We start from the raw sequence: 235,481 nt of genomic DNA, 5'->3' as shown, positions 1-235,481 counted from the left end.
ACCTTCTTGAAGACCAGTTTTAACATAGTATGCTGATGGCTGAAAAAACAGAATAGTGCATCAATTCAATGCTAGTCTTAGAGTGTGTAAATTGAGCTTTTTTTGGTAATCCTGTTCCATCTGCTACTTATCCATACCTCATTACACCCCTCTTCTGTGTGACCAGCACAAGCAGGCAAATGGTTGACAGGGAGGGGCTTAAACAGCAGGCTTTATTTTATAGCTGGGGAGGGGCACTACATTGCCCATCCCAGCTTTCATGAACCAGCCATTTATCTGGTTACAAGGTTCCTATCATAAGCCCCACCCAGTCAGGCTAGACCCTCCTTGGTTTATCCCACAGACTCATTTCACTTTTGAAACCTTTCTCCACCCCACCCCCGCCAATCTAATGAGGGGTAGTCTGACAGAGGCCACAAGGTGGGGCAGGGGAATCTTCGGTCCAAAAAGATTTCAAGTGCCTCTCTTATAAGCACAAGATCCAACTGGGCAATTTTGGTTCTTTTTAGCCTTTACCTGTACTGGCTATAGCAAGTGCCAGTGATTTTAGTATGGATGCACACCACACCCACCATGCCTGGTACCCCCATCGCCTGCCTGACCCTATCCTTAATGCCATGGAGCCAACTATCAGCCCCAGCATCTACCAAACTCCATTCTTCCTAAAGAGCTCAGTGCCATTGTATCAGATATCACTGTCTTCTCCCTCTTCCCACTCCTCCCCAAAAAATTCTCAATTATCCTGGCTACCTCATAGCTCACATTTTCTTGCCCTGTTGACATGGGGTGGCTCAGTGGCTTTCCCCAAACTCATCTTATGCACATCCCTGACTAAACTAATGGAGGATAAGACCAAACTATCTAATAACTCCACATCTCTCTGTAGCCTAGTCCTTAAATTTAATTCAATGCACTACCCAAAATCATTTTCACCCCAGTGAATAATCTCAGGACACCAGGTGACTGTAGCTTTGCCATCTATGAGTGCTGGACTTGCTCATGCCCTGCCTACCATACCATCACAGGCAAATGGCTCTAGCCTTGAAGCTCAGTTGTGATCCACCAGTTGATGTCCAGCCCATAATTGCTTAAGCCAACATTACAAGCAGCATCAACAAGCACTGGGACCAGCTCCAACCTGCCCTGAGTGCCATAACATTGAAGATAAGTGGCTTCAGCCTTGCAGTGTAGTGATGATCCACCTCATGCCTGGCTCAAATCTGGCCACAATTAATTGCTTAATCAACCCAACATCAGTGAACGCTCGGACCAGCTCATACCCTATCTGCCATAAAAAGAGCTGCTCCCCTAGCATGTCTCTCCTGTTGAACTAATGAATCTGTAAAGCTTTGGCCTTGAAGCCCACCAGTGATCCACATGCAGATGGGGTAAACTCTCAGAATCTGTTGCCTGCCAGCTAGCAGGTGAAGGGTCCCAGCTGAGGTCCTGGGTCCTATACACCAAGATCTCCTCAGTCCAGGATGATGTCTGTTCTCCAGTTCACCTCCTCAGAATAGTTGGCTTGTCATGGTTCCCATCTGCTCCAAAGTCTTGTGGAAACTGGGTCCCTTTCTCCTTAGGGAATGGCGATCCTAAGGCCACAAATCCCCAGCAAAGCTGTATAAGGAATCCTTGCTGATTTCTGAGGCTGCCACTCTCCGTGTGTTCATGTGGGCCAGACTAGAGATCCTCAAGGGTATGAAAGAGGATACTCCTGCTTAAGCTTCTGGTTGCTCCTACATCCTTCCTTTTAGTTGTAAGAACTCAAATCTCTGCACTAAGGAGCAATCTTTTCCCTTCCTTTAGTCCTAGTCTCCCCATCCACACGCTTCAGGTTATTTTTAAATTCGCCTAGGTGAAGTATGGTCGGCCACAAACTAGATGTAAATGGCCTCATTCTTTCGCTCCTTTGTACCTTATATACTCACATCTGTACAAAATTCTGACTTGGTAGTATTTTATACTCACTTTTCACAGGTGTAAGGAATAACACAATGTATAAGGGAGAAGAGGATCAGGCCGTATGTATATAACAGTGCCACAGTCCTAATACTATGGATTTCTTCAAATGAATCAGAGGTAGCTGTTTGGAATAGTTTCTATGTTTTATATTATGGGTGTAAGAACTAGATATAGTGGGGAGCAAAGCATAGGTATCATTGCATCTAAAGTCAAATATGGCAGGTTATCAAAAATCCAGACTCCAATACTATTTTCTTTTTCAAAGTATTATCAGATACCTCCTGTAAGCATTTACTATCACTTGCATAGTGCTATGCTGTGTTTTTAATGAGATGTCAGCATATCCTATCATAGGATAATCTTTAACACAGAAACTAGCTTCCCTTTTATAGTAATTACTGTACTACTGCTGCAGGTCAATGACTGGGCATAGGAGAATATGGTAATCGGTTAAGTTTAATGTCCATTCTGTGGGAATGGAGACAAACTATTTCAGAAAACACTAGATATTCTTCATACTTAAATCAGTGTTTTTAATTTATCGGTACAGTAGAAGTTCCTTGTCTATCGTTGATGAGCCAGGGGGCAGGGATGGCAGGGGGATTCTTAATTTAAGTATATTTTATATAAGTTATTAAGGGAGGTCTAGGTTGGACATTAGGAAAAAGTTCCTAACTGTCAGGGTGGTTAAACACTGGAATAAACTGCCTAGGGAGGTTGTGGAATCTCCATCTCTGGAGATATTTAAGAGTAGGTTAGATAAATGTCTATCAGGGATGGTCTAGACAGTATTTGGTCCTGCCATGTGGGCAGGGGACTGGACTTGGTGACCTCTCGAGGTCCCTTCCAGTCCTAGAATCTATGAATTACAGTAATTTGGGAAAAGTAGATTTTATTTATTTTATTTATTTATTTGTAGCTGAAGATTATAATACCTGACTGTTTTGGGTTGTCTTTGGACATTACTTTGGTCTCAGTCTTGTGGAATTGTCATGAAGCTTAACAGTCCAAGATCAAATGTTACTTATCTGTGCTTCGTAATTGCTGTTGGAGGTAAGATTCATGAGGGGCAGGGGGGTGGAGGATAGGGGGAGGACATGGTGCTATTTTACTCTGCTGTCAAAGCTTTCTTTCCTCCGGGTTGTATTTTGCAAGGTTTCCAGATATCCTGCACTGACCAAATATTGTTTTATACAGCTGCACTAGATTATTGGCTTTTTGAAGGATTAAACATCAGAGTGCTTGCTTTGAGCAGGGTTTCAGCTCCTGTACTTTGTGATGTTGTCTTCTTTCTAAAAATTTCTCTTTTCAATAGATCACATTGTTTAAAAGCACTGATAGAGCTCCCTTCTAACTCTTCAACATGTTCCACTAGTCCATAATTGTAGCCTGTAATTTTTGAAGGTAGAGTCCTTTAGCCCTAGACAATTTAGGAGAAATGACTCCAGTATTAAAGAGTTAATGTCAAAGGAGTGGAGTCCTGAAATAGAAAGCTAGTTGGCTCATTAGATTACAAATTGGCTTTAGGGCAGGAAACAAAGAGTAAATGCAGTGGAATGTTTTTAGAGAAGCAGAGCTGTTTCCCATAACACTTTTTAAATTAATGCTGCAACTGTTATTTAACCTTTTAGGTTACGTAGGCTGTAGGAAGACTCATGCTATTTACCATCAGGGTGGGGTTAATGCATAGGCATTACAGACTGGCACCTAGCTTCATGGAATTGTGTGATTACATCAGAATCTTAGCTTTCATTATAACAGCACGCCAGCACTGTCATAGTTAAAGCTGTATCAAGACATCTGTTAAAAGGTTGACTATTCTAAGTCCTCTAAAAATGGACATGCTTAGTTGGATTTGTTTGAAATTTAGTGGAAAAATCTGAGAGTGGGGTTCTGGAGATATGAGCTGTGGAAAAAATAGCCATTTTTTTTTTTTTTTTTAAAAGCTTCTACGTGGGGTTGGTTGGTTGTTTTTACCCAGTGTTAGAGTTCAAACTATTCATTATTAGTGGATCAAAATGGTATTCCCAAGGTAGTGCATGAATCCCACTAAATTTTTAGGAGACCCAAAGTGAGAACAATATTTAAGAAAAAGTACATTTTTATACTGTACATGTGCCAATACAGAAAAACAGCTAGAATGTTTCCATTCCTGCCATTTAGTATGCTTTGAAGCTCAACTCTTGGAAATGCTCTAAAATCCAAACCGTTAATCAGATTGTTTTGAAGTTTGAGGTGCCTCATAGGGTGACAGGGTAGCATTAGTGACCCAGATTTTGGGTTATTTGACCAAGGGGCTCCTTAGTTACAGACCCACCACCACAACTTGTATCCTTCTATTGTTCTGTATTGTTAAACTAATAGGTATTAATGACTGAATGAATTACAGATCTTGAGATGGCTGTGAACTTACCCTGCCATAACATAGCTAAGGATAAATTAATCACCAGTCCTACCTATGACAAAGAGAGATTTGGACTGAATGGAATTAAAGTATTGTGTGTGTGTGTGAGGGGGGAATTAGAAGTGAATTTGTCCTGCACAGGGAGAGGCATTAGGGGGCAGAGGAGTGGGGGAGGGGGTAGGGAAAAGAGCAGTTTGGGGCTGCAATGAAGGGAGAGGGCTTCTGGGGAAGGGGATGAATGGTGAGAGAGGTTGAGGGCTCAGGTGAAGGAGGCATAATGCCCCCAAGCTCTGCCAGTGCACTCCAACCCCCCTGCAGCCCCAGCTTTGCCCGTGCACCCTAAATATCCTGAATCCCCAGCTCTGCCAGTACACCTCACCCCCTAAAGACCCAGCCCTGCCAGTGAATCTGACACCCTGTACTCCAATCCCCTTGCACTCCACAGCTGTGGCAGTGCACTGCAACCTCCATGCACGCCAACCCCTCCCCCGTGCCCTCCGACTGTCCTGGGTGAATTGTGGGGTTGGCAGAGTACAGGTATGTGGGTTAATGGGGCATATTAGGGCATTGTTGAATGAGGGCAGAGTTAAGGTTGCATGAGCAATCTTACCTCTTCATTTATGGGTTTTCAGAAGTTTGGGTTTTACTCAGCGCAATGTTCTGGAAGGGGACAACTTACCACTAAGCAACTTTACCTCTCCATTAAGATAATTTCCAGCCATTTAATTGATTTCAAAACAAACAAAACCTAATCTGAATGTAACTGATACAGTGATATCTAAGTCTGCAGAGAACCTGAAGTGATGCCTCTGAGAAGTATGAATTGCCCCATGCATCTCAATGTGGTATTAATTCCAAGGCCTACTGCACTTGGAGCCCTCTGCCAGTACTGGTCTAGCAAGGGAAAAGGTGTGCAGTGGGCTAGACTGGCTCATCCAAGAAGAGTTGGGAGTGTAAAATACTGGGAGGCGCATCCCTGTTGCCTGGCCTCTCTGGGGGACCGAAGGTACCCAGCTATTCTCAAGGTGTGTGTGGGGGAACACCTGCTGCTCCCAAGGGACGTGCATCCTAGACCACAGCCCCTCACTCTCTGGGATGCGATGGGGGAACCTATTGCTACTGCCACTCCCAAGTCAGGGGTGGGATCACAGCCCAGAGACAGGGCTACATGGACAGAGCCATGAAGGGCGTTATGCCATGGTGTGCCTTGGGTCCTGGATTACCTTAATCCAGCCCTGAAGACATTAATGAATACTGTAAAACATCTGGCCCTGTATTATTAATATTATTTATTGGAATTACCCATAGTGCCTACTTCATGGCTGTTGTTCATGTTATACACCATGGCCACTGAAAACAAGTGACCAAAAGGCTATAAGTCTGCTCCAAAAGTGTAGGTCCTTTCTACTTCAGCTAAGGCAGAATCTCCTGTAGCTGTTAGTGTGACATCTGTTTGTGAGTAGCTCTGTGACCTTGGTTACCTCACAATCCTTCGCTGTTGTAACTTCCAACTTTGGGTCACTCATAATCAGCCTGCCAGCATGCAGGTTACACCCTGAGTGTCTGTGTAAAGCCACAGTCTTGGTCCAGCAGTTCTGACCCCAGCAGAGTGTCAGCAAATACCAACCACACTGGCTTCCAGCAGCCTTTGTTACTATTTGCAGGGTGACCCCAAGACATTCTCATTCCTGAATTTCCCCCCAAAAAACATGTTTTGCACTGTCCAGCCTTCTCCTGAACAGTCCAGATATACTAGGTCTGTTGCCCCTCTAAGGGGATCAATACTCAACAGCTTGCCACCTTAAATGAAGTTACCAAAACAATTCACAACACTGGATTACTTCTGATTAAAGAACAAAACAAGTTTATTTAATAACAAAGAGATTTTAAGTGAGTACATGTAATGAGGTATTAAAGTCAGAAATAGTTACAAGAAAAATAAAGATAAAATGCTTTCTAAACTTAACAAACTGAACTTTGCTCAAATCTGTTCCACCTTGTATTTAGCTGTGACAGTCTGATTAAGTTTCCTAGACTTAAAAGACTCAAAAGCTTCTCTCTCACCAACAGAAATTGGTCCAATAAAAGATATTACCTCGCCCACCTGGTAGCTCAAATTCTGTCTAGTAGAAGGCAGCAGTCTATGTACACAAGGGCCAGCTCTGTGTCCCTAGTCACCTATCTAAAATGTCACAGTAATTACAGGCTTCAAACCCGTATTCCAAATATTCTAATTACTAGAGGGTTTGGCTATTGTATTTTAAAATAATTGTCATGAAAATGAAAGCAAGAAGCTCTTCTAGATTTTTTTAATTTTTTTACATTGACTAATGTTAAATTCACCTATGATACTTCTATATAAAACTAAACTGGACAGGCAAAAAGGTTATGTGGGTAGATTATTACTAAAGGCCCACTCATTCAAGCAAAGCTCCCATTGAAGTTATGCCCTTTAATGCTAATTTCCACATAAGATGGTAAAGTAATAACATCCTTTCCTCTAAGTGAAGTAATGCTGGAATGTCTTCATCTACATACATAATCAATAGTTTATTAAGAATATGTGTGCTCTACTTTAATTCTGGGATTGCTTTTCTGTACCTAGCCAGGTGGCTGACCTAAAAAATATTAACCTACTGCCACTGCCAGCACAAAGGGGATCATCTTTCTACTTATTTGGAGAGAGGGACAGAGATTCTGATCTCAGTTACCGTTGTGTGAATGGGAATAGCCCCACTGATTTAAAATGAAACTAGTAGGGTTACTCTGGGTTTACACTGCTGTAACTAAGGCCAGAACCTGATCTGAAATGTACTCATAATTATCAGGAGTGGGTTTTGGTACCTGAAAATATCTCCCTAGTTAAAGCTGACATTTGTAAGAAAGTCAGCACTACAACATACCAGCAAAAATATGTGAATGGAAACCACCTAGATTCTTCAACAAAATAAATTCATAGATTCCAAGGCCAGAAGGTTCCATTGTGATCATCTAGTCTGACTTCCTGTATAAGACAGGCCATAGAATTTCCCCAAAATAATTCCTAGAGTATACCTTTTAGAAACACATGATCTCTAGAAAATCCAGTTTGAACAAGTCATACATCCATATTTTTCCAGGGGGAATGATTTCAAAGGCTGATAATGGAGGAAGTTCATTACCATCCCCCTCCCTACTAGAGAAGGTACATATAATGCCACAACACCACCTGCACAATTGCATTTTTAATACAAAGTACCCCAAAAGTATTAACCCTAATTCAGTACAGTTTATTTTAATTCCATAAGGTTTGTTCAGGATATTGTCAGTCTGTCGCAATGTCTCATTACTTCTCACTGTTTAAGCATGCTAAAATGGGAGAATGGACCACTTGCAATCTAGCTGTTGCTGACACAGGAACAAAGTTCTGAATGTTACTGAGAAAAAATGCTTGTTTGGCATAGTCAAAGTAAAAAGAACTTCTGTAGATCAAAATAGTAATTATTTACAGAATTACATTTCAAGATGATTCAAGTTTCTAGGGCCAAAATGTGATTTACTGTAAACTTGCAACAATAGGGTGGGGAATTGCTCTGGATGCTACATTTTTATTTCTATTTCGTTTTTAAATCCACCATATGCAATGAGGGGGAAATCACATGCACACAAGCTCTCTTCCCTCTCCCCCTTCCCCCATAAAACAAAAATAACCATTGTTTGTTCATGAATACATTAGTTTTATAAATTTGTTGAATTTGTTCCCCAGTTACTTCACCTTCTTGAAACCAATATACAAGCTGATCGTATCAATGATTTTCCCTGGTTTTTTTTCAGTGTTGTTGCTATAAAAGAAATCTCTACCTTCATCGGTCATCATTCCCATTACCATATGATGAATCAAATTTGAAAAGGGTTTAATGAAGAGTCATATATGCTCATCAGAAAAGATTACAGGGATCTTGGGCCTGATGCTGAGAGGTGCTAAGTGTCCTTGACTCACACTTTGGCAGGTGCTGAGCATCTTGCATGATTGGGCTTTTTGTTTTCAGTTTTGGTTAGCTCCATACAACTATAGTGATGTATAAAGAATAAATAAGAGTTTCAGAGCAGTTCTATTAAAAATGAGTAACAGACAGGCTATTAGTTTATTATCCAGAAATTGTCAGGTGCCACAAAGGAAAGGCAGCACACGCTGAGATATACATCAGGGACTTGATGGCTTGGAATATTGGTAACAGAGCTTGTCATTTTTAGGTCACTATTTCATATGCAATTGGAGTTGGAAACTAGTGTCCAAAGTTGTGTTCCTTTGGAACCATTGCAACCTTGATCCAAAGCTCTATGTAAAGACTTGGTGGGCTCACTCCAGTGGCTAGTATGAAAACAATTTTCATCAAAGAGCCAATGGACTGATTGATTTCATACCAAGTGCTCTACCCTCCCAACTCTAGCCATTTTCCCACCCTCCCACTGTGCTGAGTGTAATTTAATCCCCTTTTACATTTTTGTCTGTTGTTTCACTTTTCTGCCTTCCCTCTTTCCATAGGTGCTGGAACTAGGTGTACTGCTGCACCCCTTGCTTGAAGTGGTTTCCATTATATATGGGGTTTAGTTGAGTTCAATGGCTCTCAGCATGCCCACTATACAAATTGTTCCAGCACCCCTGCCTCTTTCACAGCCCTTGTGAGTTTTGGTGGGATTCTACAGCAACACTTGCTTACCAAAGCCTTTGAAAAGAGTTTCTCTTTCCCTTTCTGCTCTGTCCTTGGCAGGAAAAGGAGTAAACACAGAGATCAGTCTCCCATGAAGAAACCAGTGGAATATGCCATTATCCTTGGAGGGATATAGAGTTACAAACTTATTCTTTAAAAATTAAAGCTGAGAATGTCATGTTCTTACTTGAGTGCTGGGACTTTAAAAAAAGCATCAAACAGGAGGAGACAGAGCTATGGTGTGGAGTGGGAGGCACATCAGCTGTTTCCCTAATTACAGGAGGAGAGTATAGAGACAGCAGTAAAGGAAGGAGCCTCCAGAAGGGGGCAAAGTGTGGAAGGTAGTACAGAAAGCCTAGCCTGAGTGTATATGTGTTTGAGGGGGCAGTGAAGGCCACCTGCAAGCTCAGCAACAAGCAGGGGTCCTATGTTTGGCAACAGAAACTGAAGCCATCACACAAACCCTTTGCATGCTCCACAGGCTCCTTGTTTAATGTTGCAGCAGCAACACTCCAGAGGGATGCTGCAGTTGTCAGAAGGGGGAAACACTCAATTGGGGGAGGGCCCCATTTTGGGGCCCAGCTAGGGGCCACCTTGGCAGTAGCAAGCGGGGGGGGGGTGGCCTTGTCCAGGGCCTTAGAAATGCAATGCAGCAGCCAAACTCTTTGCTGGAGGGCAATAGGGACAACAGTTCTGCCCTGCTTCACCAAGGACCGGCCCCGTCATCCCCACCCTCGTCGCCTAAAAGCTTTGTCCTGAGTTGGGGTGGAGGGGGCACAGCAGGGCTAGGACCGTGCGGGGTCCCGCTCCCCTGCTGGGCAAGGCATGCTCAGGCCAGCCCGACGCTACGGGGATGGGCGGGCAGAGTGGGACGAGGGCTGGCTGCCGGACAGAACCTGCCCAGGAGCAGGAAGAGGAGGCTGCCCAGTGCTCCCGGAAGCGGGGGAAGGGCGGTCACATGTCCGCCCTGGCAGCCCCCTCCTACCCAGCCGGCTGAAGAGGAAGTGCCGCGCGCTCGGGGGAGCTTAGCTGGCGGCGCTGTGCAGGCGGTGGCGGGTCCGGGAAGGCCGCTGGCGGAGGGTGAGCCGGTGCCGGCGGCTGCCCCGGCGGGCAGAGGAGGATGAGCGGGATGAGGCGCGCCTGGCTGTTGTGGGCCGCTCTCTGGGCCCTGCTGCTCCCGCGGGTAAGGGGCTGCGGTGCGGGCGCTGCTGGGTACTAGGGGGTGAGCCGGAGCGGAGGGGGGGGCTGTGGGGGAGAACTGGAACGGGGGGGCGGGGCCGCCAGGGTGTTGTGGGGAGGAGAGAGGGGAGCAAGGGCTGTGGGAGAGAAGGGTGGGGGGGCTGGAGCTGTGCGGGGGGGACGAGAGGCGGCGGGGGGGGGGAAAAGTTTGACCTGGGGGGGGGGTGAGGGCCGGCAGGGGGCTGTGGGGAAGGGGGGCGAGAGCAGGCAGGGGGCTTTAGGGGGGGAGGAGCTGGGGGTGGTGGTGAGGGCACCGGCAGGGGGCTGTGGGAAGAGGGGGGGTGAGGGCTGTGGGAGAGAGCTGGAGCTGTATGGGGAGGCGAGGGCTGGTGTAGTGGCAGGGAAGGGGGGGGCAACGGCTGGCAGGGGATGTGGGAAAGGGGGGGCGAGAGTCGACAGGAGACTGTGGGGGCGAGGACTGTGGGAGAGAGGTGGAGCTGTGGGGGGCGAGGACTGGCGGGGGGTTGTGGAGTGAAGCTGGGGGGGTGAGGGCCGGCAGGGGGCTGTGGGAAGAGCGGAGGGGGGTGCGAGAGCTGGGGAAGGGAGAACGGGGGCAAAGGCTAGCAGGGGTCTGTGAGGGGAGATGCAGTGTGGGGCTGGGGTGGTAGACCTGGGGGAGGGGTGTAGCATGATGGCATGTTGAGGCGAGGTTGGTTGGCATCATATGGAGCATGGTTGAGTTCACAGTCCTGGACTGTGCAGTGTGAGCTGCAGGTCACAATTGCAAGACTGTGGAGTAGGGTGATGAGGTAGTAGTGGACATGGGTCCTAGTCATGTGGGCTGTTGTGAATGGGTTTGGGTGTAGGGCTGCTTGTGTGAGCTAATATGACTCTGTGTCAATTCTGCTGTGTGCAAAAGGTGTCTTTCTATCCCAGCTGGCAAACTGGTTGTGATGAGAACCAGTCATTTTCTCCCCTGTTGGGAACTCTGCTCACTTTCAAAACAAAACTCAATCACAGCTTGTTTTGTTGAAGATCTGAAATGTCTGTCTGAAAAAGATGGATTGGCTCTTTTGGGTTTTCCAGTTCCTGTCCGGGATCAGAAGTAAAACTGCTTTAAACATTATGACAGAGGCCATCCTGGTAGTATTTCTAGCTGGGCCTGAATTGTCAGGGTATTTCCAGTCCAACTCTGCAGACTAAAGGTCAGAAAAATGTTAGATAAATATGCAAACTTTCAGATGCTTTCTAACCTCACATCCGATCTTTTGAGGTCCATTCTATCCATAGGTCAGTGCTGATTGGCCTCCTCCAACAGGAGGAAACTTTTTATAAACATACCTATTGTTGCTACTTACCAGCTCCACAGCGGGCACCTTAGTATAGCTGGTGTTTTAAGTATAGTGTTGTATTGACATGCTCTTAGTAGGATTATGCAACATACTTAAAACACTGGCGGTCACCTAGAGCCTGAATACATTAACAATGAAACTATGGCTACTGCTAATGGAAGTTAAATGGTGATAGCAGTGTTGGGAACGTTTAGCAAAACAATGTAGTGTAGTGTTGAAGAACAAGTGATCACTTGTTTAGAAAAAAGATTACTACTTATGAAAAATTAGCACTGCAACTTTCATAACACCATATTTATTTATACCTCTCTCATTCATACACAAGAAAGTTCCAATAATGGAAGGGGCTAATGTGAAAGCCTCTAGTTCTTGCTGCTCAGACTCGCCCCTGTCTCCATTCGAAGTAAGATGATTAATATCATGACTTTTAATTGCCAGGAGTTTATATTTTTAGATGAATGGGCTTAGTTTAAGAGGTAAAGATTGGCATTTCTTATTATAAATCATTAAATAACTCTTCAAAATCTGTCTTAACTTTATCTAGTAACTGAAGGACTGTACGTTTAAAATACTAACAAACTGTGGCTATTTTCACACTTTGCTTTGTGAGCACATGTTCACTCTCAGAGCCTGATAAAATGGGTTGCTTTTAATAAGAATTTTTGCCATTCAAACAAGACAGACCTAGAACTCTGAAACAACTACACAGGAGCACCTCTTGCTTTTTTTTCTCCTTTTATCCCAAGGTCTTGTTTGCTATAGGAGATGATTAATGCCTTTCAAAGAAGATCACAGAGAAATACAAGCTATTAGTGAACTTCCTATATACAGGGCAGGCATCAAATTCCAAGCGTCTCTTTTTCTACCTCTCTCTTGGTTATTAATATTGCTTAAGTCTATACCTGGCAGATAACAAAAAAATCTAAAACCTACAACAGGGCTCGCCGACTCCTTTTGCTCTATTAATTCATTCCTGATGTTAAGGTAAGTGCCTCTTTCAAGAAAAGTCAAGATGACCAGCTTTAAATTATGGCATAATTTCCCTTAGTTCCCAGTCAATTACTTTCTTCTGGCAACACCTAACTGAAACAAGCAATGACACCTTTTCTTTCATTAGTCACCTTCTAGATATATTTTTTTTAAATTATAGATCTTTTTCTGGAACATGGAAAAGAAATGTTACATATTTCCTTTATTGTGGACAAATTCCTATAGTACCTGACTATTTTATGAGTCTGCATTTGTTTTATATTTAATCAAGTATGTATCAAACTGGGGAATTAAGAATTTAACTTAAAAAAAAGGCTTTTAAGTATTTATAATAAATATAGTTTCAGAATCCATCCTCTAATGTGCCCCTCCAACAATCTTGCCAAAACATAATTATAGGAATTGCCATACAATAACATGTCCACAGCTGGAGTTCTTCTTTGTCTCTGTCAGTTAGTGGCCAGCTTTGAGAAATACAGGTGAAAAGTGCTATCTCAGAATATTATTATGAAATTTGGTTACTGACCACTTTCAGAAATCAGTTTTCAGACGTTAGCATCTTAATTTTTCTTTAATTCTGTGCCTGCACACACACTCACAAGGATTACATTATGGTATAAACTATAAAATCCTGTCTTAAAAATCCTATAAAATCAGGATGGATAAAAATCAACGATTTAAAAAAAAAATTAAAAAATGGATTTTTTTCTTTAAATCAGATTTTTTTGATATAGCTCAAAGATATCTCATTATGGAATAGGGATTATAAATTCTAATTTTGTAGTATGAGACAATATATTCATGTAATGTTTAAGAAAAGTTTTGTAAATGAGTTCCAATAGTACATGGATTAGGGACCCAATCTTATGGGGCTCCAAGAGCTTCTGTATAGATTATTTAGGTTAATGTTTCTGTCTTCCCAATGGGACTCAGTGCTCAGTCTAGAACAGGGGTGGGCAAACTTTTTGGCCCCTGGGCCACATCTGGGAATAGAAATTGTATGGGGGGCCATGAATGCTCAGAAAATTGGGGTTGGCGTGCAGGAGGGGGTGAGGGCTCCGGCTGGGGGTGCAGGCTCTGGGGTGGGGCCAGAAATGCAGGAGGGGGCTTCAGGCTGGGGCAGGGGAGTGGGGTGTGGGAAGGGATGCAGGCTTCAGCTGGGGGTGCAGGCTCTGGGTTGGGGCTGGGGATCAGGGGTGAGGGGTTCAGAGGGTGGGAGAGGGATCAGGGCTAGGGCAGGGGGTGGGGCATGGGAAGAGGCTCAGGGGTGCAGGCTCCAGGCGGTGCTTACCTCAAGAGGCTCCCGGAAGCAGTGGCATGTCCCTTCTCTGGCTCCTACATGGCTGCACAGCCAGGTGACTCTGCACCTTGCCCCGTCCGCAGGCACCGCCCCTGCAGCTCCCATTGGTGCGTCAGAGGGGGGGCCATGCACAGCTTCCGGGAGCTGCATGGAGCGGCCCCCGACCCTGCTCCCCGGCTGGAGTGTCGAACGGGGGGTTATGCCACAGCTTCCGGGAGCCGTGTGGAGCGGCCGCCAAACCTGCTTCCCGGCTGGAGTGCCGGAGTGGGGCAAGCCCCAGACTCCGTTCCCCAGCGGGAGCTCAAGGGCCGGCTTAGAATGGCTGACGGCCCAGATCCGTCCTGTGGGCCATAGTTTGCCCACCCCGGTCTAGAAGATACCATCAAAGATGCTTAGTTTTGCAGTTCTCAAACTGTGGATTTGTGTTTCCAGAGATAACATACTTGTTAACAGCAAAAATGTTTTTAAATAAATAAATATATAGAGGTGAGAAATAACAGACCTCAACCCTACTGTTCCTCTGCAAATTTGTGTACACAGTCAATCCCTTATCTCTCTCTAAAAGTGAAAAGTTTCAAAAAGTTTCAAAAGCTTGAATGTTTAACTAAATTCAAAAATTCATATGCTGGTTTTGTTAAAATATTATATGTTTGCTGTTGAAGAAAAAAATCCAGAATACATAACGTTGTTGTTGTAGTTAAATAAAACAATTTAAATGTCTGTCTAGTGATCTCCTCCTAATACAGCATGGCCAGAAAATCCTCCAAATATTATTGATTAACCTGTTGAATTGAAGATAATTCACCTCCCAATGACTTCATAAATATCTGCTTCAGTTACCTTTGGTAAATGAAATAACCAAACAATCATTAATTTTCTGATATAGCTGTAAAACTCATCTGAAAAGTTTTCAAAATAAATCACCTTAAAAATGTATAGTGTACACTTTCTAAAAATGAAACCTACCTCTATCTCTGAGTTGTGAAGAATATGTATTAAGGTTATATCAACCAACAAGCATGCACTTTTATGTAGAAATCCATGATTAAATCGAGTCTTCCTGACTAAATCAAATCCACCCTGTATAAAATATAGCTTCTTTGATTTACAGGTGCCCAAATAATTTGCAACCAAGTATTCCCACAATTTAGAATTAAGTTTAAAATTTAAATCAAATATGGGGTGCTGTGTTTATCCTCCCTTCTCTCCCATCCCACAAAAAAAAAAAAGAAAAGAAAAGAAAAACTCCCCCAAACCAACCAGCAAATCAAAACTTCCAGGCCAAGACTGAATCTTTAGAATTGCTGTAACTCCAGAAAAAACATAAGGCTTAATCATACATCTACTGCTCACAAAAGTAAATTTATATGAGCATTCCCAGTGAGGACTATGCACATGAGAGAAGGTATTTAAGATGGAGCCCATGACTTGTAATATAAATTTGTACACCACATCCCCTATGCTGGCTATATCAGTTGTGTTTTTAATAACCTTTTTTCCAGTTTAAAGGGAATGTAAAATCTTGTGTTTAGAATGTAAGAATGCTTTCCTGGAGGTTTCTATCTCTTTAGGTTGCGTGTGTGTGTGTGTGTGTGTGTGTTTAAAATGAATATGCTGCATCTGAAATGTACTTGAGCATCATTGTTTCCTTGCTATGATTAGCCATGCAAACTCTGATCAGTTTTCCACTTTTCTACCTGCATTACAGAATCAAAACCAAGTTGTCAAGGTTAATCTTGTTACCTGTTCCATTTCTTTTTTTGGATATTGAAACTTTTAAGTTGTCCTGTTCTTATTTAGAAGAATATTATTTGTCCACTGATAGTGTAAACTGTGTTATCTAATGCAGAAACTTCATATTGTAGGTAAATGCACAGGAGGGAATCCTGCACGCTTCTGGAAATGGGATACCCCCATTAACAAAGGATTACTGCATAAGTTACAATCCTTCATGGGTATCTCTTCCAAATACCCTGGATAACATTGTAAGTAGTTACGTAGCTATACTGTCTAAGAATTATAAAACCAAGAACAGTTTTGGATCAAGTGGAATTTCTAGGAGAAATTACTGAGTAAAATCAATGCTATGTTAAATGTATACCCCAAATTAAAAAACATAGAGGACCAAAAAAGTGCCACTGTGGCTAAACAACTAAGAAACGGTTAGAGGCAAAAAGGCATCCTTTAAAAATTGGAAGCTAAATCCTATTGAGGAAAATAGAAAGGAGCATAAACTCTGGCAAGTCAAGTTTAAAGGTATAATTAGGAAGGCCAAAAAAAGATTTGAAGAGCAACTAGCCAAAGACTCAAAAACTAACATCAAAAAATTTAAGTACATCAGAAGCAGGAAGTTCGCTAAACAATCAGTGGGGCTACTGGACGATCAAGTTCTTAAAGGAGCACTCAAGGAAGATAAAATCATTGCAGAGAAACTAAATATGTTTGCATCAGTCTTCACTGCAGAGATGTGAGGGAGATTCCCACACCTGAGCCATTGTTTTTAGGTGACAAATCTGAGGAACTCTCCCAGACTGAGATGTCATTAGAGGAGGTTTTGGAACAAATTGATAAATGTAACAGTAGTAAATCACCAGGACCAGATGATATTCACCCAGAGTTCTGAAGGAACTCAAATATGAAATTGCAGAACTACTAACTGTGGTATGTAACCTATCATGTAAATCAGTTTCTGTCCCAGATGCCTAGAGGATAGCTAATGTGACCACCAATTTTTAAAAAAGGTTCCAGAGGCGATCCCAGCAATTACAGGCTGGTAAGCCTAATTTCAGTACCAGCCAAACTGGTTGAAACTGTAATAAAGAACAGAATTATCAAACACATAGATGAACACAATTTATTGGGCAAAAGTCAATATGGCTTTTGTAAAGGGAAATCACGCCTCACCTATCTATTAGAATTCTTTGAGGGAGTCAACAAACATGGACAAGAGTGATCCAGTGGATATAGTGTACTTAGACTTTCAGAAAGCCTTTGACAATGTCCCTCACCAAAGGCTCTTAAGCAAATTAAGCAGTCATGGGATAAGAGGGAAGGTCTTCTCATGGATCAGTAACTGATAAAAAGATAGGAACCAAGGATAGGAATAAATGGTCAGTTTTCATAACGGAGAGAGGTAAATAGTGGTATCCCCCAGGGGTCTGTACTGGGACAAATACTGATCAACATATTCATAAATTATCTGAAAAGGGGGTAAACAATGAGATGGCAAAATTTGCAGATGATACAAAATTACTTAAGATAGTTAAGTCCAAAGCAGACTGCAAAGAGTTACAAAGGGATCTCACAAAACTGGGTAACTGGGCAACAAAATGGCAGATGAAATTCAGTATTGATAAATGCAAAGTAATGCACATTGGAAAACATAATCTGTACTAGACATACAAAATGATGGGGTCTAAATTAGATGTTACCGCTCAAGAAACAGATCTTGGAGTCATTGTGGATAGTTCTCTGAAAACATCTGCTCAATGTGCAGTGGCAGTCAAAAACGCTAACGGAATATTAAGAACCATTAGGAAAGAGACAGATAAGACAGAAAATATCATAATGCCTCTATATAAATTCATGGTATACCCACATCTTGAATACTGCATGCAAATCTGGTTGCCTCATCTCAAGAAAGATATATTGGAATTGGAAAAGGAACAGAGAAGGGCAACTAAAATGATTAGGGGTATGGAACAGCTTCTGTATGAGGAGAGATTAAAAAGACTGGGACTTCAGGTTGGCGAAGAAAAAAGAACTAGATAAGTTCCTGGAGGATAGATCCATCAATAGCTATTAGCCAGGAGGGCGGGGCTGCAACACCATGCTCTGAGTGTCCCTACCTTCTGTTCGCCAGGAGCTGGGAGTGGGCAACAGGGGATGGACCATTTGATGATTACCTGTTTTGTTCATTCCCTCTGGGGCACCTGTCACTGGCAACTGTCAGAAGATAGGATACTGGGCTAGGTGAACCATTGGTCTGACCCACTATGGCCGTTCTTATGTTCTATGTTCTCATTAGGATAACTTCTAAATGGGTGCCACTGCTTATTTGCTGTCAAAAATAATCATAAAGAATTTTTTAAATTTAGCACTGTGAATATATATTTAAGAGTGAGCCCAACTTCCACAATATCCCAAATGATATTGTCATGCTGTTTAGACACCAAATTTTAATGTTTTTAAAAAACCTTTCAAAGCCTAATATTGAAATGCATTAATGAAAGTTGAGAGAAATAAAAATCAGCAAAGTTTCATGTTTAGATTTAAACACTCATCTACTCCCCAAGTGTTCATAACTCTGATATTTTAGTATCAAGTCAGTTCTTGGCAAAAAAAAGTTAAAATGGTTATAAAAGAAAGTGTAATTGACTTTTGTTGTCCAGACTGAATGAATCTCAAAAAAATAAATATCAAAATGGAGAAAAATGAACTAGATTTTAAAAATATTTTAGTTAAGTGTTCTTGGAGACACTTTGAGTGAAGTGATTTTGTATGGAATACACCTTATTTTAGAACTTGATCTGTTTAAAACAAGAATTGCCAATATTGATCAGCATGTGCATTTGGGTAAAATGTTAAAATATATTTAATTGCAAATGGGTTTTCAGGTGGCAGTATTTTAATCATTATTTGGAATTTATATCGCCATGCCTTACTCTTGGTCAAAACTTCTCCTTGAGCCAAGATTAGAAAAATCCCACATATATATGTTAAAGCGTTTTTTTTCCCTTTCCTTTTGCTACCCTTGATGTGATTGGTAAATGCTATAGGTTTGGAAATAATCAAGAGAAATATTCTTTCCCTTGATTGGCTTGCTAAACCTAGGGTTGTGAGTTCAATCCTTGAGAGGGCCATTTAGGGATCTGGGGCAAAAATCTGTCTGGGGATTGGTCCTGGTTTGGACTAGATGACTTCCTGAGGTCCCTTCCAACCCTGATATTCTATGATTCATAAACAAGGCTGACTCTGTACAAAACCAGGGGAAGTGTAACAGCCATTTTTCTGTCAAGGACCTACTGTGCCAAACATAACTTGACTAGCCAAAGAAAACAGCTTTTTTTTTAAAATAGGACTTAATAAATGTTTTTAAAACTAAAATTAAATATACAGAAAAATTATTTAAACTACTAGTACTTTGTTTTAGGGCTAACCTACTGTCTTGGTGTGAGTGTTGCAAGAGAACCAGAATTTGGATATGTATCTGAGTCACTGCTTCTTTGGCTGGTGAAACTCGTGTATGACATAGTTGGATTCTTTAGAGTGTTGCTGTCTGCTGCTTATCATAAACCTATTCTGAAGACTAGTTTACAGAGTAGCATTGGCCTTGGAATAGGCTGTAAAACGGTTAGGACTGGTTCAGAAATCTCAAATATACTTAGTTGCTTATTTCTATACTTTTTAAATTGTTTTTGTGATCTTCGTATTGCAACGAACCCACATGAACATGTCCCAGAAAGTTTATTCCTCTCCCCCTACTGATTTCCTATTTTGAGTCCACATTGCTGAGTCAACTATCCCATTATATTTCTTAGTAGGTCTATTTACTCCCTGTAAATAAATGTTTTTGTGTTTATAAATAAATGGGAGAAACCATATTGGAAACTAATCTTTGATTTTTAGTTTTAACTTTTATATAACTTTTGATTTTTATAGGCTTCCAGTACTTTGGAGAACTTGACCTCCAAAGTGTTCTGCAGTAATTCTGAAGTTCCTTCTACTCTTGTAATAAAGGACAAGGCAGTTGTAGTGATGAGGGGAAACTGCACATTTGTGGATAAAGCGAGAACTGCTCAAAGTCATGGTGCTAAAATACTGCTGATTGCCAGTAAAACTGGTCTAGTAAGTTCTAACATTCTATGGCTTAATCTTTGTTAAAGTGACATTGTCTTAGTTGCATTTATTGTATTTTGACCTCTGTGGTCATCTATTTTATATACTCAAACTACTAGATGAAAAGGGTTATCTTTGTTATTTTCTACTAATTTTAGTTGCATAATCTTTTAAGTGAAAATTTTACATTTTATTAAGCATTAATATAATCCAGTACCTGTACACAATCATTGCTACAGAAAACAAAATCACTAAAAATATCAACTAATACAGAAGAACAAAAAGAGAAAAATTGACAGTAACAACTGCAAGATAAGAACAGTTCTTTTAGATCATGTCTTATCACTTTGCCAGACATGCATGTCCTATTTTTCTTGCTCTTTTAAAATATTGGATAGCTTTATGTATATTATTCTTGCATTTGCAGTTTGCGCAAATACATTTCTATACAGCAAAATACAATATTAATAGTGTATCATTATTAATAATTGTTAGTTTAAAAAAACTGAGTTAAACTTGTTCTAAAAGGTGGGTTATCAGAGTCAAACTATTGAGTTTTGATTATCTACATAAAATCATAAGACATTTACCAGAACATCTCTGGGTCTATAATGTCAGCCTTTCAGTGTCTGTAGCATAGTTTTCCGTAAAATGTCTGAGAGTTTTTCTCTATAGCTTTGAATCGTGTCTGCTGATTTTTGTTTGTGAACATAAATACTGGCATTCAGAGGATAATTTGCATATAGAGTTGAGTTCTGCAAATACGCTATCAAGTCCTCTCATATTGGTTTTTTGTTTTAGTCTTCTCTTTCAGGTAACAAGACTGATGTACAAAATGTAACCATTCCAGTTGCTCTTGTAAGATATAATGATATAATGGATATGCAGCAGGTAAGTGACACAAATCATAAATGATTACAGTATTTTATAATTTTTTTTCATAATTACATTTAGGATCTATCATTTATCAGGTAGTGCCCAGTTAGGCATGCATGTTTATATTTTTTCATTGAGTCAAGTGTTTAGACAATATCTGTCTTCTATCTTCATTTTCAGAGAAAGGAGATTGAGATTTCAGTCACGAAAGCAGTAACTTGCTCTTTGACTCTTTCAGGCTAATCTGTAAGAGTGTTCCTTCAGCTTATAGTATAGAGCAGACTTTATTTCAGTTGTCCATTTGTTCATGCACTGGGATCTGTTTTTACACTTTATTGAAATGTACAGATTAGAAAAAGACTGACACTGAATTAGAAGAGAATATAGAACTGAAAATGTCATGACCAATAGCCAGCAACTCTTCCTTTTGACATATGGGATACTGTATAGGACAAAACAAACATTACATGTGAATTACTTTTATTATAGTGTGACAATGCAATATATAATACTAATGTTCCAATAACAGGTAGCAGTTGACTTTTCTTTCATGTTATATACAACCTTGATTATCTGAAGCTCAGTAATTCAAAACAAGGTAATTTTCCTGAGTTCTATTAACTGCATCAAAAGTTACTTCAGATTTCCAAATGTATTCAATGCCCCTTCATGTTCAGATAATTGAGATTATATTTTTCTGAAATTTGTGATATTTCTTGAATAGAAAGTAAAATAATCATCAATATGTTGCTAGCACACTCCATTCATTCACTATTGAATCCTCCCTTCCTCATCTCCACTGGCAACTCGACTGTACAGTAACTCCTCACTTAAAGTCGTCTTGGTTAATGTAAGTTCATTGTTACATTGCTGATCAATTAGAGAACATGCTTGTTTAAAGTTTCACAATGCTCCAATGTCTGGCAGCCGCCTGCTTTGTCCACTGTTTGCAGGAAGAGCAGCCTGTTGGAGCTTGCTGGTGGGGGCTTGGAACCAGGGTGGACTGGCAGCCCCCCTAAGTTCCCTGTGCAGCAGCCACCCAGCAGGCTATCAATTGCTGGCAGTTCAGCTGTCCCTCCCTCAACTGCCATGTGCTGCTCCTGCCCTCTGCCTTGGAGCTGCTCTCTGGAGCCTCCTGCTTGCTGTGCGGGGGAGGAAAGGAGGGCTAATGTCAGGGTGTCCCCCTCCTTCCTCCTCCTGCACCCCGCTTACCCCATTTCCAAAGAGCAGGGGGGACACATGGCAGGGCTCAGGACGGAGGGAGCTTGCTGGCAGGAGCTGCTGTCTCAACTTGCTGATCTATTTAAAAAGGCAGTGTACTTAAAGGGGCAATGCGCATCTCTCTCTCTGACACACTGTGTGTGTGTGTGTGTGTGTGTCTGTCTCAGTCTGTCATGCTGTCTCCCCTCCTCCATTCATAATGCCTTGTAGAGTGTGAGGCTACATTAAAAATAATGTGTTAAGCCTTGAGGGCTCAGCCGACTGCTAGTTCATCATTTAGCAGTAAGGCATTCCCCGAGGAATATCCCACCCTCTGACTTCACCACCTCAGCCAAGCTTCACAATCATCATCGCTGTGTACCAGTATTAAATTGTTTGTTTAAAACTTATACTCTGTGTGTGTGTGTGTATGTATGTATGTATGTATGTATGTGTATATATTTATTTCCCTGGAACCTAACCCCTCCTATTTACATTCATTCTTATGGGGAAATTGGATTTGCTTAACATCGTTTCACTTCAAGTCGCATTTTTCAGGAACATAACTACAACGTTAAGCGAGGAGTTACTGTATTCCCTGTGGCCAAGCTTGCTTGTCATGTTCGGTTTCTTGTTCTTCTCCCAGATCCAGGCTATTCACAAATCTGTTTGCTCTTCCTCTGCATCATCTCTGATATGTCTGTCCTTCTGTGTTCCCTTGCAGAATTTCTTTTCCATGCCATGGTTATGTTTTACTACTGCAGCTTCCTCCTTTTGTGTCTGCTTGTTTTTGTACAGTTCAGATTACTTTGACAGCACTAAATATATTATAGTGGACTAACAGGTACATGGGCCAGGTGTACAACTTCTCAAGTTGTTTAAGGGGTCAAGAAGTAGTATCATCCCTCCTTGGCGTGCCTAGTGTACTCCCACAGCATGAATTATAGGTTGCTTCCAGGTCTATGTCTCCTGCATTGCAGTGGAAAATGCTGTTATCCTACTATATCAATTCATTATAAGTATATAACGTTACAGTTTCAGGGTAACAGCACCTCAGATCCACGCTGTGGTCTGCTCTATGGCTGCCCCCTTCGGTCTCAGGCTTCTGTCACCTCTCTCTGGGCAGGGACCTGTGCCCTATCCCCTCAGATCTGGAATTTAGGCTGCAGTCCCCCTGCAATTCACTGTGATTATCCCAGCAGGTCTGACCTAGCTCAGCACCTTCAGTTCACTCTCTTTCTCTAGGAGCAATGACAGTGGCCAAACCAGTTTTCACAGAGCACAGTACACTTATTTTAGGACAAAACCGTTACACAGAAAACCTATAACACAACAATAAACAGTCTAAACACATACTGAGTTTACCAGAGGTCGCCCAACTTCCATGTGGGGATGTAGTAGGTCAAATTCCTTCAAACCTTTGAGTAGGTTTGCCCCCTTTGTTAAAGGTTTATGTCCATTGTTGGATCAAAATCAAGGCTGCTTAGTCAGTTCAGGCTAATGCTTTACATGGTTTTGGGGCCTTTGTTTCCCAGGCCTCCTGAAACAGGTAAAACTAGTCAGTGCCCCTTTCCTTTAGCAGCGAAGCTTCAGCAGCTGGGTATCTGCATAACAGCATTGGGATTTTGCATTAATCCACCCCCTAGTAGTTCCAGATTCCACAATGTGACACTTTCTGGGTTACCCAAGGTTGGGAGGCACCTTGCTACCACCTGCTCTTAGTGTGAGGAAACCGTGTACGTGTCTGCCAGGGATCAGTTGCTTGACCGTCACAGCCACAGCAACACAAGTGTTCTCAACCCATGTGGGCTCCGCTCTCTGTCATGCACACCAACATGCTATAGGTACACTCCAACCCCCGAGTCCTTCAAGCATCTCCCTATGGTGTTCAGCCCCTTGCCCTGGACACTCACAGAATTACCAGGCCTGCTGTTCCCAAGGGAACAGTACTCCACAGCCAGGGCTGGCTCCAGCTTTTTTGCCACCCCAAGCAGCGAAGGGAGAGGGGGGAGGGAAGATAATGCCGCGATGGGCGGCACTTCGGTGGCAGCTCTACCGCGCTGTTTCATTCTTTGTCGGCAATTCGGTGGGTGGTCCTTCCCTCTGAGAGGCACTGAGGGACTTGCTGCCAAAGACCCAGATGTGCCGCCCCTTTCCATTGGCCGCCCCAAGCACCTGCTTCCTCCGCTGGTGTCTGGAGCTGGCCCTGTCCACAGCTTACTAGTTGCACCTTAGAACAAAGCTCTGCTCAATATACAGCACTTAACTTGTAATTTTCTTTGTTAAAAAAGACTTGTTTATAAATAAAGAACAGAGATTGATATGGTAGCAAACAGAAATATTCCGAATATTCTTGTATGGAAAGGGTTCCATATAAGAGAAAATCATAACAAGCATTCTAAAGCCTAAACTCAACTAACAAGATGCCTTCTTGTCTAATAAGATACTGCTTAACCTAAAGTCCTTGTTACAGTGTGACCAGGATGGCCAAGACCCTTATTTCATGAGGCAAAGCACACTGGCAGCCTGCCTCCCCCTGGTGAAGGATAACTTGGGCTTGATCTGCTTCCCAGATGTAGTTCCAAAAAATCATTGTCTTTAATCCCAAATGGGGTAACCCCTGCTGTTTTTGTTTTTTACTGCAGTGCCTGCAATCTGTTGACTAGCATTTTGCTCAGACTATAAATGGGCATCCATTGTGAACCATACAAAACTCAGTTTGCACATGACCAGCCAGAGAAAGAGAAGCATTCCTCTCTTTCCAGCTCCCTGATGGCAGTGCGTGGATCACCTTTTGGTGACCTGCATTAACTCACAAACTTAGAGCATAATTGTTAGTATATATACATAACTCCTCACATATTTGCTGAACATACATCTCATAATCATTATGATGACCAGTATGACACAGGTCTTTTGCTGGAGACCTTACATGATGTTATATAGTGAACTAGTATGTAGATTTCAGACGCTGTAACCTTTATGCCCTCCCATGCCCGCTGCCAATTGCCTCAAAACGGTCTCTGAGTCTCCTATGGGAAACTGAACCAGGAACATATCACACTTATTGATACAAAAGTTTTTAAAATATTCATAGACCTATGTCATTTGGAACATCTCAGTATAATAGTTTTTGAAATTTTAATGCTTCCAAGTCTGGCTCTCAAAAATGTAGATAACATTTTTAAAGTTGAAAAAATAGTCTCAAAGTTATGCCTATGTTGGGGGAGATGGGACAGATATGACCATAGAGAGAGGGTTGCTAGGGTGCCCGACCAGAATCTTAGCAGGACACACAGGTGTATTTCCTGGATGGTATGTCTGCCATGACCTCTTACAATTTCATGTTTCACCTACTTATATAATAAACATTCTCACAACAAGCAGGCATGCATGATTCACAGATCTGTATGGCACCATTTGATGACCATCCCATGTATTTTCTCTCTTTAGAACCTATGGGATGGATCTGCAGGGGGAGCTTTCATGCACTCCTGCTTGCCCTGGTCACCCCAAAACCTTTGGGTGAGAACTTGAGACTTGGTCCTCGCACTTCCAGCTCCCATGAAGCTTTCAGGGAGTGAAGATGCTAACCCTTTGTTCCTCAAAGTGTCAGCTGCTCCCATGATGGGTTGGGGATTTTCCCCACCCATACTTTCTTGGCATAGCCTAGGAAGCAATTCTTTGGAGGGAAGGGGGAACTACATTAGATCTGGCTCCGTGTGAAGTGGCTCTTAACCACATGCTGCTTTTAACAGCCAAGGGATCCCAGGTCGTGGGCAAGGGTATCTTCAATCCTCCCCCATAGCCAAATTCATTTATCTGCCTCAAAAATCAGGCCAGGGGAGTCCTGTAGTATAACCTCATTCTCTGGCGGGGGAGGAGGAAGAGTATTGATTTGATTCCTCACTCCACTGGGCTGGCCTTTTGTTCCTACACCAAGATGAGGCGAGCAGTGTTTTCTCCTCCACCTTGCTCAGAGCACTTACATTTTCACAGATCATTGGGCAGTCTCAGACTCTGGAAAGAAAATTCCCCCTCCCAGGTCCTGGCTGTAGTAACCTCTGCAATATCCCAGGCAGCTGTTTTACACTTTACTTGAGTGGGTGACATAGTTTTGGCAGTGCTCTAGCTGCCTCAGTGTCCCCACTTTCAGCTGAAGACGTAGCCACCACTGTTCTGTCTGAGGGTCCCTTGTATGGATGGGCAGAGAATGATCCCCCTCGCATGGGCTCCAGGTCTCAGAGAATTTACCTTGACTGTCACTCTCCCCACCTCCTAGTATCAGGTATTTGTTTGGCTGTGCTGAGAAGGTGATTTGAGCTTAATGGGGCTTCCTGTATGTTACAGTTAGGAGTTAATTGACACCCCCCTCTCAGACCCTCCACTTGCATAGTCACTGACACCCTTATCTGCATGATTACAGATATCTGTCAGCACCTGATACAGGCCTGGAGCTTTTACAAGGAGAAGGGGAGTGGGCTTTGTTTGCAAATTAGTGTCATTTCCAAGAAGCAGACCAAAAATAGTATCCTTTCATACACCTATAGCCAGCGCTCCTGACCCTTCCAGAAATCTGTGCTGCAGGGAGAGTGGAGGCTTTTACACCAGGAATTCTAAACCAGATTTCACAACCTTTCAGTGTTTCAGGGGCTTTCACTACTTGGGTTTTAATTATGGTCCTGGTGGGCTCAGAATGTCTTTCCATTAATTTTCACCTTCCTTTCCCACTGGGAACCAGATGGATCTGCACCAAGGAGGGTCAGCAGGACATGGGTGCAGTGATTTGAGGTGTATGCACGTCAGCATGCACGTCATATGGAACAGGTGAACCGTTCCACTGAACTCGCTCCCTCTGGAGATTGAGTTACCCAATTAACTGTAAGGTTGGAGTGCAGGATGGCTTTGCAGGACTGCACTGGGTCTCAGTAGTCGGATTAGGAAATCCCGTGCAGTTTGTCACAGATGACATTGCTTTTCTGCATCTGCCCCAGGATTTCCTCTGAGGTGGCCTCTCTGCCTTGGAGCAGGTCCTCCCCTTTGAGTATGGGTCTCTGCTTGGGCCCAATCCAGGCTCTATGATTCAGTACCATCCCTATTAAGTTTTCTATCAATCCCAGGCTGAGCATTGGCTAATGGTCTGCCATTTTCCCCGCTAAACACAATTTTCTAGGGCTTTTGTCTACTAACCATGATTTTAGGCCAGGGGAGGTCAGTTAAACTTTCACAATTAGGCTTTTTTACGTAGTTTATAATATTTATAGTCCTCTCTGTCTATTTGGGTGAAAGCATCTAAGGCAGTGGTGGGCAACCTGTGGCCCATCAGGATAATCCGCTTACCCACTTTCTGGATTCTTCTAGGGATGCTCCTTCAGATCTTAAGCCTCTAGCCATTACTTCTCTCGGGTCAGGGCCATCGTCTGTCTCCCATCAGAACAGAGATGTAGGCTCTAGTCTTCCTGAAATACACTGTGATTATCCCAGAAAGTCGGATGTAGCTCAGCACCTGCTGTTAACTCTCTCCAGGAACAATGACAGAGTTACCAGTTATCAGACAGGTTTCACAGAGAACTGTACACTTATTTTCAGACATAAACATTGCACAGAAAATATGTAGGGTGTGAAGCTTCAGCAGCTGGGTATCTATTTCAGCACTGCATTAACCACCTCAAGTGATTTTTGCATTTACCACTCTCTAGTGATTCCAGATTTCACAGGAAACCCAAGCATAGAGCCAGGAACACACATATACACGTAACTTACTGATACAAAGGTCTATAAATATTCTATAGACCTCATATTGTTTAGTGTGTCTTAATAAAAAGTCTTTGATGTTTTCATGCTTCTGAGGTCTAACTCACAAAAATGCAGATAACATTTATAAAGTTGCTACAATAGACCCCAAGTTATATCTCTGTTTGTCATATCTGTCACGTAGAGTACATCTTCATACATAGTAGGTAGGTAAAATTGACACACTGACCCAGTTTGCAGCAGAAGGTGAAGATAACATCTGATTTTTTAAAACGGGATAAGCACTGGATACTCTGCCTGTCATAAAGAGCCTATGCTGTTATATGTAACTGATACATTTATCATTTTTCAGGCCCTTGGAGCTAGGATTAATGTGGCACTCTATTCACCATCTTTGCCAGAGTTTGACTACAGTATGGTTGTCATCTTTCTAATTGCTGTGCTCACTGTGGCGCTGGGAGGCTACTGGAGTGGAGTATCAGAGCTGTAAGTTCCATTAAACCATATAATCTATTAAGCAATGTAAAATGCAGATCTAAATATCTGGTGGTAGTGGTAATGGATATGAGAGGAAGGATGGATGGTCCAGTTGTTGGGGCATCAGCCTGAGGTTTGGGAGACTGAGGTTCAATCCCTGTTCTGCCACAGATTTCCTGTGAGACCTTGGGCAATCATGGTCTCCCTGTGGCTAGGTTCTCCATTTGTAGAATGGGGATAGTAGTACTTCTCTACTTCAGAGGTTTTGTGAGAATAAATACATTAAAGATTGGGAGGTGCTCAGATACACATGGCAATGGGGACTATATACATGCATAGGACATTAAGTAATCTGCCACTTTTAGATATTGGCTTTAGCTTTTTATCTCTTTCACTTCAAAAATATAATTCACCTAATGTAGCGCTCTCCCAGGAACACTGGCAGGATAAAGTCCTATCCAGTTCTTTAAAAAAAAAATGATGATTCCCACACTAAAGAATTGGGCTAAGTTAAAAAAGAGAGAAGTCCTGAACTACTAAAAGGCATAAATCTAGCAAATAAATTAATGACATTGAAAGTGAAAGCCAGTAGAGAGAATAAGCCAATGTAAGAATATCCCCATACTGTTATGACACCTGATCACCACAATTTCATCTACATTCATTGCTCGCCATCAAGAAAGGCTGGCATGTCAGTTTATATTTTTTTAAAAACTGCATTAGGCATTAATAAATAACATTCTGCATAATCTTGAGAGTCCATTAAATGGTGCTAACCTCGTATATCTAGAAATGAGGCATAAAGCATGTGTAAGTTGACAATAAATACTTCAAAGGAAACTAGGATAGCAATTCATGCTTCAAAGGGGAAAATTTGCTGTGTAACTGAAGGTGGAGGAAAATAAAATTTGAATAGTCTTTTAAATCCTGTTCATGTACAGGATAGGGTGTGAATAAGTGTTTTGATTTGTCACAGCTGGCCAAATCCCCATGCAGGGGAAGGAGGTAATTAATTATGTGTTTCTGTGAAGAAAATGTAAGAATACTAGGAAATTTGAAAAGACAAACAGAAACTTCATATTAACCTTTGTGAGTAACTACAAAAACTTCATCTATCTAACTGCAGTAAAAATTATTCTGTTTTTACAGAGGGGAAACCCAGTAGGTATTCAGAGTGTAGTAGGAAGCCTTTTCTTAAACAAAGCCCCTACATTGATGGTGACACTGGCCAAACGAGCTAATGTGATCCTTGTCTGTATAAAACAGAAATCTCAAGCAGGAGTAAGGAGGTTACATTACCTGCCTTTAGCACTGGTGTAATTGTTGCTGGAATACTGTGTTCAGTTCTGGCCTCTATAATTCAAGAGGGGTGTGGATAAACTGGGAAGGATTCAGAGAAGAGCCAAGAGAATGATTAAAGGATTGGAAAATGTGCCTTATAGCGATAAGCAGACTGAGCTCTTAGAGTCTATCTTAACAAAGAGAAGGTTAAGCTTGATTACCATCTAATAAGTACCTGCATGGGGATCAAAGATTGATAATAGAGGGCTCTTTGGTCTCACAGACCAAGGTATAACAAGATCTAATAGCTGGATGCTGAGGCTGCACACATTCAGGCTCTAAATAAGGCACAATTTTTTTAACAGTGATGGTAATTAACCACTAACAACTTAACCAATAATTGTGGAAGGTTACCCATCATGGGCATCTTTAAAAACAAGATTGGATGTTTTCTTAAAAGAATATGTTCTACTTCAAATAGGAATTAGTTTGGGGGAGTTCTATGGCCTGTGTTATGCAGGAGGTGAGAGCAGATGATCATGGTGGTCCCTTCTGGTTTTTAATCTATGAATGTGTGTTTACTTCATGCTGAAAATAAACATATAGTGCCTGTCTATAAAAAGGGAAATAAAAACAACCCAGGAAACTACAGACCAGTTAGTTTAACTTCTGTGCCAGGGAAGATAATGGAACAAGTAATTAAAGAAATCATCTGCAAACACTTGGAAGGTGGTAAGGTGATAGGGAATAGCCAGCATGGATTTGTAAAGAACAAATCATGTCAAATCAATCTGATCGCTTTCTTTGATAGGATAACGAGTCTTGTGGATAAGGGAGAAGCGGATGATGTGGTATACCTAGATTTTAGTAAGGCATTTGATACGGTCTTCCATGATATTCTTATTGATAAACTAGGAAAATACAATTTAGAAGGGGCTACTATAAGGTGGGTGCATAACTGGCTGGATTACCATACTCAGAGAGTAATTATTAATGGTTCCCAATCCTGCTGGAAAGGTATAACAAGTGGGGTTCCGCATGGGTCTGTTTTGGGACTGGCTCTGTTCAATATCTTCATCAACGACTTTGATATTGGCATAGAAAGTACACTTATTAAGTTTGCAGATGATACCAAACTGGGAGGGATTGCAACTGCTTTGGAGGATAGGGTCATAATTCAAAATGATCTGGACAAATTGGAGAAATGGTCTGAAGTAAACAGGATGAAGTTTAATAAAGACAAATGCAAAGTGCTCCACTTAGGAAGGAACAATCAGTTTCACACTAGGAAGGAGTACAGCAGAAAGGGATCTAGAGGTTATAGTGGACCGCAAGCTAAATATGAATCAACAGTGTGATGCTGTTGCAAAAAAATCAAACAAGATTCTGGGATGCATTAACGGGTGCGTTGTGAGCAAGACACGAGAAGTCATTCTTCCGCTCTACTCTGCACTGGTTAGGCCTGAACTGGAGTATTGTGTCCAGTTCTGGGCACCGCATTTCAAGAAAGATGTGGAGAAATTGGAGACGGTACAGAGAAGAGCAACAAGAATGATTAAAGGTCTAGAGAACATGACCTATGAAGGAAGGCTGAAAGAATGGGGTTTGTTTAGTTTCGAAAAGAGAAGACTGAGAGGGGACATGATAGCAGTTTTCAGGTATCTAAAACCTGAAAGGAGGAGGGAGAAAACTTGTTCATCTTAGCCTCTAAGGATAGAACAAGAAGCAATGGGCTTAAACTGCAGCAAGGGAGGTTTAGGTTGGACATTAGGAAAAAGTTCCTAACTGTCAGGGTGGTTAAACACTGGAATAAACTGCCTAGGGAGGGTGTGGAATCTCCATCTCTGGAGATATTTAAGAGTAGGTTAGATAAATGTCTATCAGGGATGGTATAGACAGTATTTGGTCCTGCCATGAGGGCAGGGGACTGGACTCTATGACCTTGCGAGGTCCCTTCCAGCCCTAGAATCTATGAATTAATTCAGTATGGCTTAGTGGGGTTTTTCCTTCAGTTTTTTCCCCCCTCTTCAATCACTTCTTCACTTGGGCTCAGTTTAAATCCAATCTTATCAGTTGATGAGTCCATATCCTATACAGCTGGAAGCATAAACCAGATCTCAGGTCTTCCATACTCTATCTCAGAGTTTAGGCGGAGAGCATTAGGCTAAGATGGGCATATACCCCTGGGTCTGTGGTGGAAGAGAATTGGCTGAAGTTTTTCTCTTTTGTTAGAATCGGACTGAGAGAAATCATTCCCCCCTGCTGTTCCTTTTTAGAGTGGGACGAAATAGTATCCCATTGAAGGGAGTATGCATATAGCAGATGTTGGTGGCTTTGTGTAAAGACTTGTCTGAAAAATGGAAGCCCGCAGGTGGGAGAGCAGAAACATTGAGAGAGTGTGGACAGTGCTTGTCTTTCATGGAGAGAGCAGTCATTTATCTAGGAGTTGGGGATGAATGCTTCTGGGAAACAGGTATGCAAGGCAGTGTTTCCTGGGAGAGAGTGGGTCTCTCTCTGGAAGTAAAATGTGTAGTTAGTGTCTCTACATGGGGAGAAAGTCACTAGATACTGCTGTCATTGGAGACAAAAGAGAAACTGGCCATCAGCAGCCTTTTTTTACTTCTCTCTTCAGAAATCTTCCTAAGCAGAGGCTTGTGGCATACACCAGCCCATGTGCCTCTTGTTCCTCTTTGGCATATACTTCCATATCAGTAACATTGGGGGTTTCCCTTATCTGCCTATCTGGGTGGGGTTTTTAGCCACATTTAAGAATAACTGTGATGTGACACAGTTCTTGGAGAAAGGATAGCTCTGTAAATGGAATTGAGTTACCAGTTAGACGATTATGTTGCCAAATAAACTATAACTGGATTTTTGTTTACATATTTTAATATCTCTGCTATCCTCCCCTGCTTCTGCCCCAACTCCTACTTACTCTACAGTTTGTGCTCTCCCACACCCTCCTCTTTCAGCCCCCTCCACTCCTCTGCCCTGGCTTCTTCCTGTCCACTCTGAGCACCTCACTAGGTACTTGCTGACCTGAGCCTTTTCCAGATCCTGCAGTCACTTACTCCCCTAACCCTCCAAACTTCTGTCCCCTCAATCCCACACTACACCCATCCTTTAAACTGCTTCTGTCCCCCTGGGAGTCTTCTTGAGAGGAGGGGCCTTGACAACCCTTTCCCCACTACAGGCTGCTGGGGGTGACTGGCTGGCCTGTGCCCCATCTTCTTTCTTCAGGGTAGCTGCCAAGGAGAGCCACTGCCCCTCAATTTGATGAGATACCACTATCCGGGGAGGCATTCTTCCCTGTCTGCTGGTCCAGTGCATCTGGCTCCCACACTTAGCCAGCTGAGCTCTACAAGCCAGCCTTTTTAAAGGCAGAGGCGGAAAGCCACATCCACAGCAGGCTGGGGATTCCCTTTGGAGGTGGCCCATATATGAGCAGAGGGAATTCTCTGACACTGAGGCCTGGTCTACACTTGGGGGGGATTCGATCTAAGTTACGCAACTTAGGCTACACGAATAATGTAGCTGAAGTCGATGTACTTAGATCGACTTACCGTGGTGACTTCACTATGGTGAGTCGACTGCTGCTGCTCCCCCGCCGACTCTGCCTGCGGCTCTCGCTGAGCTGGAGTACAGGAGTCGACAGGAGAGCGCTCAGGGATAGATCGCTGTCCACCGATCTGGCCGGTAGTGAAGACACACCCTAAGAAAAGGATTTGAAAGGGGCTTGAATGAGGGCTTCCTGCAGGATTAGGGCAAGGCCCACAAAAAGGTAAGGGGGGGACTAATTTCCTTTTGGGGGAAAAGGGTGGCAGTTAGGGGTGCCTGTCAACCTAGTACTGTATGTCGGGGGTTAGGTTGGCATAGCTATGTCTCTCAGGAGTGTGGATTTTCCCCTGAGAGAGGCTGGGGAAATAGAAAGTGGAAACAGCTTTTTTTGGGGGGGCGGTGGAGCCACATGTTGTATGCAGGACTCAGACTATATTCAAAGTGTCAAAAATCCAATAAAATACAACTCTACCCTGATATAACACAAATTCAAATATAACGCAGTAAATCAGTGCTGGGGGGTGGGGGAGGGGCTGCACACTCCGGTGGATCAAAGTGAGTTTGATATAGCGCAGTTTCACCTAGAACGCAGTAAGAATTTTTGGCTCCCGACGACCGCATTATATCGGGGTACAGGTGTATGAGGTGTCACTTCATTTATTGGGAAACCTATGAAGCTAATGTGTCTTTAAGAAACATGTTAAAATCGGCACATCTTGAAAATATGCTTCTCCAGATTTGTAAACCACTAACTTAAAACCAGTCCTCACAGGAAGTATGTAATACACCTAGGAAATTCTTTTTCCTGTTGATTTTGTAAGATAACTATTGCCTTTTCAGCATGTCAGCATTTGTAGATACATTGGCCTTGGGATTGGGGGGAGTGTGATGTCTGACAGGGAAAATTTCACAAGTGCCCATACCATGAGAGAGGTAGTTTGCCTGTATGGTTAAAGGGTTTTAGTTGTTTTGTTTGGTGCAACACTTCAACAGTTTCAGTGTAATTATTTCTTCTGGTAAGGGGTAAATATGGAGCACCTTTGTATTATAACCTTGAAGAAATGTTACTTTTAATGACACTGCTTTCTTTCTCTTTCCCTCCCTGTTTAATTATGGACTGTAGAGGCAGAAAAACTGGTGGTTGACTGACTGGATTTTGCTGACAATAATGTTGTTGCAGACACTTAATGAGATGGAACAAGTTCCAAAACACTTACCAGATCTTGTGCCTGTCAGTGACAGATATATTTTCAGTGGTTTTGAGTTCTTGGGCTAAATTCACTGCTGACTTAATCAGGAAAACGCCACTAAAATCAGTGAGGCTGCTTTACACTAGAAAATTAGATTGACCCAGATGTGTTGCTAGGGTGTGAACTGTCGCTCAGGGGTGTGGATTTTTAAGCCAGTCCAAGTCCCTGTCTAGACAGTAGTATATTGACGGGTGAACCCTTCCTGTTGGCAAAGGTAGTGTCTACACTGAGCGCTACAGCGGCACAGCTGCAGCTGGGCTGTTGTAGTATTTCAAGTGTAAACTAGCTGTTACTCTGGTTTTATACTAATGCAGATGGTAGCAGAGTTTGGACCAGTGGCTTCTAAAACAGAAGGCATGAGAGGTTCCTTCCATTTAAGACTGTTCTTTTAGAGCTAACTTGGACTTTTTTGTTGGAATATTTTCTTTAAAGTTTGACCCTCCCTTTTCTCAAAAACAGAGATTAATAGAAGGAATTAAATATTTCATCCTGACCTATTGTGAAACAACAGCATGGCCCTATAGAAAAGTAAAGTCTTGGGGGAGAATTTCAAAGGATATGATGGGAATTTGGTATACCATTTTCTTTCAACTTCGTATTTTTCTGCAGTAATAGCATTATGAAAGATCAGAATAAATACTCAAGTTTTTTTCTTTTCAGCTATCAAATTTTAATGTTCTGCCTGATCTACCCTTACAGCTATGTGGGTTATTTTCCAAATCAAAACCAGCTTCAGCAAGTTAGTTCAGCATATGCCAAGCTTTTGAAGTCTGTGGCTCTATTCACATGCTTAAAGTTAGGCATGTGATTAATTACCTTGCTGAATTGGGCCACTAGTGACTACTTAAATCTTAATACAACAAAAATTGGGCGTAAGGTAAGCACTTTGTTTTGAAGTCCACGTTCAGCGTCTATAACTGAAATTTTTTTTGTCTATACAGTGAGGATTTAAAGGCAGTGGTAAGCCCTGAAGACAGAGAAACAAGAAGAAAGAAAGAGGAAAACGTTACTTTCACCCCTCTAACGGTTATCATATTTGTGGTAATCTGTTGTGCCATGCTACTCTTACTTTATTTCTTCTACAAATGGCTAGGTAAGAAATAATATATAATCTCATTTGATTTCTTATTTAAATATATTTTCTCCTTGAATGCCATTGTTAAGTTTTTTATGGAATTTAGTTTTATTTCAGAGTCGGAGTCAAAGTTCAGCTAACTTTTTTCTTTTTAAATAACTCCCCCCTCAATTTACTGAGGGAGCAGAGTAAGGTGAGTTATTTATTTAAAAAAAAAAAAAAAAACGGGGGGGGGAGAGAATGGAGAGGGGGCAATGTCTCTCTCTCTCTCTCCATGTCTCCCCCCACCTGCCAATTTGTTTCTCCATTAAGGTTGCCAAGGCAATAGTTATTTTGGATAAAGTATATGTGAGAGACGGTCCCTTGCCTTGATGGTTTAAAAAAAAAAAAAACAGTAGAGCATACGATACCCCTTGCTCATCCTTGTAGAGGGAACATGGTAGCTGAATACTTGGAGCAACTGCTTACCTACATTAATGAGTTGTATCTAAACTCGCTTTGGATTTGTAGTTTCATCAGACTCCTTGTAGTAGGGCCAAATGGCCTAAGTAAACCAGGTCTAATTGGACAGAGTTGGACATGCTACCAATGACATAGTTATCTTCCAGATGATGCAATCCCAAGGAAACTTTTGCGTGATCCCCTACTATTTTTTCCCTGCCTCATTCGGTGGGTTGTGTAGTGAATGAAGCTGGTGTCTGCAGGATCCCTGCCTCATTTGTTACAGAAGCTGGAAGGGGTATAGTGATTAAGCAAGGGATAGCAGGAAGAGAAAGAATGGTCTGGTGATTAAGGCAGTTGAATGCTGCCCTGGAGAACTGGATTTTATTCCTGCCTCTGCCACAGAGTTCTGTGTGATATTGAGTGTAACTGGGTGGTCTATCCCTTTTACAGCCAGGAACCTGAGGCCAGCCAGCTCTGTTCTTAGGGAGAGCCCCTTGAACAGCATCAGGACCTGGTAGAAATAATTTCAGACCCAGCTGGGAAGGGATTAGGTGATTGCCTGATGGATACCTGATTCCTATAAAGGCTGGAGGAGCTACAGGAAGGAGATTGGCTCCTATGTCAGGCCCTAGAGCAGTGGGACTACCGAGGCCTATAGGAAGAGTTGCCAGGGGCAGAGATGATCTGGCAAAAAGTCCCTTTGTCAGGGGAAAGTTAGCTGATGGATTTATGTTGAATTGGTTTATTTTGTGGTTTTCTGAAGATCATCAGTGCACCCAATAAATGGTGTCCTGAAGAAAGGGCCTGAACAGACTCTGGGCATGGCGTTAATCCTTCCTGGGCTGGGGAAATGTCTTGCCCAAAATTTCTATAGGTGGCCACTGTGTGTTCCTGGTTTTCTGGGTTGCCAACTTGAGACTCCTGGGATCTGATTTGCAGAAGTACTGAGTATTCACAACTGCAACAGAAGTCCATGGGAGTTCTTTTCTGAACACACTAAGTACTATAAATGCAAAGTACTTGGAAAAATTAGGTTCTAGGTGTGATGGGATCTCTGGGGTGCAGCCTGGGACTGTGGGACCGCTGTGCTCCCTTAACTCTCCAGCATGGGCTGTCTCTCACAATGCTTTGCTAGTAACGAGCAGCAAACCCCTCCAGGTGCTGTTATCACTCAGCACAACCACATGTGGACCCCAAACCCAGCTAGATTGCTTGAATGCTCCTAGAGCCACTCATGAATCACACAGAGAAAGGCACCAGCCAAATTCCCCCAGCTTTGTACCTCAGGAATGTACCATCTTGCATTGCTCAAGATGAGCAGTGCAGATTTATTAATTGGTTCACCACTTCATCGATTGAAAGTGGATATACACCAGCCTTTGTAAACCTGAGCAAACACCCTTACCAAACACTTCAGGCAAACTCACTGGTAAAGATAAACATTGACTACAGAAGATACTTTTTCCCTATCACTTATAATCGCTTAAAAACTAAGAGTTAGATACCAAAAGAAAAGAAAATCTAAGCAGGCAGTCTAAAATCTCAACCCTATTAGACTGGGTAACATCTAGATCAGGGGTCGGCAACCTTTCAGAAGTGGTGTGCCGAGTCTTCATTTATTCACTCTAATTTAAAGTTTCGCGGGCCAGTAATACATTTTAACATTTTTAGAAGGTCTCTTTCTATAAGTCTATAATATATAACTAAACTATTGTTGTATGTAAAGTAAATAACGTTTTAAAAATGTATAAGAAGCTTCATTTAAAATGAAATTAAAATGCAGAGCCCCCTGGACTGGTGGCCAGGACCCGGGCAGAGTGAGCGCCACTGAAAATCAGCTCGCATGCCGCCTTCGGCACACGTGCCATAGGTTGCCTACCCCTGACCTAGATTAATCAGTTTCTCACCCCACTGGATATTGCAGTTCACAGTACACAGATCTCACTCTTGAAACCTGGGCCAGTCCCCTCTGTTGGAGTCTTCAGTTTCTGAGTGTCCTTGTTGCTTGCAGCATAGGTGGGGGAAGGAGAAAGGCCGAGACGTTGGCCTTTGTGTTCTGTTTATATCCTTAGTCCACGTGCTTGGAGAACACAAGTCCAGGTATTTCTGGTGGGCATTGCTGAGTCTCCAAGCAAAGTTGAGCAATTCCCCTTATGCAGTGTGGCCTTATGCAGGTGAATCATTGAATTGTAATTCCCTTGCTGGACAATGGCTGTTGATAGTTGTGCCTCAGTTCGCCATGTGCAAAATGGGGATGGTAGTACCACCTTAGCTCACAGGGAGGTTAAAATTAATTAGTGTGTAAAGAGCTAAGATGATATGATGAAAGCACCATAGAGAGACCCGTGAAGGAACTAATAACCCTATATACAGTGCAGGGTTTGAAAGGTGTGCAGTAAATAATATATAGGATCATATATTAAATGGCAAGGATAAAAATAAATATTGAATAGCTATCCATTCAGAGAGCACTATCCATCCTGTGTGCTGAATGAGGCAGGGGTTCTGTAGGAAAAAAATGGTATAATTGTGTAATTGAAGACTGCATCATAATGCATATCTACAAAGAGGCTGAATTAAGGTTGCTCATGCAACCATAATAATTCTGGCACTTCCAGCTTTTGAGTGCATGTCTTTGCTACCTTAGTGTATTTGTTATATAAAAATACCTAATATAGGTTGCTTCTGGGTCTGTCTTTATTCTAGGCTTCTGGGTTGTTTGGTAAATTCCTTCCACATATCTGAATTTAGATGGCATTCTTGAGGGTTTTATTTGACATCCTTCCAATAGTTGGAGTGAACTCCTTCAGCAGGTTCATGTTGTGGCCTAAATGGTTTAAAAACCAGGACATTCAAATCAGATGCAAATGCTCTAATTATCTGATGGGCGTGGAGGAAAAACAAACAAATAAGATAGTATATTGAGGGAGTGTCCACCTTAACCTTATATTTCTTGAATTTTAATGGTTTCTATTACAACCATGGAACCTATTCACAAGCAATTATTCACCTGGGTAACTTCACCCATGTGTAAAGTTGCACAGGTGCATTGATTCTTGTAGGTTAAGGCCCAGAGATGTCTAAATGGAAGAAGGGTTTTTTGGTATTTGATCATTTTTATGGTACTATAAGAGGAAATTATTTTGAGGTACATAGTAGAACACACATTTAGGCTTGAATAAATAATATTCATGCAACACTGTCTAAAAATATATTAAATGTTAATTACATGATTAATACATGTGTATTTTGGTATAAATATTCTTTTGAGGAAAATCATATGCATATTAAGCCTGGTTATATGTAACTGACTCATGAGAAACCTATTGTGTAAATCCTTATTCTACACACTGATGTCTTTGTGATGCTCTGCTCAGGACCGGGCTGCCCAGAGGATTCAGGGGGCCTGGGGCAAAGCAATTTCAGGGGCCCCTTCCATAAAAAATAAGTTGCAATACCATAGAATACTGTATTCTTGTGGGGGGCCCTTGTGGGGTGAATTGCCCCACTTTCCCCCTCCCCCCCCCCCCGGGTGGCCCTGGCTCAGGACACCCAGAAGTGAAAGCCACTGTGTTAACTCTCTGCCTCAGCAAGTGAGAGTTGTGCTAAACTCTTGTCAGCTCCCTGACACTCCAGGCTGTCTGCCTTGCCAGCAAATTCCTTGAGATTCTGCCAGGCTAAACATTGCCTTGCAGGTAACAAGCAGTGAACCCCAAGTTCCTAAGTTGCCCAGAGACATCTCCCTCTCAGAAATTATTAAATTTGCTGCCTCCAAAGAGACAGGGCACAAATCCGCCTGTTAGCTTACCTGAAAATTCACACTTTCTTCAGTACAACAGCATTGAGGTTTATAGTTTATGTAAAACTAAGAATAAGTTGAGTGATTTAAGTGATACTAAGCAAGAGTAAAAGAGACAGGTATGGTTACAAACAAAACAAACCATGCTTTCTAGTGACTAAAATTACATTTTTTGCAAGTTACAATCTTTGCCTATTTAGTTTTCTCACTTGCATCAGGTTACCAGCATCTCTAGCTCCCCAGGCTGGAGGAGCCAATTTTTACAGAATCCTAGGATGCTGTCCCCTTTGTTCCCTAAGTGATGGAAAACTAAAATGTCTTTTTGCTCTCCTCGTATTTCCTCAAAGTCCATTGTCTTTGTCCCACAGTGTGCTCACTTAGCTGTTTTCTGCTTAACTTGATTGCTTTGTTTGCGTTATATATACATGTACTTTCATTGTCCTCTGCTGATCAGACAGGTAAATCCCCATTCCTTTGTCCAGGGCAGGCTTGTTTTATGCACTGTCTCTCAAATATGTTTTAAGAACATATTTTCAGTACGCATACATAATTCTTCATACACAACCCATACATACATCATGCAATGAAATTCCTGACCAGTGCATCGCCAGTTTACATACAATATCTTACAAGATGCCTTTTGGAAACACTAGGATGGCAGTATGTTGGGGATAGTGAGTGTGTCAGGCCTGTTATTGAGATATCCCATCTCCTAGAACTGGAAGGGACCCTGAAAGGTCATCAAGTCCAGCCCCCTGCCTTCACTAGCAGGACCAAGTACTGATTTTGCCCCAGATCCCTAAGTGGCCCCCTCAAGGATTGAACTCACAATCCTGGGTTTAGCAGGCCAATGCTCAAACCACTGAGCTATCCCTGCCCCCAAATGAGTTATGAGTTACAGTATAGTGGGCCCTCTGCCAGTGGGCATTGAGGGGCTCGGAGGGGCACAGGCTTGGTAGAGCATAATAGGTCCTTTAGTGTTTAATCCAACTATTGGGCATGTCTGTGAAGTACCCATTTCTATCAAAGTCTAACTTTCTTAGCTGCTCTTATTGAAGTAAGTGGGAGTTTCACCACTAACTTCCATGGCAACAGGCATGAACCCTTCATTTGGTAGGATAAGACTGACTGGGAAACAGTGTAACTACAAATAATTATTATGTCTTATTTGCTTGTTCACTTTTTCAATTTTTCTGTTGCCTCTCCAAAACTCTAGGGACTTCTCAAAATTTGAAACGCAGAATTAATAACACACAATTTTTAGTACAATATTCTAGTTCATCAGTTTTTTCCAAATGAGAGATACCTAGTTAAATAGAGTATCTTTAATTTCCTATCTCATAAGAACCCACCTGAATAACTTTCAGTCCTCAGCTCCAGAGGCGCCGACTTTCTGATTTCCTGTGGGGTGCTCTAGCCCTGCTCTGTCCCTGGCTACACCCACACTCTACCCCTTCCCCCAAGGCCCCACCCTGCCCTGCCTCTTCCCACCCTGCTTCTCCCCATTCCGCCCCCTCCCCTGAGTGTGCCCCGCCCTCCCCTTCCACTGCCTCCTGCCTGCCGCTGAACACCTGATCAGCAGCAGGTGGGAGGTGCTGTGCGTGAGGGGGAGGAGCTGATTGGCAGGGCCCACCGGTGGTTGCTGAGCACCCACTGTGTTTTTTCTGTGGGTGCTCCAGTCCTGGAGCACCCACAGAGTAGGTGCCTATGCTCAGCCCCTCCACCTGTGAAATCCCAGCTTTCCTAAATGGCTGCAAGAAAAGTTGAGTCCTGGAGTGTGCACACAAGGTTTACAAATCTAGGCTCTGATGTTCCAAGGATGGGGTTGTTCTATTTCTTAGTGGCATTGGTGCAAAGAAAACCATGTGTGAGCATGAACTTTATCTTTCCTTTAAAAATGATGTTTAAAACGTTAAAATTCAAGTCTCTAGTTGATAGGAATTTTTACAGCATGGTACAGACCTTTGAAGTTTCAGTATTTGTTTTATTGAAAACCTGTTGATACAATCTTGACTTAAAGAGGCATGAGTAATGTCACTATTCTGTTACTGTTGTCGCAGGTATTTCCTAGCTCTTGGCTCCTTCCTGCCAGAGCATCTTTGTGTTGTATACATTTTGTCACTTATTTATTTTTCATTTTTCTTCCTTCTAGTGTATGTAATAATATCAGTTTTCTGCTTGGCATCTGCAATGAGCCTGTACAACTGTCTTTCTGCACTAATTAGAAAAATATCATTTGGGCAATGCAGGTATTGTACATCTCTTTACCTTCTTATGGTTTATTTGTTTTGGATATTTTTCTGTAGCTACTAAAACTGCTGGGAGGAAATGTGCTAATGGTTTGAGAAACTACTGTAAGCTTTAAGCTTGCAGCTGCTTATGTACTGTATTCAATATTTTAGATTTATAACACAAAGTAAGGGTGCCTAGGGGGTGAGATGCGGCTCTTTTTAATAAAACTTTAAAAATGCAAAACTTTAAAGTAATGGTTCCTGAGTAGTCCTTACTTACTTCATTAGGACTACTGTATCAGCAAGGAATACTAGCATAAAGAAATCTGGGATCCTGCAAAACCCATGGCTGAACAAACACACCTATGCTTTCTTGGCAGCAGTGGTGGGTTTAAATTATAATGTCTGAGATGTACTTTTCAAGCCGTGTGTTATGGTCATATGGTCTCATCTGTTTTCAGACATGCTGTGGAATTAGTGGTGAGCATGGAACTGCATGTATGGCATGTAAATGAGTCTGCCTGATTGCACATTCTTCCTATTCCACCAGTCTCATTTGCACTACATTTAATTATAATTTTCTCTCTTTAACCTGTTAAAAATGTTCCATGAACATTTCAAGCCATAACAGTCCTTCATTTGCACTGTTCTGTTAAATATTTTTTATTTCTCCAAGTTTCTATAATATACCGAAAGTCATCCAAGCTGTGTTTTGGATGCCTATCCCATAAATCTAAAATGCAAAACAAGCAAAGGATTGCCCATAGGTACCCATGCCTTTGGTTTTCTCCTGGGCTGTTGAGAGCTTTGCAGTGTGATTACAAAGTTAATAAATCTGGACTCTGGCGGAGCAAGTGGGCAGAGTGACTTTCAAAATGAAGGACTCCTCATAGAGAGAGTGCAGGGCCGGCTCCAGGCACCAGCTTAACAAGCAGGTGCTTGGGGTAGCCAAGGGAGAGGGGCGGCACATGCAGCAATTCGGGGGCTGCAGGTTCCTCACTCCCTCGAGGAGTGAAGGACCTGCCGCCGCCGATCGTGGCTTTTTTTTTTTTTCTTTTTCTCCCCAATTGCTGTCGCGATTGCAATCGCGGCTTTTTTTTGCTGGAGCCGGCCCTGAGAGAGTGCCTTGTGAGCACCTCTGTTGAATTTAACTGTATATTTTATTTGTTGTGTTATATTGTAGGCCTTTTTTTGTATTTAAGACAAATTAATTTAGTCATTTCATTTTTTAGGATTTCATGTTGCAACAAAAGTATTGAAGTGAGACTTATTTTTCTTGCTGGATTCTGCATAGCAACAGCTGTTGTTTGGGCAGTGTTTCGAAATGAAGATAGGTATGTGATGATTTTGGAAAAACTTTGTAAGATGTCATGACAATAACTCAAATATATAAATCACCTATCCATATAGAAAATCCTGCAGCACAGTGTCCTTTTTAAGTTTTTGTTGTTGTTAATTTTTAAAAAGTATATAAAACTTTACTAAACTTAAACAGATGAATGAAAAGAACTGGTAAAATTAAAACAAACCTATACAAGTCATGTTTATATAGTTATTTGTAGTTACTAAATAAAGAAATTCATAGTGGTGTAAGGGGGAATCATAATTCCTTCTTACTTAACGGAAGAATAAATACTGAAAGAAGGAGAAGAAAGAAGGATGCAGAAACAGGAACATGTTACTTTTTTTGGAAAAGACTGACTAAGCGAACAGGTCTTCCACTACCATCCTCGACTAAAAACAAGTCTCTTGATCCTGATGACTTGAAACCTTGTGCAGAACAACCTATAAGGCTAATTTTAGCCTCAAAGAAGGAAAGCTAAAGGAGCTGGCATACCACAGGTTGGCACAAAGTATAGCTCTACTAGTGTATGTAACTGAGGTTTTTGGGGGAAAGGAGAGTGTGCGTGGGTGAGGGGCGGTGGCAGCTGTTTCATCAGTATCTTCCCATCCAGTTCATCTTTGCAGTTGATGTACTCTACAGCATGCTGGTCAGGGGAGTCTGACAATTCTATCAGAGGAGGTTGCTCATGTGTAAATGGGCCATCTTGAAATAAGTCTCTTTATTTTGTAATTAACATTGCTTCCTAACAGCTAACTTACTGAAAATAATCTTCATATTGCAGAGTGGATTGTTTACACGTAAGCTCAGTGCTGCAGTTTATAAAGACAAATTCTACCTATTAGTGCTTTCCCAGTGACTTAATTGAGGAAGGAAATGAGGAATTCCTGAGTTAATTTTAGTATGAGTAAGGAAATAGATCTCAGTACTTCACCTTCCTGGCATTGCAATGATTTAAGGCCCTTAAATGGACACGGTGAACTTGAAATCTCTTAAAATAAGTTCAAAGTAGTTTTGGGTACTGCCCTAGCACCTGAGTTCCCCTGGCCATTTTTGTGGGGCTTACAATCATATTTTCCTATTTTTTAAAAGCTTTCTTCTCCCTCACACAGTTGGGGAAACTTAGTAAAAAAGATTCCAATCCTGAAACTTCTTTTGAGTGAGTTGACTGCTGCAGCCCTGCAGATTTCCACTGAAGCTCAGCATAGGCATAGCAGCCTACCCATTTCCAAGGAGTTGCAGGAATGAACCCTAATTGCTTATACATGGCGAATAAGAAACTGACTATATACAAAACTGAATATTTTTGCTCCTTTTCCCATTAAAGTCGTCTTAAGTATTACCTGTTATAATAGCAGATAAAAGACTTACAGTTAGAAGTGTGACTTTTATAAGTTAAGATAATGTTCCATTAATGAACATCAATAAGTAGGTATAAAAACTAGACTCCAGTCATCGTTATAATATCTCGCTGTAAGATTGTAGAATTTGGTTTTTCTTCCAACAAGACCAAACAAACCTGCAGTACTCTGAAAATATAGAAAAATAAAATGTAAAGAAGGTTCATTTTTTATTTGTAGGTGGGCTTGGATTTTACAAGATATCTTGGGAGTTGCTTTCTGCCTAAACTTTATTAAAACACTGAAAATGCCCAACTTTAAGGTACAGTAAACAGTTTACCTAAATAAAGCATGTTGATATGCACATAGAAATACTAGTAACTGGAGGTAAATTAAAGAATGAAAAAGAATGTTTCCTTTTTTCCCAAACCATTAAAGTTAGCAAAAGGACTCAATAGAATGTTGTTCTTATAAATCATAAACTAAAACTACCAATAGAAAATGTTTTCATAAATTTTATGAGAGAATGTTAAAGATAACCCATAGGCATTTAGTAAATATTGATGTATTAATGATATTTATCATGCAGTCTTTGAAAACTTGTGTTTAATGTTTCCTTCTCTGTTTGCCAGTCATGTGTGATACTTCTAGGTCTTCTTCTTTTGTACGATGTATTTTTCGTCTTCATAACTCCATTTATCACCAAGGTAGGTCCATAGTTTTGATAAAGATTTGTGGTATGAATGCCTGCTGATGCATTTTATATTTCATGCATTGAATTTTATGCATTTAAATATTGTCCAGACATGGCTACCATTCTAGACGCTCAAAGTCTGTTACTCCCAAGAGTTTGTCTATTAAGTGATTTCTCCTAAGTTTCTCAGTCTACCAACATCTTAATGAAAGGTTGCACAAGAATGTTTGTCTCATTAATTTAAACTTAGAAACAAAGGGGAAAGGATGGAAACAATGTAGCGAAAATAAGGTGGATCCAAGCTAAATGCAGCCTAGGAAGTGGGGATGAATAGCGCTAGATACATCCAAAGGGATTATAGTAGAAATAGGGAGGTAAGGAGCAATGATATAATGGGGGGAACTAGTCTCAAGATGGTCATTAATCCTTCAAAAATGGGATCACAAAGTAAATTATTGTATATCTGTTTTGTGCTACAGCCCCCAAAAGCCTGCTCTGTTTTTACTTGCTATAGTTGACATTCTAATAAATGCTGTCAGTCATACAGCAGCCTGCTGTTTTTCAAATTCTCAATTTTATTACTGCACCCTGTCTAAATTCTGACTTTCATTACTGTACCCCATCTTTTGCTTTCAGACCCTTCTGTATCAGTTGAGGTTTTGGTGCTTTGTAGAATGCTGATTCTTTAACGTGCTGTGGCACAAATTACTTGCAAGTACCCACATTTCAAAGTAGAAAGACCAAGTCTACAATAGCAGAGGAGTAAATTGCTGACACATTCTTCAGCTAAATAACAACTTTAGCTGCTTTCATTAGAAAACAAACTCTAGTAGCCAGTTTAGATCTGACTGTTTTTAATACAAAACAAAAGCATAAATCTTTACTTCATTAATCTGTACACTTCACTGGAATTTGAACAACTTCTGTTTTGGATCAGTGCATTCCATTTTGAATGGGTTTGCTGGATAATGTCCTGGATAAAATAATCCTGCATACAATAATACATTAAGAGGATTATAGGACGTTGAGGTGCAAGCAGCAATTCTATGTTTAATATTGAAGTGTTACACTATATACTTAAGTAAGTATTAAATCACTAATTGAAAAATAACCTTAAATTTCAGAATGGAGAAAGTATAATGGTTGAAGTTGCAGCTGGTCCTTTTGGTAATAGTGAAAAGGTATGAATAGTCTTTTTCTGTATTATGAATATAATATGAATACACATGTGCAGGATATAACACTAACTGAATTAGCTATGGAAAGTGAGTAAATTCAAGTAGCTTTTAGGTATAACTTTCTCACAAAATATAGCCAGCTTTTGCTACTTTTGTTAAAGTATTAAATACCTGTTGACTTGGGTTTGATCCTAGAATGATGGAAACTTGGTGGAAGGCCCTGCTGAACGCTCAGCTCCCCATGAGAAAGTAAGGATTGTATTTCAGATATGTTCACTGGACTTTAAATTGCATCCTCTGAAAAGGCTATTCTTTTGGGGAAAACTTGACTGTCAAAATTGTCCTCTTCAGGGCCTGGTTATCATTGTTGGTCAATAGCTTCTAGTCAGGATAACAATGCATATCTAATATTCCCATTGCTTGTGGTTACATTGTTTTTAATTCTTTCATGTATATGATCTGTAAAATTGCAAATCCTTTTTTTTCTACTCTAAATCTTAAAATCACATTTTAAACACTCAGTTTGTTGGTTCCTGTTTGCTTAATTCAGGTTCTTCCTAATTTGATGTTTTTCAGAAACTAGATGAATAAGTAGTTCTTATATAATTTTAATGTTTCTTTAAAAAAATTATATGATTTAGATTGAATTTATGTGGGATTTAAAAATATTGTTTTACAGTTACCAGTCGTTATTAGGGTACCTAGACTTGAATACTCTGCACTGACGTTATGTGGAACGCCGTTTTCACTACTGGGTTTCGGAGACATCATTGTACCAGGTAAAGAAATGTTTTTGTCAACTATAAACAAAATTATCTGTGAACCTTTTTCATAATAACCTGAGTTTCAAAGTGGATTTTCTATATTTCAGGCCTACTCCAGAGTTTAATACTGATTTCTAGCTTTTGATCTATATAAATGCATTGTAAAACAATCTGTATTTTTATAATACTCTGTAGTCTAAGTACAATTAGTATTTTAAGATTTGTAAAACAATCTGCTTTTATTTTTGTGTGTGTGTGTGTGTGTGTATATATATATGTATATACACACACACACACACACACACACAAGACAAGCCTTCTAATCTTCTGTAAAGTGCTGTGAGATCTACTGATGAAGATATATATATAAAATTATTTTCATGGCACTTGTATTTGTAGAATATAGTTCCATTAATAATATAATAATCAGGATCAGTGATCTTAAATCAAGCTGGTTTTTACAGGAAATGTAACATGGCAAAGGATTATCATCACTTAATTTCTAATTATATGATGTATGGTACAATACAAAATCCTCATTTTAAAAGAGCAATGTATACTACATAAACCAAATTATTTCTACAGTGTTTATAGAAGGAGAAAATATATTTGCCTTTTAATCAACATCATAATAATAATTCTCTCTCTTCATCAGTAGATCTCACAGCACTTTACAAAAGATTAGAATGCTTGTCTTGTGAAAACCTGAGTTCTGCATCTGGCTCCGCCATAGACTTTCTTTGAAACCTTGGGCAAATCACTTAACCTCTGACTTTCTCATCTGTAAAATATGAGTGTTAATTTTCTCTGCTGTACTGAGGCAAAATTTAATTAAAGTGTGTTGAGAGTCTTTGATGGAAGGCACTCCATACGTGCAAAGTTTGGGTGTTTGTTACCACTGTGTAGTGCAGATCTGTCACTTATATTTAATTAAGTGCAAAGCACATTAGCTCATTTAAATGGGGTTATTGACTTTGGAGACAGGCTTATTCTAGAGTCATGTCTACATTGCGGGTGCTATAGCAGCATAGCTATATCATAGCCATGGCACTGTGACTCTGTACAGTAGATGCAGAGTACAGTGAAGGAAGGAGGTTTTCTGAGCAACAGGAGCGAGGTCAATAGAGGCATTCTTCTGTGGAACTAACTGTGTCTGCTCTGGGGTTAGGCCGACATAGCTACGGGAGTCAAGTGTGGATTTTTTACACCCCTGAGCACAGTAGCTATGTTGATGTAAGTTTTTAAGGGTAGGTCTACACTTATCTCCGGGTCCGGCGGTAAGCAATCGATCTTCTGGGATCGATTTATTGCGTCTTGTCTAGACGTGATAAATCGATCCCGGAAGTGCTCGCTGTCGACGCCAGTACTCCAGCTCGGCGAGAGGCGTACGCGGCATCGACGTGGGAGCCTGCCTGCCACGTCTGTACCCGCGGTAAGTTCGAACTAAGGTACTTTGAATTCAGCTACGTTATTAACGTAGCTGAATTTGCGTACCTTAGTTCGAAGTGGGGGTTTAGTGTGGACCAGGCCTTAGTATAGACCTGGCCTAAGGTTTCTTAAATAAAACTAATTGTCTTCTAGCTGTCCACAGTATTTAACTTACAATTTTATAGTTAACTGTTTTCTTCCATATTGTTGTTGTTATGGGAAGTATGAATGTAAATTCATATTATGGCAACTTAAACTTCTTCCAGTAAATACTTTCTCCATATTTTCTCTTTAGGTCTCCTGGTTGCCTATTGTCGAAGATTTGATGTTCAGACAAGATCGTCTTCTGTATATTATGTTTCCTGCACCATAGGTAAATAATTTTAATACAGTGTTTTGGCAAAGTGTATTTTTCTGAAAGCTGCTTTTGTGAGATTACTAGATCATTTTCTTCAATTTTACAAAAATGAATACTGCCAATATTTTAATCTCTAATTTTGTTTTACTTGCCTGTATCCGAGTTGCATCGTTATAGAAATCAGTACTCTTGAAAACGTCAATGAATATTTAAAGCGCACTGAAATTACTATTATTGCACATTTACATAATCAAATGGAAAATACTGTAATATCTATAGTATTAAGTCCTGTATGCAAGGGATATCTGTAATACATTGAGTGATGTAGTGCTGTATACTATTCAGTAGCTGTCCTGAATTTTTTTTTAATAGCTTATGCTGTTGGCATGGTGTTGACTTTTGTTGTTCTGGCACTGATGAAGATGGGACAGCCAGCCCTTCTCTATTTGGTACCGTGTACACTCATTACCAGTTCACTTGTTGCCTGGAGACGCAAGGAGATGAAGAAGTTTTGGCAAGGTAGCAGCTATCAGGTAAGTAGAATACATTCAGATAGTCAAAACAGTTTTGTAACTTCGTGTGTATTCTTCCTTAAGTAAGTATGTGGTAATATATTAGTAGTCAGTCACTTTACATCTGTATTAGTAGTGCTTATTGCGTTTCTAAAAACAAAATAATAAAGAAGCCTTTTGTAGAAGTTAAGTATATTTTAGTCTATAAGTCAACTTAATAGAACAAGATTTAAAGGAAAATACAGATATTTGGCTTAGTCCAGTAATATGAAAAATCAAAACAGATGACATTTTTCACATGAATACAATAGAAATTGTGCCAGAATGTGTATTATCTTCAGTGTCTCTGAACCATCATCTTGATGCAAAGTGTTATCATTTGGAACACTGAATATGGCACTTAAATGTTAAATTGGAAACCAGTTTCCAGGCTGCAATAGTTTTGTACTAGAATACACTTGAAAAAAAATTGGAAACATATTAGAGTTGGTTTGACCAGTAGTTTAGAAACTAATTTCTAATGTTTTCTGCATTGGTCTTATGCTGTCATGATCACAAATGCCATTCTGCAACAAAGTGACCATTTGTGAGTGGGGGCTTAGAAATATCAATTACAATCAAAAACTTCTGTCTTACTGTGACAGCACAAAGAAGTTGTAAACTGGCACTTTGAGGATTTCCCCTGCCTAAATTGATCCTTTCTTGGGTGGTGAGAATGTCTCTGACCCTGCAATCTCTTGGGAGCTGTTGGCAGCTAGCATATATAAAAGGAGCCTTAATGTTACTCTGATTTATTCTGGGAACTGGCTCAGCAGTAGGACAATCCAAGAATACTGGGAGAAATTAAAGGGTCTTAAAGCCGTCTTTGTATCTCCTTCCACTGAGTTGTGTGATAGCTCGGCCAGATTATGGACCACTGTTTTCAAGAACAATTGATTTATGGCAAGAGAAGTTGCTCTTAACTTTCAGATAGCTGTGTTAAGGAAAGCAGGAAGAATTTTTTGTTGTTGTTGCTAATATTGGATGACACTCATCCAGATGTAGAGAGGTTACTTCCATGCCAGGTCAGCTCTACATTGCCTGTCTGCAATGTAGAGAGCAATAATTCTACACCAGCTTCATTTAACGTGGTGTGTATATTCTGGGTGCTGGGGGGAGGGAAGAAGTAACATCTCCTCACATAAATCCACTGGGTAGAAGTGCCTCATGACGGTGTGGCGGGATTTTGCTCAGTACTCTAATGTATAGGCTGAAATAGGCTATGGAGAAACTGCATGGCCAGCCTGAATACATACTTATGTATGTACTTGCTCTCCCCACTCCTGTGGAGTTCCTTGTACAAAGCCCAATTGCGTAGGTTGCCTCTGGGAGTAGAGAGTTATAGTTAACTTCATTCCGAGAGAACAATATAATGTTCCCCGCTTAAATTGTTAGTATGTTTGGTCTAAAAACTTCTAGTTTTTTAGTTACCAAAATTTTCTCTCACACTTCCTCTAACAAAATTCATATTTATGTTGCCATAGTAATTATTTTATGTGCTTTTTCAACTGTGGGGTTTGTTTTTTTTTTTTTTTTTTTAAGGATTAAAACTGCTCTGAACTTGGCTCTATTATTGGGTCAAAGTTTGGCACACAAAAAAAACTTGATTTATGTATTGGAGATTTGGCTGAGATTTAAACATTCTGTGTGATCTTAATGAGACATTTACTCAATTTCTTCTGTACAGTTTTAGGATTTCTTTGCCTTTATTTCACCCAATTTATTTTTTTCAGAGGATCTTATTCAATGCATCTTCAGATTCAGAGAATCCTGTATATCTCAGATCTTTATTGCATAGTTTAACTTCCTGCAGTATATGCATATTCTGTATTTTGAACTAGCAATGGTTTCTTTACATACCTTTTATTTTAAAAAATATATTGGGGCCAAATCTTCAGTTGCTAATGCTCAGTGCATTACAGGTGTGTTTACAGCCATCTTTCGGCTAACCTTCTCTTGAGGCCACGGGGGCTGAAATAGCACTGGAATACATTAGCTGGAGTAGTCCTTACTGGGATGGAGGGGGACCCCGATGTACTTGCTGCACAGGCTTTATGCCCGTGAGGATTTTCCCACACTGAGAAAATCCTCAACATCCCTTTTATAGCTAGTTTAATGTTCCTTTGTACTGTTTCAACAGGGCAAAGGGACCTTAGAAGATGCCTAGTATCTTGTCATTAATGTATAATGTAAGCTATACTTAGTCATTTGACACAATAGCTCTGGTTTTCTAGATGCTGTTATCACTAAATAATTCTTTTGTTGTTAATTTGTCTTGAAACGTTCCTGTTGTATATGACTGTAATAATGGAGTGAATTTCATTTAGGTGTTGGACTCCTCCAGGAAGCCTTTGCTACAAGGTGTGATATAGTCTTCTTTTAGTGCAATTTGTATTAATCTGCTCATTCGTTCTTTTCTTTTGCTTTCTTTTTTCAATTCTTTTTTGCATCTGCTTTCCTTCCATTTTTGGATATAATTCATTTAAAATATAAGGCAGATGAGAACTTCTGATTATATACTTTTAAGAAATATGAGAGTCATGAAGATTTCAGCCTTAATGTGGAATTTGAATAATCAGGCAAACTAATAACTGCGTTAAAAATGAGTATTACTAAAGACTTTTTTGTTTTTGTTTTTCCCCAAAACAAATTGTACACATTTTCTTCCGGAACTTAGCTACCTTTTACTCAGGTAGGGTAATGGCAGCAGCAGCAGCCACTTTGCACTGCATTGCCACAGCAATAAAAACATGTCATGGAACTAACTGGAGGATGCCCTTCTGTTGTCTTTCCCCTAACAACCCCCATCCTTTGTCAAAATTAAAGTGTTCCGTTTTTTGACAGAGGGTGAGAATGTTTTAAGAATTCCAATATATAAAATGTTCTCATTGAAGACATATTACAAGAGTTATTCTGCTCTTTAGGCATCACCTTTTTCCTGAGAATATTGTTAGAACTTAGTCCAAATTCAGGGCACATGCAGGCTGAGAGCAAGTGGAAGCATGTTTCATAAGAGTGGAGCGGCCGTGTGTACCTCACTACTACTCAGTACTCCAGATCTCCATGGATGCCATGAGAGTCCCTGGATTGGTGTTTGATTACACTGCTTGCTAATCCTCACTGTGTGGTACCCCGCTGCTATTTCCATCTGGCTCAGGGTCTCATATAATTCTTGTATACAACTGTCTGTGTGTGAATATTATCTCATAGTCATTACTAGGTAACAGCTTCCATGTCCAGCCATATATTGTGCTGCCTTTCTTGACTTGGTCTTAGATCTCCCTGTGACTACCACAGTACCCTGCCCCTTATTTGTACGCTTCTTTTCAAAGCTTACAGGGAGATGATGGAGCAGTTGTATTCCACAGCCTGAGATGAGTAACTCTGTGCGCAATATCTGGAATAGCAGGCTACTTCACACACATACAGCTCTTGGCTATTAACATTAATGGTAATCACTTTGACACTATCTCCAAATGTCAGGCTAAAAATGTATGCCTGACTACATAATGTAAATTAATTGCTTTTGCTCTGTTTACTTTTTTTGTTGTATCTTTTTTTAAAAGGATTACAGTATGAGCAATATACCTTTTCCAATCAAATTTCATTGGGATTTTTAGAATGCAGATGTAGTGGTCTTGTACTGGAATACTATCCACAGTCTCCACTCATTATTATGCTTTGTAAAAACATCCTAATTCTTATTTGCTAGTAGTCTGAACTAACTCTGAAGGGGGACTGCACACTATTGGGCAAATACAGTGTTTTGAACCCTGATCTTTCTTCCTCCCCTCTGAAAAGAGAGACATGAAATTAAATACAGAACTTGCTTAAGCAACATTAATAATCCGATCAAATTTCACAGAAGTAAAGAATCAGCTGAAAGCTACAAATCCAAGATTACTTATATTGTTAAACTGTGTGTGTGTGTGTGTGTGTGTTTAGTAAATAGGTGTGAGTCTTAAAATGCAAATTAAAATAGGACGGGCAGTCTGGATTTGAACCTTAAACTCACTTTCTTCACCCTCTTTTCTCCTCCTACCACTCCACCACAAGAGTACATATTCTTATTTTTTGGACAGTGTTATCAGCACGAATTTTCAACCGCTCCTGTGGAATTCCTCCTTTATGTTACATTGAGATAGTTTTTGAGCCTCAAATCTTAGAAATGAGCATGACAGTATACATCTCACAACCCTACTTTCAGATTCTGACCTTTTAAGGTGTACTCTGCTGGAAATTGTAATGAATCATTGCACAGAGGAAAAGCTTTCATGACTCAATATAATATATGATTTACTTGGAAAAGTAAATTTACTCTTTTTTTAAGTGTACAGCAATTCTGTGTAAAGTTGCATAGCTTTTTAAAAAATGAATTGGGCTTTTGGATTGCTTATGTTTCACAGGTGTAGCTAAATGGAAAATGTTCTTTTTTTGGTCTATTTATCAGCAATTATTGATTTAATCCAAATATTTTTCCATAACTTGTTTTACTGCGCTTGTATTAGCGGAGCCTATAGAATTGTTCTTGGTGTTTTTAAAGTTACTTTTTTAAAAAGAATTTAAAGTAAAAGTTCTCCCACTGGAGGAAAAAAATGCAATATTAAAACTATATAATGTCTGAGAAACTTAGGAGATCATTGTTTTTCTATCTTCAGATTTTTCCCAACCTGTAAAAATAAGTCATTGGCTTGTGTAGAGAGCCCTTCCTCACCCATCTGTCTGTTATACTGGATATTGACAAACAAGTATATGAATAACATGACATGTTGCACAATGTATGTGTTTTATTAGTTCTGTAACTTAAATCACACAAGGTCATAATTGCAAGCTAAGGATTTGATTAACTAGCGGTAGTTTATTGTAATATCATCAGGCTTTAGCATTATGGTGCATATGTCTACATATAAAATGTACATGTGCGATGCAGTGTAAGGTTGGATTTTTTTTTTAAATTGATATGAGTTTGGGATGATTGACTTGTTCACAGACAAGTTAGCTGGTCATCTGAAACAGGTGTCGGAAAAACCTTTATACCACACCGTACTATTAAGTATTCTGTATATGCTACATCAGGCAGAATTATTTTAGAGATTTTATCATACTTTTAGTTGGCACTTTAACTTTCCACCTATTAAAGCCAGGTTGCCTGAGTTACTACACAAACCCCCAAAACAGAAGAAAATTATAACACATTTAAAAAACTACCTAATTGAGTTTTTCCATGTACAAAAATGTCATTATCTTAAGGTTTGATATCTTAGGACTTCTCAGAGCTAGAAACAAGTATTGTGACCAGGGTGGATTTGATTTAAATCACTAGTCAGGAAGACTCGATTTAATCATGGATTTCCACATAAAAGTGCATTCTTATTCGTTGTTATAACCTTAATACATTTCTTCACAACTCTGAGATAGATGTAGGTTTGATTTTTAGAAGGTACACACTATACATTTTTAAAGTGATGTATTTTGAAAACTTTTCAGTTTAGTTTTACGGCTATATCAGAAAATGAATGATTGTTTGGTTATTTCCTTTACCAAAGGTAATTGAAGCAGATATTTATGAAGTCATTAGGCGGTGAACGATCTTCAGTTCAACGGTTGATCATTAATATTTTGAGGATTTTATTGCCACATTGTATTAGGAGGAGAACATCACCAGAGAGACATTTAAATTGTTTTATTTAACTAAAACAACCTTATGTATTCTGTTTTTTTTTCTTCAACAGCAAACATACGCTTGTTTTGTTAAAATATTATATGAAATTTTTATTTTAATTAAACATTCATTTTTTTTAAAATCAGGTTTGTTTTTGTTAACATTTTGTTAACTAAAATAGTTAAATGAAATATTAAAAAAAAAAATTAAATCGACTGTCAGCCAGGTCAACATGAGAAACTTAAAATATTGGCTTCTGCAGCTAACTCAGAGGCCTTCACCTTCATTTTCCTGTTTGTTCATAATCTGGAAAAGAAAAACAAGCTTTCCTGCTTTTTCAGGTCCCAAACGATTTCTCAATTTGGAATGAATTAATCTAAAGGAAGAAAATATTCTTTCTTCGCCGGCAGAAACTACTGCTGTTAAAAGTGAGCTTATCACTTCAACAGTCTCTGAATCCAAGTGCTTAAGTGACTTCCGTCAGTTCACTGACTTTCTTTAAAAGTGACTTTCTTTAAAACATCATCAGCAAACATATATTTCTTGAATGGTTCACCCTTAGCTCTGAAGTTTATTATAGTTGGCAATATAGAGGGATGATTGCTGGATGTCCATGTCATAGCCAACTCCTCTTCTTCAGCAGTTATAAGGTTTGTCCCTTGTACCGAGTATTGAGAATATTTGCAAGAAAATGAACTGGAGATAGTGCTTGTCCCATTTATTTTTTTAATGCTTGTAATTTAACTCTGTCATTGCATATTTCTCTCTTTAAGATCTCACTCCGTTCCTTCCAAATTTCAACAGCATCAGCAATAAAACAGCTGTTTTCCTGCATTTTGGTCAAGGCTACAGAAATAGGCTTCAGGGTACTCAGCATGTGTTCAACGTTTCTCTTCAGCCCAGTGTTGAGAACTTTGGCTGTGACAGTGCCATCTATTTTTTCACGATTTTGTTCACAAACTGTCATCAGATTAGGCCAGTTCTTGATATAGTGCTCAAAACGGTCCACTATTGAGTTCCATCGCACGTCTTGTGGGAGAGTTAGCTTGGTTCCTCCCACTTTTTTCAGAGCAGCTGCTGCGAAGTGGTTGTTACGGAAGTATTTTGCAATTTCAACAACATTCGCCTTTATTTCTGGAACACTGAAGTCTTTGGCTAGGAGGTGCATCAAATGAGCACTGCAACTGTATATTAGCTTGGGACCCTCTTCTAAATAATTTGTTCTCATCTTGGATACATTTGCAGCATTGTCTGTGATCAAGCTGCGTACTAGACATTTGATTCCCCCCTCCCCCACAGTTTTATTATAACTTTTACTGCTACTTCTTGTAAGTATTCTGCTGTGCATTTTCTGATGTATCAATTGTTTCTGTAAGGAAGACATTCCCTTCTTCTGTTGTCACACAAGCACATACAACAGGATCATTGTGGACATTGCTCCACCCGTAAAGTCTCAGGTTAACAATTTCACCCTCTAGACCTTTTTGCACACTGCTCAATTTCTCTTTCATACACTTTATCCAGCAGTTTGCCTGTGACATCTGCTCTGTTGGGTGGACTGTATCCTGGTCTTAATGACTGAACTATGTTAATGAAGTGTGGGTTCTCAATCATACGGAAAGGAGAGTTTGCTGCATAAACAAACTGGGCAGTTTTTTCATCAATTGCCTCTCTTTGTAATCTGCTGGTTCTTATCGCAAACTTACCTGTGGTTGTTTCTGGATGATGGAGATTTTTTTTTTCTTTTTGCTACAGGTAATATACTGTGGCTATGTGATGTACATGATGTGACTGAAACTTTATCATTGGCAGATAACTCTGAAACTATAGAAAACGATGGTGATCTTGAAAGTGGATAGTTTTCAGAATCCTGTATGTTGAGGGTGGATTCTCCTAAACAAAATAAGTCAATGCAGTTATTTAATTATTATTACCATACTGCGCATTTAGTATTACTCATTGCATTCACTGAAATTGTAAAACGAAGATCTGCCTATTTCAGCTATTTACTTTTTATCACAACTGCATCTCAAATGATAGTACCATAGAGTAACAACTATATTTTTTGCTCAAACATGAGAATTCAAGAATAGTCCAGAAGGAAGACAGGCAGTCCTTAAGAAAGAAGTATGAAATAAAAAAGTTTACTAACCTGAAGATCATGCATGTTCAGACATGTTCCTTTCATCATCTTCAATGCAGCTTCCTCCTGAGAAGGAACACTTCTCATGATGTTGTTTCATTCGGGCAAAAAGGCCTTGCATTTCTTTGTTGCACTGTTTGCATGCATGCCTGTCTTACCCACAGTTAGAAGCACTTTATTAAAATATTCCCAAACTGGGTCTCTTTTATGGCCTGCTGCCATTACAGATTTTCCCTTCTAGTGAGAGAATGGTATGGTATAGGGTTACCATATTTAGTGCCTCCGAAAGGAGGACACTTTAAAGGGGCCCCAGCCCCGCCCCCGCTCCCGCCCCAACCCCGCCCCCTCCCCTGCTTCCCGCGAACATTTGAGTCGCGGGAAGCCTGAAGCAGGTAAGGGAGGGTGTGGGGGGAGGAGGCGCAGCCCACCCCCGTCCCCCAGCACCACAGGTCCCCAGCCCGTTCCCCGAGCCCCCGGCCCGCCACTGCCGGCCGGGCCCCCCGAGCCCCCGGCCCGGCACCGGGCCCCCCCCCGAGCACCGCCACCCAAGCCCCCGGCCCGGCACCCGAGCCGCCGGCCCGGCACCGGGCCCCCCGAGCACCACCGGCCGAGCCCCCAGCCCGGCCGGCCGAGCCCCCAGCCCGGCACCCGGCACCCGAACCGCCGGCCCAGCACCGCATGTCCAATTTTCCCAGACATGTCCGGCTTTTTGGGCTCCAAATCCCCGTCTGGGGGGAAATCCCAAAAAGCCGGACATGTCTGGGAAAATCTGATTTCCCCCCGGACGGGGATTTGGAGCCCAAAAAGCCGGACATGTCCGGGAAGATCCGGACGTATGGTAACCCTAGTATGGTAGATCTCAAATCAATGAAGGCTACACTCAGAAAGACCTCAAGACTTCTGGAATATGCTGCTCAAACAGTTTCACTTTTGTTTCTACTGCCTGACCCTCCCTTCTCACATTTATCTCCAGACTTCTCCTTGTCCAGTTCTATTCTGTCCCCAACAATCTTCTATTCATTGAACTTTTTGAAACTTTGCACTTTTAGAGAGAGGTAAGGGATGGACTCTGTACACAAATTTGTAGAGGGACAATAGGGTTGAGGTCTGTTATTTCTCACCTCTATCTATTTATTTATTTAAAAACATTTTTGCTGTTAACAAGCATGTTATCTCTGGAGACACAAATCCACAGTTTGAGAAATGCAAAACTAAGCATCTCCGATAGTATCTTCTAGACTGAGCACTGAGTCCCATTGGGTAGATAGAAAGATTAACCTAAATAATCTATACAGAAGCCCCTGGAACCCCATAAAATTGGGTCCCTAATCCATGAACTATTGGAACTTATTTACAAAACTTTTCTTAAACAATACATGAATATATTGTCTCATGCTATAGAATTAGAATTTGTAATCCCTATTCCATGACGATATCTTTGAGTTTTAATTAAGATAGGTGTTTTCCTCAAAAAGAATTTTATCAAAAAAATCCATTTGTTTTTGGTTTTTTTTATTTTAAATCATTGATTTTTATCCACCATGGTTGTGACCCTGGTCCTTATGAGTCACTATAAATGGGAAAGTCTCCACTTTTCAGTGCTGGACTCAGCACTTACTTGCCTCTGGCTTGAGAGGATCCTGAGATATTGGACTGTAAAGCTGTCACACTTACATATGGAAAAGCTATATTAGGTAGCTTATGTTTCTCAAATATATTTATCATTTGTCCAGGGCCGGCTCCAGGCACCAACGAAGGAAGCGGGTGCCTGGGGTGGCCAATAGAAAGGGGCGGCACTCCGTCCATTATTGGGACGGCATGTCCGGGTCTGCGGTGGCAATTCGGCGGCAGGCCCTTCACTCCCTCTTTTAGTCTTTGGCGGCACTTCGGCAGCAGCTCAATCAGGTTTTTCTTTTTTTCTTCGGCGCTTGGGGTGGCAAAAAAGCTGGAGCCGGCCCTGCATTTGTCTCTTCCTCCAGTGTCTGCTCATTAGGGGACCCATGGTAACTTCAACACCTTATTTACAGATTGGAGGGATTTGAAAAAGAACTTCAATAACCATTGTTTAGCTAACCAAAACATTTCCAAAAATAATTTCTATAAAACATAACTTACAAAATACATGGTCATGAGTAACGCAGCCATCCTGAAAACATAAGGCAAAACATATTTATACCACATATGTATAGTATATAAGAAATAATACAAGATCCTGAAATGGAGTTTATAGAACATTTATTCTGAAGAAATTAATTGCCTGTCATCTTAAGCAATCTGCAGTACTCCCATTCATTCTGTATCCTTCATTTGGATCTTGACAGGTGTGTGTGTGTGTGTGTGTGTGTGTGTGTGTAGTAGCTGCATCACTATTGTTAATATGTGTCTAATCCCAAACCTACTGATGTCATTGGAAAGGCTCACATTGACTTCAGTGGATTTTGAATTGGTCCCATAATTAATACTGGCCTGTTTAGCAGGATTTTTTTTAAAGAGTTAATAACAAGTTCTTTTCCAACTCAATGTTGCATGTATGATCTTGGACTAATTGGGATAGAGGAGGATATGCACCGTTGGCAGAGTGATGGGGTAGTGCTTCCGATGAGAGACTTGTAATATTTTTTTTCACCATTCTGAACATAGATTCCAATGCTTGATTTGTGTAGACACACCTGGGAGGGGTTTTGTTTTGGCTGATTTGTCAGAACATTGGATTTTCTATCTATAGAATCACAGAAAGCTCTTAATGTGTCTTTTCAGGTCAGATTGCAAAGATGAAATCCTGGCTCTGTTGAAGTTGGTGAGAAATTTTCCACTGATTTCAGTGAGTCAGGATTTCACCCTGAGTGTATGTATATGCATGTTACAGGTACAACTAAAAATGGAATTATACCTTTGTTATTCCTTGCTTATTATTTATCAATGGTAATTGGCAACAAAAAATCCAGCTTTGTTTTTAACGTCCCAATTTGAAAATTACTTTCCATCACAAAACAAAAATCTATGGATTTTAAATTAAATCAGTTAATTTTTTCCCCCCAGTACCTAAATACATAGGTGATCTTAATCAGTTATTCTAGGCTTGACAAATATGAACCGTAGTTATGTTTATGTAATTGTTTTCTGTACCTAAGAGATTTGTTTATTTTATTTTGTATCGTCCGGAGCCTTTTTAAAAAAATTGGCGTCACATTAACTATCCTCCACTCATATGGTACAAAAGCTGATTTAAAGGATAGGTTATATACCATAGTTGTAAATTGTATTTATTTGCGGTGAAGCCAGAGTCTAACTTTCTCTTCAGAAAGGATTTTGCGAAGTTTAAATATTAAATAAGACACTTGAATTCTATTTCCAGTTCTTCCAGTGACACTGTGACCTTGAACAAATTGCTTCACCTTGCTGGCCTGCTTATGCAACTATTAATTTTTTTTAATGGATGTTTCCCTACCTCATAGGGGTGTTCTGAGGCTTTTAATTAATTTCTTATAGAGTGCTTTGAGATCCTTAGATGAAAAGCATTGTCATAGTGCAAAGTGTTAATTAATTAAAATAAGCTTGGATATTTCCTTTTCAGTCTTGTGTACAGAATTTCCTCAATATATGCTGCTTAACTCCACTCTAATCCTTACTTAATTAAATTTCTCTTAACTAGATGAAAAGTTTGGACCAATGAGAAGCTAGTATTTTAAAAAGAATAATCTTGTTTCTGCCTAGATGATGGAACATCTAGATTATACAGCGAATGAAGAAAGCACTACGACCGCCAATGAACAGTCTGGAGGACAATAATGCCGAAGATTGTGATCTAAAATAGTGGTGTTCAGATTTTATACAAATAAACTTTAGAAAATTGACTGATTTAACATTTACACTAGAGTATTTCATGTTCCAAATGAAAATTGTCTTTTTTTACACTTGCACATATTTTTATGGAAAGGGTACTATTAATTACATTATATCAAAGTGATTAAAATAGATTTGCTTTTTTAACAGACAATATATTTAGTAAAACTGTGCCTTATATCACTTTAAATAAAAGAATATTGTCTATGCAATTTTCTAAATGTGTTTATATACAATATATTTTTATACAAGTATATCTTGCCCCCCATCTCCATCGGGTATAAAGTGACTTTCTGACTGATATTTGTTTAAAATTGGTTGGCTTGCACTACTAGGAATTAGAAGTTCCCTTCACAGGACTTCTCTCAAACTTTTGAATGCAAAGATTGTGTTCATTAGATTATAAAATGGTAGTGCAACTGTCTGACTGATTTAGGTCTGTATGTTAAACTATATGGCATAAGCCATAAAGGTGGATATGGTGCAACTTGCTTTCATTTTCTGCCCCACATTGGCCCATCTGTCAGTCAGCAGTGAAAACAGAACTACAATATATAATATAAACTAAATTTAATGCTTTGGTTTCTTTACCCAATTGCCTAGAAGTCTAAATACAGCCCCATAGTAGTTAACCATGCAAACTTCCAGCTTCTTTTTTCCTAGAATTTCTTTAATTAGAAAAAAAAATCTCTGGAGTTCTTGACTGCTTTGGATTTCTGGCCTGGCAACTTGCCCTAGAACCCCAGGCCTTGATCCTGCATCTGTGGACTTCAATGGGTGTAGGATCAGTCTCCTATAGAGGGAGAAGAATCCTCTAGATTTGTACCCACCCAATCCTGAAGTTTGGAGAGGAAGTTTTAAGAGTTATTTGTCGTTGATACTATACAAAATAAGTAAAAGTAGCTGTAATCCTTCCTAGGTTAGTTAAGGCCAAAGCATGTCTTTAATTTGTCACTTAATCTTAATTTCTGTCTTGTTTTATTGAAATGTTCTAAAAAAAATTAAAAAGGAAAGTGAGCTAAATCATTAGTTCACATTTAGGAGAGTTTGATTTTGTTAACACTTGATTTTCTTTTGGAACTGCAAATTGAGAAGATACTGAGGGATTAGGCCCATAATATGCTACAGCAGTTATGCTAACACTTTTTGACCAAAGAGGCTTGCAGAAGCCTACAACTGCAAACCACTGAAGTTCACCCACTGCTAATTTCAGGTAGCCATTTAAATATGAATCTTCTTCCTTTTCTGTAAGTGAATTAAGTTCTTACAGTAAGTGCCAGAGTGAGATCCCTGGAAACTGCAATTCAACAGCAGACACAACATGAGCAACTGCAATGCCGGCTTCCCTGTAACATCTCACTTAAGTGATTCAACCATCTCACTTAATCTCCACAGCTCAGTCAATCATTGACCTTTCTGTAGAGACTGACAACAAGGATGCCAGCTGATGGTGATTTAGCCACTTTATTTGGTTGTAACTGCACTGAAACTACCATGATCACAAAACTGCTTTCAGTTGGTGATCGTGGTCACTTCCTACTATCCTGAGCTAAACATACCCAGGCTATATCAAGGTGAAATGCTGTCATATCCCATTATCGATTCTCTGAGCTATCCAATACCTCTTCAGTAGACTCTAGTTATTACAGTCAATTTCAGCCATTGGAAATACCTCAATGCTTAATAGCATTACAGTAAATGTTGAGGTAATCTGAAATCAGATTACAAAATTCTGTACAGAAAAATAGGGTAAGAAGTATTTTTTCTTCTTTAAATTACTTTCTATTTCTAGTGCAAACTGCTAAATTGCTGTAATGAAATTTTAGCTTTGACATGCCCAATGTCAATCAGAACGGAGTGGTAATGAGGGAGAAGTACCTGAAAATTTCATAAGAAACTAAGAGATCAAAACTTGGCGTTTTGCTGTACTTTCAAACTTTAAAGGCTTCATAAACCCATATAAAATTACCTTGTGTTTTTTCCCTCTGGAGGAATCTCGATCTGATTTTATGTTGTTAAACTTCCAAACTATTTGATAACCAATCTAGTGTAAATTAAGGAGCTGTTTGATAGCTTGTTTAACAATGTGTTCAGCAGCTTGCTGTGAGAGGTCTGTATCGCTCAAGGCCTAATTACTGTTCTGTGAGGTTTCACACACATGGGATGTAAACTAACAATTTTTTTCTTTGAATGCTTGTGCTTGATTTAGGGAAAAAATCAATAAGATTAAAGTTCGATGTCTGTAAGTAGTTAGTGTCAACTACTGAAATGTATTGTATGAATAGTTCAAGAGAACATGTATTTTCAATTTGTTTTAAGAAGTTTTGGTTGTTTAATACTTGGGCTTTTTTTTTTTTTTTTTTTTTTTTACACTAAGAGCCTTACTAGCATTACTTAATATAAAATTGTGCTTTAACTTTTTTCATTGATTGAATACTGACAACAGCCCTCTCCTGTGCAATTTTAAATGATCACATTAAGAATGTTTTTAATAAATTCTTTTTAAAAGTAATTGCTTTGTTCCTTGTGTCTTTTTAAAAGAAAACTAGTACTATTGACAATATTAATAGTGATACGTGGTAACATTTTCAAAAGTGCACAAGTGACTTGTGAACTTAACTCCTCGCCTAAGTCTCATGGGTCTACACTACAGAACTATATCTACGTAAAACTGCATCAGTCAAGGATGTGAAAAATCCACCCCCCTGAGCAATATAGTTATATCAACGTATCCCTCCATGTAGACAGTGCTATGTCAGCAGGAGAGCTTCTCCCGTTGACACAGCTACTGCCTCTTGGGGAGGTGGATTAACTATGCTGACGGGCAAAGGTCTCCTGTCAGCATAGAAGCCTCTTCACTTAAGCGCTACAACAGCACAGCTGCAGTGCTATATGTGAAGACAAGCCCTAGCCTTCTACGTCCGTTAGACACATCTGAAAACTTTATCCACTGTCTAAAGTACAATTCTATTTTGAAAAGGAACTGTCGTCTTTTGTTTTAAGAGTACCTCCCCAAATAAGAAGGTGCTAATCAAGTCTGGTGGTCTGTGTGAATTCTGAGTCACATCCATTTACTTTGCTTGACCTTTAGTATTGCCACTAAACACTTGCTGTGTAGCTTTTAGTGGCATGATACAGTGGGACTACTCATGACAAATACTGTGCCTGGTAGCATTTGCAGAATCAAACCCTATATTTTAACTATTGTACTTTTCTGTAGTTCCAACCTAGCTATAGGAAAGTCCCTCTGTATTCTAGTGTAGTCCACTACAGTAATTTACTAATTTCTAATCCATTACACCTCTGCAACTCTTCAGATGGTAATGGCTTTACATTTGTCACAGAGGGCTTCATTTGATGAGCGTGGTTTGCACAGTTCTAAGAATATAGTTCACCCTGAAAAGTTTATTACCAGAGAAGAAAGAAGAATGTAAGAGTGGCCATACTGGGCCAGACCAAATGTCCTTCTAGCCCAGTATTCTGTCTTCCGACAGTGACCAATGCCACGTGCCCTAGAGGGAATGAACAAGTAATCATAAAGTGATCCATTCCCTGTCGCTCGTTCCCAGCTTCTGGAAAACAGGGACTAGGGACACCATCCTTGCTAATAGCCATTGATGGACCTATCCTCCATGAATTTATCTAGTTTTTTTGAAACCTGTTAGTCTTGACCTTTACAACATCCTCTGGCAAGGAGTTCCACAAGTTGACTGTGCATTGTGTGAAGAAATACTTCCTTTTGTTTGTTTTAAACCTGCTGCCTATTAATTTGATTTGGTGACCCCTAGTTCTTGTGTTATGAGAAGGAGTAAATAACACTTCTTTATTTTCTCCACACCAGTCATGGTTTTATAGACCTCCATGACTCCTGGGGGCATTCTGCACCACTCCACACGTGCAGAATTTATATCCCCCTCAAATTTCTTTGCTTCTCTGTAGAAAAATGACTTCTGATGGGGAAGCAAAGGGAAGCCACAGGAGCAATCATGCCCCTCCCCAGCAATGTGGTGCATTGTTTCAGGCACCCAGAACAGCCATGGCAGAGAGGTAAATCACCATGGTGGGGTTGTTCTCTTGCATCCGGATCTCTTTCTCCCTCCCGCCCCACCCGAGCCTCACCCCTAGACTCCCCCCTCCCTCCCCAAACAGCCAAATCCCCCTGCTGAACCCTAACCACCTTTACCTAGACCTCCCACAGAGTCCCATTCCCCCTATATCTGGACCCCCCGATGAGCCCCTGTGCATCCAGATCCCCCCTGTACCTGGACCCCTATCCCCCACCAAGCCACTTGTACCCAGATTGTCCTACACAGAACCCTCTTATCCCACACTTGGATCCCCCACACTAAGCCCCTCCACATTTGGATCCTGCTGGGATGAGCCTGCCTGCTTCACAGCTGGAGTGGGGGCTAGAGCTGGTTGTGAGGAGGAGACTCTGTCCCTCTTGCTTGCTATCTTAGTACGCCTGGCTTGGAGGGGCTCGGCGTGTTTCTGGGGCAGGCCTGGCCCATGTGTCAGGATTGGGTGCAGCGTCACCGCCAAGTCCCAGTCTCTTTATTCTCACTCAGGTCTCTACAAATTCCAACCTTAACCACAGTGTGGAATATTCAGAACTAAAGATCAAATGTGTTTTCCCATTATTGCCCTACATGACCTTGCTATTGCTGTGTTGAAAATTTATACAACTGTTACAAGGGTGCACTTTGTACTGTATGCATGCACTGACTCAGAACACTATTATAGCTAACAGCTATGGAAATTAAAGTCAAATGGGAAGCAGAATTTAACAATATTTCATACCCAGAGTAACTTTTGAACTTGAATAACTAATACTGTCTCCGCTGCTACTCTGTAATACTGTCTCATTCATAGAATTGTGAAATCCTCAGCGGTGGGGTGTAATTCACATATTCAGATTAGGTCTGATCATTAACTAATGCTGCGCCTGACCTGAAACCCCAGGGGCAAACCTCCCAAACTTTGGGGCAGTTTGGATTCATGGCAAAACTTTGCAGCTGGCCTTTATCTCTAGCATAAGCTGTATCAGAACATGGCTGAACTTAGGGGAAATGTATATCCCAGCTTTGTTGCTCAGGCCTGCCTCTTCCAGAAATGTCTGTCTTACCCATGAAATAGGGAGATGGGAACAAATAACTCATTTTTTGGAGCTGCTTATGTGGAAACCTAATGTCAGAACTAAAACTACCCTTGAAAAGATTACTTATGTAACTTATGTAACCTACCAAAATGGCTTGTGTCACGGTGAGGAGTGCAGTATAAAAATGTAGATAACTTCCCATAATCAGGCATTTGCACTTATTTTTCAAATGATAATGAAATCGATAATATCAAAATAATTGGTTGGGCAGCTGAGGAGACGTCTAGACCCATTGAATGTGGGATATTCAAATTTGTCAAGGTATAGAATAAGTGGTTAGAGTGCAGTAGTCCAAGGGCAATAACATTTCAGGAAAGCAAACTGAGGAATTAAAATTTTGAATAACTTCTGTGGGAAGGAAGTATTTAATTGTGGTGCTGTAGGATTTCACAACCACCACCTCTTCTGATGATTTTAAGTGCAACAGTTTGCAATTCCTTTGTGCAGAATATAAGAGGAAAAAAACAGGGTGAAGTTAACTCAAAACTGGCTTAGATGCTGTGAGGGCTTGCTCAGGTCACCCAGAATTGTGAGCCACTGTGTTACTACTTTGCCTCAGCAAGAGTGAGCTTGGCTGCTGCTAAGTTGTGTCAGATTCCTGACCCACCACCTTGCCTGCCTTGCCAGCAAACTCTTCAGAATTCTGCCAGGTAGCACTGAATGAATCCCACTTCTCAAGTTCCTCAGAGACAGCTTTCTGCAGTGTCCAGTCCTTCTCAATGGACACTCAGAAGTTAAGTTTGCTGCCTCCAAAGAGACAAAGCACACAACAGCCTTTTAAGTTATCTGAAGACTTACACTTCATTTCAAGTTGGGAGCACTGAGATGGCTTTGTAATAAAACAGTAAGTTTATTAACAAAGAATATAGGGTTAAGTGATTTCAAATAAGAGTGAAAGAGATGAAAGGTTACAGATAAAACAAAACACGTTTTTTGTGATTAAAACTTAACTTCAGCAAGTTACAATCTTTGTCTAAGCAGGTTTCTCATCTGTAGTCAGTCCCCAGAGACTTCAGTGCCCTTAATTGAAGGATTCAACTTTTTCAGATTTCAAGAACTCTGGCCTCTTTTGTCCCTCAGCTGATGGATGCCTTAATGGCTTTCTGTTTCCGCTTATATTTCCCAAAGTCCATTGTCTGTTTCAAGTGTCAGGAAGGCTTCCCGGTGGGGTAAAGCCTCTGTCCACTGTCATGATTGTTAAGTGGTCACCTTCCCCCCTTGATAGTTTGATGGCTTTGTTTACCTTATGTAAATATACTTCCATTTTTTCAGACCTCTCCTTGCTCAGTTTACATTGGAGACACAGTCAAGCAGGTGAGACAATGTTCCTTTGTTTAGGACATGCTGGGTTTATGCATTGCTCACTGAATGTATTTCCAGCTCACGTCTAATTCTTTATACACCAGACATACGTGCATTATGCAATAATACCAATGACCAGTGTGTTATCAGTTTGCATGTGATACCTTACATGGCACCTGTTAGATACAGATTATGCCAAGAGTGAGTTCGGGCAATGAGTATGTCAGGCCTGATGTGAGTTATGGTATGGTGTGCCCTCTGCCGGTTGGCATTTAGGAGCTCTGGGTCACAGATACTGAACTCCTTTTTAAAAAAACAAATCCTATCTTCAACAAGAACAAGAAAGAAAAAGCTTGGACAATGAAGGGAAGAGTATGTTCTGTATTAAAGACCATCCATCCATTTTCAAGCAGAAGGCTCCACTGTCAGAATTTTAGGCAGCATGTCTCATGATGTCATAGTATAGTCCCAAAATAGCTTTTAATCAGATAATATTTGAAAAATTACAACATGCAAAGATTGTCTAGTTCAGGTTATAGGTATACTAGAGTAAAAAGATTTAGCAGATAAGCTAACTACTACTTATAATTTGAAAATTGGAATATTACCAGAAAACAGGAGAAAAGCAAGTCACACCAATCTTCATTGAAAATAAACAAACAAAATGATCCTGGCAGTTTCCCTCCTGAAAATAAGGGAACAAATATAGAGTGAGAAATCTCTAAACCGTTGAAGAATAGTCTCATGTGATAAGGTAGCTAGTGTTTTACTATTATTTTTTTACTCAGAGCTCTGTCCAGGAGGAAGATGGCCAATAGATAAACAATATAAAATGCATAAATCAGGCCCATCAATCTAACCTGACCCAGGTAAGGCTATATTACCCTCAAATCCCCTTGAATGGTTGGCATATCTTCTTTGAAGGCTATGAATCATCTTCCTTAAGATGCTGTCATTCTAACAACGGGGAAATGAACAACACTCAGCTCTGCTGCCTAAAAGGGTACCTCAGCCTGTTACTCTTCATTTTTAAACACAAAGGGCTTTAAATAGGTGCCCCTGAAATGTACAGTTGCTTGCTTCAAATCTATCTTGTCCTGGAAACCTGATCTTTCTGGGTTATAAGCTTGAAGTTTGACCACTAAGATTTTTGTGACTGGGGTAAACTAGTTCTCTGCAATATTAAATACTTGTAGAGATGATGTAAATAACTCAAGTGGGTTAAATTATTACTGTCATCCAGCAATCCAGGAAAATTTACTAACCACCATTATGAATGTGTAGAGGCCTTCTGCAGATGTTGAGTTTTGCATTAGACCAGTCTTCATTAGGGAACTGAGCTAAGCCTGAAGCATAGTTACTATTGATTTTTCAACCCTCTGCTCCTTTAAGTGATCAAAAGTCTGTGCTAAATACATGGATTTTAATCTCCTTTCTGTTTATTGAGGTGTTAATGGCTTCTAACTTGAGTTCCATTCTGCTGCTGGCCATATGTAACTTTAGTGATATTTCTCAAGACTGAATTTCCAAAGCTTGTCTACACTTATCAGGGCATCGATGCATGGCGATCGATGCATCGGTGGTCGATTTAGCGAGTCTAGTGAAGACCGGCTAAATCAACCACAGATCACTCTCCCGCCGACTCCTGTACTCTACCTGAACGAGAAGCGCAAGGGGTAGGGTGACCATCCGTCCCATTTTTAACAGGACAGACCCGTATTTCAGCCCTATTGCAGGTGTCCCGCCTTTTTTTAAAAAACGGACAAATCGTCCTGTATTTTCCGCTCTTCCTGCTGGTCAGTCAGTAGTCAGTCAGCGCCGCCTCTGCCATGTCTTGTTTGTGGCTGGCAAGTAAGTGCAGGCAGGCGGTGGCTCGTCAGTGAGAGCACGTGGTGGCTTCAGGCCGGGTGGAGAGGCAGGAAGATGACACGTCAGGTAGGACGAGACTCACGTGTGAGGGGTGTGTGCCACCCCTCACCATGTGAAACCTTAAGCAGGGGTTCTCAATTGGGGTCTGCAAGTGCTTTCAGGGGGGGTCACTGGGCACTGATGCTGAAACCCAGAGCCTGAGCCCCAGCACCCCCTGTGGGGCTGCAACCCTGATCCCTGGCTCCTTCTGCAGGGCTGAAGCTGGAGCCACGAGAAGGGGAGGTTAAAACCCTGATTCCCAGTGCCCGCCACAGGGCTGAAGCTAGAGCTGCAGGGGGGGACTGAAGCCCTGATTCCTACCGCCTACCGCGGGGCTGAATGCTTGAGCCCTGGCAACCTCCATGAGTCTGAAGGCAGGAGCCGCGGAGCTGGATCTTGGATCCCTGGTGCTCTCCATGGGGCAGAAGCCCTCTGAGCCCATGGGCAGAGGTGGGGGGCACCCGGAATGTTGCCACCCCAAACTGCAGTGTATGTGAAGGGGTATCCTGGGGGCAGCTCCACACCCCACATACCTCCTTCTCTCTCTCCCCTCTGGCCAGTTCGGAGGCGGAAAGCTGGAGCCGGGCAGTGCGGGGCAACTGCTTCTCTGGCTGGTGCCATGGAGCAGGCAGCCATGGTGTTCCCTCCTCGCCTGCTGGCTGCACCTCAGCTCCCAGCCCTGTTTTCTCATGCAGCCAGTAAGTGCCGTAGGGATGGGGCTGGCAGAGTCCTCAGGGAACAGGGACTGCTCCCTGCACCCTGAGCTACCCCCTGCCCGCATATAGCCCCTAGCTACCCCCTCACTTCATTCTGAGCTACCCCCTGCCTGCACACAGCCCCTAGCTATCCCCCTCCCTGTACCCTGAGCTATCCCCCTCCCTGCACCCTGAGCTACCCCCTGCCCACACACAGCCCCCAGCTGCCCCCTCTCTGCACCCTGAGTTGTTTTCAAACTTTTTGAGCTGAACCCTCCCCCACCTTTGAGTTATAATTTTTGGTTCTTCTTTGAGTGCTTGTTCACATCCATTCCAATTAGGTGTACGCGCGTTGTGTGCATGGACGTTGGAAACTTTTTCCCTTAGCTGCTCCCATCGGGATGGCAGGGGGGTGCCCTTATGGCGGTATATATAGTACTCTGCTGGCCCAACCCCCCTTCAGTTCCTTCTTATCGTCCGGGATGGCGTTGGAATGTGCTCTCTTGCTTGCAAGTGATCCCTTAGCAATTTAGTCTTTCTAGTTAGAGTTGTTCTTAGATACAGTTTTTAGTTACGGGTGTCTGGGAGTTAGTTGCAGCACCAGCCTTAGGCTGCGGGGAATACCGCAAGCCCAGGGGTTTAAAGCTTGCGCCACTTGCCGCAAGCCTATGCCCAGCAGCGACCCCCACGACTCCAGCCTTCGTTGTCTGGGGGAAGCGCATCTAGCTGAGCGCTGCAAAAGCTGCAAGGCTTTCAAGGCATGAAGAAAGAAAGAGACTTTCATCTTAAGCAGCTGCTCATAGAGGCCGAGTTGCAACCAGCTGCCCCAGACCACCTGGTACTGGGCCTGAGCTCCTCAGTGATCGGTGTACGACTTGGCACTGCCCAGGCACTGTAAATCATGGGCACCGAGACAGGCCGACCAGCCCTGGCACTGCTCGACCTCTCCGGCACCGGCCAAGCGCCATAACAAGGGGGAAAGAGGACGCTCCCCTCAAAGAGCGACCAAAACACCCAGAGAACCTCTTAGCACTCAGAGACAGGACGCAGGTCCTCCAGGAGCCAGCACCATTGATTCCCTGGGGGTCCAGTGCCCAGTGACTCCAGCGCTGATGAGTGTCTTGAGGAGGTCTTGGAATCCTCCTCCATGCCTGACACATTTGAGGCAGCGAAAGACCTCATCGAACTGTCGGCACCAAATCCCCTCCCTTGCAGGGAGAAGCCTCCGGCACCGCCCAGATGGGTGCCATCCAGAGGAAAACCGGCAATGGTGCGCTGCTCAAGGTCACTGATCCGGCACCATTCACGGCACTGCTCCCATTTGAGCTCGGCGCAGCACCACTCCCTGGCAACCACGGCCCAACATGAGGTTATGGCACCAGAGGCAGACGTGCCCACGGCACCCTCATCGAGGACTCAGCACTGTTCCACGACGCCATCGGTCGCTCGCCACCGGGGCTCAGTGCCGACCACTTCCCCGGCACCGCATGTGCGAGACCGGTCCAGGTCTCAGGACACCCGGTACTGTTCGCGGTCCCGATCATCTCAGCATTGGTCCCCGACCCGCACCTTGCAGTACTCCCCGGCTGCCCAAGGATCAGCACCACCTTGGTCCTGTCCTTCAGCTTCCCCCGGCTCCGAAGCCAATTCTGGTTGCTTTAGCTACAGCAGGCACGGGACCATGACCAGCAAAGAGTCCCACACGGCGTAGCAGCCGCAGTGGCCGCTCCGGAACAGAGACCCTTCTGGACCCCATGGGCCTACCACCAACAACAGGGCACCCTTTCTAGAGCTTCTAGATCCGGTCACTCAATGAGATGCCACTCAAGGTCACCATATAGGCACACCTCGAGGACAAGAGAGGCCATGTTCTCTAGACTGCCCTCGGCTCCCCAGAAGCAGCCTACAGCAACAGGTCCATTGCCCATGCCATTGCCGAAGCAGATTACGTCTCAGGAGGGGGTAACCTTGACAGGCCCCAACACCGCCTAGGGCTATGGGGAATTACAGGAAGGCCAGAACGATGGCAATCAGCCGCAGCTCACGTCCTCCTCTTCCCCAGATGAAGCAGTGGTAGGTACATCGGTTTCAGGATCACCACCGTTCGACCATAGGGCCCACCAAGAGCTTCTTGGATGAACTACCCTCAAGATGGGCCTTCAGGCGGAAGAGACTGTAGAGACGGAGGATCTCATGGTTGACATCCTGGCTCCAGAAGGTCCCTCCAGAGTCGCACTACCTCTGATTAAGACCATCCAGAGCAACTACAAGACTATCTGGCAAACCCCGGCCTTGATCACACCGACAGCCAGGGTGGTGGAAAGAAAATATTTTGCTCCATCCAAGGGCTATGAGTTCTTGTTCTCCCATCTTACTCCCTGCTCTCTGGTCGTTTCAGCTGTAAACGAGAAGGAAGGCCAGGGTCAATAAGCCTCGGCTGCAAAAGCCAAAGAGGCCAAATGCTTAGACCTCTTTGGTAGGAAGGTCTACTCGTTGGAAGGCCTCCAACTTTGCATAGCCAACCAACAGGCGACCTTAACAGACACAATTTCAACTCTTGGAACACTATGTCCAAGTTTAAGGATCGCCTGCCGCAGGACTCGAACCCAGAGTTCACCGCGCTAATCGAGGAAGGGAAAGCGGTAGCCAAAACATCGCTGCAAGCCTTCCTTGATTCAGCCAACTCTGCAGCCAGAACCATAGCCTCAGGAGTGGTTATGAGGCGTTCAACGTGGCTGCAGGCATCCAGCCTCCCTCCCGAGGTCCAAAACACCCTGCAAGACGTCCCCTTCGAAGGCTTGGGCCTCTTCCAAGCAAACCGACTCCAGGCTGCACAGCTTTAAGGATTCCAGAGCCATGATGAAATCACTGGGGATGCATATACCATGCATACACCAGAAGAAGCCCTTCAGGCTGCAGCCTCCGCAGCAGAGGCAGTACCAACCTCGCCCCAGACAAGACCCGTATCGCAGGCGAGGCAGAAATAACAGGCGTAGGCCGTCCAATAACACGCCTAACCAAGGCCAGAATAAGCCCCAGCCAGGGAACAAGCAAAGGTTTTGAAGGCATGCATGAGGACAGCCTACCAACCCAGTTCCAGGATCCATCCCCCGGGTTTTTAAACCGGCTATCCCACTTCTACCATGTGTGGTCCCATATAACTTTGGACCGCTGGGTCCTACGCACGGTACAGGTGGGATACTCCCTCCAGTTCTCCTCCTTTCCTCCCTCTCACCCCCCTTCCCTGTCCTTCTTCAGGGATCCCTCTCATGAGCAACTCCTTATGCAGGAGGTCCGTTTGCTCCTCGATATAGGGGAAGGTTCCCCAGGAGCTAAGGGGAAAGGGACACTACTAATCCCCAAGGCAAAGGGGGGTCTCCGACCCATTCTAGACCTTCGCAGACTCAACAAATTCATGGTCAAGCTCCAGTTCTGCATGGTCTCCCTAAGCACTATCATTCCGTCTCTGGATCCAGGAGATTGGTACGCTGCCCTTAACGTGAAGGATGCCTATTTCCCCATTGCCATCCATCTGGCACACAGATGCTTCCTCCAGTTTGTAATAAACCAAGAGCACTACCAGTTCACGGTACTCCTGTTCGGCCTGTCTATGGCCCCCTGCATGTTCACCAAGTACATGGTGGTGGTGGCCGCCTTTTTGCGCAAAAGACACATTCGAGTGTACCTGTACCTCGACGATTGGCTTCTGACAGGACGATCCAAAGATCAGGTACAGTCCCATATGACACTTGTCAGGGACACCTTTCGCAGATTGGGGCTCCTCCTCAACGTAAACAAGTCGTCATTCATACCGACCCAAAGGATAGAGTTCAGGGGGCGGTCCTGGACTCAGGCAAAAGCGAGCTTCCCAGAGCCCAGATTTTAGGCCATAGAGCAAATTGCCAGGACAATGCTACAGTACCCCACCACTACCGTCAGGAGTTGCCTGAAGCTAATAGGACATATGGCAGCCTGTACGTATGTGGTCAAGTATTCCAGACTGAGGCTCAGGCCCATACAAATGTGGCTCGCAGCATGTTACTGCCTGTCCTGGACCTGATAGTAACGGTACCCGGGCAAGTCCATGAGTCCCTGCGTTGGTGGCTGGACTGACCAGTAGTCTGTGCAGGAGTCCCCTTCGCCACGCCCCAACCTTCTCTGATGCTAGTAACAGACGCGTCAGATCTGGGCTGGGGTGCACACTTAGGGGATCTGAGGACACAAGGTCTGTGGTCCCAGGACGAGATACCCCTCCATATCAACATGAAGGAGTTCAGAGTGGTTCATCTGGCCTGTCAAACCTTTCACGCCACTTTGCAAGGTCACAGCGTGACAGTCCTCACAGACAACACTACCGCCATGTTTTACATAAACAGGGTAGAGCTCACCCTGCCGCAAGGCTCTTCTCCTCTGGGACTTCTGTATAGCCCAGTCATAGAATCATAGAATATCAGAGTTGGAAGGGACCTCAAGAGGTCATCTAGTCCAACCCCCTGCTCAAAGCAGGACCAATTCCCAGCTAAATCATCACAGCCAGGGATTTGTCAAGCCGGGCCTTAAAAACCTCCAAGGAAGGAGACTCCACCACCTCCCTAGGTAACGCATTCCAGTGTTTCACCACCCTCCTAGTGAAATAGTTTTTCCTGATATCCAACCTGGACCTCCCCCACCGCAACTTAAGACCATTGCTCCTTGTTCTGTCATCTGCCACCACTGAGAACAGCCGAGCTCCATCCTCTTTGGAACCCCCCTTCAGGTAGTTGAAGGCTGCTATCAAATCCCCCCTCATTCTTCTCTTCTGGAGACTAAACAATCCCAATTCTCTCAGCCTCTCCTCATAAGTCATGTGCTCCAGACCCCTAATCATTTTTGTTGCCCTCCGCTGGACTCTTTCCAATTTTTCCACATCCTTCTTGTAGTGTGGGGCCCAAAACTGGACACAGTATTCCAGATGAGGCCTCACCAATGTCGAATAAAGGGGAACGATCACGTTCCTCGATCTGCTGGCAATGCCCCTACTTATACAGCCCAAAATGCCGTTAGCCTTCTTGGCAACAAGAGCACACTGTTGACTCATATCCAGCTTCTCGTCCACTGTGACCCCTAGGTCCTTTTCAGCAGAACTGCTACCTAGCCATTCGGTCCCTAGTCTGTAGCAGTGCATGGGATTCTTCCGTCCTAAGTGCAGGACTCTGCACTTGTCCTTGTTGAACCTCATCAGGTTTTTTTCTGCCCAATCCTCTAATTTGTCTAGGTCCCTCTGTATCCGATCCCTACCCTCTAGTGTATCTACCACGCCTCCTAGTTTAGTGTCATCTGCAAACTTGCTGAGAGTGCAGTCCACACCATCCTCCAGATCATTAATAAAGATATTAAACAAAACCGGCCCCAGGACCGACCCTTGGGGCACTCCACTTGAAACCGGCTGCCAACTAGACATGGAGCCATTGATCACTACCCGTTGAGCCCGACGATCTAGCCAGCTTTCTATCCACCTTACAGTCCATTCATCCAGCCCATACTTCTTTAACTTGGTGGCAAGAATACTGTGGGAGACAGTATCAAAAGCTTTGCTAAAGTCAAGAAATAACACATCCACTGCTTTCCCCTCATCCACAGAGCCAGTTATCTCATCATAGAAGGCAATTAGGTTAGTCAGGCACGACTTCCCCTTCGTGAATCCATGCTGACTGTTCCTGATCACTTTCCTCTCCTCTAAATGTTTCATAATTGATTCCTTGAGGACCTGCTCCATAATTTTTCCAGGGACTGAGGTGAGGCTGACTGGCCTGTAGTTCCCCGGATCCTCCTTCTTCCCTTTTTTAAAGATGGGCACTACATTAGCCTTTTTCCAGTCATCTGGGACCTCCCCCGATCGCCATGAGTTTTCAAAAATAATGGCTAATGGCTCTGCAATCTCACCCGCCAACTCCTTTAGCACCCTCGGATGCAGCGCATCCGGCCCCATGGACTTGTGCACGTCCAGTTTTTCTAAATAGTCCCGAACCACTTCTTTCTCCACAGAGGGCTGGTCACCTTCTCCCCATGCTGTACTGCCCAGTGCAGCAATCTGGGAGCTGACCTTGTGCGTGAAGACAGAGGCAAAAAAGTCATTGAGTACATTAGCTTTTTCCACATCCTCGGTCACTAGGTTGCCTCCCTCATTCAGTAAGGGGCCCACACTTTCCTTGATTTTCTTCTTGTTGCTAACATACCTGAAGAAACCCTTCTTGTTACTCTTAACATCTCTTGCTAACTGCAACTCCAAGTGTGATTTGGCCTTCCTGATTTCCTGATTCTTTAAAATACAGCCAGCTCTCCTGGACCCCTTTGCCCTTCATGTTATTCTCCCAGGGGATCCTGCCCATCTGTTCCCTGAGGGAGTCAAAGTCTGCTTTTCTGAAGTCCATTCAGCTGGAAGCATCTTACCTCCCCGGGGTAAAGAACGAGCTGGCGGATCACCTTAGCAGGTCCTACCAGGCTCACGAGTGGTTGATCCGATCAGACGTCCTGCAGTCAGTTTTCCAAAGGTCGGGTTATCCCCGAGTCGATCTCTTCGCCACCAAGGACAACAGACAGTGCCCTCGGTTCTGCTCATTTCAAAACCACAGCTCGGGCTCGATGTCCGATGTGTTCTTAATACTGTGTGGTGAGGGACTGAAGTACGCCTTCCCTCCAATTCCGCTGATCCACTGGGGCCTGCTCAAGATTCGCAGGGACAGGGTGATGGTAATTATGATTGCCCCATCATGGCCACGGCAGCACTGGTATATGACACTCCTAGACCTGTCCGTAGATGCCCCGATAGCCTTGCCCCTGTACCCAGACCTGATCACGCAGGACCGCAGGTGCCTTCTCCACCTGAAGCTGCAGTCACTGCACCTCATGGCTTGGAAGCTCCATGGCTAAATACCATGGAGAGCCAGTGCTCTTAGCCAGTGAGACAGATTCCCCTTGGTAGTAGCAAACCTTCCACCAGGGCAACTTACCTGGCCAAGTGGAAAAGGTTCTCCTGCTGGTGCGAACCCAAACGTCTTCTACCGCTCCAGGTTTCTATCCCGGTTATTTTGGACTACCTGCTGCACCTCAAGCACCAAGGCCTGTCACTTTCTTCCGTCAGAATGCACCTGGCGGCTATCTCAGCTTTCCATCCAGGGAAATCTGGGCACTCAGTGTTCGCAAATCCCATGGTTGTGAGCTTCCTCAAGGGTCTGGAGAGAGTGTGCCCTTACTCTCGTCCACCCGTATCTACCTGGAATCTGAACCTGGTCCTCTCCAAACTTATGAGCCCACCTTTTGAGCCCCTGGCCACTTGTTCCCTCCTTTACCTTTCATGGAAGGTAGTGTTCTTGGTGGCCATTACCTCAGCAAGGAGGGCATCTGAACTGAGGGCTCTCACCTCTAAACCCCCTTATACAGTGTTTCATAAGGACAAGGTACAGCTTAGACCGCACCCTAAATTCCTCCCCAAGGTGGTCTCCCAATTCCACATGGGGCAGGATGTTTGCCTGCTGGTGTTCTTTCCAAAGCCCCTCACGAGCCCGCAGCACCACAGCTTACACACGCTGGTGTTCGAAGAGCCTTAGCGTTCTACATAGAGTGCATGAGGCCTTTCTGCAAATCAACCCAACTGTTCATGGCCATAGCTGATAAAATGAAGGGCCTTCCGGTTTCCGCGGAGCGCATATCGTCGTGGATCACAGACTGTATTCGCATGTGCTATGAGCTGGCCAAGGTCCCAGTCCCAGCAATCACAGCCCATTCGACGAGAGCGCAAATGTCTTCGACTGCCTTTCTGGCACAGGATCCCAACCAGGAGATCTGCAAGGCAGCTACCTGGTCTTCAGTGCATACGTTTACAGCCCACTATGCCGTCAACCAACAGGCCAGAGATGATTGTCCTCGAATCAATCGTTTCCTGACTCCTACCCAGCACCGATGGTCAGCTTGAAGTCACCTAATTGGAATGGACGTGAACAAGCACTCGAAGAAGAAAAGACGGTTACTTACCTCTCGTAACTGTTGTTCTTCGAGATGTGTTGTTCACATCCATTACAATACCCACCCCCCTTCCTCTCTGTCAGAGTCAACAGCAAGAAGGAACTGAAGGGGGGTCAGGCCAGCAGAGTACTATATACACTGCCATAAGGGCGCCATTCTAGGGGGCTCCCCTGCTGTCCCGATGGGAGCTGTTAAGGGAAAAAGTTTCTGACATTTGTGCACGCGACGCACGCACACCTCATTGTAATGGACGTGAACAACACATCTCAAAGAGCAACAGTTACGAGAGGTAAGGAACTGTCTTTTGTGCCTCCCTTCCGTCACAACCAAGACAGGCTGGGTGGCCTCCTGAGGTGAGTCGGGGGTGAAGGTGGCACTCCCTCCCCGGACCCACCATGTGGAGCTGGTTTGAGCCCTGCTGGCCACTGTCCCTCAAAATAGAAGTCATACTATGCCTATGCCTGAGTTTCCGCCCCAGGTCCCTGAGGCTCCCCTTTCCCTTCTGGGCTCTGGAGTTTTTATAGCATGTTGGGGGGGCTATTGCATCCTTCTGATTGATTGCTGTTGAATACGAGCAATTTTACAAGGTATCCCGTATTCAGCACAGGGAAATGTGGTCACCCTAGCATAGTATGGACCCCACGGTAAGTAGATATAAGTACAACAACTTCAGCTACGTTATTCACTTAGCTGAAGTTGCGTAACTTAGATCGATCTCCCCCCGTAGTGTAGACAAGGCCATGATATTCTATTATTATAGTCTCTCACTTTCTCAGTAGGTGACACATCCCCTCCGTGGTAACTCAGCTGTAAATCTCAGAGGCTTCTGCTGCAAGCCTGTAGGCATAGGAGCTTTCTAATCAGGTCATGACCCATAAAAGTTAGTCAACAGCTGCTAGATGTACTGTATAAATTACTTTGCTTTTCCTTTTTGCTCCTTGTCAACACAAAATGTCCCAAGGTAACCAATTACATTTAGAAATAGTTTTATCCTTGTTTTGTTCCAACGAAAGCACCATCAGCAGGTCAAGCCCCAAACCCAACAATAAATACACATCTGCCCAACTTGGTGTGTGAGAGAGAGGAGTTTCCAGTTGCCTGAAAGCAATGAATTACATCAAACAATTCCTCAGCCTCCACCACCACTGATCAGTCCACAAAGAATTTACTTTCCATAGCAGCACAGAATAATTAATCCTGACACATCCAGAACTGAGCAAGAAACGTAATATAAAACAGCTACAACTCCTAAGACACAGGCTTCTTCTTTTCTAGCTCAAATCACCTCTGGAGCTCCTTTGCACTCACCTAACTCCAAAACAACTTATTTTGTAATAGTTCATCCTTTCTTTGGACTTAATCCTCAATGAGGATAAATGCTTCTGATAAATTAAAAGTGACAAGTTATACTGTGTGAAGAAAGCTTTCTGCTAATTTTTAATGATGTATTGAGGCACTGAACACCATGTTTAACTTCAAATAAACTCATGTAGCACATTTAGTTTACTATGCAAACAACTGCTCTATTTTTTCATTAAACTTTTTTTTTAAACAACAGAGAAATAATACTTTATTAATATGCTGTAGCAGATCTTCTACAAACTCTTACTCATGTGTGTAGCCCTACTGGCTTCAAGGGTGAATTGAATGGCTAAAATTTTTCAAATCAGGCCCTATGTTAGTGCAGTGCGATGATGACATTTTTAAATGCACAAAAGACAGGGAATTCAAAGTTACAGTTCTCTCAGCAGCTGAGATGCAGCCACATTAGACATACATATATTTGACATAAAGGTTAATGTCATATAAAATAACACAATAAACATGTTACAAATACAAGAGAGGCCTGAATTACTCTTCTAGTAGGAACTGTAACTGACTTTCCTGATTTTGGTACACTTAAAAGCTCACCAATAATATATTTTGCACTTTATTTATGTTATATTTCAAAGCTTTGTTATGGTTTATTCTGATTAGTGAGAGAGACAAGGTAGGATTCTTTCCCTTGAGAGTGCTATCAGAAGGTGGTGATTCGACATCTTGCGAAACCAACTCATCCTTATGGATTTATGGCTATCGGCTGCAGAAAACCAGCAAACAGGTATTTCTCCTTTGTGCTGCTTTTTTTTAAAGAAGTTATACGCAATCACACAAGAGGGTAAAAAATATTTTCTTACCTGAGCTGCAAAGAGATGCATAATAAGAGAAGAAGCTTCAGCACTGACAAATTTCAGAACAGCAGCCGTGTTAGTCTGTATCCGCAAAAAGAACAGGAGTACTTGTGGCACCTTAGAGACTAACAAATTTATTAGAGCATAAGCTTTCGTGGACTACAGCCCACTTCTTCGGATGCATATAGAGTGGAATAAATATTGAGGAGATATATATACACACATACAGAGAGCATAAACAGGTGGGAGTTGTCTTACCAGCTCTGAGAGGCCAATTAAGTAAGAGAAAAAAAAATTTTGAAGTGATAATCAAGATAGCCCAGTACAGACAGTTTGATAAGAAGTGTGAGAATACTTACAAGGGGAGATAGATTCAATGTTTGTAATGGCTTAGCCATTCCCAGTCCTTATTCAATCCTGAGTTGATTGTGTCTAGTTTACATATCAATTCCAGCTCAGCAGTCTCTCGTTGGAGTCTGTTTTTGAAGTTTTTCTGTTGTAATATAGCCACCCGCAGGTCTGTCATTGAATGACCAGACAGGTTAAAGTGTTCTCCCACTGGTTTTTGAGTATTATGATTCCTGATGTCAGATTTGTGTCGGGGTTCTGCTGATCACCATATTTGGGGTCGGGAAGGAATTTTCCTCCAGGGTAGATTGGCAGAGGCCCTGGAGGTTTTTCGCCTTCCTCCGCAGCATGGGGCGGGGGTCGCTAGCTGGAGGATTCTCTGCGACTTGAAGTTTTTAAATCACAGAATTTGGGGACTTCAACAACAGAGTCAAGGGAAAGGGGTTGGGTCAGCTTTTGTGGCCTGCATCATGCGGGAGGTCAGACTAGATGATCATAATGGTCCCTTCTGACCTTAAAGTCTATGAGTCTATGAAAGAGTGAGCAGTTCAGGACAGGGACACTCCTAGACTCATAGACTTTAAGGTCAGAAGGGACCATTATGATCATCTAGTCTGACCTCCTGCACAACTCAGGCCTCAGAATCTCACCCACCCACTCCTGTAACAAACCCCTAACCCAGAGGTAGGCAACCTATGGCACGCGTGCCGAAGGCGGCACGCAAGCTGATTTTCAGTGGCACCCACACTGCCCGGGTCCTGGCCACCGGTCCGGGGGGCTCTGCATTTTAATTTAATTTTAAATGAAGCATCTTAAACATTTTAAAAACCTTATTTACTTTACATACAACAATAGTTTAGTTATATATTATAGACTTATAGAAAGAGACCTTCTAAAAACGTTACCATGTATGACTGGCACATGAAACCTTAAATAAGAGTGAATAAATGAAGACTCGGCACACCACTTCTGAAAGGTTGCCAATCCCTAACCTATGTCTGAGTTACTGAAGTCCTCAAATCGTGGTTTAAAGACCTCAAGGTGCAGAGAATCCTCCAGCAAGTGACCTGTGCCCCATGCTGCAGTGTTTATCCAGTGCCTAGAATGTGGTGCCCCATAGCTAGTACAGTAATGCAAATAAATAAGGAACTAACTGAGGAACAAGAGAGCAAAACACAGAGAGGTGTTTCCCCTTTTTCACTGATTTACATAAATGGAATATAGACTGAAGAAGAAATCCTTGTGGTACTCCTATGAGACAGAAGTATGAAAGTTACTTTTCCCACAAAGATTTGTCCTAAATAAAAGCCATTTAATTAATGTATATTGTACATTTAAACCACGTCAAGGTGTTGAATTTTTAGTGTCCTTTAATATATGCCTGGGGTGTTTTTGTTTGAAAGTATTAGGATATAACTGAGAAATGTTTTCATCGCTGGTGTTGAACTCGCCCATGTATGTCATGAAGACTTCTGACAGGATATCTCATGGTTCTTTCTACTGCAGTAAGCTGAGACGATCTATAATTCTTTCCTAGTGAATTGTGGGAGAACTTGTCTGTGCTTCTGAGCACTGGAGGACTATCGGCGCTCAAGTGGTTAAACTGAGTCCACGCTACAAAGTGTGTGGATTAACAGCCAGAGTGAATACAGCACTTGGGGGGCTGAGTCAGCTAGCCTGGGTTGAAAGCACCACTAAATGTGGGTGAGAGGGTTTTGTGGGTGGGCAGAAGAGGGATTAGGGGCAACATTTGAGTTAATTCCGCTGTGAAGAAATATCTTTATAATTCTTTTAATAGCAATTTACTTTTTTGTTTAAATGTAATGTTTCTGCATCTCAAGTTGAAGGCAAACATTTCCACTTAGCTTAACCTTATGTATGTAAGTCAGGGGTGGGCAAACTTTTGGGCCTGAGTGCGACATCTGGGTATGGAAATTGTATGGCGGGCCATGAATGCTCACGAAATCAGGGGTTGGGGTACGGATGGGGGTGAGGGCTTCAGCTCAGGGTGCAGGCTCTGGGGTGGGCTGGGGATGAGGGGTTGGAGGTGCAGGAGGGTGCTCTGGGCTGGGACCGAGAGGTTCAAGGGCAGGGGGGGGATTAGGGCTGGGGCAGGAGGTTGGGGTATGGGGGAGGGTCAGGGGTGCAGGCTCTGGGCGGTGCTTACCTCAAGCAGCTCCCAGAAGCAGCCGGCATGTCCCCCATCTGGCTCCAATGCGGAGGTGCGGCCAGCTGCCCCTGCAGCTCCCATTGTCCGCAGTTCCCGGCCAATGAGAGCTCTGGGGGTGGCGCTTGGGGCAGGGGCAGCCTGCAGAGTCCCCTGGCTGCCCCTATGTGTAGGAGCCAGAGGGGGGACATGCTGCTGCTTCCAGGAGCTGTGCGGAGTGGGGCAAGCTCCCCGGCTGAAGTGCCGGAGCGGGACAAGCCCCAGACCCCGCTCCCCGTCGGGAGCTCGAGGGCTGGATTAAAACATCAGGAGGGCTGGATGTGGACCCCGGGCCATAGTTTGCCCACCCCTGATGTAAGTAGTCCCATTGCTTAGACTTAAACGTGTGTTAAGTGTTTGCAAGATTGGGGTCTAAATCTGTAGTATGTGACTTTTTTAAACAGATATTAAGACATGCTAGTTAACTTTAAATATTCATAATTTTCTCTACACTGTCATTGACAATCTCACAGCTATTATAATTTGTTTCTCAAATATACATCTCTGAAACATTGTTCCTTAAAAGGGTTTTAAAAACTAACCCTTTGGTCATACACTCATTATGTTTGCTGTCTTAAAGTATGTTTGTTAGTGCAAGATAGAGACTGCTGAATCCTTGAGACCTCCTGAAAACAAGGTATGTATCTCTCGAGTCAACTGGTATAAATATAAGTGAACTAGCTAATTAGGAGTTTTAAAACTGTGTAACAGCCAATATACTTCGAGGGTGAAACCTGGCTCCATTGAAGTCAACTTGCCATATAGTAACTTGCTGAAATATTCTATGTTTGGTCCATAAAAGGAAGGTGTATTTGGGGGGAAATTTGAGAAAAATCTCTTCTAAAACCCTGCCTCAATTCCAGGAATAGGAGGAAACCCTAGGAATGGGAAAAAATCATGGGTTGTGATTTTTGCTGCATTCTACAATATTCTACACATTCTAAATTTTCACTTTGAAAAATCAAGCTTGTCTTTTTTCTGTTGTGAAGCTGCAACTGTCATAATGTGAAAAGATGTATTGCTACCTTGTTAATGAACCAACCTTGTGCAAAAAACAACAACAACAAAAGAAACCTGTAGCTGGGCAAACAACATTGGCAACAAAGCTGAGAACTCCCAAGTCCCACCCACTAACCAAGATAGCAAGCACTTTAAGGTATAATTAAACTATAATGTGCCAGATTCTTACCTAGTGTAAATCAGTGTAACTTCACTAACTTCAATGGAGCTATGCTGACTTATACCAGTTAAGGTTCTGGCCCAATGTAAGGAGAATCACCTACCTAATAAAGTTATAGGTATAGAATAACTCTAGCAATTGTTCCTCTTCTCAGCCCCTGGAGCAGGGACTTTTCCTGAAAAAGGGATATGGTCAGAGTGTCCTCCTGTTCTGACAATCCCCAGCCACTGTAATAGCTCTTTGGGGATTGTGAATAGTTATGTGTAAGTTCATAGAAACATAGAATATCAGGGTTGGAAGGGACCTCAAGAGGTCATCTAGTCCAACTCCCTGCTCAAAGCAGGACCAATCCCCAACTAAATCATCCCAGCCAGAGCTTTGTCAAGCCTGACCTTAAAAACCTCTAAGGAAGGAGATTCCATCACCTCCCTAGGTAACCCATTCCAGTGCTTCACCACCCTCCTAGTGAAAAACTTTTTCCTAATATCCAACCTAAACTTCCCCCACTGCAACTTGAGACCATTACTCCTTGTTCTGTCATCTGGTACCACTGAGAACAGTCTAGATCCATCCTCTTTGGAACCCCCTTTCAGATAGTTGAAAGCAGCTATCAAATCTCCCCTCATTCTTCTCTTCTGCAGACTAAATAATCCCAGTTCCCTCAGCCTCTCCTCATAAATCATGTGCTCCGGCCCCCTAATCATTTTTGTTGTCCTCCCCTGGACTCTTTCCAATTTTTCCATATCCTTCTTGTAGTGTGGGGCCCAAAACTGGACACAGTACGCCAGATGAGGCCTCACCAATGTCAAATAGAGGGGAATGATTATGTCCCTCGATCTGCTGGCAATGCTCATACTTATATAGCCCAAAATGCCGTTAGCCTTCTTGGCAACAAGGGCACACTGTTGACTCAAATCCAGCTTCTCGTCCACTGTAACCCCTAGGTCCTTTTCTGAAGAACTGCTGCCTAGCCACTTGGTCCCTAGTCTGTAGCAGTGCATGGTATTCTTCTGTCCTAAGTGCAGGACTCTTTAGAGGAATCTTTACAATATATCACTATTGGAAGATAAAATGTTGTTCACAGACACTTCTTTGAAAAAGGCTCAAAGTAACTGAAGTGAATTACAATGGAAATAATCAGACTGAATTAACTGAAGATCACAGAATGATCCTTCTATGTGTTCCAGATATGCATCCGAAGAAGTGGGCTGTAGTCCACGAAAGCTTATGCTCTAATAAATTTGTTAGTCTCTAAGGTGCCACAAGTACTCTTGTTCCTTCTATGTGTGTATCCCTCTAGAAACTGAGCCATGTGCCCTATAAAAACCATATTGTAAAGTGACCAACCTATAAAATGAGAGAGACAAATATGTGCTTGGGGGAGAAGGCTTGGAAACTCCACCTTGTTAAGAAAGTAAATGAGGTTCGTTAATTACCCTTTTCTGCCATCTCTGACTCTAATAAGGGGAAAAAATGTTTCTACACAGAGTCTATTTGACCTTGGTTGGGGTATTAACCTGATTTTCTTATCAGTTAGCAATTGTGTTTGGCTTAACTGCTTGCATACCAGCACATACTTTCAATAACTTGAAATGTACATCCATAGGCTCACTAAGTATAACTGGTCATGCATCCAAAACCAGACTTCTTCAAGAATTACCCACTTCTTTTATTGTAAGAAGAAATTTCCATTTGTCTTTCAATGGGAATCTCAGTATTTCTTCTGCATGCACATGAGAGCAGTTAAGCAACTTTTTCCAAATATTGTATGCTTGCTCTGTTACTGATTATATTGCATTACTGGGACAAGGGGCATTCTTAAAGAGCCTCCTTATTATCTCTTAGCACTTTTTATTGCAATGAGATCAAGTTACAACTGGTTTAGTGAGATGTAAATCCTAGTAGGCATGAGATTCCTAAATCTCTGGCAAGTATTAGATCGCTGTGATGCTATATTTCAGCTTCGCTAGTAGCCGTGGTAATTACAAAATAAACAATTGCCCAGAATAAACAGTCAGTGACAGGTTGTTCGTTTGTTTTTCAGATGTAAGAATGAGATGAAAAAAGACCTTAATTTAAAGGAATAAAGCATCCGTTTTGAATTTAATGATAAGAGTAGACTGCATCAGCTAAAGGGGAATTTAGTGGAATATAAAATGATGTTTAATTATTTTCCCTTTATTCACAGGTGAATAAATTCACAGGTGACGATGGACATCCCACATGGAAGAAAAAAACGGTGTCTAAAATTAACGAGCATTATGGTTGGAAAGCCATTAACCCTTAATTAGAACTAGTAAATGTGTAACCTTCTAAAGCATTCTGAAGTTTACTTTAATGCCTGAAAATGTATTTCTCCTCACCACCTGCATCTAAAAAAGAAGTCTGAATATCAGGGATAGAAACAAAAGATTTCATATATGATCTATGAACAATTGACTCTTTCTAGGTGACTAACTCTACTGATTTGTGGGCTATCCTGTTTGTAAACTCAAAGGATTAAAGGGGGCAAGGTACTTCCTTGCACCTCATACCATCTGTTCCATGGCATGGGGAGTAGTAGGCTCTGTGGAGATGCTATTCCCCTACCTCGCACAAACGGGTGACCCTGCTTCCCCAGAGCAATGGTGAAAGAGAAAGGGAGACTGACACCTTTAATTACAGTCTCCTTCCCAAGCTGCTCCAGCAGCAGCTGCCCCATCTTACTCTCGGCTGATCACAAACTGTTTAACTAGCAAAGGGCTAGATTGTCAATCCAATTGCAACTTTGCAGAATCAGTAGGACAAAGATGTGGTTTATTCCTGGCCTCAAGATATGTTCTCCTAAAATGATAGCTTGTACAGGAATGTCTCAATCAATGTTCTAATTTGGCCTCCAGCTACCTACCTCTTGATTCTTTTGGCTTTACAGCACATTGAAATACCTGTACCTTCTGCAGAGAGAGGAGACTGTATTGTCTTCAAGTCAGCATGAGATGCCAGGCTCCTGGGCTAAAGCTGTCTAGATTTGTTAGGCTGATTTTAAAGTGGAAGGAGGAGGCCGACAAAGGGAGCGCATTCATTCATACTAAATACTCTCTGGCTAACGAAGTGATAAGGTGGAAAAGAGCAAGGAGGAAATAAATGGATGTGCATAGATTAAGGGTCTGATTTTCAGAGATGCTGAACTCCCTGAGCCTCTTTTGCATTTAGATGGAGTTTAGGGTTTCAGCACTTTAAATCAAGCCCCAAGAGTCTATGTTCCAGTGCTATAAGCATAGGAAATAAGCCAGACTAGCCCAAAATGATACTTTATGAAGAGGAGTGTGACCTAATCGTCATAACCAAAACTTGGTAACCTTGACTGGTATAACCTGTGGAGATGAGAGAGAGCTATGAAGAGGAAGAGGAGACAGAATAGAGGCACTCTGTGTCAAAAGTACTTACAGCATTGGTGGGAATCCCACATTCTTGCTGCTTTTCCCCAGGGAAAGCCCTTGAAACTCCTCTGGAAGATTGCCTCTGCTGCTACCCTTTGTTGTTTCTCACCCAGCATATTGGTTACAATAAAATGGACACCATTCTTGTCAGTGTCACCCAGCTGTCTCTGCTGGGGAGGCAGCACTAAAGAGCTGAGGTGGTGCAATCTTCCACTTCTTGTATTCAGATCTGTTGCAACTTGCTACCAGTTCTTGGTGCAGCACTATGTGCTCACTTGGCATATAGGAATGAGTGATGTTCTAAAGTGGCTGTCCCACAGAGAGGATCAGACCTACTGCTCCTGTTAGTAGTTGGTTATCCTTCAGTTCAACCTGCAGAGATGTGTGACTTGGAAGCTGAAGGACCAGGATGTTAGTTCCAGCTATCCGTTTGTGTGACTATTACAGAAATTTGTCTGTTGCTTGCAGCCCCTGGATTTGTCACAACAATGCTATCCACTGCTAATCTCACAGATATTTGTCTTTGTTACTGGAACTTTAAATGGAAAAATCATTCCCTTCTACAAGAGTGTCAGAGCAGGGAAATATCTGCAGATCAGTTCCATATAATTACATCAGAGCTTGTTTCTTATGGAATGTGAATCAGTTTCCTGAAAAAGTATTTTGATTTGTTTTCTCTACTACATTTAGGTATGCTTAAGTGTTTAGGGTCCAAATCTTCTATCCTTACTCACGCTGAGTCACACTGATTTGAATGTACCACACATTGTACATAAAGGTGGCAAAATCTGGTTCTCGGCTAGTTGCAACTCAGACTGAGATTCCCCTCCTCCCCCTACTTCTGTAATAACTTCAATGTTTTTGCATTGGGCCTAGTAAATCAATTTTGCTATCTCCTGGAAACAAACTGCACATTATTCCAGTTTGAGATTTGTTACAGAGGATTTACCATGAAAATCCATAATGAAATTCTGCTTATTTTAAATTAATGAGATAGATTCCAAAGTATGCTAGTTTTATTTTTTGTCTATAAGACAAGGTTCCTGCCCTGAAGAGTTTACAATACAAATGGGACAAGGCTTATTACCGACAAAAGCGATCAATTCCAACTATAGTATTGCAGATTATGTATTCCTTATGCCACCCGATTTTAAACCAAATTTTGCACCCTTGATAATCTATATGTTATTCCCTGATAACCAGAAACTTCTATGCTTAAACTCTGTACCATTCACTTTTTTTTAATCATCTTAATAAGATTTTTCTGCAAATTTTGTCCAACACACGTGACATACACTTTAACATAGTGTTAATGAAGAATTCTCTCCCTTATCTAAGCATAAGCAATACCACCGCTCACTTTTGAAATACACCAACTGTACTGTGCTTTATGAACTTCTGGGTGCATATTAGTGACTGGTTTTTATGGAGGCACTTGTATCAACATTGAGAAAAACAGCAGTTAGGGTTTAATTCTTTGATGTACTGAGTGATCACTTCCTTGAGGTTGCTAAACACCCTCATTTTCCAGCAACTTAAATAGAGTTGAGAACAGCTACTTTCTGCATGCCACCGATGCCTAAAGGGATCAGCCCTAAAACTTCTCACCCATTCCCCAAAGCTAGTACTGTTTTTGCATGAAAAATCTTAAACATTTTAAGAGATAGGCATTGTAGGCCCCCAGCAGGAACGGAGTTAAGCGACTTGCCTTTGAATAATATGGTTCCAGTTAAACTGGTTTCTAACAAACTTTAAGAAGGGCCTACTGTTGCCATGTTGAAGAACTGGCAAATCCCTGTGCTAGCTTTAAAAGCTTCTTTTTAGTTTTAAAATGCTTCTTTGAGACCCAGCTATGCTGTATAGTATAGGGTAAGTTAAGTTGCTAAGGCTCATGCAAGACATTTCCTCACTCCAGCAGTTGAGAGCTAGCCTCAGTCCTTGCTAGTGTGGAAACATGGGACCTGACATCTGATCTTTCCAAGAGCAGTGTAAGGTACAAGCCAGCTGGACTGTCCCTGTAGGTCCCCCCCAATAAGAGGGCTCACTACAGCTGGCTTTAGGCAACTGCACTAACCAGGGGAACTTCTGAGTGCTGCAGGCCAAGCAGTGTCAATTCTGGGGGATGGAACAGCTGACCTGTTAAGTATCTCTAATTCTGTTATGATTCCTCATCCCATACACAGCAGCGAATAGGGTGGCCAGATGTCCCGATTTTATAGGGACAGTCCCGATTTTTGGGTCTTTTTCTTATACAGGCTCCTATTACCCCCCACCCCGTCCCGATTTTTCACATTTGCTGTCTGGTCACCCTAGCAGCGAATAACTCTGCACAACACACTCAGATCAACATGCCACAATCATGTGCTGGGATCTGTCCTCTCTGCTGGAAACCCCCTCTTGGGAGTGAAGATCAGAGGTGGGCTGCGATCCTCGCTGTCAGGGTCACCACGGACCTTGAGTTGGGCAGAGGCGGCTGCTTGGGAACATCTACAGCCGTCTCCGCGGCACGCACGGAACAACAGTCTCCGTCTTGGAGCCGAGGCGCGTCTTTCAAATGACCCACAGTCTAGTCCCAAGGCCCGTCGTGCCCCAGCACTTTCCCCAGTGGAAATGAGCGACGTTGGCTCCGAGCGCCAGGAGAGTTAGTCACGCGGCAGGGCAGCGGGGCAGATTTGCTGCAGCAGCGTTTCCCTCATGGTGGGTCTTTGTCCCTCAGGTGACCCTGGCCCGAGCCGAGCTTAGCCCTGCGGCCCGGGCGGGGGGGGCAGTGCGGAGAGCTGAGGGGCTGGGCAGGGGCGGTGGGGGCCGCGAAGAGACGCGGGAGGGGGGGGAGCGGTAGCTCAGGCGGAGGGAGGGAGCCCGGCGTCTCCCTCCCCCCGGGGGCGGTGCGCGCTGACGCGGCAGCGCTGCTGCCCTCGGCCTAGGGGAGTCGCACAATTATGAGAAGGAGCCGCCGGGCCAAGACCGCCGCCGCCAGCGTTGGGTCCCGGAGCAGAGCCGAGCTGAAGTCGCCCCGCTCTCCTCCTCGTCCCTGGAGCGCGGCCCTCTCCCGGCCTCTCCCTGCCCAGCCCCCCGCAGCCGCCGAGCTCAGCCCCGATAGATGGAGACAGGCCCCGCCACCGCCGAAGCACGAGCAGGAGCAGCCCGGCCCGAGGAGAGCCAGAGCCGGCGCCGAGACCCAGCCCGACCCTGAGGAGAATGGTGAGGGGGGGGCTGGGCTTGTCTTGTCCCACTCGGCCCCGGGAACCGCAGTGGGCTCGCCGGCTTGGAGCGAACCGGTCCTCGCCGGCTGCTCCGAGCCCGCGCCGGCCCGGCCAGGGCCGCTTCCGCCCGCCCCCTTGGCGGAGCGGGGCATGGGGCTAGCCCCTGGCGGTAACCCCCCCCCCCATCCCCCATGGCTCGCGGGGCTGTTCGGTACTGACGCCTCACAACGCGCTGTCAGATGCGCGCTAGTGACCGGGGGGGGAGGGAGCGGGATCAGGTGTTTCTGTCGTGATGCGCCCGGGTGTCTGCTCGCCCTGAGGGGCGCTCAGCTCTCCGAGAGGTGACTGCACGTTTCCTGGAGCGGATGGTGCCTCCCTGAGCCCTGCGCCCTCAAACAGAGCGAGTTTGGTTTCCCAATAACCCTCTGCTAGTTTTCAGTATTTGTGTTGACTCGTTCTCCTCTCTCGGGACTAAATAATCCAGGTGTCGTCATACTTTAGATAGGCAAGAGCTTGCCGTTGCACAGTATTTTCTGGCATTTATCCTATGTTGGCTTGGCAGGCTTTGTTTTTTTACCAGTAAGCGTCAGTTTCTCCATACCCACACAAACCAATGAAAAACATTTTCATCAATAGTAATCGAAAGAAAAATGCTGCTTGAGATCATCTTAGAGGTTGATTTGTATATGTTAACATGTGATGTTGATAGTTTGTGTTTGTAAAGGTTCTGAAGCGTTAACTTCTTAAATCTTAACATCTAGTGTCATTAAATAATAATTTTCACCCCCGCTTGTTGCAACTGTGAAAACTTAAATAGCTATAAATTGGAAAAAATGCTTAAAACCCATCATGTTGCACAACTGAAAATTTTAATAAAAAAGCTTAAACATAAACATTGATATCTGTCAAAATTATGAAAATTGAATTCTGCCAAGCCTAATCACATGTTCCTCTTGATATAAGCCAACGTTGTATTATTGCTGCATACCGTACTAAGAATTTGAATCTTGGGTCCATCAGTTCTACCCCTTTTCTCAAACTGCTTGTTTAGGTCTTGTTTCTATTCAAGAATATTACTTCATTGTGACACATAATCTTTAATAATGTACCCCTTTAATCATTTGCCTAGTCAATCAGAATTATTTTGTACACAGCTATATCTTTCTGAGACTTAACCATTCCTCCATTTTAATTTTTCCTCCCTATTTAATTCTTACATGTCATAACTTTATGTAAATAATAAAAATACAGGGCTATATTAGGACCTGCACTCTAGTAAGATATTGCTACTTACAGCCTTCTGCAAAGAATACACAATTTTAATTTTAACCTTCTGTTTTTAATTACTAATCTGTTAATTGCGTAGCTGATACTGAGGGCAGGCCTTCACTATGGGGGGGGTCGATTTAAGATACGCAAATTCAGCTACGCGAATAGCGTAGCTGAATTCGATGTATCGGAGCCGACTTACCCCGCTGTGAGGATGGCAGTAAATCTACCTCCGCGGCTCCCCGTCGATAGCGCTTACTCCCACCTCCACTGGTGAAGTAAGAGCGTCGATTCGGAGATCGATTGTCGCGTCCCAACGAGACGCAATAATTCGATCCCCGAGAGATCGATTTCTACCCGCCGATTCAGGCGGGTAGTGTAGACCTAGCCTTAGAGTTGATACAGTAATCCATCATGTGGAACTGTTTCAAAAGCATTCCGAAAATCCAAATAGAGTATTAAATCTATTGTTTACCACTATCTAGACCAATGTTTTTAATTTAAAAAATGTGTTAGAACGTGACTTATTGTGTGAAACCATGTTGATTCTCACCTAGTATATTGTACATTTCTATACACAAATGTTATGCCTCTCTTACTAGTACAAATGTAAGACTTAAAAATTCTAGGACAGATGCTGAAAATTAGACTTCTCTCTCTTAAATATTGGGACCTAGATTTGATGAGTTGAGAGATTGCATCACAAAGTTTCATCCTGTATTTGTTATTCCTGTTACATACTGTGACTGTACTGCAAATTGATCCTTAACTGTCACAAGTTTCTGGGTTGAATTAGCATTAGCTGATTATTTATTTATAAAATAAATAATTATTTATTTTCTGGCAGTGTAGTAGATACATTATAGTATCTTGTACCTTCTGCTTTCTTTGTTGTTTGTCAAATCTTTCATTATATTCAGAAAAAAATATTTTACAAGTTAATTTGCACAGAATGTTTTATTTAAAAAAATATTTTGTGCTAAATTCAAGATGTTCTTAAACAGCCAAATCCTTTATAGAATATTTTAAATTTCTGAAGAGTTAATACTAGAAAAACTTGGTATGTATTTAGGCCCTGATCGTGAAAACACTTAAATTGATGAGTAAGTTGGAAATCAATATGATTACTCCATGACTACAGTTATTCAAGTGCTTAAGTGTTTTCAGTTAAATTTGTTTCAGTTTGGGACACTTTCTAATCTGTTGTGCAAGGGTGTGGGGGGGTATTTTGTTGTATTAGCAGGCTTCAGGTTGGATGTTCATCTGCTCCTTTTATCTTTTGCTGTTCTTGTTTTCATAATTCTCATTAAACTGGAAATGTCTGAAGGCAGTTTAACATGTGACTTCTCATTCAGCAGGGAGATATGACAAAGTAGTGTAAGTGAAAATGTTTATTTTAAAATCTGACCATGTAATTCTCCTCCCTCTATGGATCTCTCCACTGGCTCTGTCTAGTCTATCACATTTCAGTTTAAGCTTCTTGTCCTGGTCTTCGAGACTCTGCATAATTCCCTCTGTCTGCTTATCCAACTTTGTTTCTTATCATGTTGGCCCTGACTTCTCTGCTCCACTAATGATAACAAACCTGGATGCCCCATTCATCTGCTTCTCCCACAATCATCTTTACTGTTTTTCTGTGCCTTGCCTTCCCTTCCTTAAACTGATCCAGTACAAATCCGCATCCCTCTTCTCCTTCAGAGTCCTTCTTAAAACCCACCTATACACACAATGTGGCTTTTTGTTCCCCTCTAGTAGAGAGACTAGACACATAGATATCAAGAGAGAGGTGTTGAATCTTGTTACTTTCTGAGGCTACAGCTACACTAGAGAGTTTACAGCAGCTTAGCTTAGCTATTCCAGCCCCTGCGAGAGTGGCGGTAGCTGTCAATGTAACTTACTGTTGCTCGGGGGGGGGCGGAAGGGGGTAGTTTATTCACACCCCTGAGTGACATATATTATGCTGACATAAGCTGCAGTGTAGACATAGCTTCAGTTAACAGACCTGGTCCTTTGGCTTGAGGAGTAGAGGTTTATGTTTTTGGGTTACAACTAGCCTGTGGGTATTGAACCTGGGACCTAACAGCATAAGGAGTTCATACATACGCTTTTGTTGAGTAATTATGTAATCTTGTTGCTGTGTTTACTTTTCTCTCCTTCCCCACTCTACTGTTTTGTTTTCCCTTCATTATGTTGTGTCACTTAGATTGTAAACTTTTTGAGGCAAAGACAGAGGATGCGTATTTCTTTGTGCTCAGTAAATAAACAAACTAACATGGAATACTCCAATTCCACATTATTTAAAACAAAAGAATGTCCCACACCTATTTGTTTCACAGGGTAAGATTATTAATGGTGGTTTTATGTCTTTATTAAAATGAAACAATCAGCTTGATGACCACATTTGTTTGAAAACATTGTACCTCTGTTGTTGCAAATAGCACCTGTGGCTTGCTAAGAAGTGTGGTTTAAAAAAAACCCTCTATATATTCACTTTGTTTACAGTTTATAGGTAATTTGTGACAGCACTTTGTATACAGTAGAACCTCAGAGTTACTAACACCTCGGGAATGGTGGTTGTTTGTAACTGAACAAAACATTTATGGTGGTTCTTTCAAAAAATTTACACCTGGACATTGACTTAATATAGCTTTGAAACTTTATTATGCAGAGAAAAATGCTGCTTTCCCTTTATTTTTTTTAGTACTTACATTTAACACAGTACTGTACTGTTTTTTGTCTCTGCTGCCTGATTGCGTACTTCCGGTTCCGAATGAGGTGTGTGGTTGACTTGTCAGTTTGAAACTCTGTTGCTCATAACTCTGAGGTTCTACTGTAGTCAGTTTTTTCTTTCTCCCTGATGGAAAGACTATTATATAAATCAGTGGGAGGGAAGAACACTTGTACTCTGACTGTGTCCCTTTAAGCAATATTTGATTGTGACTACAAGATGTGGATACTAAATTTGAAAATTCAGTATTTAACAGAGGTTTGGTATTTGTGAATTCTGCTTTAAAATTTGAAAGAGGAAGGCAAGGAAATGATCCTTTAGTATATTTTACCCAAAAAGGGATATATTTTACTGATGAATTTATTTCTTTTGAAATCTCTTCTTTGCTTCAGTGGTGTCTATTTTTATTATAGTATTTGCATGCTGTATTGATCTGGTGAAACATTAACTTTTTTTTGTTGTTGCAAGTCTGAAGTAGAGTTAGTAATGCAAGTTGGCAGTAAAATGGTGCATGTTGTCCAGAATAACTTATTGTCTTTGAGATAATGTATCCAATTTCCAGTTTGAATAATTCTCTTCTAAGGGAGGGTTGAGCAGTGGGGTGGATATCTGCTTAAAATTACAAGAAAAGGTGTAGCTAATGCTACTTAGGAAAGCTGTCATATATTTGCTAGTTGACAGCAAGAAAACTAAACAAGATGCAATGCCTGGATATGTTTCTCCAATCTTGCAGTGACCAGTGTTTGAAATAATTTTTTAAAAACTTTCACCGTGCACAATCTTTTATTTATTTATTTCTTTGATGGGGGGGCTTTGATTCGGCTTTTATATTTGTGCCTCTCATGTATTAAAATAATTTGAAACATTATTGAATATTTAGTTTATTTAGAATAACGTGAATATTAAGTAATTTTGCAACTCTTTGCTTAGTAACTTATCTCAGGATGGCACACATTTAAGTGGTTTGGGTATCTAGGTAGATGCTGAAGTACTGTTAAAAATACTTATTTACCTTAAGACCGCTGGTTCAAATCCAGGCAGCCAACTTTTGAGTAGATAAATTGAGTACCAGGCAGCTTACTCCATCTGTGCGTCTTGTTCCTTTACCACTGTAGTCTCTTTCTCTGGCTTGGATGCCTGCAACCTTGCCTCCCCACAAGACCATTCAAAATGTGACTGCTAAAATAATCTTCTTGGCTTGTTGCTGTGATGCTCCTCCTCCCAAGTCCTTTCATTGGCTACCCTCCTCCATTGTACCAAACATAAACTTCTCCTTTCTATCCAGCCTGTTGTGTTGTGGCAAGGTTGACTCATACTTTTGCTCTGCTAAAGATGCCAGCCTTGACCACCTATTTTTCTGAAAAGCACTTACGCACTTACTCTTAGTGTGCGCCTCATGAGCGGGGGAAAAACTCCCAGTCAAAATCCAAGAAGCCACCACCTTAATCTGCTTCAGCTCCCTCCTAAAATTCACCTCTGCTGCAATACATACAGAAATTCAAATGAGGTAGCAACTGGGCAGATGGAAAGTTGTGATCACTGCTGCTGAATGGCTGAGAATTATGCACATCCTGTTGTATTTTTTACCTTGCTTCCAGTGCGCCCCAGCTCAGCCCATTTGTTTGTCTCGTAGGGCTTGTCTACCCTATCCCGCTAAATTGGCAATTTAGTGAGTCTAGTGAAGACACGACAAGTCGATAGGAGAATGCTCTCCTGTCAACTTCAGTACTCTGCTTCCCTGAGAGGTGGAAGCTAAGTCTGCAGGAGAGCATTTCCCATCAACATAGCATGGTGTAGACACCGCGCTAGGTCAATGTAAGCTACGTCGCTTCCCCCCCCCCCCCCCCGAGTGACACATTATTTTGATTTATAATTAGTTTGTGAAGTAAAAAGTTCTATATCAGGGGTTCTCAAACTTCATTGCACTGCGACCCCTTTCTGACAACAAAAATTACTACACAACCCCAGTTGGGGGACCAAAGCCTGAGCCCTGCTGTCTTGGGTGGGCGGGCAAAGCCAGAACCCCACCATTCTGGAAGGGGGATGAGGGGCAAAGCTGAAGTCCAAGGGTTTCAGCCCCAGGCAGAGGGCCTGTAACCTGAGCTCTGCCACCCAGGACTGAAGCCCTTGAGCTTCAGCTTTGGCACTGGGCAGTGGGGCTCAGGCTTCAGCCCCGGGCTGTAGCAAGTCTAAGTCCAAGTCCCAACCCACAGTTTGAGAACCGCTGTTCTATATAAATTAACAACTGTTTGGGACTTTGTGTACACTAGCCTTGCATTTATTTATTTGGAAGAGTGAATTTAGGTGTAAACTGACAAGAAACTGATTATTTCCTGCTCATCAGTGTCTGCGCTTAATACCTCCATCCCCCAAACACAAACTGTTTTAAATAATGTTAAGGACATAAAAAATTGAAAAATCAACCAATTTCTAAATATGGCTCATGATTTTTGAATAACATCACTATTCAAAAATGTACACCATAGACATGGGTCTTACTGGTTTGTCACAGGAGCTTGGCATTATTATGTAGCTTTTATTTTAACCCCTTCCCCCAGTCTCTCACATGAGGCTATAAAATGTGCATTATATACCAGATGGACCAGAATAGATGTTACTCTCTTGACTAAATCTGTAGTTGTGGTTGGAGAATCATACTTTATGGGTCAGATAAAACAAAGGGTTCACTTGGATTAGTTCCAGCATCCTGTGCACGTTACATAATTAGGTCATGTGCTACCATGATAATACTTTATGGAAATATAGGTATAGTATATACTCAAGGTAATTTTGCTAAGGTTTATTCTCTCCCGTCTTTTTAGTGTTTTAAAAAACCATTCAGTTTAAACAAGTGTACAAAAAGGCATCTAAAATCTTAAAATGGCAGAACTGATTCTGTCGCCTACTCATTAGGAAAAAGCGGGGACTGGGTTTGGATATCAACAGAAATATGCACACAAAATCGCTAGTTGATTTACTTTCTGGTTAACTTTGAAAAATACAGATATTTATGAAGGCGCTGACATACTTCTAGTAGTGTGAATAGCACCTTTGTAGCACTAGTAGCATACCTTCTTTGTTTAGGGCTTTGAATTCACTGCATGTTCAGAGGGGTTTACACAGTTTTAAAGTGCTTGTTGTAGATCTATTTTTATAGATCTACAGGAAATCTTAACTTAGGGTCTTGGCATCCATGCTGAGCAGCCAGGTTCCATTATAAAATCCTATTTTATCCCCGAGACTGGTATGGCTGTAAACTGCCAGATTTACTCTGACAATGTTTCTGCAAAGTTTGACTTGTTTCAAGTCACTTAAAAAACCCCTCTAATTTGAAAATGATTTTGTTTTAATGGTCTTTGCCTGACCTTGTTTTAAAAAAGCTTACTACTACCCTTTCAAACTTTTTGCATACTCCAATGTCTTCAACTTGCACATTGTTTATATGTGAAAAAAAAAGGTTGTAGTTGTGGATAGTTTTTGAGTCCAGTCCTGTTTCCATTGACTTCAATATGAGGTTTTCTTGTTTTATTTGACATTGATTTCAGTAGGAAAAGGATTGGGCACAGTTTGTGAGCATGGTGCCCTCTACTGATTGGCAACAGCATGAAAAAAGTATGGGTGCCAACATGGCTGATACATCTGTTAATTGTCTCAAGTAATGGAGGCCTATATGTATTGGAACTAGTGGTCCACGGTTCCAGTCCTGGCTCTGAAAACTAGAGTGCTTTCTTAAAATTTTGAGAATTCTCTATTACATTAATAATAATGTACTGAGATTAAAACACTTTAATATTTTTAGTGAAATGTCTTAATTATATTTGTCTACCTCTGTCTTCTCAGTGAACTCCCATTAAACTGTGACATTTTGTTATAGGTAGCTTTTTCTGGTTTTCCACACGCTGTTTTTATATACAAAAATATTAAAATTATTTGACACTGATATGATATCAAAACTAGACAAGGTTTTCTTTGAATGAAACCAATGGAAGAAAAACTGTGTGTGTGTGTGTGTGTAAAACTTATCTCCCATGTATAAGTTTTCTCAGGGTCTAGGACCTAACGTAGATAAACTGCTATAGTAGCAGTAACAGTTGCCTCTTGCACGTTACTGAAGCTAAGTGTCAAATTATGAATTAGGTCTGGAAAAATTATACATTACTTGCATGTTAATTTTATTTAGGGAATAATATCATTGAAATATGTACCATATAATTTCAAAAGTTTTTCCTCAAAGACTAGCTCATTTATAAGTCCTAAATCAGTGGTTCTCAAACTTTTGTACTGGTGACCCCTTTCACATAGCAAGCCTCTGAGTGCGACCTCCCTCCCCTTATAAATTTAAAAACACTTTTTAATATATTTAACACCATTATAAATGCTGGAGGCAAAACGGGGTTTGGGGTGGAGGCTGATAGCTTGCGACCCCCCCCCCCATATAATAACCTTGTGACCCCCTGAGGGGTCCCGACCCACAGTTTGAGAACCCCCGTCCTAAATAAAGGACAAACTGATGCCACTTGCTGCTATTCTAAAGTAGCTCTTTTTCTTTTTGTCTTTCTTTCTTACATTTTTGTAAGGGTAACGTAACATCACATTCTTGCGATTTTTGACACAAGCAGGAATTCATTCATGTAAATTTCTTTTCAATTATAGTTATAGATAGGCATAAATCTGTGAGTTATCCTTTCTCCATGAACACTGCTAGTCCTGATTTAATATGGTAAATATGCACTTTTTCACAGTAGAAAAAATATGTTCACCTAACTCAGTCAAAATCAAAATGGCAAGTGAGATAGCTTGAATTTGATATCATGCCGTAGTTCTTCTTACCTTTCCCTGCCCAAATGGTTGGTTGTTTCCTCGGCTTCTAGATTTTCTGCAGTCACTCCTGTCATACTTCCATCTTGTTTGGTATTAATGCCAAAATATATCTAGAGGTGATGGAGGAACTTGCTGCTGCTCTCATTGTATAGTCTGCTTGTATGTGCTTGATGAATTTTTTAGGATTTCTTGTATGCTTGACAGCTGAAATCCGAGATCTGCTTTTTTCGTCCTTTAAAAAACAAATCATTGTGCAAATACTACAAGGAGAGAATCACTTCTTGTCAAATCTGCACTTCTTGGAAAAACAGAGGAATTTATAAGGGCAAGAATTCCAGTTTTAAACAATAATCTCTGTAGCTGTCCTGATAGGAAACTTGTCTTTAGCTAGCTCTTGCTGTCTACAAAATGTCCAGACTTTGGATAAAAATATTTACACAACCTTTATAGATACAGCTATTGTATATTAAATATGAATTCTTTATCCTTATTGACACTTTATCCTTGGCGTATAAAATTGGGTTTTGAACTGGAATTTGGCTCCTCTGTTCAGCACTGGGAGCATTACTCTAATGCAGGGGTCAGCAACGTTCGGCACGCGGCTCGCCAGGGTAAGCACCCTGGCGGGCCGGGCCAGTTTTATTTACCTGCTGACGCGGCAGGTTCGGCCGATCGCGGCCCCTCACTGGCCGCGGTTCGCTGTCCCGGGCCAATGGGGGCGGCGAGAAGCCGCGGCCAGCACATCGCTTGCCCGCACCGCTTCTCGCCGCCCCCATTGACCCGGGACGGCGAACCGCGGCCAGTGGGGGGCCGCGATCGGCCGAACCTGCCGCGTCAGCAGGTAAATAAAACTGGCCCGGCCCGCCAGGGTGCTTACCTTGGTGAGCCGCGTGCCGAACGTTGCCGACCCCTGCTCTAATGTGACGAGGATCTTCTGTTGCACAGCTGCTCCTACTCCTCCCAAAGCTTCAGGCGTGGAGGGTGTGGCTAGAGGAAAGTGGGCATTGCAGAAATACATTGCATTAAACCCCAGTGCAGTTTTCAACTCTGTTAGGTCACCAGAGCTGCCCTTATAGTACCAGAAGCAGTTTCACTCTTCTATCTAGCATAGCTAGTGCCTCCCTCACGTAGAAAAGACATGGTGAACTCTTTACTCTCTTCTTCCCCTCTGATGTTCTATAATCAGCTTGTTTGGCTGGTCTACCTTTGTTGTTCTCGCTTCTCTTCCATTCCTCCTTAATGTGCATGGTGCCACCCTGTTTAATTTTTGACCATTAATTACATCTGATGGCGCCAGATGACCTGAATAGATCTCATGACTAAAAGTGTGTGAATGGGACTAACTGTATTCCTGTATCCAACTGTGTGGGTGTGGGTGGGTGGGTTGGAGGGAAGTTGCAGCAGGGTGTGTGTGTGGGTGGGGAGCTTTGATCCAAACTCTGTTCTGTTGACATACACATCTCTAGAAAAATGTAGCTCCAGTAACTTTGCAGTTCCTCTAAGTTAAAAACCATATTCTATGTATATATTATGAAATGTCCAGGATGTATCTGTCAGGTTTTTAAGTAAACATTCATAAAGGTTTTCAGTTATGGATATCAAAACCGGTTGTTTTGTTCTGTGGAAGTCTTGTTTTTGTAGTTGTTCATTAAATCTCCTTTGCTGCTGGCTTAGGAAACACACAGGTAAGTGAACATATACATAATACTCCATTGCATGCCTTTCTGAGAAGGGGATGGTAATAACATTAGTAATTTTAAAAGTGTGAAAGGGCTGTTGTTCTTATGACTATTCTTTTGTGTCCTTTTCTTCAGCAGATTGTCTAATTAATAAAGGCGGTAAGCTGATATTTTAGGTCACATGAACTTCTTTTGTACAAGTGCATAATGTGATATAATCAGAGGGGCCTAATAAATACATAGTATGCAAGTTTGAAAACTACTTGGAAGAAGTACTTTTATGATATGGAGTTTTGTAGGATTTTATTTTTTCTCCCTTTCTTGGTTACTCACACTTTCTCCAATATTTACTCCTGGGAGGATTCTGCGTGACTGCGCACCTGTAGAAAATGCACCCCTGCAGAATTCCTGTGCTTCCCTGCAGAAAACAGCAGGGAAGCAAAGGGAAGTCGTGCGGGGGGATGACTATGGGTGCAGTTTGGAGGGAGGCAACCCCCCCAAAACACAGGTGAGGCATGGGGGGCACACAGGGTTACATGCCACTGCTCCCCCTGCCCCCCAATTTCTGCAAGCGCAGAGCTGCCCAGCTGAAGGAGCCTGCTTCTTGGCTCCACTGACTCTGCAGCTGAACGCCGCCTCTTGGTCTCAGTGCCAGTTGTGCTCCCCTACTGTGTGCTGGGAGCCTTCCTGTTTTCTGTGCAACAGTGAGTGCCTACGGTGAGGCTGGGGAAGGGTGGGGAGGAAATGAAGGAAGGGGGGGTGAGAGGGTGGGGGAAAGGAAGAGGGTGGAATAGGGAAGGGAATGTGGGAGCGAGGGGGAGGAGGATGGAGAAGAAAAAGGGATAGGGGAATTGCGGGGGAAAGGGGGAGCCCGGCATGCAGTGTCCCCTTGGCAGCAGCTGGGGCTCCCCAATTAAGCAGATCCATCAAACCCTCACCCTGACAAGCCCTACCCCTCTGTAGCTGAGCCCCCCCAGCTGTACCTGGACTCCCACCCCATCAAGCCCCAGCACTCGAACCTCCCCACTGAGCCCCCCAGGCTCCTCCTGCTGAGCCCCAACCACCTTCACCTGGATCCCCTACAGAGTTCCATTGCCCTTGCACCTGGAACCCCCCAGCGAGCCCCTGTGCGTACAGGTCTCCCACTGAGCTGTCCACACCCAGGTTGCCCCACACAGACATCTCTTGCCCCACACCTAGATCTGCCCACACTAAGCCTCTCCCCACTTGGATCCTGCTGGGCTGAGCCTTCCTACCCACACCTGGTGCACCTGGCGCAGAGGGGATTGGCCCCAGGATGTTTCTGGGGCAGGCCCAGCCCTTGCACTGTCAGGGTCAGGTCCAGCCTCATGCCGAGTCCCTGTACCGAAGAGGTGGGGGCTTCATGGTGATCTTTCACCTCAATGCAGTCAGTGGCCTGTGCTCCCCACTGCCATGCTGGAGCCACATTGACAAAATTAGCAGAATTTTAAAATAGTGTGCACGTAATTTTTTGGTGCAGAATTCCCTCAGGAGTAAATATTGAAGCCAAATTTAGGGAGGGATGGAGAGGAATGCATTAAAATTAACTACTTAATTTTCAGCCCTTGAAAATTTTACCTGATGCCTGTTAGCAAGTAGACTAATTATTAAGTCAAGGTTAAGGTACCTATATCATGTTGAAACTTTGGGCATGTCTGCACTACAAATTTAAGTTGACTTAAGTTACGTTGACATACAGCTACTGCTGTAATTAAATTGCCGGGGCATGTCCACGCTACGTTCCTTATGTCTGCGGAATACATCCACATTAGCAACTCTTGCATCAACACAGAAAGCAGTGCACCATGGGTAGCTATTCCACTGTGCAAGTGGCCATCGTCTGCTGCAGTGTTCTGGGAAGGGTTTGCAATGCCTCATGGTGGTAGGCTCAGCGTCCCATGATGCATGTGTGCCTGATTCTGCAGTATTGTATTTTTATGAGCTGAGACTCTGATGCTGGTGTCTGCCCCGCTGTGTGCCATGGACAGAAACAATTCAAGATTGCTGCTGGCATTCATGGAGCAGCTGCACATGGTGGACCGTCGTTTCTCAAGCCCAGAACCAAGGACTGATTGGTGGGATTGCATCATTATGCAGGTATGGGATGATAAGCAGTGGCTGCAGAACTTTTGGATGCGCAGAGCCGCTTTCCTGGAACTGTGTGCGGAGCTCTCTCCAGTTCTCCAGCGCAGGAACATTGAAATGAGAGCTGCATTAACAGTGGAGAAGTGAGTGGCGATCGCTGTTTGGAAGCTGCTACCGATCAGTCACAAATCAGTTTGGAGTGGGGAAATCCACTGTGGGGGTTGCACAAGAGAGCAGGACCATTAATTGCTGCCTGCTACCAAGGACTGTGACTCTGGGCCATGTGTGTGAAATAGTGAATGGTTTTGCAGTAATAGGATTCCCTAACTACAGTGGAGTGATAGATGGCATGCCTATTCCCATTTTGGCCCCAGACCACCTTGCGATGGAGTATATTAACAGAATGGGCTACTTTTCTATGGTATTGCTAGCGCTAGTGGATCACAGGTGTTGTTTCACCGACATCAATGCAGGCTGGTCAGGGAAAGTGCGTGACGCACACATCTTTAGAATCACAGGCCTGTACAGAAAGCTGCAAGCAGGGACTTTTTTTCCAGACCAGAGGATTATCATTGTGGATGTGGAAATGCCAATGGTGATCCTGGGAGACCCAGCCTTCCCCTTGTTCCTGTGGCTCATGAAGCCTTACACCTGCCACCTTGACAGCAGCAAGGAGTGCTTCAACAACAGGCTCAGCGGGTGCAGAATGACTCTTGAATGCGCCTTTGGGTGCTTAAAGGGGCTCTGGCACTGTCTTCTCAGCAGGTTGGACCTCAGTGAGAAAAATATCCTCATGGTCATAGCTGCCTGCTGTACCCTTCATATATACCTCTACCCCGATATAATGCTGTCCTCGGGAGCCAAAATATCTTACTGCGTTATAGGTGAAACTGTGTTATATGGAACTTGCTTTGATCCACCAGAGTGCACAGCCCTGCCCCCACGGAGCGCTGCTTTACTGCGTTGTATCCGAATTCATGTTATATCTGGGTAAAGGTGTATATGAATCAAAGAGGGAGAAGTTTCTCCAGGGGTGGAAGTGGAGTGGCAGTCTGCTGCTTTTGAGCAGCCAGATACCTGGGCTGTAAGAGGGGCTCAACAGGGAGCTATTTGGATGACTGTAGCACCTCCTTGAACATGTTTGCCTTACTCCTCAAGTTTCTTTTCCTTATCCGAGTGAGGTGCTCCACTGCTGTGTGGGAGACTATCAAGGGCACACCTGCAGCTGCTAAAGAAACAAAAGACAGAGGTGTTTTTGTCAGTGCACTTACAGATAAGTAACAAGCACATCTTTCTCACTTTCCCTTGGCACTCCCATAGTGCAGTGGTAGCCCTGGGCTGGGAGGGGGTGAGTTGGGACAGAAGTGGGGGTAGCCATGGGGTATCAGTACCAGCACATAGGCCAGCTGCTATGCATTTGTATGCTGCCAGGGCAGACAGTTGTCCAATACAGGCATAACTAGGGGCATCCCCAGAAATTTTTTCCATGGCACGCACCCCTGGGTGGGGGAGATGGGATGCCTGGTGTGTGTGTGTGTGTGTGTGTGTGTGTGTGTGTGTGTGTGTGAGAGAGAGAGAGAGAGACCTGCCCCCAGGAGTAGGTGGAAGAGAGGCCCAAGGGAGTATGGGTTGGATCCTGTCCCCTGAGTTGGTTGCAAAGTGCGCCTGCCCCACACTCAGCTGCAGCTCCAGTCCCGCATGGCTGTCTGGGCTCAGCTCCCTTGTCTGGGCATTGCAACCTGGCACAAGGGTCACAGCACCACTCAGGTTTGGCCCAGCCACTCCTCCGTCATGATATGAGGGTGCTGACTGGGCCAGATTTGGGTAAGTGGCACTGCAACCCTATCCACCAGATTGCAATGCCACTCTCATAAATTTGGCCTGGCTGGCTCCCCCATTAGGGGGCCTTGTCAAATCTGAACGGTGTTGCAACCCTGGAGATTACAACGCATGGAGCCGGGAGCCAACCCTAGCCAGTACCACTGCAGGATCTGCTGCTTTGGGTACCAATGGGCATGGCAGGCAAGATCTGTGGCAATCTGGGGTCCCTGAGTCAGTTCAAACTATTTTGTCTTTTTGTTGCTATCTGTTTAGCAAGACGATAGCTTTATTTCTATGCAACTGACAAAGAAACAGAGTTGAGAGATAATAAGCTATAAGTTCTTCAGAACTGTTTGAGCTCTTCACTTGTTTTTCTGTCTTCAGGAAGTGGATAGTCAGTTGGGATATTGTTTTTTTGGTTAAACATGACTTCCATAAAATATATATTTAATATGCAAGAATCTTCTTCCTGTGCTGGTCTGTCTTTATCAGATATTTTAATGCTCCTGCCAGACTAAGTTATTTTTTTGTCCATTGGATGACCTCCGCCTTTTAGCTGATCATGGCTCATTTGGTGAGTCAGGTGATGTCTCATTTCAGGAGAGTTACCTTTGAAAAGGGTTTTGTTTTCTCTGAGCGGGAAACTGGATATTCAGCTTGGGGATTTACAGTTCCATAGCAGCCAGAAATAAAGGAGTGGATAAAAGTAGCACCAACAGGGATTGTCTTATTTTACTGTAAATTAGTGCTAGTTGCTCCTAGATTTATATCAGCGGTCAGGAATTAATTCACCTGCACTTTGCATTCTACCTAAATGGCAGTGCTATGTGTGCACTTGAGGGGATTATACATTACTTCCTATCACCGTACTTGGCAGACTGCACAGTCAAAGTAGGGGTGTGCCTTGGCTTGAGGATCAAATGAATGACATTGAGCTACATGCAGTATGGCATGCGTTACATGGGTTTTATTGCTAGGGCTGTACATTTATTTTTAAGTTAATGTCTATTTTCAAGAGGAGAAGAGGACAGTACAGTGGGTGAGACTTTCAAAATTATTTCTGAATGGGAAAGTTTAATTTTAAAAGCATATTTCAAACTGCCAGTTACAAGTCATGATAAACATCAATGCTTGTTTAGATAACCTTGTACCCAATCTCAATTATCCTTATGAGAAATCCAGTAAAGATGAAAAATTGCCAGGGTTTTGTCCCCTTTAGAAACAGATGGTGGGATTTCAAAAGCACTTTAGTGAGTTAGGTGCCCACCTCCCGTTGCAAACCAAATATTCATTGGCATATCTGTCATGGCCTATAATCAGCTGTTTTACATGTGCTTTTAAAGTTAAATCCTCTAGAATGTGCAGAGGTTTAGTAAATACACTTGAAAGAAAATAAGTATAGTGTACCATCTGAAACCGGAAATTAGGACCATGGGGATCTCTTGTAGCACACTGTAAGCAGAGAACTATTTAGCAGTTGCTGATGTTATCAACTCTACTGTGAGAAATGTAGAACTTGGGTCATGGCAGATAAGTGGAGGAACTGAGACATGAGCATCAGAGGATGAATATTAGGTATTTGACATTTATAGCTTCAGAAGTATTAGTGCTCTTGTGATAGGCCTGCCAAACATTAATGCCTTAATGATAGCACGTTTCTATTTCCGTTCCCTTGTTGACAGTTAATAATCTGCTCAAGTCAGCAGACACCAAATTCCTCACTGTGGAGATAGAGAAGGTCTTTTCTTTTCTTTTCTTTTTAAATCCGCAAGTGGAGCCCCCTGAGATGTCTCTAACTAAAGTTGGACTAAGTTAACTCCTACAACTTGCTCTTCTATTACTAGTGTTTCGACAGACCATGTCCATTATTAATTAGCACTGTAGACATGCATGACGTTCTACAAAACAGAAATGGAGTCCTTGTGGTAAGAAGTTTATACATTAAAACCTCAGTTCTACAAAGATTTAAGCATGTCCTTACCTTTATGCACTGTGAGTGGCAATGTGTAAAGTTAAGGACGTGCTTAAATCTTTGCTGGATTGGGGCCAAAATTAAGACCAGGCCAAGAGTAGACTGCAAGAACAGAGCACTGGGGTTAAGAGAAGCTGAGGATGGAGATATAAGATAATAGCAGTTGGGGTGAGGATGTAGGAAGTAGTGCCCATGTCATGAAGGTTACATAATTTGGGGGTTTTAGTTGAAACTTGACTGAAAGCCTCATTGAACAGGTGGGTTTTGAAAAAGGACTTAAGAGTGTGGAAGCATGGCAGATGCAAGCAGGAAGGCTACTCAGTGAGTGATACAGTAAATGAAAGAGGAGGCAGTAAGAAATGAATATGAAGGGTATAGTCAAACAGCTTGGGTTGAGCAAAGAGTACGGGAGTGTAGAGTTGAGAGTTAGGGATTATGGCTAAATAGATGGTAAAGTGTGTCTACTGTTTATCAGGCAAAACTTGCTTGTTTCATTGTTACACCATCCTCCCCTTTAATCTTTTTCATCAGTTTTGTCACAAATGAAGATTGTGAGCTCTTTGGGGCAAGGAATGTGTGTTACTTTGTGTCTTTACAGTGCTTAGCACAACGGGTCTTGATCCTTGATTCTGGGCCTCTAGATATTACTATAATAATAAAGAAGCCACGGAGAGCCTAGAAGTCATAAATGAGAGGCTTGAATTTGATCCGGGAGCTCCTATAAAACGAACAAAAGAATTTTTGGAAAGTCTGAAGTTTTTTAACTTAATACTTTCTCTTGGTAATCTGGAGATAAGAAACTGAGTGGTCAAGACCTTAATTTTTTCCTGTTTGCTTCCCCACCACTCCACTTTTACTATTGATGATCAAGGATCTGGTGTGGCCTACGCTACCAAGTTAGTCAAGGTAAGCCGCCTTGCATTGAGCATGTGTCTACACTTACATTTGTCACCCACCAACATACCGTGACCTGTTACGCCACTTCCCAGAGCTGTGTTAAGTCACATTTGATGTGAGTTTGATGCAGCGCTCGTACTGCGTTACTTAGGTTGACCCTAGCAGTCCTCCAGCAGCTGTTCCATAGTGCCCAACACTGACCGCTCTGGTCACAATTGTGAACTCCTCTGCTCAGAGGTCACAGAGACCACCTAGCAGTTTTCCGTTGTTGTGTGCCCAGATGACCATGCTGACTACATGCTCCAGATGCTCTCCAGCTTGGAGTAGACAGGAGACATTGGATCTCCTGGGCCTGCAAGCACAGCTACGGACCAGCCATAGAAATGTGGATATCTATGAGTAGATTGCATGGGGGATGCAAGCGAAGGAATATGACAGGGAAACAACAGCAGTGCCGTGTGAAAGTGAAGCAACTGCATCAGGCACTTCAGGAAAGAAACCTTGGGTAAGTGTGTAATTGTATTTTCCATTACAATGATGTATCGATGGCACCCCCAAGTTAACAGGACACAGCTATTGACCTTTCATTAATTTATTTGTACTAGAAGAGGTAGCGGTATAACAAAGAGAGGTAGTGTTGTTGTTTGCTTTTTGTTCCCGTGTAGAGTTAGGCAAAGGGGGAGGGGCATGTGGAGCAGTTTGTTTACGTACACAGGAATGTCCCTTGAATCCTCCTGAGAGATCTCTATGAAACTTTCATGGAGGTACTCTGCAGTCTCTCCTGCAAGTTTCTAAGGGTGGCAGCCTTATTTCTTCCTCCATGGTAGGATGCTTTCCCATGCCGGTCATTGATAACTTCAGCAGACACCATTGCAGAGCACAGGGTAGCAGCATATGGTTCCAGGCAGCTTCGGGACGCCAGCAGCAGCTGTGCTCTCTCTACCTTTGTTACCTTCACAAGTGAAAGATGGGCTAAAATCCCACTGCCTGTAGAAAATGGTGCTGGTATTCAATGCTATTGCCCTGTACTCGTAGTTCATGCAACTGAGCAGTTCTCTCCTCATTTTTCTCACCCCGGGCAGGCCATATTCACTAGTCCTGTGAGTGACACCATGCACATGCACTCTGAAGCAGAAGTGTCAATAAGCATGTCTTGTTTAAAATTTAGGGGAGCAAGGGAAGGGAGTTGTGTATCTTAACTTAAACTTTCTGTTGTGATTATACTGACAATGGTACCTCTGTGTGTTTTATCTGCTGCTCCTGCAGCCTTGTGGGGTTCAACCTCTACACGCTTGGCATACCTGAGCCATCGTTACTACTTCACAACATATGCTGCAGAGTGCTTAGCTGTTCAGAAAGCACCCTCTTACTTGTTACTGTACAGTGTGACTCAACTCATAGGATCAGTGACAAACAGTGTAATAATCATAAATATACAGCAAGCACCACAAAATTAATAGGTGCAATGACAGTGTTATATTCATAATGTGCATCAGGCACTACACAATTCCTAACCGGTCCCAAAACAGCAGGGTCAGGTGGAGCACAGTACGTCACCATGAATTACTGTGGCTCACTGTTTAAGTGGTCTTTTGAAGCCTCCCTGAGCTGTATAACTCCACATTGAGCTCTTCTAATAGCCTTTGTGTCTGGCTGTTCAAACTCAGCAGATAGCCAATCCACCTCTGCCCTCTACTCTGGCGGCAATTTTCCCCCCTTTGCTTCACAGATGATATGTGGGACACAGCAGGCAGCTATAACCATTGGATCTCCGAGGAAAAAAAGCATCCCAATCTTGTGAATAAACGATGACAGCGTCCCTTCAATCTACCAAAAGCACATTCAGCTGTTATTCTGCACCTGCTGAACCAGCAGTTGAATCTTTTCTTGGTGCTGTCGAGGTGGCCAGTGTACAATTTCATGAGCCATGGGAGCAAGGGTTAGGCTAGGTCACTTTTAACAATTTTAACATTGCTGATGGTAATCCGCCGGTTGTGAAAGAAAGTCCCTGCTTGTAGCTTTCTGAACAGTCCTTTGTTCTTAAAGATGCAAGTGTCATGCACCTTCCCCAGCCAAAATTGATGTTGGTGAAGTGTCCCAGGTTATCCTCCAACACTTGAATAACCATAGAAAAGTAACCTTTTCTGTTAATGTACTCTGTGGCAAAGCAGTCTGGTGCCAAAATAGGGATATGTCTGGCATCTATTGCTGCACCGCAATTCAGGAAACCCATTACGGCAAATCAATCTGTCCTGTCTTGCACATTGCTGAGAGTCACAGTCCCGTGTAGCAGGAGATTAACAGCCCTGAACGTTTGCATGACAATAGCCTCCATAGTGGATTTTCCAACTCCAAAATGACATCCTACTGACTGGTAACAATCCAGCATTGCAACTTTCCACAGTTCTATTGCCACTCACTTCTCCACTGTTGGTGCAGCTCTATGTTGGTGTCCCTATGCTGGAGGATTCGGGTGAGCTTAGCACATAGATCTAGGAATATGGCCTTGCACGTCCGAAAGTTTTGCAGCCACCTTCTTGTTATCCCAAGCTTGCATTATGATGCAATCCCACCAGTCAGGGTTCATTTTTGGGGCCCAGAAGCAGCACTCCAACATCTGCAGCTGCTCCATGAACACTGCCAACACCCTTGAATTGGTTCCCATAATGTCCTATAGCAATTTGCTCTCCAAGAAATTGTCATGTTCCATGCTGATTCGTTTCTTCGTACAACTCTGCAGATACCGAAGGAGCGCGCATCCTATGCCTGCAGTGCTTGTGACAAGAGTGCAAACCTGTGCAGGCTCCATGATTCTGACAGAAATGAAGGACAGTAAAGAAAGCTGTGCGGGTTTGTGGGATTTCTAAAAAAGTCATGAAAATTATGGGGTATAGATCACATTAGGGGATGGAGAGAATTGCATGCTGGGAATTTGACCCTTTGCTGCCTATCATTCCTGCATGACTTGTTTCTGTCCTACCATGCATTGCCAAAAATTCCCAAAATACATGTGTTGGACGGTGATGGTTGCACTCTGGGATACCTGCACCATGCACTGACACATTCACTGCCGTGAGTATGCACAGCGTCGAAGCAAGGAGCAAAGTATGCATGCGTGCAAATGACATACCAACTGCAGCAGCTTTATGCTGATTGTAACTTGTGTTGGCAAAAATTCATGGTATAGACATGCCCTCTGAAATAAAAGGTAAAAACATAGCAAACAAAACTCAGTTTTAGGGAAATAATTAGCCTTAGAGAAGCAATTCTGTAGCTGCTATTGTTTAACTTGCTAAGTAATCTAAGGGCTCTTCATTTTTAATGAAGCTGTTAGTTACTATACTTAAGTTTTGATCATTTAACGTTGACATTTTTTTGACTATTAAAAAAAAAAAACAACCCTGAAAAATCCAAATTAATGGCCATTTTGGAATTTTGTTCATCCAACACTTGTCCTTCTGGAATCATCGAACAACTTACTTTGTGTGACCCCAGAAAGTTTTATCTCATAGTATGAGCTCAATTATGAAAGCGGTCTATAAAGCTCTTTTTTAAAACTTTAGTTCCCTACAACTATTTAATGGGTGGCATACTCATTAAGATTAATATTGGAAGCATGACTCTTCTCACTATGGTGGAGCCGCTGCAATGTCATAGTTAAGGTTGTATTCTGTTTTTAACTTCAAGTGGAAGTTCAGTCTCATAAATGAAAAATGCAGTGGATCTGCCCACAATCTAAGTTAAACTTTAATTTTGAGGAATATAAAAATAATAGCTGAGATAGTTTGAATTCTAATCCAATTAAAAATTGGGTAAAAAGTTCACTGAGTCTGATTCCCTCCCCCCCTTCAATCTTAAACTACAAACTGTAAAACTTTTAAATAAAATGAGTCACGTTATGTGTCACAACTAAGGCTGTCAAGCGATTTAAAAAAATTAACCGCAATTAATTGCAGTGTTAAACAATAATAGAATACCATTTGTTTAAATATTTTGGATATTTTCTACATTTTCAAATATATTGATTTGTATTACAACACAGAATATAAAGTGAGCACTGTACACTTTGTATTTATTTTTTATTACAAATATTTGCACTGTAAAAACAAAAGAAATAGTGTTTTTCAATTCACGTAATACAAGTACTGTAGTGCAATCTTTTATCAATCATCAAAGTTGAACTTACAAATGTAGGATTATGTAAAAAAAAAACCACAAAACCTGCATTTAAAAATAAAACAACCTAAAATTTTAGGACTGAGTGGACTTGCAGGCTCTACTTCTTGTTCAGACAATCACTCAAACAAGTTTGTTTACATTTGTAGGAGATAATGCTGCCCACTTCTTGTTTACAATGTCACCTGGAAGTGAGAACAGGCTTTCGCATGGCACTGTTGTAGCCGGCGTAGCAAGATATTTATGTGCCAGATGCACTAAAGATTCATATGTCCGTTCATGCTTCAACCATAATTCCAGGGGACATTCGTCCATGCTAATGGCGGGTTCTGTTCGATAACGGTCCAAAGCAGTGCGGATCGAAGCATGTTCATTTTCATTATGTGAGTCAGATGCCAACAGCAGAAGGTTGATTTTCTTTTTTGATGGTTTGGGTTCTGCAGTTTCCACATCAGAGTGTTGCTCTTTTCAGACTTCTGAAAACATGTACTGTACCTCGTCCCTCTCAGATTTTGGAAGGCACTTCAGATTCTTAAACCTTGGGTCAAGTGCTGTAGCTATCTTTAGAAATCTCACATTGGTACCTTCTTTGTGCTTTTTCAAATCTGCAGTGAAAGCGTTCTTAAAATGAACATGTGCTGGGTCATCATCAGAGACTGCTATAACATGAAATATATGGTAGAATGCAGGTAAAACAGAGCAGGGGACATACAGTTCTCCCCCAAGGAGTTCAGTCACAAATTTAATTAACGCATTATTTTTTAATGAGTGCCATCATCATAGAAGCATGTCCTCTGAAATGGTGGCCAAAGCATGAAAGGGCATACGAATGTTTAGCATATCTGGCACGTAAATACCTTGCAATACTGGCTACAAAAGTGTGAAGCAAATGCCTGTTCTCACTGTCAGGCAACACTGTAAACAAGAAGAGGGCAGCATTATTTCCTGTAAATGCAAACACACTTGTTTGTCTGAGTGATTGGCTGAGCAAGAAGTAGGACTGAGTGGACTTGTAGGCTCTGAAGTTTTACATTGTTTTGTTTTTGAGTGCAGTTATGTAATAAAAAAAATCTACAGTTGTAAGTTTCACTTTCATTTTCATGATAGAGATTACACTACAGTACTTGTATGAGGTGAATTGAAAAATACTATTTCTCCATTTTTACAGTGCAAATATTTATAATATTTACTTTCATTTCAATTACAACACAATACAATATATATGAAATTTTAATAAATTTCAATTGTTATTCTATTTAACAGTGTGATTAAAACTGCGATTAATTGTGATTCATTTTTTTGAGTTAATCGCATGAGTTAACTGTGATTAATCAACAGCCCTAGTCACAACTGAATTTTATGCACTGTGATTAACTGGAGAATACTTTCCACAACAGCTACTTCAGCTCACTAAAAAGCTTTTTAAAATGGTTTAGGAGATGAATATAAAACTGCCTTCTGATTGTATTTTTCTCAAAGTCAAGTGGCACTTGGATGTTGCATCAGAGAAAATGTTTGACAAAATAAAGGTTACTTTTGTCAAAGGCCAGGATCTCTGTGAAACTGTTCTTCACCAAATCTCTTGAACCGGCCCATAACAGTTTGCTGAAGAACAGGTTTGTCAACAAACCATTCACTGTTGCTTTGACAAAAATTCTTTTCTGTGTTTAAAGGAACCGTTGTGATGTTGAAGATCCTGGTCTTGGTTAAATTGTTGATTTGGAGTGAGCTCTGCCTGTGAATCAGTTGAACAGTAGAATGGGTTGAAAATTTTCCTTTTTTTTTTTTTCCCTTTCTTAAAACGACTTTTTAATGAGAACATTGAAGAAAACTAATTGTGAAAATTCTGGTTCAGGAGCAAGGCCGTTTTTTGATGGAAAATATTTTTATGTGAAAAACCAGCTGCACTGGTCTGTTGATTCATGAGCAGAAGTCTTAAGCCAATTGTGTACAGTTTAATGAAGAACAGAGTCTTCAACATAGCAATGGCTCCTTTCATGCAGGACAGAATCTTCATTTGCTCCTGAACCAGTTGGGTACTTGGATAAAGGTCTTGTCTAAACACGAAAGTGGCACTGGTTTAACTTAATCATTTTTTTTTTTAAATAGTCACATTTTAAGTTTTAACATAAAGCTGGTACAATTTTCTTGTGTAGATGAGGCCAATAGTTCTGTTCTCTATAAAAGAAATAACTAGTCAGGAGTTGGGAAATTAAAAAAAAAAACAAAAAAAACACACATGACTGCACATCCTCATACAAAACTAAAAAGCAAGGAAATTAAAAGTTAAGGCTGTCAACTTCAGTTTGATCTACTCCCTTCCCCAGAGACACACACCTTAACACAAGCATAATCACCATACACTGCAGACCACAAACATAGCTCTACCCAAGTAGTGTTGGTAGGCTTCCCAGCACCCCATTGCCCAAACCTGCAAAACCTTGTAAACTTGTGCATGTTTGGAAGGGACAGTGAGGGTGGAGAGGGAAGGAGTCTGATCTGGTTTGTGGTAGAGGTGGGTGGATTTATTTTGGGTTAGGGGTTACTGGAAGGCTGTCATCCCTACTAGGGCAGAGTTCAGATTATGGTATGTGATGGATGTGTGCTAGTACTGAGGTTTGTGTGCCTTTGGCAGAGGAAATGTAATATTGGAAACCTTAACTTCATTTAAAGAACAAAGTATAAAGTGTAGAGCAAATTTAACTGACACATAACACTGTGTGTGTACATGCTCATTAAATGAAATTCACTGTTGCTGGAAATAACACAAATCAGTCATACTTCATTTGTGATCTTTCACCAGATACTGACTACAACCCATATTTTCATTATGGTCTAAGAATTGTTTGAGTTTGACTGTGAAAGATCCAGAATTGCAATATTCTGCTATTATCTCTATTATTCACTTATTTCTACCAACATGTCTTCCTTCAAAATGTGATGCCCTTTGCATCATTTCTATTATGAAAGAAAACATAGGATCAGTTAACTGATTTTATTTATTTTAACTGAATGATTTATATACATGCATGGAGATTTTTCTATAGTCTATCTATATGTGAATTATTTGTACTCTGTTTTGTTGCTGACAGTTAGGTATATGTTTGTTCATCTGCATAGTACTTGTCCCCAGAATAAAGAAAAAGTGTTTAAAAGATTGAGCCTTGATCAATGAAACCATCAAATGAACCAGATCTCTTAAAATAGAGACTCGAGCCAGTAGTGCTGAGTGTATATTACACATTTGTTTTTAGGTGAGTTAGTGAGATATTTGTTATCTCAGGGGTAGGCAACAGGTGCCGAAGACGGCACGTGAGCTGATTTTCCGTGGCACTCACACTGCCCGGGTCCTGGCCACCAGTCCGGGGGACTCTGCCTTTTAATTTAATTTTAAATGAAGCTTCTTAAACATTTTGAAACCTTATTAACTTTACATACAACAATAGTTTAGACTTCTAGAAAGAGACCTTCTAAAAATGTTACAATGTATGACTGGCACGCAAAACCTTAAATTAGAGTGAATAAATGAAGACTCGGCACACCACTTCTGAAAGGTTGCCGACCCCTGTGTTATCTAATCATGCATAGTTGATATTTATTCAGGCAGTGAACCCCACCACTCTATGGAAACAAAGTATGATGGTTTTACAGTATGGTTACACTGAAGCACTGTGTATAAATACAGTATCATATAATGATGGTGTCACTGTTTAACATAGCTTTTTCTAGTATTAGACACATCCATTTGAATTGTAGGTACAGTAACTCCTCACTTAAAGTCGTCTCGGTTAACGTTGTTTCATTGTTACATTGCTGATCAATTAGGGAACATGCTCGTTTAAAGTTGTGTAATGCTCCCTTCTAACATCGTTTGGCAGCCACCTGCTTTGTCCACTGCTTGCAGGAAGAGCAGCCTGTTGCAGCTAGCTGGTGGGGGCTTGTAATCAGGGTGGACTGGCAGCTCCCTATCAGCTCCCCGCTCCCCTAAGTTCCCTGTGCAGCAGCTGCCTGCAGTTCAGCTGTGTCCCTCCCCCCTCACTGCCATGTTCTGCTCCTGCCCTCTGCCTTGGAGCTGCTCCCTGAGACTCCTGCTTGCTGTGTTGGGGGGCAGGGATGGAAGGGGGGGGCTAATGTCACGGTGTCCCCCTCCCCTTTGCTCCTGCACCCCGCTTACCCCATCTTCCATAGAGCGGGGCTCAGGACTGAGGGAGCTTGCAGCAGCTGCGGTCTCAGCAAGCTGATCTAATTAACAAGGCAGTGTACTTAAGGGAAATGCGCATATCTCCCTCCATTCCTGCTGCCTTGCAGAGTGAGAGATAACACTTGAGGGCTCAGACAATTGCTAGTTCATCATTTAGCAGTAAGGGAAATATCCCACTCTCTGACTCCTCTACCTCAACCAAGCTTCACAATCATCATCACTGTGTACCAGCATTAAATTGTTTGTTTAAAACTTATACCGTGTGTGTGTGTGTGTGTGTGTGTGTGTATATATGTATAATATAGTCTTTTGTCTGGTAAAAAAAAATTCCCTGGAACCTAACCCCCTCATTTACATTAATTCTTATGGGGAAATTGGATTCGCTTAACATCGTTTTGCTTAAAGTTGCATTTTTCAGGAACATAACTACAATGTGAAGTGAGGAGTTACTGTATTCATAACAAGGCTTTGTCTGGTTAGTGACACTCTTTGAAAACTAATTTTTGGTGGTGCTTTTTGGACACTTGTGCAGTCCTTCAGCAGTAAATCTGGAGAGAGATTTTAAATGTATCTTGTAATAGTAGCTGACTAACTTTTTGTCCTGTCTAAAAGCTGGTAGTTATAGAGGTATGCAGTTTTAAATTGCAATGAAAGCAAGTGAATTAAATGTCTGGTGGGGTTTGCTGGAGCCAAGACTTTTGAGCAACTTTAGAAAATATATAGTATCAAACTTCCTACCTTCCTTTTCTTCCCCCAGCTACTTCCCTCCTCCACAGCTAAATAAACAAACAAAAAACCAAATCTCTAACTTTCTAACTCTTATAACATCACTAATGTGAAATAGTGTTTTCCTTTTGGGGTGGGTGGTGGTCCACAGTCTGGGATTTTTTTTAATAAAATGTAAAAGGTCTGCATTGTCCCTGGGAAGTAAAACTATCCTCCAAACAAACCAAATAAGTTGTCCCCTAATATAAAACTTTTTTGTTTAAAAATAGTTCATTTTCTATTGGGACAGCCACATTGAACACTTTGTGGTTAACTTGGACTAAGAACAAGTTAGGCTACTTTTGCCAGACAACAGGATTTTACTACCTTGTCCTTGGCACCTAAGTACTTAGAATACTGTTAAAGTTTTGTCTGCAAGTTCCAGACAAATGTATGAAATGTATACTTTTTTTTTTTGTGAACAGAGGAGAGAAATACATTGTAAGACTAGTAAGCTGCTTTGTATGTCTGAACTGGCTGTTCATTTTTTTTAATGAGGTTCATTGGATATAAATGGTGATGGAAGATAGAGATTTATTTGGAATTTCTGCCTTTCGGCTATTGCTCCAGGAGTCTGGTGTACATGATGTGTTACAGTCAACTGGGCAGGGATCACGGTTTAGTCCCATGATATAGCACATGTTTGGCTAATGAAAACTGCTTTCTTAGATCAGACAACATCTCGTAAATAGTGGAAATACGTGAGTATAGACAAAGTAGTAACTTGTGAACTGTAGTTATGGAGAGCCAAGCTACTGGATACTTTCAAAAACACTCTGTACAGAACAGATACAGATCAGCTTGCAATATTCAGTTGTAGAAATCGTACACAAGAAAGAGAATTATAGTAGGTGCATGGTATTGGCTGCTACAGTCATGTTGAAACAGTTTACATTATAACCGCATTTTCGTCTTTCATAGCTTGCTGAAATTTTTTGTACTTGGTCTCTGCCCTAAGGCAAAATCATCTTGGAAATCTGGGGTATGTGAGGAGGGGAATGGTTTCTGCTTCTGAAAGAGGAGACTGGGGAGAGAATTACTTTCCCACTATATAAGTAATCATTGTATGGATTGAACATCCATACAATCTAAACAATTGAATTTTGAAAGTTACTACTTGGTGTAAAACTAGAGTAATTGGATTTTGAGTGATAAATAAACTGAGGCTGGAGAGATGGATTTCACTTTCCACCTTGGAACCAAGCATGAAGCTGCAGAGCAGAGACGGTCTATGTACACCATGCTTACGCTCATTAATAAGGCTACGTTTTAGTCACAGATATTTTTAGTAAAAGTCATGGACAGGTCACGGGCCAAGAATTTTTGTTTACTGCCCGTGACCTGTCCATGACTTGTACTACATACTAGGGCTGTCAATTAATCACAGTTAACTCACGCAGTTAATTCAAAACAATTAATTGCAATAAAAAAATTAATCGTGATTAATCGCACTGATTAATTTCAGTTGGTATTCTATTGTTTAATGTTTTTGGATGTTTTTCTACATGTTCAGATATATTAATTACAATTACAACATAATACAAAGTGTACAGTGCTCACTTTATATTATTTTTGATTATCATTTTTACAGTGAAAATATTTGCAATCAAAAGAAATATTTTTCAGTTCACCTCATACAAGTACTGTAGTGTAATCTCTTTATCATGAAAGTACAACTTACAAATGTAGTTTGTTCCATAACTGCACTCAAAAACAGAACAAAAAGTAAAACTAAGAGCCTACAAGTCCACTCAGTCCTACTTCTTGTTCAGCCAATCGCTAAGAGAAACAAGTGAGTTTACATTTGCAGGAGATAATGCTGCCCGCTTCTTGTTTACAATGTCACCTGAAAGTGAGAACAGGTGTTCACATGGCACTGTTGTAGATGGCGTTGCAAGATATTTACGTGCCAGATGCACTAAAGATTCATGTGCCTCTTTATACTTCAGCCATCATTCCAGAGGACAAACTTCCATGCTGGATAATGCTCGTTTAAAAAAAAATGTGTTAATTAAATTTGTGACTGAACTCCTTGGGTGAGAATTGTATGTCTCCTGCTCTGTTTTACCCACATTCTGCCATATATTTCATGTTCTAGCAGTCTCGGATGATGACCCAGCACATGTTCGTTTTAAGAACACTTTCACTGCAAATTTGACAAAATTCAAAGAAGATGCCAATGTGAAATGTCTAAAGATAGCTACAGCACTCGACCTAAGATTTAAGAATCTGAAGTGCCTTCCAAAATCTGAGAGGGACAAGGTGTGGCGCTTGCTTTCAGAAGTCTGAAAAGAGCAACTCTCTGATGTGGAAACTACAGAACCCAAACCACCAAAAAAGAAAATCAGCCTTCTGCTGTTGGCATCTTACTCACATAATGAAAACAAACATGCTTCGATCCGCACTGCTTTGGATTGTTATCGAACAGAACCCATCATTAGCATGGACGCATGTCCTCTGGAATGGTGGTTGAAGCATCAGGGACATATGAAGCTTTAGCGTATCTGGCATTTAAATATCTTGTGACGCTGGCTACAATAGTGCCATGCAAATGTTTGTTCTCACTTTCAGGTGACACTGTAAACAAGAAGCAGGCAACATTATCTTCTGCAAATGTAAACAAACTTGTTTGTATGAGTGATTGGCTGAACAAGAAGTAGGACTGATTGGACTTGTAAACCCTGAGGTTTTACATTGTTTTATTTTTGAATGCAGGGGTTTTTTTGTACATAATTCTACATTTTTAATTTCAACTTTGCTGGTAAAGAGATTGCACTACAGTACTTGTATTAGGTGAATTGAAAAATAGTATTTTTTTTTTACAGTGCAAATATTTGTAATAAAAAATAAATACAAAGTGTACAGTGCTCACTTTATATTCTGTGTTGTAAATGAAATCAATATATTTGAAAATGTAGAAAACCTCCAAAAATATTTAAATAAATGGTATTCTATTATTGTTTAACAGAATTTTTTTTTTAATTGCTTGGCAGCCCTACTATATACCCCTGAATAAATCTTGGGTCGGGGGGGGAAGCCTCAGGGGGCAGCTCAGATGTTCGGGGGAGGGAAGGGTGGTCCAGGACCCCTGCTTGTGCTGGTGGGGGTGCGTGGGTTTGCTGGGGCTGGTAGCTCCCTACCCAGCAGCTCTGTGTGGCTCCCGGAAGCGGCGACATGCCCCTGCACCTCCTAGGTGGAGGTCTGGTCAGATGGCTCCGCTTGCTGCTTCTGCCTCGAGAGCTAGCTCCACAGCTCCCATTCGCCAGGAACCGTGGCCAATGGGAACTGCGGAGGTGGTGCTTGTGGGCGGGGGTAGTATGCAGAGCCACCTGACCACTCCTCTGTGTAGAAGCTGAGGGATGTTGCTGCTTCCAAGGTAAACGCTGCCCTGAGCGCTCTCCCACACTCAAACCTCCTGCTGCTGCTGGGGGAGTGGGGTGCAGTGGCGTGTGACTGGCCAAGAGGCTGCATGAGTTAGGCAGCCCCTGGGCCAGCCACACTGGCTGCTGCAGAAGTCCCAGAAAGTCACAGAATCCGTGACTTCCAGGACCTCTGTGACAAACTCAGCCTTACTCATTAATAGTTTGTTAATGCAATTGGATCTAGTCGTCTTTGAAACAGCACTAGATCAAAGAGCATTAATGAACTGTCAATGTGTATCAAGGCAGATGCAGAGTGCGGCAGGAGGGGGTGATGACTCCATCTGGGGGTGCAGGCTCTGGGGTGGGGCTGGGGGGTTCAGGGTGTTGGAGGTAGCTGTGGGTTGAGGCAGGAGGTTGGGGTGCAGGGGGAGTGAGAGCTCTCTCTGGGGGTGGAGGCTCTGGGGTGGGGTTGGGGATGAGGGCTTTGGGGGGTGCAGGCGGGGGCTCAGGGCTGGGGCTCGGGTGCGGGCTTACCTCCAGGGGTTCCCGGTCAGCGGTGCAGCAGGGGGCTAAAGCAGGCTTTCTACCTGTGCTGACTCTACGCTGCTAGGCAGAGGCACGGCAGGTGGCTCTGCGCACCGTTCCCACCCGCAGGCACCGTCCTTGCAGCTCCCATTGGCCGCGGAGTGCGGAGCCGGTGCTCGGGGTGGGGTCAGAATGCAGAGCCCTGTGGCCCCCCCTGCCTAGGAGCCGGACCTGCTGGCCACTTCTGAGGCGCAGCGCAGAGCCAGGACAGGTAGGGACTAACCTGCCTTATCTCTGCAGTACCACTGCCGGACTTCAGTGCTGACCGGAGTCCCAGGGTCCCTTTTCGACCCGGGGTTCTGGTTGAAAACCAGACACTTGTTCACCCTATGTATAGTTAAATATGTTTTCTGTATAAATAAATGTTAAATATGTTTTATGTGCTTGACATTGAGAAGCATTTTCTATATTGAAAGTAGTTGTTTACATTCATTCCAAAAATATGTAATCTGCAGTTTACTAAAAAATAAATGCACAGACTGCTTAATCCTCTAATGTTCTTGGGGAAGAATCTTAATTTTGTTATAGTTTTATTTAAGAGTTTGAAAGCCTGCAGCAACATGTAACATCATTAGTAAATGAAAGGTAAAGCAGAATAAACTAGAATCCTGCTGTGTACTTCAGAAAACTAGTAAACAAATAGCAAAAAACAATTTTTTTGGTAGTCTTAAAATATATGGCCATATTAAACATATAATTTGCTGTATTGTAAAAAAAATTATACAGATTACTTATTAATACTAATTTTTATTAAGGGATCTTGTGGAATAGGAAAGCTTTTTATGTGGAAAGTAGTCCAGACAGTTTGTTCACTAATTCTGAAGAATTCCATGTTGGCATGATGAAATATTGCTTTTTATCAATGAAGCAGGATATAGTTTGTCAAAAGTATGTTTCTCTCTGTTATAATGTGGTAAATAAAAGTATTTATAGGGGTTCCATATTATGTTAAATGAAGACTTTTTTTTTTAATTTGAGACCTGATTTCATACTGCACTTTGGCAGTGGTTTCTTGTTGTAACCTGCTATCTTCAACACCTTAAATTAAAGTTAACTGTTATAAGATTGGTTCCGCAAAGAAACCTGCTAGTAGTGTCCATCATGGATTTCACTGAAGATAAAGTAAGGGGTAAACTGCAGTCTGAAGTGGCCACTCATCATTGGCTATGGCGTTGGACCTGTTGTCTTTTCCTGCAGCCCCAGTACCTCCTAAGGCCTTCCTGTCAGGCCTCAGCCTGGGAGGTCTCCAGGTCTGAGCTCCCCAGCTAAGCCTGCCCCTTCCCGAGCACTGCTCTGTTGAAGGTACCCTGTGCTCCCAGGCAACCAGGTTCTTCCCACCCCCAAGGCTGGAGTGAGACTCCCTGCCTCTTAGCTCACAGCCCTTTTTATACCAGCCCTACTGGGTCTGGATTGGCTGCTACTTGCCTTTGCCGGATTGGCTCCTCGGGGTAGGCCTTTCCCAGAGCTGGTTTTAACTCCTTCCAAACTGAAGCGGGGTGACCGCCCTGCTACACCACCCTCCCTCCCCCCAAAAATCCCATGCCTGGGGTAGGGCGGTTCTCTAGCCTGTGTGACCCGAAGATGTCCTGCCAGTCACACTTGCTTCTCTTCACTTTCATTCTACTTCAGGGCCAGGTCTTCCTTCTCCTTGTGGGATTTCTGCAGCTCCACCTCCACCATCCAGCGGGCATGTTCCACAGCCGCCAGTCGCATACATACGCTAACGTTCTCCAGACCCTCTAACTTCAGGGTCTGGGTTCCCATTGCAGCCTGCTCCCCGACAGTCTGGGTCCCAGCTTCCTGCTGGGCCCCCTCTGTCCCAGTACCTCTGTCGGATACCTTTCGTTGGGCAGGGCTCCCTGGCAGGTCTACTGCAGCGTTGACCCTGCTCACCTTCGACCCCCTGGGGTCCTGAAGTATCTCTTCCTGCACCCCTTGTTCCTTGAGGGGGCAGTGTCTCTTAATATGGCCCCTCTCCTGGCACAAGAAGCAAACTCCTTGCCTCCTCCCAGCCTCAGGCCTTTCAAACTCCTTCCTGGGTCTAGCCCTCCCTGGGTTGGCCGTGTTCCCTTGGTCCGGGCAATCCCTCCATATGTGCCCTCACTGCCCACAGGCCCAACATGTCTGTCCCCTCTTGGGTTTCTTCACCCTATGGGCATTCCCAGGGTTTTGTCCCTTCCTCTGTTCTGGGTGAGGCTCCTTGCCCCCAACCCAGTAGGGAGAGTCCCCTCTCAAATGTCCCCGCCTCCCACAGGTGTAACAAGCTCTGCACTCTGCCCAGGGCCTGCACTCCCCTCACGCTCTCAGTGACTCTTCTTGAACTCCCCTATCAGGCATCTTACCAGGGTCTGCTGCTCCCTTGCCATCTGCCCTACCTGCTTTTGGAGGGCTCATTGCACTTCCCATAGTCCCTCTTGGGTTTCCCGGAGCCTGATTGGCTCCTCGGGGCAGCCCTTTCCCAGACCTTGTTTTAACCCCTTCCAAAATGGAGCGGGGTGACATACCTGTTTTTAAAAAAAACACACTTTTTTGGCACTGACACACAGTCTGCAAATACCGTACAGCTATGTAAGCTTCAGTTAAGATAAATATTCTAAGATTAAGATTTAGAAAATACTTGTGTATGCTATTTAGTAGTAGTTTGTTCTATGACTCTTTCTATCTTTAGTTTGTGTAACATTTTTCAGAAAGCACTAATTGTGAGAATATTTCAAATAAATAATAAGTCATGGTGTGAACATACCAGTACACTTCTTTACTGAATCATAAAGAATCCAGGTCACTTTTCGTATAGTTTTAATAATTTCTATATTGATAATGAAGGCTCATTGTGTCTTTTCACTATTCTTGAAATTCCTTGTACACAGCAAACATACAGTATATTGCATAATCCTCTGAGAGTTAAGAAGTAGATTAAAACAATCTTGCCCACTAGAGCATTAGGAATCTGTGTGCTGCTGAAACGTCTTTACTTTCACAAGGTATATCTTATCTTATATGGTGGCTCTAGATGTGAGGTCTTTATCTGGAAAAGTTTAATAGGAAAAAAGTGAATGTAGAGCAAAATGTGCAGTATGTCAGTGAAGGGTTCGTCCTACTAATACTAGTTAGGAGTATTTCCCATGTAAATCTTTGGGCATTTCCCTAGTCTGAGAATTTCAGATTGTTTAACTCTCCATGCTATTTCAATGGGTCAGTCTTATTTCACCAAGTTGCAAGTGTGAAAGGAAAATGAAATAAAATTCACAGTAAAGACTTAGCATATCTTTTTCATAATATTACTTGTGATTTTATTTCATTTAAATAAAAACTGTAAGCAACACTTGTTTTGGATTTCATAGTTTGTTTAATAGTCTCTTGAATAGCAGCACTATAAAGTTCACTGCTAACTGAATGAATGTTTAGCATCTGCTGCGAAGAGACAGCTGTATGCTTCTCTTGCCCTTTCCTTTCCTGGGACAGCAGATTCACTGAGTTCCCAGCACTATGCTTCTTTATCTCAGATGCCACTTATTTTCAGCACCTAGGTTGGAAACTACTGATCTTTCTTGGCAGGCCGTTTACCGTTTCCCACTTGGAGTAGAATTAACTCTGTTGTGAGGGGGAGGAATTGAAGGGCCAACCAAGAAAGATCATTGGTTCAATACCTTCTGCTAATCCCTGTAGAGGGCATAACTATCTACACTGCTTCTGGTTGCACATTTCTTTAGATCAGAAAGCACTGTAAATAAGTGGTTGGGCTCCCATCTTGTGTCTCCCTCATCATTCTTTCTTGTGGCTTCTATTTCTCTCTTCTGAATGTTTCTTTCTCTCTCTCTCTCTCTCTCTGTCTTCTGGGTTTTAACTTCTTCTGCTCAGTTCTAGTTCTGCCTTTTTTCCCACTGTTTTCTTTTCACTGTTTGTTTTCCCCAGTTCTCATCAACTGTCTTATTTTTCTATTCCTCCCATCTCACTTCCCCTAGTTCTTTCTCCATTCCCTTCTCTCGCTCCCTCCCTTACTTCATACTGGTCTTTACCTGTTTCTGCTGTAAGGAATACATTCTTTCCTCCCCCCTTCCCCTGCCACCATTAGGAAGAGTGGTTTATGTGTTCCATGGTGGCAATCTTGCAGCTTCCAATGCCTTCTGGAGGAGCCTGGTGCCCCTTTGGGGATGTGTGCATGCCTTACAGGTTGGGTATCCCAGATCTATTTGTTTCTTAGATGCCTCCCATTCAATCATTTACCAGCCCAGCCCTGTCTAATCTGTAAAAGCTGATAGGATCACATCACAAAGTTTTTCATTTTTTTTTTTAGACCCCCCCCCGCCCAACTATTTATAAATTGCCCAAAATGAGGATGGCAGTTAACAGAGTAAAGAGTCCCTGTGTAGTCCAGCTCACAATCAAATACAGCCAACACAAAGACTCTGTGCTTGTGAAGACTGAAGTAGGAAAGATATACAGGGAAAACAATTTTAGATGTGGCTTTGAAAGAGGTGGACAAGAAGTGGTAGATGAGTCATGAGAATTAACTTGTACAGTACTGTTTGTAGTAACTTGCTAGTTGTATGATTCCTAGTAAATTGGAATTTTGATCAATGAAGCTAAACCATCCTTAATTTAAGTATCTATATTCCTGGCCTCTATTTCCAGAAGTCAAGAAAAATAACATTTCTGCAAAGACTCTGAGTGAACTCAGGTAGATATCCTAAAGCAGCAATATACTTCAGGGTCCATTTTCTCCCCTTTTCCAGTGAAGAAAGCATTCCATCCTAACAAAGCATTTCTAAGGAAGTATGGCTAACTTTTTTTTCTTATATTGACTTCAATAGATTCAGACCAAAACTGGACATGATACTAATATTTCCAACGCATTTCACTTAGTATCAGAATAGCATCTTAATTTAATTAAGATTTATAATAATATTGCATAGAATACAGAAGAAACGTAGGTTGCATATTGTTTCTGGATATACTTCTTGAGATTCTACTGAATTGAATCTCTTCCCTGCAAATAGTTGAAATGACAGGCTGACTGTGCATCATCCAAGACACTTGGCAAAAGTAAAGTTTGGATCTGTAAGATAATGTTATGTCCCTGTTTTAAAGCAAGCTAAACAGAATCTTGGCTAGCAATTAAAATAGGTAAACATTTAAGGAAGTCAACGTCTAATTTAAGATTTTCAAGCACATTTTTAACTCAATTTGGAATATCTCTTGAGGATGCTCCTTAAATTGTTTATCAAAAGTGGGAATAAAAGGTAGGATTTGCTACTTGACAAAGAACTAGAGTTATCCTATTTTATTGCCATTATCAATGACTGACAACTTTATAATAGAATAGTTAAAACATAAGTGAAACAGTGATAAATTTCCAACTAGCTTCATGAAATAAATGGTGAATATTTTGTAACTTCAAAATACCACATAGCAACTATTTTGGTCACACTTTAGTGAACTATTTCAGAATGTTTGCTTGCATGTTCTTGCATCTCAATTTGCATGTTTTGCGTGTGTCATTTAAAATGCGTGCTATCGTTAAGTGCAAAATACTCTTGCAATCTGGAATATACAGTAAAGAGTTTCATGAAAATGCTGTAAATGCACTTATCTGATTTTCAAAATTATAACCTATTCTTTTTATGTAACATTAAAATATAACAGAGTTTATAATCTTTTGATGTTTTGTTAATGCAGTTTGATAGAGCTTTTAGCAACAGACAGTAATTTAGGCCAAATTACCTGTAGTTGTAATCTGTTTTTCACTAGTGGATATTTCTTCTTTTGTTACATCACTTTTTTTTTCATAATAAGTAACTGATTGTTGCAAAACTAACTTCAGAATGTAGTTAATCAAAACATGTAGACTTTAAAAAAGTGACTAGTCTTTAAGGTGCCACCGGACTCCTTGTTATTTTTGTGGATACAGACTAACACGGCTCCCCGAATACATAAAAAGTGACTAGTGATTCTGGTTGCTTCAAGTTTTAGGTGCCCAACATGAGGCACTTTAAAGGGGCCTGATTTTCAGAGAGAAAGCTCTTATTGAAAATCAGACCTCTTCACATGGGCATTCAAAATCACTCTTGCTTTTGAATATCTTGGCCTTACTGTTTGTCCTTGTCAATACTGCAGATATATGCTTTCATCAATGAAAAATAGAAATATATTTAAATGGGGAATTATATTTCTTTAATGCCTTCTTTTGGCTATTGTATCATACAGTTTTCTTTTTTAAAGAATATTGACAGTGATTTATATGATAATTTTATAATATAATAATTCTTGTATAACTCTTATTTTTACAGTCCCAGAAATCCTGGATAGAAAACACTTTCACCAAGAGGGAATGTGTGTATATTATACCAAGTTCAAAGGACCCTCACAGGTAACTAGAAATTTTATGCATGACTTCCTTAGTACTTCTTAATTAAATTGGTATAAAATAGATTGGTACAGTAACTGCTGTTCTTAAAACATTCATGTAAACTCAATTTTTTAATCTATGTAAAATGAAACTCTCTGCCTTTAGTTCACTCATTTAGTGCCTAAGCATCACAACTGTGTCTGTAAGGTTTCTCTGACTTTATTGAAAGTCCCTCAACGTACCACAGATGCCTATTCATTTGAGTATGTCGCCTCTTCCTTTTTCTACTAGTCCCTGTAGTGGGCATAACTATCTACAATGCTTTTTGTTGCACATTTCTTTAGATCAGAAAGCACTGTAAAGATGCTCTTCATACAGAGACTGGTAGAGGAAAGAAGACTGTGAGCCTGCAAGAAATAAATTTCCTTTCATGCTGAAGAGTTGACATTAAGGAGATAGGGAGAAATAAATGTGAGAGTGTGATGCAGAAAGAGATGAAGAATCCAATGGAAAGAGAAAAGAGAGAAATCCAAGAGAGCCAAAATTGACACGGGCCATACAGACTCAAAGGTGGAGGAAAGTTGTGTTTTCAGAAAACTCGATTCTGATACCAGGATGTGGCATGTGATACCTCCCCCCCCCCGCCCCTCCCTCCATCCTCATCATTCAAAACCTTTGGGGGGAAAAAACAACAATGTGAAAAGACGAGGAAAGGTCAGAAAGGGCATTGAAAATAGTTACAACTATGGAGGGCATTAAGTATGATGAAAATCTGCAAATATTAGTATTTTGCTTAGTAAGCATTGATAAGAGACCTGACTTTAGGCATATGAAATGATGCAGGGTATAATAAAATTGATTAAATACTGCTTTTAACTTAGTCTTTCACAATACCTGAACAAGATGATGTGAAATTAAAATGTGCAGTCAACTTAGAAATATGACCTCTCCAGCAGTTAGTTTGTGGATTTCACTGGTTCTAGAAGTCATTCAGATATAAATTAACAGGATTCTTAACAGGATTTAATTTATACATGTTGTAGCATCTTGCTGATATAAACCCACCTCCAATTACAAATGAGATTAAATCTATTGTTACTTCATGTTACATGGCAATTTAAAAAATTGCTAAAATTAGAAATACTAGTTGCAATTTAACTGCCTCTACAGCCCCAAGTTAAGTGTTACACAGTTTCAATGACTTTTAGAATTAAACGTCTGCTTTTCAGATCCATAAAGCTGCTAGTTCAAGTCCTGCACATAGAACACTTATATAACTTTGCTAAATTCAGACTTATATTAGTTTCTTTTGAGAATTTGTTTCAGGCAGAATAAAGCTCTAGTCTGTGAAATGTATCACAAATGATTCATTAAATTCCTTGAAACCATAGGACCCTGAGAAGGTTTTAAAATTTACTGCCACGATCCAATTGAAACACATGGAAAACTTGCAAATGTAAGCAGAGTAATTAGGAAGCTGTTAAAATTTCCAGAGCATTTCCCAGGGAACAAAACAATCTTTCAACACTTGTCTTTTTAAGTTTAATCTATTTGTAGCCTACAAATGAAGTTTCACATTTGGCCAATCCATTCCTTAGATTTTATCTTACTGTAGTTCCTGAAATATGTATGAAGGAATCAAACATAGAACAGAAAAATTTTTTTTAGATGTTTTGCAGAATAATTTTGCTTAGCATAAGTTGTGATCTATAGTTAAAAACCTAGTTTGGCAATTATTGAAATCTAGTTTCATATTAAATATCCAGAAGATTTATAACTTAATGTAGCTTCAAAAAAGGCTAAAATAACTACAATTTAAAGGGCTTGCTTTATGCTTTAATTTATTTTAAGCATAGTTATAAAAATGTGAATATACAATATAATTTTATTTTAGATAGTATATTTTTGTACAATTATACCAAAAGTTATTATGCACTTGAATAATACAGGTTAGTTAATTGTTTATGATTCAAGTTACAGAAAACTGTGATGCAAATACAGAAGGGGAAAGTAAGAGGCAAGGACAAAGAGGAAAAGATGTGTAAAATGAGATTTTGAAGGAGATGGAATTAGAATTTCTGCATCTTTTCACAATGAATTAATTGAATTAATAGAACATTGTACAAGTTCATTAGGACCCAGCTTAGCCTTATGCACATGAAGGGCAAAATAACCTTCACCCCAAAGCAAAAAATCCCAACAAGACACAGGAATGAGAAGGATCAACTCTGAGGGAGAGATGCCACAGTATTTAAACTATGGAGTCAAAGAAAAAGACAGCATATTACCCCCCCCCAAGAGTTGAAGAAAAATATAAAAGCTTCATACTATCTAGTTTAAGACCCCAGTTTACCAAACATTTAAGCATGAGTTTAACCTGAAACAGAGTGTGAATAATCCCATTGAAGTTAATGGTGATTAAAGACAATTATTTAACTTCAATAGGACTATGCATGTGCTTAAATACTTTGATGAATTAGGGCCTAAAAATATAATTTAGGCCATGTCTACACTATAGAGTTAAGTCGACTTAAGTTACGTCAATAATCATTGTAATTGCAATGATCACTGTAATTACATTGCTTGTGCATTTTCGCACAATGCTCCTTGTGTCGGTAGAACTTGTCCACAGGTGATGCTGTAGTACTGACAAAGAGAGTATGAACCATTGGTAGCTATCCCCCTGTGCAAATCGCTTCCACCTCCCATTAGGAGTTCTAGGAATGGATCGTAGTGCATCATGGGAGCGAAATCACCGCCCCTCTGATGCAGTTTTCTCCATCCCATAATTCCAAGGGCTTCTGACTGGGTTTTGCACCGTTTTCAACTGCCCCTATAAACCTTGTGCCTGCCCTCTCTGACTGAAAGCATGGATCCTGCACTGCTCACCAGTCTTTGATAAGTATTATGAACACAACGTGGCTGACCTTCAGTATTTCATAAATTGCTAATCTGAACAGGCATCTGTGCTGCCTGCACTACTGTGTGTCATGGAAAGAAACCATTCAAAATTGATTTGGCATTCACAGAGCAGCTGCACAAGGTGGACCGTCACTATTGGGCTCGGGAAACAAGCACCAAGTGGTGGGATCAGATTGTGATGCAGGTATGGCATGATGAGCAGTGGCTGCAGAACTTTCGTATGTGCAAAGCCACCTTCTTTGAACTGTTTCAGAGTAGCAGCCGTGTTAGTCTGTATCCGCAAAAAGAATAGGAGTACTTGTGGCACCTTAGAGACTAACAAATTTATTAGAGCATAAGCTTTCGTGGACTACAGCCCACTTATGCATCCGAAGAAGTGGGCTGTAGTCCACGAAAGCTTATGCTCTAATAAATTTGTTAGTCTCTAAGGTGCCACAAGTACTCCTGTTCTTCTTTGAACTGTATGTAGAGCTCGCCCCTGCCCTCCGGTGCCAGAACACAGAAATGAAAGCTGCCCTAATGGTGGAAAAGCGAGTGGTGATTGCTATGTGGAAGTGGGCAACTCCAGACTGCTACCGGTCAGTCATGAATCAGTTTGGAGTTGGGAAGTCCACCGGGGGCGTTGCACTGATGCAAGTGTGCAGGGCCATGAATCACCTCCTGATACAAAAGACTGTGATTCTGGGCAGTGTGCAGGAAATAGTGGATGCCGTTGGGGCAGTGGGATTCCCTAACTGCGGCAGGGCTATAGATGGCGCACACATCCCAATTTTGGCCCCCAGACCATCTTGCGACAGAGTACATCAACAGAAAGTGCTACTTATCTATGCTGCTGCAGGCGCTGGTGGATCACCAGGGTCGTGTCACTGACATCAACACAAGGCGGTCAGGGAAGTTGCATGACACATGTATCTTCATGAACCCTCGCCTGTACAGAAAGCCACAAGTAGAGACTTTCCAATAGAGGATGTGGAAATGCCCATAGTGATCCTGGGAGACCCAACCTACCCCTCACTCCTGTGGTTCATGAATCCATACACCTGAAATCTTGACAGCAACAAGAAGCACTTCAATAACAGGCTCAGCAGGTACAGAATGACCGTAGAATGTGCCTTTGGCAGATTAAAGGGTTGCTGGTACTGCCGTTTTGGCAGGTTAGACCTCAGTGCACTGCATAACATTTATGAAGCTAAGAGAGTAAAGTTTCCCTAGGGGTGGAGCGATGAGGTGGATTGCCAGGTGGCTGATTTTGAGCAGCCAGACAGCAGGGTTACTAGAGGGGCTCAATGGGGGGCTATTTGAATCGGGGAGGCTTTGAAGCAGGATTTTGACAATGAGCCCCAGTAATGTCTTTCTGTAATAAATTAAGCCAGGCATTGTTTACTTGCCACCTTGAGTGACCCCTGTAATGATTTCTGCCTGAGCATTAATTGTAGTCTGCAAATGTGGCAGTTGCCACTGTTTGAATTTCTGTTGCAACCATCCTGTGTAAGTTACAAAGAAAGAAGCACTGTCTTTGTAAAACTCAATTTTTATTAAAGGTAATGCACAGATTAATATTTCTTACAGGAGACCTGACAGTGAGCAGCACTCACACGTAGCTGTGAGATCCTCACTTCAGAAAGGCTAGCTGTCATTATGGAAAATGTCCCTTGCAGTGGAGTGTAAGGTGTACTTGCAGTGGAGTGCAAGGGATACTGCTATGGGTCAGGAATGCGAGAGGAATGTGTGTGGGGAGGGCAAGGAATACAGTTCTGTACGGGCTGCAGGAGGATATTCCTGGGGGAATTCTGTGCCTAAAAATTCTGTACACAATATTTTAAAAATCTGCAAAATTCTGCATGTTTTATTTGTCAAACTAACACAATATAATCACGCTGGTTTCAGTTATTTTGGTGATTTATTTAAACTACAATACAGTGGATGGAGAATGGGAGTGGGAAGCATTGGAGGAAATCCCCAACCCACCTTGCCTTGTAGTAATGTAGCTAGGTTTCACCCTTTATTTCTAATTATTAGTCCACAAATATATGCAGTCATGTGCTCAGTGTTACATCATAGGCAAGTGAAGCTGGGGAATCAAACCCATAATTTATATTGGCTATTGACCATCTCCAGAAAGGTTAGTAGCAGACAGTTCATGGAGCACATTTTGATAGGAAATTCTTTCAGTCCAGAAATTTAGATCAGTTCTAATCACTAAAGTAACCTTAGCATTTATAAGGCCACATATCCTTTACACAACTCTGGCAATGTAAAGGAGCCTTAAAAGTTTTACACCTGTTTTACACTCATGGAGGAATTCACAAAGACAATGGGAACAATCACTAAGCAGGCAGGCTGCTACATTTTGCTCTAACTGAGGGGACAGAGCCTGCCCCAAGCTTACCTCTTCAGAAACACCCCAAAGCCCTGCCCCTCCATGCCAAGTGTGCTGCAATAGCGAGCGAGAGGGACAGAGCTTCTCTCTCTCTCTCTCTCTCTCTCTCTCTCTCTCTCACACATGCATGACTGCCCATCACCATCTCATTTACGTCTCTGCCAGCTGCTCCAGGCGCCTGAACCAACCTGCCTATGCTGTCAGGGAGGCGTACATGACTGCTCTTGTGCCTTCCCTTTGCTTCCCATCAGAAGTCATTTTTCTGCGGGGAAGCAAAGAAATCTGCGGGGGACATTAACTCTGCACATGCTCAGTGATGCAGAATTCCCCCAGGAGTAAGGGGGAGTCGAGCACTCCCGTGTTCTGCCTGCAGAGTAATCAGGGACCTCAAGATCTCTGTTTGGTCCTCCATGAACTTTATTACCCACTCTTGACTTTGTCTCCTCTCCTCTAGTTTCTCATTTGTCTATCTCAATGTTCTGTGCTTGCTATTGGCCTGATCTTAGGATTGCAGCAATTCCCGAAACATGTCCTCCTTATTCTTCCTCGTTCACCTCCTTATCTGGTGGAGGTGCTCCGCTGGTTTGTAGGAGCTGGCCCTCAAGGACACATCTGCAGAAGCAAAAGAATCAATACATAGAGTAATTATTGTATGTGCACTCAGTCTTAAATCATAAAAGTTACATATATCTCTTTCTCACTTTCCCTTATTAAGCACACAGCACGGTCAGAGTACTAAACATGGTGAGTTTGGCCCTGGGAGTGTGGGGGGAAAGAAGGTGCAAGGCAGGACAAAGAGTCTGGATGGTTTCAGAAGGGGATCAGTACAAGTGTCCTGAGACATTATTCTGAATACTAGCACCGTTTTCCACAGGTGGGGGGCGATCGAAGCTGAAATCATACTATTGAGGTTAACTGAAGATGCAAGGGTGCATCTTCTACATATGTGTCATGTCAGATCGGTACCATATGCTGCTCACCTGTGTGATGCTTTGATTCCTCCAGAAGTAATTGCTGATTGGCGCGCCAAAATTTCCTACAACGGAGGAAAGAACAAAGTAGCTCTGCCAAGGAACCTTCAGTGGAGGATTGCTGAGTATCTGCAGGAAAGTTTCCTAGAGCGCTCTATGGAGGATTCTTAGAAGATCTCGGTGTGCATCAACAAACTTTTCCACAGGGCCCCCATTATGTAGCTGCACAGGGAAATGTGAAGCAGATGCAAATAGTACCTAATAGTGTTAATTTTGACCCCTTCTCCCACATGCACCATGTAACAAAATAAGACACCTCTACCTCATGTAACCATGAATTATCAAAGAAAAATGAGTACTTACTGGAGCTCCCCTCTCCTGCTTCAGGCACCAGACTGCTTCTGGGACTGGCTAGACCCCTCCTGAGTCAGAAAGAGGTCCTGGCTTGCTACACCACCAGACAAGCCTGTTGCACATCCTCCTCCAATTCACCCTCCTCATCCACTACTTTGTTCTTGGGTTGACTCTGCTGGGCACTGCCTTCAGTCCCCCCCGAAGTATCCACAGGGCTCTTGGCAGTGGAGGTGGGGTCACCACTGAGGATAGCATATAGCTCCTTGTAGAAGTGGCATATTTTTGGTACTACACCAGAGGGACAGTTGGCCTCCTTTGCCTTCTGGTAGCCTGTCTTAGCTCCATTATCTTAGCACATCACTGCAGCATGTCCCTTTTGTGCCCCTTCTCATCCATGCCACGAGCAATCTGCTTGTAGGTGTCAGAATTCCTACGAGGTGCAACTGCACAGCCTCCTCTCCCCACAGACCCAACAGATCAGCAACTCTGGAGTACTCCACGTGGGAGCCTGTTTGCTGTGGAAAGCTGGCACGGTCAGCTGGGAAGATGCAATGTGAGCTGTCCAAGCTGAGCAAACAGGAAGTAGAATTTCAAAAATTCCTAGGGCTTTAAAGGGGGAGGGGTGCATGCCTGTGTACCTGTCTGCAGGGCAGCAGAATAGAAACTGCTTAGCAGAGCAGTCATGATGGGCATTTTAGGACACCACCTAGAGACCACTTAGGAAAACATAAGCAAGTGCAGCATCTACACCGGCGTGGGCAAACTTTTTGGCCCGAGGGCCACATCTGGGTGGAGAAATTGTACGCAGGGCCATATGAATGTAAGGCTGGGGCAGGGGGTTGGGGTGCGGCAGGGGGTTGGGGTGCAGGAGGGGGCTCAGGGCAGAGGGTTGGGGTGCGGGGGCCCAGCGCCGCTTACCTCGAGCGGCTCCAGGGTGGCAGAGGGGCTAAGGCAAGCTCCCTGGCTGCCCTGGCCCTGTGCTGCTCCCAGAAGTGGCCAGCTTATCCAGCAGTGGCTCCTGGGGGTGGGGTGAGGTGGGGCAGGAGGCTCCGCTGCGCACTCCCCTCACCTGTGGGTACCACTCCCAAAGCTCCCATTGGCCGTGGTTCCTTGTTCCCAGCCAGTGGGAGCTGCGGGGGGCGATGCCTGCAGGCAAGGGCAGCGCACGGAGCTCTCTGCCCCCCTCCATTCTCCAGGGTCCGCAGGGACTTGGTGCCAGCTGCTTCTGGGAGCAGTGCAGGGTCCGGGCAGGCAGGGAGCCTGCCTTAGTCCCGCTGCGCCACAGGGCTGGTAATCCCGTGGGCCGGATTGAAAGTTTTGCCCTCCCCTGGTCTACACTGACACTGTGTTGCTCTAACTTTGTTGCAAAAAGCTTTATGCGGCTCATCAAGGTGGTTTTATGTCAGCGTAGCAGGAGAGTTAAATCAGCAGAGGAGCATTGTTGTGTGTACACCTCAACTGTTTTGTTGATGAAACTGTAATGTAGACAAGGTCTCAGTTTGTTTATAATTGTTTCAATGAGTGCAGGTAGAAACTTTTTGAATAGAAGTTGACTTTTGTAGCTTAACAAATAGATGCGGAGAATATATTTTTTTTGTGCTAACCATCCCTGTGTTGCCATGCTTTACTATATTAATGTTAATCAGAGACATAAATGAAGAAAAGCTTGAAACGTATATATTTGGTGAAAGGTTAGGTACCCATTTTCCATATCATTATAGATCTGTGTTTTTATTCAATAATCTTTGTTCTGTATACATATGAAGTGTACAAAAAATGTTAAACTTGTCTTTACCTGTGTATTCCTTTTCATAGATGCCTTCCAGGATGTCAAATTTGTCAACAACTTGTCAGGTAAGCAACTCTTTATTTTTAGTGATAATTATTATGACTTTGGCTTGTTACAGTAAGTCTCTGAATAAATATTTAACATTTTTTAAAGAATTTTAATATTACAAAATGACCAGCAAAAGACTAGAAATAGAAGATTGTGTAAAATATACAGAATTATATGGAAGTTGTATGCAGTATGGGTAGGGCCCTACCAAATTCACGGTCATGAAAAAATGCATCACGGACTGTGAAATCTGGTCTCCCCCCATGAAGTCTGGCTTTTACCCTACCCTACACTACACAGATTTAACGGGGGAGACCAGCGTTTCTTAAACTGGGGATCCTGACCCAAAAGGGAGTTGCAGGGGGGTCACAAGGTTATTTTAGGGGGGGCCGCGGTATTGCCACCCTTACTTCTGCGTTGCTGCCATCAGAGGGGGGTGGCCGGAGAGTGACAACTGCTGACTGAGGGCCCAGCTCTGCAGGTAGCAGTGCAGAAGTAAGGGTGGCAATGCCATACCTTGCCATCCTTACTTCTGCGCTGCTGCTGGCAGTGGCTCTGCCTTCAGAGCTGGGATCCCGGCCAGCAGCTGCCGCTCTCCAGCTGCCCAGCTCTGAAAGCAGCGCCAATGTCCGCAACAGCGCAGAAGTAAGGGTAGCAGTACCACAGCCCCTCGTACCTTGCGATCCCCCCCCCCACACACACACACCTCCTTTTTGGGTCAGGACCCTTACAAATACAACACCATGACATTTCAGTTTTAAATAGCTGAAATCATGAAATTTATTTAAAAAAAAAAAAAAAATCCTATGATCATGAAATTGACCAAAATGGAGCGTGAATTTGGTAGGGCCCTAACTATGGGGTAGATATTGTATAAAATTATATTAAAAACATTATTAAGGTTGGAAAGTCAAACCCTCAACAACTAGAGAATACCAGAATTAAAGCCACTGTATGCATATGCATTATGATGCAACCTTTAATTACATGATCATATTATTTTTTCCCTTTCTCATTCAGTGTACAAAATGGATTGTGCTCACTTTATGAGCAGCTATTTGATATTTTGTTCAATCTTTGTTGCTCAACATGTGGCCTCAACCCTCTTTACTATTATAAGTTATATTATATTATATTAGAATTGGAAAATGTTCAGAAAAGAGCAACAAAAATTATTAGGAATATGAAACTGCTGCCATGTGAGTAGAGATTAATAAGACAGCGACTTTTCAGCTTGGAAAAGAGACAGTTAAGGGGGGATATGATTAAGGTCTATAAAATCATGACTGGTATGGAGAAAGTAAATAAGGAAGTGTTATTTACTCTTTCTCATAACACAAGAACTAGGGGTCACCAAATGACATTAATAGGCAGCAGGTTTAAAACAAACAAAAGGAAGTATTTTTTCACACACTGTACAGTCAACCTGTGGAACTCCTTGCCAGAGGATGTTGTGAAGGCCAAGACTATAATAGGGTTCAAAAAAGAACTAGATAAGTTCATGGAGGATAAGTCCATCAATGGCTATTAGCCAGGATGGACAGGGATGGTGTCCCTAGCCTCTGTTTTTCAAAAGCTGGGAATGGGTGACAGGGGATGGATCACTTGATGATTACATGTTCTGACATTGGCAGAAGACAGGATATTGCGCTAGATGGACCTTTCGTCTGACCCAGTATGACTGTTCTTATGTTACTACATGCTATTCAAACCCTACTCAGAAAACAGAATTATCAATTTCCTCATGGGCTCTTGTATGGTGCTTATCACGACAGTGTCTGAGTGCTTCAAAAGTGTTAATTTCTTTTTGCAACCCCCCTGTGAGGTCAGGTGGAGGTATTTCCATTTTCAGTGGGGAGCTGAGGCACAGAGAACAAGGTCAAAAGCTTTCACTAATTCTGGGTGACAAAGTTGAGATGACTAGGACCTGAATGTTTTTATTATTTTTTTTTGTTCAGAGTACTTACCATTACATAGCAGTGTACATTGAAAGCACAAATCCCATTGACTTCAGTTGCAGCTGTGAGTGCTGAGCACTTCTGCAGATTAGATCTGAGGGTATCAAATCAGGTATCCAGAAAATGAGGAACACACCATTAGTGGCCACCCATGAAAAGTTTTGTTCAAGCGACTTGAATAGCGTCACATAAGAACACTGTGGAAGAGGCAGGGATAGAATCCAGTTTGTCAGGGCAGCATTCAATTGCCTTAACCTTGAGGCCATCCTCTGTCTTCCTGCCATCTCCTGCCTCATTGAACTTCTGCCACAAATAAGGTAAGGGTCCTAAAGACAACAGTCTCTTTCATTACACAATCTGGCTCATTCCCAGCGCAGGTCTATCCTGTGCACTGAATGAGGCAGGGATCATGTGAAAAAAAATAGTATGTGATTACATAATTAACTCTATCATAATGCATACATACAAGCAGAGCTGTCCCTTGGGTAGGCGAGTCGGGGCAACCGCTCCAGGCCACGCGCTTTGGGAGGCCCTGCAGGCCGGTGCAATTGGCCAGCGTGGTCGGTCCCAGAGGAGACACATCTGTCACTTCTGCCCCGGACCCCCCTAGGGATGTCCCTGCACACAAGGCAACCTTTATTTCTGGCATTTTCTAACTGTTGAATGCTTGACTTTGCAACCTTAATAATGTTCTTTTAACATAGTTTTTTGTGTGTAATTGCCTAGGTTTTGATAAAAGTGAACTTAAAAAAAACAAATTCCAGGATGTGGTATTATATTGACACTGAAGTTTCATCAACAGGTTTGGAGCTTTTGGTTCCACAGCACAGAACTCTGCCATTTGAATTAACATAGTAACAGAGAGCAGTAGTTGGTTGTCGTTCTCTGTGGACGAGCACTAGAGGAGGATGAGACACACACTTTGCCATTGGGTTTCACAGATATTTCCTGACAGCAGAGGAATGCTGAGACTTGGGGGTTTGGGGTTCCATTTCAGGCATTGGAGAGGATAGCCTCTTTTTTTGTCCTGTCCCTTTCAACCACCTCTCCCAGCTTCCATCCAATATGTTTCGTCTCCCTTTCCAGCCCCTTCATCCAATCTGTCTCTTCACTACCTGTCACACACTTGGTCAAGCCCCACCCTCTTGGATACTCACCAGACTGCTGTGGGGCTCTAACCACTGATGATGCTCCCAAGTCTGAACAAAGTCCAAGCACTGCCCCCGGCACGGAGTCATTATTGGAAATGACTGAGACATTTTGGCTGAATCTTTCAGCTGGCATGTAAAATTTCAGTCCAAATGGTTAACGTGGCAAAGATATAGGCAACTGGAAACAGGGTCTTATAATGGAAAGCGTTGGGCAACCTTAATAATAAACAGTGCTCCCAGCCCTACCTATAATACTTAGGAAAAAGTAACTTAAATAATCAAATCTTTCTGGACACTGCTAGTCTGCTGGCTACTCTTAATGTGTTTTGGCTTCCAATTCACTACACTCTTTAGCTTTGAATAAGAGCCATCAGTATTTGACATAATTATGAATCATCTGTATAACTTTGCTCTGAATGTTATGGGAACTTTTGTTTTTGGAAAGCTAAAGAAAATAGGTGGGGAATTAGTGCTAAGTGCCAAAATCTCTCGCCAGGTTTGATTACATCAGCCTGCCAGTCTTTTGATAGGAGTTACTCATCCAAAAGTTTTCCTATACTTCATCATTCTACACTACAGACCTTACAGCGGCACAGCTGTACCGCTGCAGCTGTGCCACTGTAAGGTCTCCTGTGTAGTGGCTCTATGCTGGCGGGAGAGAGCTCTCTTCCGAGCATAATTAAACCACCCCAAACGGTACCTATGTCAGAGGGAGATGCTGTCCCACTGACATAGCGCTGTTCACAATGGTGTTTCTGTTGATGAAACGTTTGTTGGTCCAGGGGGTGTGTGCTTTTTTCACACTCGGATCAACAAAAGTTTTACTGACAAATGTGCTAATGTAGACATAACCCTAGAAAGGTGTAACTGAGGTTCAGATAGTTCATTTATAGGCGTGGAAATTCTAACTTTTTTCCACTGACTCTGCTGTAAACAGGTTTGTCCCCTTTAATTACTCCATGCATCCAAGTACAATGAAATTAATGACTACAAATGTAAAAATAAAATGTAATATATAATCTTGTACAGGTGCTGCTGTGGTCGCTTGGTCAGGCAACATGCTTGCTTTACTGCAAGTCTTGCCATGAAATATACAGATGTCAAACTGGGTGAAAATTTTAATCAGGAACTAGAAGAATGGTCAGTGGAAAAACACACAGAACAGAGTTCAACTGATGCTTATGGTGTCATTAACTTTCAAGGTGGCTCTCATTCGTGCAGAGCAAAGGTATGTACAAAAGACTTTTTCCTCTTCCCTTGACCCATTGCCAAAGATGTTTGGATACTCCATTTAAATCTTGAAATGAAAGGTTTGGCAAAAAGATGAAATGCCTATACCTGTGTTGTGAGATAGTAGCCTCCCTACTATCAGTAGGAGTCCTGTTATCCCAAATATTGACTTCTCTTTAGTCCAGTGGTGTCCAAACTTTTCCTGTCGTCCCCTCCACCCCCCCTTACCAGTAATGGAATCAATCTGTGTCCCATCTCCATTACTGCACAGAGGAGCTTGGGCTGACTGTAGAACTGGGGGTGGGGAAGGATCTGGGGCTAGAGGCGGAGCTGGCATGGGGGAAGAGGGGGAATGAGGGCAGAGCTGGGCTGGGGGGGGGCGGGGTGGAGCTGTGGCTGGGGCTGGAGTGGAGCTGCAACTGGGACCAGAGCTGGGCTGGAGGCAGAGCAGAGCTGGGTGGCACTCTCTCCCTGCCTCCCATGGGGGCTGGCCCGGTCCCCACTGCATGCACACCCTGGATGTTCTTTCGCGCCCCCCCAAAGGGGGGCATGCCCCATAGTCTGGGGACTACTGCTCTAGTCAGTAATTTTTAAACCAAAGACAACCCATGTGATTTACCAAAAGGCTGGCTAGCTTCATGTGAAGTCTTCACTGCAAATAATCAAATGCTGGTAGGTTTTAGGAAAAAAAACAAAAAACGTTATATAGTCTGAGCCTTTCGTGTGTGAAATCTCCCCCTACTCTACTTGTGCTACACTGATGACATCATCATCATCTGGACCCATGGAAAAGAAGCCCTTGAGGAATTCCGTCATGATTTCAACAATTTCCACCCCACCATCAACCTCAACCTGGACCAGTCCACACAAGAGATCCACTTCTTGGACACTACAGTACTAATAAACGATGGCCACATAAACACCACCCTATACCAGAAACCTACTGTCCGCTATACTTACCTACATGCCTCCAGACCACACCACTCGATCCATTTTCTACAGCCAAGCTCTACGATACAATCACATTTGCTCCAACCCCTCAGACAGAGATCTTGGGAGACAGGCCAGTCCTTGCTTACAGACAGATGCAAACCTGAAGCGAATACTCACCAGCAACCACACAACAAAAACACTAACCCAGGAACCTATCCTTGCAACAAAGCCTGTTGCCAACTCTGTCCATATATCTATTCAGGGGACACCATCATAGGACCTAATCACATCAGCCACACTATCAGAGGCTCATTCACCTGCACATCTACCAATGTGATATATGCCATCATGTGCCACCAGTGCCCCTCTGCCATGTTCATTGGCCAAACTGGACAATCTCTAAGCAAAAGAATAAATGGACACAAATCAGATGTCAAGAATTATAACATTCAAAAACCAGTTGGAGAACACTTCAGTCCACTTCTGGCCACTCGATTACAGACCTGCAATATTACAACAAAAAAACTTCAAAAACAGACTCCAACGAGAGACTGCTGAATTGGAGGGTGTGTGTGTGTGTGTGTGTGTGTCTTCCTATTGTATTTTCCACTGCATGCATCAGATGAAGTGGGGTGTAGCCCATGAAAGCTTATGCTCAAATAAATTTGTTAGCCTCTAAGGTGCCACAAGTACTCCTGATCTTTTTGCGAATACAGACTAACACGGCTGCAACTCTGAAACTCAAGAAAGTGAGGTCCCTAGTTTGTCACCCTTTCCAATTATGTAAATCATAATGAAAATCTGATTTACTTATAGTTGTGCCACTCACTGTCGTAGTTACATTTTTGTAACACATCCATTCTAAAGCCTGTATTGAAACATTTTTCAAACTGCCGTAAAAGTGACCTCTACTTGGAGTTGTGGGTTAGTGGGAAACATGCTTGTTTTTGTTTAACAAACCTTTGAACAAATCTGCTAATGAGGTCTCAAATCTGCTAACTAAGTCTCAAAGTAAACTGAAACTTTAAAAAAGAAAAGTCTGAGCGCATAGATGTTGGTTACTAGAAAGACCATATTTTTCTCTGACTATAACCTTTTTGTGAAAGGTATGATTAACTTCTGCTAAATTTCTTCTGTTAATGCTTGTGCTGGATTGAAAGTCATGGACACTGAAGTACTCCATTTACCCACAGAAACAGCTACAGCATGGATAACAGCACTGCAAGTTTCCCTCTCCCTGGCTTGCAGTGTACCTCAACCCTGTCCTGGAGGAACCACTTCTAGGAGTGAAAAAATAGTTCAGTCTCCATGTTCTTTCATTATTTGCCAACTAATTAGTACCAATTGTCAGGGCCGGCTTTAGGCCGATTCCACCGATTCCCCTGAATTGGGCCCCGCCCCTAAGAGGGTCCCTTGCAGATCGGGCAGTGTCCCTGCCTGAAGCAAAGCTCTGTGGCTTTCCCGGAAGCAGCAGCTGTTGCTGCTAGGCAGCGAGAGACGCTGGCCGGCAGGGGCCTGAGGCAGAGGCAGCAGCGGCTGTTGCAGGTCAGGAGGGGGTAGGGGGGAAGAAGGCACATGTGCTTTGCAGCCTTCCCCTCCCCTCCCCCCAGCACTCACCTGGAGGAGACACCGAGGGGGCTTCCGGTCCGGTGGGAGACAGGAATCTCTGCAGTGGACCTCACTCACCTTAGCAGCTGCTGGGGCTTCGGTCGGTGAGAATTTGACCCCGTGATTCCCCCTAGGTGTGTAATATTGGGTTGGTTTTAAATAAAATAATGGAGATATCCCATCTCCTAGAACTGGAAGGGACCTTGAAAGGTCATCAAGTCCAGCTCCCTGCCTTCACTAGCAGGACCAAGTACTGATTTTGCCCCAGATTCCCAAGTGGCCCCCTCAAGGATTGAACTCACAACCCTGGGTTTAGCAGGCCAATGCTGTGGTTTTCGGTGGTGTTGCTGTTTGAGGGTGAGTTGTGCCTGCCTGCGTCTGTTTCAAAACTAAACTCGGGATCATGTAACCCAGGAAGAAAGCCCCGAGCCAGTACTTAGTGCTGTGAATTCCAGGTGAGAGAGAGAGAGACAGGGAGGTTTGGAGGAGGAAATCAAATACATCAGGAGGGGAGAATGCGAAAGGTCTGCAACACGGCAGGCTGAGACTTTTATCTCTCCCTTCTCCCCCGAGAGAGGGGAAACTGAGGCACGGAGTGATCTGATTCCCCTCCCCAAATTATTTTGCAAAGGAGGGGGACGGGGAGCTCCTATCCAAACCAGTTCCCTTCCCATCAACTCTGCTTCCCCTGCTGCAAGACTGCTGTAGGGGCTGAATATTTCCATTAAACTCTGGCTCCTTCATTTGCCCTACAACAATAAAATAGACTGGCTTGGGGGGGAGGAATATCCCCCCCCCCCCAAGCTGTGTGGACATTAAGGTTTTTTTGGGGGTGGGGGCACGATAACATTCCAGATCGATCAAACGCCCAGCTCAGCTTTCTAGCCATCCAGCAGCTCTAGGGTAGGGAAGGAAGGGGCTCTTGGTGCAGAGTGGTCACAAAACAGGGGTGAATTTAGCAGGGGTGGGGGTCCGGTTGAAATCCCACCTGATGCAGCCACACAGAATCTCTGGCGGCGCTAGGAGAGGCCAGGAGTGGAAGCACGTGGCCTGGGGGTGGGGGGACATTTGCCCTCAGTCCTGGGCTCTGGGATGGACTAGACTGGGTGGGTGGTGGGTTCAGTCTAGTCTTCCAGCCTGTTGCTCTCGCTGGGGTTTGTGGTTTTCATCTGGCTCCACCGAAAAGATCAAACAAGCCCAGTAGAAAAGGGGGGTGAGAGAGGTGGGAAGAGGTTTGTAAGGGGTTAAAGTGACCCATCAACGAAAGAGTAAAACCAGAGTTTGACTGGGTTTCCCCCCAGCCACCACTCCTGCAAACACTGGGCAAGGGGCAGCCACATCCCCCACCGAGGCTATGGTGAGGGGCAGCAGGGGAGGAAGGAAGCCACATGTGATGGCAGTCCCCTCCCCCCAGCACCCACCACCCCTTCTCCGGCCCCCAAACTCTGTCCCAGAGCCTGCACCCACGGAGAGGCAGCCGCGTGCTCTGCAAATCAGAGACCGTTTCAATGTAGTGCCAGGGGGAAGCAATGCTCAGTCTGTCCTGAAATCCTGTGTGGGATGAGTCACAAAGCTGGGAACCCGCTGCAGGGAGCTTTCCTGAGCCGAGTTACTGAGCTGCTCCTTCTGGCTAGAGGAGATGGGGCTTCGCACAGACAGGGCCCTGGACTCTTCACAAGGCTGGGAGAGCAGCTCTGGGGGGGAAGGTGTCCTGGGGGAAGGCAGCGATTTAATGGTACACCATTAAATTTGAGATGCTCTCTCAAAGGGGGTGGCGTTCCCCAAGCCAGGGGCTTTCTTCCAGAAAGGTCACCGCTCAGGGAAGGAAATGGCAGGAACAAAGGGAACCATTAGTCTCCTCTCCGGCCGCTAGCCCTGATGGAATTAATGGTCTCTGTTATCTCCGCTCTGCAGCCTGGTGCCTGCTTTGTGATGCCAACCTGCCGAGAGAGAGAAAGATCAGAAAGGAAACAATGCCTAAGTCTTGTATAACAGGCTGTCACTGTCTGCAAAGCTTTAGCCGCTGCCCTGGGGAGCTAATCGGGGTGGGCGGGGGAAGAGGAGGTTCACCATTAGGTTTAGAGAGTTTGGCAGCCAGGTGCAATTCTAATCAGTTGAGGATATCATACAGGCCCAGAGGAGGTGTCAGCAGAGTACTTCTGTTCTGCACAGCTGGGGGACAGGACGAGTCTGCTGGGAATGGGCAGTTTTACGCCACCACAACCGTGCCCACATGTCCATGCTGCTTACCAAGCTTTGGGTCCAGAGATCTACTCGCCCAGAACAGGTAGCCCTGCCTGTGACCTTGTCGCAAGGGATGCAGGATTGGGAGTCCAGGAATGGAAGTTGTTCATAACTCTGAAATGTTCATAACTCGGAACAAAACATTATAGCTGTTCTTTCAAAAGTTCACAAAGGAACATGGTCGTCATACAGCTTTGAAATTTTACTATGCAGAAGAAAAATGCCGCTTTCCCTTTATTTATTTATTTATTTATTTATTTATTTGTAGTAGTCTACGTTTAACACAATACTGTACGGTTCTGTAGTTGATTTTGTGCGTGTGTGTGTCTCCGCTGCTGTCCGATTGCTTTCGGTTCCAAATGAGGTGTGCGGTGGACAGGTCAGTTCATAACTCTGGTGTTCGTAACTCTGAGGTTCTACTGTCGCTAGTATTGGATGGGAGAGCGCCAAGGAAAGCCCAGGGTGCCGCCAGAAGTGGTGGTGGTGAGTCAATAGGTGGCGCTCTTCCCTCTGGGTCAGCACTGAGCCAGTGCCGATGGGACGCTTTGGGGAATCTAGGTGCAACTTCAGAATTCTGGCTGATCTTCATGAAATTGTTGTGTAAGGGAGTTCGCTGGTGTACGTGGGCTCCACCCTCATCTCTCCCAGAGCAGAGACAATGGAGAGTCGTTAACCTGAATGGCTCCCATTCATATGGGAGCACCCTGAAATGAGGAGGGTCAGTTTTCTCTAACTTCTGTGCAGGGGGCTGGGGTGTAGGGCACCAGAGACAGGGTGAGGAGGGGGCTCCCAGGAAAAACAAAGGATGCGGGGGCCGACCAAGGGCAAAGGAAATTGGCAGGAGAAAAGAGTGAGATTCCATGATTCAGAGAAGCCATGAGCTGTAGGGGGGAGGGACCCTGAATTCCTTAAAAGACTCTGGCCTGGCCCAAAAACACTTGAGAGTGGGGAGGGAACTGAGGGAGGGAAGATGATTGTTGGGTCTGGAGCTGTATATCTTGTGTCCTGTCTAAAGTAAAGAGTAGCTGCTTTAGAAGCCCTTTTTGCAAAGCTTCTGTCTTACGTGGTTCAGCTACAGGGGTGAGGATCTCCAGGGTTGGGGCTCTGGAAAGGGTGTGCTTACGCGACCGGGGAGCTGGCGCTAGTCTCTGTGCCTAGGCACTTGGACTGTGGGGTCTCCACTCCCAGAAAGGGATGCTAGACAGAGCATGTGCACCCCAAGAGTTTGCATAGAGACACCCTCTGCATTCAAACAGAGGCAGTGCCTGAACTCTGCTCAGACTCAGGCAACTTAAAGCACGTGGTGCCCAAACACTCCAGCAAGGGGCGCTCTACCAGGAGCATGTGGCAGCTCCATTCTGATGTTCCATCTTTCAGACGGGGCATAAAACCAAAGTCGTGATCCTTGGGACTCTCTCCAAGCATGGGAACGTAGCATCTAATTTGGAGGTTTGCACTCCATTAGGATGACCAGATGTCCCGATTTTAAAGGGACAGTCCTAATATTTGGTGCTTTGTCTTATATGGGTGCCTATTACCCCCCCACCCCCATCCCTTTTTTTCACACTTACTATCTGGTCACCCTAGCTTACATTCCACCTGCATGCTGCATGCTTGCTTACCTGAGGTTAACTATGGTGCTGTTAAACGCCTGCTATGTCCCATCCCCCCTGGAAGAAGTGGTCGGACTTCTCTTGTGGGTATAGTGAGTTTTATACAGACCGTTTGTAAAATGCATCGGGCTCCCGTGCAATGAAAGCTGCTCTGCATCTCCACATTATAGTTATGCCTCCATACATAGTCACAGCTTCTACATAGTCCATCCATACCGCCCTTCTGCATTAAGTCCATTAATGGCTATTAGCCAGGACGGGTAAGGAATGGTGTCCCTAGCCTCTGTTTGTCAGAGGGTGGAGATGGATGGCAGGAGAGAGATCCCTTGATCATTACCTGTTAGGTTCACTCCCTCTGGGGCACCTGGCATTGGCCACTGTCAGTAGACAGGATACTGGGCTGGATGGACCTTTGGTCTGACCCAGTACGGCCATTCTGATGTTCTTATGTTCTCACCCTCTGGGGTATCATTACAGTTCCCTGGAGGCTGGTTATTAACCTGCCTACGCCACCTATTGCAACCTGAAATCTGGATTTTGCTGCAGAAGGCCCATCTCTCTCCCCCGCCGCCCCCCCCAGCGTTTTGTTTAGCGGCTGAGGTGTATGAATAGGATCGTCAAAGGGGCCGTATAGCATCTTTAGACTCTTTAAGGGCAGGGTGGCTTTTATAGCTCACCACTAGGGTGACCAGACAGCAAGTGTGAAAAATCGGGACAGGGGGTGGGGGATAATAGGATCCTATAAGAAAAAGACCCAAAAATCGGGACTGTCCCTATAAAATCAGGACATCTGGTCACCCTAGCACACCCCCAGGGAGTGGCGGGGACCCACACACGTGAAACGGAGCTCATTAATAACCAATCAACAGCATATATGATGCAATGTACAGAATATATAATTTTATTATTTATATAGTTATGGAAAGTAAATAATACATGGAAGAAATGAAAGGCTTTTTTTTACATTATTTTTTTTGTTAGTCATCCCTGCCCGGGGCCCCACCAAAAATGTTCGAATTGGGCCCCGTCCTTCCTAAAGCCGGCCCTGCCAATTGTGGTGATGGTGGTGTTAGTGTGGACCCCTGCCCACTGGGAACTAGTCTGAGTAAGATTTCACTTCTGCCCATTTGCTCCCTCTTCCCTGTATGGCCTATGTTAGGGACGTAGCATCATTCTTAACTCCATTACCCCCACCTCCTCTCTGGAGGGCGTGGGCGTAATGGGGGGGGAAGGGAAGGGGGAGAATGGTTGTGTTTTTTTTCACAATTGGAATATCTTTTTACATGGGATATACAGACAGAAAATACATTCAGCCTCAGCAATTGAACTGGTCCTATTTTGGCAATATTCTAGATTTTCATTAATACACCTCTACCCCGATATAACGCGACCCAATATAGCACGAATTCTGATATAACACGGTAAAGCAGCCCTCCGGTGGGGTGGGGCTGCGCACTCCGGTGGATCAAAGCAAGGTCGATATAACGCGGTTTCGCCTATAACACGGTAGTATTTTTTGGCTCCCGAGGACAGCGTTATATCGAGATAGAGGTGTATCCTCAAATTTAGAAATGCTCATGAAATTGTCACAAAAGGTTTGTAGAACACAGTGTTATTGTGAATGGGCCTACATGTAACCTACCTACAGCCTTCGTCAGTGCTTCAAAATCTTATTGCCATTGTCTACTTGAATTTTTGGAGAACCTGCAAATACTTGTACCAGGTCTTGTAATCCATTGTTCATAAAGTATGAAAGATGCATATTTTTCTGTAGCTCAGGATTCAATAGTATTTCTTCTCATGGATCTTCCTTATCAATTATCAGAGGGGTAGCCGTGTTAGTCTGAATCTGTAAAAAGCAACAGAGGGTCCTGTGGCACCTTTAAGACTAACAGAAGTATTGGGAGCATAAGCTTTCGTGGGTAAGAACCTCACTTCTTCAGATGCAAGTAATGGAAATCTCCAGAGACCCTGGGAGGCAGGCCAGTCCTCGCCCACAGACAACCTGACAACCTTAAGCATATTCTCACCAGCAACCACGCACCGCACCATAACAACTCTAACTCAGGAACTAACCCATGCAACAAACCTCGATGCCAACTCTGCCCACATATCTACACCAGCAACACCATCACAGGACCTAACCAGATCAGCTACTACATCACCGGCTCATTCACCTGCACGTCCACCAATGTTATATATGCCATCATGTGCCAGGAATGCCCCTCTGCTATGTACATTTGCGTAGTGACTGTCTAGTTTGGCCAGAGGATAAATGGACACAAGTCAGATATCAGGAATGGCAATATACAAAAACCTGTAGGAGAACACTTCAACCTCCCTGGCCACGCAATAGCAGATGTAAAGGTAGCCATCTTACAGCAAAAAAACTTCAGGACCAGACTCGCAAGAGAAACTGCTGAGCTCCAGTTCATTTGCAAATTTGACACCATCAGATCAGGATTAAACAAAGACTGTGAATGGCTATCCAACTACAGAAGCAGTTTCTCCTCCCTTGGTGTTCACACCTCAACTGCTAGCAGAGCACCTCACCCTCCCTGATTGAACTAACCTCGTTATCTCCATACTGATTTATTCCTGCCTCTGGAGATTTCCATTACTTGCATCTGAAGAAGTGAGGTTCTTACCCACGAAAGCTTATGCTCCCAATACTTCTGTTAGTCTTAAAGGTGTCACAGGACCCTCTGTTGCTTATCAATTATGTAATGTTTTATTATAGGAACCTACTAAACCTCACAACTTTTTTTTTTTTTTGTCTTAGTATGTGCGATTGTCATATGACACTAAGCCTGAAGCCATTCTACAACTTCTTCTTAAAGAATGGCAAATGGAGCTGCCCAGACTTGTTATCTCTGTACATGGGGGGATGCAGAAATTTGAACTTCATCCACGCATCAAACAATTGCTTGGCAAAGGTCTTATTAAAGCTGCAGTAACAACAGGTGCCTGGATTATAACTGGAGGGGTGAACACAGGTAAATAAATAAAGTATAAATTTTATATAATATAAACCTTCAAATAACAGTACAGACTCATGTGCACAGTTTACTCACATTCTAGTTCTTAAATAAAGGTATGCAGATTCCAGAATGACTGTCTAGTCGGAGGAACAAAATATTTGTATCTCTAAAATACTGTCTAAAGTTTGACTGACTTTACAATTAAACAAATGAATGTTCATGAATTTTATCTTGAGCATATGAGCTTAAATCTTGTAATATTATGTAATAATATAGAACATGTAAATTGTGCAAAAAGTTTATGTTGCTTCAAAATATGCAGTACTATAGTGCAGCTTGTCTTGTCAGTGTAGAAGACTGGCTGGCATATATGTTGTAAAGTTACTAGAAATTCTCAGTACTTTGTTACTGTTAATGTATGTTTTGTGCACAGTAGGTCTTCCTTTATGCTGTCAACTAAATGAGTTCTCTAATCTTCACAGTAATTGAGAAGGTTAATGCTAATAGGATGTAGTTTCAATATACAGAATGTTTTCTTGTGTATGAACAGGTGTTGCAAAACATGTTGGTGACGCCCTGAGAGAACATGCTTCCAGATCATCTCGAAAGATTTGCACTATTGGGATAGCTCCATGGGGAGTGATTGAAAACAGAAATGACCTTGTTGGAAGAGATGTAAGAATGGGCTTATCCAGTTGAAATAACTTTTAACTGCATGATCTTTTGTATTTGTGTTTGAATAATCTGCTCAGGTTTGCGATCTCACTGCCTTTTGTGATGCTGGGGTACTTCTATCTTTGCTCTGGGAGATATAGGGACATCTGTTTGTGATTTACAGAGGAGTACTGTTGTAAGAAATTAATAAATGCTAATTCAGTAGAGTAGATTGTTGTACACTTGTATGGCCCCAAAGAACAGGTTAGAGTAGCCACAGAATTTCTAGAAAACTTACTCTGTGATCTGAGAACAAGCATAAGAAATTATAGGTCTATGGAAAAGTTTCCAAAAAGCTACAAAACTTGACAATACCGTAGTAGGGAGATCTTCAAAAGTAGCAAAGAGATATAAGAGCACAAGTCCCATAGAAAGTAAATGAAACGTGTCTTCCTAAACTCTTTAGGGTTTTTTTTCAAGTATCTAGGGATTTAGGGTTGGACTCTCCATTCTTTTAATTAGGGAGCAAAGTGGACTTAAAGCAGTGGGAAATGGCCAGCCCTTTCCACGTGGGGGAACTCTCTACTGGCAGGGGTGGATCTTCTGCCTCCTGTGCTAGCTACCCACCTCACACTTGGTACAGGATTCAGGGAACAAGGTGGGGAATGGACACAGCAAAGCAGAGCACCCCTTGGCCTGATCCTCTCCCTGGCATAAACTAGTTCCTTGCAGCTCTAGCTTGGGCCAGAGCCATGCAGCTCAGGATTCAGAGGGGGAGTGACTCCCCGATTAGAGCTGTCCATCCCCTCCATTGCCTCAGTAGAGTTTTGGCAGGATGGAGAATGAGTTGCGCAGAATGAAAGTTCTTTTTCCCCCTTCATAACTGCCTAATCACCACTACACTGTTGTAACTTTAAGTGGAAAGTCAGACATTGTGTAAACTACTTTTTAAAATTGTCCTCCTACATCTTGAGACTCAATTCAGAAAATGATATTTCAATTTGTCTCCGTGTTATAGCTGCAGAGCTTGGTAGATGTCTTCATGGATTCAGGCATATACTTTTTGCTGTCTGTTTTGTTCTTTTCTGCAGTCAGGGTTTTAATTTGCTAGAGGCCTCCTCTCTATAGCACTTTAGAGAAGAATTATTGTGTTGTACAGTAACCCACTTTCCTGCAAGAATGCAGCCTGTAGGCAGAGCTGCTGGGTGAAGACGTGTGCTGGCAGGTATCATTTTAGGTCTGTTGGCTTTCAGTGGTGTCCCTTTTACTTTTAACCAGACCAAATAGCTAAAATTGTGGTGATCAGTCTGGCACTTGGCAAATCATGCCTGTTGTTTGTTGTTTTTTAGGTTGTTGCTCCATATCAAACTCTATTAAACCCTCTAAGTAAACTAAATGTCCTAAATAATCTCCATTCCCATTTCATACTGGTGGATGATGGAACAGTTGGAAAGTATGGAGCAGAAGTTAACTTGCGAAGAGAACTGGAAAAAAATATCAATTTGCAGCGGATCCATGCAAGTAAGTAATCATAATGTCCTGGTAATGACTAATGTTTCTCTGTTCTATTAAAAAATATTACATGCACACAAACTATGGTTTAAAAAACCCCCACATTAAGGTTGTGAAGTGACGCTCTCACAAGTTAGGAAATGTCAGAATCCAGGTTGCCTTACTACTGTAATGTCTCTTTCCTGCATGTTCTTTCCTGACAGCTCCGTTCTAAACTAAACCAACATAAAGTAGTACTTCAGTTACAAATACCTCGGGAATGGAGGTTGTTCATAACTCTGAAATGTTCGTAACTCTGAACAAAACATTGTTCTTTCAAAAGTTTACAACTGTACATTGACTTAATACAGCTTTGACACTTAACTATTCAGAAGAAAAATGCTGCTTTCCCTTTATTTTTTAGTTTAACGTTTAACACAGTACTGTACTGCATTTGCCTTTTTTTTTTTTTTTTTTCTCCTCTGCTGCTGCCTGATTGCGTGCTTCTGGTTCCAAATGAGGTGTGTTGTTGACTGGTCAGTTCGAAACTCTGGTGTTCATAACTCTGAGGTTCTACTGTATTCATATAGTAAACATCCCAATAGCTAGGTCAACATACAGTATTCATAAATTAAAATATTTCCAAATCTGTAACAAACGGCTAATTTTTGGTATCCAGTTTGAGGCATTTAGGACTTGATTTTTCAGAATACATAACATTGTACTGTACTTTATATGTTGAAAACACAATTCCCACTGATTTCACTTGTTGTGAGTGCCCTGCCTCTGCAAATCAGACTGCAGAATCTCAAGTCATGCATCCAGAAAATTAGAAACACACCATCACACACACAGCCCATCCATGCAAAATTTCAAGTCTGCTTCCAAAGTATGGGGACATTAAAGCGTCTTAAAGAAAAGGCTGTTAGAAATAACTGAACTCTTTTGGCTGAAATACCCTCTTCTGTTCCCACCCCCACAATCATCATTCTGATGTGGACACCTGGCATAGAACATTTTAGCCCAAACAGTTGAAGTTAGGCAAAGGTGTAAGCAACTGCAAACAAGGTTGCCCAACAATTCCCATTATAAGCCCCCAATAGGTGGTGCTGCCGCCAGTTCCATGTATAATGAAACACCTGAGGCTAAGCTCTCCTCTTTAACTTTTCCTAAAAATGTATCCTACTTCACAGCCATTACTGTGTCTGGTTCAGTTAGATCAATTTATCAAAGTGGAAATCAAAGATCCCTCTCGAAGGAAACTTAAAGGTGCAAACAAAACCTATATAACCAGTTTTAAATGTCCCCACACAAGAATACACACCAGTTTAACAAAACTGGTTTTTAAACTGATCTAAGCTAAACTGGTGCAACTTATGTGTGTAAACAAGCCCTGAATTTAAGTCACTTTCAGGAACCCAGTTGCCCATGCAAAATCCATATCTTGGCCTTTCTGAACATCACTTCAGCTGCTGCCTTGAACCCTGGGCACTGCTTATGGAATATTACTGACCTTGCTGCAGCTAGGAGGCTTCTTTCATGGCCCTCTGGGGCTGGCACTAGCCACCTGCCAGTTCTAGAATTGGCAGTGTAGCATCACTAGATCAAGCCAGGATGTATCACTTAAGGCTTTGGAGTGAATAGGTTGTATGTCTTGCCCCACAAGTACTGGTAGCCCTCACTGATCTGATTAGCCATTGCCTCTGAAGTTGATCACTTGTAGTTTCATGGTAGGGGATGACTGGGAAATTTGAATTAAGGGTCACTGCCATATGGGGGAAGGAAGCCCAGGCATTTTGCACTGATCTGCACTCGCCTGTATTAAATCAACATAACGGTATCTGTCCTTTAAGAATATTTCTGTAGTTAGTGCCTCATAATTAAGGCTAAGATTTAGTTATGGGTATTTTTAGTAAAAGTCATGGACAGGTCACGGGCAATAAACAAAAATTCATGGCCCCTCACCTGTCCATGACTTGTACTATAAATACTCCTGACTAAATCTTAGGTGCAGAAGTCATGGAGGTCTCGGAAAGTCATGTCATCTGTGACTTCCGTGACAGACTCGCAGCCATACTCATAATCCTTAGTCACATGAAGACTGATCTGCACCATTGGTGATGTAACCATTACTGATAAGAATGTACTTGAAGGCCCTGAAAATGTTCTGGTTTTGGACATCTTTCCCTCTCTGAAGAATTCCCGACAGTTTTTACATCATGCCATATTCCTTATATATAATATAATGAGAAAACAATCCGTACTTTATTAAAAACATAGTGCCAGTACTCGTTACTAATCTTTTAAAAATTACAAAAATCTTGTTACAAAATAATGCAGTTTTTTCATAGTGACAATGAGCTTTTGTGATGCAGAAAAGGATTATGGTTCATCTTCTAATTTTATTGTTTTAACAAGTGGTGCTGTGAGGCAAGACTGTGGGCGTTAATATGATTTGTTCATGCACTGTTAAATTTGTTGGCTGTATATTCACATACAAATATCATAATTATCTCAACTGCTGTAGCAAAGCAATTTTATGTGAGATGTAGTAACTTTTTCATGTTACTTGTTGACCTGAAGTAAACTTGGAAAAGTTTGCATCACAGCATATTGGTAAAGCTTGGATCAAAGAACATGAAATATTTTTTTAAAAGGAAGATTAATTTTGGCTTCAATATTTATTTGATGTTTTTTACCTTTTTGTAGGAATTGGCCAGGGTGTCCCTGTGGTAGCACTGATATTTGAAGGTGGTCCCAATGTTATCCTCACAGTTTTGGAATACCTTCAAGAAAGTCCTCCTGTGCCAGTAGTAGTATGTGAGGGAACTGGGAGAGCTGCAGACATACTGGCATATGTTCATAAGCAAACAGAAGAGGGAGGGTAAGCCTACATATGATTAACACTTTGACTAATAGTGCTAGACTTGAGTGAGAGCACTTTCCATTAACAAACTTATGTAGGAGCCTTGTGTCCATGAAAGTCAGAGGTTACAAGCGATAACTTCAATCATGCATTCTGTCCAAACTTCCCACACAGCTGTACCGGTAAACCTCAATTCTGAGCTGCCACACTGTTTTGCTTCTGGATTCCTCCTGAGCAGAGACTGCCAGTCATGCCAGATTTTGTAAATTGTGTGGTGCTTTTGTAATGCTTCCAAGGAGACAGTAGGATGAAGTCCTCAAACTCATTTTTGCTTGTGACTGAAATCAGAACTGACCCAGAATTCTCAGAGACACAAGACTAATGTAGTCCCACTGTTACCAAGCTACCTGAAAATACCACTTGAAAGTATTTTAGCTGTCAGACCATTTCATTTAACGAGCTGTATGTATAGTAAGAGCTTGACTGAAGAGAGAGAGGAAATGATTCTGTATAAACTGTTTGAAAACAATTGTCACCTTAAGACTATTCTGATGGTGTGGGATGTGGCTGCCTACTTGTGAAGTGATGATCCATACAGGAAAGACAATTCATGTGTGTTCCATGAGCCTCACTGGCTTCCAGTTAGTTTTCAGGTATACATAAATAGGACCCTACATATTTAATGCTTTGTCAGAGACTGCCTTTCCTATTGTGATTCTGAGGCAGTAGAGATAAGCTGAGGTGCTAAAGCTAAGAGCCCGCTAGTTTTAATTGTGAAGGAGATAGGAGGCAGGACATACTCAGAGAGAGGGAGTTCGATTTTTGCGTTCACTTTGGTTCTGTTGATCTGCCAAAGCCCAGATTTTATCATCTGGTCATGCTACGGAGCCTAGCTGTTCTCTTAGGATTTTACTGGAGGTTATTGGGTGGTGGAGGTGCTCAGCTGGTTTTGGAGATTGTGGGAAAAGTCCTACTTTGTATGGCCTTAGGAAGAAGGGAAACTTACTTTAGTTTTGGACAATTGTTATAATTATATTGGTAAAGCTCCTACTTGTACCCAGAGCTTTTGGATCGGAATGTCTTAGACCGGGGTAGGCACGCGAGCTGATTTTCAGTGGAACTCACGCTGCCCGGATCCTGGCCACCAGTCTGGGGGGCTCTGCGTTTTAATTTAATTTTAAATGAAGCTTCTTAAACATTTTAAAAACCTTATTTACTTTACATACAACAATAGTTTAGTTCTATATTATAGACTTATAGAAAGAGACCTTCTAAAAATGTTAAAATGTATTACTGGTACACGAAACCTTAAATTAGAGTGAATAAATGAAGACTTCTGAAAGGTTGCTGATCCCTGTCTTAGACCATTTGAAATATATTTATTGACGTGCTTACCGTTCATGTATAACAATATGGGCTTTTGGTTGTTTTTGTAATCTTAGAAATATTCCTGATGGAGCAGAACCTGAAATCATTTCAACCATCAAAAAGACATTTAACTTCGGTCAGAGTGAGGCAGTTCATCTGTTTCAGACGTTGTTGGAATGCATGAAAAAAAAAGAACTTGTAAGTGGATTTCAGCATTGGGAAGCCTTTTATTTCAAGCATGTGCACTTGTAAGATCTAATTTTAGATTCATCTCAGATTGTTTGTATCAATCAGGGTTTATCTTTATGGGATGGAATCTGAACAACTGGGAAGATAGAATGGTCCCAAATAAAAGTCAAACTCCAATTTTCTTGTTCATTTTTCTTACCTTTGGTCAAGTGATTCTGCTGACAGTTATTACAGCTGATTATCAATGATGTTTTTGTAACCAGATGTGTAGAAGAGCTTGTTGTAAGCTTGATAGCTTCTCTTTCATCAGCACAAAATGGTGTAATAAAAGAAACTTTACAATATAAAATGAACCCAAGAAGTTGTAATTAAAGTAGTATATTGTTGCTTCAGAGAGGCCCAAAAACTGAAATAATTTTTTAATGTTATTTGGTCAGTATTACGGTAAAATGTTTAGTCTTAGTGACCATGATTCAGGAAAGTATTTCCTAATCAGCAGGATAATTGAGCACATTCTTAATTTTAAGCACAAACATAAAGTCCTATTGAAGTCAATGGGATTTAGGCATTTTGCTTATGGGGTGGTGTTTTGAAAACTGCTTTACTGAATAGGATGGGTTTAAGTACATATTTAAGTATTTTTCTGAATCAGGGCAAGTAGTAGCTTCCCATACTCTAATCCCAATCTTGTGTCAGTATTTGAACACATGAGCTAACAAAGTTCTCATAAACTCAAACTGATTTTAGATTTTTATATTCTTTATGGTGAAAGGCTTATCCCGTGTACTACAAAATATAGAGGAGATACTGTTTTTATAAGTGAGATGGAATACTTATTTCAGTATTATGCTGTTTTTTTATAAAACAGATTACCGTATTCCATATTGGGTCAGATGAACATAAAGATATTGATGTTGCAATACTTACAGCGCTGCTAAAAGGTGAGGTTTTAAATTTAAGGGCATTTAATAACCCCAAAATTGCACTATTGCACAATATGAGGGAAAATGTAACAGTTTATATAGTAGAGTGATATTTATGTATTTTTTGTTTACATTTTTTCCGAAGTGAGTAATTGTTCTGTTACAGCTACTTACTTATGACGTGGATATATGATGTTAAATAATAAAAAATATATTATACATTTGTGTGTTTTCTTTGAGGTAAAAATATTTGTTTCAAACAGTTTTGGGGTGTCTTAATGTGTAATATCCCACCTTAAAATTTGAAAATTTGTGAAATAAGGATTCATTTTATGAGCAACTTAAATTCTAAATGTACATTCTTTGTTTGTTTGATTTAGGTACAAATGCTTCTGCATTTGACCAGCTTATCCTTACGCTGGCGTGGGACCGAGTTGATATTGCCAAAAATCATGTTTTTGTTTATGGACAACAGTGGCTGGTATGTAAATATTCTAGATTAAACATAGTGGTATTTTACAGAACAGAAGCTAAATTATTGTAAAGAATGAACTTTTTGATTCTGTAGAAATAGTAGAATACTGACATTTTTAGGAGAGCAATTTCTGGACATTTAGCTGCTGTGGTGGCTACTTTGTTTGTTTACTTAAAAAAATAAACCCAATAATTTTAGATATGTGCTAAATGTTCCAAGTACCAGGGGAAAAAATTCAATACAAAAGATTAAAACTTAACTCTCTTATTTATCAGGAGCTGTAACATCTAAAGATACCGCAACTCATTGGCTTCTTCTGCTTTCATATTACATGATCTTATAAAGCTCTTTAAAAAGAAGCCAGTGGAACAGATTCTTGTTGCTGTCAGTTGGAAGAAACATATATGGGGTATTAAACAGCAGCGTCTTTCTTTTCTTCTGTTGTCTGTGGCTTGTAAATTGGCATGGGTACTAAGGTTCAGATTTTGGTTTTCCTTTTTCCATTAATAAAATAACCTTACAGTACTTTGCAGTCAAAGCACAGGGACATTGTTGGAACTAATGGCAGTTCTGACCTTGTTTGTTTTTGAAGCAACTTGTTAAAAGTTGTTAAATACCCTCTCACTATTTCCTTGCTTACTTTATTGCTGTATATAAATGAGACTGTGTTTTAATTTAGTTCTGCTTGATAAGTAGAGGTACATTTATCTCAGTAATAGTCTTTGAATAAGTAATTAATTTACCACCTTCTCCTCCTTTCCCTCCCCTCCCTTCAGGTTGGATCCCTGGAACAGGCTATGTTAGATGCCCTTGTGATGGATCGAGTTGCGTTTGTGAAACTTCTTATTGAAAATGGAGTAAGCATGCACAAGTTCCTTACAATTCCCAGGCTGGAAGAGCTTTACAACACAGTAAGTTAATGACAGTTGTAGATAATATTATATACTGTATTCAGTTTATAAAGTCACAGCTGTAAACTTGTCATAATTAGAAAAATTTGTAAAAGTAGCTGGTAGAAAACTCCTGGTTTGTATATGTACTTATTTTTAAAGATTACCTAGAAACGTTGTTTTCATGGGCATTTATTCCATATATTTAACTACTTTACTAGGTGACCATACAGAACAGTAGGTGCAACATATAACCATGTATTTCTGTGGTGATCCATTATAAACTAAAGTTTTAGGCATGCACTGAAGGAGATCAGAACATTCTGAATGTCAGCATTTGACAACAAATCAGTACAAGAAGCTTTGAAACTCACTTGTTATCAAAGTTGCGTGCAGGAGTCCCTGTGACCCAAGATGAGGCATCCATGGAGGACAGCTACCTAATGAAAGAAACAATGTTTTATGCTTTTTAGCAATTAATGTGCTTTACATCTTCAGAGTGTTTTTACAAACAGTATGGTAACTGTATGACCGTTACTTTTGGATCTTTCAAGGGAAATTAGAAGGTATAAATAATGTGAATTTTGTTTTAGAAAGCACAAAAATAATCTTTTTCTGTAAGTGAGAGGTGTGGTCTAGTGATTAAAGCAAAGGATTAGGAACTAGGAAACCAGGTTCTACACCCCATTCTGTAAATAATTTTGTTTTATTTTTTTGGACAAATCAGTTAATCTGTCTGAACCCAGTTTCCTCATCTGTAAAATGTGAACAATATTTATCTTTAGAAAGCACTCTCAAACTAAAAAGTTACTATATAAAGGCAATATACTATTGCCATATGTAAATAAATGGTTAACGATTAATATTTTTAATATGTTTAAATATTTAATATATAGCATTTCACACTTTTAAGTGAATTGTACAGAGATGATTTCATACACTGCTGATGTACATCCGCTTCTGGGATGGAGCATGGCAAATGTTTTAACACTACACAGCTGTTTAGAAAAGGAAGACTCTTGTATCAAAGTAAAAACTACTTTTACTTAGTAACTTACCACATGACAAATTCTTTACTCAATTGTTTTCATTTTTAAATTCTGTAAATATGAATGGAATTGATTTCTGTGGTTTAAAAGAACTAAAAAGTAAAATAATACATAAAATTTTACATGAATCCATACATTGATCAATCTGATGTTCCATTCTGTTTGTGTGAGACAAGAGCTACAGTACATTGACCTGATCTCTCTCACTCACACAAACACGTCTGATCTCAGGGTTACAAGATCAGAAACGAAAACCAGAAACAAAGGGGAAATGCTTAGCACATAGTATTGCTAGATGGTGGAATATTTGTATCTGATGGTTGCTCACAGTTTAGAGAGAGAACGTCTTTCATTAAGGTCAATTTGCAAATATCAAGTTTTTGCTTTTGCTTCCATGTTCTCATGTCAATCTTTCATATTTAAGATCACTTATAATTTAACTGTCCAAAATTCTGTGTTTTCTTTTCTTTGTGTGTGGTGTGTGTGTGTGTGTGTAAAGAAACAAGGCCCAACTAACCCAACACTCTTTCACCTTGTTCGGGATGTCAAACAGGTATGCTTTAAACTTGTATCAAACAACTATGAAATAGATCTCCTCAATATTTATTCCACTCTGTATGCATCTGAAGAAGTGGGCTGTAGTCCACGAAAGCTTATGCTCTAATAATTTGTTAGTCTCTAAGGTGCCACAAGTACTCCTGTTCTTTTAACTATGAAATAAGATGTATTGCTAGCAATTTAAGTCTTAGTGTTTTAGACTGTTAAGTTTATTTTAATATCAACAACAGTTAGCCAATCCTAATTTTATTAATTACATATGAGTATCTTAAACCCAGATTTTGAAAGAGCACCTCGTACAGTCAGGTAGGATGGGAGTATTGATTCTGAGAAGTAGATGATATTACTGTGGCCATACTAAAAGCATTTTCACAACCGTTTTGGAAGGATGATCTGTGGTGATAAGTTAGTAGGCGTGTACCTATAATTAAAGATCAAGGGTAAAATTTTCAAAAGAGCTTAAAGTAAAAATCAGTGGGATAATAAAATTTTAGTCCAAGCAAAACTCCAGAGCCACAGGCCTTATGCCATATGGTCATTGTATTAAGACTTAAGATTTGCCTGCCATTACAGCAGCAGTAGTGACTGAAATGGTATTCTAGAGCTATATGCAAAGGAAAATGGATGAGGATCATCCTAGTCAGCTACCTGCTTCAGCCATCTCCTTGTTTAAAAGAGTTTTGAGCCTGATGAAAGAGGAAACTGAAATAGGATTAGTTTTTGTTCTGTAAGATTCTGTTCCCAAAAGAGAAGATACTAGTACTACAAACTACATTAGTCAGTTTCCATTTGCAGTAAGCACCATCTTCAGAGAGTTTGGAGTAAAAGAAGACTGACTGTTCCTAGTCTGTTACCCTTGGTATGTAGTACTTTTTAGTGTTCAATTTTTCTTCCCCCAGAGATTGAATTACACCAATAGTTAAATAGGGCCCAGTCTTGTAAAATGTTTGGGAAGAACTCCTTTGATCTCAGTAAGAGTTCTGCCTACAGAGTCACTGTGTATTGGACCAGTAGTAAAGCTAGTATCCAAGGAGCATGTTCTGTTAGGCAGAGCTCCCATTCTTCTTGTCAGATGTGGAGCTTGCCAACGTCATTTGCAGCAGCCTCGTCAGTGGAGTGCAGTCCCTCAGACCACCATCAAATCTGGTCAGAGGGCAGTCATCAGTGATATGTGACATTGTCTGTCGTTGGCCAGAGCTGCATGTGGGATCTTCTTGTTGGCCCCAGGTATGAAATCTGGCTGCACATTGACCCAGGTCTTTTGAAATCAGTTCAGAAGAGCCCATGAGCGGCATGGAGACAAGTTTCTGATGTCAGCTGCAGTCCACTGGTTGGATCATTAGTTTCCCAGCGAAATCTGGACAGGGTAAATGGGCCCACGCTGGAGCCTCAACAAGAAGTGTGCTCTTGGATGGTCAAAGAGATATGTATATAGTGGTAGGCTCAGGTTTGCCCTCATCTTCTCAACCATTCTGGCCATAGTATCTTCATGACGAATGTGTGGGGGAGTGACGTTGCTTAACACAGGGAGCCATGGTACTGGTGTGGGTCAAATCGTCCCAGTTACAATGCACATGGTTAAGTGTAGTTGTGTGTCAGCCAACTTGATGTGAGACGGATCGAGCCAGACCGGAGCATTGTATTCTGCTACAGAGTAACAGAAGGCTAAAACAGATAATCAAAGCATTTGAGAATTTGCTCCCAGTGAAGTGCCAGCCAATTTGCTTGGAAGGTTGTTATGCTACCTCACCGTAGTCATAGTTATGCTCAGATGGTTAGGATATGTGAGAGATCTATGTAGGGTTACTCCAAGGTAGACCAGGTGGGATTTGTGTTTCAAGTAGCGTCCATTGAGAAAGATATTCAGTTCTGGGACTGCTCTGGTGTTGTAAAGATGGAACATACTGAAAAGTGTCTTGGTCACACATGGAGGATAGGTCAATCATTGGTGTCCCTAGTCTCTGTTTGCCAGAAGCTGGGATGGACGATGGGATGGATCGCTTGATTATTAGCTGTTCTGTTCATTCCCTCTGAAGCACCTGGCATTGGCTGCTGTCTGAAGACAAGATACTGGGCTAGATCGACCATTGGTCTGACCCAGCATAGCTGTTCTTATGTCGTTGGTTGTAAATGCCAACCACTACAGTGTTTGGCCATCTTAATCAAGTCAGCGTTTAGGGCGTGTTCAAGTTCTGGCAACGGCTTGGACACTTAAGGCAAATGCCATCTGGTATGTGAACTTGCAGGACTGGGTAAACAGAAGGCTGTTTGTGTACAGGTTGAAAAGTGTTGGGGCCAGCACAGAACCTTGGGGTAGATGGTTGGTTTGTCTTTTCCAAGCACTCTCTCTGTCTTCCATATACACTGGGAACATCTGTCGCGAATTAGAAGGTCAACAATGTTGACTACCCATGCTAGGAGTACTCTTGACAATTTGATTAAGAGTACCATGTGCCAGACTGTGTCATATACTGCTTTCAGGTGCAGAAATACAACTCCCATCTTCAGGTTTTTCTTAAAACTGTTTTCAGTGAATGTTATCAAAACTAGCACTTGATTGCAGGTGCTCTTCCCCTTCTGAAAGCCTGCTTGCTCGATGCTGAGTATTGACTCCACTTCTGGAGAGTTGCACTGAAGAGTAAGACACTCCAGCTCTCTGAATGTCACAGACACCAGGGATATAGTTCAATATCTTGCAACATTGTGGGTCTTTCCCCGGCTTCAGGAGAGCAGTGACTTTTGACATTCACCATGTCTTCATAAGTTACTCTCCGTTGACCATTCGTGTGAAGAACTGTGTCAGCCGCTGATGAAGCACTTTGGTACTCATGTTTAGGAGCTCTGGCGATATGTTGTCATAGCCAGCAGCAGTGCTGCTCCTAATACCTGAATTTTGTCCATCTCTGTGGCTGTGGACAACTCTGTGTTGCTTAGTGATGTTACTCCAATGGACTTGATGCTAATTGTCATGGACTCGTTGTATGACATGCTGCTTCTTTGGGTTGTTTGACACATTCACCAGATGGCTGGCAGCTTGGTTTGGTGTGACAGGTGGTTCAGTGTAGGGCTACTGGCTGCTGATCTGTCCCAAGATGACAAATCAAATTCCAGCGTTTCCAGTTTGAGTGATGTTTAAATTCCAAATCATCTCTTCCCGTTGTGCCCATCTGGCAGCATCCAGTGACCTGATTAGGTGATCAGCAATATCTGGATCGCCACAGGATTCACAATGACTGAGCAGTTTAGTACATTCAGCATCGAGGCATGGCATGTAGACTGGATGGTGGCCACCTACTATGGACATGCAGGCGGCTTGAAGATGTCTTTTTGGAATCGACCGAAAGCTTCATTGACCAGGATGGTGTGTGATGGTATGGAGATGATGCTTTTTACTAGAGCATCTGTGTACTTCTTCCAGTCTGCCTTCCTGGAGTTCTATTTCTATTTGTTAAAGGATCTAATGATTGGGAGTTGTGGATGTGACTATGTGGATAACGGAAGCTTTGTGTTGGCTATGTGGGAAGTCTTCCAAGACCAGACATGATACAGGTTGGGAGTGACTATCCACAGATGACATCCAGTTCACATCAGGAAAATATTCATGAGACCATCTGGCTGAGTGGAAGGTGCCTCACTGCTTTGCATCATGGATGAGGGCAAGATCATTGTTAGATGCCCACACTGGCAGTTGGTCTTCATTAGTGTCTGATGCTGGGTTAGGGTGACCAGACAGCAAGTGTGAAAAATCAGGGAATAACAGGCAGCTATATAAGAAAAAGCCCCAAATATTGGGAGTGCCCCTATAAAATAGGGACATCTGGTCACCCTCTGCCGGGTATCCCCAGTCAGGATAGTGGCTGTTGAAGTCACCTACTTAGACACCTGGGTGTGCTAGTTTTGGCAGAACTTGCTGGTCCCAGTTAACATTCACTGGCTTGTAAACATTTGTGATTTGGAAACCTCTCACCTGAATCATATCATAGTAGATATAAGTGGAACTGCATCTGCGGTGTTTCACTGGATATAAATGGTGCGGGTGTGTTTGGTATGTGGGGTGTGGCACAGTAGGTCAAAACTGATTATCTTGAAGCATCTTGCAGTGGCGATGTGCATCTCTTGTAGGCAGATGATGTCAATGTGATGACAGGATAAATAGCTGATAATGCTGCATTTGGCTGCTGACAATCCCTCAACGTTGAACTGCAATACTCTCAGGGCTAGCCCAATGTCTCAAACATTGGGAGAGAGGAGGAGGAATTGCAATAGGAAAGTTGGCTTACAAATGACAGAGATTCAGCCCTAGAAAGGACTTTGAATGCAGTCCACTGTTGGATCATTCGTTTCCCCATTATGACTTGGGTACTCATGGGATGCACAATGAGAATTCTGATCTATTGCCCCCAGAATTCCCACTGAAGTTAATAGATGTTTCATTGTGAGGTAAGGGTCTTCCATAACCTTAACTTAATCCATGGAGTCTCATTAGAAGTATAACTTGGCTCTAGCTGGCCAACACACATGGTATCCCTGATGTAGTGTAAATGAGGATCTTGAGAACTAGCATAACAATAAGATAAAGGCACTGATCTTTTGGGGCAAGTCCTACTTACCCTTATCCTTCCCTTATATGTATAATCTCTAGCAATTTTGAAGACTCAGTAGGCAGTGAAACCAATGTAGGGGGGAAACAGGACGGCCTAACACAGGGTTTCTAATTGGTCGGGCAAGGTCATGAATAGGAGATTAGTACATGATGTATTCCTGTTCCACCCTAGTTCACAGCCTGCTGAGGGAAGGCGAGACTAGAGCAGCACTTGGGTAATCTTCTACTTCAAGCCATAGAGGGGCAGAAAAGATACCATCACCCATATTCATCCCCAACACCTTCTCTTCTAATCTCACCCCCACAAAATAGCCAACCCAAAACAAATGTTAATGGAACTTCCATGGGCAAACACTTCGTGTTCAAGTTCCAGAATTTGGAAGAAAATTGCTGAGTATTATGAGGAATATAAATGGATTCTAGACAACGATAAAGATGTGAGATACACTCGCAATGCAAAGGCTTATTGAAGCAAACAAATGATGTTTGGATCCTCTTGGCAAGAAAGAATAGAGCCACTCTAGCAAGCTCCTGTCCTTCCAAGGTCTGCAGCTGTATCAGTCATGTCTCATTGTCAGACAGTTTCGATCTTTTTAAAGAGTATTTTGTGTTTTGTCCTCCACAAAACCTTAGGTTTTCAGTTTTAACTTATTTTGGCTGTTTAAATTAAAATAGGTTAATAGCACTTGAGTTACAAAACCAAAAAAACACATACAACCTCCAGATGGAAAATTACTGTACCTGATAAAGTACAATCTACTCTGCTTTGAAATAGTTTAATATATTAAATCTCAAACAGGTTTTTAGAATAGAAGGATTAAGTCACTCGTTATCTAGAATTGACATACATGTGAAAGTGCTGTAAATAAGTTTAACTATGTTGTAATGTATCTGCAAAGCTAAGAGCAGTTTTATATTTCTAGGGAAACCTTCCTCCAGGATATAAAATCAACCTGATTGATGTAGGGCTTGTTATTGAATATTTGATGGGAGGAACCTACAGATGCACCTATACGCGAAAACGCTTTAGAGTCATATACAACAGTCTCGGTGGGAACAGTCGGGTATGTGGAGTTTGATAATGAGAAATTGTTTAAAATGCTTTACATTTAGGAAAACATGTTTTTAAAATGTCTAAACACAAACAACACTTGACTGCTTGTGAAAATTATAGCCCAGTCTTGTAAATCTTTGTTACAGGACTGAATCCATTAAGGGCAATGGGACTAGCTGTGTGATTAAGAATTACTCGTGTGAAAAATATTTTACTATTTAAGGCTTTTAGCTACCATGTGGAGATCAAATTTATAATCAATGATAACCATTTCAGTTACATAATTTTTCAGTTAAATAGTCATACATTCGGCTTTTTATAACTGTCTTGTATAGTGTTTTTATCCAAATGTGTTAAGAAACTTAAAAACAACATTTAGCATCTTTTTTTTTAACTTCCAGAGGTCTGGGCGTAATCCTTCAAATAATACTCCTCAACTGCGTAAAAGCCATGAGCCTTTTGGGAACAGGGCAGATAAAAAAGAGAAAATGCGACATAATCATTTCATCAAAACTGCACAGCCTTACAAACCAAAGGTATGTTTGTGTCATAGGATTTCACCATTTTTTGATTGTAAATTCTTCAAGGTAAGAAGATTTCAAGGGTGAAATCCTGGCCCCACTGAAATTAGTGGCAAAATATAGTCAATAGATCCTCTGACTTCATACTTTTCTGTAAAATGCTTAGCACATTGCAAGGGCTATATAAATAATGCATTTATTTTATTTTAAATATCATTTATAAGCAGTGGTATTTAAGGGCGAAAAACTCATCCTTGGTGTAACATCACTGAACTCAGTTACAACAGAGATGAATATGACCCATTGAAACTACTTGCATTAGTAAAGTGAGCAGGATTTGACTCTAGGTTAGTAAAAAAAAAAAAAACCTGTTATCAATGAGTTTCTTTAGTCTACTTTAGGAATCCTTTTGTTCATTGCTACTTTGTCCAATAATTTGCAAAACATACAGCTAGAAATGGTGATTGGTGCTCTATCACTGTCAGCAATACTTTAAATCTAAATTTGTTCTGATAAAGTGTAATTTTCTAACCTTTCCTTTGTTTTTTAAAGATTGATACAAGTGCAGAAGAAGGAAAAAAGAAAAGAACCAAAGATGAAGTCGTAGACATTGATGATCCTGAAACTAGACGCTTTCCTTATCCTCTTAATGAACTCTTACTTTGGGCAGTGTTAATGAAAAGACAGAAAATGGCCCTCTTCTTCTGGCAGCATGGTGAAGAGTCCATGGCTAAAGCCTTAGTTGCCTGCAAGGTGTATCGTTCAATGGCACATGAGGCAAAACAAAGTGACCTTGTTGATGATACCTCGGAAGAACTGAAACAGTACTCCAAGTAATCTACTTTTCATCTTTGTTAAATCTTTCTTATAATCCTTCTTATAACATTAGCAAAGTAGACATGAATAGAAAACATCTTTCCCCTTTCTGCTACTTGTTTACTTAGCATGCTTGAAGAAAAGGGATCTTCTCAAAGTTTAGATTGTATTCTAATACAAGATGCATGTCATCACATTACTTATATTGCTATTGGCAAACCTGGTGTTTATATTAAAAGAACTTTGAGCACTTTGACAGAGATGTTTTTACCCTAAATTCATTGTATTACATATGTAGTCTTCATACATTTTAAGGAAAGCCATATGTACTGTGTGAATTTGTGTGCATTAGATAATGTAAGCACACCTATCAGATGACAGGGCAGATTGAAATTCCAACAATGCCCAGTATAGCCCATCCTCTTGTGCTCACAAGAATTTGATCATATGGGATATAGTCACTTGATCCAGGGATAACCAGGACACTGGGTGCTCTATTCACCTCTAGGGGCTCCTCCTTGTGGCTCCAAATGGAGATTAGCTCCACTCAGGTCTGATGCCCCCTTCTGTATGCCCTGCCATCTGTCTCACTCACTGTGACTCAGGGTACTGTGTCTTTGTGGCTTGGCTTTCCAGCCAGGTCATTAAAGTCTTCCCCTTCTGGGATATCTAAGACTTTCCATACCAGTGGTCTAAGGCAATCTTCTTGTACATTGCCCTGATGGTACCACTTCCCCCGGTGGCTGGTAGGGGAACCTAGGCCTTTCCACTAGTCTGGGTTCCAGTCCAGGGACCCTATACCTGGCTACTGTGGTCTGCTTTCCCTCAGATCCTATTGTCTTTCCCTGGACTCCTTCCTACAGCTTCTGGCTCCTCCTCTCTCTACATGTTCCAGCTCAAACTCCTTCTTCCCAGGGAGTAACTACAGACGACTGAACTCAGTAGCCTCGACTACAACTCCCTGCTCCCAAGGAGTGACTGCAGATTATCTCCCTGCACCCCATTTTCTGCTGCCAACTTCTTGTCTTTATTGTACCTGCTAGTTTCTTCTCAGTTGTGTGCTATTTATTTAGGAATTATTTAGGCCACATCTGAGGGGAATTAGGTGGCCTAACTGGTTAATTGGCCTCTTAGCCTCATTAACCACTTCCAGGATGGTGTGAATTGAACACTCCATCACATGTCCCAGTTGTTGCAGTGGAAGCAGGGAACTCCCCTCAAAATCCCTGATATTGTGTATGAAAGAAGAAACTCTCTAGAACCTAAACTTGGTAAGTCCATATTTTTGTTTTTTTCCCCCCTTTTTCTAGTGAGTTTGGACAACTCGCAGTTGAACTACTAGAACAGTCCTTCCGACAAGATGAAACCATGGCTATGAAGTTATTAATGTATGAGCTGAAAAACTGGAGTAATTCAACCTGTCTTAAGCTAGCAGTGTCTTCAAGACTCCGCCCATTCGTAGCTCATACTTGTACACAGATGTTGTTGTCTGATATGTGGATGGGAAGATTAAACATGAGGAAGAATTCATGGTACAAGGTAAACATCCTTACAATTCATCATTAGTGTTAATCCTGCTGGCCATTCTTATTTATTGTGTTTATGCTGAAGTGGAAGAAAAGCATGTTGTATACAAAGTACTATTCCTATAAAACTTGTATCACTGTAACCCTTATTTACCTTAATAAATGTTGTGAAACTGTTCTTCTGTAACTTTCTTAACTTAATCAAGTCTGGACATGTTATTATAAACTCTTCTTTTGATGCTCTATTATCTTTTTAAATAAGGTACAGAAATGTAGAAGGCAGAAAACAGGCAAGTAGCCCTTAATCAGAGGCATATGTAGATTACTGTGAATACTAATCCACTACTAAAAATTATAGTGGTGAAAAAAATTAACAACAGAAAATCCACTGTAAGAATACAATTTCATATGCTTCTGCCTTCTACAGGCAGTAAGTAAAACTTGATGTAGAAATAAGCTTTTGCTTTCATTGCGGAAGCCCAAGATGAACAAAAATGGAGGGCATACAGTGGAACACAAATCTGTAGGATCAGTTCGTGTAAGTTTTCAGAACAGTGCACTAAAATAAGTCATGCAGTTCTAATTGACAATTGCAAGAGTGCATATCTATTATGGACATCACACTGAAAATTTACTCCATTATTTGGAGTAACAAAGGGAAAATCACCTAAAAAGTGCAACTTTCAAACAAAACTTTTGCAAGCATAATCTACTATGTGACCTACTAAAATCTTACATGCCAACTTATCTGTTGACCTCTCTTGCCTTGCAGTGGTCTAACTTCAATAAACAGCTATTTGATCTAGTACTTTTTATACATGTTTCAGACTTCATGATTTTTCTACCATGACTAGAAAAACGGACGCATGTATAGTTAAACATGCCCTGTCTCTAAGACCACAGCCATGTTCTTGCCAAAATTAGGGGAAGAAGAAATGACCTATGAATTCAGTTAAGCTGTAGCTCTCCGTTATTTAATCTTGGAATACATTCTGTCCAGTGATGCTTAGTTTTGGAACCCACTGATTTTTTTTTCCCCCCCCAAGAATTTCATGAAACATTCTTTATATGCTCACACTTGGCCTGTAAGTTACATGTATAAATAACAAAAAATCTTCTCTCTCCACCCCCATTTTTTTTCTACTAACTACCTGACAAGGACAATTTGGATTATAAAATTATATTTTTACAGGGGATAGTCTGTACCAATATGTCTGACACTTTAATATGCTGACGTTAAGTGGAAGTACACTTTTAAAATTGCTCATCTTCAATTCTTGTAGGTGATACTGAGCATCTTACTACCCCCTGCCATACTAATGCTGGAATATAAAACCAAGGCAGAAATGTCCCATATTCCACAGTCTCAAGATGCACACCAGATGACAATGGAAGACAGTGAAAACAACTTCCAGAATACAGCAGAAGAGATACCCATGGTAACATAAAACAAACAAACAAAAACCCAAAGAACAAAGAAGTATTTCTATACATAAATTCATAACCTATCCTTTTTATGTTAGGAAGTATTTAAAGAAGTAAGGGTCTTGGACAGTACTGAGGGAAAACATGACATGGAGATGCCAACAAAACCTAAGCGACTTCCAATTACACGAAAGTTTTATGCATTCTATCATGCGCCAATTGTGAAGTTCTGGTTCAATACGGTGAGTTTTTGAAGAAAAGCTGTGTAAAATGACCTGTGCTCAAGAACTCTTTTCAAAAATAGTCCATATTTATGGCTGATTCTTTGGCCAGCATACAGTTATTATAAATAACATCAGAGTTGAACTGCTCCTGTCCTTCTAAAACTATCTTCCTAAGAAATGAGAATCACTGGAGTCTTAGAATCTGGCTAGTGCATGCACAGTGTCCAAAATATATCATACTTGCACTTCGGCCTATTTCTCCTGATATGTTGTTCTCCTGCAAGGTAACTTGGAATGGATACTTAGCACTCAGATTTCTTTTATCTTGGTGTATTATTTTGCCTCATCCAGTTTAGCAGACCATACGTAATTGTTCATTAGTCTAACATATTTAGACGAAGTTGTGTGTAATTCATTTTAGATAATTTACACAAATTTATATTTAACATCCTAAATTATTGTAGATTGTTAGTTTTTTTTCTTTCGCTCTTGAGGGATATATAAAGCCAATATACAATATTTTTCCCATTTATTGGCATTTACTACCTTTGTCCCTGTAAGCAAGTGCTGCTATGCTACTTACTGTTTTGGTGCACGCTATATCCGATCAGATTATCAAAAATAATCCACACACGCTTGAAAATAAGATGTGTAACTATATAAAATTAACTTTTTTGCTTACTTGCTTTTTTTTTTTTAGTTGGCATACTTAGGATTTCTGATGCTTTACACATTTGTAGTCCTTGTAAAAATGGAAGAAATACCATCAGTTCAAGAATGGATTGTTATAGCTTATATTTTTACATCAGCTATTGAGAAGATTCGTGAGGTATGTTTGTAATCTCACTTGTGTTCTAAATTACTTCACTAATGTCAAGTAGAGCAGTATGCTTTAAATGATCTTTATCAAAAGATAATGTAAGTCAGGGGTAGGCAACCTTTCAGAAGTGGTGTGCCAAGTCTTCATTTACTCACTTTAATTTAAGGTTTCGCGTGCCGGTAATACATTTTAACGTTTCTTTAGAAGGTCTCTCTCTCTAAGTCTATATTATATAACTAAACTATTGTTGTATGTAAAGTAAACAAGGATTTCAAAATGTTTAAGAAGCTTCATTTAAAATTAAATTAAAATGCTGATCTTATGCCACCAGCCTGCTCAGCTCGCTGCCAGCCTGGGGTTCTGTTCACCTAGGCCAGCAGCGGGCTGAGCGGGGCCTGCAGCCGGAACGCCAGCTGGCAAGGGGCCGGCAGCTGGGACCCCAGACCTGGCGGGGGGGTTCAGGGGTCAGGGCAGAGGTCTGGGTGTGTGTGGGGGTTCAGGGGTCAGGGCTGAGGGTGTGTGGGGGGTTCAGAGGTCAGGGCAGAGGAATGGGGGCTGTGGGGGTGCAGGGCAGAAGGCTGGGTATGTGTGGGGGTCAGGGCAGAGGGGATGGGGGCTGTGGGGGTGCAGGGCAGAAGGCTGGGTGTGTGGGGGGGGTTCAGGGGTCAGGGCAGAGGGGATGGGGGCTGTGGGGGTGCAGGGCAGAAGGCTGTGTGTGTGGGGGGAGTGTTCAGGGGTCAGGGCAGAGGGGATGGGGGCTGTGGGGGTGCAGGGCAGAAGGCTGTGTGTGGGGGGGGAGTGTTCAGGGGTCAGGGCAGTGGGCGTGTGGGGGGGTTCAGGGGTCAGGGCTGAGGCCTAGATGTGTGGGAGGGGATGCAGGGCAGAAGGCTGGGTGTGGGGGAGGTTCAGGGGTCAGGGCAGAGGGCTGGGGAGTGTGGGGGTGCAGGGCAGAATGCTGGGTGTGTGGGGGGGGTTCAGGGGTCAGGGCAATGGGGATGTGGGGGGTGTAGAGCAGAAGGCTGGGTGTGTGCGGGGGTTCAGGGGTCAGGGCAGAGGGCTGGGGGTGTGTGGAGGTGCAGGGCAGAAGGCTGTGTGGGGGGGGGGGTTCAGGGGTCAGGGCAGAGGGAGAGCGGTGGGCGGGGGGGCTGAGTGGGGCTGGGGGCCGGAACCGCGGCAGGCAACAGCATGCCACTCAAAATCGGCTTGCGTGCCGTGTTTGGCACGTGTGCCATCGGTTGCCGACCTCTGATGTAAGTGATACAGATTAAAAGTATTCTAGTGCACTGATTAAAATCTGCATTTTAAGCTATTTTATCCTATTAAAGGCATTATTAATATCTCCTTTTTATATAACAAATAATTTACTACAATAATCAAATCCCTCGTCATTCAAAAAAGGCTAATGGATTTGGATGTGATATATTTTAAGCAGTCATACGGAAGTACCATTAAAACATGAAAATGAATGGTCTTTTAGCATTGGTCCTGAAACACATTTGTTCTGCAAGTGGTAGCCTCAGAGCAGAGCTGAGATTTTTAAAAATGTGCATGGTATTGTGCATAGACTCTCAATAAAAGTACACACAAATGACCAGTTAGCCATCAAACTGATACATTTTAATGTGGAATTGTTTTTGTACATGCAGTTATGGTAATCACATATGTAAATCTAAAAATCTGGACCTTTAAATATTTTTATATTAGAGTTTATCAATTTAACATGGAAGCATGCTCAAACATGCTGATAAAAATTTTGTTTACTGATAAAATGTTCAAATGGTTCAATGGTCTTGATACGAGATAAATATGAAGATACCTGTTTTTTTTTTTCTTTTTTTTCTTCTTCTTAATGTAGATCTTTATGTCAGAGGCTGGGAAAATTAATCAGAAGATTAAAGTGTGGTTCAGTGATTACTTCAACATCAGTGATACAATTGCCATTGTTACTTTCTTCATTGGGTTTGCACTAAGATTTGGAGCAAAAGGGAACTTTGGTGACAATACTTACAGAGAAAATTATGTTTTTGTTGCTGGAAGAATAACATACTGTCTAAATATTATATTTTGGTATGTGCGATTACTGGATATTTTAGCTGTAAATCAACAGGCTGGCCCTTATGTCATGATGATTGGCAAAATGGTAAGTTTTGTTTTATTGAAAACATACCTCTGAGGTAATTTTCCACAAATCAAAATGTGCAAATGGGTTAATTAAGATATAATTTCTGTTCACAGATCCTCAGAACAGTGGGGGGTGAGAGTGGCTTCCCAAACATTTGGTTATAGTCTGTGATATCTGCCCTTCTGATATATAGAAAATCCATTTTGTTGAATAGGTGCTATTATTTCTCTTCTTTTACAAACATCTCTCAGAACTGAAGAAAAGGCAGCAGTCCTTCCATTTAGCTTCTTTTTTTTTCTTTTGTAGGGTTAAGATGATATTACTCTTATTCTTTTGGGGTTTCTTGGAAATCTGTATATTTTGTCCCTACACTGTTTTAATGCAGTAGTTCTTGTTCCATACCAGAACCTCCCATGCACTTATCAATAGGGGAAGGGCAAGGTGGTTGTGAGCCACAGTGTGGGAATCTCTGCTCTGTTGCTAACCGCCTTACTGATCTTATTCCTTAAAGGAAAGAGACATTCAATTTATTTATGGAATCAAAAGGATTTAAATCAGCGGTTCTCAAACTGGGTCGCAACCCCAAAGTGGGTCACAACCGTGTTCTAATAGGGTCGCTAGGGCTGGCATTAGACTTGCTGGGGCCTGGGGCTGAAGGCAATGCCCAAGCCCCTTTCTCCTGCTTCTCATGGCTTCTCCTCTGAAACATAAGATCAGAGAGGGAGACTCACATAGTCAGTACCCTTCTGTTCATGTTCTCCCTTCATCTCTCAGATGATTGATGAGAAACCCTTTCTTTTATAGCCTCTAGCCCCCTTGTCAGGTGACTCACTGATCAGCCTTATCAGGTGATCAGAGACCTCTACCGGGTGATCTGATACTTAGTAATCACCCCCTCAAATTCAGATTTGAAAACTGGTTTACCCTGGATGGCAGCCTTCTATTTGTCCAAGAGTGCTCCATTTAAACGGATAATCATCCAAGTTTAATGTCCTTCCATTGTTAGCCCTTTACCACACCACTCTTTGGAATTTTAGCCAAGATGGGGGTAAAAAGGCAGCAGGAAGGCAAAAACAGAACCTTATACTCAAAATGGAGTTTGCAGCTTGATAAAGATAAATATACAAATATACAAAGTTCATAATCTCAAATATGAGTCATAAACTGTGCATAGGCAGATTCCCCAAATAATCATGTCTCAAAGCAGATTTCCTTCCTCCTGATCAGACAGCATAAACTGAATTTTTCAATACATTCCCTCTTCTATGGCATCTGGAACTTGCACAGAGTGTTAGGAGTTATGAAGATCATCTAAATAACTCTGCCATAGTGAATAATGGAAATAAAATCATCTTACTGTGAGATATATCAACCGATTGATGATAAAATAGGAACTAGGGGAGTAAGATGTATGCCCCGGTTCTATTTCTGTGTCACACTCAATTTCCGAGCTTGGGAAAACTACCTATACTGTGCTTAGCCTCACAGAGAGTGTAGGAGGGAGCAGGAGTATATCACGTTCCTAAAGAATGGTGGGTACAGTAAATCAGCGTTCCAAGCTGTAAGAGCATACAATAGTTTGGTGGGAGGAAAAACTGAAGATGACGGTTTGTGGTCTTGTGCTGAATTTTAGCTGGCTGAATCCTCTAACCCCATTATAAATTCCTCAAAAACTGCTTAAAATTGCAAAATGCACAAAATTCCTTAAGCTTGCACTAGAAATTGCTGCTATAACTGTATAAAAGCTTGCTTTAATCAAATGGAAGCTGGGTATACTTCAGTGCTGGTTAATACAGTACTTTAAAAATAAAAAGAATTAAAATAGCATGTCAGACTGCTGCAAAACTGAATTGTATGTTTTATTCTTTTTAGTTTAAGGAGTAAGTATAATAAATTCTTATCCTCAGTTTGCTAACTCCCAAATCTGTTGATATATATAGATATAGATACACACAAAGTTAAATATTGATACATTTTGGAGATAGAGTAATTACACAAGTGTTTTGAAACCATAATTGCCAAAGCTTTTATTTGGTGAACTTTTTGAGTTTTCTTAACTTGAACTTTTTTTAAACAGGTCGCCAACATGTTCTACATTGTAGTGATTATGGCACTTGTACTGCTTAGTTTTGGTGTTCCCAGGAAGGCAATACTCTATCCTAATGAAGCACCATCTTGGACTCTTGCTAGAGATATTGTGTTTCATCCATACTGGATGATTTTTGGTGAAGTTTATGCATATGAAATTGATGGTAAGATGATGCAGTTTTAGAACAATTTATGGAAACTCTCAAGGATTAAGGATATTTTTTTCCAGATGCTGATAGATTGAGGTGTGTTGATGAAACACGAATTTAGTTGTATTGAATTACCTTTTCTTCTTGAGCTATACCCATTTAAGTCCCAGATGTCCAAATGTAGGGAACCCTTTGTCTTGCTTATGCTGAAAAAAGCTTAAACATGACCTAGAATGAGAACTTTTGTTTCTTTTTTGGCCAAAAGGGGAAGTGTCTTCCAATTGGGCTAATCCTAGAGCTGTATTTGTTGCATATGCAGCCATCGTGCCAAGATTTTGTTGCTGTGAGCTGAAAAAGCATTTTACTTAACTGATAAAGACCACTCAGTAACTACAGGATGCCTCTCTCTCTCCTGTAACTTTTTTAAAACTGTTCCTAATGGTATTTTTTTTTAAAGAACAAATTACAGGATAGATGCATACAGCTAGTTATTGCACAATCTTTGAGTGATTCTTTCAGCATCTATATCTGCTATAAGTATTAAAAGTCCTCTCTAAAAGAAAATATGGTCTCTGTGTTTTCTCACCAAAGTATGTGCAAATGATTCACAAGTTGGCCATCTCTGTGGACCTGGAACATGGCTGACCCCATTTCTTCAAGCTGTCTACCTCTTTGTACAGTACATTATTATGGTTAATCTCCTTATTGCATTTTTCAAGTAAGTATATTGTTACTTTCAGATAATTGTTAAGCTGGTGATAAGTACATATCTAACGTGAATAAACTAACTAAAAATAGTTTGATGGCCTGATGGCAGCGGAAGGCACTGCTGTTTGGTGGCTGTGTGTTCTTCAGGTGCTAATCTTGATCCATTACTCTTCAGCACTGTAGGGACAGTCTGCCCAGCTCCTAGGGCAGAGGGATTGTGATACACCCTGCCATGATGCTATGCTTTCTGAAGGCACTGTGTCCAGCCCAAAATTGCAGGGAGGTTAAATGTAACAGAGGGAAAGCGAAGGGAGGGAGAATTTGAGGGCATCCCTGCCCTCCTCCTCTCCTTTCAAAAATAAAAAAGAACAAAATTGGTTCTTGTGTTTATTGCTCCACTGGCATAACTTCATATCCAGAATGGTATTCGAAAGTGCAAACGTTATTTTTTTTGTTTGTTTTTTGTTTTTGTTTTTTTAAATAAAGAGCTTGGCTAGGGATAGCTATAGAGAAGTTTAAAATCAAATTTTGTTTATCTTTCTAATCCATTAAAAACTATTTCGAAAAAGCATTTATAATAGTACACAGCTCATTAAAACTGAAGATTTGCTTAATACGTGATTGGTGGGCCTGCTTCCAATTTGCAATAATTAGGGGGGTTAGTATACCAGACCACATTAAATTCAGCAGTAATTTTAATTTGAAAAAATGAAATTTGACCTAAGTGAACTTCCTTCTGATGGAAGGGACCAAGCGGAATAGGAGAAATGATTTCCCTTGCCCCCCTTAACTACAAACCAGGCAATACACAACAGTGCAAGATCTCCACAATCCTGGTCTCACTGTTGGGCCTGGAACCAGCTAGCTTTACGCAGAAAGTATATAGATCTGGTGAGGGAGATGGGCTGATTCAGTGCATCTGTCTGGGATTCTCCACTGGCAGGACTCTTGTGGAGTCCGGGCTGAAGTTTAAAAGCTGCTCTTCTCTGACAGAATGCCAGGAGGTACAACATTCTGTCCTGCCTACAGGTAAAAATTGCTGGCACAGCTGACCTTGCAAGCACAGGGGAGTACAATTTGCACTAACTCTATCTGGAGGCATAAGCAAATCTATATTACTAATAACTTGAATAGCATGTTACAGGGAAATAGTAATTCTTTCACTGAATTGACATATCTGAAGGCACAGTGAACTACAAACATAACGGAAGTGCCTTAGAGTCACATTGATGTTTTAATGTAGTTTCTTGTATTCTTGTTTTTTACCTGGTGGCAGGGCATGGTGCCCTGTGTAGTACTTTAAGAAATATGATTTATACTAAATAAAAGGTAAATTAAAAAAAAAATTCCTATTTAAATATTACTTTTACTTTAACACTGACCGGGAAACCTGTTGCAAATTAATGCAGTTTAATTAGCAATCAAAATTAATAAAAGCAAAGATGGTAAATTATAATGTCATTAAATTTAACTTGATAAGCTTAGTTCAATTTTATTCTTCATTAGTTTTCCAAATATACTAAGTTTACTAGTATATAATGAAGTCTCAGCAAAGATTTAATAGCATTTGTTTTGTGTTCTTGTGTTACTAGAAAGTGCAAAAAGAGTCCCATTTTTGTGTAACATGTATGGATTAGTAACGTCCTGCTGTACTTTTGCAGAAACACTTATCTGTAACAAGTCATTGTTGCTAGTTTATGCCTACACATGAAACAAATCTCTACAAGTTTTACATTTCTGACTTGACATCTGAATCTGCATGCCTAACATTACAAAAAAAAAGTTTGATTTGTCAAACTTATTTGACTTTAGGCTTTTTGCATCTATTTTAGTTCAAGAACAGAATGCAGACTTTTATAATGAAAACTGGCATTTTCTCAGTCAATAGAAGTGTTCCGACGGTATTTTTAATCATAAAAATTGAGCTTTATTTATACCTGTTAAGAAACTGCACACTACAAATTTAAGAAATAAGATTAGATGTTTTCTTTCTTTCTTTCTTTAAATAAAGGGCAGGTGTGCTTTAGGTGGTTCAGATTGTGCTCTTACTACAGTAACTACTACAAGCAATGCTTACATTTATGGGGCTAGATTTGCACAAATTACAGGGATATTGTATGTGTGTGCACGCCATGAACTGCACTTGTGCATGTAGACAGGATGATTGCATGTGCAACTGGCTAGTTAAACATTTAATTGGTTGTGTGTTTAATCTAGTTTGCACATACAGTCACAACAAATATGCATGCCAACATGTGTGCATTTTTGCCTTGCAGTTACAAAACTGCTACAACTAGTTCTGTAATGCCTCAAACAACTGGCAAATAATTATTGTAACTATGACTAGATAGCTAGTCCTTTCCCAGTGATCACCAGTTATGTTATGATACTTAAATTTGCACAGTAGACTTATTCTTAGTACATTACAGAAGGGATCCTAGAGATGAGAGGCTAAACATATGCCCTCTGCTGTGTTCTCTCCACTGCTTCAGACCGGGGCTGGGGCGTGGGGTGTGTGTGCAGGACGTGGGCTCTGGGAGGGAGTTTGGGCATGGGAGGGGGCTCAGGACAGGGGGTTGGGGGCATGGGAAGGGTTTCGGAGTGCCGGGTCCAGGTGACGCTCACTTCAGGCAGCTCACCGCAAGTGGCAACGTGTCCCAGCAGCTCCTAGGCGGAGGTGCAGCTAGGCGGCTCTGTGCCCTGCCCCTTTCCTGAGCGTGGGTTCCACAGCTCCCATTGACCGGGAACCGTGGCCAGTGGGAGCTGCGGGGGCGGCGCCTGTGGGCGGAGGCAGCGCACAGAGCTGCCTAGGAATAGCTGGGTCATGTCGCTGCTTGCGGGGAGCTGCTTGAGGTGAGCATCGCACAGATCCAGCACCCTGTCCCCCTCCCATGGCCCAACCCCCTGCCCTGAGCCCCCTCCTACACCCAAACTCCTTCCGAGAGCCCGCCTACCCAAACTCCCTCCATTCCCCCAACATGCCAGATATAAAAGCTTTTAGTGTAATATTCTATAAGCTGAAAGAACAACTCTACCATCAGGATGTAGGATATTAGGTAAAAAATTTTCTTCTAAAACAATGATAAAATTGCAATCTAGTTGCAATGTAACAAAAAGGACACATTTATCCCTAGCAATATATCAAGAAATCGTAGTCTCTGGTCTAACAGTTCATCTGCTTTGGGGAGGATCCCTGTTGCTCTTCCAAAGTTTTCAGATTAAAACCAATACATGCACAAAGTTTTTATTTAAAAAACAAACTTTGTGAGAGAGAAGAAATCTCTCATTTATAGGGCCAACTTTCCTGTCTTTTTAATCTGAAATTACTACAGTGTTAATGTTACGGTTTATCACAAATGAACCTGAGTGTGAGAGGAGTATAATTCTTTCTTGCCATATTGATATAGCCTTCCCTTGATGCACTTCTAAATCCCATTTAAAAATGTAATGAGTTACTTCTTCAGTAAAGTGAAAATACAGTTATGTACAATCTGTACATTTCTCTACATTTATGCCTTTGTAAAATTCAGAAGGCAGTAAAATTGCTTTGGATAGTAACTAAGGTCTAAAATCTTTGTGTTTAAAACATTTTTACATTTTCCCCCCTTCAGCAATGTGTATTTACAAGTAAAAGCAATTTCAAACATCGTATGGAAGTATCAGCGCTATCATTTCATTATGGCCTACCATGAAAAACCAGTCCTGCCTCCACCTCTTATTATTCTTAGTCACATGGCTTCCTTATGTTGTTGTATATGTAAAAGAAGAAAGAAAGACAAGACTTCAGATGGACCAAGTAAGAACAAATTTTATCCAAGCAATTATTAGTTTTTCTTGTTTTTCTGTTATTAAAGTAAGTTATCAAGAAAGTGGTAATTACTGTTTGGTTACTACTCTTCATTATAATGCACAGAGAGCACAATATAATGTTTAATTCATTAATAATGAAGCAGGTAACTTGTGTATATTTTATTATCATTTAACTCAGTGTTTCCCAAACTTGGGACGCCGCTTGTGTAGGGAAAGCCTTTGGCAGGCTGGGCCGGTTTGTTTACCTGCCGCGTCCGCAGGTCCAGCCGATCTTGGCTCCCACTGGCCGCGGTTCGCTGCTCCAGGCCAATGGGAGCTGCTGGAAGCGAAGTGGGCCGAGGGACGTACTGGCCGCCACTTCCAGCAGCTCCCATTGGCCTGAAGCAGCGAACCGCGGCCAGTGGGCGCCGCGATCGGCTGGACCTGTGGACGCGGCGGGTAAACAAACCTACACAAGCGGTGTCCCAAATTTGGGAAACACTGATTTAACTAATTTAAAGTGGCTGAGCACTCTTGCATTCTGATAAAACAAATACCTTAAAAGAACTTAGTTTGTAAGTCTTGTTTTATGGGACTGAACCACAACTATTCTATCTGTCATTTTCTACTGCCATGTTATCAGTAACATTCTATGCCAAGCCTCAGATTTCAGTTCTGTCCCATATCAATTAAAATAATCCTTCTGTTATAGCATTTGGAGTTAATATTGGTAAACTGAGCACTAGAGTCCCATTATTTTAAAACTGAATGTAAATGCAGTGGACAACTTGGAGAAAATAGCTGCCTATTTGCATGACACTGTGTGTAGGTAAAATAAAATAGTCCCCTTGCCCTATTTATCAGTGTGTCCAATTTTCTGATGAGGGTCAATCCTTTTTTTTTTTTCCTTCCCATCTTGTTTACTGATTATTTAATGTATTTCATTATTTACTGTCCTTTCACACTCTTGTTTCATTTTGCTAGTAGTAGTTCCTTGTAAGCACTGGTTCACTTTTCCTGTTTTAAAGTAGTTTTAAAAATATTGACTTTATACAATGCTATATTTCTACACTCTGCTTTAATTCCATTTAGATTTAAATAAATCTTGCAAAGACATCTTACTTTCATGGTGGTTTTTTTAGGGTTGGTTGGATATTTTTTTGTATCAAAACTGTGGGTTTTCAATTAAACACATTTTTTCATGAATAGTAACTGATTTCCTTGGAAAACTTCAACTTTTTTAAAAAATAAAAACACCCAAGAAACAGAAAATGAATTTACCATGATGCACTGTGGACAGAGGTTCAGCAAGAGCAGAGACCATGGTATTGTGGGAGATATAGTCTAGCCAGGGAGCCCAACCAAAAGAAGGGAATGGCAACATGAAGTACCCAACTACAATTCCCATGAGGAAACTCAGTGGGATTTCCTAATTGAAACTTTTGGTCTCCAGCCAAAAAATGTTTGTTTTTTGCTGAAAATTTTCAGTTTTCAACCTTTTCCCCCCTGTTAAAAAGTTGAAGTTTTCCACCATGGGTAAAACCCATTTTTCAACCAGCTCTAGAGAGCATCCTCATTTACCCCATCTCATTGATCAATGTGGCTACTTATTTCAAGCACTTGAGATGTAGCGTAGCCTACTAATCTCCTGAGTTGTTGCTTTCTCTTTCATTAGAACTCTTCCTAACAGAAGAAGACCAAAAGAAACTTCATGACTTTGAAGAGTTGTGTGTTGAGATGTATTTCAATGAAAAAGATGATAAATTCCACTCTGGAAGTGAAGAGAGAATTCGAGTCACATTTGAACGGTAGAAAATTTATGTAGAAACTTAAAAATTTAAATAAAAACTTTGACTTATTAAAACCTGTTATCAGGAAAAGGTACAGTGCATATAGTTGCTTGTACAAAGTATTCATGACAATGTTGCATGACACTTTCTTAGCTACATAAAAATTATTACAGACTGTTTTATGCTGTCTGTATTTCTGAGTTGTAGAAGAGCTCCTGACACTTACTAGTGCATAGCAGACAGACTTTTAGTCTCTTTAAAGAGGTCTTCTCAAACGTACTGGAATGGGTGTTAAACAGTACTGTCAGTAGTTCACTGATGTACATTTGTTCCTTGTTGCCTAAGTATGTACAAGTATCCCTTTTTCTACAACAATCCACTGAAATCAACTAGGTCACCCTAAAGCCTTTTAAAATTACAAATAATACATTTTCCTTTCTCAAATTGGCAAAAAGAAGTATAGCAAAAGTGTTTCTTCTTTACAGTTTTTGAGAACAAAAAGCTTACCTTTTTTAAATTATTTTTTAGGGTTGAACAAATGTGCATTCAGATAAAAGAAGTTGGTGATCGAGTCAACTACATCAAACGGTCATTGAACTCTTTAGATTCTCAGATTGGCCACCTACAGGATCTCTCTGCTCTCACTGTGGATACTCTAAAAACACTAACTGCACAAAAAGCTTCGGAAGCCAGCAAAGTCCATAATGAAATTACCCGGGAGTTAAGCATTTCAAAACATTTGGCACAAAACCTTATTGATGATGGTTCTCTGAGATCTTCAGTATGGAAAAAACACAACATTGGAAATGTGTTCGGTTCTTCTTTTCCACAAGGAGACCTCGAGAGTAGTAATGCTTTATTATGTAACATTTCTATGCACAGTGAAAGAGATATTCAACATAAGACAATTGGCCAGGATTTAGCTCCAGTTTCCAGGGGGGAAGAACTAAACTTTCAAGAGGCAGGTTCCTCAGGCAGTGCCTTTTTTCCAAGTGCTGTTTCGCCTCCAGAACTTCGACAAAGATTACAGGGTTCAGAGATCTCAAAATCCATTAATAAAAATAAAAAATTAGGCAATTCGTCGAACAGCATGCCACGTCTAACATCCCCAACAGCTAAGTTATTTGTTAGCACTCCATCTCAGCCGAGTTCTAGAAGTCAGTTGGAATCTACAGCAAACAATGAAGCAGCAATTTTGTCTAAGGCTACAGAAGGAGATAGTAACGTAGAATTTGGTGCATTTGTGGGTAAGTATAACAAAGTAGATTGTGAATGTCCTGAAGTCATTAGTAGCTGCTCTTATCCTCTTGCTTCTGGCTCTGCTTGCCTTGCTTTCACCCAGCCTTGTGTTGAAAGTGGAGGATACGTTAATTGTGGTTTTATTCATGATGAAGATGACACTAATGATTACAACTGCAGAAGCAGAGTTGATACATTTGATGAGCAGTACTCTGAGAACAGTATCCAAAAGAAGCTACCTCTGTCATCCAGCAACCAAGCATCAACAGTAAACTGTGACCCAAGTGGTGGTTCACGTAAAAAACTGAATATTAAAGATGAAGTTTCCAAAAGCCAGCATGTTCAAGCAATGGAACCACCAAATAGAGATTTAAGTTCTAACATCATTACAGGACTACTTCAAAAACTGTGGACCAAATCGAAACCACAAGGTTTGATTTACCAAGAATTGTATGGTATTTTGGGTTTATTCTGGTTGCAGGTGACTTTATTCTACCATTGTGCTTTGCTATTTTGCTTTAAATCTTTCTATTTTCTCTAAACTGTATGGATGTTTTTTAACTTTAAAATTATCATTTCTTTATAATTCTGTCACATAGACAATATTTTTCAGACAAACAGACAACTATTGACAAATGACAGCTTCTTAATAATGTTAGCAGCTCTACAGCTCAGGTGAACTCTAGAAGGACTAATTTTAAGGTCCCGCTTTTTGCCCATGCAAAAAATATTGTCTATTTTTTGAGAAATTGCGGAAGACTTGTGTTGGCTAATGGAATCATGAATAAATATCTTTGTGGTATCTGTGTCAAGCTCAGGGATCCTTACTATGCTATCCTCCTCAACACTTTTGTGACCAGGATCTACCACTGTTACCTACAGTAATACTGTAGTAGTGCAGTAATATTTTAAAAACTTTCCAAAGTCCTTTTTTAATCTAATGTTACATGCTTCTTCAACTTTTGCATAACAGTAAAAAGGTACATGTTTTTTATTAGTCTCTTTAGACACTCTTTGATTAATTAAACAGTGGCAGATTCATTTCGAAAGTAGGTGTTGGTTTACTAACTAAATACCGTAAATTAGAGACCAAATACTTTAAATTAGACCCAAATACAAGTGGAGGATCACAGTCTTAATCTGTCAGGCACCTGTGCAAGTGTTATCTTGCAAAAGCAATAGTGTAGGGGAATCCAAAAACATATTTTCCAAGGGATATTTACTATTTAAAGTTAAGTTTAAATTTAGACAAGAGTTTTGTTCTGATGCCATGATGTTTAGGTGCTCAAAAAGTAATATTTTTTTGACTTGTAGGGGGGATGGCAGCCATTTAATTGTGTTATCATTAACAGGGCTCATTATAATACAGAAAAACATTTATACTTTATTTGTTTTTTTTAAAGCAGAAAACACAAAGCATTTGAAATCTGACTGTATATCTCAGTCAGGTCTTTAATTAACCACAGCACTAATAAGGTTAAGTATTAAGTATACTTATTTTACTTGAGCCATGCCTTCGTTATATGGTCCTTCCTCTTCTGGAATTTAGAATATACTCTTCATCCATAATATACATGTTTTATAGAAATTCAGATGTGGTGCAGCTATATGTTGTCAATCAATTATGTTTGTTTTCATTATAAAACCATGCACATTGGTGGAATTCTGAAAATACTTCCTGTAACTATTAGGATGAAGTGTATATTTTAAAAACCTACCACAGGAAACTCTGCTTTTTCTATACTTTATGCATTTATGTAAAAATAGTGAGACTCAGAATATCAAATAAAATGGTATATGGAACTAATCTAATTTATTTTCTTGAAGGAGTAATATTTTTAAATTGTATGAATTTTATTGTGGTGGTGTGCTACACGTTTTAATATAGGAAAAGCAACAGTTCCTTATCTTTACTAACCTATCATTTATATCCATTTACTTCAGAGTTCTTCATTATAAGTCTTTCTCAATGAAAACACTGGCAGCATTTATTACAGTTTGTCCCCATCATAATAACAATATCTGGCATGTTCCAAATTTTTTCAGTGTTATCTTTGATACTGAATACTTTATATTTTTCAATTTACTGGGTCAAAGGTCACAGAGACAGCATGGAGTTACAACAATTTAAGGAGTCAGCAATTAAAATTAAAGAAAAAAATGCTAATATTGAGGTAAGACTGAAATTTTTACTTTCAAATTGCAAATCAGTAGTTTAATGTGGACATAGACATCTTTTTCATGTATAGTTTACAGTAGATTTTTGAAAATGTAAGAATAGATTTTTGCAAAACTAATATGAAAAGAAATTTACTAACAATCAGTAACAATGCAACCTTAACTATGGAGGAACTACGGTTGCTGCAAAATATGAAACTAGTAAATATTTAACAGGATTTGATAGTATGTAACCTCACAGAGGCCAACATTAGTCTAACCATTAAGGTAAATTAAAAATGATATTTGACTTTAATTAGAATAATAATATAGATTCCAAGGGCAGAAGGGACTGCTGTGATCATCTGTTCTTACCCCTGTATAATACAGGGATTGTTTTGGGGAAGTTACATCTTTTAGATGCATCCGAAGAAGTGAGGTTTTTACTCACGAAAGCTTATGCCCAAATAAATCTGTTAGTCTTTAAGGTGCCACCAGACTCCTTGTTGTTTTTGTAGATACAGACTAACACGGCTACCCCCTGATATTTATCTTTTAGAAAAACATCCAATTATGATTTATTTACATTATCAACATTGCTATAAAATGAAACATTACCAGTTTGAAATTCATAACTTAAAAGCAAACTGCAGTATTTAGGATTGAAATTCACTATTTGTCTTCGTGTCTTACAACTTATAAAATAAGATGACATAGCGTAATTCACTTCCTCTGGCAGACAGTTTCTTTTAAAATTGTTACATCTAATTCCAAGGAGAAAATCTTACTTCTGAATTAACTTCAAGATTAGATGGTTATCTGTGACCAACCTGGTGATGGACCCTTGCTGTTAGAGCGTGAATAGATGATGTACTTTGCACTGAGCTAGTTAAGAGTATTACTAAAAGATTGCACTGAATGCTGATATAAAGTATGCATCTGTTTATGGTACTGAAAATGTCCACTTTAAATAGTCAAGACTCAAGACATACCGTCTATACTCGTTCATTAGCCCATTTGTTTATAAGCCAACCCACCAAGATGGTTAGGGTCATACAGTTTTTGCTATATTTACCTTTCATAAGCCAACCGTATATTTCAGGGGTTGGCAAACTTTGGCTCCTAGCCCGTTAGGGTAAGCCGCTAGCGGGCCTGGACATTTTGTTTACCTGGAGCGTTCACAGGCACGGAGCCCCTCAGCTCCCAGTGTCGGCGGTTTGCCGTTCCCAGCCAATGGCGCGCCACTTCCTGCAGCTCCCATTGGCTGGGAACGGTGAACCGCAGCCACAGGGAGTTCAGGGGCTCCATGCCTACAGACGCTCCAGGTAAACAAAACGACAACGTATTAGATATTCAATTCAATGATTCCATAGAGTTTAAAATCATCAAATGTTGGTGTAGACCCGTTTATAATCTGACCTCTGTTCTTTGATGCGTCACTTTTTTACCAAAAATATTCGGCTTATGAACGAGGTACATACGGTAATTTGAATTTCCACTGAAAGTAAGAGGTGGATATGGGAGGGATATCTTAATCTACAGCTACTATAATGTGGAAGATCCAGCTTGCTCATTGTAGCAGAGATAGAATAGGGTACCACTTGCAGTTATGACAACAGATTCTCAAATAGATGAGGTGAGACTTTAGATACGTAGTTGGGAGAATTCCAGTTTAGGGTACATTCATAACACTTCCAGAAAACTGGAATTCTGAAAGAGGTTCTTTTTCTGAAGCGCTCAGTTAATACAATATGTGACCTTGAAGCCTTTTAATTTGTGTAACTCAGTCCATTATTTCACTTTCTTCCGCAGGAGCAACAAGAGGACTTTAAGAAAGCTATTCTGGAGGGCATGGAGATGACCAAACATCAGGTATATGGGAAGCATTTGATTTTGTTACAGTTGAGGAACTATTGCATCTGACTCGGTACTCTTTCATGCGTGAGTTCTAAAATGAAGTATGAGAGAACTTCAAAAATCCCTTGTGTGAAGAGGAAAACTTTGGAGATAGTGGAGGTTACACCAAAGAGCAGAAGCACGTTGATACTTATCTGAGTGAATCACTTTTTTGATTTTCATGTCCATAGACCCACTCCCCGCAATTGCTAGTAGCATTTGCACCATAGTTAAGGTTGAATTTCTTTCCATTATAACTCCATTCTGAATACTCCCACTTCCTTTCCCCTTTCTTCCCCCTAAAAAACCCCAAATCCTTACACCCCCTCAGATAGGAGTCTGATCTATGACCAACCGAGAATTTCCCCACCAAATTTGAAGTTAATCTGACAAACTGTTCATAAATTATTATGCCCTTTATTAAAAATAAAAAAAAAAAGTTTAACCAAAATTAGCAAATTCTTCTAATTGTTTGCCATATACGAGCAAAAAATCTGAAAGGATATAAATTTATCTCAAATTTTACTGACCAAGGCCAGATCTCAGGCAAGCTAATTAAAAGTTAATGTTTAATTGCAAGTAGGATGTTAGGTGCCTGACACCCCTGACCCTGAGATTGTCTTCAGGAGGGAATCCCTTCTCTTGCAGGCTTTACTGTTGTTGGGAGCATTGGAGAATTTTAGCTGGCCCAGCAATCTAGCAAGTTTTGTAAAGCCGGGAGCTAGCAAGTCCTCTGCAGTACTAGAGGTTCTTAAGCACCACAGGTGATTGGATGCACACAACTTCTACCTTGGTGAAGGAGGGCCTGCAGTTGTGGGTATATTGAATAACAGAGGCTGCCTGGAAATAGACAACAGATTCTGTATAAGTGCTTGAACTTGGTTTCCATCTGCTCTATCTGTGGGCAAATGCTGCCTCTTCACCTTTGGAGGCGCCAAAGTCAGCTCAGCACATCAGGCTGGAGCACTCTAGTTGCAAGTCTCTAGGGACCAACGTTCCCTCTAATTTTTCCCATGCATGTGTTGAATGAGTTTTGTTATGTGCACCAATATGGAGGTGATGTGTGGCGGGGGTGGGGCTGAGGGATTCAAAGTGTGGAAAGGGTCTCAGGGTTAGGGTGCGGGGGGTGAGGGCTCTGGGCTGGTGGTGTGGCCTCAGAGGTGGGGCTGGGGATGAGGGGTTCAGGGTGCAGGAGGGGGCTCGAGGGTGGGGCCAAGGGTTGGAGTGCAAGGAGGGAGGGCTCCAGCTGGGGGTGCAGGCTCTGGGCTGGGGCCGGGGATGAGGGATTTGGGTTGCAGGCTTCCCCAGGGCCACGGCGTGGTGAGAGGACTCCCCCCATCCCTCTCTCACCACAGCAGCACCTGGGCTGGGATTGGGAGAGGTGCCTCTCCCCAACCACAGCAGCTCCAGGGCTGCAGGAGAGTGTATCTCCCCGCCTCTCCCGGACATGGCAACTCCGGGACTTGGGGAGAGTGAGCACCTGTGTGGCCCTTGATAGGCTGCTGCGCAGCTTAGAAGGAACTTAACTAGGGACACCTGTTTTCTGGAATCAAACACCACTGAACAACTTCTTGACGTTGACAGTTCTGAGCGTTTCCAATATCAGTAGAATCAGGACATGTACTATGGCTGCCTTTTTAAGCATACCAGCATTTTCAGGACGCTTAAAATAGTTACCCTTTGCTTGATTGACTGGGAGATGGGTTCCTACTTCTAATGTAAGCACTGCAAAGCCATGGCTGCAAGACACCAAATGATATGATGATGATAGTAATTGAAGCCTAGATACTGCAGTGAGACTGGAGCTATGGATGACACTCAATTCCCCCTCTGAGTGCATACATAAAATTTCTGTTTAGGAATATGAAAGAAATCCTCTTTGTCAAACCAACCTTAGCGGTAGAACTGGTTTTAAAAAGGCTTACAACTTCCCAACAGTCATAGGCCTGAAAATCAGTTGAATTCACAGCCTTTCAACTTCTGTGCCTCTGCTCTTTAGAATCATGGATCTGTGGATTTTATTCAAGTAATTTTTGGCTTTCAGGTGGCTGAAGATCTGAAATGCATGAATATATATGAGTATATTCTGTGATTAGGTTGTATCTCTAATTTTTGCTAGAAAAACAAAACTTTAAGTTGAGTATTGTTTTGAGGGCTGGCTGTGGCTCTGCATGTGTTCAGAAAGTATTTAATTATCTCTAAAACCTACCACCTGCACAAACTGAGGATGAACTTACTCCCTGCATAGGCCATGATGCTGCAAAGATGTAATGTGAATAGTGGGGCTGCTCACATCCTTAAGATGAAGCACAAGCCTTTAGTCTTTGCTGGAAAAGGTATTTAAACAATTGGATTGATCAATGCCAAACTTTCTAGTAATCAACCCAAATAAATGCCTCCACTTTGGTCTACTAAGAGCCAGTTTGCATATTCCTTTCCATTGCAATTTGGCTTTTTTTAAGCCTGTAGACATTACCCCTCTCTTTGCTTGTTACTTGGTGATCAAATGTGTTAAATATATGCAGCCTCTAAATTGTCATATTAGAGGTAGAGAAGTAGTGTTAAGATTTTCTAGCTTTTTAGAGGAGATGACTTAGAATATTTAAATGACTTATTGATGTCTTTGAAAATTAGCTTCAATTTGTAACACTAAATTATACAATGGGAGCTAATAATTCAGTTTTCACATATGGCTACAGTATATTTACAGCAGTGAAATATCAGTGTCAATTTACTTTTCTTTGGTAGTAAATATTCAGAATCTGGGTTAGTAAATCCTAAATTCATATTTCCTTTCAAAAATTAACCTGGTTTAATTTTACAGATCTTAAGAGTTAGAATTTGAAAAATACAATGCTAATTAACGTATAAATTGTACCATAATTAAATTATACTTGAATAGTCTATTAATATTACCGTATATGTACAGATATGAGTAGCAGAACTTAGTATTTCTAAAGGTGTGAGATGTTCAATATATTTTTCCGTTATCTTTGTTTACTGTAGCTCTCTTTATTTCTCCTCAAACGTATATCTAGTTTTTATTACTTATTCTAAAATTATTAGACTCAAGATAGCTGTAAGTAGGTGTTCATCTTTAAAATTTGTACTGAATTAACGAGAAAGTATTTGTGAATTTAGCAAGCTGTAAAGGTACCCTTAAAATGTATTTATGCTGTAAATTTGAAAGATGGTACTAGAGAGAGAGATAATAGTTATATGCTGAACACTAAGCAGATTGCCAAGCTGCAAGAGGGGGAAAGTACTTCAGTAATGATGACTCATAACAATCTATGTGTTTATAATACAGGGCAACCTAAAACAGGTTAATTCTTGTGATGGATTTACAGAATATCACAAAAACTCTTTGGCAATTCATTCAGAACAATGTAAGTGTGCTAATTTTTCTGGTAGTCCAATGTTATCTCTGAATTTTATAAATTATGCATAATACTTCATCATTATTTCAAAGGGTGCATCAACATAAAAATCAAACTTGTTTCTGAATATACATTTAACCTGCTGTTACCCGAAACACCAGAGGACTCTTAACTGAGAATAGGGAAGAATCTTCTGTATATTCTAAAGGTTTTTAATTTTGTCCATTTGTTTAGTCAGATGTACTGTTTTTTCCAAGATAGTCAGGTTCCCCTGTTCATGTGCTTTTTCACATAGTTACACAGAGGAGAGAATCAAATTTTTTATAAAAAATGGAAAATGTTACTTTAAAATGACAAAAATTACAGGGAGATATAGATGTTACTACTTGAAACTAATAATTCATCTACTTACAAATGACTAGATTTGAGCATGAGGGTGTTTCCTTTTAAACTTACTTTAAATATATGTTTCAAACCATTTTTTTTTTTTGTCCTCTTGGAAGACATGCCAAGTAACACAAAGTAAATTTTGTGAGTGTTTAAATCCTTTTATTAGGGGCTAGATTAAATGGCTCAGTTGCCCACTTTGTTAGGAAAGATTATTTTGGTAAACACATACTTGTCTGAATCTCTTGTAAGATTGTAAATTCATTTCTTTTCTAGTTCACAACAAAAGTAGAAGAGCATCAGCTGAAGATACTCAGCAAGTAGACTCTAAGGCTGCATTGCTCACGGTTTGTATACACCAGTTGACAGTTTTATCAGATTTCTCAAAGAATTTCTATAAAATTATAACTAAAATAAAACATTTTATTAAGATATAGTTTAATACTTACTTCAGATTTAGACCAATTGACATCCAGTGGTGGTATTCGCTGTGAACTTGCTTGCCTAGTTAAAATAAAGAAATGTACCTCTATAAAACTGGGATCTGTCTGTCTTCTGAGGAGATTATGCTCAGTAAGAGATACAGTGCAGGATTTCAAAGAGGGCTTTTGATAAACAATGAAAGGAAAGGAATCCAGATCTGACTGTATCCATCATTGCCCCCATCTCTGGACACATGCTCCCTGCAGAACTAGATTCCCCACAGATACTCAACAGTTGGTCAAAAATCATCATGGGAATGCTAGAAACATATGACTGTTAGGAAATCAGTATGAAGCTGAAACACGATGATGTACAGAGAGAGAAAAATAGATGGGCTACATGGAAAGAGTAAAGCTCAGTTTGGGGTGTTCTCCAGTAGGTTCAGGAGGAAACAGCAGAGGTCCTGTTTTGAGTGGGAGGAAGGATAAGGAGTTGAAGATTAGTGTATTTGTCTTCAGTACAGTTATGTGAGGATAAGCATTAACTTGTGATACTTTACTGTTTTTATAAAGAATGTTCTCACTTAGGAGTAAAAGGGTTTAAATAATCCACTAAATAATCATAATGGATATAATCACCTTTTCTATTGTGTTAATCAGTTATTTGTTCTTGTATATCTTAATATAATATCCTTGCAGTATGTTATGATATCCTTCCACTATATTTGAATCTTTCACTTCAACTACTTTATCAATACAGTCCTGAGAAATAATGCTAATAGTACCTTTTATTTTCATATCTTAACATAGACTATACAAAGAGGTTAAGTAAACTCATTCTGCTTTCAGTATTGGGGGAAAATACTTGTGATCTTTTCTTTTTCTTTTTGATTTAAAGGATTGGTTACAAGGTAGACCTTCAAGTAGCAATCAAATGTAAGTAAGTTTTCTAATCAGTGATGGTAGAATTGTCCAGATATTTTCTGATGCACTGTTATCTTTCTTTAGGGCTTTGGTTTTTAATTTTGGCATTTAAGTTATTATGGCAGTGGTTCTGAAACATTGTAGTTGACTTAAAAAATGAATATGAGCATGAATTTCTGAAATGTAATCTCTAAAAACTAGAAAATGGTAGGCATTTTAAAAATCAAAGGGAGAACTGAAACACCATATTGTAAATAGTCAACTATTTTGCAGTAGATCAAGTCTTACAATAGTCTTGCATTAATATCTTTTTAAATTTTTTATATGGCACTGGAGAGCAGCTCCTTTCAACTCAGTGAGCAATAATTAAACAAAATAAAGTGAAAAAGCGGGTAAATTATGTTTTCATTAAAGTGAAAAAGCGGGTAAATTATGTTTTATTTGAATGACTGGTATACATGTAAGTTAAATAAAACATCTGGCCAGTTGCCTTTTTTCCTAATAAATGACTAATTTTATTAATTGAAATGCATTGACAAGTTCCATTTAAGTTAATAGAGCCACACATGCACATCTGAGGGTAGAATGTGCATCTAAATGAAATGGTCTAATTTAGAGAGACAGGGTGGTGAGGTAACATCTTTTATTGGACCAACTTCTATTGGTGAGAGTGACAAGCTTTCGAGTCACAGCTCTGTGTGTCTCTCTAATATCCTGGGATTGAAAGAGTTACAACTACACTGCATACATGGTCTAATTTGACATTAGTTAGTGAATGTGTTTTTAACTATATATTTTTAGCTTTCTGGATCCTTAACCTACCTTTTTATTGTGAATCCTCCCCTGAAACTACACAGTTATTACATTCATTAGTAATTGATCCCATTTAGTTAACTGTTTAATAAAGCCATAGATTTAATAATCTGATAATTGAAATAGAAACTGAACAGGTAGTTTTCAATTCAACACCTCTATGGGATTTAGCTCTTGTAATGAAAAGTTGATATGCTGTCATACATGAGGAGTTTATAGTAAGGCTTTGACAACATACAGATACCTAATCTGGGTGTGTGTGTGTGTGTGTGTGAGAATAATTAAGAAACTTTCTACTGTCCTTGAAAAGTACAGTAAAGTAGTAAAACAATATTGCAAGCTCCACAAAGTGACTCCAGGCTGCTGTATCAAAATCATAAAGAATAAAAAAAAGTGGCTATCTTACAAGTGACATCTAATACTTTTGTGTGTCACACTCTTTCTCTCTTTTACAGGCCTTCTGAAGAAGATGCCTTGAATGGTAATTTTTTTTGCCTTAATGCAAACAAGCAGAGGAACATTTTCAACAAACACAACACATGTACTACATATTCTAATATGAGAATATATTTAACATTTGGTAGCAGAAAGGAATTATAAGACGATAGGAAATGAAGGTGAAAACCAAACAGAAAGTGACTTTTATTTGAGAGTGCTAGGGAAAAAAAATTTAAATTATGGATTTTGAAAGCAGTAATTAGTGAGAGAACTATTTCTTTGTTTTCTGCTTGTGGAATGTGTGCTCTTTTGTATTTTTGAAAGCGTAAAAGTGAGTGTTAAATAGTTATCCTCAGTCATAGACATAAGTGACTAATACAATCCATAACTGTCATAAGGTTTAAAAAATCATTCATATTGCACATACAGGCTTCATAATTTATCAAATATTCAAGAACTAAATGTAATATCTGAGATTTGCAAAGCAACTTTTTTTTTTAGCTCAGTATTCACTTTGAGAACATAGGAAGCAAAAAGTAGAAGAAATGCACCCTTTGCACGTATGAAGATTTAACACACATGCTCGTGCAGTATACAGCATCTCTTATCTGTCTTGACTTTTGTAGGTATTGCTTCTCCTTTCAAGCCGATCATGGACACCACTTACTACTACTCAGGTCAGTATCATAAAACTAATAGTTTAAGTTTAAAAATTCTCATTTCTTTTTATTAGGTCTGAGAGTTCATGATTTCTATAACTTTCCTCTACAGCTGTGGAAAGAAATAACTTGATGAGATTATCGCAGAGCATTCCATTCACTCCTGTGCCTCCAAGAGGTAAGAAGCTTAATCTTTTTAATTGGAGTAGGTGGAAGAGAGTTCAGAATGAGGGTTTAATGTTGGTTCATTGACAACTCTGGCAAACTTTAAAAAATTGCTCAATTATTTTTAATACAGAATGGGCAAACCAAACTTGATCAACTATTTTGGCAGCATCTCAAAAATAGATTACAGGACAATAAATAGAAGTCTAGCATCAGTATCTCACAAGACACTCACAAAATGCAGACTTCAATTATCATAGAATCATAGAATATTATAACGTCACATCTTTACTAATGCAGCTTGTTTGCGTAAAGGAAACTGTATGATTTAATTCTAGTAGTCTTCAGAGTTATAAAACTTCTCTGAAAAGCATTATGTAAATTGTGTGGAAAAGCTCTTTAAATTAACACTTTTTTTCTGCCTTGTTATGCTTATTTTATAAGGTTTCCATCATTGTGGTAACTAGGCATGCTTTGCTTGATTTAAACTGAGTGATTAATACTTCCAGTAAGAGAAGCAAAAACATCATGGTCCTCTGCTGGTTTAAGAAAGAGATTAGAGAGGGTTCTTCCAATCTGTTACGAGCTCCCAATTGCATTAGCAATTTAGCATCTTAATTTATCCATGTCTAAAACATATTTAAATATTTGCAGCCTTGTTAGTATATTTCTTTTCAGAGTTTATTACAATTAACCTTTCTGCATTGTTATGTTACAGGTGAGCCAGTCACTGTGTATCGCCTTGAAGAAAGTTCTCCCAACATCTTGAACAACAGCATGTCTTCCTGGTCACAGCTAGGACTCTGTGCTAAAATTGAATTTTTAAGTAAAGAGGAGATGGGAGGTGGATTACGTCGAGCTGTTAAAGTAGCATGCACTTGGTCAGAATATGATATTCTGAAATCAGGACATCTTTATATCATCAAATCTTTTCTTCCTGAAGTTGTGAACACTTGGTCAAGCATTTACAAAGAAGAGACAGTGTTGCACCTCTGTTTGAGAGTAAGTTTTATTCTTGACAATTATTAGACATTGACAGGCAAAAATATTAAAAATACATTTTCAGTAACTAGTATACAACGAAGTTTTGATGCTTCTAATGTTCTACACAAATCAAAGGCCAATTTAAATATTTCTTGTTCAAAAGATTTTTATTTTGTGTCAAATAGTTCAATCTCTTGACACAGAAGGAATTAAAGCAGTTGTATAGTTGTACACAACTTCTAACCGGGAGTAAAAGGATAGACATTAACCTTCTTGCTGATATTTTATTCCCCAAATTTTCCCCGACATTATTTAATGCAGTACTGAAGTATGGGCTTTCAATTGCAGGAAATTCAACAGCAGAGGGCAGCACAGAAGCTCACGTTTGCTTTCAATCAAATGAAGCCTAAATCCATTCCATATTCTCCAAGGTAAGGGTGTTAAATTATTCATGACACTGCACATTTTCTACTAGCCAAGTATACTTTTATGCATATTACCATTTGAAAAAAATGTGTCCTCAGATTCAGTACACTTTGCAAAAACATGATTTAAGAAGTGTCAACATGTAAACCTTCAGCCACTGCCTTGGGAAAGAATATTTCCTGTTGGTACTTAACAAGGACTAGACTTAACTTGTATTTTAGAACCTAGCCAGATTTAAAAATAAGTTTGTCAAACCAAAAGATTTATCAGGCAGCAACTGCATAATTGCCTTATCTTATTGGTTTTAGTAATATTTCTGAAATATATTCTTTATAAGGTTCCTGGAAGTTTTCCTGTTATATTGCCACTCAGCTGGACAGTGGTTTGCAGTTGAGGAGTGCATGACTGGAGAATTTAGAAAATATAACAATAACAACGGTGATGAAATAATTCCAACTAACATGCTAGAAGAGGTCATGCTAGCATTCAGCCACTGGACTTATGAATATACAAGAGGAGAGTTGCTGGTACTTGACCTGCAAGGTAATATACTTATTTTGAAATTGGGATTAGGGGCAATTCTCTTTACATTCTGTTTACAGTAACACCTTAATGAATGATTGTGAATAGTGTTCATAGCATTACATCATAATTTTGGTCCACTTTACTTGAATGAGCAGTGGGCTTACTTGATATGCCATTACAATGCTATAGGAAAAACTTAGGACAAAATTTGAATTCTTATTTTCTTTCTTAGGGTGTGTACAATAAAAAATGCTAACATGTATGTGTTGGCATCTTCAGTCCATATCTGTAGTATCTTAATTTATCCTCAAGTGTCCATCAGACATGAAAACACTCACAGCTAAGATGTAGGAATCTTATTCTCTCTGGGCAAAATTCACCTTGTGTAGTGGGCTTGCATGCTGTTCAAGAACCACTTAAGCTTTCAAAATAGGGCTCGAATGGGATTTAAGTGGTGCATAGAGTTTGGGAGGGAGCCATCTCTACAGGAGTGAATATCGTCCCGTAAATTTTGACTTTCTATCTTGATTTATGTTCTTGATAACAAATTTGGAAATCCTTACTGCTGAGGGATTCTGGTTTACAGTGTTAATTTATTCATGTACTGTATCCAGTTTAACTCTTATATTTTGTGTGAAGGTGTGGGTGAAAATTTGACAGATCCCTCTGTGATAAAAGCTGGAGAAAAAAGGTAAGATTAATGGGTTTTGTTATGAAAAATTAACTTGTATTTAATGTTTGACTTGGACAAATACATACCATTCTTTTGTATGCTTTATTTTAAAGGTCATATGATATGGTGTTTGGTCCCGCCAACTTAGGAGAAGATGCAATCAAAAACTTCAGAGCTAAGCACCATTGCAATTCTTGCTGTAGGAAACTTAAACTTCCTGGTATGTGGGGGGGGGGGGTTGTGTTGTTTTTTTTTTTTTTACCCTTACTATTCATTAAATTGTGTGTAGCTATGTCACAAGTTGAAAATTTAAAGAATATGGAAAATAGTAACGTTAATTCTAGCATTTCACCATAGTAATTTTGTAGTGCAAGTTTGTGTGTTATTTCCTAGGTTTAAAAAAAACAAAAATGAAAAAACCAATTCTTCAAGCATGTGTCAGTTCATGGATCCCAATGTAGGTGTGAATGCGTCTCATGAGCACAAGAGTGAACTTTTTTTGAATAGCAGTGTCAAGGGCTCCTTATGCTCCCATACAAGGGCATAAAGGCTCAGGCAGCCTGGACTGTCCCTCAGTTACCTCTTGCCACCCATGGCAGTGAGATGGAACACAGCAAATGTCCAACCCACTCTCTTCAGAGACCCTAAACTGGTTCTTTTTCAAGCTATTTGGTGATGATCAGGGATCCTAGAAATCCTTTTGCTATGGAAAAATGCAGAAAAATACGGAATTTGCATTTTTACAGAGAATCTTTTAGTTTTTTACATTTTTTTAAAAAATAAAAACTCATTAACTATTAATAAGGCTAAGATTTTGTCAGGGATATTGTTAGTAAAAGTCACGGACAGGTCACAGGCAAAAAAGAAAAAATTCACGGAAACCGTGACCTGTCTGTGATTTTTACTAACAATATCCCTGACAAAATGTGCAGCTCAGGGACTTGCCCCAACACCCGCGGACCTTGGGGGTTCCTCCAGTGGCTGAGGGCTATGGGGTTCCCCTGCCACCAGTGGCGGACGGTAGGTCTCAGGGTTCCCACAGCAGCTGGGACCTGTGGGGTACCCCAGCGCCCACGGTGGCCAGGAGCTGCAGGTGCAAAAAGTGAAATCCTTGCAAGCTGCATGGAAACTTCTTAAAGACACCATAGTAGAGGCTCAACTTGCATACCCAACATTAAAAAAATGTAGTAACCAAAAAAGTGCCACCGTGGCTAAACAACTAACATTGATAGGCAAAATACATCCTTTAAATAGTGGATGTTAAATTCTAGTGAGGAAAATAGAAAGGAGCATAAACTCTGGCAAATGAAGTGTAAAAATATTATTAGGAAGGCCAAGAAAAAATTTGGACAACAACTAGCCAAAGACTCAAAAAGTAATAGCAAAAAAATTTTTAAGTAGTCAGAAGCAGGAAGCCTCCAATAAACAACCAGTGGGGCTACTGGATGATCGAGTTGCTAAAGGAGCACTCAAGGACAATAAGATCATTGCGGAGAAACTAAATGAATTCTTTGCATCAGTCTTCATGGCTGAGGATGTGAGGGAGATTCCTAAACCTGAGCCATTCTTTTTGGGTGACAAATCTGAGGAACTGTCACAGATTAGAGGAGGTTTTGGAACAAATTGATAAACTAAATAGTAATAAGTCACCAAGACCAGATGGTATTCACCCAAGAGTTTTGAAGGAACTCAAATGTGAAATTGCAGAACTACTAACTGTAGTCCGTAACCTATAATTTAAATCAGCTTCTATACCAAATGACTGGAGGATAGCTAATGTGACCCAATTTTTAAAAAGGGCTCCAGAGGTAATCCCGGCAATTGCAGGCTGATAAACCTGACTTCAGTACCAGGCAGACTGGTTGAAACTATAGTAAAAGAACAAAAATGTCAGACATATAGATGGACATAATTTGTTGGGGAAGAGTCAACATGGTTTTTGTAAAAGGAAATCAAGCCTCACCAATCTACTGAAATTCTTTGAAGGGGGTTAAAAAGCATGTGGACAGGGGGGATCCAGTGGATATAGTGTACTTAGATTTTTCAGAAAGCCTTTGAAAAGTTCCCTCACCAAAGGCTCTTAAGCAAGCTAAGCTGTCATGAAATAACAGGGAAGGTCCTCTTATGGATTGCTAACTGATTAAAAGATCGGAAACCAAGGATAGGAATAAATGGTCAGTTTTCAGAATGGAGAGAGGTAAATAGTTGTCCCCCGGGGGTCTGTACTGGGCCAAGTCCTATTCAACATATTCATAAATTATCTGGAAAAAGGGGTAAACAGTAAGGTGGCAAAATTTGCAGATGATACAAAACTGCTCTAGATAGTTAAGTCCAAGGCAGACTGCGAAGAGCTACAAAAGGATCTCTCAAAACTGGGCAATAAAATGGCAGATGAAATTCAGTGTTGATAAATGCAAAGTAATTCACATTGGAAAACATATTGCCAACTATACGTATAAAATGGTGGGATCTAAATTCGCTGTTACCACTCAAGGCAGAGATCTTGGAGTCACGGATAATTCTCTGAAAACATCCACTCAGTGTGCAGCGGCAGTCAAAAAAACAAACAGAATGTTGGGAATCATTAAGAAAGGGGTAGACAATAAGACAGAAAATATGTCATATTGACTCTATATAAATCCATGGTACGCCCACATCTTGAATACTGCGTGCAGATGTGGTCGCCCCATCTCAAAAAAGATATAATGGAATTGGAAAAGGTTCAGAAAAGGGCAACAAAACTGATTAGGGTATGGAACAGCTTCCATATGAGGAGAGATTAATTTAGACTGGGACTCTTCAGCTTGGGAAAGAGATGACTAAGGGTGGATATGATCGAGGTTTATAAAATCATGACTGGTGTGGAGAAAGTAAATAAGGAAGTGTTATTACTCCTCATAACACAAGAACTGGGGGTGAAATTAATAGGCAGCAGATTTAAAACAAACAAAAGGAAGTATTTTTTAACACAACACACAGTCACCCTGTGGAACTCCTTTCAAGTGGGTGTTGTGAAAGCCAAGACTATAACAGGGTTCAAAAAAGAGCTAGATAAATTCATGGAGGATAGGTCCATCAATGGCTATTAGCCAGGATGTTCAGGGATGCTGTCCCTAGCCTCTGTTTGCCAGAAGCTGGGAATGGGCAACGGGGTGGATCACTTGATGATTACCTGTTCTGTTCGTTCCCTCTAAGGCACCTGGCATTGGCCACTGTCGGAAGACAGGATACTGGGTTAGATGGATCTTTGGTCTGACCCAGTATGGCCATTCTTACGTACTCCGCAGCTCCCTGCCCCCACGGGTGGCAGGGGACCCTGCAGCTCCCGACCACCAGAGGCTGAAGTCACAGAGGTCTCTGGAAGTCACAGATTCCGCCATCCGCGACTTCTGTGACCAAATCTTAACCTTAACTATTAACTAAATTTTAGTGAAAGTACCAGTGTTACTTATTCAATGGTGCAACGTCCTCCTTTTGTGGTTTATTTTTTAATGTGCTTTAAATTTACATAGCTAAACATACTCCAATCAACTGTTTCCAGTGTATAGAGCAAAGGTGGGCAAACTATGGTCCGTGGGCCACATGCGGCCCATGGAACTGTCTTGCCCAGCCCTTGAGCTCCCGGCCCTGGAGGTTATCCCCTGGCCCCTTCCCCACTGTCCCCACTCCCCCATCCTCCCGCAGCCTCAACTCGCCGTGCCCCAGCGCTCTGGGCAGTGGGGCTGCGAACTCCTGCCGGGCAGCGCAGCTGCAAGAGTATTGTATTAAATTGCTCCCCGTAGGAATGTGCTACTTAGGGAGAACCAGCACTGGAAGCTGTAAGTAGTACACCGTAAGTAGCACATTCCTACAGGGAGTAATTTAAAACACTACACACGGGTAGGGAAGGCTTTGCCTCCGGGGACCCCCTACCCCTTATCCGCTCCCCGCCCCCTTACCATGCCACTCAGAGCACCAGGACTGGCAGCCGTAAGTAGCACATTCCTACAGGGAGCAATTTAGTACACTACAGGCCCTCCATACAGTTTCGGAACCCCAATGTGGCCCTCAGGCCAAAAAGTTTGCCCACCCCGGTATAGAGGTTCTCAATAGTGTATAGGGGTTCGTGTTTTAATGCACCGCAAATTTCACTTCAGCTGCTAGAAGTGAGTAATTAAAGTTACGAAAAGATGCCGAAAACTTTAAAAATCACCTCTAAAGACCGTGTTGCTGAACTTGGCAAGGACAAATTTCACATTGATGGTAATGTGCTGTTTTGTACTGTATGCAGCAAGGCTGTAGATTACGTTTGAAGGCAGACAATTGTAGAACACCTTGAAAGCACTAAACATTAACCGAATGAAAAGAAATGAAAACAAGAGGCTGAAACAGCATGGCCATCGACAACAGTAAAAAAAAATTGCACTGTGACTTGATCAGTTTATTAATTTGATTTTATTATTCTGATTGGCACTGGCAGGCTTTGAACTTGTTTAAAAATTGTAAATATATCAATAAAACGTGTTCAACTGATAGCTATCTATATTATGGCTAGGGAAACTCAAGTTCCCCGTTTCATTTTAATCATGGGGGGAAAAAAGGATTTTTGTTTTTTTTTATCAGAGAATTTCAGGGGGGTTTTTTAATCACAGAAAACTACGATCCCTGGTGAGGAAATCTTATCTTCACAGTTCACATATAAGGACCATTCTAAAAATAAGAAAATAGATTGCAAGAGGGTTGTCAAACTTCATCCTGCCCCCCCACCCCCGATATAGTGAGGTGAGGCGCTTTGTGCCAACCACCACACTGCATGGCACTCCAAACTCTGAGTTCAAATCCTGCCCCTCCTGCAATGGACTGATCCCCCTAAAGAATGGGCACAACCAATGCTTCTCCTATCTAGGAGGGATCCATATCCTGGATAAGTGCTTTGTGTGCAAGTTTTTCTCTGCCAGTACACACAAGTTCAGGTATGTTAGGATCAAAGTACATCTACTGTAGTGATCCATGTGGATCACTTCAGACCCAAAGGTGATAGTTATGACTAGAGCAAGGCCAGATGAATGAGTATTGACCAGTATCAGAGGGGTAGCCGTGTTAGTCTGAATCTGTAAAAAGCAACAGAGGGTCCTGTGGCACCTTTGAGACTAACAGAAGTACTGGGAGCATAAGCTTTCGTGGGTAAGAACCTCACTTCTTCAGATGCAAGACCGAGTATTGACCAGTAATCCCTCAAGCTCTCTTCATACTCCAGAATCAGGCAGTGGAAAGAATTCATAGATTCATAGATTCATAGATTCTAGGACTGGAAGGGACCTCGAGAGGTCATCGAGTCCAGTCCCCTGCCCGCATGGCAGGACCAAATACTGCCTAGACCATCCCTAATAGACATTTATCTAACCTACTCTTAAATATCTCCAGAGACGGAGATTCCACAACCTCCCTAGGCAATTTGTTCCAGTGTTTAACCACCCTGACAGTTAGGAACTTTTTCCTAATGTCCAATCTAGACCTCCCTTGCTGCAGTTTAAACCCATTGTTTCTGGTTCTATCCTTAGAGGCTAAGGTGAACAAGTTCTCTCCCTCCTCCTTATGACACCCTTTTATATACCTGAAAACTGCTATCATGTCCCCTCTCAGTCTTCTCTTTTCCAAACTAAACAAACCCAATTCTTTCAGCCTTCCTTCATAGGTCATGTTCTCAAGACCTTTAATCATTCTTGTTGCTCTTCTTTGGACCCTTTCCAGTTTCTCCACATCTTTTTTAAAATGCGGCGCCCAGAACTGGACACAATACTCCAGCTGAGGCCTAACCAGAGCAGAGTAGAGCGGAAGAATGTCTTGCTCACAACACACCTGTTAATGCATCCCAGAATCATGTTTGCTTTTTTTGCAACAGCATCACACTGTTGACTCATATTTAGCTTGTGGTCCACTATAACCCCTAGATCCCTTTCTGCCGTACTCCTTCCTAGACCGTCTTTTCCCATTCTGTATGTGTGAAATTGATTTTTCCTTCCTAAGTGGAGCACTTTGCATTTGTCTTTGTTAAACTTCATCCTGTTTAACTCAGACCATTTCTCCAATTTGTCCAGATCATTTTAAATTATGACCCTGTCCTCCAAAGTAGTTGCAATCCCTCCCAGTTTGGTATCATCCGCAAACTTAATAAGCGTACTTTCTATGCCAATATCTAAGTCGTTGATGAAGATATTGAACAGAGCCGGTCCCAAAACAGACCCCTGCGGTACCCCACTCGTTACGCCTTTCCAGCAGGATTGGGAACCATTAACAACAACTCTCTGAGTACGATTATCCAGCCAGTTATGCACCCACCTTATAGTAGCCCCATCTAATTTGTATTTGCCTAGTTTATCGATAAGAATATCATGCGAGACCGTATCAAATGCCTTACTAAAGTCTAGGTATACCACATCCACCGCTTCACCCTTATCCACAAGGCTCGTTATCCTGTCAAAGAAAGCTATCAGATTGGTTTGACATGATTTGTTCTTCACAAATCCATGCTGGCTATTCCCTATCACCTTACCACCTTCCAAGTGTTGGCAGACGATTTCCTTAATTACTTGCTCCATTATCTTCCCTGGCACAGAAGTTAAACTAACTGGTCTGTAGTTACCTGGGTTGTTTTTATTTCCCTTTTTATAGATGGGCACTATATTTGCCCTTTTCCAGTCTTCTGGAATCTCTCCCGTCTCCCATGACTTTCCAAAGATAATAGCTAGAGGCTCAGATACCTCCTCTATTAGCTCCTTGAGTATTCTAGGATGCATTTCATCAGGCCCGGGTGACTTGCAGGCATCTAACTTTTCTAAGTGATGTTTAACTTGTTCTTTTTTTATTTTATCCGCTAAACCTACCCCCTTCCCATTAGCATTCACTATGTTAGGCATTCCTTCAGACTTCTCGGTGAAGACCGAAACAAAGAAGTCATTAAGCATCTCTGCCATTTCCAAGTTTCCTGTTACTGTTTCTCCCTCTTCACTAAGCAGTGGGCCTACCCTGTCTTTGGTCTTCCTCTTGCTTCTAATGTATTGATAAAAAGTCTTCTTGTTTCCTTTTATTCCCGTAGCTAGTTTGAGCTCATTTTGTGCCTTTGCCTTTCTAATCTTGCCCCTGCATTCCTGTGTTGTTTGCCTATATTCATCCTTTGTAATCTGTCCTAGTTTCCATTTTTTATATGACTCCTTTTTATTTTTTAGATCGTGCAAGATCTCGTGGTTAAGCCAAGGTGGTCTTTTGCCACATTTTCTATCTTTCCTAACCAGCGGAATAGCTTGCTTTTGGGCCCTTAATAGTGTCCCTTTGAAAAACTGCCAACTCTCCTCAGTTGTTTTTCCCCTCAGTCTTGATTCCCATGGGACCTTACCTATCAGCTCTCTGAGCTTCCCAAAATCTGCCTTCCTGAAATCCATTGTCTCTATTTTGCTGTTCTCCCTTCTACCCTTCCTTAGAATTGCAAAGTCTATGATTTCATGATCACTTTCACCCAGGCTGCCTTCTACTTTCACATTCTCAACGAGTTCCTCCCTATTTGTTAAAATCAAGTCTAGAACAGCTTCCCCCCTAGTAGCTTTTTCAACCTTCTGAAATAAAAAGTTGTCTCCAATGCAGTCCAAGAATTTGTTGGATAGTCTGTTCCCCGCTGTGTTATTTTCCCAACATATATCCGGATAGTTGAAGTCCCCCATCACCACCAAATCTTGGGCTTTGGATGATTTTGTTAGTTGCTTGAAAAAAGCCTCATCCACCTCTCCCACCTGGTTAGGTGGCCTGTAGTAGACACCTAGCATGACATCTCCCTTGTTTTTTGCCCCTTTAAGCCTAACCCAGAGACTCTCAACACTTCCGTCTCCTATGTCCATCTCTACCTCAGTCCAAGTGTGTACATTTTTAATATATAAGGCAACACCTCCTCCCTTTTTCCCCTGTCTATCCTTCCTGAGCAAGCTGTACCCATCCACACCAACATTCCAATCATGTGTATTATCCCACCAAGTTTCAGTGATGCCAACAATGTCATAGTTGTATTTATTTATTAGCACTTCCAGTTCTTCCTGCTTATTCCCCATGTTTCTCGCATTTGTATATAGGCATCTGAGATACTGGTTTGATCTTTCCTCCCAGTTTTTTCTGGTGATGAGTACGTGAGCAGAGTCAGCACCATCAGTGCTGACCACCTTAACATCAGCAAAGTCACCAATGCATAAGATCTTGGTGCCAATAATCTCGGCACCAGCCCCTTCAATGTCACTGATTACCTTGGCACCATAGACCTGATGCAGATAACTCCAGCTCCTGTGCCCCATCCACAGACTATAAAGCCAGCACCTGCACCACCCCATAAAGGGGACACCAATTTATATAGTCAGTCCAAACATAAGCATAGGTCCAAGACTGCCGGTAGCTCCTGGAGGACGGACTTGAGACACCACTCCTCAAAACACAAAGCCCCTTAGCATTTGGGCAGAACAATAGACTCATTACTGACTGAGCTGAGCAAGAAACTCAGATATGTTGTAGAAGCATCCATATCACCCCAGCGACGTTGCCAGTACCAAAAAGGTGGATGGATATCAGCCCTTCCATGAGGAGATACTTTGCTCCTCACTATCACTAAAATACTACTTGTTGCCAGCATTTTGAGTATCAGTGTGGGAGTGTCACTGGACTGGCCAACTTCAACCAGGTTAATACAAATATGGCATGCTACTATGGTCATATTGACCTTACGGGGGACCATCCTCCCATCTGTTGAGTAGCAGATCATCCTCCCACATGTCTAGAAAAAAATTGTTCAGCTTCACTGGCAAGACCACTTGCACTGGAACTGGATGTGGGCCGACAGGAACAGGAGTCAATAGAGGGACAACTCCAGTCTCTTCCCAGGGATCCTCCTTATCACTGGGCCAGGCAGTAACACTAGCACCTGTTCCAGCAATAGACAACTTTAAAATCTTCCAGGACTTCCTGTCCCAAATTGTTGAGATTAATATTGTATTTATTCAGGAAAAGTCTCATAAGCTTTTTGATGTCCTGAGCATGACGACACAGGCCAGAATTGCTCCCCCGAAAAATGAAAGCATTGTTGGACTATCCAAAGGACCAAGGCAGACAGACCCTGGCTGCTCTTCCTCCCCCAGACAGGTGGAGAAAAAGATATCTGGTGCTGCAGAAAGATTGAATCCCCCAAACCCAGGATTTTTGGTCATCTTTGCAGCACAAGAGCAACTGAAGTCCACTTAAGGCAATCCTAAGGATAAGGAGCCTAAAAATTAAGACCTGTATGGGTGAAACTCATATTTATCATTCTCATGCTGCTTTGTGTGGTGGTCTACCAAGCACTGTTTTCCAAATACAATTACCCCATGTGGGACAGCATCACTCTTCCTTTCAAAAATCCTGCAGGATGGCAGGGATGAAATGGAAGGTATCTTCAAGGAGAGGCACATGCTTTGAGAACATCACTGCAGTCAGCCATGTATGCTTCTGATATGGCCGCAAGATCAAAGGCCATGGCCATTGCTATGAGACCAGTCTCATGGCTCCAGGCAACAGGTATAACATGTCAATTACAGGCCACAATAAAAGACCTGCCTTTCAAGGGAATGGAGCTCATTAGCCAGAAAACAGATTAAGTGCTCCATTCCCTCAAGGACTCAAGGGGCTATATTAAGATCCCCAGGAATTTACACAGGTCTGTCTATCTGTCTCTACAGGAAGCCTTATAAATATCAATCCCTGTAAGGCAGCGGATGCCATCTTATTCCTCAGGTGATTGGCTTAGGACTGGTCTACACTACAGGGTTAGGTCGAATTTAACCACGTTAGGTCAATTTAAAAATGACTGCGTTCACACAACAAACCCTGTTCTGTCAACCTAAAGGGCTCTTAAAATCGACTTCTGTACTCCTCCCCGGTGAGGGGAGTATGCTAAAATCGATCTTGCTGGGTTGAATTTGGGGTAGTGCAGACGCAAATGGACGGTATTGGCCTCCGGGAGCTATCCCTGAGTGCTCCATTGTGACTGCCCTGGACAGCACTTTGAACTCCTATGCACTAGCCAGGTACACAGGAAAAGGCCCGGGAACTTTTGAATTTCATTTCCTGTTTGGTCAGCATGGTGAACTCAGCAGCACAGGTACCATGCAGTCCCCCAGAATCGTCCCCTATCATCTCCGTCCCTGAGGTTATCGCAGATTAGAAGGTGGAAAAAAACGCACTCGTGATGACATGTTTTCCGAACTCATGCAGTCCTCCCGCACTGATAGGGCACAGCTTAATGCATGGAGGCATTCAGTGGCAGAGGCCTGGAAAGAATTAAGTGAGCGTGAAGAGTGGAGGCAGGACGCGATGCTGAGGCCAATGGGGGACAAACGGACATGATGAAGCGTCTGTTGGAGCTGCAGGAAAGCCAACAAGAGCACAGACCCCCCCGCTGCATCCACTGTATAACCACCTCCCCTCTCCCCACGTTCCATAGCCACCTCATACAGACGCCCAAGAACGTGGGGTGGGGGAGGCTCCAGGCACCCAGCCACTTCACTCCAGAGGATGGCCCAAGCAACAGAAGGCTGCCATTCAAACAGTTTGATTTTTAGTGTGGCTACAATAAGCAATGTGGCCATGGCCTTGTCCTTCCCTCCTCCCCCACCCGGGCTACCTTGTCTGTTATCTCTTCTTTTTTTTATTTTTTTAATTAATTAATAAAGAAAGAATGCATGGTTTCAAAACAATAATTACATTATTTCGAAGGCGGGAGGGTGGTTGGCTTACAGGCAATTAAAAACAACAAAGGAGATGGGTTTGCATCAAGGAGAAACACACACAACTGTCACACCGAAACCTGGCCAGTCATGAAACTGGTTTTCAAAGCCTTTCTGATGTGCAGTGCGCCTTGCTGTGCTCTTCTAATTGCCCTGGTATCTGGCTGCTCAAAATTGGATGCCAGGTGATTTGCCTCAACCTCCCACCCTGCCATAAACGTCTTCCCCCTTACTCTCACAGATATTATGGAGCATACAGCAAGCAGCAATAACAATGGGAATGTTGGTTGCGCTGACCAGCAGCACCAGTGAGCTTTGAAATGTCCAAAGGCACATTCTGCACTTGCTCACCCTATAGTTGAACGGAGCGGGCTCCATGCTTGCCGTGGTATGGCGTCTGCACGGGTAACCCAGAAAAAAAGGAGCAAAATGATTGTCTGCCGTTGCTTTCACAGAGGGAGGGGCGACTGACGACATGTGCCCAAAACCACCCGCGACAATGTTTTTGCCCTATCAGGCATTGGGAGCTTAATTCAGAATTCCAATGGGCGGCGGAGACCTGTGGGATAGCTACCCACAGTGCACTGCTCCATAAGTTGATGCTAGCCACGGTAGTGAGGACACACTCCGCCGACTTAATATGCTTAGTGTGGACATACGCAATCGACTGTATAAAATCGATTTCTAAAAATTGACTTCTATAAAATCGACCTAATTTCGTAGTGTAGACATACCCAAAGTTGCTGATATTTTGGCTATCAGAAGCCTACACCTATCTTCAGGAACTGCCTTGCCATGTTCCATCTATCCTGGGCTGCTAGCACAGCCAACAAATGGGCATTAGACATGACCACTCAAGGCTACCCTATATAGTTTCATTTACTACTCCCTACGTGCCCCCCTCATCAACCCTTCTTAGGGACCCTATCCATGAGAGCCTGTTACAAACAGAAATAACTTCTTCATCTGGAAGCCATAGAAGTAGTACTGTGGGAGTACATAGGGAAAATACTTCCACTCCCCATGATTCCTTATCCCAAAGAAGAAAGGGGTGGTTCTCCTATCCTAGACCTTACGAGACTGAACAAATATATATATTTCCTCAGATTCAGGATGGTAATGCTTGCCTCCATCATTCCATATCTGCAAGCTCAAGATTGGCTTGTGGGTCTCAACTTGCAAGATTCATATTTCCACACAGCCATCCATCTGGCCCACAGGGAGTACCTAGGATTCATAGTGGGACCCAGCTATTGCTAGTACAAGGTACTGACATCTGGACTTTCCATGGCACAAAAAATGCCTAGAGTTGGTAGCAGAACACTTTTTTCTTTTTAGGTATTCATTTTTATCATTACCTGGACAATTGGTTCATCAGAGCAGATCCCAGCAGGAGGCTGCAAATTTCACCCTTTCCCTGTTCACCCAATTAGGCTTCCTAGTGAACTACAAAAAATAGTATCTCATCCCATCACAGATGATAGAGTTCAGAGCCCTGATTGACAACCATTCAGCAAGAGTTTTCTTCCCAAAGACTGGGTTCTTGTTGATGCAGTCGCTAGTGTGTGACTCGAGCCTGACTATGACGGTATGGCTGTGTCTGGAGCTGCTAGGTCATATGTTGGTGTGCACGTACATGACACTTCTTGCCAGATTTTACCCGCAATCGTTCCAATTCAGTTTGTTCTCCAACAAGACACCAGATGAACAAGAAAGTGGTGGTCTCACCTCATGTCACAGTACTGAGCTGGTGAAAGAAACCTGGAAATGTGTGTGGAGGGGGACTGTTCTCTAGCCCCTCCCTAACAAAGACCTTAACATGGACACATCAGGAACAGGCTGGGGAGTCCACCTGGATCACCTACAAATGCAAGAGACTTAGGCCCCAGAGGACATGGGGCTTCACATCTATGCTCTGGAACTCAAAGCCATCAGTCTAGCCTGCATGGCCTTCTTACCAGTTCTTCAAAACTCTTCAGTGCAGGTCCTGACAAACACCTCCACAACACACTACATGAACAGGCAAGGAAATGCACGTGCATCTACCCTCTGCCTAGAAGCCATCAAACTAATGGACATTGTGCCACGAACATGGGATAACCCTGATTGACCTTCACCTCCTGAATGTCATCAACAACCTTAGCAGATTTCCTGAGCAAAGAGTCACCACTCATGAGGGGTCGTTGCAGAAATCCATCATAAAGCAAATATTCCTACATTGGAGGATATTGGTAATAGATCTGTTGATCACCAGTATCAGTGCCAAGTGCAAGAGCTTTTGATCCAGAGCAGTTCTGAATCTAGGTTGTTACTGGTGCCTGCCTTCTTCCAGTGGGCTCAAGGCCTTCTATGTACCTTTTCACAGATTGCTCAGGGTGATTTCCAAAATCAAAGGAGACAGAATCATGATCATTCTTGTAGCTGTTTATTGGCTGAGACAGTTTTGGTTGACAGACCTACTACAAATGTGCACCCAGCATCCAATCCAACTCCCAGACTACCCAGACCTGATCTCACAATACCATAATCAGATATTCTATCCAGACATGAAGTTGCTGCACCTATGTGGCTATTTGGGTGGCTGAGTAACAAGGACACAGATCACTCCCTGCAAGTCCAGGAAATCTTAGTACAGAGCAGGAAGACATCTTCCAGAAGAATGTATTTATCTAAATGCAAGTGGTTCTTGAAAAGGGTATCCCAACATGGTCTGGATCTGGTCCAGGCTTAGATACCACAGATTCTCAACTATCTATTACACTTTAAAACAGGCTGGTCCCTTGTTCAGCTCTCTTAAGGTCTGCCTCACAACAGTCTCAGCTTGCCATCTGCCAGTACAGTCATGTTCAGTCTTTGCTCCCCACAATATCAAAGTTTCTCAAAGGACTATTGCATGTTTACCCACCAGTCAGAGAACCTACCGCTGCCTGGGACCTCAGTCTGGTCCTCCTGAAACTAATGGAACCTCCATTCAAACCTCTGTTGGACTGCTCCCAGCATCACTTACACTGAAGACAGGCTTTCTAGTGACTACTACTTCAGCCAAGAGAGAGCGTTTCAGGCACCTATGGCCGAGCCTCCTTATATTACATTCAGTAGGAACATGGTGGACCTCACCTATAGTTCATTTGGAAGATAGTGTCGGAATTTCATCTAAACCAAGTGGATTAGCTTGCCTGTCTTCTTCATCCCACACTAGATGTATCCAAGACTTTGAATGATTTGGTGCTATCAATGTAATAAAGCAGACTGTTTCCCTGTCTATTTTATAGCCATGGCTGGACATTCCTAAAGGTGAAGCCATCTCTCAGAGGACACTGAAATGGATAATATAACTTTTTGTGTTAACAATTGGCAAGGCTCACTCCACTAGAGCTCAAGAAACATCCTCTACCTCCCTCAGAAATGTCACATTCTGAGATCTGCAAGGTGGTGTTATTGTGACCTTTGTCAAGCATTATTCATTAGATTTAGCTGTAGATCTGATGCTAAATTTGAGATATTAGTCCTACAATCATCATTCAGCTGATGCAGCTGAAACTTCTCATTCCCACCATTCTGAAGAGATGCTGCTTGTCAATCTCCTACACTGACACATACTCAAAGAATCAGCATGGATCCCGTGACCTGCCTCCATCTATGCTTTTTTCAGTCCCCTGCTACCCCAGGCTTTGAATTATGAGAGAACTGAGGCAGGGTCATGGCTGACCCATCCTTTATGCCCTTGTATAGGAGCATGAGGAGACATGGGGCACGCATGGCCCACGTGCACACTGCTATTCAAAAAACAATCTTGTACACAAGAAGTGCATGCGGACCTACAGGGAGAACCATATTGGCTGCAACATTTCAAAGAAACACATTTACTGTAGAGTAAGTAACCATTCTCTCCATGTGGCATCATATTGATACCCATGCGGTTCATCAGCAGGATTGGAAACTTTAGATCCACTGCATAGACCTCTTTCACAGGAAGTAATTGAATAACTGATCACAATAGCAGGTTGTCATCTTCTATGTGGATGAGCAGTAAGAGGATGAGACACACCCTTTGCCAGTGGGTTTCACAGAGGAATGGCGAGACTCAGGAATCTTGGGTTCCATTTCAGGCTCTGGAGATGAATGTGTTCCTGTGGGACCGACTCTCTTTTTCCCCTTCCCACTCCAGCTTGGGTCATGTAAAAGAAAGTATCTGGCAAAAACGAATTATTGGGAAAGGTGGTGGGAAGGTATAAAGTCAGGAAAAGTAGCATAAGATCAGCACAAAAACTTATGGCATGTTAAACTAGGTGGTGGAGTTATTTTAATTTGTAAGTATTCTAATTTGTAAGATTCAGTTTGGGGTAATAGTGTAATGGAGTCTTTCATGTCTCATTTGCCAGTTCAAATCCAGTCTAAGTTTGTAGTGACTGAAAGCTACCACTGCCTAATAGCAGTTTTGATGACTTTGTGTAAAATGAGTTGGTGTTCCTTATCTAGTTTGTACTGAAGTGGTGACCATATCACAAAAAAACCCACAACAATAATTGGAACTAATTTACTCCTTTTGTCAACTATCACAATAGACATGTCTTGGATTAAATGGATATAGAATCTAAACTGTCCTCAATCCTAGACATGGTCCTTCCATGTCAGGGTTGGTAAAGCAATGAAGGAAAGATTGCACTACTGCTGCCTGTATTGTATGTCTTTTACAGGTAATTAGAAAACTTTAGCAACCGATAAATCTCAGTTCTGCCTTCTAGGCTTGTCCTGAAACTTTTAATATCATATACTGTAATTGGCAACAAAAGGAGTCAATTTCCATAGTAGAATGGCTGTGTTAATATTTTTGATTAAGTGGCACAAAACTTTGTTACTAAAGAGTTACGGTTATCTGGCGATAGCTTGCGCCCTTTTAGAACGTTGAATTCAGCAAAACTCAAACTTCTGAAAACCAGGAAATACGGAGTTACGGTACACACCCAAGCAACCATAACTCTGCCTCCCTAGAGCTGGCAACAGGTTCTAGACTGGGAATTATCTACATGAACTCCACCTGCTTTCACTATGTTAAATGTAGCTAGAATGGTGGAAGAGCTGTGATTGTGATCTGAGATGAACTGGGGTGCTGTGGCTTTCTGCGGTGTATGAGAGCCCCTCTCCCTGAGTGTGTGATCAAAGGAAAAAGGTTCATGTGTACTTTGAGAGATCCAGTATGCCTCATTTCAGTACTGTGTTGCATAGGGGTCTTCTTGTTGTGTGGATTGTGATGTCATAGGTGGGAGATTAGTGTGGTCTGAGGGTTTTATGAAGGATAAGTGAAAATGTTATGCATCGTGTGCATAAGGGTGAAGAGGTAGTAAAAGGCTGAAGGAGTTGTAAAAATAAGGTGATGTTTTTACTGTGGAGCAATCTAAGTGTATGAGCGTAGGGATCTCCTCTTCAGTACAGGACAAAGGCAGAATGTGAGTGTGTGTGCAATGAGTGTATTGGCCATTACTCAGAGAGGACAGAATTAAGGTTGCATGGCTATGTACCTTAACTCTGTATTTCCAGGTTTTCACAACTTTGAGTTTTGCTGAACTTGACCTTCTGGAAGGGCACAAACTATTGCCAGACAACCGTAATGCTGTATTAACAAAGAGTTTTTTGCCATTTAATTTCCTAGTTTTTTACGAGAAAGATAAATGTTGGTAGGCATTAATGGTCATTTAGGCATGGAGGAGTGAAGTTCAGATGCTCCTGTGAACAGGTAATAATACCTAGCTCTTACATAGGTCTTCAGTAGATCTCAAGGAGCGATCATTATTCCCCTTGTAGAGATGGGGAAGCTGAGGTACAGAGCACTGACGTGCCTTGGCCAGTCACCAAGCAAGGAATAGAGCTCCTAGTTCACTGTTTTTCTCCACTAGGTCACATGGTTGCTATGTGGTTCCTAAATGTACCCTCACTCATCAAACACACACACTCCACCCCCCAGGTACGCTTTGTTGTTTAAGTGGAATGGGAATAATACTCTTATTTTGAAATGTTTGGAGCGTGTAGTTGTTTACATAGCCAATGAGAGAAATCTTAGCCCTGGTCTACACTGGGGGTGGGGGGAGGTTGATCTGAGTTACGCAACTTCAGCTATGCGAATAACGTAGCTGAAGTCGACATACTTAGATCGACTTACCGTGGCGTCTTCACTGCGGTGAGTCAACTGCTGCTGCTTCCCCGTCGACTCTGCCTGTGCCTCTCGCGGCGCTGGAGTACAGGAGTCAACGGGAGAGCGCTCGGGGGTCAATTTATCGCATCTAGACTAGACGCGATAAATCGATCCCCACTGGATCGATAGGTGCCCACCGATCTGGCAGGTAGTGTAGACATGGTCTATGTGGTCAGACATGGTCTATGTCTCCAGAATTTGATTGTTTTGTTACATGGTGATTACAGTCACTTTAAGCCTGTGAGAGAAGACTGGTGTCTCTCCGCCTCCCCCATCCATCCACCATTTCCAGCTCACTCTCCCTTCCTGTCCCATTAAACCATTAACATTTTTGAAGCCAAGTGTGCGCACACAAAGTTGGTAGAATCTGTGAATTTTAAGAAAAGCTGGGGGGGGGGGGGGAAGGGGAGTTTCACGGGGAGGAAGGATCTCTTGTAATCAAAAATACTTGGATTACATTCCCACAAAATAATCTTGTGCAAATGTCCCCAAATTTGGATCATTAACCCTATCCTGAGCCCCTATAAGGCACAGCAAATTTCAAGACTATCAGGATGTGCGTGTGGATTTTGGAACACTTAGAAAAATAATGATTTAAACAGAAAAATCTTCTCAGTCTTAACTGTAGCAGAACTAGTGCTCCACTATAATATTGTATAAAATAATTCAGCAGCAGCTGCTTTGCAATATGCAGATATCCAGCACAGCATAATCCTAAAAGCATAGGCGGCTCAGAGAGGTCTGAAGTGGACCATTCATCTCAATGTGATGGTCTCAGATGAATGAGAACACTCTATAGAGGTGCATACAGCCTAAAACAATAGCTCTGAGACGGGTGAGCTAATCCATTCATGTCAGTCGATGTTCCCATTCCTCCTCCCCAGTTCTGGAGAGTTTGTGGTATGTATCTTACATACCCATTCTCAACTCCTCACCTCAGTCTCAGCAGTGTGTTCCAGGTGCATGGACTGAGCATGATTGTTCAAAGCTCTCCACCAGACGGGCAGAGCTTCCCCAAGATCATATTTTGCGGGGGGGTGGGGGGCAGGGAAATGGGCTCATTCCCTCATGTGAACTAAGATCTGGGGGTGACAGGGAGAGGGACTCAGACACCCACCCAGAAAGACAAGACCCCAGAACCTGGCTCTCACAGGGAGGGGAGAGGGGAGGAGTAGATACACCCCCCCCCCCGCGAGAGGCAAGGCCTCCTAGATCCCATGATGGGGGGCATGAAGAGGGGTTCAGATCCTGCATAGTGGGATGGGGCGGGCAGATCATGGCACAATCACAGAAGGGAAGAATGTGGTTCTGACAGGTGTCACTGTTCCTATTCTCCCCCTGTCACTTACCCCCATGTTCCTTTCCTAGTGTCCCTGCCCCTGTGAGCCCCCCAACCTTTCACCTTTCCTACCGCCCATTTCCTGTAATCACCTTTCCCATAAACCCCCTTCCCCTCAGCGCAGCCCCAAGCCCCTCTAACCCCGATTCCCTCCAACTCCTCTACCCTGTAATGGGCCTCTTCCATGCTAGCAAGCATTATTTTGTGTACAAAATAATAATAAAACCTTGACAGACAGATTTTAGCAATGTGCCCTCCAACGTTTTCCAGATTTCTGCTTGGTGTTTGAGACTCTGGTGTGATGATTTCAGCCTTGGTTGATCTCTATCTGTGTGCAAAAATTCGTTGCCAAAACATGTCAGTTTTAAGAAAAGTTGTTTTTTCTCTAGGGATGGTATCAAATGGTCTCAAATTTGCGTCACTAACAGAACCTCACCACAGCATGAGGCATACCAAATGTCAGGGCAATCCAAGTAACCATGTAGATTTTAGAGCACTTGGAAGAGTCAAGCTAGAAACAGAAAAGCTGCTCTTAACCTTAATGATAGCTGGCGCTCTGCTATAATATAATGGGTTCAGAAGAGAAAGGAAGTGAGAGGTTCTGAAAATGACTTTAAAACTGAGTTTCCTTAATGTCACTTAAACAGTTAACAAACCATTTTTACACTCCCTTTTTTACATTGAGGGCCTGGTGGGAGATGTTTGTGTTATAAGCATACATAGATCTTTAAATGTGTTTTAAAGATTTTAATGGCCCTTTCATTTTACCAAACGAAGAAATATTAACATTCATTTTGTTGTTGTTGTGTCTTTTCGTTTGTCAATGTAGATCTGAAGAGAAATGATTATACGCCTGACAAAATTATATTTCCTCAGGATGATTCTCCAGAATTGACAATTCAGCCTGGAAGCTGCACCAAAGAATCAGAATCAACTAGTTCTATTCATCTGATGCTGTAATGACATGAGCAAACATTGGCTTTACACAGTGTCACTAAGTTGTAGATTATCTGTCTTCCACTAAAATCAAATGAAAGAGAGATCAAAACAAAGAACCAAGTGTTATAAGTGGAATTTTGATATCTGGTCCGTAATCTAAGGACCTAACAACTTGTGGTAACCATCTACAGAGATGAGCTGGCAGCTGATTATTTTAAGGGTTGAATGACAAGAATTTATGAAATGTTTTTAAAGGGTCTTTTTAGAAGAAGGTTATTTTTAGTTTTGCTTTTGTCCAATGGAGGTTCATCTAATCCTGTGGTGCAATAGGCTCTTGACTAAAAGGACTTTTTTTGGGATGTTTTAAGGCAAAGTGTCTGTTTGGCAGCTGGTTTACTGTCAGCCAGCTAGAGAAATAGGAGACTGCATCCTTCTTCATTGTCAGAGGTTTCCCTGGGCTTTGTCAGAAGTGTCCCATCTTATTAGATGCCATGTAGTTTCATCTGGCCTTTGGAAGGGAACAGATCCAAAGGATCTGTGTATATCGTGCCAGTATGCTGAGGTTGAAGTCAGAAATGGATCTATTCCAATAAAGAGTTTGTCTCCTGAATCAGGATTCAGCTTCACAGGTGTGAAGCCAGTTTTCATGGAATAGAGCCTTAATTGTGTAATGAAATTTCTTGTTTTTATACATTTCAGTTTTATCAAGTCACTGTCAAATAGTAACAAATAAAGCCAGGATAGACTGGTATAATTACATCATATAGTAGAAAAGAGTACATGGTGTCCAAACAAGAAGTTGCCTTGTTGAAATAAAAAAAGAAACAAATCGGGGAAGTGCTTTTTCTTGTAATGACTGCTTCTGAAGTTATGCCTTCCAAAAATCTCATAAAACCAGTATATCAAAGCAGAATGTACACATGAACTTTTAAATGTATTTAAAATTGTATAGAAACATCTTTAATGTTATGTTGTTTGTGGTACTTATTTAAAAAAGACTAGGGTTGGTTTAGCATTATGTAAAGTACGGGAGATTGCAATGCAACTTTATGCCAATAAAATGTAACTTAACTGTCCCAAGTCTTGTTGAGTATTCAACAAGAAAAACCTGTTGTCCAACTGAAGTTTCATGCTGCGATTTTTATTTTGTTTGTTACATAGGTACTAATTTGTAATTTTTAATTGAAGGGCAATATAAAGCTCTCTAAATTTTTTTTTATTCAGTAGTGTATCTTATAGATACAGACCTAAGGCACGAACACAATAGCTGTTTAAATCGTGTTTTATGTTGATGGGGGGAAAGGTAAAGTGTATTAAAGATATAATACTGTATACATTTTGTATATCATTAAATCTTTAAATCTAAAATAAATTTATTCTTGTTTACAGACTTCTGCTGTCCTTATCTGAAAGGGATGTCTTAAAGTTTCTTGGGGCGAATATGAGTTTATGCAGGAGCATAGAAATTGCCATATTAGATTAGGCGAGTGATCCATCTAGTCAGGTATCCTTGTTCAAAGGTGACTAATGCCAGAAGCTTGAAGAAAGTGTAAAAACTCCCCTATTGGACAACTATGTAATAACTTGTGTAATGAATAAACATGAGTATAAACATTTTAAGCTAATTAAAATGTTTATTTAGAATTAGGAGCACATTCCTTAATTAGAGTTATATGAATATAAAATTATGGGGTAGTTTGAGCAGTGGGTATGATTGCAGTTCTGTCTTATTGCTGTTAAGTAAACTGGAAGACGAGTTTTAATATGTAAATCTAGTCTTTCAACTTTAATTCCTGTATCATTATATTCTTAGTCAAACAAAACTAACATTTAATGGACTAGATAAGGACGTTTTCAGAGTTCAGAGGGAATGTCTACCACAGGCAATTCTTCAGGGATACGATCAGGGGCCTGGAAGGATATATAATAGAAGCAAGATTATAAAAACATTTCAGTTACTACAGGAAAAAAATGTAATAGAACTGTGGGTATGTGTGTCCATATGTGTACACGCAAAATTTGCAGGCTAGGAGAGTTCGACACAAACATTTGACAATATGGAGTTTTTATTCTTACCAACTTAACTAGTGAATTTATTTTTTGAAACCCATTTTTGAACTTTTGAAACCTTGATGTGTGACAGTAGATAGCTCACTGCTCTACAGCCAAAATACTTCTGAAATAAATGTAGTCAAACTTTACTAATTCTGGGTCACTGAGAACGAAAATGATGCTTAAAATTGATTGGCTCTAGTTTTCAAGATATGCTATTGGGTCAGTATATATGACCCTTGATGGCAGAGGATAAGTGAGTCTTAAAGGGAAGGGATCTCAATTTAAACCAGAAATGACTAAAATACATCTTTGACTGGATCTATGAATAAATCTATGACTGGGTTTGGACAGTACTTGCTTTTTAGGCAAAACAATGAATGATGCAATCTGAAGCTGGTATTGCGTCATACATGATATGATTTGCATCATGTTATTCCTAGAAGTCATGGAGGATGCAATCCTAATGAAGCTTACATCACTCTGCTGAACAAATTGCCCTATATCAGCTCTAGAAGTCATACAATGTTGTGCTCTCTTATTTGTCAGTGTTTGAATTTTGCAAAGGGACACATTTCTGTTTAGCCAAAGTGAGCAGAGATGCCTCGTACTTGTGTGAACAGTGCAGATAACTTCTGCTATGTTTGTGGTGAAGTGACTTTTGCATCACAAAAGCGCAGTATAACCACTATGGTTAAGAAAGCCTATCACCTTTATTTTGGCTGCAAAATTGGAGATCAGGACAAGAGGTGGGCCCCACACATATGCTGCAACACTTGTGCAACAAATTTTTGCCAGTGGTTGAACAGGAAAAGGAAATCTATGCCTTTTGCAGTGCCAATGATTTTGGAGAGAGCCAACAGATCATACCAGCAATTGTTACTTCTGCATAGTGCCTCCAGTTGGGAAAGGTGTGTTAAAGAAGAAAAAGTGGATGTGCATTATCCAAACATTCCATCAGCTATACGCCCAGTGCCCCACGGAGAAGGACTGATGCACCAGAATCATTCTCACTTGAGTCAGACGAGGAAGAGGATGAAACTTCTGGTCCTGAACCATCAATGTCACAGGACCCACATTTTCTCCCATCCTCCTCCTCTGAACCACACCTCATAACACAAGGTGAACTGAATGACCTTGTCAGGGATTTGGAACTACCGAAGAGTAAGGCAGAACTGTTGAGCTCCAGACTACAGCAGTGGAATCTCCTGGCAGGTGATGTTAGGGTTTCCATGTTCCGTGACTGTCAAAAGGCTCTTGTCCCATTCTTCTTCATGGAAGGTGATCTTGTAACCTGCGACAACATCGATGGTGTGATGGCAGCCCTCAACATCGTTCACGATCCAGATGAGTGGAGACTGTTCATTGATTCATCGAAGACGAGTCTTAAAGCTGTTTTACTGCATAATGGCAATGTGTTGCCATCAATTCCAGTTGGTCATGCAGTCCATATGAAGGAAACCTATGACAACATGAAACAACTTTTGAGGTGCATAAACTATGACCAACATCAGTGGCAGCTTTGTGGTGATTTGAAGGTTGTTGCTCTCTTGCTTGGTCTGCAGACTGGATACACAAAGTACTGCTGTTTTCTCTGCGAATGGGATAGTCGTGCAAGAGATTCCCACTATATCAAGAAAGATTGGCCACTCCGACAGTCATTGAAGTCTGGGAGGAAAAGTGTTCAGCATCCACCACTTGTTGAATCAAGGAAGATTTTGTTACCACCCTTACACATCAAGCTGGGTCTTATGAAGAACTTTGTCAAGGCCATTGACTAAACACAAGCAGCTTTCAAGTACCTCCGTGGAAAATTTCCAGGGTTAAGCGAAGCTAAGATAAAGGAAGGTGTCTTTGTTGGTCCTCAGATTCATGAACTTCTTTGAGATGATGCATTTGACCATGCACTATGTGGCAAGGAAAAGACGGCATGAAAAGCCTTCCAGTTAGTGGCAATAAATTTTCTCGGAAACAACAAGGCAGACAACAACAGGTTGTTGGTGGAAAACCTCCTCAAGGCATACAAAAGCCTTGGTTGCAACATGTCACTAAAGATACATTTTTTGCACTCTCATCTAGATTTTTTTTCCACCGAACTGCGGAGCAGTGAGCGACGAGCACAGCGAGTGATTTCACCAGGACATTGCAACAATGGAGAAACGTTATCAGGGCAAATGGAGCCCATCAATGCTTGCAGACTATTGCTGGACAGTGACAAGAGATGCTCCATTTAATGAATACAAGAGACAAGCCAAGAAGCGCTGAGTAGACACTGAATAGGACTAAACTATGTACATAATAGTTTTTTGCCTTTTGTTTCATAATAAATTTTATTTATATAACCCTTTTGCTGATTTTAAAGTGTTACATAAACAGGACAGGTGAAATATTATCATGTAAAGCAGCCATAAACACATGGAAAGACCTAGATTTACAATTTATGATTAAAACTCTACTATCTACACAATATACATAGACATACAATGTAAAAACTTAAATATCTTAGAAACAGTAGCCAATCAGTTGTTTTAATTGTCATATTTGAATTCAGCACATCAAAATACATAATAAATAGCACATTTTATCTCTAAAGCAGACGGCTTCTCAAAAATTGTAGACCAGTGTAGCCACTCGACTATGAAGCAGAGAAAGCATTAGGACCAGGACTCCCGCAGAGCTTGCAAGTTATGTGCAGGACTTGGAATTCCCTGTAGGAGTTTGAGTACTGAGCTGGGGGTGAGTCTAATCCCACGTACATTGCTAGCTTGAGAACACATTTGTGTCCTAAGATTTACAGGTTTCTAAGTGCCAGATAAAATATAAAATAATCCAGACAGGGCCATCCCTAGAAGGGTGTGGGGCCTGGGGCAACCCCACCCTCTGCCCCCTCCCCGCCCCCATTCCACCCTTTTCCCCCAAGACCCCGTCCTGCCTCTTTCTGGCTTCTACCCCCTCCCCCGAGTGACACCGGGAGCCGGCAGGGTGGGGCCAGGTCACTCGCTGCTGCTGGCGCCAGGTCCCCCGCTAACTCCCTAGGCCGTCTTGGACCCTGCGTCCCGAAGCGCGGGGCCTGGGGCTCCAATTCCAGAATTAAGAAAAGAAAATCACAATTTCAAAAATAGTCCTTAAGGCGCTAATTGAGATCAACAACAACAACAAAAATTAAATGCAAACTGTTTCCCAAGCTGTTTGAGATGTGGTGAAAAAATAGCAGGACTTTTTCAAAAGTGACTAGCCCTTAATTTTTAATACTCTTAAGTGCCAAATGCATTGTCTCACTAACCTCAAATTATCTAACCTAATTCTCCCCGTTAGAACATGCATGATATTCCATGCTAATTGGTTTGGTTTGGGCTAAATTTGGGGGGGGGGCGGGGATCAGGATCATAACTTAGGAAAATGACTAGGTTTAAATTTAAGTGTGTAAAGTTTGCTTTTTCTCCATGACTGAATAGAAGATTCAGCAAAGTATATTCATCATCCTTTCCCTATACCCGAAAACAGATTCACAATTCACCATAGTTGGTGCCTTTACCTAAGGTTTCAGGCTGCTGCTTTAAACTATCCACTGCATACTTTAAAATATCAGATAGGAGAAATAGGTACAATACTGAAAGTCCATATTTTCAACAAGTTTCTACATTTTTGAAAATAAAAGATTAAAATCTATTCCAGTAATTCAGGAGATCTGTTCTGAACCATCTGAAAACAAATGGCAATTAACTGATTTTAGTATGTTCTTAAACTATTGTTAAAAGATATGTATTAAAATTTTCTCTTTTCCTTTATAATGAAAATATGGAACCCTGAATTGATCTTCATACTGAAGGAGCATTTGTTGTTGACTTTACACAATTAAAGAAATATTTTCCCCAGAATATATTCTTTAGCTGACACATTCAGCTAGATTTTCCAATATTTTTTCATTGTTTTTTTTTTTTAAAGTATTCTGATGGACTAATCTGCATAAAATGTGATCATAAAATGACTAGGCATTTTCTTTGCTGTTGACTCAACTTCCTGTAAAATAAAGTGCAATCTCACTTCTTCAGCCATCAATATCACTTTCATCCAGAACCTTTTAATGTTACTAATTTGTTAATTTAAAATAAAACAATCAGCCAAATGCAACAGAAGGTATTAAGGACTGTTCCCTTGCAGTATTTAGGTGCTGATGTATGTCAGTGCTAAACAATCTAACTGCACTGTCACGAAAGTACATAAAAGGTGAGTCCACCGAGAGGGCTGGTTCCCTAGCTACCGATGAGCAGCCATGTGACCTGGGAGAGGAGCGGCACTTGTTTTTCAGCCTGTGACTGCACTTTTCCACAGCTACCCAGTTTTTTCTGGTTGTTTCTAAATCAGTACCACACAATTTATAACCGCAAGAGGAAAAAGAAATTTTAACAGAAAGCATGGGAGTAACAGTGCATGTTGAATACTGGTAAGATATCACTTAGATTTTTAAAATGTATTATACTAATGACACTTCTGGAGAGGCTTCTGGATATTATGCAACTGTTTCTCTTTTTATAGTTAACGTTTGTTCCTTTTTATGAGTTTTTTGTGTGGAAAATTAACAGTCGGTTTCAGCATAGAGGTGGACTTGCTGCTCCCATGCTCTGTCGTCTGCCCAGATGCTATTGATTGGATCTGGGCCTTAGTTTGGATTTCACAAAATAGGGTTAAACATCTAACATATTAATATGTATGCTGGTTCTGTACATTTTAGTATCTCAGATTAGTACCAGCCAATGAGAATTTTGATTTATCAATATATATATATTGGCTGTATTTTTTTTAAAGTATATATTTTGCAGCAGTTCATTGAGAAGAATGTAAAATAGACTTCTGCTAGTTTGTACAAGGAACAAAATCATATTTTAAAGTTTTTAATCTACAGTAACTTTCGGTATCACTCTTAATTTCTGCTTCCTCCCTATGCCTTGTTTTTATGGCTGCCATGAGTCATTGTGTGAATATAGTATGAATAACAGCGTGTTTGACTCTATATAAAAGGACTATACTTTTTTTGTGGAATGCAGACGCTGAATAAAACATGTCACTTTGTGCATATCTCCAGAATTGCACTATAATGTTGCATGCTTGGTTGATGTAAATGTAGGTGGTGTCAGTGTGGGCTAGAGGAATAAACAGGAATGGGAGTCAGGAAATCTTGAGTTAAAATCCCACTCTGCCCCTTAGTCCCAAATCACTTCACTTCTTTCCCTCAGTTTCCCTATTTGTAATACGGAAGTTATAGCACTTAACTATCTCAGCAGAAACAACAAGGAGTCTGGTGGCACCTTAAAGACTAACAGATTTATTTGGGCATAAGCTTTCGCCAATGTACATGGCAGAGGGGCATTGCTGGCACATGATGGCATATATGACATTAGAGGATGTGCAGGTGAATGAGCCCCTGATGGTGTGGCTGATGTGGTTGGGTCCTCTGATGCTGTTGCCAGAGTAGATATGGGGACAGAGTAGGCAACGAGGTTTGCTACAGGGATAGGTTCCTGGGTTGGTGTTTCTGTGGTGTGGTGTGTAGTTGCTGCACCAGCATCTGGCCAAACGGGACAGTCCCTCCGCAAAAGAATAAATGGACACAAATCGGACATCAGGAACGGTAACATACATAAGCCAGTAAGTGAACACTCCAATCTCCCTGGTCATTCTATTACAGATTTAAAAGTCACTATCATTGAACAAAAAAACTTCAGAAACAGACTTCAAAGAGAAACAGCAGAACTAAAATTCATTTGCAAATTCAACACCATTAATCTGGGCTTGAATAGGGACTGGGAGTGGCTGGCTCACTACAGAAGCAGCTTTTCCTCTCCTGGAATTGACACCTCCTCATCTATTATTGGGAGTGGACTACATCCACCCTGATTGAATTGGCCCTGTCAACACTGGTTCTCCACTTCTGAAGTAACTCCCTGCTCTCCATGTGTCAGGATATAATGCCTGCATCTGTAACTTTCACTCTATGCATCCGAAGAAGTGAGGTTTTTACTCACGAAAGCTTATGCCCAAATAAATCTGTTAGTCTTTAAGGTGCCACCAGACTCCTTGTTGTTTTTGTAGATACAGACTAACACGGCTACCCCCTGATACTATCTCAGCAGAACCATTCTGAAGATGAATCAGAGTTGGTAGGTACATCACTTGTTAACAGATCTGCTAATGCTAAGTATTATATTTAAGGTGTATCCTACGTGGTTTAAAAACACCTTCCCTTTTCCATTTCTCTTCCCTCTGCCCACTTTGTGTTTTGTCCTTGTTCTTGTCTATCTCATCTTATTCCTGCCTATGTAACTCTTCTCATGCATGTCTTGTTTGAGAGAGGTTCTTGAGAACCTCAGAAATAGACTGCCCTAAATTAGAGTGCATTTTGTGTGGCAATTACAAGGTAACCATAACCAATGTAATTTTGGGCTCTCCTTATATCCTGCCCAAGAAGTTGCAGTAGGAGCAACATCGTTGCTATATTCAGGTCTTTGCCCCTGTTAGACTAGAATCACAAAAATTTAGAAAACAGCCAGCAATGACAGGTTTCAGAGTAGCATCCGTGTTAATCTGTATTTGCAAAAAGAACAGGAGTACTTGTGGCACCTTAGAGACTAACAAATTTATTTGAGCATAAGCTTTCGTGGGCTACAGCCGAAAGCTTATACTTAAATAAATTTGTTAGTCTCAAAGGTGCCACAAGTACTCCTGTAAAAAGCAACAGAGGGTCCTGTGGCACCTTTAAGACTAAGAGAAGTATTGGAGCATAAGCTTTCGTGGGTGAATGCCCACTTCATCAGACGCCAGTACTCTGGAAGAACAGACAAGTACTCCTGTTCTTTTAGCCAGCAATGACACTTGAATTGGAGTAGACAATCAGAAAACCTCTTAAACTGGTCACCACAAAAGAAGGCTCATATGCAAATTCCAGAAGACCAGGTTGGAAACATATCTAAGATTTCCTCCTTTTATGAAGCAGTCTCTGTTTCCAAGAAACCTGGTGAATGTGTTAAAATACAAATTGCCGTAACACAGTAGGGTTTTAACACATGTTAATTAGCTTATTTTAAAACCACACCTTTTTTCATAGTGAAGAAAATAATTTACTCCCATACTCTTTAAAAATAAAAATCCTACCGGAGGGGAATTTATAAGTAGTTTTAAGAAATATCTGAGAAGGGCTGTATTAATTAGTAAGTTAGCACATATCAGCCTGCAGCAATAAAGGAACCTTAAACCTACAGATTACTAGTAAATTTACAGGTTTGTAATCACCAGTCTGTGCTTACAGAAGTGTCTCCCTGGAGAAATACAGCACTAGAAATTCCCAAATCCGTTTAATAGTGTTGCTGTTTAGTAGCACAGCAACACTGCTGATCCTAGAGTGTGACTGACCATAGATGATGATCTCACTGTAAGAAAAGACTTGGGTAAAATCCTGGCCCCACTGAAGTTTATGCAAGTTTTACCACTGACTTCAACTGGGCCAGAATTTCACTTTGTAAATTTATGCCAGAAATTCCAATATAACTATAATTGCCAACCTAAAGCTAATTAGCAATTTATAGATGCTAAACCTTTTTTGTCTCTTTGGTTTTATAGTGGAGGATGAGGGTACGCAGCCCGTTATCAGGAGCTTGCCAAGAAAATCAAGGAGCAAGTTCCTGATGCGGAGATTTCAGATGAAGTGGGCAGGAAAGGTAAGATATTGAAATATTACACAGGCTTTATTAATAGTACTAAGTGCTGCTAAGTCGTGTAGAAAATGTATAAGCACTATCGTCAATTGGAGTTTCAGTTAAACTGTATATTAAACATAGGAAAGTCCTGATCTTGCCTTTTGCTGTTTATACCATAATGCTGCATCATCATTAGTGTGTTAACATGTAAGAGTTGCTGATGGTCCCATGGAAAATGTATTAGTAGTATAAAAGATCAGATCCAACCCAGAGTTCAGATTCACATGCAAAAGCTGATTTTTCCCAATTCTTTGGGCAGGGAGGTGGGGTTTCAATTGAGGTAGACCATTATTAATTAGAAATGGGCCCAACAAATGTTAGAATAGCACCTGAAAATCTCTCTCTTGCAGGAAGCTTTGAAGTGAAGATAAATGGCAAGCTGATATTTTCTAAGATCGAAACCTCTGGCTTTCCTTTTTCAGAAGATGTAAGTTCTGAATGTTGGTGGTAGACTGCATACTACGGTCTCGGATAGCAAATGTGCCTGTGCATCACCCTGCAGAAAGACAGCAGCTTGACTGACCCACTGCCAAAAAAAAAAAATATGGTCACAGATAAAGGGCCCAGATTGGGGGGACGCTAGAAGGGTTAGTCATATTCCTGCATGCAAGGGTGTCAGCAGCCCTTAGCCAATGGCAGCCCACCCTTTCTAGAAGGGGTTACCATCAGTAAATTCCAGTGCTTTTGACAAGCACTGGTGGCCACCCCTAAAAGATGTTACCAGGCAGAAGCAGGCCTGTTCCACACTCCTGTTGCAGCTGAGCAGCCAATCTCCTCAAACCAGATGCTGCAGGCTGCTTTCCCCTCCCTTTCAGCAGAGTTCTCTCCTTCCCCCCCGGCAGCATTTGATGGTGGCTACTTCACCTCCCACCATAGCCTGTGCACAGCCTCCTTTCCGGTGTCAGCTACACCACGTGCTCTTCTCACTGCCATTCCCACCCCTACCAGTAGCATTCAGCTTAGCAGCTAGCTCCAATTGTCTCCTGGCCAATCACAATAAGTAGTTATTTTTATTATGCATACATCACAAAATGCTGTATACACCTTAGTCCCAGGCTGAAGAAGAAAGGATGTTTTATAAGGTGAGATTTAAAAAATAGTGCTGCTACTTAGCACTTGATGCATTAAGCTGTCAAAGCTGTGTGCTGTTACACTGAACCAGAAGTGTCTTCAAGGGATTCCATCACAGTGAGGGGAGAGGAGGCCCAGATTAGGGTCGCTAAGCGCATTGGCAGATGTGTAGGCAGATGAATTAGATAGTAATGGTGGAAAAAGTCCCTGGAATCCAAATGGAGAGCAATGTTTTAGAATATTCATAGATATCTTAATTCCAAAGGAACTTCAATAAATGAAGCCGGGGCTAGTCTAATTTCTGGAACTCATGGCAGTTCATTAACCCCTTCCTGCCCGACGCCGTGGAGGCTTCCCACTCTGTCACTAAAATTATAGCAGTTTTGGTTCTGATGTATTTACTGCCTTGGTTTGATTTTTAGATTGTGGAAGCAGTCAAAAAAATTAAGGATGGAGGAAGCTGTGAGAAGATCATCAGGAACAAAAAAATTTGCATCCTTCAGTAGAAGGAACCACAGAATTTAAATCACTGGAAATGGCACCTGGATTCCAAGTTGGGAATAGATTCTTTTAATGACTGTTTTTGTCAAAAAGATGATAAAAATCAGGAAAAAAACAAGAAACTGTTCTCTGGGATGCAGAGCTCAAGTGTGTCTTACTGAACTACAATAAAGAGAAATGAGTTCTTTGCAATTTAATTTCCACCTGTGGTTTTTTCCCTTCACTTTTGTTTACCCTAATTTCTGCTTGAACGACTATATTATGTATAGCATTCCTGTACTATGCATTGCTCTCAGAAGATTAATGTTGTTTTATTTCAGTGGGCTTAATTTGCAAGGAGATTAAAGGGCTAATCACAGATAATGGGAGAAACAGACAAACTGAACTGTGATTGTCACTGAGAGTGGATGGCTCCATCGTAGATTCCCTGATCACTGAGATGCTCCATGGCTGTGTTTAACTTAAATCAAAGCACTGCAGACAATTCGAGAACCTTATGCTAGAGCAGTCAGATATCTGATGATGCCTGCACTCTAGTATGTTTGCATAGAAAGGAATGTATGTTCAAGGAGTTCATGGAGTTAAGAGCTATTGTGCAACAGGTTTTTCCATTTACAGATATGGCAAGTCTTTTTTTTTAATCTCTCTTCCTGAAAGTGAAGTCCAATGTTGGTTGTTTTACAAGTTCATACGTCAGTAGTTACAGTCCTAAATGAAATTTCTCATTTCCAAAAGCAGAGCCAGCAGGTGTGACATTAAGGTAGAAGAGCCAATTAGGGACTCAGGTGCCTCTTGTATCTTAAAATTATTCACATCAGGATCACCACATACCGCAAGCGTAAGAACGTAAGAATGGCGCTACTGGGTCAGACCAAAGGTCCATCTAGTCCAGTATCCTGTCTTCTGACAGTGGCCAGTACCAGGTGGCACAGAGGGAATAAACAGAACAGGTAATCATCAAGTGATCCATTCCTCTGTTGCTCATTCCAAGCTTCTGGCAAACGGAGGCTAGGGACACCATTCCTGCCTATCCTGGCTAATAGCCATTGATGGACCTATCCTCCATGAATTATCTAGTTCTTTTTTTAACCCTGTTATGGTCTTGGCCTTCACAACATACTGTGGCAAGGAGTTCCACAGGTTGACTGTGCGTTGTGTGAAGAAATACTTCCTTTTATTTGTTTTAAACCTGCTGCCTATTAATTTCATTTGGGGGCCCCTAGTTCTTGTGTTATGAGAAGTAGTAAACAAACTTCTTTTTCTACTTTCTCTACACCAGTCATGATTTTATAGACCTCAATCATATCTCCCCTTAGCAGTCTCTTTTCCAAGCTGAAAAGTCCCAGTCTTATTCATCTCTCCTCATACGGAAGCTGTTCCATACCTCTAATCATTTTTGTTGCCCTTTTCTGAACCTTTTCCAATTCCAATATATCTTTTTTGAGATGGGGCAACCACATCTGCACACAGTATTCAAGATGTAGGAGTACCATGGATTTATATAGAGGCAACATGATATTTTCTGTCATATTATCTATCCCTTTCTTAATTATTCCCAGCATTCTGTTTCCTTTTTTGACTGCCGCTGCACATTGAGTGGATGTTTTCAGAAACTATCCACAACAACACCAAGATCTTTTTCTTGAGTGGTAACAGGTCATTTAGACCCCATATTTATAGTTGGGATTATGCTTTCCAATGTGCAATTACTTTGAATTTATTACCATTAAATTTTGTTGCCCAGTCACCCAGTTTTGGGAGATCTTTTTGTAGCTCTTTGCAGTCTGCCTGGGACTTAACTATCTTTAGTAATTTTGTATCATCTGCAAATTTTGCCACCTCACTGTTTACCCCTTTTTCCAGATCATTTATGAATATGTTGAATAGGACTGCTCCCATGGGAGACACCACTCTCCATTCTGAAAACTGACCATTTATACCTGTCCTTTGTTTCCTATCTTTTAACCAGTTACCAATCCATGAGAGCACCTTTCCTCTTATCCCGTGGCAGCTTACTTTGCGTAAGAGCTTTTGGTGAGGGACTTTGTCAAAGGCTTTCTGAAAATCTAAGTACACTTGTATACACTGGATCCCCTTGGTCCACATGCTTGTTGACCCCCTCAAAGAATTCTAATAGATTGGTGAGGCATGATTTCCTTTTACTAAAACTATGTTGACTCTTCTTCAACAAATTATGTTCATCTATATATCTGACAATATTGTTCCTTATTATTTCAACCAGTTTGCCCGGTACTGAAGTCAGGCTTACAGGCAACTGGAGAATTGCATATTTTAGTCTAATTTTAATTTTAAAAAACCCCAATTCTCCTGATTTGTTTAGAACTGGTGACAGAATTATTCAGAATATTTACATACGACATAATTGTAGAGAATACATTTTCTAGAAATGCTTAGTAAGAAATCCACTAGATGCTGTTAAAAAGAGCCACCTTTTACTCTACGTAGCCAAACCATGAGCACACTCCAGCAAGCTGGACCAGAATTCTGTGGCAGGGTCTCTGGATTCTGCAGCATTCTGGTGTGGCAGACTCAAAATTATGTAGCAGCTCCAGATAAATGTTAGAAAGTGCTTTTTTAAAGCAGTTAAATGTGAAGGTGAATAATACAGTAGGATCAGTAGCGCCTATTTATCTTGATACTAAATTCAGTTTAGTTTTACACTCTCCTCACCCCCCTTTCTTATTTAAGTATCATGTAGACTTATATCCTGTCAATTCAGATTTGCATCATGTAAGCCACTGAGGGCAAGCTGTATTTTTTGGCAACTGGGAAGGAACAGGTTGGAGTTTTGGCATTTGGGGAGGCAGTTTGGAATTGTTTAATCATATTAGGTGGATGTCCTTGCTAAAATGAAGACTGATCAGCAGTGAGATAGCTAAGTGTTAATATTTAGATTGTCATCACTGCATTAACCCACTGAGATGAATGAGGAAATTCACATCTCTTGGCGCTATTGCGTCCAACAGTTTGCAGGCTCAGGAAGACAACATCTGCCTCAGTTACACTTTATTCATTTTTTCAATATTTTCTTCACAACCATGAGGGCTGAAACTGTTTTTTTTATTTATTTAATTTTATTTATTTATTTAATTTTTAACTAAAACCTTAGATTCTGAAGCACAGGACTGTGGCTGGCAGTGAAATTTGTGGCAAATTGTGCAGTCATAGAATCATGGAACAGATGGGGCTTTGCATATTACTTAAGGGAAAGCCTTCCATCTTGTAGTTTAGTAAGGGACATTGAAATGAATATATAGTTTCTACTTATCTAGTGTCAGGAGCAGGGCCGGCTCCAGGGTTTTTGCCGCCCCAAGCAGCCATCACCCACCCCCCCTCGCAAAACAAAAAACAAACAAAAAAGCCGCGATGGCGATCTGCGGCACTTCGGCAGGAAGTCCTTCGCTCCGAGCTGGAGTGAGGGACCCATTGCCGAATTGCCGCTGAAGAGCCGGACGTGCCGCCCCTCTCTGGTGTGGCCGCCCCAAGCACCTGCTTGGTAAGCTGGTGCCTGGAGCCGGCCCTGGTCAGGAGCAGCAGCAACGGATACTGCCAGAGATCTTTACAAACTAAGCTCCTGAATGAGCAGTGGGTGTCTAGGGCATTCTATTCCCTCTCTTTTAATAAGTTTCCCAGCCCAGGCAATCGCAGAGCACAGATGCACGCCCCTCTAGCTTATCCTGTACAAACCTGATATTAACTTGCAAAATTCTTCTTTATTCTGAGGCATTCTTGATTCAGGTATCTTACAAGGTTGCTCTCCCCTGACTGACTGCTCTTGAGTTTTCTAGCAGTAGGGCATTGAGTCATCTGAAGCATCACTCCTCTGGTTCCCCAGAACAATTACTGTATATCCTGTGTCATTGAGATGACACCTAAAGGAAGCGTGCTGGTAAATGTGTTCTGGAAGAGTCCATCGTTATTACAGTGACCTCTTTCATGCAGTGTGATGTGACTTTCATATGGGACTGATTGGTACAGTTTTCCTCCATTTGCTTAAAAATATAGCAATCATTGGGTGACGAAGCAGGAAATGTAACTTTAACTCACCGTCAAACTGACTTCCATAATAAAAATCCTGTGCAATTCAGGAAACCTGCTCTAGTGTGAAGAAAGCAAAACCAAAATAGACAGACAATTTTTTTTAGCAAAGAATAACTGTGATGGGTTTCGATCACAGAAATCCCCTTGGGAACTGCCAACTGATGTGCCAAGACTACTTCTGCCCCTACTTTCCCTGCCAGCTTGGGACTCCAGCAACCTGTCTTGTTGAACCAGACAGACCAGTCTGCTCCAACACAGACCCAGGGTCTGAACCATGTGCTCCAAAGCTGCAGACTTAACTGAAAGCAACTTAAGAAGTGTTCCTGTCTTTAACACTCAGATGCCCAATTCCCAATGGGGTCCAAACCCCAAATAAATCAGTTTTACCCTGTATAAAGCTTATGCAGGGTAAACTCATAAATTGTTCACCCTCTATAACACCGATAGAGAGCCATGCACAGCCCTTTCCTCACCCCCCCCCCAGGTATTAATACATACTCTGGGTTAATTAATAAGTAAAAAGTGATTTTGTTAACTACAGAATGTACGATTTAAGTGGCTCCAAATAGTAACAGACATGACAGAATTTGGATTACCAAGTAAAATAAAATAAAACACACAAATCTAAGCCTAGTACAGCAATGAAATGGAATATAGATAAAATCTCACCCTCAGAGATGTTTCAATAAGTTTCTTTCACAGACTGGGCACAATCCTTTCCCCTGGTACAGCCCTTGTTCCAGCTCAGGTGGTCGCTAGGGGATTCCTCATGATGGCTCCTCCTTTGTTCTGTTCCACCCACTTATATATCTTTTGCATAAGGTGGGAATCCGTTGTCCCTCTCTGGGTTCCCCCCTCATTCTCAATGGAAAAGCACCAGGTTAAAGATGGATTCCAATTCAGGTGACATGATCACATGTCACAGTAAGACTTCATTACCCACTTGCCAGCACACACGTATACAGGAAGACTTACAAGTAAAACACAGCCATCTACAGTCAATTGTCCTGGTTGATGGGAGCCATCAAGATTCCAAACCACTATGAATGGCCCACACTTTGCATAACTACAATAGGCCCTCAGAGTTATAGTTCATATTTCTAGTTTCAGATACAAGAGTGATACATTTATACAAATAGGATGACCACACTCAGTAGATTATAAGCTTTGTAATGATACCTTATAAGAGACCTTTTGCACGAAGCATATTTTAGTTACATTATGTTCACACGCATCAGCATACTTCATAAAATCATATAGAGTGCAATGTCACAATAACCTTACATAAATGGCTGCTTGAAACTGTACTCAGACTTCTGGCTACAAAGATTAATGGTTTTTAGGCTGTTAAATAAACATTAAATCCTGATACTTTTAAACCATATCTCCAAGTTAACTTAAAGAATCAATCCGCATGGTACATTCTCTGCATTCAGACAAATCTCACAACAAATTGCAATGTTTATTTTACCAATCCAAGATAAGGCATTGTTTTTCACATGATGTTGTGACAAGGGCCTAGCACATTTTTTCCACACTTCAAAATCATTATTCTCAGGTCAGATAATTAGGAATATTTTCCATTTCTGCTTTTGTGTTTAAAACAAAACAAAATCAGGAGCAACATTGACAAAAAATTTACCAGTGTTCTGAAGGAATCTGTGATTTATGTGAGGGTAAATAGACCCATTGTTAGGGGCAGTTTTCTGATTTGTTAAGGTTTTTGTAGGCACAGCTACATAACCCAGTAAAGTGATGGTTTTTGTGTCATTCTTGGGGTTGGGGCGGAGAGAGGTGCTTGTGCAGTTTGATCACACAACAGCACAACTCCCAATAAAATGAAACAGAAGGGAGGTTCACTACATGAAAGATTTTTATGCTGTTAGAATTCAACTACCAGAACTTTACTTTGACTTTTCCTTGAATCTGACATCGCATTATGAGTGTCCTTTAGGCTCAATCCTGGCCCTACCTGCCAGCAGCTGAGAAGGGACTCTCCTTATAACTTCATTATTTATCTTCCATTCGGTAACCTCTGTTTCTACGTAGTGTCCTTGTGACGTTTTATTGAGTTGTCCAGAATGATAAGTCACCTTGTTACCCTTCGGCCTAAGCGAGAGAGAGATTTGCTGCAGCTAGACTGGGTGTTGGCTTCCAACAAACTCCTCAGGACGCTACCAGGCCTTTCCTTGCCTTGCAGGGAACTCTTGGTGCACCTATTTCCCAAACCCTCTGGAAGAGCATTCCTCTGCAGCATCCAGCCCCGTCACTGGATGTCCACGCAATACCAAGTCCGCTGTCTCAGAGACAGAAGAGAAACCAGTCTGCTGGCTCAGCGAAGGATGCCCTCCTTGCTTTAGTATAACAGCACTGAGTGGAATTTATAATAAACCAAAGAGCAGTTCATTAATAAAGACAGAGATTTAAGTGATACCAAGCAGAGATCATAGACACAGAAACTGGTAAATCAAACAAAAGAATAACACACTTCTAAGAACTTCCATGTCCACTTAGCAGGCTCCAAGCTTTGTCTGAAGCAGTTTTCTCACCTCTACAGTCCCTTTTTCAGCATCACCAACCCTCATAGATGCAAAGAGCGCTGACCTCTTTGTTCCCTAAGTGATGGGGAACGAGATGCCTTTTTTCTTTTCCTTATATTCTCCAAAAATCTTCATCTCAAGAGTCAGGTTGACCCACGGGCGTTCAGACGGTGATGTCCTCCAGTGAGCATCCATACACACCATCCATACATACATCACGCAATGATATTATTGACCAGATGTCACCAGCTTATTTGATACTACACAGGACAGCTTTACAGATAAATACTATGACAGTAGTGTGTTAGGTGTAGTAAGTGTGTCAAGCCTGATAGGAGTTCACAGAATAGTAAGATCGGAAACATTCATTAACCTGGGAGGTAATGTGTCCGATCCTTTGGGATTGGTAGAACCTTTTCTTTTACATGATGAAATAAGATTTACAGAAATTTTCATCATATTTGACACGGTATCTGGATCGAGGCTTGAGGCTGGATCACTTTAAGGAAACTGTTGTTTGGGCTTCTGAGTAACCAGTAAGGTAGTAAAGAAGCTGTTTTATGCTGGTTTGGTAAATCTAAGTATTGGAATATCCACCAGCTTTTTGAGGTTTAGCTGCCCCATTCTTTGCAGTTCATCCTAATTGAGTGATCACAGCTGGCCCCCACTAGGACCCCAGTCACAGGGGGTATGAAAGGTGGATCATCCGTGCCCTACTTTTGTTTCATCCACCTATCCTGTTTTATCTGATACCTAGACCGTACGCTGTCTGGGCAGTCATTGTCTTTTGTTGTTGCAATGGGACCCTGAACCTTGACTGGGGTAATGCACTATCCTAATATAAAAAAATTAGGAAGGAAATATCTGACGCAGAAAAAAATGAGCTGGCACAAATAGTCAAGATAAAACAACACCTGCAAAAGACGCCTGAGGATTCTACTGGGTGCCTGCCATCTGTCCTCCCCAGTATTCTGCCCTCTATTGGTATGTCTACACTGCAGCAAGGATGAAGCCTGGGTAGATAGACGTGCACAAGTGGAGCTTGAGCTAGCAGGCTAAAAAATAGCAGTGGGAATGTTGCTGCACCAGCAGAGGTTCAGGCTAGCCACCCAAGCTTGGACCCAGCAAGGGGCACACTGCTATTTTTAGCATGCACAAGCCCTATTAGTATGAGTCTGTCTACCCAGGCTGGGAAGCTCACTCCCAGCTGCAGTGTAGACATACTCTAAGAAGAGCCAATGACCAGATACTGCTAACATGACACTGAGACAGCTCTTTGATACAGGGACCATCTCTTCCTAGCTCTGTACAGCATCTAGCACAATGGATAAATGTGAAATATTTATGCCTTTCATATGGTTTGAGCATTGGCCTATTAAACCCAGGGTTGTGAGTTCAACCTTGAGGAGGCCATTTAGGGATCGGGGGCAAAAATCTGTCTGGGGATTGGTCCTGCTTTGAGCACGGGGTTGGACTAGATGACCTCCTGAGGTCCCTTCCAACCCTGATATTCTATGATTACTAGAAAGTGCCAATTTTTGTCAGATATTTATGAATCATATAAGAAAGAATGAACCTATCATGCCAAATGACCATCTGGGGGGAGGGATAGCTCA

General features: G+C 41.6%; 3 protein-coding genes across 6 annotated transcripts; all 3 read left to right on the top strand.

The window, feature by feature from the left end:
• Positions 1-10,007: 10,007 nt before the first annotated feature.
• On the top strand, positions 10,008-63,476 carry SPPL2A (signal peptide peptidase like 2A). Of its 3 annotated transcripts, XM_054041337.1 has the most exons (17): positions 10,008-10,240; positions 15,744-15,863; positions 19,540-19,725; positions 20,518-20,607; positions 27,899-28,032; positions 35,054-35,205; positions 41,583-41,679; positions 42,894-42,995; positions 44,584-44,665; positions 44,976-45,050; positions 46,162-46,218; positions 46,411-46,464; positions 46,895-46,994; positions 48,703-48,780; positions 49,138-49,298; positions 51,644-51,677; positions 60,836-63,476. In XM_054041337.1, exons 1-17 carry the CDS (start codon positions 10,178-10,180, stop codon positions 60,865-60,867), a joined length of 1,617 nt encoding a protein of 538 aa, XP_053897312.1. In that variant the 5' UTR covers positions 10,008-10,177; the 3' UTR covers positions 60,868-63,476. The 3 variants fall into 3 exon arrangements, with proteins under 3 accessions (XP_053897312.1, XP_053897311.1, XP_053897313.1); XM_054041336.1 differs by lacking the exon at positions 51,644-51,677 and having other exon boundaries at positions 10,009-10,240; XM_054041338.1 differs by lacking the exons at positions 46,411-46,464; positions 51,644-51,677 and having other exon boundaries at positions 10,010-10,240.
• Positions 63,477-90,471: 26,995 nt separating this feature from the next.
• TRPM7 (transient receptor potential cation channel subfamily M member 7) lies at positions 90,472-217,278 on the top strand. Of its 2 annotated transcripts, XM_054041488.1 has the most exons (40): positions 90,472-90,553; positions 127,225-127,304; positions 135,726-135,764; positions 139,886-140,084; positions 149,267-149,480; positions 150,016-150,140; positions 151,469-151,640; positions 154,320-154,494; positions 155,919-156,042; positions 156,902-156,974; positions 157,337-157,437; positions 158,208-158,342; positions 159,870-159,923; positions 165,455-165,595; positions 165,987-166,121; positions 166,659-166,939; positions 168,233-168,461; positions 169,732-169,887; positions 169,972-170,115; positions 170,798-170,926; positions 172,773-173,057; positions 175,117-175,291; positions 175,868-175,994; positions 179,596-179,780; positions 181,449-181,581; positions 182,092-182,810; positions 184,900-184,976; positions 186,772-186,831; positions 190,166-190,244; positions 190,899-190,969; positions 191,943-191,980; positions 193,237-193,262; positions 193,846-193,896; positions 193,991-194,056; positions 194,762-195,045; positions 195,376-195,458; positions 195,791-195,996; positions 196,618-196,669; positions 196,765-196,871; positions 215,779-217,278. In XM_054041488.1, exons 1-40 carry the CDS (start codon positions 90,551-90,553, stop codon positions 215,907-215,909), a joined length of 5,664 nt encoding a protein of 1,887 aa, XP_053897463.1. In that variant the 5' UTR covers positions 90,472-90,550; the 3' UTR covers positions 215,910-217,278. The 2 variants fall into 2 exon arrangements, with proteins under 2 accessions (XP_053897463.1, XP_053897464.1); XM_054041489.1 differs by lacking the exons at positions 90,472-90,553; positions 127,225-127,304; positions 135,726-135,764; positions 139,886-140,084 and adding an exon at positions 142,581-142,761.
• A 7,592-nt stretch (positions 217,279-224,870) lies between these two features.
• On the top strand, positions 224,871-227,455 carry LOC128844437 (migration and invasion enhancer 1-like). The gene is made up of 4 exons (XM_054042172.1): positions 224,871-224,952; positions 225,566-225,652; positions 226,042-226,118; positions 227,185-227,455. The coding sequence occupies exons 1-4, from the start codon at positions 224,871-224,873 to the stop codon at positions 227,266-227,268; spliced, it is 330 nt and encodes a 109-aa protein (XP_053898147.1). The 3' UTR covers positions 227,269-227,455.
• Positions 227,456-235,481: the final 8,026 nt, after the last annotated feature.

Source organism: Malaclemys terrapin, chromosome 10, assembly GCF_027887155.1.
Source record: "Malaclemys terrapin pileata isolate rMalTer1 chromosome 10, rMalTer1.hap1, whole genome shotgun sequence".
Classification (NCBI taxonomy): domain Eukaryota; kingdom Metazoa; phylum Chordata; order Testudines; family Emydidae; genus Malaclemys; species Malaclemys terrapin.
Note: the sequence above shows the minus strand (reverse complement) of the source record. Positions and strands in the feature narration are given on the sequence as shown.

Coding starts and splice junctions, on each gene's coding strand:
- SPPL2A (XM_054041336.1), top strand. CDS start 10,178: ATGAGCGGGATGAGGCGCGCCTGGCTGTTGTGGGCCGCTCTCTGGGCC. Junction 19,726..20,517: donor TTGCCAGTAAAACTGGTCTA/GTAAGTTCTAAC, acceptor TTTTTGTTTTAG/TCTTCTCTTTCAGGTAACAA. Junction 20,608..27,898: donor ATATAATGGATATGCAGCAG/GTAAGTGACACA, acceptor ATCATTTTTCAG/GCCCTTGGAGCTAGGATTAA.
- TRPM7 (XM_054041488.1), top strand. Junction 166,122..166,658: donor CACAGCCTTACAAACCAAAG/GTATGTTTGTGT, acceptor TGTTTTTTAAAG/ATTGATACAAGTGCAGAAGA. Junction 175,292..175,867: donor TTATGCATATGAAATTGATG/GTAAGATGATGC, acceptor TTCTCACCAAAG/TATGTGCAAATGATTCACAA.
- LOC128844437 (XM_054042172.1), top strand. CDS start 224,871: ATGCAAATTCCAGAAGACCAGGTTGGAAACATATCTAAGATTTCCTCC. Junction 224,953..225,565: donor CTCTGTTTCCAAGAAACCTG/GTGAATGTGTTA, acceptor GTGGAGGATGAG/GGTACGCAGCCCGTTATCAG. Junction 225,653..226,041: donor AGATGAAGTGGGCAGGAAAG/GTAAGATATTGA, acceptor TCTCTCTTGCAG/GAAGCTTTGAAGTGAAGATA.